Raw genomic sequence first — 256,284 nt, forward strand, 5'->3', positions numbered from 1 at the left:
CTGTGCAGAAGATGGCACATTCATCCCTCTTGGACAACAGCTCTGAAGGCCCCTGATTGGTCCTTACTTTGTCTACAAAAGGCTCTTTAAGATCTAGAAGCAGGAATGTTGTCAAATACTCTGAGCTGCTCTGAAATTATAGGCCTCTTTTAACAAATGCTCTTGACTGAAATAACTACTCCCTCCAAGCATGCCCTGATTTATGACGTCTTTGTTTTTCCTTTTTTTAATTTTAATTTTTAAATTTAATTTTATTTATTTTTTTATACAGCAGGTCCTTATTAGTCATCAACTTTATAGACATCAGTGTATACATGTCAATCCCAATCACCCAATCTTTGTCTTTCTTGACTGTTTTAATATTGTTGCTCTCAGATTCTATTTAACCTTGAGCCTTGCCTCCTTTTTCTACCACCATACCTACACTATCCTGCTTGTTTTCTGCAACAAGAAAGTTTGCCTAATCCTCTCTAGGGCCTAACTCTAGTTTTAACTTGGATGAAACATGCTGCTGACAAGCCTCACAATAATGATATCCTGGCAGAATCTGGTCTTTGTTTTCCCTGTGCCAGCATCAGGGCTTTTGCCAACTGGCCTATTCTCCAGCAATGCCTTTTAAATCTATACTTCCTAGAATATTTTGCCAACTGAGATTCAGAAGTTACGCTTTGAAAACTTAGTAGCAAAGCATTCTGAATAAGACCAAATGTCTAAGACTGCTAGTTGGCAGAGAATAACTCTACCTATCAGTACCAAAAATGTCAACTGAGAGGTAGAGCCCTGGGCACGAGAATTCAAAGTAAGTTAACAGAAGAGTTTGAATTCATAAGCAGTAGGGTTTACTGGAGCTGTAACATCAAATCTGTGCCAAAATGGCTCCAGAGCAGAACAGAGGCTCATGTTAATCTGAAGTTACTCAGGAACAGGAACTAAGAGCTTTGTGAATGAAGCCTGCCTTCATTAAGGAGAATGAAATTGAGGTAAAGATAGAGAGATGCAGAAAAGAGACATGGTGCTGCCTGAAGAAAAAAGAAGAGAAAGTAGCTTGACTGAAATTTCTTTCAGCATTTATGAAGCATAGTGGTACTGTTTGCAGTTGGATTATGGAGATTCCCACACAGCCTTCAAATAAACTCCCTATTCACCTGATCCATTGGAAAATCCTTCTCAGCTACCCAGGTGAATGACTTTGTAATGAGAATCTACAGAGCTATTTTAAGGCACCTCAAACTCTTTGGTAGAGCAACCTGACCCCTGGCCTAATAAGTTTTGGATAGGTATTCCTATGCTACCTTTGCTTCCTCTACCTGTGTCCATAGGTATACTTCTCAGACTGTTGACATTTTTGGCACTTATGTGTCACTTATGTCTATTATGTGTCACTTATGTCACTTATGTCTCTTTCTGAGAAGGAGAATCTTATTGGCCTGACTGAGCTTTAGGTCATTTTAATCTTGGTTGTCTAGTCAGCTGTGGTGAGCCCTTGGGGTTGAGGACCTTAAGGTTGTGTGCTATAACATGGTAGCCATAGGTGGGCCAGGGGAAAGATTTCCTTATATGGAGGGCAGGGTGAAGGAGGCAATAATTAGCAGACAGGACCAGTGAAGCTATAAAACCGAGTCACCACCCACAACTGCCGATGAGGCCACACTTTCTAGGCCAAAGACTATAAAGAATCTGGTGCTTCCAACTTGTACAAATGTCCAGTGTTGGTACAGAAAGTAGTTCTAAATTTGTGCACTTTCCAAAGGTAAATCAGATTGTAGACATGCTAAAGGTAGACACTTTGTAAATGTTAACTTAATAGAATTTGTCTACCTAAGCAAGAAGTTGTGAAATAATGGTGAACAAGACTGTGAATAAAAAATAGTTTATAAGGGGCTAGAAAATGGCAGCAGGCTTCCTTGCACTTGCATGTGCTGTTCTTCTCCCTAGAATGCCTTTCCTTCCAACATCTTCTTGGCAAAGTCATATTCATTCTTCAAGACCTAGATTAACCATCACTTCTAGGAAGTCTTTTCTGATATGGTCCACTCTCCTTTTTCAGAAAAAGGTAGTCTCTTCTTTGATCAAAACAGCAACGTGCGCTTGTTTCATCCTTCATTGCAGCAATTCTCACACTAACTTACATGTGCCGCTTTACGACACTGTCTGCAACGTGAATTTAAGTCCTTCGAAGGCAGAAACAGTGTCTTATTTGACTGTTGGCATCTAGCTCAGTGCCTGAAACAGAGCTGGTGTTCAAGAAGTGTTGACTGAATGAGAGAGAGTAAAGGAAAGTATGGCATTGATCTGGCATAAGGGTAATCTGAGGAATGTTCCAGATAATCGAGGTTTATACCTTTAGCAATCAAAACTTTTTATATGTTTTATGAGGACAGAAATCTTTAGAAATTGTCTTTACAGATTTTTGTGCCTCATTAAACAAAATGAAACTATAATGAATACTTTGTAATTTATTCAGACTCCTTTTTATGAATCAATTATACTTTAATATGGTCTCAAGAAAGCTTAGTTCAGGCTCCACCTTCTCCAGGAAGCCTTCTCTAACCCTATGCCATCAGACGTCACTAGATACCACCTTATATTATTCAGAGAACCCCTCCGTATACTGCTTACAATATGTTATGGAAATTATCTATCTGTTCACGCGATTCCACTACTTCACACGGTCACACATGCTCTGTTTTCCCCATTAGATACTGAGCAGCTCTGGACAGGAGACCACATCATTCATCTTTTCATTGCCAGGGCTAAACAGAGCATAATAGGTATCTAACAAATGATGAACTGAAATGAATAGTGTATCATATAAAGAGGGTTTTGAAAAGTGTAGAGCTGTTGGTCTCTATCCTAAATTATTCCCAGTTTTTTGTGTTTTAATAATATTAAAAATTTTTTATATTGCTTCTTTTTTTCCTTCCCTATTATATCATGTTACTTTATCAGATTAACTATCTCAAGAAAGCCACCTCTGTCGCTTTTACCAATTCAATGACTTCCAAACTTTTTTGACAACATATCTTGATCAGCAGAAAATATTTGAACCTATACCTCTATTAAATGAGGGAGAGTACATTTGTGAAAAATTTACACACATTTTTTAAATAAATTGCATACATGTATCATTGTATTGAATTTTTGTGTATACTCATAACTCTAAGCCAAAAAATAATAATTGAAAGGAAAGGTTAGATAGCAATGAAATAAATATTTTAAAACCAACATGACATTTTATTGTGTTTATTAATAACATAAACATTTTTGTTCTTGCTTGGTGAAATCATTTTATTTTAATCTTCATATAACATTTGGTGATATAATATTTTGAGGGCTTGGGTTCTAAGTTCAATTGATTCAATGCTTAATTTTAACAGCTATCATAGATGAAAAAGATACTTCAAAAATATGCCGATATAAACGGATTAAGTGCATCATTATCCTTAGTTATTAAAATATGAAATTCATGTTTCATTCCCAGACACCAATTACACCAAACTTGTTGAAATTCAGACAGGCATTCAGTTCACCTTGATGTCACCTTGATGTAGTGATGATGTCACTGAGTTAAAAAAAAAAGATTAACAAAAGGATTCAAACTCTTCATTTGGAAGATATTAAATCATGTAGAAAATTCTATTTGAAAAGTTTTAAAGTTTGCAACTATAAAGAATCTTATAGGTGACACACGTATCCTTTTTCAGCCATAATGTCACATAATAATGGAAATATTTCCAAACATCTGTTTTCCAAATATTCTCCATAATATCAATTTTTCCCAAAATTGTTTACTTACTCATCCACTGTAAAAAAAGTTCCCTTTACTTTAATGATATGTAAAGTGTAAGTGTGCTTGTTCTTATATATCTGCTGAGTTGCACTCTGTCATCAGTGAAGAGGTCAACACATTTTCAGCACTAATCTTTTTGTAAATGAAATGCTTAATTTGTCTTTAAATTCAATGGCTCCTTTAAGTATTTTTCAATGAAATAAACAGTGAAATTCTCTGGTAGCAAATATTATCATTGTTATTCCCTATCTTATTACAAAGTCATGTAAATATTTGATGTCATTTTAAAGAGTTGTGTTCTTTTGAAATTAAAAACATTAGTGTTGATGTACTCCTGACTTCAACTTCGCTGATGAAAAACTTGCCTATCAATGATGCAGTTAAGATTTCACATATGGAAACATTATATTAAAATCTGTTTAAATTTTTTAAATTCCCTCAAAGCAGTATAACATATACTTCCCATAAATCACTTTTTTAAAGAAGATCAACAAGGATTCTCTTACTGTTGAGAATTTATCTTCTTCAATATACTCTTCCTTTAGAGGCACAAAATTGTGATCAATCATGAATTTTCTTTCTGAAATGCAATCTAGCAAATATATTTTGAGACATGGTAGAAATGCTGATAGATCCACTCAGTTCTAACACTGCATAAATTCTAATGCACATAATTTGTTCTAATGACTGTTTCTCAAAGTCTTCAGAAAAGTTTCTATGTATCTTCCAACTCTGCTGACAAAGGACTACATATTAGTTTGTGGCTTATCGCTTCATTGCTTTTTTCAGTCTTACTCATGCTGGAAGAAAAACAGTTTTCCAAGGTGTCTTTTACTAATAAATAAACTTCTAAACATTTGTTATTATGTTCAGTGAAACTTCATTAAATGCCAGATTGAGTAACTCTTGTCTTTGAAAATTTCTGAAAAACTTGTGAAAGATTATCCTTATGTTTTGGTTGCTTGGTTTTTTTAATGTCTCGTTAATCACGAGCAAATCTCAAGGCACAATACATGCAGATAAGGATCTTTGTTAACAATAATAACAAAAAATCCACATTTCAAATGGTTTCATCATAACTTTGAATCTCGGGGGAGGTGGCTTTTTGTTAGATCTGATTAGATCTTGTTTAATAATTTGGCTGCCAAAAAGCTTATTCACAAAAAGAAGTGTCACAGCTAAGATTTTCTTTTGTGTTCAATTGTGCTTGCATTATTAATTTTATCTGCTATTTCTTTGAGGGAATTTTTTAAGCGACTTGTCCATTTCATGAAATTTAGTTTGGTTAAAACTTAAGGCGGCCCCTATAACTTGCAATGCCTCACAGTGAAGGATTGGAAGGAGGCATCCTTTTGTCCTGGAGGATGTAATTTCCACTTTCATTTACATGTAATACCATGTCAAATACTAATACCATACATCTATGGGCTACAAACTGATAGTCCATTGTCAATCCTTTTTATTAAATGTTAGTAAAGGCTACTTTCTTTTCTAAAATTATTTTTAAATAAGTAGAAGTTATAATATTTTCTTCCCAAACTACTACTATTGCTACCACTAGATTGTCTTGTGCTCCCTTGAAGTACACACACCCTACTTTGGAGTAACTCTTCTGATGTTTGGTTGAAAGACAAAATATGCCAATCCTTTAAGAGATTTCCATCCATTGAAGTCCTAAGACTTGTAGGATCTTCAGCACCAGAATGCATCATTTATTGTTTGGTGTTATTTTCATTTTAAGTATATTTGTCTTATTGCCTCAGCTAAATTATAAGCAAATTGAAGGCATGGAATACTTCTTACTCTTCTCTTTTTTTCCCTCATATTACCTAGCACAATACTTTGTCTAGAAGATATATAATACATATGTTTTCTTGTGCTAAATTGCTTTTAACTTCTCACATGCTATTGTATTTTTGTTCTGGATTGCAATTTCTATAAGGAAACCTGTTTCTTGGATTCCCCACATCTGCCACATAACTTACATGAACTTTTAAAAAATATATTTATTTATTTGGCTGCATTCGGTCTTAGTTGCGGCTCACGAGATCTTTGCGGCATGTGGGATCTTTCGTTGCAGCACGCAGGCTTCTCTCTAGTTGTGATGCGCGGGCTCCAGAGCGCATGGGCTCAGTAGTTGCGATGTGAGGGCTCTCTAGTTGTGGCGCACGGGCTCTAGAGTGCGCGGGCTTAGTTGCCCCATGGCATGTGAGACCTTAGTTCCCCGACCAGGGATCAAACCTGCATCCCCTGCATTGGAAAGCAGATTCTTAACCACCGGACCACCAGGGAAATACCAACTTACATGAACTTTTAATAAATATTTGTTGACTAAAATCAGATAACCAGATTTGGCCAATAACCTCATTTTACACAGAAACTAAGTCAATAAGCTATAGATCAGGGCTGTAATGGAATGCTGAACAGTACAAATTAATTGTAGACAGTATAAATTACCTTCACTCAATTAACAAATGTGTCATCGAAAGAAAAATATGTACATCTTCCCACAAAGAGTACATGTGCTTTTGAGCAACAGTATCAAGATAATAATTAAATGATAAAAGGCAAATTCTGTGAAGAAATATTCATTTATTCTTTCATTTATACAATCAAATAATGTTTATAGTGTGCTTTCCACATGCTACATATTAACTATAAATGTAGTATAATAAAACAGAAAGCAGAGAACACAAAGTAAAATGTGATAAAATACACGTTATATAATCATCATGTAATAATCCATATTGAATAGAGGCTTAAAGAAGCTGTTACACACTCACATAAAGCTATTCACTTTTGTTTGTAAACTCAATGTGCTTGTAAATTCTTTGTTCAGTATTGGCCTGTTTACCTCACTGGACTACATGCTCCACTGGGGCCCAGAGCAGGTCTGAACTATTACTACTCTTCCTCTAGTGTGTATCACAATGCTGGCATATTCAAATATTCAATAGGAATATGTTGAATGATAAGATAGATGGACGTATGAGGAGAAAACAACAGCAAAAGTTGCATATATTTTAAAATCCAAAAATAAGGATTATGTTGTACACCCTAATCTTATACAGTGCTGTAAGTATGTAAATTATATCTCAAAAACTGAAAGAATAAATGTGGGGAGAATTATAAAACTGAAGATTAAGCTATCTTTATTGAAGACAGTTTGAGAAAGATAAATTATTCAAGAAAGTAAGTCGTTATGAGTAAATTTAAAAGAATAATTTAAAGATAAATTTCTACTAGATTTTGGCAGAGACTGACACATTTGAGAATTCATTCACTTGCTCAACATATATGTATTGAATCCATATGAAGAGCCAGACACTGTGCTGGGTGCTGAGATGCAGGAGAGAATAAGATAAACTTGGTCTCTGTCCACATGGCATTTACAGAAATACAGAAGGTACTAAAAGCCTCAAAATTATTTTCCTAACATGTAATATAAAACAAAAACTTTATTACCAAAAAATAATTGCACATTTGACAATATAAGCAAATACCTAACAGGTCTTTAATTATATTTTGGCAAGTATAACTCCTGATCCCACATGAAGTTTTGTGGCTTCCAGGATAATCCATGTTGTTCCACCCTCCAGGTCATTGTTCATACCCTTGCTCTTTGCTGGAATTCATTTCCACCAAGGTCCATGTGTTACTTGTCTAAATCTACTCACCCTTTAAATTTCTCAAACACAAACACAGCCCCCCATCCAACATCTGACACCCCCTAGACCACCACATGCTTTGTGTGAATGTCCCATCACTGTGTTTACCATATTGAAATTGTGATTTATTTGTCTGTCTCTTTTCTGAACTCTAAGTTCCTCTAGGACAGAGGCTAACTTTCACTGATTTTGTATTCTTAATGCCTCGTACATAACAGGTGATCAAATAAATGTTTGTTAACTTGAACTGAAGCCTCTGTGTCTTCTATTTATAAACCTATATCTGCCTAATATAAGAGCAAAGACTTCACCTGACAGCTTGTATTTCCAGATTTCTTTAAAAGGCATCTACAGGCTATGAGACATCGGGAAAGGTCATAACTGAAAGCATTCACAAACTTGATTACATTCTCTTTCTTCTCACCCACAACTTAAATCCACATGAGAATTTGAGGCAGAGAATGTCATTATCTCTACTATCCTGATCACATAAAATCCTTAACTTCTTAACACTTCAAATACCAAAAGACTGCATAACGAGCAAAGTCAGACTTCTTTTTTGGCAAGTCTAGTGTCTAAAATGCAGCCATAGTACTAGAGGGGAACATTCTCTGGTACCATAACTCTTCCTGGGGTAGTAAATGGGCTTTTTCAGAGACAGAAGAAGACAAAGAGAGATATGGACATATGAAAATATCTACTATCTTTGGCACCTCAAGTACACAGGGAGTTCCCCTCATTGATTGATTGCTATTTTGGCACTTCGGTATTATCTATTGCCATAATAGTGCCTCATAACAAACCATCCCAAACTCAGTTAAATGCTTAAAATAACAAGCATTTATTGTGTTCACCACAAGTTGATGATTTTGAATGAGTTTAGCTGAGATGTTCTGCTGATCTCAGCTGGATTTCCTCACATATCTGGGGGCCGGCTGGCAGTGGGCTGCTCTAGGATGGCCCTAGCTGGGACGTCTGGAACAACTTGGCTCTCTTCCACATGCCTCTCACATTCTTCCTGCAGGCTGGCCCTGGCATGTTTTCAAAGCATGGCAGGGGGGAATAGTGAGCAAGCCCAATCACGCAAAAGGGTAATAAAAAATCATTTGCACTTTTCAAGTCTCTGCTTGTGTCAGGTAGGCTAACATCCTATTGCCCAAAGCTAGTCACATGTTCAAGCCTAGAGTCAGAGTGGGAGAAAACTTTAAAGTTACAGGACAAACATTGTGGATTCATAGAGGTCATTAGGTGGAGTCATTAACAAAAGCAATCTAAGGACACCTGGATTCCTGAACCTACATGACACTAAACTTTAAAAACCTGTTCAAGAGAATGCTTAACATTTCCACATAATGAATTCTGGATACTTCAGAAAGTAGAGTTCTCTAAGAAATATACTACCGTGTTTAAAAATTTTTGCATTTTTATTTGGAATTTGGCACTCAGTTTCACAAAGCTACAGATTTAAAAAAATATATATATATATATTCTCCATCTGAGGTACACTCCTCAAATATAAGCGTAAAGGAAAGCTATGCAATAATAGCAATGGTAAACTGAAAGTTTACCAAATCCAGCAAAGTAAAACTGATTAAGACAGGTAATACAGAGGGTCCAATAGAGAAAGAAATAGGATGTAACAGAAAAAAATTTAACCTACACAGTGTGCACATACAAGCATGCAGATGCATACACACAAACACATGAAAAAGTATAGGCAAATCTTTGGAACGAATACTAAAACAAACAGAAAAACCAAAATCAAAACAAACAAACAAAAAACCTGGAAAATTGAATCTAGCAATATTTTAAGAAAATAATTGCTTTAGTTGGGTCTTTTCAGACAGCAAAAAGCCACATGTAGGTAATGTCAGTTGATACAAAGGGATATATGTAAAAACAGTCTGCTAACAGTCACGTGATCAGGTTTCCTGAGAAACTGGAATGCCACTCAGGATGCATAGGTGCTCAGTGTCTCTGCAACTTTAGTAATGCAGCTGGGGGTCCCAGTCATCCTATGATCCCTCAGCCCCAAGTACCTGTTGCTTTTTACTCCAGTTCTCTTCCATATTCATGGCTAAACATCTTTGTTTCTACAATGACTGTTTCATTCCTTCTAGACACTAGAAGTTTTTATTTCACAGCCACTTCCATCTAACTGTTTTTACTTTTACTTCATGGCTTCTGATTACTGCTTCTTTCTGTGAAGCTTCTTTGTTTCCATGCCATTCTGTTACCTGTATCAATCATCTTCCAGGAAACTGTTGGCAGACCACATTCCAAGGCATGTCTTCTGCTACAGTCTAATTTAAAAATGAGTGTCTTTGGGTTAAGAAGCCATCACTGCTCTGCTCAGCTGTTGTCAAGTGTTGGTATTATTGGGCAAAAAAAGAATCCCTCAGTTGGGGGTAGAAGTATTACAAGCACTCTGAGACCTCTCAGAAGGGGGTAACTTAGTTGTCAAATGCTTTCCATAGACCATTTAATATAAAAACCACTACAAACAAGAAAAGGCTAATACAAGAATGCAAGGACAATTCACTATGAGAAAACCTATTTATACAATTCCAAGGTGTGCTTTTTTTAACACCAAGCAATTCTCCCGTTTTCAGCAGACACTGACAAGTGTCCTACAATTTAACTCAATTCTGACACAGTCTACCTGGAGATAGCATCAGAATCCATAGGTCAAGGGCTCAGCCTTACAAGACTGTCCCATACCTCACTTCAGATGCCAATCCCAAGTTCAGGTTGTAACCTGTGCTGTGACTATAGATTGGAAGTTCCCATGACCCCCTTCATAGGTTCAAGTAATTTGCTAGAGTGGCTCACAGAATTCAGAGAAACACTTTACTTATTAGATTACTGGTTTATTAAAAAAGGATGTAACTCAGGAATAGCAAGATGGGATACACAGGGCAAGGCTTGGATAAAGGTACAGAGTTTCCATGCTCTTCCCAAGCATGCCACTCTCTCCCCCATCTCCACATGCTCATCCAGAAGTTCTCTGATCCCATCCTTTTTGTTTTTTTTACTGAAGCTTCATCACCTAGTCATGATTGATTAAATCATTGGCCATTGGCAATTGATTCAACCTCCAGCCCCTCTCCTCTCCTTGGAGGTCAAGGGGGTTCTAATTCTCTAATCACATGGTTGGTTCTCCTGGGAACCAGGCCCCATCCTTGGGTGCTATCCAAAAGTCACCCCATTAACATAAACTTAAGTGTAGTTGAAAGGGGTTTCTTATGAATATCAAGAAACTTTTCTTGCCTTATTGCTTTTTTTCCCTCTTTTTTGTCACGCCATGTGGCATGCAGGATGCAGGATCTTAGTTCCCTCACCAGAGATCGAACCTGTGCCACCGGCAGTTGAAGCATGGAGTTCTAACCGCTGGACCTCCAGGGAATTCCCCCTTTCTCATCTTATTACTTAGGAAATTCCAAGGGTTTTAGGAGCTCTGTGCCAGAAACAAATGAAGACCAAATATAGATTTCTTATTATAAATCACAATATCATAATAATACATCCTATCAATGGTCAAAAGGGAAAAATGATAGGTCATCTTGAAAGATATGTTGAAAAAGGCAATTGATGTACTAGTATAGATTTAATATTATTTTATATATTTTTCTAGTAAAGTTCTTAATCTGGTGGATCTCTATAAAGAAAACTATAACATTTTGCTGGGGAAATACAGATAGATGTAAACAAATCCCAAGAATACTATATTCTTTAATGACAAAACAGAAGTGATAGTGAAATTAAAGTGGAGTCACAGGTACCCAGGAAGATCTGAGTGGAGCTGTGATCCAGACCTGTCTCCCTCCTGAAGAGTCCTTGAGTAATATACATACAGGAAGAGAGGACAGAGCAGAGCAAAGTAACAAAGTAACACTTCATTATTAGGGACCTTCCCCTTGCCACTAATCCCCAAGTGTGTTCTTTTCACAACAACCTGGCCCACCACTATGTTGTGTTGATGAAAAGAGAGGATTGGTGAAAAGAAGATAGAGAGAATAGAACAGTAATGATATCTAGGCCTGTTCAAAGGAAGCCACATTTGTACACTGACCTTTGAACACTGTCACTATTTTTACATTCAGCATCCTGGACCTCAAACACACACATTAGTTGCTTTTTTCAGGAAGTAGTAGGAAAGAGGTGATAAGATGACAAAGCAAAGAGAATCAACTCAGTAGGATTATGGTTAGAATTGCAATGAACCTATAGATTGATCTGGGAAGAACAGTGCAATTGCAATAACAATCTTGATGATTTTTTTTTAATTAGACAAAATGACTAATAAAATTGATAACAACAGTCATGTGAGAATAACCAAGAAAATTTTGAAAAAGGAGAGAAGTAATGAGGGATACTTCCCTAAAGGCAGCCTGTACACACACCCTTACACAACCCTATGGGTTGTGTTCAGCCCCCTGTTATGACTGGTCAGTTCCTTTGCTCTGATTGATTCACGTTTGTGCTTTAGCAGTTGTTAAACATTTGGTATATCAACCTTCTTTATGGGCATTAAGCCATATACTATAGTGATAGTAATTAAAAATGTAATACTAATAGATGCAAAAAACAGAAAGATGGATGAAATGGATAGAATAGATGGCCCAGAAATAAATTCTTGTTTAATGGGATGAAAAAAAAATTTTTTAACTTTTGGTGCCAGATTTCTCTTGGGGAAGAAATCATTTCATTGAGAAAGATATCTTAATATATTGCATAAAGGTAAAAGGTGAGACCCTGGGGGCTTAGGTTGGAAGAAGATAAGGTAACAAAGAGACAAACCACTGTGCCCAAAAAATATTTTAAAAATTGTATGAAGAGACAGTGAAGAGAGGAAGAATCACCATGCTTGTAGAGACAGGTGGTCAGTGAGAAATTCCTGGCTGTATGTTGGCTGAAGGCTTCTTGAAAGCAGGGAATTTCTAAAGACTTTAAGTTGTTTGCATTGTTGCATGCAAATCCCCTTTGTCTCCCTCTAACTGTGAGTGAAGAATGCTACATACAAAGAACAACTTATGTGTGTGAGTTTTTTTTGAGGGGGTAGGGTGTTGAGAAAGAGTCCAAGAAAAAGAGTCTTGAGATTCATGTATAGTGTGGGACAGAGAAGACAGCAGCCATGTGGGATGAGATATGTGTGAAAGCAAAAGTTAATTTGAAGCTGATTCACACAGTTGAAGAGGCCGTTGAATATATTATCTTAAAAACTCAGAGAAGTTGTAGGAGGGAGGGAAGGAGATTGGACTTCTCATAGCATGTTGGCTCAGTGGTTAGAACCGGTTTTCTTTAAATATCAAACGGTGGACCAGCCTCAACTGACAACCGATTTAACTAGTACATGTAGTAATTTAGCACATGATTTCAAAAAAAAAAAAGGAAAAGTAGCCTTATAAATCAATGGGAACGGAAGCATATATGAAAGAAAGAAGCCACCTTTCCTTATTGGTTCAGCTAGGGAAGGATGGAGTCTATCTGAGTTTAATCAAATAGTAATTTGTATGGTCAAAGGATCATCCATTAAAAGTTATACAGCTTAACACCTACAGAATGTCAGGCTCTGTCTTAGGCACTGGTGATACAGCAGTGAACACAGTAGACAAAACACCTGCTTTCAAAAACTTTCCATTCTGGAGGATAGAGACAGACATTTTTAAAGTGAGTGGTATAGCTCTTAATGATGGGCTATTTTTGGTATGCTGAAAAGTATACTTTGAAAGCAGAGCATATGAATGAAGAGAATTTCCATGGTCAGCAAAATGACATGAAAAACTACCTTAATGTAACAGTGGAGATGGCCTTGAAAATTAGAGAGTAATTAATTAATGATTTAGAGTAAGGGTCAGCAAACTTATTCTGTAGAGGGACACATAGTAAATATTTTTGGCTGCCATTCAGTCTCTGTTGCAACTACTCAACTCTACCACTGTAGCTCAAAAGAAGCCACAGACACTACAGAAATGAATGTGCTTGGCTCTCTTGGGATAAAACTTACAAAACCTGTGGCAGTCTGCAAGCCATTGTTTACCAATTCCTCCTCTAGAGCCAAGCTTGCTGTACTCAAACTTGGCTTCACCTGTTACTTAATGTATGACCTTGTACAAATTACCCCAATTCTCTAAGCTTCATATTTCATAAGAGGAAAATAAAAGTATTTGTCACAGTTCCTGGTTCATAATAAAGTCTCAAAAAAATTTTAGTCATTATTACTATGTTTTACTGTGATAATAAAACAGCTACTGATAATGTGTGATGAGTATGAGTATGTGTGTGTGTGTATACATGTGTTTGTATACATGATACATGGAAACATATGCTTGTGTGAGACTGATCTAACATCCACTTTCCAGATTATGAAAAGATTAAAGAGTGTGGAAATAATACCACCAAAAGTGAAGGTATTGGAGTTTTCATGGCAGAGTCGTTTTGAGTACCAAGTACCACCTTCTGAGATCATTCTACTGGATATGGAGGACCACAGACTAACATAGATAGAACTTCTGGGGCCCCAGAGCATTATTTTAGACAGAATAACATATGCTTGGGAATTCTACTGCTGCTGGGGCAGTAGTAGAGGAAGACTGAATGGATACTAAGGTGAAATTAACCCCCTGAGTTGATGTGACAGAAAACATAGTTTGGGAAGATCACTGAACTTTGTAGAGAAAAGAACTGGAGAGGAGAAAGCAACATGAAGAATGAGACCCAGAATCCTGCATAGGAGTCATCATAAGAAATTTGGAGTGGATATATTAATATCAGAAAAATTAAATTTCAGAACAAGTAACCCTAACAGAGATTAAGAGGGAAATTATGTAATGATAAAGAATACATAACAATCTTAATGTGTAAACACCTAATAATAGATCTACAAAATACATGAATTGAGAGCTGAAAGAATTAAAAGGATAAAAAAGTACATCTAGATTTATAGAGATTTCTTTATTCCTCTCAGTAATTGATAGAACAAGTAGACAAAACTCAGTAAAACTACAGAAAGCTTGAACAATACTATCATCCAACTTGACCTAATAGCCATTTATAGAATAATCTTCACTCTCCCCAACAAGAGAATACACGCTATTCATGTGCAAATGAAAAATTCACCAAGAATACTGGGGGATAAAACAAGTATCAATAATTTGAAAAGATAGAAATGCTAGAGTATATACTCTGACCATAATAACAAAAAGATATCTGGGAAATTCCCAAATATTTGAAAAATGTACAACAGATTTCCTAATAACTCATGGGTAAAAGAAGAAATCACAAGGACTATCAGAAAATATTTAGAACTAAATGAAAATTGAGATAAAATATATCTAAATTTTGGAAGTACATCTAAAGCAGTGATCAGAAAGAAATCTGTGCTCTAAGTGCTTATGGTAGAAAAGCAATGAGATCCCAAGTGAATAATGTAAGCTTTCACCTTAATGAGCTAGAAAAAGAAGAGCAAATAAGTCCCAAGTAAGTACAGATGTGGCAATAATGCAGATAAAACTGAAATAAATAAAAGGGGAACAGGCAATAGAATTAATGAGACTGAAGCTTCTTTTTTGAAGAGATCAATCAAATGAAATACCTTTAACTAAGCTTATCAAGTGAAAAAGAGAGAAAACATAAAGTACTAACATGAGGAATAAACAACGAGACATCAAATATTAAACAAATGTTAAAGAAAAATAAATATTATAAATAACTTAAGGTGAATAAATCTGACAACTTAAATGAAATGGAAAAAAAACCTTGACAGACACAAATTTCCAAAACTGGCACAAGAAGAAATAGAAAATTAAATTGTCTTTTATCTACAAACAAAATTAAATTCATAATTTAACTTTTCTCAAAAAGGAGACTTCTGGCCTGGATAGCTTCATTGATGAAAGCGTTCATGTAAATCAACCATACTTCAATAAAAAATAAGCTAAAAATTGAAAAAAACCTTTCAAACCTTTAGGAAATAGATAATAAAAATCTTATACAACTTCCTCAGAAAGTAGATAAGGAGCTTCCAAACTCATTTTATTGGGCCAGACTTACCTTGATAACAAACCTAGAAAAAGATATTACAAGAAAACTACAGACCAGTATTCCCAATGAACTTGGATTTCTTAATATTTTTAAAGTTTAGCTAGTAGAAGCCAGCAACCTATAAAAAGTATAATACAGCAAGAACAAGTTTGGTTTATCTCAGAAATGTAAGGTTGGTTTAATATTTGAAAATCAATCAACTTAATCCATCATCTCAACAATCTAAAAAGGAAAACAAAAACAAAAACAAAAACATAAGATCATCTCAATAGATGCCCCCTGAAAGCATTTGGTAAAATTTAACACTCATTCATAATAAAAACTCTCAACAAATTAGGAAAGGAAGGGAACTTCCTCAACCTGGCAAAGGACATATGCAAAAAATCTAGAGATCACATCATATTTAATGGTACAACACTGAATGCTTTCCCTTAAAATCAGGAACAAGGCAAGGATGCTCTTTCTTACTACTTCTGTTCAGCATTATACTGTGTGTTCTAGTCAGTGGAATAAAATGGGAAAGGTAAATAAAAGCATACAGAATGGAAAGGAAAAAGTAAAACTCTCTTTATTTGCAGAGGTATGATAGTGAACATGAAAACTCCCAAGAAATCTATAAAACACTACTAGAACTAGTAAATTCATTAACAAGTTCTCAACACACTCTGCCAATATTAAAAAAAATCAAGTGTATTTAAATATACTATCAATGAACCATTAGAAAATGAAATTAAGAATCCATTTACAATAGCATCAAAAGCATAAAATACTTCAGGATAAGTATATGCAATACCAGTACTATCAAAAATACAAAACATTGCTAAGAGAATTTAGAGGAGACCTGAATAAACTGAGATCTATACCATATTCATGGATGAGAAGACCCAGTACTGTTAATGTGTCAGTTCTTCCTAAATTGATCTACGTATTAGCAATCCCAAAATCCTGGAGGTATTTTTTCAAAAATAAAAATTAAATAGCTAATTCTAAAATTCATGTGGAAATGCAAAGAACCTGGTAGAGTCAAAATCATTTTGAAAAATAACAGATTTGGAAGATTTACACTTCCTGGTTTCAACACTTTCTAAAGTTATAGTAATCAATACAGTGTAATAAAGATAGGCTTATAGTTAAATGGGATGGATTAAAGAGTCCAAAAATAGACACTGAGTTTTCACCAGAGTTGCTAAAGCTAGTTCAGGGGGGGAAAGGACTGTCTTTTCAACAAATGGTGTTGAAACAATATTATACCCACTTAGAAAAAAATTAACATTGACTCTTTCCTCATACCGTATGCAAAAATTAATTTGAAATGTATTATAGTCCCAAGTGAAAAAGTTAAAACTAAATTTCAAGAAGAAAACATATAAAAAATCTTTTCTCTATAGGAGTAGGTAAACTTTCTTACATATGTCATGAAAAGCATGAGTCACAAGACAAAGAGATGATAAATTGAACTTTGGCAAAATACATACTCTGTTCTTCAAAGGACATTGTTGAGAAAATGAAATGCGAGTTTAACTGTTCCTGTGTAAAAAAATTTCTCCAAATCCTAGTGACTGAAAACTGTAATAAACAATTATTATTTCTCACAGTGTTTATGGATTAGGAATATGTGAATTGTTCGGCTGGCCAGTTCTGGCTTGGAGTGTCACATGAGATTGCAGTCATCTGAAGGCTTGACAGAGGCTGGAGGATTCATTTATAAGATGCTGCATATGGCTGGTAAATTGCTGCTGGCTGTTTATCAACAGGTCTTAGCTCCTCTCTGCATGGATTTTCCCAAAGACATTCTCTAGAGCAAGCAATCCAAGAGGGCAGGATGCAAGCTACAATGACTCTTGTGACCTAGTCTTAGAAGTCACATGCCATCACTTTCACAATTCCTCTTGGAAAATCTGACATGGGTCTGCTCTAAAGGGGAGGAGACTGTATAAAAGTATAGACACAGAGAGGCCGAGATCAGTGGGGTCCTTCTTGGAGGCTGACCACAGCAAGCCACAGTCTGAGAGAAAAGGTTCACAACGAATGTATCTGACAAAGATAGAACATAGAACACACACTGAAGAGACAAAAACAATTTGAAATGGACAAATAATTTGAACAAACACTTTGCAAAAGAAAATATACAAATGAGCCATAATCACATGAGAAGATGCTCAACATCATTAGTTATCAGAGAAATAGAAATTTAAAACGCAGTGACTTACTGCTACACATCTACTAGAATGGCTAAAATCAGAAAGGACTGACATTACCAAGTGTTGGAAAGGAAATAGAAAACTGGAACTCCCATACATTGGTGGTGGGAATGTAAAATGGCACAACCACTTTGGAGAGCAGTTTGGCAATTTCTTATAATTAAATATATACTTACCATGTGACCCAACAATTCCATTCCTTGGCATTATTTACCCAAGAGAAATGAAAACATATGTCATCACAAAGACCTTTAACCCAATGTTCATAGAATCTTCAGTCTTTATAGCCAAAAGCTGGAAACAAATTAAATGTTCAGCAATAAGACAAATATAAAAAAAATTGGCAAATCCATACAATAGAAATAATAGTCAGCAATAAGAAAAGAAGCAACTACTGCTACACAGAACAACAGGAATGAATCTTTAAAATATGCTGAGCTGAAGAAGCCAGACACGAAAAAGTGCACACTGTCTGATTCCATTTACACCAATCCTTTGAAAAAGTAAAGTTATTCTCTAGTGACAGAGAGCAGATCAGTGGTTGCCTAGGACCAGGGGTAAAACACGGTAAAGCAGCAACCAGATGAGCAAAGGATATGAAACAAGTATATGTGAAAGAAAGAAAGTTTAAGGTGCAGGGAAAACAGGTTAGTAAAGGTTTTCTCTTGTGTGTGTGTGTGTGTGTGTATGTGTGTGTGTGTGTGTGCTGGCCTGTGCACTGAAGGATGTTTAGCACTCTCTGTCCTTTACCCACAAAATGCCAGTGGAAATCTCCCCCAGCTCCCTAGTTGAGATAATCAAAAATGTCTCACAGCATTTACAAATGTCCCCTGGGATACAGGATAGTCCCCAGTTGAGAATCACTGGGTTAGTGTATTTATTATGTATTGCTGTGTAACAAATTATCCCCCAAATTTAGTGGCTTAAAACAATGAACATTTATTACCTCACAGTTACTATGGGTCAGGTATTTGAGAATGATTTAGTTGGGGTTTCTGGTTCAAGGTCTCTAATGAGGTTGCAGTCAGTATATCTGTATTATCCAAAGCCTGACTGAGGCTGGTGGATCCACTTCCAGGATGGCTTCATATACATGGAGATTGGCAGGAGGCCTCATATCCTTGCTGGTTCTTGGCAAGATATTCAGTTCCTTGCTATGTGGGCCTCTGATAAGGCTACTTGATATGTCTTCATGACACGGTAACTGCGTTCTTCAGAGCAAGTGATCTGAGAGAGAGTAGAGAGGAGCCACAATACCTCTTTAAGACCTGCTCTTAGAAAGTACATACTGTCACTTTTGCTGTATTGTATCCATTAGAAATAAGTCACTAGCGCACTAATGCCTTTCCTTATGTAATCATGTGTGGGAGAAGAGAATGAACTCAGAGTAATGGCATTGCAATCCTGTTTCTACTTGAGAGTAAAATTCTGATGAAAGAAAAATAAAAGAAATAAGTTCCTAAGTACAACCCACATTCATCTGAAAGGGAATTAGACTCCACTTTTTGAAGGGGGGAGTATTGATGAATTTGTGGGCATATTTTAAAACCATCATAGTTGGAGAAAGATTCTTTAACAAATGATCTGGGGGAGACCATGAGCTCTTTAGAGAAAGAAAAGGTAGATCATCACACCAAAATAAATCTGAAAGGATTAAGTTATTTAATGGATAAAGCAAAATGATCAAACATGTAGAAAAAAGTAAAGGCAGATAAATGACACGATCTCAGGATGGCAATGAAGTTGCAAAGCAAAAAATAATAGAAGAAAACAAAAATGGAAAAGACTAATAATTTTATTTTGGATCAATATCTACATTGTATAAAGCGACTTTTTGTGAATATCCTAGCAAGAAAATGGACAACGGACAAACAATGAGATACTGTATTTGCCCTGTGATGAGAATATACCAAGATGAGAATATACCATGATGATTTTGGCGCAGTGAAGAAGGACAATCACATACTCTCATATAGTGCTGTGGGACAATTGAGAATGACAATTATAATATCAGTAATTTATTGATCATGTGCCACATAGTTCTAGGTATTTTATTTGTAGCAACTCATTTTCTTCTAACTACAACATCATATGGTAGCATTATACCTATTTTCTGGTTGAGGCACAGATTAAGGACTTTGGCCAAACCTCATAGCTCACAGGTGGCAGAAGTGTTGACTTACCCAACTGCCACGATAGGCACAGTGCCTCAGGCTCACCATACTTTTAGAGGCCCATATAATGTTTTAATTTCTTTTAAAATCAGAAAGAAACAAATGAATGCTTAGGTCAAAGAAAATGTTTTAATGCATAATATCAGTATGTTGTCTTTAGAACAATTCAGTTATAAATATAATTTTAAATATTATTTTATGGAAGAAGAGACCCACAAAGTAATAGTATCTAGGATCCATGAAAATAGAAATCTGGCCCCAGGTGGCAGAGCTGGGTTTTTATCCCAGGCAGTGTGAACCTAGGCCTAAGTTCTTCCTGGAAGGTAACTTGCCAATATGTTTCAAGCGGGCTAAAATTGTTCACACTTTCGATTACTTTTAAGGATGGAAATTAAGGCAGTAAGTAAGGACATGGGCAATGATGTATGAAAAGATATTTGTAATAGTGTTCATTTGAACACCAAAGAAATATTTAATAATGAAAGGCTGGTCCAATGTTTGCTGTCAACGTAAGGGCCTAGGTGAGCACGAGGAACTTCTGAATGGAGCTCACCTGAGGCAGAAACTGAGGACTTGGGAGAGCTGGAAGTAGAGCAGGAAGTGGGAGGAGGCATGTGTGCACTCTGCAGATGGAGCGCAGACCTCTGCTGGGTATGCATAGGTTATGTCTGAGAGTGCACTTGGGAGCATGTTGTTGAATTTATTTTTAAAGGAGCCGGACAAGCAAAAAGGTGAGGGGAAAGGTTAGAGGAAACAGTACCCTTCAAAGTAGAGCTGAGTGAGCACAATCAGGAACTCTGAAGAGTTTGTCATAACAGGTGAGACAGAGCATGTGAGCATGAAAGAAGCCTTGAAGACCATGTTAACCTTTGTCTTGAAAGCTCTGATGAGCCAATGAAAGATTTTAAGCAGTGGAGTGATGGGCTCAGATGTATGTTTGAGAATAATCATTGTGGATACAGTATGCATCAGACCCAGGTAGGAAGTCAGAGGGTAGAAACTGATGGAGTGGAGAGGAAGAGAATATGCATTTGCATTTATTCAGTCGAGATGTTTATTGAATCCTACAGATACTCACAGAGTGCCAATGTTCTTGGTACACAATTCTTTCAAAGGTTTAGTTATGACGGAAGAAGAGAGAGAACTAGAAAGAAGTTTAAAAGTCAAGGGAAAGTTTCATACAGAAAAGTCTTAAACATGATCATGCGGAAGAGTTGTACTCAACAGAAAGGATGAGGTTAAAGATATGCCAGGGAGGGCCTTACAGGAGGGAGCAGTCAGTGGAGAGTTTCGGTTGGAGGGGAGCAGGGACAGCCAGCCTGAGATAGAGGAAAACTAGTAAGCTTGGGTGTGGGTGTAGGTAATTTGTGGGGTTTGGGTGAAGCATCTGGCAAAAATTGTAGAAATCCATGCTGGATGACCTTTATTATCTCTCTGAAGTAGAGGAACAGGTCATATGGTGAGTAACGTGGTCGTTACTGATTTCTATTTGCAGGGTGGCCTTGGTTCTAAAAGCAAGGCACAGAACCAAGATCTCTTCTCCAGGCTAATTGACTCATTTGTATAAATGGGGATAATAGGCCCTTCTTTATGGAACTGCTGTATTCCTTAAGTGCACAGACACATGCACTTGCTCAGTATTAGTTCTATCATTGTACTCTTGTGGGGTTGGGGTAGTGAACGTTTTGGTTACCAGTAAAAGTGGACTGGAACTCTTCTGGTATGACCATCTGCTAAATGCAATTATTTACTCTTGCAATGGGTCGTAAGTCAAACACTCATCTAGGTCAAGGAGTATTTATTAACAGCCTCCTTTTGCCGTGAAGCGTTCAAGAAAAGAACGCCAGTGCCCCAAGGACCTTACTGAAAGTCATGCGCGGGTCCGGCCACGAACCGGAAAGTCATGTCAGCAGCACCCACCACGACTTACTGAAGCCTCTTCCCAAATCTCGGCGACGGCCCCTCCCCTTCCACAGGTTCAGGCCTCACCCCCTCCCTCCCATTGGCTGGCTCTCCCCCTCCCTCGACCGCTCCGAAGACCCGGAGAAGCGGAGTCTTGCAAAGGCAGCCTCGGGTCTCCCTCGCTGCGCATGCTCGCGGGAAGCCGGATTCCGGGTCCGGAGTTGGAGGCTCTGGGAGGCCGCGGCGCAGAACGCGGGGTCGAGCCGTCAGGGAGGCGCGCGCTCCGGGCGCGGCGCGCTCCCGAGGAGGGAGGCGTGGGGTCGGCCGGAGGTGGCGCGTGGCCGGGGTGGGGGTGGGGGGAGGGTCGGGTGTCTGCGAGCGCGGCAAGCGGGTTCCGAGTGGCTGCAGGCGGCCTGGGCTGCCGGGGCCGACGCCTGGGTGGCTGTCGCCGCCGCGCCTGCTGCGAGATGGCGATCTTGGGCACGGAAGGGTGAGGGCGCCCGCCGGTGGAGGAGGCGCCGCTGCCGAGGCCGCCGAGCCGCCGGGCCGCCGGGAGCAGACGGCTTCGCGCCGGGTAAGGACGCCGCGGCGCTGGGCTAGGGGCGGGGGTCGCGGGCGGGGCGGGGGCTCCGGGGGCGCGGGCCGGGAGCCTCCGCGGCGGTGCCCTGAGCCCGGCACGGTCCGCCGCGGGGCGGGACCCTCCGAGGGCAGTCGGGGGCCGTCCGCGCCGCCCTGGCTGCCGACTCCAGCCCGGGGGCTGGGAGTTTTCTGGGGTGGGGTCACGGGTCCTGCCCCTAGTTGGCCCTGGCACAGGCCTGAGCTAATGATACTGGAGCGGAGAAAAGTGTTTCCGTGACTCGGCAGCCGCAGTTCTCAAGCTTCCTTCCCTTCTTTCTACCTTCCCTTCCTTTCTCTAACACCTCTCCAAAAAAACCCTCATATATGGACTTACTCCCAGTGCCCTGACTTTCCCCGCAGTTCCACCGTCCCAAACCAAGGACTCCCCGCCTTAGAACGTCTTTTTCTGACATGTTTTTATCACTCCTGGTTCTTCACTGACTCTGCAGCCCCCCCGCCGCCCAACACAACCCCCACCTCCACCTTTGTGACCTGGTAGGTCCCAGTGACCTTGCAGTTTTCACTAGCTAGTCCTTATCTAATCTGTGACTTGGACCTTCTCCTTTCATCCTTTAGACATTTAAAAATTTTTGTACTTTACCGTTGCTTTTACAGGCTTTAAATGATTAGTCTTGTGCACAGCCCTTTCTTTGCTCCATCAATACGGAGTTGAGCCCCCTTTGCTCCTGCGATTATATGAAACCTTCATTACCAAAGAAGAGAAGTATTTGTTATTTTGACATTTTTACTCTTCCAGGATAAAATATTTTCCAGGGGCTTGATGTGGCTTTCTTTTTCTGTTTGATTGGTTTTTATCTTTTTGTGTAGCTAGTGTGCAAAATGTGAGTTCCTGCCTTAAAATGTTGTTGGTAATAATAGTGTAAAAGAATAACGTCCAAAGTTATCTTCCCCCTCTTTGGTTTCTTTTGCCTGAAATACCTGGTGTACAGTTGTATGCAGGTTTCTGCAAGAGTTCATGCTTATGTATAAACCCACTTTACCTGTCTAGTTAAGTCTCTGTATGTATTATGCAAGCGAAATGGACCTTTTAAAGAAGAAAAGCATTCTTTTATTTATGTGACTTGCTTTTACTCATAAAATAGATAGTTATCGGTGGCTGAAATGATCACTTTTCATAAATGGTTAATATTTTTTAAATTGAATACTTAGTGGCCAAGTATTGGAAGCTCTTCAAATTGAGAAGTGTAAAGTATGTGGGGGAACAGATCTTTCTGAAGTGGCTTATTAACACTTTCAAATAGTTCTTCCCTTCAAATGCAGTTATATGACCTATAACATAAGGGCTTTGAAAAGCAGTAACTAAAGGTTATGTTTTTGGAAGCCTGGTATGATAGAGGATGTTGCATGTAAGGTCTCTGCCTTCAAGAGATAGTAATCTGCTTACCCCGCGAAGGCTGAAATTTCTTCTACTGCCTTACACAATTATTAAGCATCTACTGCATGACTGCGATGGATTTGGGGGACTATAAAGATGAAGGTGATAACAGTTTCTGCCCTCACAGACTAGTTAGGCGGGTAAGACTATACACAAATGCCTCATTTGTCTTTTAAGACATAGTTACGTTTCATACTGAATTCAAATTCAGAGGGGGTGGAGCTCACATCTCATAGGGGGGTTATTTCATAGAGCTTCTGGTTTTTGAAATCTTTGGTTTGAAATATGACTGTAGACTTTCGATAGGCTGGGAAAGGTAATCCAGGCAGAGAGAAGGGACTAAGAGAGCACAGAGTTCATACATTTAGGGAGAGGCAATTATGTGTGGATGGAATATAACGTATTTGTACCAGTATAATGGGTGGTAAAGCGTAAAGTAAAAATTTGGACCAGTTTACGGATTGCTTTTAGCGCTGGGCTTATGACCTTGGATTTAGTAGGCGATGAGGGTTATACAGATGATTTTTGAGTTGGGAATGAAACGATTAAACCTTTGTTTTCAGAGGATTAATCTGGCAGCAGTTTGTAGTGTGAATTGAAGTAGAGGGAACCTGGAGGTAGAACGACTTCTTTCTTCATTGCTGTGGTCATAGGTGTGAGGGTCTGAACTCTGGCGGCAGTAATAGGAATTGAGGAAGGAATGGAGGAAGCAAGTACAGTAGACAGAATTTGATGATGAGAGAGAAAATGAAGAAAGTAAAAACTGAGATTCTGGTCCAGGTTGATTGGGAGAACAGTGGTACATTTTGAGCAACATCTTCAGCGTATGTGTGGTACTTTACAGCGGTAGTTCTCAGCCTCTGGGGGATTAGTAACCCTTGGTGAAACTAAAGAAATCTGCTGGCCTGGAAAATTTCCATATGCACCTGTGCTTTGTGGATATAATTTTAGGGGAGTCTCTGGACCACCTAAATCTCATCCATGGAACCCAGTGGGTTGAAGCAGTGCTTAGAATTACTGGGAGCCTTTTAAAACTATTGAACCTTCAAATGCTTCCATTTACCAAAAAGAACCTCTGCTGTAGAGACATATTGTATGTACACCTAGAGACAATATCTCCTTAGACTTGTGTTGTGGCTTACAGCTTACAGAGAATTTTGACTAACTTATCTTATTTGCTATTCTATTACAGAACAGACTAGTCCAAGAGGTTAAATGATTTGGCCCAAGCATTTCAGTTAGCAAGTGGGTAAAGTAGAATCAGGAGTTGATTGACAGTGATGGTTTTCTTGTATGGAGATATGTGCAACAGATTTACCATCAATTGGATGTAGTCACTGCCTTTAAGTGACCTCATCAGTAGGGACTAGATGATCCTGGGAGGTTCCTTTCAGTTCTTAACATTTTGTGATTCTTGGGTTTTAGATTTTTATTGGACTATCTGTACCTTTCTTGTTTTCCATGTGCAGGAGAGCGGGTGAGGCTGAGGGGAGAATTGGGTGTATGGAGAGCAGATAGAAATATCAGAACAGTCATGTTCTCATTTATTTCCTTTGTATCTCAGTTTGGGTTGGAGAGGTGGGGCTGGAGGGGAAGTAAGTGAAACAAGAAACTTTAAGAACTTTTATCTTCTCTATTCAGGTATTCCCTACTTGAAAATACTTCTTCATTCAGGAACCCTTTATCAAGTAAAAAGTAAAACTTTACAGAATGATGAAGTGCAGAGACCTAGTCAGTGAATTTTTTCATTGAATTAAGTAGCTAACTCTGGTTAAATTATTACAGATGAAGGCTGAGAACTACCGCTGTAAAGTACCACACATACGCTGAAGATAAAGCTTCCAATTGATGTTGCTCAAAATGTACCACTATTCTCCCAATCAACCTGGACCAGAATCTCAGTTATTTTTACTTTCTTCATTTTCTCTCTCATCATCAAATTCTGTCTAGTATACTTGCTTCCTCCATTCCTTCCTCAATTCCTATTACTGCCGCCAGAGTTCAGGCCCTCACACCTGTGACCACAGCAATGAAGAAAGAAGTCGTTCTACCTCCAGGTTCCCTCTACTTCGATTCACACTACAAGCTGCTGCCAGATTAATCCTCTGAAAACTAAATATGGTTAAAGCATAATTTGATTAGTAAACAGTTGACTTTTGTGCATCTATAGGATTGTCTTCCTGGTAGGGAACCAGAGCAGGTTATTACATAGTATCTGTTATAGCTCTAGAAAATTTGATTCTGTAATTATTAGAAAGGCTAGGATCTTTTTTACTCTTTCTGTAAAAATATGATGTACTTATAACAAGCAGTGGAAGGCCATAAATTAGCCTTAATAGTGGTTTTTGAAGTAACCAGTTACTAATACATAATGGAAGGAAAATGTCTAACAAAAAGCACATACATAGATGATTTTTTACTCTTTGCTGGCATTAAGAAGAATATCATATTTTATATATACAGTATTTTACACTTTTTTAGCATGGTTGCATATACGTCATCATTTTATTCTCATGAAAATTGATCCGTAGGTGTGTAAGGAGATAATTCCTTTTTAGATGAAGACACTGAAGCTCAAAGAAATTAAAAAATGTAAAATTTCCAGGGTATATGGCTGGCAAGTGGCCAAAATTAGAACTAGAGCTAAAACCTATTTTTTTTGTTCCTGAGTCAGTATTCTTTTCCCACCAACTCTTCATCTAAAATGGGAATTTGACTGAAGGCTCTGTGTGAGAAGTTTGAATTTACGTGTTTGGAATCTGTTAAACTTTTTTACTGTGTAGATCTGAGCTTGTTTATTTCCTCCTTTGTGTGAAAATGGTAACCTCATTTTAGTGGCTATCGGTAGGTAAATTTGAAAATTTTAAGTATTTATCACAGTTATCCTCCTATCAAGGAAAAAGCAAAAGGTGATTTCTTGTCTGAAAAAGTACATTGGTGAAATGTAGGGATTAACACCCTTTTGAAAATTTGTTGATTTTTAATTCAGGTGTTTTTACAGATGAAGTTTTTTCGTTTATAAAAGTTTTGTCTATGAAAATTTGTATTTTTGGAGCAATCAGGATCTGATTTTCAAAAGTACATATCGTGATATTCCGAGGTTTTTACTAGTACATAAAAAGCTTTATCATTTAAAAAGAAATTTACCTTAAAAAGCTCTTAGTATACATTTTAAATTCATATGTTTTAATGACTTTTCTTGGAGTATGTTGTAAAACCATTTGTCAGATAGTTCCTAAGGTATAAGAAACACCAGCATCTGTCTTGATGTTCCTTAAATCATTTGTTCATAACCCATCGTGGTGTCCCTGCTGCCTGTCATTACACCCCTCCTTTTTTCCTGGGTTTTGAACAAATTAGGCAAAAAGACAAGGAACCAGGTGAGCATTGTTTTGGTTATTTATTGCTGTGTGACAAAAAACCCTGAAACTAAGTGACGTAAAACAACCAGGATTTTTGGCTTTTTGTTTTGTTTTGTTTTTGGCTCACAGGTTTGCTTTCCTGGGCTGGGCTCATTTGGGCAGTTCTGTTGGTTTTGCGGGTGGTCACTTTAATAGCTGGCTTTCATCTGCATGCTAGTCTTCTCTCTCTTTCTTTCTCTCTTTCTCTTACTTTCTCTTTTACCATATAGTCTTGTCTCAGGGCCACTTCTCTCCATGTGGCCTTTCCAGAAGGATTGCTGGCCTTACATGGTGGCTTAGGGCTTCCAGGAGTGCAAAAACAGAGGCAACCAGGCCTTCTTAAGACATAGGCTTGGAACCAGCATAGCCCCATTTCTGCCACGTTCTGTTGGTTAAAGCAAGTCACGGGTCCAGCCCAGATTCAAGGGAAAGCGACTAGACAAATATGTGAATCCCAGGATTACACCACACAGCTGTATTACCCCAAAATGGGGCTTCTGGAGAAACTGTTTGGGAAGCTGAGACTTGAGCTGCCTGGTACTTTTAGTACTTTGAGTCTCGGCCTGTCAGAGGGAAAGCTGAATCTAAAGTGCAAATGATAGCACGTTTGGCTTATTACACAAATAGGAATAGTCAGCACTCCTGGGGTAGAGAAGAAGAGAAAGTTTTGGGGCTCTGGGGTTTGACCCAGTACGCTACCATAATGGGGCAGGATTGACTTGCTGTACTTGAGGGCAAGAAAGTGCAGGACCCAGAGCCCAGGCTGCTGTGAAACGGTTCCCTCTGGCCTTGACTAGCCTTGAGCAAACTGGTGCCTCACAAATAGTATTTTCTGTTTGCAGTGTCTGGGAAAGTTTGGGATAAGCCACCCTTCCTTGGGGAAGAGTCATTATAGTGGAGAAAATATTCTTTCCTTGTGGAGACTGGAATGGAAGTCCTGTCTGCTTAGCGAAATGTAAGGAATGAGGCAATGCTCATCCTTCCCAGGAACAGGTAGGTTAATTGATTGCTAGCTGGTGTTTTCTCACCTTATCGTTATCTCACTATCACTCTATCTCAGTTGTATCTTTTTTTTTAGTTCAAGTTATATGCTGAGTAATGTTATGGCTAACTGTGGAATGAAGAAAATGGGTGTTTTGTTGTTATTACATCATAGCTTTTGAGTGGAATAATGAATCAATATATTACATTTAAAGAATTTAGGTGTAGATTTGGAGCATTTTTGAATTTTGAATAGATTAAAAGATGGGCCCCTGCCTCCTAGTGCAAATCTCTTTGCAGATTTCTGAATATAGTAGTATGTTGGCTGTTGTGGGCAGGACTTGGTGATTGAGTGTACTGAGAAACATTATTTATATAAATAGGAGAGGCTAGGGCACAAAGAAGGGTGTAGATAGAGTTACCTTAAGGTGTTTCTTCATGGCTCTCCTCCCTGCCCTAAATTACAGGAGTAGTTTAAAAATGTACTAGCATTAACAGAATTGTAGGTGTGATACCTTTTTAACTAAGGAAAACAAGATCTTTAGATAGCTGTTTAGTATACCCATAATTAGGACTACATAGGATGAGTAGAAGCAAACTGACTTGAGTCCTGACTTGAAGTAGGATATTCCTGTTAAACCTTAGCTCCAACTTGCCAAGATGAACTAGTCTTTGTGTTTAGTTAGCGTGGGGAGGAGAATTAGTCAAATGAACTTGCTGTGTATAAATTAGGGCATGCTTTATCTTAGAAGTAAATGAACTACATCGTTCTGCTCTTAAAGTTTAAGAATTAAAGGCATTCCCGCATGTGGGTCAAGAGCTGTAGCTTTAAAGTCAGGCACAGCTGACTTCGGTCAGTGGTGCTTAATGGCAGTGTTGCCTCAGTTTCTTCTTCTGTAAAAGATAAAGAATATCTTCTGTACTGGATTTTTGTAAGGATTCATTGAAAGAATGTTTCAAAGCAGAAAATGTGATCCCTTGGACATGAACAGCCCTTAAATCATTTCTATTGCTCTTAGTTCTTTATTATTAACAAGTTGAAAATTCAAACAAGTAGTCCAGTTTTCTGTGAGCCACTCATTTCTCCAGGACGGTTGTAGTTTAGTTTGGCGTGAGCAGAGCTGCATATCAAATCTCACCTCTTAGCTTAAAAAATAGGTTGCCGAAAGGTTAAGAACGACTCTGAGAAAGATACTGACTCAGCATGGCTGCAGTTATCAGCTGGTGACGGTTTGGCTGTACAGTCTGGGAACAAGAAATTGTTAACACCGTGATTGGATGAAATACAGGGTAGACAAGTATTTGTCAAAGTGCAGTCCCTGCATCATGGTCATCTGGGATATTGGTTAAATGTGTAGATTCTTGAGTACTCTTCAAGATCTATGGGGGCTTCCCTGGTGGCGCAGTGGTTGAGAGTCCGCCTGCCAATGCAGGGGACACGGGTTCGTGCCCCGGTCCGGGAAGATCCCACATGCCGCGGAGCAGCTGGGCCCGTGAGCCATGGCCACTGAGCCTGCGCATCTGGAGCCTGTGCTCCGCAACAGGAGAGGCCACAACAGTGAGAGGCCCGCGTACCGCAAAAAAAAAAAAAAAAAAAAAAAAAAAGATCTATGGTATGGTCCTTGATAGTGGAGTTCAGGAGTCTTCATTTTTAGTCAATACCTCAGATGATTTTATACACATTAGTTTGAGAGCTGCTGGTGTAAACTGAATCGGTAATTTGGGGTTCTGGTGTTCTCTGAGACCATTTTTTAAGCTACACTGTTCAGTAAATACACATGTATAATGTAAATACAAAGGGAGCTTAACATCTGAACCTTTCAGATATTTAAAGAGGCTTGAGATAATTGCCAAGGACTTGATCCAAACTATAGAAACCTGATACTTGGTGCTTACAGTAAGAAGTAGGCAAGAGAAGTAACCCTGCAAGAGGCACCCATCAGGACTCCTTGTTCAAAAAATTACCCTAGGGCTTCCCTGGTGGCACAGTGGTTGAGAGTCCGCCTGCCGATGCAGGGGACGTGGGTTCGTGCCCCGGTCCGGGAAGATCCCACATGCCGCGGAGCGGCTGGGCCCCTGAGCCATGGCCGCTGAGCCTGCAAGTCCGGAGCCTGTGCTCTGCAACGGGAGAGGCCACAACAGTGAGAGGCCAGCATTCCGCAAAAAAAAAAAAAAAAAAAAAAAAAATTACCCTATACTTCTACAAAATACATTTTTATGAATGAAGATGTTTCTTTTAAAAAATGCTTTAGCTGAAACAGTTAAGTTAGATATTGGATTATTTATCCGATAATCTTACGCTTTTCACTTAGTTAAGATAAGCTACTCAGAAATTGAGATTTTGATGGAAGTGTGTCTAATTTGGTTGGATGGGGACCATGATCTGTCTCTTGTGGGGAAAAGACATTGCTTAGAATAAGGATATTGATTTGAGAAGAAAATCATAAGAGAAGGTTTAAATTTTAGATCGATCAATCCAAAAGAAAAAAACAAAACCTTGAAGCTGATTTTCTCTAACTTTTGCTTAGGGCAGTGGTAGTGACAGCCTGCATCTACGTCACTTTAACCCTCCTCAGTCCTGTGATCATATCTGTCATTGGAACGGCAGATCTTTAAATTGGGGCTGTACTTGGAAAAACTTAACCCGTGTTTGTATCAACCTTATTTTTATTGTGTCAGCACATTTTGTGGTAAAAAAAACCCATGCCAAACCCATGATTCTTTCTAAATTTGAGTAGAAAGGATTAGTTGGCATTTGTTTGAGGAGCCTGTTGTTTTTGTTTGTTTTCCCTGACTGTGGCCAGTTCTTTGGGAAGAAAAGCAACAATAAACTCATCTCTTTTTGTCCTTCGAGCTGTGAAATATGTTGTTGATGTTTACATATGAATACCCAGAATGGAAAGTATACATCATACTCAGGAATTTCATTGTTCTACATTAAAATGTTTGGTAGTTATAATTTGTTTTAAAACTTTCTTTGTAATTTAATTTTCCTGTGAACTATTAGCTGTTTAAGAGCTTAGGCCTTCAAGTAAGACAAGCCTAGACTTGATTTCTGGCACTTACTTATTGGCTAAACGATCTTGGTAAAGCTAACCTTAGATTAAGCCCTAGTTTTATCATATGTAAAGTGGACATTCACATGTAAAATGGTAATAATAATACCTTTTCATAGATTTATTGCATGGCTTAAACCTAACAGTATTGAGTAAATAGTCACTAGGATGGGTTTTATAATACCTTGCTTTTGGTGTCAGATGTGTTACAGAAATAATTCTTTTTTAAAATTTTAGAAACATAATACACTCCACATTTTGTGTTACATAAAACCCCAATGAAGTCTTAGGGCAGCACTCTATACTTTCCTTGGCAATTGTTTAATTATGGATAAATAAGGACAATAAATAGTCACACATCTGTTCAGATGCTGCTGCCAAATGAGTTCAGGTCAGTTCAATTTTCGTCACCATATGAGTTGAGAAGAGCCTTAAGTTTGTATAGGTTTTGGAGTTTTGGATTTGTGGATTGTGTCCCTGTGTTTTAAACTTGAGAAGAATTACATTATTCTAGGAATAAAGTCTTAGCTGTTTAACTGATTATATCATTTTGGAAAGTTTCTGTGTGCTTTGGATTCTAATATTTTCCTCTAAGAATGGAGATATCTGAAAGTTCATACTTAGCAGCCTGCTTTAAAATGCTTAGGAAGAGTATTTGTAAAAAGTAAATTAATATTGTGTTCTGTTACTGGAGTAGCTTTAAAATACCTTGAAATTGTGTATTTACAGCAAAGAATTTAGCAGTACTATACTCCTCTCAAGTGTTTAAATGTAATTTTTTTAACATCTTTATTGGAGTATAATTGCTTTACAGTGGTGTGTTAGTTTCTGCTTTATAACAAAGTGAATCAGCTATACATATACATATATCCCCATATCTCCTCCCTCTTGCGTCTCCCTCCCACCCTCCTTATCCCACCCCTCTAGGTGGTCACAAAGCACTGCGCTGATCTCCCCGTGCCATCCAGCTGCTTCCCACTAGCTATCTGTTTTACATTTGGTAATGTGTATATGGCCATGCCACTCTCTCACTTCATCCCAGCTTATGCTTCCCCCTCCCCATGTCCCCAGGTCCATTCTCTACATCGGCATCTTTATTCCTGTCCTGCCCCTAGGTTCTTCAGAACCATTTTTTTTTTTTTAGATTCCATATATATGTGTTAGCATACGGTATTTATTTTTCTCTTTCTGACTTACTTCACTCTGTATGACAGTCTCTAGGTCCATCCACCTCACTACAGATAACTCAATTTTGTTTCCTTTTATGGCTGAGTAATATTCCATTGTATATATGTGCCACATCTTCTTTATCCATTCATGTGTCGATGGACACTTAGGTTGCTTCCATGTTCTGGCTATTGTAAATAAAGCTGCAGTGAACATTGTGGTATATGACTCCTTTTGAATTATGGTTTTCTCCGGGTATATGCCCAGTAGTGGGATTGCTGGGTCATATGGTAGTTCTATTTTTAGTTTTTTAAGGAACCTCCATATTGTTCTCCATAGTGGCCGGATCAATTTACATTCCCACCAACAGTGCAAGAGGGTTCCCTTTTCTCTACACCCTCTCCAGCATTTATTATTTGTAGATTTTTTGATGATGGCCATTCTGACTGGTGTGAGGTGATACCTCATTGTAGCTTTGATGTGCATTTCTCTAATGATTAGTGATGTTGAGCATCCTTTCATGTGTTGGCAATCTGTATATCGTCTCTGGAGAAATGTCTATTTAGGTCTTCTGCTCATTTTTGGGTTGGGTTGTTTTTTTGACACTGAGCTGCATGAGCTGCTTGTAAATTTTGGAGATTAACCCTTTGTCAGTTGTTTCATTTTCAAATATTTTCTCCCATTCTGAGGGTTGTCTTTTCATCTTGTTATGGTTTCCTTTGCTGTGCAAAAGCTTTTCAGTTTCATTAGGTCCCATTTGTTTATTTATGTTTTTATTTCCATTTCTCTAGGAGGTGGGTCAAAAAGGATCTTGCTGTGATTTATGTCATAGAGTGTTCTGCCTATGTTTTCTTCTAAGAGTTTGATAGTGTCTGGCCTTACATTTAGGTCTTTAATCCTAAATGTAATTTTCATCTGATTCTTACTGTGGATGTGGGGAGTTTGCTTTGTGTCACTTTGCAGCATGGGCATGTGATGGAAGTGCTTCTTAACCTGCTGTCCTCTGTATTGTTGTGGAAGTATGGTGGGAAAACGTTGGAGCTTCTCAGAGTAATTGAGCGTGTGACTGGGGTGGTGGTGGTGATGGGAGGGTGTTAGGAAGTTATCAGTTATTGGGCACTTTCTCTATTCCATTCTAGAAACAGTTCTGATTTCCTAGAGTTAATGTTAACACTTCTTTTCCCCTTCACAAAACGGAGGTGGTATCTTCATTTCACAGTAAGAAAACAGACTCAGAGAGGTTAAATACACCTGAAGAGTAGAACTGAAGTTTGGACCTAGGTTTGTTCAACTCTCTTACATTACCCAACGTGCTCTTCTCACACTAGGGACTGGCACTTTGGAATTGAAGAGTTAGCAAATCTCCATGGCTACTTAAATGCTGGAAAATTAGAAGCCTTAATATATTTAGAAACAATCAGGACATGTTTTGAGGCGAATGTAACTTTGGGTCATGCTATCCTAGTGACCAGTGCAGTGTAGAAGAGTGCTGGCCTTGTCAGCAGACCCAGGTTTGGCCTGACATTAAGAAGCTTTGTGTCCCTCAGTGAGTCTCTTAATCAGCTCTCAGCCTCATCTTCAGCTCTATTTCATGACTCTGTGCTTTCTGCTGCTTCATGAGATGTAGCAAATACTATGTATTTGAAGAATACCAAACCTTTAACATTTTTGGATTTGAAGGAAAAAAGTCTGGTAAGCACGTATTATATTATTAAATACCACACTTTGAAACAAATGACAGATTATTTATGGAAATGTTTGTGTCATTTTGAAACATGAGATGTTACATGATGTAATTACATGAAATTTGATCTTTGCAGAGTGAGAATGTTATGTTGCCCTGGATGTTTTTCCCAGAATACATGGAAATGATTTATTAAACACAGCCTGAGCAGCCTACCTTCTTCATTGTTAGTGTGTTTATGCTTTTACACATTTGCTGTTTTAGATTACTTTCTCAGCCTTCAGGAAAAACGTTTTCAATGACCTAGCTTACAAGCCCCACAAAAACACCCTGCTCTGAAGTTGCTTAAGTGATAAAAGAATAGGAACATCAGATTGGTACAGCAAACTGCTTATTTTAAGGTTTGGGTTTAGCTCAGCATTTCTTTTTTATATTCTGTTTTTGTAGCGCAAATGTAGTGAAAAGAACATTGGCTTTGAGCCCAGGAGATCTGGGTTCAAAATCCTGACTGTCACCAGTTTTGTGACCTTGGGCAGTTTACTTAAATTCCTGAAACCTCGTTTTTCTTACCCGTTAGTAGAAATAATGACTCTGAAGGGTGATTGATAACATTAGAGGTAGTTTTTTTTTTGGCAATGTGACTGCCAAATGATAGGAGCCTAATAAATGGTCACTGTGATTTTTACTATTTTTGGAGTCAGACACCTGATTCAGATTCCAGGTTTAAGATTGGCCATGTTTCTGTGTCACTCAGGCACCGCGTGTAAGTGCTGCCAGGTAGTTACGCTCTGTCATCTTATTCTTCTGCTTAGGGAGTATTTACTCAGCTCTTTTTACATATTAACTTAAGTTGATTCTGTAGGTCTGGAACTCAAGTTTTAAGATGCTGTTATTTGATTTTTCTTTTTAATTGACATTATATAAGCACCACAGGAATGGGAAACCTGCCTTCTACTGATACTTGCTAAGGTATGGGGAATATGACCAACTGCAAACATTTTCTGCATGAAAAGCTTTGGTAATTTGCCATTATAAACATAATATTGTATATTATAAGAAATTGAGAAATTATAGCAAATTAGAAAAGAAATGATTTCATTCTCATTTTGGTATAGTTTACTTTTGTTGATGGAAATACATTTTGTATCAATTCTTTTAAAACAGGGAAATAGGAATTATCTCTCTAAATTAAGAATAATTATGAAAAAGTTAGTCAATGAATACGTGAAAATGTAATTTTTTTTTTTTTTATGACCTGAGGAAGGAAGGGGATGGAGCAGAGAGGGAAGGGAAGATTCCTGTGATAAAAGACACAGTGATAGTGCCAGAGTCCTGTGTTTTGTTTTGTTTTTAAGGACCATAACTGTTTAGCTTGAAAATTAGAATAGTTGCTGTTAAATTTGATGAATATATTTTCTTCCTCATTAATGTTTTCTAGTAAATAGAGTACAAGCATTTTTTTATATCCTTTACTTGAAGTGGAGGAAAACTATTAATTTCACTTTTTGGAAAGTTGGTGTAAGTTATTCGATTATATTTTTAAAAGGTGCATTTTATGGAGCAACATCACCATCTTGTGGCCTTCTAGAAAATTGTTGCCAAAGGTATGTTGTAAAAACTACAAGCGTAAATAAAATTGTTCTCAGATGTTGGCCAAGGGCTCAATCAAATTTGTATTCAGCAGTTCTTACTGTAAATGGGAGGCGGGAGTTAGAAAATAAAATTATTTGTACACTAGGATTTCAACTTTGTAAAAAACAAATCTGTATTGGAGGAAAATAATGGTACAAAACTGGACACAGTTGTGAGTTAGGTTGATGCAAAGATTGTGGATGGTTGTTACTCTCATGTTTTCATGAAATATGCAGTGTTTATAGTCAAGCAGTTCTAAGCTAGAAAATCTCAATATGTTCTGTCCTCCATTTCTTAATCAATAGGATTACCAAGGCCCAGAGAAGTTTAGATGCCCTGTCTCATTCAGCCATTTAGTGAGACTGTTATCTAGAGCAGTGTTTTCCAAGCTGGTGACTCTTGGAGGAATATTTTCTACATGAATTTTTACACTTTTTTCCTTCATCTTGATGGTAGTTTTAAAAGAAAAAAAAATCCATTTGAGAAGTATTGTAGTTCATTTAAAAGAGCACCTAAAAACTAAATGAGGCTATTTGGTTTTAAGCCTGTGTTTACTTAGTTGTTTTTAAGATTCAAATCGCTGACAACAAGTATCCAAATATAATCATCTAAATAGTATTAAACACTCCTGTGTGCCAGGCTATGAGGGAGACATGGTGGATACAATGGCCAATGGCCAGGATTTGTCCTGCATGCTTGGAATTTATAGTCTAGGATGCAGTGAGAAAAATAAAGCTATTTTGATGAACACAGAAGTTTGAAATCAGGGATTCTGGGAAAAAATAGCTATAACTTATGGCAAATACTCATATTTACCATGTATTAGGCACCATGCAAAGTGCTTTTGGTACTTTTTCTCAGTGTCAACAGTTCATTTTGAAATTTTGCTTTCATTTTTGCATATGCACACAAATATGTATTTGTGGAAGGTCTGAAACACCTCTGTGGACAGTACAAGTGGTTTGACTCTTAATGGGTTTGGTAGGCTTTTGTGTCTTGGTCTTGGTATCTCACCACCATTTATAACATTTCTGTTGGGAAAATCTGTACCGTGTTCTAAGTAGCTGTCTTTCCCCCGGACTTTGAGAGTCCAACTGATGTATAATTTGGGGATTAATTTAAGACTTCTGAATTATTTTGAATATTTAGTTAGGGACAGAAAGTGTCCAAGTTTAATGAGCTTTTCTCTTGTATATATACTGTTGGACATTTGAGTATTTAATAAGTCAAATGAACATTTTAGGTAACACTTATCCTTTACTTTTGTATTGGACATTTTTGTATTGAGCCTTTATTATGGGCTGTGGAGATAAAATCACATTGGTAAGGTGGACATGGACTTGGCACTCAGAATTATCAGAGCAAAGATGGGAGAGGGTATAGGTGGTTTATCCCACCTGTATAGGATTTTCTGTATAATATTTTAAAGTTTTAGTTCTGTGCTATATAGGTATACTTTTTTTTTAACATAACTACTCTAACCATTTCTACAGGTTAAATGTTTTATTGATTGTGAATCTTCATTTAACACACATTTTCTAAGTATATAGTAAGGGCTGAGCAGTGGGCTAGGGGCTGGAATTATAAAGATGAGTAGTAAAGAAATTTCTGGTGTAATGGGGGAGATAAAGAAACAACATGGTTATAGTACTATGTTTGCTTGAGCTGAATCTTTAGGGATGATTAGAAATTAGGTAGATGAGCAGTGGGAATAACATGTAGGAAGTCATGGGTGCCTAGATGTGTATGTGTGAATCACTTGGGGCGCCTGGTGGAGTCCCCAGGTAATTCTGACATGCAGCCAGGTTGAGGAAAACTGGTAGTGGATTAGAAATATGTGTCATTAGTGAGCTTTGGGTAAAGAGCTTTTTTGGAGAATACCAGTTATTTTATTTTCTCTAGCTGAATTTTAATGAACAAAGGTGGCAGAGAGTGTGTGTGTACGTAATGCATCTGAATAACCAGAAGTAGTTTGATAGTAACTAGGGTATGCCTTTTTCTCTTCTGGATCCTATGTTCTAAACAGCTCTAACATATCTTTGCTTCTAAACGTGAACTATAAAGATGAGTTGGAAAAAAAATCACACATCTGTGGGGATTGGTGCTGCTACTGACCTGGGTCCAAGTCTCTGCTCTGTCTGCCTTGAATTCCTTACCTACCACATCCCTGTTAAAACAGGGAATTTGGTCCATGTTTATTGACCACTGTATTCCCAATGCCTCCTTCACCGAAGGAATTGGCAGGTAAAACCTCCTTACCTTTCTTTCCAGACAATTTCAGAGGTATCTGCACTTTCACTCATTCTTTTCTCTTTCTAGTGTCAGTGTAAGAACTGTGTCTGTACCTCTGCATTAAATCTCAACCAATCCTGACTTCTCAGAGATCTTGTCTTAGTAATCATTGTCTTTTCTGTGACGTCAGCTGCTTGCTGCCTGAAAGCATGTTCAAGTCTCTTCCGTCTTCAAAAACAAACCTATGGACACCTCCCTTTAAGACTATATCGCTTTTCCTATACAATCATACATCTGAACAGAGGTTTCTGGCTGTTCATTTACTTCTGAAGCCTCTGGCCTCTGGGCCCCTCCCACTCCATTAAAATTGCTCTTGCTGGGCTTCCCTGGTGGCGCAGTGGTTGAGAGTCTGCCTGCCGATGCAGGGGACGCGGGTTCGTGCCCCGGTCCGGGAAGATCCCACATGCCGCAGAGCGGCTGGGCCCGTGAGCCATGGCCGCTGGGCCTGCGCGTCCGGACCCTGTGCTCCGCAACGGGAGAGGCCACAACAGTGAGAGGCCCGCGTACCGCAAAAAAAAAAAAAAAAAAAAAAAAAAAATTGTTCTTGCTAAAGGCCTGGTAACACCCATACAGTCCAGTAAACACTTTTCTGTTTTTACTGATCTTACTGGGGTGCTTGGTGGGCCTAGCCACTCTTCTTTTCCTTGAAATTCTTTCTTGAAGTTTTCTTCAACCTGTGCATGGTCCTCATCTACTGTTCAGCCTTTCAGAATTGCTCTTCCCTGCTGATTGTATGCAATAGGCCTTGCCTGGATGAAAGACCACCTGTCGCAGCAGGTGGCTTCAGTTCACTCTTACAGTTCACTTTTGAACTCTGCTTACCTTTACCTCCAGTATCTATTTTCTGAGCTCTGCTTCAGTCAGTCAGTAATACTTTTGGGGGGCCTTCCCTCGGCCAGGCTTCATTCAGCCTGGCTTCTGGGAATGAATAAGATGGAGTCGCTGCCCTTGGAGGTCAGCGTGGGGTTGGAGACAGAAGTAAGACGATAAGATAACTGAACATAAATCATTGAGAATGATACAATAGGGTGAGGTGGTAGAGTTGAAGGAGTGAGGCCTTGGCTGTGCCTGGGCTGACTAGAGATTCTTTCTGAATGGATCACACTTTAGTGGAGCCCTAAGGCTGAGAAGGTAGCCAAGGGACTGTCAGATGGAGCAGTGAAAACAGAGGTCTCTCAGCAGCACAAGGTATTCAGGTTAGGGATGGCAAGAATGCCAGTGAGAGAGAAAAGAGGGGAGGAGAGAGGTAGGAAATGTAGGGGCAGCCGGTGACATGGGGCCATGTATGAGTTTGGATTTATTGTTGTTAAAAGGAGAGAACGTTGGGTGTGAAACAGTTTTTGTGACGCGTACTGTTTTGGAAAGCCCACCCTGACCGCTGGCAGAGGATGGATGTGGTGTGGGAGTAGGATTCGAGAGGTGGTGGGAGCAGGGAGACCATGTGCCTGTAGTTCAGATGAGCATTTGTGAAGCTTGGAGAAGAGGGTTGTGTTGGGGATGGTGAGAAGTACTCTCCCTGGCTTTTATCCCTGCATCTGACTAGTCCACCAGTTATAGATTCTGGTCCTTAATATCTCTGCTTCTTCCTCTATCTTCAGGCCAGTTCCAGCCTAGCCCACTTTCAGGCTACCCTCACAACACTGTTAGAGCAGTTCTTCCAAAATATAAGTGTGTGCTTCCCTGCTGAACGTGCATTGTCTCTCTGTGGCTTTCTTAGTGCTCCTCGTGGTGCAGCTTCCTTCCGCTTTAAGCTTTCATCTCTTGCAGCTCTCTCTCCACATGCTTCCCTGAGCAGAACGACTTGTGTTTTTGCTGCCCACCTTGGTGGTCTCACTTCTCTGAGCACAGAAGGTCTCGATAGCGCTTCTTGCCTCTCACGTTTACAGTGCCTATGCAGGAGTCCTCCACAACTCATGTCAACTGTTACCATCTCTCAGAAGCCTTTCCTGACACCTCTTCACCTGTCCCACAAAATCTGATTTAGATGCTCCTTTTCTTCACTACGGTAGTATTCTCTGCATAGCCCTGTAAGTGAGCTTGAAGCTGCTGATTTCCTTGTCTGTTTCCACTGCTAAATTATAGACTCACTGAGGGCAAAGAGCATATCTTAGACCATTTTTGTATTCCTAGTGTTTAACACACTACCTGAAAACATGCCTAGTAGATATATATGCTGAATGACTTAAATCAGGAAAAGAGTTAAAAGAAGTACCTGTTATCTACTTTGTTTATTGATCAGCTCTTTTTTTGCCCCATGGTAAATTGATTCACTTTTACTGGAAAGATTAGAGGCTTGAGTCAGGATTTCATAGGGGGTGCATGGAGGCCCAGTCTGTTTATTGAGTGAATCCTTGTCTGATGGTGCAGAGAGGTCCACGAGAGAATGGGTATGAGGTGGCCACCGTTTGGTCATGGAAGAGGAGGGGAGATAATTTCAGTAGAGAGGTGAGGCGGCAACCAAATTGCACGGGTGGAGGAGTGAGTAGGAGGTGAAAAAGAAGGTTGGCTTCTCTTTCCTTTTCTTTTCTTTGTTTCTTTGTTTCTTTCTTTCTTTCTTTCTTCCTTCCTTCCTTTCTTTCTTTTCTTTCTTTCTTTTTTTTTTTTAATGGCTCGTTTTGTCTTCTTGTTGTTTTTTAATAGTACACAAACCCCAAGTCTGTTTGGTGGCCCAAAAGAAGAGGCTATAAATGTGGGGAGAGAATATTTGTGTGCCAGGGAGTTTTCTTAGCGATTTGTCAATATTAACTCATTTAATTCTCTTAATAACTCTGTAAGGTAGGTACTATTGTCTTTGTCATTTTATAGATATAAAAACTGAGGCACTGGGACTGCCCTGGTGGTGTAGTGCTTAAGAATCCGCCTGCCAATGCAGGGGACACGGGTTCGAGCCCTGGTCCGGGAAGATCCCACATGCCGCAGAACAACTAAGCGCGTGCGCCACAACTCCTGAGCCTGCGTGCTGCAACTACGGAAGCCCGTGCGCCTAGAGCCCGTGGTCCGCAACAAGAGAAGCCACTGCAATGAGCAGCCCACACACCGCAACAAAGAGTAACCCCCCGCTCGCCCAACTAGAGAAAGCCCACGAACGGCAATGAAGACCCAACACAGCCAAAAAATAAATAAAATTAGAAAAAAAGCAACAAACAAACAAAAAAAACCTGAGGCACTGTGGGGTAAAGGAGCTTGCCAGTAGTGGAACTGGGATTTGAACCCAGGCAGTCTGGCCGCAGAATTTACTCTCTCAACCACTGTTATGCTGCCTCTTAGTAAATGTGGGAGCAGAAGTTCAAATCTAGATTCACACTGGACTCTGGCACATGATAGTTTCTTCTTTTCAATTATTTGTTTCTACCCCCACCCCACCTGTCAGCCAGGCTGCAGATCTTCTATAAGGAAAACCTTGTTGACAGTATCTGACTTGGGTTTCTTGTAATTTCTAGCATTACTAGATGTTGAGAGTTTTATATTAACTTTGCAGTAAATGTAATTTTTTTAAATTTGCCAACCTCTGACTTGGAAAAGAGCAAAAACAAGTACTTCTGTCGGCTCAGAATAGAAGTATCTTTGATATTTGATCTCTGGACTGGCCTTTACTTTGGTATGTTGTAGTTACTGCTAGCTTAGCCTCCAGTCCTCTGTCCAAAGTCTATTATTAATTATTTATTGCTTTTCTGGGAAGGAATTTGCATTCTGTATGGACAAAAAGACCTTGTAAATTTTGCTGGCTTGAAGTTCACATGAAACACGTTTTATTTGAAAGGGTGGGTTGTTAGTTTTGCTTTGGGTAGGTAATTGTAACTATTATTAATTGGGGGCAAACACCTTGATAGGAAAATCAGAGCAAGTTAAGTTGCTCTGATTGTGTTTTGTGCTGTGACTGGAGCCTTACTGTGATGGAAAGCTGTTTTTTTTTTATTTTTATTTTTTATTTATTTATTTTTTTTTATTTTTGCGGTATGCGGGCCTCTCACTGTTGTGGCCTCTCCCGTTGCGGAGCACAGGCTCCTGACGCGCAGGCCCAGCGGCCATGGCTCACGGGCCCAGCCGCTCCGCGGCATATGGGATCCTCCCAGACCGGGGCACGAACCCGTATCCCCTGCATCGGCAGGCGGACTCTCAACCACTGCGCCACCAGGGAGGCCCGGAAAGCTGTTTTAAGGCAAAGAAGTAGATAGAATTTAAAGTACCCAGGATCAAGAATTACCTTGGTTAGGATTAACGAGAATGAGGAAGAGAACTGAGTAAGTAGTTTGACCAGCTATTGGACATGAATTTTTAGTGAATAAATAAATTGCAGGAAATAAACTAGGAAATGAATTGCAGGGAATTAATGGGCAGCGGGTATAAGGGTGTGTGCCATGATATTTGAGGAGGCATAAGGTTAAATTCAGCAAGGCTTTTGACTGGTACAGCAAGGGGCATGCAGTAACAATACAAATGTTTGTAGATTTGAGAAAGGAAAAGAAATTTGTTTTAATTATGTAACTGATAGTTTAAGAGCAGATTGATTACCCAGAACAATTTTGAGAGCAAGTTGGTCACATAGTTTGGAAATGGTTAAAGGGGAATCTATAGATGGATCAAGATTTAGTGCTTAAAAAATTAAAATTGTGATGTGTATGGTGCATTTCAGTGTAAGATTTTTTTTGCTTATTAGCTTGAGGTGGCAGCAGATACATATATTACTGAGAGGCACATTTTGAGACAAGTTAACTATAAAGCAGACTTTCCACGTAATTGTTTGAGAGGAGTAACACTTAAAAATAAAATAATACGATTGATTATAAACTCATTGGACACAAGAAAGTGAGATAGGTAAAGACTAGGAAGAGAATGAACTTACGAAAGGGGAGATATGAGATACATCTGAAAAAGAAAAGTCAAAGAAGCCTAGATTTGTGTTGCTGGAAAAGTAGAGGTAAAAATTGGAAGATGATTGAAAACAGAACCAAAAGGCTTGGGGAAAATTCATATATTTATTTACCTCCTCTGGTTGAAAATCTGAAACTGGGTGGGGATAAATAATAAGAGTTGGATATTAATACTGACTTAGGAAATTTGGCATTTTGAAGATAAATACATTTTCCTCATAAAAAGTACTTCCTGTGTTCTTCCCATAAACTGGCATATATTGTGCACTAAAAGGAACTTTGAAATTCACTGAAAGTACAGAAAGATGGAGGAGAGGAAGTTGTGGTTATTAGATCCTATGATTAGATAGGCATTTTTACATGAAAATAAACACCCAAGACTATATAGTTGGAGGATAAAAAGCACCTGTGGATGCCTGTCTTTATTTGTCCTTTGTCTGGTAGGTAATGCAAGTGCTCTTCAAGTCACTGGAATGGCACAGTTTAAAAGTGTTATTCCTTTTCACCCAGTGGCACTTGTAAATTATCAGGAGGGTAAAATTCTTAGGTTTTGTATTAAGAGGATTAATCAGTGAAGTTTATACAGAGAGGTCAGTGTGGACAAGTAAACTTTTTAAGAAATCACCTAGCTTCTATCCCAAACAATTAAAAGTATGTATTGAGACCTTAGCACCAAGTTTATTTGAAGATAGAGGAAAAGGCACAGTGGTTGAGAGATCCTGGTAAGAAAAGCCCCATGGGAGATAGAGTAGGAATTAAAAATAATGTTAATGTTACAGTATTAAAATTTGAAATGGTTGTACTTAGCCTACTTCCTTGAGATGGGAATGTGAAAATTTGGAACTGTGAAGTGCTGTGCAGACGTAAACCAGGGATGGTATTGCCACTAGGTGCTACTAGGACAGAGGAGAGCTGGGGGGACTGAAGGCAGACAGAATCTGAAGAGAGAGTGCAGTGCTGGAGATAACTGCTCGGAGATGCCGAGCAGAGTAGCGCCTGCAAGTCCAGCGTGGGGTCATCCCTGCTAGTCAGTGGAATGGAAGTGTGCAAGATACAGTATTGGCACAGAAGCGGAGACTGGAGTGAGGGTGACTGCATGAGGTGAGGAAGAACAGTTGGACTGAGTGTTTGGAGGCTACGCACAAAGTTGGAAGTGTCTTCAAATCCGTAGGATACCAGAGTGGTGATTATTTGGAGAGTTTGGTAAAAGTAAACAATTCTGAGGTTTAAAGGCATTGGGTATTGAGAAAGATTTTGCTCCTTCCTCTTCCCTTCTCCCTACATGTAGTCAGGGTTGTGAAATTGAGGCCTAATGATGAGTAGTCCCTATAAAATTGATTTTTCCTTTCTGAATATTTAGGTCATACAGAAATTGTAAAATCTAACAGAATTATGCTTTATTATAACAGGATTCCACTAGAAAAATATCCTTGAGATACCTCCAAAAAGCTGTCTGTGCAGTTAGAGCCATTACATTGTTTACTAAGGTTACCCTTAGTAAAAGATCTCAGCGTGCCCAGAAATGAGAGGCTCCCAAGAAGCAGAACTCAAAACCTAGATGGTCCTGTGCAAATCAGGATGAGCTGTTTACTGTCCTGTTTTATAAATTCATTGAAACGATCAACAGTATATTTTTATAAATGATCTCTATATAGAAGTAATATTCTTGTACTGTTTAAAATTAAATCCCCTAGTTTATAGTTTATTTTTAAAATTTTTTTTCAAGGGGCAAGTTTTTGGTACTTTTTTTTGTTTTTTTTTTTTGGCTGCGTCGGGTTTTAGTTGAGGCACACGGGATCTTCATTATGGCGAGCAGGCTCTTTGTTGCGGTGTGCGGGCTTCTCTCTAGTTGTGGCACGTGGGCTGCAGAGCGTGGGGGCTCGCTAGTTGTGGCACACGGGCTCTAGAGTGGGCGGGCTCAGTAGTTGTGGCATGAGGCTTAGTTGCCCCGTAGCAGGTGGGATCTTAGTTCCCTGACCAGGGATCAAACCCACGTCCCCTGCATTGGAAGGTGGACTCTTAACCACTGGACCACCAGGGAAGTCCCTAGTTTATGATTTTATGAAATACTTATTTTCTGCTTTAGAGTTGTTGAATCTTGGATATTTTAGGGAGAGGGAGGCTTTGTTCATCTATCTTTATCTTTGCCACACTCACTGAATTTTAAATTTTGTGCTGTTGCCTAAATGGAGGCTTTCTAACCTTTCAAGTTCCACATTCATTGGACTAAACTTCTTTAGCAACTGGTATGTACCATCCTGTCTTGTTACTGAGATGTTACCTGTGTATTAGTATCATCTTTAAAACTAGAGTACCCGTATGGAAATGGGGGCTTTTGTCTTGTACCATTTTTGTGTCCTTGCCATACCCACTTTACAGACAAGGCAGTCAGTATGTTTATTAATTGATCCAGGCAGATAGACATATGATGATATTTCTCTGTCTTTTCCAATCTTTAATGCTATGCATAGTATGCAAAATGGATCAGATCTTTTGATATTTTTTTTAAATTTTGCTTCTGACTTAAGAATGACATCATGAAGTAAGCAGACAATTAAGATGTACCTTCTAAGTGAGGAGTAGATAGGTCTGTAACCTTGGAGGACTGGAAATGTATTTTATTATCTACATTCAGGACTCTTACTCTGTTCTTTGCAGTTGAATAATAATGAACCCATATTCAACTTTGTGGCATTTTTAAAGGGTTGAGCTGGACATAATCAGCTTACGTATAACTGGCCATATCCTCTGGGCATAGGTTATGACCTAAATTCATTTGGATGAATACCCAGTTCACTTCAAAGTTTGTTAAAACTCAGACTTTGTTTTTTCTTTTGCCACACTTGGTCACACAGCTGTTTAAGTGGCAGAATTGGAAATGAAATTCAAGTAGTCTAACTGCAGAATTGGCTCTTGAAAACTTTGAGCCATATTGTCTCCTACAATTTGCTTCACTTCTGTTCCCTATCCTGGCTTATGGCTCCATCACCCACCCAGATAGTGAAGTGCGAAATTTTGGTTGTTCAGAATCCTTCTTTCTAAGCCTCAGCTATCCCTTAATCATCTGTCAGAGATCTTATACATATGCTGAGCTTTTTCCTTCACATTACCAGTGCTCTGGTTCAGATAAACTGATTATTTTAAATCTAGACCTCTTGCTACCAAAGTTATTCTTCTAAAATGCAGTTCTTGCTGTGGAAACCTATCAGTGTCTATCAGTTACCTTCAGGATAAGCTTTAAACTACTGTGCTTGGTATATTTTGGATACCATATGAACTATCCCATAGGATCCTGTACAGTTTAGATTACCGTTTGCCTGTTGGCCTCATCACTTTGCACCAACCTTACCAACAGTTCTCCAGCACTCCATACTTTCCATAATTCTTTCTTGAAGAATTACACTTTAAGACACAGTTCATTCAAAGGTTACCTTCTCTGTGAACCTTTTCCTGATTCCTGTAGGTTGGATTATCCATTTCTCTTGTGTACCTCAGATGTACTAGTTGACATTTTGCATCTATTTTAGTAACTGTCACACTGAAAGCTGTTTATTTGTTTATAGGTTGTCTCCTCACTAGACTATGAGCTCCTTGAAAGAAGGAATCGTGTCTTACTCATCTTTCTATCTCCAGTATCTAGAACAGTTCCTGGTACAAAGTAAGTGATTAACAACTTTATTTAACTAAGACTATATTTAGGAGTTAAACTCCATACATGCTGACAGTTAATTATACCTATGTAGACTGAGAAATACGTTGCCATAAAAAATATGGTTATAGATTTTTAACACTTCTGAGCCACAGTTTCCTCATCTACAAGATGGAAATAATACCTCCCTACTCATATAGTGTTATTATAATGCTCAGATAAAGGAATATATAGACATGGAAGCAACCTAAGTGTCCATCAGCAGATGAGTGGATTAAGAAGATATGGCATATAAATACAGTGGAATATTATGCAGCCATAAAAAAGAATGAAATTTTGCCATTTGTAGCAACGGATGGACTTGGAGGGTAATATGCTAAGTGAAATAAGTCAGACAGAGAAAGACATACTGTATGATATCACTTATATGTGGAATTAAAAAAAACAACAAACTAGTGAATATAACAAAAAAGAAACAGACTCACAGATACAGAGAAAAAACTAGTGGTTACTGTTGTTGAGAGGGAAGGGGGAGGGGCAATGTAGGTGTAGGGGATTGATTAAGAGGTATAAACTATTATGTATAAAATAAGCTACAAGGATATATTTGTACAAACTGGGAATATAGCCAATATTTTATAATAACTATAAATGGAGTATAATCTTTAAAAATTATGAGTCACTATACTGTACACCTGTAACATATAATATTGTACATCAACTGTACTTCAATAAAAAATTATCACATTAAAAAAGAATGTATATACCAGTACATTACATGTATTTTAAGTGCCATAACGTCTTTGTTATTAAATGAAGTGTGAGAACTAATTGCATGTTGAAGTAGATGATTCTGTTTGCTGTGTATCTTCCCTCTTAAGGCAAAATAACACCATTTTTGAAGGATCTTTATCATTTGCGGTTTAAATTTGCAGTTATTGGTGACTGGAAGCATGCACTCTTGAGTCTGAGGGTTGGTTTATATAAGACAAAGTGAGAAGTAGCTTGGAGGTGAGAATCTGGGTACAGAAAAAGTTTTAAGCTGTTAGAGCGAACAATCTTTTGCCTAGTTGGCATTTTCCCAGTCTGCACGGCATTTTAAACTTTACAGTTCTTTTTTATGTACCTTATTCTCAACCTCAGCAATTACCTTTCTGTCTAATTCACTAATAAAGTCCCTCAATTTTCTTTTAATCTACCTCCAAATGAATTCTTATCTTCCCTTATCCTTAGGTCCGTCATTTACTGTTCAGAGGAAGAAGTGCCTTTTTCGTGGAAGACTAATTACACATCATCTGTATGAAAGCTCTGGCTTTTCTTTCTTTTTCTTCTCAGGCTGCAGACATACTCCCTTACCACCACCGCATTTGATGAATTAGAACTCTACACTTTGCTGTGTCTACTTCCTTGCCTTCCATGCGTTCTTTACATTTTTTAAAATTCTGTAATTTGAACATGCCAATTCCAGATTATATGTAACATATGGAATTTAATAATAGAAACAAACATTTGGGAACCAACCATTTGACTTAGAACTAGGTCAGTACTTACACAGTTAAGGAGCTACCTGTGAGTACCTCTGTAACCCCATATTCCTGTCTTTCCCCAACCCCTGAAGTAACTGCTATTTTGAATTTGTTTTTTTTAAATCTCTTTTCTAAAAATAGTATTACCACAAATATAGTTCTTTGTTTTGAGTTTAATGTTATGTTTAGAGTCTTTTTAAAGCTTGCACAAATGGTATTTTATTATAGAGAAATGTCTAATTTATAAATCTTTATACATTTCAAAGAAAACATTTAACCATCATAAAAGAATAATAGAAAAATCTCAGAATGCATATTCAAATTTATGACAAGAAAATAATCATGGAGACTTATTTTTGTACTGTGTGGATATTGTACCATATATGAAAGAAAGCTCCTTATTCAGAGTGTAGCAGGTGTATTTCCACACACTAATTTCTTGAGTTTGGCAGAAGTGTCTCAGTTAGATTGATAGTGTACTCCTTGGAGGAGTCACAGCTTGTCATTTGTTTGCCCTTTGGACCTCAGCAGTTCTTCAGTGGGCTTCATTCCATTGTTTATTGATAGTATAAGCTTTTGAGAGTCAGGATCCATAATGCCCCCATGTTTCGGGATTTCTTTTCAATCATGGAATCGTGGCATTTTCAAAAGAAATGCATAGCAAAAGATGAGGCCATGATAACTGCCAGAAGAATTCATTTCTTTCTTCTTTGTCATTAGGAGTTGGAAGCATTTCTTGATGCTCAATGTAGAACGTTAAATCTTGGAGGTGGGACTAAGTGAGAGGAAGATGTTAATACCTGAAACTCCTGTTTGTCTTTTTTCATTTACTATTGTGTTTCTAAGATCCATTCATGTTGTTGCTTACAGCTATAGTTCATTCATTCTCACTACTGTTCCATTGTGTGTTAGCCTAATTCTTTTATTTTTTTTTGTGGTACACGGGCCTCTCACTGTTTTGGCCTCTCCTGTTGCGGAGCACAGGCCCCAGACGCACAGGCTCAGCGGCCATGGCTCACGGGCCCAGCCGCTCTGCGGCACACTGGATACTCCCGGACCGGGGCACCAACCCGTGTCCCCTGCATCGGCAGGTGGACTCTCAACCACTGCGCCACCAGGGAAGCCCAGCCTAATTCTTTTAACCATTGTTACCAGTGGACATTTGAGCATTTTTGTTGTTGTTGTTGTTATGAAGAATGCTTATACTTGGCATGCAAGTACAAAAATTTTTATAGTATGTAACTAGAATTGCTTATTGAAGGACATGCAAATGTTCAACTTTACATAATAATGCCAAATTGTTTTCCAACAATTTTACCAAATTTAACACCTACCAGCAGGACTTTACCAATTTAAACACCTAGTAGCAGTTTGTAAGAGCCACCACTGCTCAATTTTTTTTTTTTTGCCGTTATTTGATACTGTCAGAACTCCTAGTTATTACCATTCTAGTGAGTTTGAAAATAACATCTCATGTGGTCTTAACTAGTATTTCTCTGATGAATAATGAGATTCTATATCTTTTAAAATACTTATTGGCCAAACAAGTTTCCTTGTGTATAAAATTTCTGTTCAGGTTTTTTTGCCCATTTGCTTCCTGTGTTTTTGTTTTTTGTGTTTTTTTGAGGTTCTTAAATAGTTTAAATAATAATCTTTAATCAGTTTTAAGTTTTGTAAATATCTCCAGTTTCTGGCTTGTCTTTTAATTTTTTTTTATGATGTTTTATGGTAAACAGAAGTTCTCAGTTTCCACATAGTTAAAATATTCATTCTTTTCTTCTTTGGTTAGTATGCTTGTTTAAGAAATCTTTCCTTCTGGGAGGACACAAAACAACAGTTTTCTGCTGTACTTTCTTAAAGTTTTAAAGTTTGCCTTTCATATAATATCACTAGTCCATCTTGAATTGATTTTGTATATGATATGAGGTAGAGATCCAGTTTAATTCTTTGCATATTGATAATATCAGGACCATTTAATTGTCCCTCCTTTCCCACAGATCTGCATTGCTACATCTGTTACCTGAGTATGTCCTTAGATACTTGGTCTTTTGGGGGACTCTTTATGTTGTTTCATTTTATTTACGCTTCTTCAGTCTTGCCAGGCATTTATTTGTTTTAGTGTTTTCTAAGAACTATGGTTTTGTTGATCCTTTCTGTTACCCTTTTTCTACTTCATTAATTTCTGTTCTTTATTATCTCCTACATTCTTTGGATTTACTCGTGATTGTCTTTCTAACTTAACAGACTGGCCTATGAACTCATTCATTTTCAGCCTTTCTTCTTTTCCTAGTATAAGTCATTAAGGCTATAGATTTGCCTCTAAGTATAACTTTTACTGTATTCCGAAAATGTTTGTATGTGCTGTTTTTATCATTTAGTTTTTAGTATTTTTAGAAAAATTTCCAATGGGGTTTCTGATGACTCATGAAATATTTAGAAGTGTTATTATTTTCTATTTGTATTTTAAAAATTTATCTTTCATTATTGATTTTTAACTTAATTGCATTTTGATCAGAGCCTGGGAACAGTATGATACATATTCTTTGAAATTTAGTGACATTTTCATTATCTCCCAGTGTGTGTATTATTTTTCTATATGTCTCATGTATACTTAGAAGAAAGTTTATTTTCTAGTAACTGGGTATAAGGTTCTGTTAATTAAATCCTGCTTGTTAATCATTTTGTTTTTATTTATTTATTTATTCAATTTTTTTAAAAAATTGGGGTATAGTTGCTTTACAGTGTTGTGCTAGCTCCTGCTGCACAGCAAAGTGAACCAGCCATATGTATGCACATATCCCCTCCCTTGTGGATTTCCTTCTCATTTAGGTCACCACAGAGCACCGAGTAGAGTTCCCTGCGCTATACAGCAGTTCCTCACTAGATAATCTATTTCATACCCAGCGGCTTATATATGTCAATCCCAATCTCCCAATTCATCCCACCCCGCATTTCCCCCCCTGGTGTCCACATGTTTCTTCTCTGCATCTGTGTCTCTATTTCTGCTTTGCAAATAGTTTCATCTGTTTTGGTCCACTTGATCCATGGAAAATTAGTGTGTGTTGAAATCGCCCAAGGCAGTGGCCAATTTGTCAGTTTCCTTCTGTGGTTCTAACAGTCTTTGGAGGCTTTTCTCCCCCCAGGAGATGGTGAATTTTATTTTGCCTTGTCTGGATAGAGATTTGATTTGCTTAGAAATGTTCCAGGGTAAAGAGAGACTAGGAGAAAGCACAGTATGTAGAATTCTGTTTTAATTTTCACTGTCAACTGGGAGAGCAGCATACTCACAGTACTGAACTCAGAGGCTGGATTCTTCAGGGTTCTTTGGCTCAGCTGCGGATTGGAGTTCTTGATCCTTTTTTTTTTTTTTCTTTTTTTTTTTTGCGTTACGCGGGCCTCTCACTGTTGTGGCCTCTCCCATTGCGGAGCACAGGCTCCGGACACGCAGGCTCAGCGGCCATGGCTCACGGGCCCAGCCACCCCGCGGCACGTGGGATCTTCCCGGACCGGGGCACGAACCCGTGTCCCCTGCATCGGCAGGCGGACTCTCAACCACTGCGCCACCAGGGAAGCCCCTCTTGATCCTTTTTGTTATGTTTCCTTTCAGACTTCTTCCATTAGTCTTTGTTCCTTCATCTCTTGGTCCATGCTTGAGTTCCCACTTTCACCTTTTGGGACACTCACCAAATCTGTTTTATTTTCATCTTTCCAGGTTGATTCTTCCTGAGATGTTGAGCTGGAGTGACTTTTCCTCCATCACTTGTAGGGGATTGCTGCTCTATGTTTGAGCTCTGAGATCAAGCAGAAAGATGAGCACTTCACTTCACACAAGCGTTCTCTGTTGATGGAGGGGTCAGCATTACCTTTAGTAGCTAATCAGGTTTGGGAAGCTTAGAAGTTGGAGAGTGACAGTCTTTTGCCTTACTGAGTATTTCATTTTCCAGAGACATCTCACTCTCTCTCCTTCATGCATCCCGGTCTGACTTCTGGCAGATGTGGCAAGGTCCCAATCTGAGATGAAGCACTTCCTGTCCTTAACCATCACTGTTCTAGATATTCTTAACTCTGCCAGTTTGGGTGTCTCTCCTGAGGCTGTCATTCTAGTTTTGGTTCATCGAACTGATGCTGCGATTTCTCCCTTTCCTTCTGTAGCTGGTCTTCTACTTGCTGTCTCACAGGTGTGTCAGCAGGCTTTGCTGCTGCAAAGATAGAAGCTGCTTGACTAACCTGGGAAGTACCAGCAGAGGAGTCATCTTCCTTAGGAGTACTCTGAGGCTTTAGATTCAGTTTGGGTCTCTTGGAGGGTCCTCTATCATCACACCTGTAATCATCTGGAGAGCAGTTGTCTTTGGTGCTCCACGACTGAATGTCCTGTCTACCCATCTTCACAGTGGTCCTGCTTCCTCTGTAGTCGTCATCCCTATAGTACCCACTACGACATGCATTTCTGCCACTGTTTATCCTGAAGTCATAACCTCTACCGTGGTCTCTGCTGCTTTAGTCATGATAGCAGTCCTGGCCTCCGTAGTGACCACAACGTTTGTCTTCAAACTCTCTTCACCTCTCCTAGGTGGACAGTCAAATCCAAGCTGTCTGTTGCAAGACAGCTCCTCCACTCTGTATCGGTTTTGTGAGAAACCTTATTTCTTTTTCAGCCAAAAGAATGATCATCCTTGTCTTTTTCCTGTGCTTGATTAGCAGTGTCCCCTGGAATTCTGTTACCTAGAGATTTTTTTATTGATGTTGAGGATACTGAGCAGGGACTCCAAGTTCTCAATCTCAGCTTTTTTTTTTTTTTTTTTTATGGTATGCGGGCCTCTCACTGTTGTGGCCTCTCCCGTTGCGGAGCACAGGCTCCAGACGCGCAGGCTCAGCGGCCTTGGCTCACGGGCCCAGCCGCCCCGCGGCATGTGGGATCTTCCCGCACCGGGGCACGAACCCGTGTCCCCTGCATTGGCAGGCGGACTCTCAACCACTGCGCCACCAGGGAAGCCCTCAAACTCAACATTATTAAAACCTTTCAACCTCTCTGGATTACTGGGTTTGCATGGTAAATGCACTGCACTGATATTTAATCCTCTAAAGAATTCCTTAATGGAGACTTCTGTCTGTCACAAGTTGGGTTCCCCAGAAAAGCAGTGTAGGATGGCAGATGGGGAAGTGGCTCTGGTTCCCAAGCAGCCTGTGGAGCAGTGGGCAGGATGTAGTGGTTAGTTGCAGGTGCCTTATATATGTTGTCATCATAACTGTGCCAAGTGCTTGAAACATCCTCCAGATCATCTGTTTTATCAGTCCAGCTGACTGGTGTGGGGATATAGATGCTGCTTCCACCAGTGTTTCCATCCTCAGCCTGTAAGCCTGTTAGGGAGATAGTGTTCCCATTCTTCTTGGCTCAGGTCACTTTGCTGGGCTGGGGGAAAGAACCAAAACGAGGCTTTTTTTTTTTTTTTTTTTTTAAGCATGCAAATTTGGAGTTTTATTTCTACTTACTAGATTGGATCTTGTATCATTTTCTTTGTTCTCCCTAATAATGCTCTTTTTTCTGCTATTATAACTAATCCCAGCTTTCTTTTTGTTTATATTTGCCTAATATGTCCTTTTCCATATTTTTGCTTTCATCCTATCAGCATCTTTATTTTGTACGTGTCTCTTATCTTACTTTTGAATTTGTCCGTATACATTTATTGTGATTATTTCTATATTTGAACTCTCTTTGTGCTTTCTGATAATCCTGGTTGTTTATGCCTTTTTCTTTTTTTCTTTCCTTTTCTAGCCTTTTTTTGGGAATTGATTTTTTTTAAATTGTATTCTCTTCTCTACTAGTTTGGAAATTACACTCACTTATTTCTATTCTTTCATGATTACCCTTGAAATTCTGCTGGCATACTATTAGTATATAGGCTAAAGTTAAGCCAGATCATAATCCCACTGCTGGACAATGCAGAATTTACATCATCAACTCCTGTCCTCTCTCTTCCTGCTCTGCTCCTCCATTATATGTTCTTTATTCCTTATTTGAACGGTTTACATGGATCTTATTTAAATACCATAATAAGATATTGTTATTTTATTCAGAGAATGTTTATTTAGATTTATTTGTATGCTTACTAATTTCTTTACTCATCTTTTCCTTCTTACATCTCAGGTCATCCTTGTGTGTAATTTTACTGTTTCATGAAACGTCCTTTAGATTTTGTTGAAGTAAAGGTCTGCTGCTGGTAAACTCTCTTTTGGTTTATCTGGCAAAGTCTTAATGCCTTCTGTGTCCCAGAGGGAGTTTTAGTGGTTGAATAATTTTTGTCTCAGTTCTTTGCACATAGATGCTTGTTCTACCTTTTGTGCTTCCATTGCTGCTGTTAAGAATTCTGCTATCACTTTACTCTCTTCTTTTATATGTAATCACTTTTCTCTTTGGCTGCTTTTAACATGCTCTCTTTTGGTGTTCTGCAGTTTGACTTCTTTGTGTCCAAATGTGAGTGCCCTTTATGTTTATCCTGCCTCTTTTATATATATTGTATTTCTTAGAATTGTGAATAAATGTTTTTTATGGCTCCAGAAAATTAAGTCGTTTTCTCTCCTGGTATGACCTCCTCTTTCTTCATTTTCTGAGATTATGAGTAGAAATATATTTCAAGTCACGTTTTATCTTTCACGTCTTTTAGCTTCTTTTTGATATTTTCAAGCTGTTTATTTCAGCATTACTTCTAAATGATTTTTTTGGTTTATGTTCAAGTTTACTGATTCTTAAGTTCTGTCTAATCTGAATAAACTATGGATTTTAATTAATAATAATATATTGATATTGGTTCATTGATTATGACAAGTGTAGCATACTAATATAAGAAATTAATAGTAGGGGAAACTGGGTATAGGGTATATGAGAACTCTGTTATCTTCACAACTTCTCTGTAAATCTGAAACTATTCTAAAATGAAGAGTTTAAACAAATTCTATATGATTCTTTTTCAGATTTGCAATGCCATTTTCATGGTCTCTTTGCTTGACCATGTTTTATTTTATCTTTTATTGCTAAAACTAATTTTTAAAAATTTATGTTTAATAATCATAAATATGTAAAGTTCATAAAGGGTAAGAAACATATGTGTTAATATTTCTCAATCTTGCCCTGAATGTTCTACTTTATGATAGTAGGTTAAAGGTGTGTAGAAGGTTAGCCTTAAAATATTTGCCATGCTCCTGTGAGCCATGGCCGCTGAGCCTGTGCGTTCGGAGCCTGTGCTCCACAATGGGAGAGACCACAACAGTGAGAGGCCCGCGTACCGCAAAAAAAAAAAAAAAAAAAAATTTACCATGCAGAAGAAAGCTGCTTTGTATTTTATTTAAAAAGTAAAAATTGGGTGGAGCAGTGAAACAGAACTTGAAAAAAATTATCTATAAAAAGAAACATGCAGGGGCTTCCCTGGTGGCGCAGTGGTTGAGAGCCTGCCTGCCGATGCAGAGGACATAGGTTCGTGCCCCGGTCCGGGAAGATCCCACATGCCACGGAGCGGCTGGGCCTGTGAGCCATGGCCGCTGAGCCTGCACGTCCGGAGCCTGTTCTCCGCAACGGGAGAGGCCACAAGAGTGAGAGGCTCGCGTACCACAAAAACAACAACAACAACAACAACAAAAACAACCAAACAAAAAAGAAACATGCAGGATTTACTGGGGACATGACAACTTAATGTAATATATAAACCTGCTCTAGGTACTGTATTTAAAGATTATGATAAAGGACATTGTTGGGACAGGTGATGAAATTATAATATATGGACTGTATATTAGATAATAATAATGTACTAGCTAAGTTCCTGAATTCTATTATTGTATTGTATTGTGAGAATATTTTTATTCCTAGGAAATACATACTAAAGTATTAAAGAGTAAAGGGACAGTTTACTTAGGTGGTTCAGGTAGTAAATTAATAATGTATAATATTATATAATATGTAAAAATAAACATAAAAATTATTTATGTATTTGTTTGATTTATAAATCAACACATGACCCTGGATTCTTAGTACCATCATTTATTTTGTTGCTCAAGTTGACCCAGATATGGTTACTTAGCCATATTCTCTTGTAATTCTTACAATAATACTAAGTCTTAATTTTAAATGGAGGACAGCTGTGGCTATATCAACATGTGGTGGGTTGAAGTGTGGTTTCTTAGTTAATCCAAGTAAACAGTGTTAATCATATGGAAAATTATAATCTCTAGTCTAATATATGAATAAATTAACTTTTTTGTAGGTTTAAGCTGAATTTTGGGACATGGCCACTGCTTCACCAAGGTCTGATACTAGAAATAATGACAGTGGAAGGTTACAGTTACAGGTAACTGGTAAGTTATTTTCACAATAATTTAAAATAGTAGTTCCTTGATGAAACTTTCTTTTTAATACCTAATTCAGCAGACTTATTTCATAAGTATATTCTCTTTTAGATTCATGCCATGGTGTATTTGTTGCAATAGGCCTCAAAGCTAGAAACCCTCTAAAAATATTTTATGTATTCAGTAAGTATTTATTGAACCTGTGCTGGATGCAGAGAAGCTATATCCTCTGGTGGTGGGAGAATTTGTGTATTGGAATAAACACCATTGAGCTGGTCCTTAGATGATTATTAGGATGGAGAAGGATGCTAAAAGCCTCTTTTCATCCATTTAAGCTATTCATTCAATCATTGGGCAAATATTTGTTAAGTGGAATTCTATATATGAAAACACACAAGGCCCTAGTAGTCCAGGAACTTACTATATAATGTTGAGACAGGTTTGTTTTGCATGGACAGTTACCATGCAAAGTGATCATTAACTGGATGCAATGAGAACTTAGAGGAAAGCGTCATAGGTCTGCTTGGGATTGGAGATGGCCTATAGATCTAGGAGAACAGGGTAAGAGAAAGACTCACAGAGGGTAACACATTGACTCTTGTAGGAGGGATCAGAGTTCATCTCAAATTAGATTGGCAGTTAAAAGCATGAGAGAGAGAGGGAACAGCACATGTAAATGCATGAAAGAGCCTTTTTTTAGGTGACTTCAGATCATTTATTTTAGCTAGTTGGAATAATGATTCAAGGAGTGGTCCTTAAACCAGCAATTTTACTAGTAGAAATTTATTTTGCAGGTATTTATATTATTTATTTATGCATATAAATAATGTCCATATATAATGTATGTATATAGTTTTTATATATATAGTTTATATATAAATATCTACAAGATAAATTAGTAGAAGTAACAGAGAGACAGTGAGGGAGAGAGAGTTTTTAATAGCAAAAGACTGACAGTGGAATTCTAGATAAACAATGACATGAAATAAATGAATATTTATTTACCAGTAGGAGCCGAGTTCTAAGATAATATTGTTAAGTGAAAGAGCAAGGTGTGGAATAGTGTGTTTAGTATGTGACCATATGGATGTGAAAAAGGAGGGGTGTTTGTATGTGCCTCTATGCTTATAACATTAGAAATAAATACTTGCCTTAGGAGGGGCAGGATTGAACTGAGAATAAGAAGGAGATATACTGTTAATTCCCATGGTACTCATTACTCTGAGGTCAGTTGTTTCTAGGAGTTTTCAGTGAACAGAGCTAGGAAATGTTTATTGTCTTAGAAAGCAAAAAACAAATCCTGAGTTCATGCAGATATTTGCAATTCAAAATAATAGCTATAGCCTCTAAGTAACCATTTTCCACTAAAAGGATAAAAAAGTTATTTTTACTTCATTTGACTTTATATTTCTATCTCTTTTCTCTTAACCTCAGAATTTTAATTCTAAATGACGTTAACACAGTTATATCTGTTTTATCCTAACATACACAGAATAGCAATGTTAAAATTACCAAAAGTAACAGGCCCACTCATCACAGTTTTAAGATTTCTTTGTGAGCTTCCCCTCCTTAGGATGTATAGTCAGAGTACCATGTTTCAAAGTAACTTAATTTTCCATTTGGTTATGCCACCAATTGGATTAGTTAGATTCACTGCTTTCAGTTATTTATTTTTTATTTAATTTTGTTTTATCACCATATAAAGCATTTATACAGTTCTGGAGTCAAAATTATTAAATTAAGGTATATTTGGAGAAGTCTGGCTACTTTTTTTTTTTTTTGTGCGGTACATGGGCATCTCACTGTTGTGGCCTCTCCCGTTGCGGAGCGCAGGCTCAGTGGCCATGGCTCATGGGCCCAGCCGCTCCGTGGCACATGGGATCTTCCGGGACGGGGGCACGAACCCGTGTCCCCTGCATCGGCAGGTGGACCCTCAACCACCGTGCCACCAGGGAAGCCCAAGTCTGGCTACTTTATCCCATTCCTCCCCTGTCTCTCCCTTGCCCTTCTGGTAAACATTTTTATTAGTTTTCATTTATCCTTCCATTTCTTCTTTTTGAAAATATAAGAAGATATGCACAGTGTATGTATCCACATCTCTCCTCCCAACCCTCTATTTCTTAGCACCTAGTTTCTGCACTTTGCTTTTCTTCATTTAACAGTAATATCCTGGAGTAATATCCATAGCAGGGTATTCCATACACCTTTTGATCGCTACACAGCACTCTATTGACTAGATATACCAAAATTAATTCAGCTAGCCCCCTATTGATGGACATTGGGTACCGTCTTTTGTTATTGCAGATAGTGCTATTGCTATAGTAAAGAGCTTCGTGCGAATGTCATTTCTTATTTTTGCTCATGTGTCATTAGGATAGAATCCTAGAATGAGATTGCTGGGTAAGAGAGTAAGCATGTGTAATAATGTCAATCACAGTTGATCCCTGAACTGCAGGGTTTATGGGTGCTGATTCCTGTGCAGTTGAAAATCCGTGTATAACTTTACAGTCAGCCCTCAGTATCCATGGTTGCACACCCGTGGATTCAACCAACCACTGATCGTGTAGTACTGTGGTATGTCCTTATTTTTAAAAAAACCTGCGTGTAAATGGATCCATGCAGTTCAAACCCCTGTTGGTCAAAGGCCAACTGTGTTGCCAAGTTCCTCTCCATAGAATCTGTACTATTTCTGTGTTCCCACCAGCTGTCTATGAGAATGCCTGTTTTCCTATAACCTCATCAAGATATGCTGTCAGGCATGTTGACAGGTCAGAAGTGGTATCGTAAGTGTCATTTTAAATATCATTTCTCTCATTATAAGTGAGGTTGAGCCATGTTTAAGGCATATTTGTATTTAGTTTTCTGTGAACTGAGAACTTACATATTTTGAAGCAATTCCCTGGTGATTCTGATGTGTATTGTACTTAAGAACCAGTTGTAAGTGTAACTTCTAATACTTCTGCTTTTGCTCTGCATAAGCTTAGAGCCATATATTTGGTTACAGTGTTGCTTGTGCAGGACCTGTGGCCTACATATCTGAGGTGTGACTTTCTTCCTGTTCTTTACCTAATGTATGAGTACTTAATTGAAGTAGCAAAGACCTGATCTAGCTGATTTGAGCCAAAAGGCAACTTATAGAGAAGTTATCAGGTAGCTAATAGAATCACCGGAAGTCTGGAAAACCAGTTGGAAAATAGATATGGACCAAAGGAATGTAATTAGCCAAGATAGTGCCTCTACAGTATTTATCATTTCGCATATCAATTATTAGTCTCCTTTGAAATACAGTGATGCTCTTGGGAAACCAAACTTGGACCTGTGCTAAATGGCACCAGGTTTTAGTGCCTTGCTTTTCCTCTCTTCTTTTTTCCTTGCCTTTGCCTTTCTTTCATTTTGTTGATCTGGTTTTTTAAATTACAAAACACCTTAAAATCCACAGTCTTATTGATCTAACAGTACCTTGTGTAATAAATATGTACTCCAGTTTTACCAAGGAAGGAACTGAGAATCAGATTAAATGCCTTCCGTTAGTAATAAGAAACCAACCAAGGTCTTAGGTTGTTGCTCCTTTTATTAGGTAACAGTGACCTCTGTGTTGATTTTTCTTTATTTTTAAAATTATCAGATAGTACCAGAATTAAGGTCCCCTCTGCTTTTGCAGTCTGGCAGGTCATGGTCTGTAAACAGAGACACTCTATTAGCTTATTTATATATATATATATATATATATATATATATATATATATATATATATATATATATTTTTTTTTTTTTTTTTTTTTTTTTGCCATACGCGGGCCTCTTACTGTTGTGGCCTCTCCTGTTGCGGAGCACAGGCTCCGGACGCGCAGGCTCAGCGGCCATGGCTCACGGGCCTAGCCGCTCCGCTGCATGTGGGATCTTCCCGGACCGGGGCACGAACCCGTGTCCCCTGCATCGGCAGGCGGACTCTCAACCACTGCGCCCCAGGGAAGCCCCAGCTTATATATTTTTATTCTTTTTTCTGTTCTTAACCCATATCTGATTGGCAGCAACAGATAAGAATAAGAATGTTGGTCATGAAGGCAGGAACACTGTAACAGAAAAAAGCCATAGCGAAAACTACGTACCATAACATGCTATAACGTGTACTATAGAGAAGCACCTGTACATAAGAGTTAATAGTACACAGAAGCGTATCATCTTCATTAGTCTAGATTTCAGGCTTTCTACAGGAAAGTGACAGAAGCAAAGTGTGCAAGATGGATAAGAAGATAAGATTTGAGATTGAAAAACTAATGGGCTGTTATATTCACATTTATAATTTTTTAACTGTAGTGTCTTATAGTACCTTAATAGTTTAATTTTTAAATTAAAAAATGTAATGATACATATCATTTTTGTATGAGTGTTGTGAATTATGGGTTTAACTTTATTCTTTTCAAACGCTTCAGCATTTATGGAATAATCTATCTTTTCCCATTGATTTGAAATACTACCATTATCATGTACTAACATCTTATTTGTTCTTTTGTTTTCACCTCTGCCCTTATAGCACAGTCAGGCTGTTTTATTTTCATTCTACAGTACTTTTAAGAAATACATTGGTGGAGAAATCTGTTACTACTTTGCATTTTAAAATATGCCTTTATGATTCTCTAATTTTCTTTACATTTCGTTTGAATTTTAGAGTTTTCTTCCCTTCTCTGTCCCCCTCGCCCAAAAAAAAATCCCAATATTAGTGTTTTCATTTAGGTCATTTAAAAATAATGTATTAAAGTGCTCACTTCAGCAGCACATATACTAAGAAAAATTGGAACGATGTAAAGAAGAGTAGCATGGCCCCTGCACAAGGATGACATGCAAATTCGTGAAGTGTTCCATATTTTTAGTTTATCAGTTGTAACAAAGGTACCACTTTGGTAACGGGGAAGGCTGTGTGTATGTGGGAGCAGAGAGTTTTTGAAAAATCCCCCTCAATTTTGCTGACAACCTAAACTGCTCAAAAAATAAAGGTTTAAAGTAAAATGAAAAAAAAATAAATTGTATTAAATTGGCGATAATTGAAATCTTTCAGTGTTAAAATTTCCAAATCCAGGGATAATCATGTCATTCCCTTCAAGTTTTTATGTTCATCAGTAAAGTTTTATAGTTATCTTCATGTATGTACATTTCTTATGTTATTACTAGATTTTAAGGGGGTGGTATTATTATGAATGGGGTTGTTACATTAAATTCTCACACATGCACAGAGGACTCTTTTTCTGATAGATTTCCCATATTTATATAACCTTACAATAGAGGATATTCTGGTATAACACCAAAGGAAACTCATGAAATAGGAAAATAAAATCTATCTTATGTATTCCACTAATTAGAATTCTTATTTGAATTAATGAGGTTATCTTTTGGTTATTTAAAATCATAGTATTCTCATTATTTATTATATATGGACATTTTTGCCAGCATGTTATGAATTCCTTGTGAGATTAAAAATTAGCTTTTAAAAATTACTTTCCTTACCCTGCCAGCATCTGGTATTATTGAAGACTGTGCCAATTAAAAATATACAATGGATATATTTTGAATATGTCTGCAATTAACTCAGAAGAGTTAATACTATGCAGTAAGTCATAAGAGTTATAGAGTAATAGTCACTGTTGTTGGGTGCTAGGCATTCACTGATAATAATGGTACTTTGGATTCCTTCATTCACCAATCCTAAGAATCAGGTACTGTTTATTGTTCCCCTGTTTTTCAGATGAGAAAATTTAGGATCAGGGAGGTTAATTGACTTACTTAAAGTCAGACGTCTAGCCAAGTGGCAGAGTTAAAATATGAACCCAGATGTGTCCAACACTTTTTTTTTAAGAGCAGCTTTGGAACCGCAGCAAAATTGAGAGGAAAGTACAGAGACTTCCAGATATGCCAACCCCCACACATGCATAGCCTCCCCCATTATCAACATCCCTCACCAGAGTGCTACATTCATTACAAGTGATGAACCTACATAGTTACCCTAAGTTCATAGTTTACATTAGGGTGCACACTTGGTGGCGTACACTCTGTGGGTTTGGACAAAAGTCTAATGACATGTATCCATCATTATAGTATTATACGAAGTACTTTGACTGCCCTAAAAATCCTCTGTGCTCCATCTATTCGTCCCTCACCCATGCTTCCCCAGTCCCTAGCAACCGCTGATCTTTATACTGTCTTCATAGTTTTGCCTTTTCCAAAATGTTATATAATTGGAATCATGCAAGATACAGCCTTTTCAGATTGTTTTTTTTCACTTAGTATTATGCATTTAAATTTTCTCCATGTCTCTCCATGACTTGATGGCTTATTTCTTTTTAGCAGTGAATTATATTCCATTGTTTGGATATACCAGTCGTTTATCCATTCACCTACTGAAGAACATCTTGGTTGCTTAGAAGTTTTGGCAGTTATATAAATAAAACTGCTATAAATATCCACGTGGAGGTTTTTGTGTGGACATAAGTTTTCAACTCCTTTGGGTAAATACCAAGGAGTGCAATTATTGGATCATATGGTAAGCCTATGTTTAGTTTTTAAGAAACCGTCAAACTGTCTTCTTAAGTGGCTGAACCATTTTGCATCCCCACCAACGATGAATAAGAGTTCCTGTTGCTCCACATCCTCCCCAGCATTTGGTGTGGTCAGTGTTCCAGATTTTGACCATTCTAATAGGTGTGTAACGGTATCTCATTGTTGTGGTGTGGTCAGTGTTCCAGATTTTGACCATTCTGATAGGTGTGTAACGGTATCTCATTGTTGTTTTAATTTATATTTCCCTGATGACATATGATGTTGAGCTTTTCATATGCTTATCCATATATCTTCTTTGTTGAGGTGTCTGTTAGGGTCTTTGGCCCATGGGGTTGTTTTCTTATTTTACGAGTTCTTTGTGGTTTTTTGACAGTAGTTCTTTATCAGATATGTCTTTTGCAAATATTTTCTCCCTGTCTGTGGCTTTCGTTTTCACTCTCTTGACATTGTCTTTCATAGCGCAGAAGTTTTGAATTTTAATGAAGTGCACCTTATCGGATATTTCTTTCATGAATCATGCCTTTGGTGTTGTATCTAAAACGGCATCCACTGCCATGCCCGAGGTCATCTAAATTTTCTCCTGTTATCTTCTAGTTTTATAGTTTTGTGTTTTGCATTTAGGTCTATGATGCATTTTGAGTTAGCTTTTATGAAGGGTATAAGGTCTGTTTAGATTTATTTGTTTGCATGTGCATGTCCGGTTGTTCCAGCACCATTTATTGAAAAGATATCCTGTGCTTTTAACACCATCCAATAGTGCCTTTCCCTTCCTCCCCTTCTAGTGTGTAGGTAAGTCCTGCATATACTGAGGAAATGACTTTTATTTGGAATGAAGAACTTTGATTGGGGGATTTCTTGGGAGAGGTCTGTGCCTTCTGTCACTTCAGTGGTGTTGAATTTAATGCAGTTTGGAACAGAGAAGGATGGAAGTGAGTTTTGCCAAGACCCTGATAGTAACACTTCAGACATAACATTGGACACTCTTTGATTGCTTTATGTTGCCAGTACTTAAGTAGAGTATTTCCTTTGAATCTTTTCCTGTTCTTCAAATGTGAATTAAGGACTACTGTATTTCAAATACTCTACTTCTGCTGCAGCGTTTTTCATATCATATTTTGGTGATTTATTTGTGTGACTACTGATTTACATTACTGTTTGCTCACAGTAGAATGGAAGCTTACATCAGCTTGTTTATGTTCATATTCTTAACATGGGGTACACGTATGGCATGGAGGGGGCTTTCTCCTTTCTCATCTCAGACCCACAGTGTTCATAGGTAGTTGATTGTAGATGTGATCTTGATAAGTTCTTATTACTACTTGGTAGTCAGTACTTTGCCCTGCAAGTATGTATTCCCCATTTGAATTAGTAGTTGTAAAAATTATTTAAAAATCAAATGCTTAGCCTAAATTAAACAAGTCTTCCTCCAAGTCAGGTAAATTCAGTTTAAAATTCACTTTCTGTAAAGGGTTATGATTAACTTCTAGTGACATTTTGATTTTAAAGTTTTTCTTTGAAAAGGCAGATACCTCCTTTTTTTGAAATCAACTTTCTAGGAAAAGCATTTTTTAAAAAATTGCCAAAGTTTATGTAATTTCAGATAGGTAAGTTATGAATTCTACCTGGCAGAGAAGTTGATAGGCAAATTGAATCTGAAGACACTTCCCTTTCTCTTGATGCTTGATGCAGTTCAGTATTAAGTTCAAATGGTTGGCAAGGATGTGGAGAAATCAGAACTCTTATACACTGCTGCTGGGTGTGTAAAATGGTACAGCCACTGTGGAAAATAGCCTGGCAGTTATTCAACAGAGTTACCATATGACCTAGCAATTCCACTCCTAGGTATATGCCAAGAAAATGAAAACATACGTCCACACAAAAACTTGAACATGAATGTTTATAGCAGTATTATACACAGTAGCCAAAAAGTGGAAACAACCCAAATGTCTATATCAACTGCTGAGTGGATAAATACAAAGTGGTATGCCTATACAGTGGAATATTATTTGTCAATAAAATGAATGAAAATACTGGTACATACTACAACATGGATGAACTTTGAAAGTATGCTAAGTGAAAGAAGCCAGTCACAAAAGACCATTTCATTTATATGAAATGTCCAGAATAGGCAAATCTATAGAGACAGAGTAGGTTACTAGTTGCCTAAGGCTGGTGGGGAGGAGGTGGGATGGAATAGGAGGGTGACTGCTTAATGATATGGGGTTTCTTTTGGGGGTAATGAATATGTTTTAAAATTGCTTGTGGTGATGGTTACACAACTCTGTGAATATATTAAAACTATTGTGCAGTTTAATACTTTTCTAGTACAAAAGTTATGTGAATTATTTCAATAAAACTGTTAAAGTCAAATGGTTCTCAGGCATTAACAGTAGCCCTTTTATATTGTTTCTTCATCCTGCCAGTGAAAATAGTTTGAGTTGCACAAGACGCACAATTCCATTTTTATTGATTTATACTACTTTGTGGCTAAATATATTCCCTAGTGATTATCATGTTTCTGTTAGTTTCTAGTGCCAAACTAAAAAGAAAAAAGAACTGGTTTGGAACAGGAACATATACAGAAGTAGTTGTAGATGGAGAAAGTAAGAAAACAGCAAAATCCAGTAGTTCTTCTAATCCAAAATGGGATGAACAGCTAACTGTGTAAGTATCTGGTATATAAAGAATGCAAAATTTTCAAAAGAGAGTGTGCTTCTTGGAATGTTTTTCTTTTGGTGGTGGTTTTTGTTTTTTTTTTTTTTTGGTAAGATGACCTCAGAGTAAGGAATGCTATTTTTTAGTGTGACTAGACAATTTTAAGTATGAAAAAAATTTTGGTTTATTTGATTTTATTTAGAAATGAAGCATAGTAGTCCTTGTTTTTGCTTTACAAACTAATGTTTTCCATATAGTGATATTTTTTCTTGTTGTCTTATAAAAATACATAGGGCAGAAAATCATTTGTCATTTCTGAAATATAATGTTATAAATTTGTGTATAGTAAAAGTGTTATAACCAATGCAATCAACTGTCTTAAATCTTTAGGTATTAGTTCGAGTAGAAATTGTGTTATTTTGAAGTCTTAATAAGACTTTTGATGTATTGCTGGTGTTTTGGTTTGTCAATTACAAAAACTTTTAATCTGGGTATTAAAGTCCTAATGTACTTGAAAGTAAATATTTGTTTTTATTTATAATTCAGGTAGTTTACTGTTTCATATAATATTTTTTCCTCAAATAAACTGAATTCATGGCTTTTCAAAATTATTGAAGTAAATCGTACTCTCCTGTATATTTGTTATAATTTTACCCTTACAGAAATGTGACCCCACAGACTACATTGGAATTTCGAGTTTGGAGTCATCACACTTTAAAAGCAGATGCTTTATTAGGAAGAGCAACAGTAGATTTGAAACAAGCTCTGTTAATACACAATAGAAAATGTAAGTTTTTTGTTCTAGTCTTTGTTTCTTTAAAAGTTTATTTTAGACACTTTGAAAATATTCTGAAGTCTAAAAGCAAAAAAAAAAAAAAGTTTTGTATTTGTAAAGGAGGACTTCATTTATTGCCTATGATTGCTTTTAAGTTTATAGCATTATGTGAAATAGGAAATATTTACCCTGGCATTTCTCTATCCAACAAATTTATACAAAATAATCCCAGCCATCCATGAGTATACCCAGTTATCAGTGACCATCAGTGATTTATTATATACATAAAGACTTGAAAAAAATGATCATTATCTGAACCTACTCTACTTTGTTTCTTGGCTAATAACAATTTTGTTTGTACAAAATAAATTCTAACTCATAAATTTTCTTTTTTCATTATCTAACTAGTTCATTTTAGAAAATATGGAGAATATAGAAGATCACAGAGGAATATAAAAATTATCTGTAATTTTTACTATCCAAGGATAACCATTCCCAATAATTTGGTCTCTCATTCATAGATGTAAATTTTTTTTTCTTCTTTGTATCTACTAGTTTATCCTCTTCCTTTTTTCATTTAAAAATATAATATGAGTGTTATGTTTCCATCGTATTAAATTTTTCTAGTGTGAGGATTCTTTAAGTAGTTTAAGCTTCAATTATTTGTAAACTCTCTATCATGGTATGCAAAAACTTGGGTATATATACATGTATTTCTGATTCTGAGGAGGGTTCATTGCTTTTATCAAATTCTCAAAATACTGTGTGATCCAAAGAATATTAAAAACTGGACTCCTAGTTTATGATTTAACTAATTTATTATTTGATATTTAGGTTTCTAATTCACTCAAACTAATACTGCTCTAAATCTTTATGTTCATCTTATTTCCTTAGAAATTTTCTTACTCCTAACAGATGTGCTTAGGTTAAGGGTTAAAATGGTAATTTTTAAGATAAGTTAATTTTTTTAAAGTTTTTAACAAATAAAACATTCATGTGTAACTGAAAAATCTGTTTTTGATTTAGTTTTTGGACATAAAGAATTATGAGTCAAGAAAATGTAAACGCCACACTAGTTTTTATGTACAGTGATTTAAAAAAAAAATCTTCTTTTAAGCACTGAAAGTTTAATTCCCTGCTATGTCATGGCTTTTGGTCATTCAATTCATCTTGGTTACAGAAATAAGTAGTAGGTCTTCTAAGCATACAGTACCTTGCTTGGTCTGATGGTGGCTGGATTTGTACTTTTTTCTGGGCTCTATGACATTATTGGTATAAATATGTCATACCTCAGTTAACCTATGTTATTTCAGAACTGATTATTTGGTTTCAACTATTTATATGCTATTTCTGCTCTGGATTAAGCTTTTGCATGGGACCTCTTTTCTAGTACAAAAGTTATTTCTCATAATCTCACAATCCAGAGATAGTGAGTGCTAATATTTTGATGAATTTTTGTCTACATGTGTATGTGTATAATAATCGAGATCATACTCAGTTTCATGTTCTTCTTAGCTCTCAGTGTTATATCATGTGCATTTCTCTGTGTAATTCAGTGGTATTCTTTGAAAGCTAATTTAGTAGTTTCATATGTTTTATCACAAACTGTAATTTTTATTTTATTTATTTATTTATTTATTTATTTATTTATTTTTGCTTTATAACAAATTTAATAAGTTATACATATACATATGTTCCCATATCCCCTCCCTTTTGTGTCTCCCTCCCACCCTCCCTATCCCACCCCTCCAGGCGGTCACAAAGCACCGAGCTGATCTCCCTGTGCTATGCGGCTGCTTCCCACTAGTTATCTACCTTACGTTTGGTAGTGTATGTATGTCCATGCCGCTCTTTCACTTTGTCACAGCTTACCCTTCCCCCTCCCAATATCCTCAAGTCCATTCTCTAGTAGGTCTGTGTCTTTATTCCTGTCTTACCCCTATGTTCTTCATGACATTTTTTTTTCTTAAATTCCATATATATGTGTCAGCATACAGTATTTGTCTTTCTCTTTCTGACTTACTTCACTCTGTATGACAGACTCTAGGTCCATCCACCTCATTACAAATAGCTCAATTTCATTTCTTTTTATGGCTGAGTAATGTTCCATTGTATATATGTGCCACATCTTCTTTATCCATTCATCCGATGATGGACACTAAGGTTGTTTCCATCTCCGGGCTATTGTAAATAGGGCTGCTATGAACATTTTGGTACATGTCTCTTTTTGAATTATGGTTTTCTCAGGGTATATGCCCAGTAGTGGGATTGCTAGGTCATATGGTAGTTCTATTTGTAGTTTTTTAAGGAACCTCCATACCGATCTCTATAGTGGCTGTACCAATTCACATTCCCACCAGCAGTGCAAGAGTGTTCCTTTTTTTCCACACCCTCTCCAGCATTTATTGTTTCTAGATTTTTTGATGATGGCCATTCTGACTGGTGTGAGATGATATCTCATTGTAGTTTTGATTTGCATTTCTCTAATGAGCAAAGATGTTGAGCATCCTTTCATGTGTTTGTTGGCAGTCTATATATCTTCTGTGGAGAAATGTCTATTTAGGTCGTCTGCCCATTTTTGGATTGGGTTGTTTGTTTTTTTGTTATTGAGCTGCATGAGCTGCTTATAAATTTTGGAGATTAATCCTTTGTCAGTTGCTTCATTTACAAATATTTTCTCCCATTCTGAGGGTTGTCTTTTGGTCTTGTTTATGGTTTCCTTTGCTGTGCAAAAGCTTTTAAGTTTCATTAGGTCCCATGTGTTTATTTTTGTCTTTATTTCCATTTCTCTAGGAGGTGGGGTCAAAAAGGATCTTGCTGTGATTTATGTCATAGAGTGTTCTGCCTATGTTTTCCTCTAAGAGTTTGATAGTGTCTGGCCTTACATTTAGGTCTTTAATCCATTTTGAGCTTATTTTTGTGTATGGTGTTAGGGAGTGATCTAATCTCATACTTTTACATGTCCCTATCCAGTTTTCCCAGCACCACTTATTGAAGAGACTGTCCTTTCTCCACTGTACATTCCTGCCTCCTTTATCAAAGATAAGGTGACCATATGTGCGTGGGTTTATCTCTGGGCTTTCTATCCTGTTCCATTGATCTATCTTTCTGTTTTTGTGCCAGTACCATACTGTCTTGATTACTGTAGCTTTGTAGTATAGTCTGAAGTCAGGGAGCCTGATTCCTCCAGCTCCATGTTTCGTTCTCAAGATTGCTTTGGCTATTCGGGGTGTTTTGTGTTTCCATACAAATTGTGAAATTTTTTGCTCTAGTTCTGTGAAAAATGCCAGTGGTAGTTTGATAGGGATTGCATTGAATCTGTAGATTGCTTTGGGTAGTAGAGTCATTTTCACAATGTTGATTCTTCCAATCCAAGAACATGGTACATCTCTCCATCTATTTGTATCATCTTTAATTTCTTTCATCAGTGTCTTATAATTTTCTGCATACAGGTCTTTTGTCTCCTTAGGTAGGTTTATTCCTAGATATTTTATTCTTTTTGTTGCAATGGTAAATGGGAGTGTTTTCTTGATTTCACTTTCAGATTTTTCATCATTATACAAACTGTAATTTTTAAACCATGTTCCTACTGTTGCCATTTAGATTGTTTCCAAATCTGTTATATTAGACTGTACTGAACCTTCATAACAAAGATTATAATATTTATCTGCCAAAGTAATTTTGTAGGAAGGTTGTAATGTCTATATACTTGGAAATGAAACTCTTATAAATTGTACAAATTTAAAGCTATCTCTCATGATTTAATTGAGCAGAATATGCTCAGAGGAAGAATAAAATTTTATAAACATTCGTGCATGTCTGAAGTCAGTGGCTTCAGAAATTGTAGTAGCAGCATCTCATACACCTTAGGCAGTCAGTAATTTTTTTTTTCTTTTTTTGAAAATTGAAAAGTGTATTAGTTTTCCAGGGCTGCCATACCAAAATACCACAGACTGGGTCGCCTAAACCAGGGGTACCCAACCCCTGGGACATGGACCAGTAGCGGTCCATGGCCTCTTAGGAACCAGGCCTCACACAGCAGGAGGTGAATGGTGGACGAGCGAACAAAGCTTCATCTGCTGCTCCCCATGGCTCACATTACTGCCTGGACCATACCCCCACCCCACCCCACCCCCCCAGTCTGTGGAAAAATTGTCTTCCATGAAACTGGTCCCTGGTGCCAAAAAGGTTGGGGACCACTGGCCTAAACAACAGAAATGTACTTTCTCACAGTTCTGGAAGCTAGAAGTCTGAGATCAAGGTGTTGACAGGGTTGGTTTCTTCAGAAGACTCTCTTCTTTGCTTGTAGATAGCCATCTTTGCCTTATATCGTCACATGGTCTTCCCTGTGTGTGTGTGTATCCATGTCCAAATTTCCTGTTCTTAAAAGGACACCAGTCATATTGGATTAGGGCCACTGTGATGACCTCATTTTAACTTAATTATCTCTTTAAAGATCGTGTTTCCAAATAAAGTCACCTTCTGAGGTACCAGAGGTTAGGACTTAAACATATGATAGACATATAAATGGGATGGGGTTGGGGGGGGACACAATTCAGCCTATAACAAAAGGGAAGTAAATGAATTTCAAAAATTTAAAGCTGTGATAGAATCATAGTGCTTTAAAGGCAGACTTAAATGCCTGTGGGCATTAATCCCAGTCACTCATTTCATTGATTAAATAAATTAATCTAAGTGAATTGCTCAAGCAAGAAGTAATTGCAGTTTTGACTAGAGCACAGGTTTTCTTATTCTTAGTTGCTTAATTTTGAATAGAAGTAATGAGAAGTTAACATGGTTCTAGACAACCTGTAGAATTTATAAATGTACTCATAATTGATAAAATCCTTGGTTGTCTTTGATTTAGCCTCTTGGTTTAGCACTTGGACATGTCCCTCTTCAAATTTATGAGGCTAATTTCTTCCTATACTGAGGGCCTTGACGTTTTTTTCTCATAAGTTCATGTTTTTATGTATCCTTTCTCCTGATATATTTGGGGTAAGGGCAGAGGATTAATTCATTTGAATAGGTTTTTTTTTTCTGAATATATTTACTTTCAGCCTTCATGGTATAGTATGAATTGTTACAGTCATCCGTAGCCTTAAAATTCTCAACTAATCCAATATAAAACCATCTGTATTTTCCCAGTAAAAATCCAACTGCAGCTTACTAGGGGAGTTCTTTCACTTCTTCACATTTAAATCCTAGTGAGCCTTCAAGTCCTTAACCTTCATTTGTTTTGCCTAGTTGGATGGCATCCAAACCCATGCAGTCCTCTGATATATTGTCTCAGAACTTCTGTGGATTTAACCCATCATTTGCACCTCAGCCTTTAGTTAGTTATGTGTTGGGATCACTTGAACACTGTTCTAAATTATGGAAATTATTTCATTGGCTTTGCAGAAATATGTGATTTTTTAGCTCTTTTTCTTTATGTCAGTAGCATTAGATACTGATATAAGAGGTATATTTCTTCCTCTCAAACCTACTATTTCTTAAATTGCAAAGGAGAAATCCTTCTGCTGTCAAAGAAAAAGCCAAACACTAGTGGTAAGGACATATTTTAATCAGTAGTATACTTTTGCAATAAGGAAGAGGGTCCAGCTTGATCTGAACTCAGCTTCGGTTTATACGGAGGTAAATGGGCCTTTCAAAGGAAGAATGAGGGAGTAGAAAGAGGGGTTAGCCGAAGCTAAGTGGAGTTAGGGAAGTGAAAAATTACAAGAGTTGATCAGTGTGAATGCAGTTAGGCCAGCTTTCTCTATTATTTAGAATTTTATTCTCCCACAGAGACTAAGACCGACTAAGACCCATCGTTCCTGATGATTACTTTTCAGAGGAATAGCTTTCAGGTCCCTGAGTAGGAGACACATACACATCTTAAAGGACAGAGGAAGGATCCACCATTATAAGCCATTTTAATAAATGCTTTTAGAAAGGGTGGCCTATCACAGGTGTTGCCTTGATCAAACAGTAAATTCTTTCAAGGCAGGCTAGGGTCTCCTTGAGTTGTTAGAAGTCTTTTAACTTTGGAGAGAGTAGGGTGGATAAAATCTTTTGTGCTGAGAGTTTGCAGTATTTATGGGCCAAGGTTGAGGCCTAGTGGAGAAGGTGGCTCAGAGGAGCCTGAATTGAATTTGGGCCAGGAGAAAATCTTTGTCATCATATTCATGGGTGAACAGTATAAGAGTAGTGTAGCTAATTCCAAGGTTGAAGTGAATACAGAACTTCATTTTATATTTCAATTTTGAAACTGACAGAGCCACTTTAAACATTCCAGAGAGGAGTCAGATAGATGGCTGCCTTTCAAACACTGGAATTACACTGTTTTTTTTTAGTTTTTAGTTTTTTATGGTGTTAGTAGCTTTTGTCAACAAAAGTATTTTGAAATCCATTAAAATCACTTCAAATTGAATTATGTCCAAAATGATTTACAGTGAAAATTATCTCTTTACATTAAATGGTAGGGAAACAGAGCACAGAAATGTGTCATTTATGATAGAAGACAGAGCATAGTCAAATTTAAGTTTATTAAAGCAGTTGCTTTTAGCCTTATTTACTTAGTCAATACTAGTTATTTGCTTAGTTTACTAAGTCTTAAGTTCTCTTTTTAAATTTCATTTAGCATCAGCACAAACTAAGATATTTTAAGCCAAGGTTTTGAACAAACAGTTTTTTCATTACTGGTGATAAATGCAGATAAATGCATTTCTGTTCTTTAGAAAGATTTTTAGGATTGAAATTACTAGGTGAAAGGGAATGAACAGTTTTAAGCCTCTAGCTTTGCATAGCTGTCTAGTTGCTTTCCTGAAAAGTTATAATTGTACACAAAATGTAGCATCTGAGAGTGCCCATTTGGAAATATACGCCCCACTAATAGATAAAAAAAAAATGTATATTTTTCTTACCAGAGTGTTTCTTTAACTATTAATAAAGTCAGATGTTTATTGATCATTCATATTTCATCATTTGTGATTGTCATGTTCTTTGTACATTTTTTATTAATTTCTTTTTTTCCTCACTGATTTATAAAGGCTCTTAGTTTTTTCCCCAATCATTTGCCTCTATATTTGTCCCCAGTTTTGATTTATAGAAGTTTAATATTATTTCAGTCATTAAAGTTTATTCATTTTCCATTGTTATTATTTTCAAAGAATCCTTTCCAGTCCTTATATTTAATAGTTATCTATTTTCTTCCACATTTTTTACTTTATTTTTACTTTAATTTCTTTTATAAATTCTGAAATTTATTTTGTTACATGATAGAAGATGGGAACCTAACACATTGACTCATAGTATGATATAATGGAAAGACTTAGGATTCAGAAGACCTGGTTATTCTTGGGATTGTTACTACAAGCTTTTGTAACCTAATGTACTCGTTCTTTTCTAAAATTCTGTTATAATACATTCCTATATTATATAATGTATATAATACATTCTGTTATAATACATTCCTACCTTCTGCTATTTCGTACATTTGTGTATTCCTCTCCCACATTGAAACAGAGATGGTCTGTGTGACCAATAGAATATGCAGAAGTAATGGTATATGACCTCCAAGACTTGATCAGTGAAGACATTTCAGCTTTTGCCCTGGTCTCTTAGATTACTCACTCCAGGAAGAAAGTCACCGCTGTGAAGACTCGACGGGTCTGTAGAGGGGCCCAGGTGGAGAGGAACTGAGGCTTCCTCTCAGCAGTCAATCCCAAATTGTCAGCTCTGTGTACGAGCCACCCTTTAGGCAGATTTTCCCACCCCTACCAAATTCCTGGCCCACAGAAACTGTGAGCAGTATTAAGTGGCTATTGTTATTTTAAGTGACTGAATTTTAGGATAATTTGTTACTTAGCAGTAGATAATACTGTGTACAAGAAAAAGTAGCTTCAGAATGTGACTCTGAGTTAAATCTAATTCTGTAAAATGCCTTGAAAACCAAGGTTTTTGAAGATCTCTTGTTTTCTGTGGGCACAGAAAGAGTGTGTGTTTTTGACAAGTCCGTGATGAAAGAATAAATTGTCTAGTCATATATGTAGCTTCCTAGAAACTCAGGTTCAGACTGTTCTTTTCCCCGATTAAAACTAAGGAAGAATGTCCAGGAGGTAGGAAATAATCAGCTACTGCCTTGTAAGTTTCCTGAGGACGGCTCTATCTTAATAGTTTATTTTAAGTTTTATTAAGCACCTACCTTCTGTCAGATACTGAGGATACATCACTGAATTAGCTGAATAAGATCTCTGCTCTACTGGAGACTTCAGTTTAGTTGGGGAGATGGACCCCGCTGCCCCCCCCGCCAATTCTGGTGGTAAGTCCATTGAAGGAAATAAGTGGAGTAATGGTAGGGAGGAGGTCTACTTTAGGCTGGTCAGGGTTTATCCTGCTTTCCCAGAGTGCACTATCTGCCACACACTAGGCAATCACATATTGAATGGATGTCTGAGTTGGCTTGTTTATACCGTAATAGAGTAATACCCTCATATTCCAGCCCCTCCCAACACGCACGTAGAGAGAATTATTTATTTAATTATTATTTAATTATTATTTATAGTCCTCCCAATTTTATGACTCAGAAATGTTATATCCCAATCTTCCATATTATAATTGTGAAAGGCTAGATGTTGTGAACAGCTTCCCACTGCAGAACAGTTAGGTCCTGGATAGGACGAGTTTCTGTGGCATTGATGAGTTTTGCAAAGAGGCAGGGGTGGTCTCCAAGGGCCCCCTTCTTCCGAAAAAAAAAAAAAAAAGACAAAACCGTATGAACTAGAGTTAGATTAGTGGATGATGCTGATAGCACTTTTGGTTGACAGCCAGCTAGGGGAGCTGAGCTTAGACTCCTGTAGTCTTGACTCTTGGGGTGCCCTCACACCACTGAAAGAATAAGAAACTGACCCCGCCTTTACTAAAGCCCAAAGATTACCCTTAGATTAATATCAGAAAATGAACTCACCATCAAAGATTACAAATTGTAAGAAGCCACCCATAAGCAGAGGTTGGCAAACATTTTCTGTAAAGGACCAGATGGTAAATATTTAGGCTTTGCAGGTCCTATAATCTCTGTTGCATCTATTCGGCTCCTCCATTGTAGTTGGAAAGCAGCCATAGAAAATATGTACATGAATGAGCATGGCTGTGTTCAAATAAAATCTTATTTACAAAAACAGGTAATGGGCCAGATTTGGCCTATGGTCTGTAGTTTGCTGGCCCCTGGATTCATTGATATCCAAAGAAGGATGATAAAGAGGAGGTCATGCTTTCATCAAAGTGAAATGCATGACACCAAAGACAAAAAAAAAGCAGCTATGGAGAAAAACAGGTGATTTGCAAAGATTTGTAAATCAGGCTTACATAATTAGCAGTAATAGGATAAGATGGTGGAAAAATATCTTCAAAGAGTTGAGAGATCATTATCAATACAAAGTTGGCATGTCCAGCAAATCTTTCAGGATGAGACTCCAAACATTTACAGATTTAAAAAAAATGAGAGCATTTACCACCAAGAGACCTACTTTAAAGTGATTTTGAAAGGCTATTCTTTTTTTTTTTAATTTTTATTAGAGTATGGTTGATCTACAATGTAGTGTTAGTTTCAGGTGTACTAAAAAAGAGTGAATACATATATCCACTCTTTTTTAGATTCTTTTCCCATATAGGCCATTCTTTAAGAATCTACTCAAAGCCTATTGAGTAAAAGGCTATTCTTTAAGAATCTACTCAAATAGCTAAATATTTTAGGAACGAGAGCCAAACCTCCAAATTCCAGATACTTTAAATAGAGAAAGGTGACAAAAATGAAATAGAGTGAAATAGAATGTTGGTCAATATAGTTTTCTTCAGACATAGATTATTAGAATCTAGATAAAACTGAAATTCATGCTTTTGTAGGGTTGGGTTTTTTTTTGGTACTTTAATATTTCCTCTAGTTTCTCTGTTTTTATTAATGTTGATTTTGTGATGTGGAGTGGAAATGAGGTTTATGGTGGTGAAAATGGTTGGGGTAGGTCTTCTACAAGGTTTTCTTTATTACATGGTTCTTAAGTTTTTTGCAAAGAATTCCTGTCTAATGGTTAGTTGTTATAGATTTTTTTTTTTGGTCTTGTATTTTCTGTACTTGGGTAATTAGTCAGTATGTTTGTGCTAGACATTTGGTAAATAGAAAAAAAAACCCAACAAATTTGTTAAATATAGGAGGGACCAAAGTCAAGGACATAATCTAAGAAGAAAAATGTTTCATGATTTCAGAAGTGAAGATCAGATTGAAGTAACTGGCCTCATTCTGGATAATAATGGGATCACTAATACTTTTGATGTGTATTCTGGGGGATAGGAGAAGTTGAAGCAAAATGACTTTGAGTTTAAGTAAGAATTAGATATCCTAATAATAGGAAGAAATATTTGGCCTTATATGAAAAAGAAATAATAAACTATTACCATTTTTTGAGCGCTTACTGTGTGTCAGATGTGGTGCTAAGAACTTTCTCTGTGGCTTTGCATTTGGACCTTATGACAGTTCCTTTAGTTTGATGATTCTATTATCTCCATTTTGTAATGAGGAAACAGGCTTTAAGTAGCTTGACTACTTACTCAAATACAGCTAGAAGTTCCTGAGCTGGGATTAAGAACCAAACCCCTTGACTCTCCTGCAGAAATTTTGCCTTAACCACAAGTCTTATGTGGTACCTTGGGCCAAAGAGCAAGTTTAGGCAATTGCTGAGCTTATCATCTAGATATATTTGTATATTCTCAGAGGTTTATACTGTACAAAGGGGCAACTAAAGATGATATTGAAAGTATGTGGTGGAGGGAAAGGAGTTACTCAACTAGGTGAGAAAGGAAGTGATGCTGGTGTAGTATAGAAGGACCTATAGATAAAAACACATATAATTCCTTCCACATGTAGCCGTCAAGCACTGAATTAGAGTAATTCTTGATATGTAGTTTTGATTTCTAAAACATTTTTATATATAACAAAAGTGTTTAAATTAGGTTTGTTTTTTTTTCCCCTAGTGGAAAGAGTGAAAGAACAATTAAAACTTTCCTTGGAAACCAAGAATGGTGTTGTGCAAAGTGGTGAATTAACAGTTGTGCTTGATGGACTGGTGATTGAACAAGAAAATAGGACAAACTGCAGCTCATCTCCAACCAGTAAGCTAATAACTTCATGTGTTTTCAAAATTTGAAGGAAAAAAAAAACCAGCAAGAAGTATATAAAAACCTAGTGTCTTTCTTTTTTGTCATTCAGTGGAAATACAGCAAAATGGTGATGCCTTACATGAAAATGGAGACCCTTCGGCAAGGACAACCACCAGGTAGAATGTTTTATTTTAGTATTTGTGACAAAGTAATTAACATTTCCCACATATGAAGTTTTTAACCTTAGTTTAGAGTTTGCCATAGAATTTAAAAGCTTATATCTAAGCATGTCATTTGGTTGAATTCTTATCAAAGTAGTTTTTAGAAAGATAACTGCTTTAATGAGATAACACACATATCATAAGAAAAACGTGTATATTTCAGTGGTTTTTAGGTTAACAGAGTTGGGTAACCATCACTGCTGTCTAATTTCAGAACATTCTTACCATCTTCAAAAAGAAACTGTACACGTGAACATTCTCTCTCCATCCCTCTTTCCTCCCAGCTCCTGGCAGCCACTAATCTTCTGTCTCAGTGGATTTGCCTGTTCTGGCCATTTCTTGTAAATGGTATCATATAATATATGATCTTCTGTCACTGGCTTCTTTTACTTAGCATAAGGTTGATCCATGTTGTAGCAAGTGTCAGAACTTCATTTTTTTTTTATTGGAAATGGCTTTAAAAAATCTGTATTTAGGCATATTTTATCAGTAAATAGAGTCAAATAATGTGGGAAAATGGTTATCTTATTGCTGTCTGAATTGGCAGCTTCCTGTAATCACTAGGAGTTAGATGGTGCACAGATTGCGGTCTCCCCTCAGAGATCATCCTGCCATCTCTCTGATTCCCATACGTTCACATTTGATGACAGTTAATAGAGACTTCCTGTTTGAAATAATTTGTATTAGAATAAAAGCATGTAATAGCTCAAATATAGTGGAATGAACACCTGAAAATATGAAAATATATGGCTGTGAAATTGACTTGTTGCATTTGAAAAAGCATGCCGGTATATGACGAAGTGTGACTTTCATTAATCTACAGTTACTAATATTACTCCTAAATTGCCATTAAATGATTTTCATAGAACACTTGAACAGATCAGTATGTCTTCTCAATATATATTTGGCTTAAATTTATTTAGTACCCGCATTATAATTTACACTGAGAAAATTCAGGACTGAAAGGGTACAACAGGTAGATTAAAATGCATTAGCGTGTGTGCATGTATATATATGTACATATATATATCTGTTCTTGATAATTTTTGAAATACAATTTTAGATGGGTAAAGGAGCTTGAATCACTACCAGCCTAAAACCTAATATTATTTATTGTATAGTAACACATTTTGAATCAAAGATTAGTTCTACAAGCACCAGGAGAACTTGAGTTGGATTCTTTTACTTGGACTGCCAGATCACTGATCCTTGCTGGGTGGCTTGGGAGGGTTGTACAAATCAGAATCACTTGGGAAATTTTTCAAAACTTCACCTGCCTGAAGTTCCTCAACACATCTCATTTCAAATATATAGGTGACAAGGGAAAGTATCGTTTATCGTCCAGATACTTACTGAGTGCCTGTTTGGTGCCAGACACTAGTCCAGGCACTAAGGATACAGTCCTGTTCCTGTGAATTTCCTTCTGGTGGGATAGAGGCAGTTAGTAAACAGGTGAAGAAATAAATTAGCTAATCGGAGACAGCGATACGAACTATGAAGTCATGGAAACACAGGATAGGGTGACAGGAATGTAAAGGAACCTGTTTTAAAGAGAAATGTTAGGGGATCATCTCTGAGGAAGTGCCATTCGAGCTAAAATTAAAAGGCCAAAAATGTACCATCCATGGAGAGATTTCAGGGAAGAGCATTCCAGACAGAGGAAATAACAAGTAAAAAGACCCTATTTCTAGTTAATTTACTCTTATAACTCTAGAATATATTTAACCTTTCTTTGATAATCTTCTAAGTCATTATAATTCTACTCCCTGTATCTAATAATTTATAATAAACATTTGAAGACTTTTCTGCATGATTTTCATATAAAATTAATTTACTAGTATATCTGCTGCAAGGTGGGCAAGGAAGAACTTGGAGAGAAATAGATCAGAGACATAGATGGGGGGGGACAACTGAGATGTGATCTGATTTATATTTTTTTAAAAATTAAGGCTGCTCTCTGGAGAAGAGATACAGGGTGACCTGTGTATATGGAAAAGCTCTCCTGGTCACTTACATGGTATCGCCTAACTCCCTGCCAAAATGTTTGATTTTGTAGTTGTAGATTTATTTATTTGCAGTAATGAATACACTGTAAATTCTTCTAACTCTGGGATATAATATTTAGCTTTTTCTGATCATCATGTACTCGTTATTTTAGTGCTGGTATATAATAACTTGTGATGAATTTTTAAAGAATTTTTTGGTCTTTCAGTATTCAATAAAGTTCCAATAAACAGTTTGGAATTGGTTTTTATAAGTTTCATGATCTTTTTGAAAATACTTTCAGAGCATTTTAAAATAAATATTAATATTCTTAAGACTATTTAAGTCTATTTAAGACTATTTAAAATGTACAAATTGAACATTGGTTTGAGGGACTGAATTCATTTTGACTTAGTATATTTGTATATCTCAATATATTGATACATTTGTCTGACAGTGTGGATGCACTTAGAACTGAAAGTAATTTAAACTTTAATATAGCAAAGTATGTAATAAAATGTAAAAAATAATCTGTTAAAAAAGTAATCAGGGGCTTCCCTGGTGGCGCAGTGGTTGAGAGTCCGCCTGCCAATGCAGGGGACACGGGTTCGTGCCCCAGTCCGGAAAGATCCCACATACCGCGGAGCAGCTGGTCCCGTGAGCCGTGGCCGCTGAGCCTGCACGTCCGGAGGGAGCCTGTGCTCCACAACGGGAGAGGCCACAGCAGTGAGAAGCCCGTGCACTGCAAAAAAAAAAAAAAAAAAGTAATCAGGGTATCTTTTGTTCATTACTCTTTATACCTATCATTTTGCTTCAATGTTAAGAACTTGGTAAATATTTCTTATGAAACTTCTGATGAAAAGTTATTTAATTGTGGACTTCCCTGGTGGCATAGTGGTTGGGAGTCTGCCTGCCAATGCAGGGGACACAGGTTTGAGCTCTGGTCCAGGAAGATCCCACGTGCCGCAGAGCAACTAAGCCCGTGTGCCACAACTACTGAAGCCTGTGTGCCTAGAGCCCGTGCTCCGCAACAAGAGAAGCCACCTGAATGAGGAGCCCGTGCACTGCAATGAGGAGTAACCCCCGCTTGCCGCAACTAGAGAAAGCCCACACGCAGCAATGAAAACCCAACGTGGCCAAAAATAAATAAATAAGTTATTTAATTGTACTTAATTCATTGAAGTAAGGCTTTTTTCTTTTTTTTTTTTAAAGGTTGGCTGCTGAAGGTACTAATGGAATAGATAATCACGTACCTACAAACACTGTAGTACAAAACTCATGCTGTTCATATGTAGTTAATGGAGACAACACACCTTCATCTCCATCTCAGGTTGCTGCCAGACCCCAAAACACACCAGCTCCAAAACCACTCACATCTGAGCCTGCCAATGACACTGGTAAGCATGGCTGCTTATGACACATTGTTTAAATGAAAACTAAATTAAATTTTATGTATCTATACCTGTACTTTTCTTATCGTACAATCTTTCTTAATCTTCAGTTTTATAAAAGGAACGTGAAGATTGCAATACCTGAAATTTTTTCTAGTAATTTGAATTTTTCTAGATTATTTAGGAAGGTATTCCAAAAATGTATTAGTTTAGAAATAACCACACATTTCACTAAGCAAGTACTTACTTGATAGCTAGATTCTTAGGCTGTATGCTACAAAAAATACTATTTAATTCATAATATAGAATATATTTCTAAAAGAACTTGAGGGAATTCATTGATTTGTTAGTAATGAATGGTTCCTTTAACCTGTCTTTTACCATACAAATATTTACTTCTTGGCACGTAACTTAGTAGTAAAATGTACTGTGAACTGATGTAACTCTCCAAAAGTTTTATATTTTCTAAGAGTAAATGTTATTCTATTACAGAAGGACTGCCTAAGGAAGATTTTTTATAATCTTGTCTTTCAATGGATTCAGCTGTAATATTCATAAATCATTTTTTGTTTGATCTTTATAAATTAACTCAGATGAATTTCTTGAAACTCAAATCTTAGGACTTGCTTCAGATTACTAGCATATGCCTTGGGGCTAGAGTTGGAATCCTATTCTTTTTTTTTTTTTTTTTTTTGCCGTTCGCGGGCCTCTCACCGTTGTGGCCTCTCCTGCTGTGGAGCACAGGCTCCGGACACACAGGCTCAGCGGCCATGGCTCACAGGCCTAGCTGCTCTGTGGCATGTGGGATCTTCCCGGACCAGGGCACGAACCCGTGTCCCCTGCATCGGCAGGCGGACTCTCAACCACTGCGCCACCAGGGAAGCCCTGGAATCCTATTCTTTTCATTCCAGAGCCTATATTCTTTCCTTCATCTGTTTATGGGAAAGTATTAAAAAGTAGAAACATGTAAGGAAGTAATTTAGTAATTAAATGAAAATAGATGGGTTTATAGATAAGACTATTGTATATTTATACCCAAGATTGGGGGGATATTTACCATGCATTTTGTAAGTTTTTTGTAAACGTGGGAACTGACATGAATGGTTTTTTGAAAATTTAATTTGTTTATTAATGCTGCCCTTTTTAAAAAAAGATAGACTTAAAGATCCTAAGTACCCACAATAAGTAGACTTATTAGTCATTAATTTAAGATGGTCTGGAAAATGCAGAGAAGGTAAACACAGGTAACCAGGGTGAAATTAGTGAGCAGAATGCATTTATTTTCTGATTCTGGTATCCTTTCTAGTAAGAACATTTGCCTCAGATTTATTAGCAAAAGGGAAAAGGAAACATTTTAGATTATTCAGGATTGTCTCTAAATTAAGAACAGACCAGTTAAAATAGCTCCTATTGGGAATTTCCTGGCGGTCCAGTGGTTAGGATTCAGCACTCTCACTGCCGGGGCCCTATTTGATCTCTGGTTGGGGAACTAAGATCCCACAAGCCTCGGGGCCAAGAAAAACCAAAAAGCAAACAAAAAAAACCAACTCCTATTCCTGATATTCCATCTTTTATGAATCTATATGAAAAGGTACCATAATGTGACCAACATCCTCACTAATTCCAAGAGAGTAAATACAATAGTGAGTTTCCTAGAACTCTGACTTATATTATCTCTCCTAAATTAAATTTACAGTTTTAAAAAATAGTCTGGGAAAAGTACCTATGGGAAGGACAAATAATTTATTTTTTTTAAATATCACACATAGAAAAATGGCTTATCTGAGTACCAGAGTTCTTAACAATGAAACATAAGTCCAGTGCTTTTGGCCTATGGATTTTTAGGTTATCAAATAATTACCCATATTTACCCATACCAAAAACCACACACACACACACACAAAAACTAGTTATCTACCCATAAATAAATTTACATTAGAAGCATTGTAGCTTCCTTGAGAACACTCCAAAGAGTTGTAAAAAATAAAAATAATACCCTTATGTGACCAGGCTTGATTTGTTATATGGGATTATCATTGGATTCAGAATGGTACATCCAATTCCATTATTTCTGGAAGTAATTAGATAGCAGTGCCAATTCTTGATTAAGTCTACTCTTTATTCATGAGAAGTATAAGAATGTTGAATGCTCATTTCAGAAAGGCTTATGCAACCATTATGTTTCGTTCTCATCATCACCTTCCATTTAAAGTATATGGAATTTGGGGATTTATCTCTTCTTTCTAAAATATTTAGCTGCTAGAGTAGATTGGCCAAAGTATCCATTGACCACTACATAGTTGCATGTTTCAGCTTTCAGGCTTATTCAGATGTTGATGCAAAAGAGAGAAGGACTTACTGAGTTCTCCCTCATTGTAGAATCTCTTATTTATATTCTACAGCTTGTTAAATACTTTATAGACTGTTTCTGTTGGGAACAGATTCACTTTTCACATTCTTCTGTTATTTAGCCTTGCCTGAAATTTCAAGGTGAAAGTAAAACACACACATGGGTGACTAGAAATGATGGTTCCATTGTAAATAATTCCCAAGACATTCACAGTAATTGCAAGGAAACCCAAGACAATCAGAATAACAGCTAATATTTGTGCTACTACATGTTGTAAACACTATATGTTCATTGACTGATTTAACTCTCACAGTAACTCTTCAAAATAAGTACTAGTATTTTTCTTGTGAAGGAACTGAGGGATCCCAGCTAGTAGAGGAGCTGTAATTGGCATCCACCTCTTTGGCTCTCACCTCTCTGCTTTCCTGTTCATTTAGATGTGTGTGATTTTTATAGTGTCTCATAGTTACGATGCTCATCTTTTATACCATGATAAGCTTCAAATAATATTCCCCCAGTCACCTTAGTGATTGTGTTTGCATGTTCTTTTTGTTGTTGGTGACATCTGACCAAACAATCCAACTGTCATCATTCCATTGGCTGGTTTACAAAGGCTTCTGGAACCTACTCTGTTGGTAGCAGTCACTTAACCAATGTCATCTGTATGATCTGTCATCCCTTAGTAGGATGATGAATTCAGGTATCTTTTCAAGGGGTAGTCTGCTTTAAGGTGTTGGTGTAAAAATAGGGTTTTTTTTTTCTAATCAGGAACTTTAAAAATCAGTTTTCACTATTGGAGTGCTGATGGGGTGGAAGTGTGCATATTCTGTGTATAACACATTACATGTTTTTAATCCATTACTTGTGATCCCAAAATCCTAAAATCTTTTTTTTTTTTTTTTTTTTTTGGCTGTTTTGGGTTTTTGTTGCTCCACGCGGGCTTTCTCTAGTTGTGGCGAGTGGGGGCTACTCTGTTGCAGAGCGCAGGCTTCTCATTGCAGTGGCTTCTCTTGTTGCAGAGCACAGGCTCTAGGTGCACAAGCTTCAGTAGTTGTAGCATGCAGGCTCAGTAGCTGTGGCACACGGGCTCTAGAGCGCAGGCTCAGTAGTTGTGGTGCGTGGGCTTAGTTGCTCCACGGCCTGTGGGATCTTCCTGGATCAGGGATCGAACCTGTGTCCCCTGCGTTGGCAGGTGGATTCTTAACCACTTCACCACCAGGGAAGACCCCCAAAATCCTAAAATTTTTAAAACCAAAAGTTTTTTTGGTAAACTCATTTGATGGCAAAATGACTGGGACTGACTTGAGGGTTTTTATAATTTTTTGTGCTTAGTATGAGTATCCTTTTGTTTTGCTACAGAAGTCATACTGTGTTTAATTAGTGTGTAGGCCCCAATCTGAGTTGGTATTAGTCTAATAGACAATATATGTGCCATACTATCTTTCTGAATTGTGAAGTTATGAATTCTGGAAGTCACTTGGTCCCAAGAGTTTCAGATAAGGGATTGTGAGCCTGGAGCTGAATACAAATGATTTATTTTCACCAAAGACAGTACTGTACATGAGGACTTTTGCAGGGGAAGGCATTTTCCCCTCACCACCAATCTGTTCTTTTGAGTCTTAAGAGGATCCATTTGATCAGCTTAGTTGGTACATATTGGTAGTTATTCTAAGCTCAAATGGGAGGCAGTCATGACTGAAGAGATTAGATTTGGCCTCTAACAGGACTGGGTTCCAGTCCCAGCTCTGCCACTTAATGCTTTAGCCATGTGACCTTGGACAAATTTAACATCCTCAAAATGTAGGTTCTCCATTTATAAAAAGAGACTAATACTCAATAATACCATATAGGATTGTTTTGAAGGTTAAATGAGATAAATTTAAAACATCTACCATAGTCCTAGGACAGTGGTATTTAAGAAAATATTATTTTCTTCTTTACTTTTTCTCCCTGCCCCTAGCTTCTAGTGGAAATGACTTTTTCTAATGTATAATTACTGTTGTATTAATAAAGTAGAGCTCAGTATGGTAAGTTTCAGGCAGGACTGATTTCAAAGTTTATTAGACTTTTGCTTTTAGTTTTTTAATTTTGAAATACAGATTCACAGAAAGTTGCCAAGAAATGTACAGGGAGGTCCCATGTTCCCTTCACTGGCCTCCCCGAATGTTAACACCTTGTGTAACTATAGTACAATATGAAAATCAGGAAATTGGCATTGACAAAATCCACATTTCACCAGTTATACCTGCAGAGAGAGAGAGAGTGTGTGTGTTTATAGTTTTTATCACGTGTAGCTTCATGTAGCTAGCAAGCAAGATACAGAACTGCACCATCACCAAAGCCTCCCTTGTCCTCTACCTCCTTTAAAGCTGTAGCCACTTTCAAGTGTGAATTGACTTTTACAGAAATTTAGGGTATATATACAAGCAGTTTTTCATGTCATACTTTTACAAAGGAGTAAACATAATACTGAGATACTCCAGAATTTCTGCCTTTTCCTGCTTTATTTGGCTGAACTGTTAGAGTGAGGACAAATGCATGGTGCTATGAGATGTGCATATCATAAAGTCCATGGGAAACTTACTTCTCAAGGATTAAACCTGAAGTGATGGAGATTTGTCTCCTAACCCAAAAGTCATAATGGCAGAAAGTCAGGCTTGAGATACACTCATTAAGAAGCCAAGTCAGTGGGTGTGATCTTATATCTGTAGAGAAGGAAGTGCTTTGCATAAGCTTCTGCTGTCATTCCTGTCACATAAGATTTTAATTATTTGCTTACATAAAATTTTCCTATTCTTTCATGAGCAAGGAACCTGTGATCGTTCCCTCCCTGCCTTCCTTCCCTTTCTCATTTGTCTTTACTGTTAGTTTGTCTATTCAATCATCCTTATATCATTTGTTAACAGGTGTTTATTTTGCAACTACTATAGCCTGGACGCTGCCTGGTAGCTGGGTACATACACATCAGTGAGGGTTTCTCAACTTCAGCATTATTGACATTTTGGGCCAGATAATTTTTTGATGTGGGTGGCTATCCCTGTGCTAATAGGATTGTAGCAGCATTCCTGGCCTCTACCCACTAAATGCCAATAACATCCTCCCTTTCCCCTAGTTGTGACAACCAAACACATCTTCAGACATTGCTAAATATCTTTGGTGGGTGGGGGACAAATATGTCCCCAGTTGAGAACCACTGATATATATGAATAGTAATCTCCCTAATCAAATACATGGTTCCAATACCCCACTCAGAAGAAATTATTATTAACATCTTGCATTACTGTGGTATGTTTGTTACAATTAATGAGCCAGTATAAATGCATTGTTATTAGTGAAAGTCCATACTTTATGTCAAGGTTCGCTCTTGGTGTTGCATGGGTTCAGTGAGATTTGAGAAATGCATATTGCCATGTACCCACCATCACAGTATCATACAGAATTGTTTTATTCTAAAAATCCCTGTGCTCCACCCATTCATCTCCTTCCCCACGTTCCTAGCAACCACTGATCTTTTACTGTCTCTATAGTTTGGCGTTTTTCAGAATGTTATATAGTTGGAATCGTACAGTATGTAGCCATTTCACACTGGCTTCTTTGACTTAGAAATATGCATTTAAGGCTCCTTCATGTATTTTTGTGGCATGATATCTCAATTCTGTTTGTTGCTGAATAATATTCCATTGTATGGATGTACCGTGGTTTGTATATCCGTTCACCTATTAAAGCATCTTGGTTGTTTACAGTTTTTGGCAATTATGAATAAAGCTGATATAAAGATTCTTCTGCAGGTTTTGGTGTGGACATAAGTTTTCAACTCAGCTGGGTTGAAGACTGTGACTACAGGATTGTATGATAAAGAGTATGGTTATTTTTGTGAGAAACTGCCAAATGGTCTTCCAAAATGGCTGTACCCTTTTGCATTTCCACCACCAATGAATGAGAATTCTTGCTCTGCATCCTTACTAGTTTTTGCATTTTGAGGAGAGTTTATTATTATTACTTTTTTTACTTTTAAGCAACACTGAATCTTCTCATCCAGAGATATTTTATGTCTCTCTCCATTCATTCTTTGTTTTAAAATATCTCTTAGTAACGTGTTTTAGTTTTCTTCAGATAGGTCTTGAGTATAATCTTGACATTGAACTTGTATCTATCTGATCATGGTGCTGATATGTTTTAGTCAAATTAATGATTGGTTTTAATGGTTTTTCAGTTGATTCTCTTGTGTTTTAAATAAGTAATCTTATCTTTCTAGATGAGTTTACCATTTTACGTCTGTTATTTTTCACTTCTGTCTTGTCCTAATGCATTGTCATATATAACCAGCAGTATTGACTTGATTGTGATCTTCCTTGTTTTGTTCTTGATTTTAATTTGTTCCTGATCTTGATAGAAGTTCTTCTAATGTTTTACCATTAATATATCATGCTTACTCTAGGTTTCTGGTGGATAATCTAGATTATTTATGAATTTTCCTTGATTCCTCTCATCAGTAGTTTTATCAAGATTTTATTGAATGCTTTTTGGTTTGTATTGAAAATAATCATGTGGCTTTTGTCTTTTAACCTGTTAACATAGTCATTTTCCTAACATAATTTCCTGATATTGAGCCATCTTTTAATTTATTCAGTTTCAGTTGTAGGGTTATATTACCCTTGCAGAATAAATTAAGGAACTCCTTTTTTCTTTTTCTCCACCAATGTACTATCACACTTCAGACAACACGGGGGTAATCTGTTCATTGAAGACTTCAAAAAACTAACTGAGCCTGGTGCCTTTTGGAAGGATAGTGTTAGGTCTTTCGTCACCTTTTCCATTTCTACTCTGATCTTTTCAATTTTTCTTTCTCTTGAATGAGTTTAGTTAATATAGTTTAGACTTGTTGATATGAAGTTGTACATGGTATTCCAAACTATATTTTTCTTTATAAAATTTGGAAACGTTTATTTCATGGTTTCTCCAACTTTTCCGGTAAGAATTCATCTGAAGCATTTGTTAAAAATACAGATTCCCAGACCCTTCCCTAGAGATTTCCCCTAGAGATTCAATAATTCTAGAATGGAAACTGAGACCTATACTTTCTGTAAGATCCCAACTGATTCTAATCAGGTAAGTTAGGAAATTCTGATCTATTATATTGTTCTTTTAATTCCTTTCCTTCTACCATTTTCCCCTAGCTCTGGAATTGAATGCTAAGCTCATTTATTGCTATTTGTTCTTATATCCTTGGATACTTCTTTTGCCATGTCAAATATTTGATACAAATATTTTCATTGCCCTTAGTTTCCCTAAAGTTTGTGATTTCATTATTATTTATTTCTTTAACTTAATAATTAGTTTTCTTTTTAATCTTCTAAGCAAAATTGATTGTGGGTGGGGAAGAACTGTCATTTTTATGGACATATAAGCATCAATTTTCTCACCAGTAAAATGGGAATAATACGGGTATCTGCCTCATAGCATTGTTCTGTTAAATAAGATAATCCTTAAAAAAATGTTTAACAGACTCTGCCAGACTTTTAGTAAACATTTCAACAAGTTGTATTTTGTTTTGTTTCTAGTTTTATTGAATTATAGTTAGAATGTCACCTTCTGATTATAGAATTGGGATTTTCCTTTGGTCCCTTACATGTCATTTTTTTCTAAGAATTCTTAGATTGTTTGGATAGAATATATATATAATGGAAACTCAAAACTACCTCTCTAACTCTGTAATTTAGAACAGGTGTATTGACTGTGTTATTAAATCCTTCATATACTTAATATTTTCTACTAATGCTCTTTTTATCTGCCTAGTTTTGACAGAGGTATGTTCACTTCTTCCTCTGTGATTTGTCTTTATTTAAGATTTATTGTTTTAGTATGCCAGGCATGTTGTAACTGTTGAAAATACAAAAGTGAACAAGTCTGACAGTGTTTGCATTCTGAACTCAATGAAAAAGAAATAAAAACAAATAAAATATTTCAGAACGTGAGAAAACAGTCTAATATGTAGCCTGGAGGGACGGTGGGGCAGGTGCAGCATTAAGTAAGATACCCCAGCACTGCCTTTCCTAAGGAGTGGTTGAGTCTGGACTCTGTGTGATAAGAAGCAGCCAGTCAGAGCTATTCTGAGACGGTGGGAACAGCAAGTGCACATCCCTGAATGGGAGGGAGTTTGTTCTATTCAAGGAACAGAAAGGAGACCATTTTGAGAAGTCAGGTGTACCTGTGGAGTAGACTGTGTAGAGTCTTTTGTCATGAGCTGTGGTAAAGAGTTTGGAATTTATTCTGGTTGTAATGGGTATGTTTAATTAGGGTGTGAAAACATCTGTTGTGTGCTTTTATAAGATTATTTTGGCTGCTATTTGGAGAATGGATTGGAGTTGTACCGGAGAGGAAGCAGGCAGACCAATTAGGATGCTATTGCAGTAGAGTAAACAAGGAACGGTGGACAGGGGTAGTGGTGTAGACGGAGAGGAGAGCTGAGAGCACTTGCAGTTGAATTGTTGTAGGGGAGAGGTTTTTGCCTTGAACAACTGAAAGGTGCTATTTAATAATTAATTTTCTTCCTCTGTTTTTTAACAGTTTGTGTAGCATGTGCTATGTTTTAGTATGCCTAAAGGTTTATGATTCTTTCTTATTGGACTGGATTGTCTTTTGTCAAATATTCCTCTTTTCCCATTTAGTATTATTTTGCTTTGAAAATACTATTGCTAATCTTTTCTTTTTTTGGAAATTAATTTCTGCATTGTTGAAGAGTGAAAATGAAATGAGAAAATTCACTTTGACCATCATATATCAATTCTGAACATCATGTAAGAGACCCAGAATTTAGTCTCTCTGCACATTCTCTTTTCTTTTCTTTTCTTCATGTTACGTAACAGTGTTGAGTACCAGTAGCACTATATAAACATTTTATTTTTTATATTTTGTTATTGATTTTTTTTCCTCCCAGAGCTACTCACCCCTATAGTTGGTACAGAACTTCATTGGTTCTGTTGTTTTTTGTGCTTACTGTTTGATTCCTTTAATAGTACTCGTTTCTCTCCTTCCCACTATTTAAATCTCTTTCTTTAAAAATCCACCTGAACGTTCCATTACTCTTAATTATGTCTCCCTTTTCTGTTTCAATTAAAACTTTGATGTGTGATTTTCTAATAGGTTTTGTTCAATAATCTATTCTCTTTCCAGTTTTAATTTGACTCACTTTTATAGTGACACATAGTTGAAATGGATGAATCACATTTAAAATGAAAATAAAGAAAATGATATCACTGGATCCCAGTGCTGGGTTATTTCTTTAGCAAGTGTAGAACGAGTTCCTGGATCTTTTTGTAGTCCCCTGTAGTACTTTCTTAAGAATTAATGCCACTTTATATTTGGCAAGAGTTCTTTTGATATTAGCTGCATTTGCATAGGAAAGGGAGCTTGAACGGGGTCATTTTAAGGTTTTTATATAACCCATGCAGATATTCAGAATTGATTCTTTGGAGGAAAAACGTTTGTTCATGTTGGTTTCTCTTTCTCTAAGTTAGGGTTATTGGTATATATATATATATATATATATATATATATATATAGTCTTAAGTTTTATTATTTAAACGTTCATCTCTAAAATGTGAACGACAAAAAGTATCATCTGTCTTATTTCTGTCAGTACCTGATACGTTGCTCAGTATAAATTAAGCTCTGAATAAATATAATTGATGAGTTAACTGGTTGCTTTGTCATTCCTTGATAGATCATCTTACTAATTTTCCCCTTTCAGTTAATGGAGAATCATCCTCATCTGCACCAACTGATAATGCTTCCACCACGGGTACTGCAATAGTATCTGGAGAAACCGCCTTGTCTTCGAATTGCACTAGTACTACTGTCGAAGATCCTCCAGTTCAAGAAATACTGACCTCCTCAGAAAACAATGAATGTATTCTTTCTAACAGTGCAGCATTTGGGTCTGAAGCTAGAAGTACATTAGATCCTTCTACCTCCAGTTCTGGAAGTAGCCCTGCCTTTGAAGCAGCCAAATTAAGACAGCCAGATGTCTGTGTGGAACCTGTCCGGCAGCAGTCTGGAAATGCCAACACAGAAACTCTGCCATCGGGGTATGTTAAATTAATGATTGATTGTCTCTGCCTCCAAGAAGCTTGTTTAGTGGCTCGGGTTTTTAAACATACATACAATACAGTTTGAGAATGCTGTGATAAAAGTACGGTGTATACAGTGCTGTCCTGCACAGCTTACAGCAGTTAGAATTTCTACTCTCTAGCTGTGGAAACTGCACCTCTAGAGGTCTCTACCTCATTGCCATCATTTTCTCATCACAGTCACTGTGTCCATACCCTTTCTTACTTTCTTTTTTTTTTTTTTTTGCGGTACGCGGGCCTCTCACTGTTGTGGCCTCTCCCGTTGCGGAGCACAGGTTCCGGACGCGCAGGCTCAGTGGCCATGGCTCACGGGCCCAGCCGCTCTGCGGCATGTGGGATCTTCCCGGACCGGGGCACGAACCCGCGTCCCCTGCATCCGCAGGCGGACTCTCAACCACTGCGCCACCAGGGAAGCCACCCTTTCTTACTTTCTGAACTGTTTTTTCTCAGTGCTCTTTACTGGCTCATCTGATTTTGTCTGTTGCCTAATCGTGGTTTCAGCCTTTGGTCTTGTCCTGCCTCTGTTGAATCTTATACTCTCCCATCATTTTAACTATTAAATCTATATATCCAGACCAGACCTTTCTCTGAGCTTATTTTTATCTACTTGCTGGAAATCTCCACTGCTTCCTCCAAGCATTTTTGGCCATACAGTATCTTCCCTTTCCTCTCAAAAATCTCTCATTGTCCCTTTGTCTTCTATCTTTGGCAACTTAGTCATTTATCTTAGTCTCATGTGTCTGCCATTATGACACCGATATAGAAGAAGCTCTTCTTACTGTCAAGAACCTCATGATCTGATGGGGGGTAAGATAAATAGTCATTGTCTATACAGTTCAATAAAAGCTAAGCTAGAGGTGTAAGTTTAGGGTGCTGTGGGAGGGAACATATATAGAGGGGAGTTAGTGGGGAGTAACCTGCTATACTGAGATAAAGAATACTTTTTGGAAGAGACGACCCTTGAGTGGATTTCTGAAAGAGGCGTAGGAGTTAGCACAGCAATAATGGAGGCACAGGTGGTGAAAGGTTTCATTCTCAGTGGAACTAACTGCACATTCGGATTTCTGACATCCATAAACGAGTAAACTGAACTCAGGAAATGGTATTTTGTTACAGCTGGAGTTGAGCATTGGAGGAAGCAAGCTATGTAGTACTGAAGAATAAACAGTCCTCTGAAGAATTTTGTATACCTGCTAAAAGTTTAGGAGTTTTTTCCTGAAAACCATGAATAAACATTAAAGAATTTTAAGCAGGGGAGTGCCACAGTCATATTTGCATTTTAGTAAAATTATTCTAGGAGTGTTATAGACAGATTAGGAGTTAAGGAACAAGCTAGAATAGCAGCTAGGCTGCTTCGTAAATGAGAGAAGTGGGCACATTACTGTTTAAAGTGGTGAGTACATAAACTAAATTCTGTGCGGCCAAGTACATGCTTCAGCATGCCTGTAGCCACCGTATGTGATCTTTGCATTAGGAGAATTTTGTAGGGATCTAGATGAGTGGTTTTCATATTGCAAGTTGCAGCCTATTAATAGATGGTGACCAGCATTTGAAAACATAATAAAGTAAGTCAACATGGACTAGAATGGAAAACTGAAGTGTGTTAGGTAAACATTGTTTTGGGAAAGTTTGTTTCTCTGATGTGTGCTTGTGTGTGTAAAATCTGTAGGTAAATAGCAGTCTAGGGTGAACAGAGGCATTTATGTAAAGTGTATTCTTACTCTGTTAGCTGTTACCTAGAAGGTTGAGATGCTACTAATCCAGGTGAGGAGTAAAAACAGCCTGCGCTATGGTAGATGCTAGTCTCCTGGGGCGACGTTACCATGGATGTGGAAATTAGCTGTGGGAGGTAGAGTCGGAGGCTGGAGGCAAGGGTGACCCCTCTGGCTTATGCAGCACTTGGCTTGTGTGACCATCTGAGCCAGCAGTTTCCAATCCACGTCATCTTCCCTCTTTCCTCAACAATCTTCTTAGTTCCCGTGTGTCCGCTCTTGGGTAACTTACCTGGCTAACTACACAGTACAGTCGTAGGTGCTAGAATCACGAGTGATCTGAAGGAAGCGTATTCCAGCCCGAGTGAGTGTTAGCCAAGCACGGTCTTACCTAGAGCCCTTTCTTCGCTTGTGCTCTGACTGTCGTGCGGAGTGTTATTCCTCAGATATCTGCGTATCTCTGCTCAAATGTTACCTTGCTCCAGGGGCCTTTCCCGATTCCCTCTGTCCAAATCAGGTCCCTCTGTCCACGTCCCCTGCCTCATTTTTTCCCAACCTTCTGTTATGAAAATTTACAAACACGCAGAAAAATTTAAAGAATTTTACAGTGAACACCCATATATCTATCTACCACTAGGTTCTGTAGTTGACATTTTACTCCGCTTGCTTTATCACACATCTCTTCATCTCTCCATTTGTCTAATGTTTAAATATAATTTCCTGATAACTGAGTTGCAGATACCAGGACATTTTGCCCTTCAAAACTTCGGCTTACATATCGTTAACTAGAATTCAATATTTGCTTTAAGATTTTTTGGTAAAGTTTACATAGAAGGAAATGCATGAGTCTTAAATGTGCCATTTTGATGAGTTTTGACAAATGCTCATTTGTCACACCTTTATTAAGATTAGAGTATTATCATCACCTCAGAAAGTTCTCTCAAGCTTTCAGTCAATCCCTGTCCCTACTTTGAGGGAGGCAGCCACTGTTCCTCCTTAAAAGCTTTTTTCCACAATAGCTTATAGATTAGTTTTCCCTGTTGTAGAACTTAACATAAATAGAATCAGTATTGTACTCTTTTGAGTAGGGTTCTTTTAATCGGCATGTTATTTGTATTACTTTTCTTTATAACACTTAAATCACCATGAGACATACATTTGTGTGTTTTTGTCAGTTTTCTCTCCACTAGACTGAAAAGGGGGCTTTTATTTTGTCCATTTCTGTATTCCTCATGCCTAAAACTATGCCTGCCATGTAGCAGGTACTCAATAAATATTTATAAGTGAATTAGTGCTTGATTAAATGATTTTGAGTGAGTGAGCAATTGGGCAAAGGCCCTGGCTTGTAAATGCTTTGGAGGAAATGGTTAACAAGGTCAAAAGCTACTGAAAATTCAAGTAAGATAACTGAAAGGCACCCACTGAATTTAACAACAAAGAGATTATTTATTGTTGATCTCTGACAGAATAATTTCTGGGAAATAGAGCTGTGTTCAGACTGCTGTGTGATGGAGTGAATGGAAGGGATGGAAGTGTGATAGAAAACTCTTTGAAAGAGTGAGAACTAATGCATAAAACTTTTTCCCTGTGAACACACAGGGAGAGAGGAGTGTTTGGTAGAAGCGAGCAAGAAAAGGTACAGTATTGAGGAGTAGTTTTTTGTTTTAAAAAATGGCAGTGACCTAAAGGGTGGTCAGTTGCTGATGGGCAGGAGCCAGGAGAGAGATTGGCAAGCCGTACAGGAGAGGGGGGCAGCTGTTGGTCGTGGTTTATGAGAAGGCAAGTCTTACCACCCACTCCATTATCCAAGTTTGAAACCAGTAGTTATCCACTCAGCAGCTAAGTTCTATCATTGTTATTGTAATATGTTTAATAAAAGTCTTTCACATTTATTATTATTATTATTTTAACAAGGTCTTTCTTCAGCAGTAGGTTTTGGAAATTTATGAGAAAGGGAGGCTACATCTGAATACTAAGAAGGGAGAGTATTATGGTTGAAGATGAGGTGTAGCGGTTATAAGTTAGCACTTATCCCCATGAAATTAAATAATTCTATTGAGAAGTCTCATCAATCAACGTGGTAATTTGCAACTATTTGAGGGGTACTCATGAATTTCCACTGCAGGGATAATCTAGTCTCTGGGCAGTTCCTGCTCATCACTTTTATAGTACCCCCGGGTACAGCTCTAGTTTGCTGTCACTGTGAGTCTCCCACATCAAGCCTGAGACCACGCCCCTTTATCCCGGTACCGCCTTTTTCCCCTGCCAGCACCTTCCTTCCTCATTGCTGCCCAAGGCCTGCTCTGGTCACCACTCACACACTGGGGACTCATTCTTGGCAACCGTCATGCCCCCAAAGGTAGACTCTCACTCAGGGAGTAAAAACTTAGCAAGTTGCCTTCCCGTGATTCGGCTGCCAGGGCAGGAGAGAAAAGCACACTGGGATCCTAGAGTCACTGGGTCAGGTGGTGAAACTGACCAGGCTCCTCCCCTTTGGGCCAGGAGTTCTTTGTCCCAAGAACGTTGTCAGCAGAGGGCAACCGGGTGCACGGCATGTCCACAGCCTGGGATGCCCTACCCCAGGAAAACAGGGTGGGGCATGACAGGAGTTTTTTTTTTGTTTTGTTTTGTTTTGTTTTTTGCGGTACGCGGGCCTCTCACTGTTGTGGCCTCTCCCGTTGCGGAGCACAGGCTCCGGACGCGCAGGCTCAGCGGCCATGGCTCACGGGCCCAGCCGCTCCACAGCATGTGGGATCTTCCCGGACCGGGGCACAAACCCGCGTCCCCTGCGTCGGCAGGTGGACTCTCAACCACTGCGCCACCAGGGAAGCCCAGAGCTTGAATATTTTGAGAGGAGATTTATGCAACTAGAAAAGTATTTGTAGTTAAATTAATAAGTATGAAGAAAACAAGGAAATGGGAGGAAAGGAGACAAAGAAATCATGGTGTGTTCACAGCTCAGCTGTCAGGAGGGTTTACACAGTCATAATAATTATAAGGGAAGGACACAGTATATGTGTGTATTTGGAACAGTTGGAAGGAGGGTCCAGGTTACAGTGTATATGCATACATCTGTGGGGGAAAGAGACTTACAGCTTCATCTTTCATAGTGAGAAATCAATAAATTATGCTTGAAATTAAATTAGAGTAAGCTTGTTAATAAGAAAAAAGAGGTAAATACTAAAAGAATTGGCTAAAACAGTTGAAAATGTTGCCTTTGGGGAGTAGAAAATGAGATTAGGAGACAGTAGGCACTATTGTTTTTTTGTAATGAGCCCCATAGACTATCTGATTGTTTAAACTGTGTGGAGGTTACATAATTATATAACTGTGAGATATATATTAAATAGTATGTGAAAGTATATATAATTTTGATAAAAAAGCTAAATTAAAAGTAGTAAAGAATATTTGTAAAGAAAGTTTGGAAACCACGAAATTTTGATACAGAATAGCAGTACAAATTCAAGAACTGATTATAGGAATTAATACCTAAAAATAGCAAAAGTACCATTATCAGGAAGCTCTTAAAACTTGATATATTTTGTAGGTATTTGGTTTTAGCTGTTAAGCTTTCCTACAAATCAGTAACCCACTGGTATGTGTCCTAGGTATTCCAGAAATGTTTTTAAAATGACATTCCATATTTAAATCCTGCCTTCCCATGAACATTTATTATTATATAAAAACATATGAAGTAAATCTGAAATTTCAGGTTATTATTTTTAGTAAAATACTTATGAGGAATATCTAAATTTTTGTAGTTACAGGGTAGCATGAATGTTCCAGTGTAGGATTTTATACCACTGTTTCATAATAGATAATTTTAATAATCTATATTATCCTGAATCGGTTGTGAACTTGGGCATCTTTATTGTTCATGGTTACTATTTAAGTTTGTTGTGGCTAATGTTTGTCAGATGCAGCTTAAACAAATGATTATTTTTTGCATGCCATTTAAAATATGTATGTATGTGTACACCTTGTTAGGGAATAACTTTAATACGGTCATTGTGTAGGAAAATAATTTAAAAATTAAAGGCCTCTCTAATCAAAAAGAAGTCAAATTAAATTGGATCCTTGTGTTTAAGAGAAAGGAAAATATTTTCCATTTATTCTACTTTCAGGTGAAAGCAAGAATATTAAACTCAGAAATACCAGGTTTTTATTTTTTATGTTTAAAATTTTTCTTCTATACCATTTTAAGGAGAGACTGGAAAGGAAGAAACGGGGAAGGAGAAAATGAGGGTGGGGAAAATAAGAGAGAGGTTGAGTGTCTTTGAGATAGAACAGAAAAAGATAAAATTGGATGTCAATAAACTCAGAGGCTTACCAAAGACAAGAGAGGGATAGATGTGCACAAAAAGAGGACACTCTATGCAGATAGAAGAAAGAATTTTCATGGAGCTGTGTCACCACATACTTTAAGGAGATTTCTGCTAAAATCTTTTAGATGTGTATTTTCTAAATTGCAAAAATGGATATTACTTCATTGACATTTTGTGCTCTGGGCATGATATTAGGCTGAAAGTTCCTCTGCTCTTAATTGAATTTCTGTTTTCTGATGATTGGAATTCTGTAAATTAGTAACTTTTAAAAACTTTACATATTATTCTGTCTTCCTCTGCTAACTGTACTTACTGGGTTGCCAGTACTGTTGATGAAAGGTGAATAATTAAGAACTTAAAAGGCACAATAGGGACTTCACTGGTGGTGAAGTGGTTAAGACTCCACACTCCCAGTGCAGGGGGCCGGAGTTCCATCCCTGGTCAGGGAACTAGATCCCACATGCATGTCTCAACTAAGAGTTCGCATGCCACAACTAAGGAGCCCGCGTGCCACAACTAAGGAGCCGGTGAGCCTCAACTAAGGAGCCCTCGAGCCACAACTGAGGAGCCCACCTGCCGCAACTAAGACCCAGTGCAACTAAATAAATAAATACATACATACATAAATAAATAAATTTTTTAAAGATATCTTCTTTAAAAAAAAGCACAATAATTGAGAAAAGAAACAACTTTATTTTATGTATATATGTGACCTTTTAAAGTAAAACTTATCTGTAATTTTTTGGATTATAAGAAGGAACCATTTTTCAGATTGTCTTAGTTTGTTATCTTTTATTTTTGCTTTTTCATTGAAGGTGGGAACAGAGAAAAGATCCTCATGGTAGAACCTATTATGTGGATCATAACACTCGAACGACCACATGGGAGAGGCCACAACCTTTACCTCCAGGGTAATGTAGCATCTTATGCATCTTCAGTTGTGTTTTATACATGTGATTTTAAAAGTTTATTTAATACAATATAAAATGATTCATTCTACATGTTATGTTTCCTTGATTTGCTTTTGTGAATAATAAATGTTCAGTAGATGAGATTTGTTACATTGTGTCTCTTTTACAGTTAGTCCTAAGGGCTTCCAAGAGATTGTCAAACATTGGCATGAGTTTACTGAGAGTAGTTGTAGAATTTTGGTCCAATTTCAGTCCTTGTTATTTTTTAAGGAATGAAAGTCATATTTAGGATAGTTTATATGTATGGTTCTCCATACATAGGGATCTAAACTATGCTATTGAATGACACTTACGTAATAAGTATTAGTGTCATTCAAAATATTATCTAAAAGATTGCTGCAAGTAAAATTATATTACATTATGACTAAAATTATAGAGAGTTTTAAATTTAAAAGCATTTCTATTACATACTAAATAAAGTTTATGCTCTTAAGTGGTCATTCAAGGTCATTCACAAACTGTCCTTCCAGATGCAACTCAGTGTCCATCAATATAAAACATATGCAAAGTCCAGAAAATTCAGGACAAGATCTATGTTATTTTTGTGAGATTGGTTGCTGAAAGGATACTGAAATCATATAAATTAATGACACAGATTGGCTTAAGGTGAACTAAACTCTGGAGGATGGGGAGAATTCTGGCTGGTAGAGAAGGGCATTCTGTTCTGAGGGGATGTTAAAACAAAGGCATGACAGAATGAAACATATGACACATTTGGGGCCAGCAAGTAATTGATTTGGCTCTCATATGGGTCCCTTGAAAGACCTTAAGGGAGGTAAGGCTGAAATGGTGAATGGGTTCATTTTTATGCCATGCCAGGGAACGGTGATAGGTGGAACGGCATGGCTCGATCTGCACTTTAGTTCAGCAGCAGTGCAACTGTGAAAGGTAGGTTAAAAACCTATATAAGTTGAGTTAAAACCCTTTACATGGGCAGGCATGATAGAGGCAGATTGCTAGGTATACAGTAAACACTCAGTAAATGTTTATCAAAAAAAGAGGGAGAAAGGATAGTCATACTGTTACTGTTCAGTCTGTGGCCTCTTTTTTAGACAGCTCTTAGAAATCATATAGGGAAGAATGGGAAGGTAGTTTAGCTAAAATAGATAGCAAGTTACATGTTCATAATTTTTCTGAGGAGTATCAGTATTTACGTTCTTTTAAACTTAGCTCTTGGACTTGATTTTTAAATTATTTAAGTGAAGTATTACCTAACTACTTTCCAGTTTCTTATAGTAAGAGATTATTGTTTATTTTCATTTTTACTATTGCTTATTTTATTTTTGGTAGTTGGGAAAGAAGAGTGGATGATCGGGGAAGAGTTTATTATGTGGATCATAACACCAGGACAACAACCTGGCAGCGGCCTACCATGGAATCTGTGCGGAATTTTGAACAGTGGCAGTCTCAGCGGAACCAACTGCAGGGAGCTATGCAACAGTTCAACCAACGATACCTCTACTCGGTAATTAGGAAATTATAAGATGTTAATACAGCTTTTCCTCCAGGCTTTTCCCTTTTCTATCTTGGTGATTTTTCTTAAATGTTATAGATTACAAGGTATTTTTTAGTTGATCTTTAGTAAATAATTTAGCATTTCTGATATACATAAGCACTTTTAAGATTTTTTTTAAAAATTCTAGTTTACTATCATAACTATACAATCAGGTTTTTGTCCTTATTAAGTGGTAGTTTCATAAATGCAATTTCTTAATAAAATAACTTGTCTTTACCAGTTCCTAGTCTTCTACTTTTAGTTATAATCATTTGGTTTGCTTTAAACAAAACCAATTACCTCCTGATTTTACTTAAGGCCAGTCTTGCCATATTCCAGCTATTCTGATTCCCATCCCAGATTCTCAGAAATGCTTTCATCTGTTTTGGCCCAACAAATATATATTCTTGGGATTGGAGGTAGTTTTGTCCAAAAAAAACCTAATGCTGTCTGAAACTTTGACCAATTGGTGATCTATTTATTGCCATAAGAAAACATCCACAAGAATGGAGGGTAGAGGGGACTTCTGTTAAATAGGTTTGATCGCAAGAAGTAGAAAATATAAATTTTAAGTACTGGGCATCTCTAGATAATGTTTTGAGGCAACTTGAAACCCCAAAATATAGAAAGGAATTAGGAAAGATACAAAAAGAAAACTTAACTCTTCAGAACCCTACCTCAGGATGGCTCATTCAACTCCACTTTCTTTGGAGGTTAAATAATAAGTTCTCATTTGTAGATTGATCCACTCTCCTGGTTGTCTGTAGCCAGCAGAGAGAGAGTGGGCCAAATCAGCTTGCACAACATCTTGTGCTGTAAATTGCTGGTTCTTTAGCAACTTACACAGAAGTCTGTGGTCAGGTTCCATCTTTAGCTGTATACACTAAACAAATTATGTACTGTGTGTGTGTGTTTTGGTTGGACTTTGTTGTATGTATGAAAACCTTAGGGAAACAGGGCAGAATTAGGCAAGTTGTGTATCAGAACTGTGTTCTACACATAACAGAACATCTTTAGACAGATTGAGGTTTATTATCTAAATAATATTGAGTATAATTAACAGTATCTATTACAAGTTTATAAAATATTTATCAAGATACATACACTTTATCATTAAGAAATGATTTTTCAGGTAATGATTTTTTTATTTGACACTTTAAAAATTGATGGTAAAATGTTTATATTTTCTTTTGAATGTATTTCTGGGTTGTAATAATGTGTATGCATTAATGTATGTATGAATATATAAAAGATATTAATACTAAGGTAAAAGTTTACTTGTATAAAGATAATTCTAGTGTTTAATACTATTTATTAATAGGCATTTGTTTTTTTGTGGTTTTTTTTTTAACATCTTTATTGAAGTTTAATTGCTTTACAATGGTGTGTTAGTTTCTGCTTTATAACAAAGTGAATCAGTTATACATATACATATGTTCCCATATCTCTTCCCACTTGCATCTCCCTCCCTCCCACCCTCCCTATCCCACCCCTCTAGGTGGTTACAAACCACCTAGCTGATCTCCCTGTGCTATGCGGCTGCTTCCCACTAGCTATCTGTTTTATGTTTGGTAGTGTATATATGTCCATGCCACTCTCTCACTTTGTCACAGCTTACCCTTCCTCCTCCCCATATCCTCAAGTCCATGCTCTAGTAGGTCTGTGTCTTTATTCCTGTCTTACCCCTAGGTTCTTCATGACATTTTTTTTCTTTTCTTAGATTCCATATATATGTGTTAGCATACGGTATTTGTTTTTCTCCTTCTGACTTACTTCACTCTGTATGACAGACTCTAGGTCTATCCACCTCACTACAAGTAACTCAATTTCATTTCTTTTTATGGCCGAGTAATATTCCATTGTATATATGTGCCACATCTTCTTTATCCATTTATCTGTTGATGGACACTTAGGTTGCTTCCATGTCCTGGCTATTGTAAATAGAGCTGCAATGAACATTTTGGTACATGACTCTTTTTGAATTATGGTTTTCTCAGGGTATATGCCCAGTAGTGGGATTGCTGGGTTGTATGGTAGTTCTACTTGTAGTTTTTTAAGGAACCTCCATATTGTTCTCCATAGTGGCTGTATCAATTTACATTCCCACCAGCAGTGCAAGAGTGTTCCCTTTTCTGCACACCCTCTCCAGCATTTATAGTTTCTAGATTTTTTGATGATGGCCATTCTGACCAGTGTGAGATGATACCTCATTGTAGTTTTGATTTACATTTCTCTAGTGATTAATGATGTTGAGCATTCTTTCATGTGTTTGTTGGCAATCTGTATATCTTCTTTGGAGAAATGTCTGTTTAGATCTTCTGCCCATTTTTGGATTAGGTTGTCTGTTTTTTTGTTATTGAGCTGCATGAGCTGCTTGTAAATTTTGGAGATTAATCCTTTGTCAGTTGCTTCAAATATTTTCTCCCATATTGAGGGTTGTCTTTTGGTCTTCTTTATGGTTTCCTTTGCTGTGCAAAAGCTTTGCAGTTTCATTAGGTCCCATTTGTTTATTTTTGTTTTTATTTCCATTACTCTACGAGGTGGGTAAAAAAGGATCTTGCTGTGATTTATGTCATAGAGTGTTCTGCCTATGTTTTCCTCTAAGAGTTTGATAGTGTCTGGCCTTACATTTAGGTCTTTAATCCATTTTGAGGTTATTTTTGTGTATGGTGTTAGGGAGTGTTCTAATCTCATACTTTTACGTGAACCTGTCCAGTTTTCCCAGCACCACTTATTGAAGAAGCTGTCTTTTCTCCACTGTATATTCTTGCCTCCTTTATCACCTTTATAAGGTGACCATATGTGTGTGGGTTTATCTCTGGGCTTTCTATCCTGTTCCATTGATCCATATTTCTGTTTTTGTGCCAGTACCATACTGTCTTGATTACTGAAGCTTTGTAGTATAGTCTGAAGTCAGGGAGCCTGATTCCTCTGGCTCCATTTTTCGTTCTCAAGGTTGCTTTGGCTATTCGGGGTCTTTTGTGTTTCCATACAAATTGTGAAATTTTTTGTTCTAGTTCTGTGAAAAATGCCAGTGGTAGTTTGATAGGGATTGCATTGAATCTGTAGATTGCTTTGGGTAGTAGAGTCATTTTCACAATGTTGATTCTTCCAATCCAAGAACATGGTATATCTCTCCATCTATTTGTATCATCTTTAATTTCTTTCATCAGTGTCTTATAATTTTCTGCATACAGATCTTTTGTCTCCTTAGGTAGGTTTATTCCTAGATATTTTATTCTTTTTGTTGCAGTGGTAAATGGGAGTGTTTTCTTAATTTCACTTTCAGATTTTTCATCATTAGTGTATAGAAATGCCAGAGATTTCTGTGCATTAATTTTGTATTCTGCTACTTTACCAAATTCATTGATTAGCTCTAGTAGTTTTCTGATAGCATCTTTAGGATTCTCTATGTCGAGTATCATGTCATCTGCAAACAGTGACAGCTTTACTTCTTCTTTTCCGATTTGGATTCCTTTTATTTCTTTTTCTTCTCTGATTGCTGTGGCTAAATGTTCCAAAACTATGTTGAATAATAGTGACGAGAGTGGGCAACCTTGTCTTGTTCCTGATCTTAGTGGAAATGCTTTCAGTTTTTCACCATTGAGGATGATGTTGGCTGTGGGTTTGTCATATATGACCTTTATTATGTTGAGGAAAATTCCCTCTGTGCCTACTTTCTGCAGGGTTTTTATCATAAATGGGCGTTGAACTGCGTCGAAAGCTTTCTCTGCATCTATTGAGATGATCATATGCTTTTTCTCCTTCAGTTTGTTAATATGGTGTATCACGTTGCTTGATACACCTTGCATTCCTGGAATAAAGCCCACTTGATCATGGTGTATGATCCTTTTTATGTGCTGTTGGATTCTGCTAGTATTTTGTTGAGGATTTTTGCATCTCTCTTCATCAGTGATATTGGCCTGCAGTTTTCTTTCTTTGTGACATCTTTGTCTGGTTTTGGTATCAGGCTGATGGTGGCCTTGTAGAATGACTTTGGGAGTGTTCCTCCCTCTGCTATATTTTGGAAGAGTTTGAGAAGGATAGGTGTTAGCTCTTCTCTTAATGTGTGATAGAATTCATCTGTGAAGCCATCTGGTCCTGGGCTTTTGTTTGTTGGAAGATTTTTAATCACAGTTTCAATTTCAGTGCTTGTGATTGGTCTGTTCATATTTTCTATTTCTTCCTGGTTCAGTCTTGGCAGGTTGTGCAATTCTAAGAATTTGTCCATTTTTTCCAGGTTGGCCATTTTATTGGCATAGAGTTGGTTGTAGTAATCTCTCATGATCCTTTGTATTTCTGCAGTGTCAGTTGTTACTTCTCCTTTTTCATTTCTAATTCTATTGATTTGAGTCTTCTCCCTTTTTTTCTTGATGAGTCTGGCTAATGGTTTATCAATTTTGTTTATCTTCTCAAAGAACCAGCTTTTAGTTTTGTTAATCTTTGATATCGTTTCCTTCATTTCTTTTTCATTTAATTCTGATCTGATCTTTATGATTTCTTTCCTTCTGCTAACTTTGCGTTTCTTTGTTCTTCTTTCTCTAATTGCTTTAGGTGCAAGGTTAGGTTGTTTATTCGAGATGTTTCCTGTTTCTTAAGGTGGGATTGTATTGCTATAAACTTCCCTCTTAGAACTGCTTTTGCTGCATCCCATAGGTTTTGGGTCTTCGTGTCTCCATTGTCATTTGTTTCTAGGTATTTTTTTATTGCTTCAGTGATCACTTCGTTATTAAGTAGTGTATTGTTTAGCCTCCATTTGTTTGTATTTTTTACAGATCTTTTCCTGTAATTGATATCTAGTCTCATAGCATTGTGGTCTGAAAAGATACTTGATACGATTTCAATTTTTTTAAATTTACCAAGGCTTGATTTGTGACCCAAGATATGATCTATCCTGGAGAATGTTTCATGAGCCCTTGAGAAAAATGTGTATTTTGCTGTTTTTGGATGGAATGTCCTATAAATATCAATTAAGTCTATCTTGTTTAATGTATCATTTAAAGCTTGTGTTTCCTTATTTATTTTCATTTTGGATGATCTGTCCATTGGTGAAAGTGGGGTATTAAAGTCCCCTACTATGATTGTGTTACTGTCGATTTCCCCTTTTATGGCTGTTAGTATTTGCCTTATGTATTGAGGTGCTCCTATGTTGGGTGCATAAATATTTACAATTGTTATATCTTCTTCTTGGATTGATCCCTTGATCATTATGTAGTGTCCTTCTTTGTCTCTTGTAATACTCTTTGTTTTAAAGTCTATTTTGTCTGATATGAGAATTGCTACTCCAGCTTTGTTTTGATTTCCATTTGCATGGAATATCTTTTTCCATCCCTTCACTTTCATTCTGTATGTGTCCCTAGGCCTGAAATGGGTCTCTTGTAGACAGTATATATATGGGTCTTGTTTTTGTATCCATTCAGGCAGTCTGTGTCTTTTGGTGGGAGCATTTAATCCATTTACATTTAAGGTAATTATCCGTATGTATGTTCCTGTTCCCATTTTCTTAATTGTTTTGGGTTTGTTATTTTAGGTCTTTTCCTTCTCTTGTGTTTCTTGCCTAGAGAAGTTCCTTTAGCATTTGTTGTAAAACTGGTTTGGTGGTGCTGAACTCTCTCAGCTTTTGGTTGTCTGTAAAGGTTTTAATTTCTCCATCAAATCTGAATAAGATCCTTGCTGGATAGAGTAATCTTGGTTGTAGGTTCTTCTCCTTCATCACTTTAAATATGTCCTGCCAGTCCCTTCTGGCTTGCAGAGTTTCTCCTGAAAGATCAGCTGTTAACCTTATGGAGATTCCCTTGTGTGTTATTTGTTGTTTTTCCCTTGGTGCTTTTAATATGTTTTCTTTGTATTTAATTTTTGATAGTTTGATTAATATGTCTCTCGGCGTGTTTCTCCTTGGATTTATTCTGTATGGGACTCTCTGTGCCTCCTGGACTTGATTAACTATTCCCTTTCCCATATTAGGGAAGTTTTCAACTATAATCTCTTCAAATATTTTCTCAGTCCCTTTCTTTTTCTCTTCTTCTTCTTCTGGAACCCCTATAATTCGAATGTTGGTGTGTTTAATGTTGTCCCAGAGGTCTCTGAGAGTGTCCTCAGTTCTTTTCACTGTTTTTTCTTTATTCTGCTCTGCAGCAGTTATTTCCACTATTTTATCTTCCAGGTCACTTATCCGTTCTTCTGCCTCAGTTATTCTGCTATTGATCCCTTCTAGAGTATTTTTAATTTCATTTATTGTGTTGTTCATCATTGCTTGTTTCCTCTTTATTTCTTCTAGGTCCTTGTTAAATGTTTCTTGCATTTACTCTTTTCCGAGATTTCGTATCATCTTTACTATCATTATTCTGAATTCTTTTTCAGGTGGGCTGCCTATTTCCTCTTCATTTGTTAGGTCTGGTGGGTTTTTACCTTGCTCCTTCATCTGCTGTGTGTTTTTCTGTCTTCTCATTTTGCTTAACTTACTGTGTTTCGGGTCTCCTTTTTGCAGGCTGCAGGTTTGTAGTTCCCGTTGTTTTTGGTGTGTGTCCCCAGTGTCTAAAGTTTGTTCAGTGGGTTGTGTAGGCTTCCTGGTGGAGGGGACTAGTGCCTGTGTTCTGGTGGATGAGGCTGGATCTCGTCTTTGTAGTGGGCACGTCCACGTCTGGTGGTGTGTTTGGGGGTGTCTGTGGCCTTATTATGATTTTAGGCAGCGTGTCCAGCACTGTAGCTTGCTGGTCATTGAGTGAAGCTGGGTCTTGGTGTTGAGATGGAGATCTCTGGGAGAGTTTCACCATTTGATATTACATGGAGCTGGGAGGTCTCTTGTGGACCAGTGTCCTGAAGTTGGCTCTCGCACGTCAGAGGCACAGCACCGACTCCTGGCTGGAGTACCAAGAGCCTTTCATCCACACAGCTCAGAAAGAAAGGGAGAAGAAGTTGAAAGAGAGAGAGAGGGAGGGGGAGGGAGAGGGAGAGGGAGAAGAGAGAGAGAGAGAAAGAAAGAGAGAAAGAAAGAAGGAAAGAGGGTAAAATAAAATAAAGTAAGATAAAATAAAGTTATTTAAATAAAAATAAAAAATAATTATTAAGAAAAAAAATTTTTTTAAGTAAAAAAACAAACAAAATGGAAGGGACAGACAGAACCGTAGGACAAATGGTGAAAGCAAAGCTATACAGACAAAATCTCACACAGAAGTATACATATACACGTTCACAAAAAGAGGAAAAGGGGAAAAAATAATATATCTTGCTCTCAAAGTCCACCTCCTCAGTTTGGGATGATTCGTTGTCTATTCAGGTGTTCCACAGATGCAGGTACATCAAGTTGATTGTGGAGATTTAATCCCCTGCGTCTGAGGCTGCTGGGATAGATTTCCCTTTCTTTTCTTTATTCGCACAGCTCCACAGCTCCCGGGGTTCAGCTTTGGATTTGGCCCCGCCTCTCTGTGTAGGTCGCCTGAGGGCATCTATTCTTCGCTCAGACAGGACTTGGTTAAAGGAGCAGCTGCTTCGGGGGCTCTGGCTCACTCAGGCTGGGGTGAGGGAGGGGTACGGATGCGGGGTGAGCCTGCAGCAGCAGAGGCCAGCATGACATTGCACCAGCCTGAGGCCCACCGTGCGTTCTCCCGGGGAAGTTGTCCCTGGATCCTGGAACCCTGGCAGTGGCGGGCTGCACAGGCTCCCGGGAGGGGAGGTGTGGATAGTGACCTGTGCTCGCACACAGGCTTCTTGGTGGCGGCAGCAGCAGCCTTAGCATCTCATGCCCGTCTCTGGGGTCCGCGCTGTTAGCCACGGCTCGTGCCCGTCTCTGGAGCCCCTTTAAGCAGCGCTCTTAATCCCCTCTCCTTGCTCACCAGGAAACAAAGAGGGAAGAAAAAGTCCCTTGCCTCTTCGGCAGGTCCAGACTTTTCCCGGACTCCCTCCCGTCTAGCCGTGGTGCACTAACCCCTTCAGGCTGTGTTCAGGCAGCCAGTCCTCTCCCTGTGATCCGACCAAAGCCCGAGCCTCAGCTTCCAGCCCCCTGCCCATCCTGGCGGGTGAGCAGATAAGCCTCTCAGGCTGGTGAGTGCTGGTCGGCACCGATCCTCTGTGCGGGAATCTCTCCGCTTTGCCCTCCGCACCCCTGTTGCTGTGCTCTCCTCCGCTGCTCCGAAGCTTCCCTCCTCCGCCACCCGCAGTCTCCGCCCACAAAGGGGCTTCCTAGTGTGTGGAAACCTTTCCTCCTTCACGGCTCCCTCCCACTGGTGCAGTTCCCGTCCCTATCCTTTTGTCTCTGTTTATTCTTTTTTCTTTTGCCCTACCCAGGTACGTGGGGAGTTTCTTGCCTTTTGGGAGGTCTGAGGTCTTCTGCCAGCGTTCAGTGGGTGTTCTATAGGAGCAGTTCCACGTGTAGATGTATTTCTGATGTATCTGTGGGGCGAAGGTGATCTCCGTGTTTTACTCTTCCACCATCTTCCTCCCAATCTAGGCATTTGTTTTAAAGAGAACTGTGATAATTATTTTATTTTTCAACAAATAATGTTACCTCATTTTAACACTACAATTTTCTTTCTTCTTTTTTTTTCTTCAATTTTTAAAGTCTTTATTGAATTCATTACAATATTGCTTCTGTTTTATGTTTTGGTTTTTTGGCGGTGAGGCATGTGGGATCTTAGCTCCCCGATCAGGGATCCAACCCACACCCGCTAACACTACAATTTTCTATATGCTCTTTTCTCATGTCATTTCACTCCTGTGGACTATTATGGAAGGGCTAAGAGATTAAAGTACTGATGTCAATATATTATTTCTAAATCATTTTAGAAAAACTATTAATTTTATCACTTAATTGACTCCTCTTAACTCATGACATTTTTAGGACTTTGTGTCTTGAAATTTCTATATTCACATTCCTTTATCGTGTTTTTTAGAAAATTACTGTAAAATGTGATTCTGCCAAGTGCTTAAGTTTATGCTTTTATATTAAAAATCTGTTTTTTAACTTTCTCCTCCCAACCCTTTTCTCCAATTAGGCTTCAATGTTAGCTGCAGAAAATGACCCATATGGGCCTTTGCCACCAGGCTGGGGTAAGCTAATATGTTGTTGGTAAAAATACCTGAAATGTATATATAGCAAATAGTTATTAAATGCTATGCTCACTCTGTTTTTAGAAAAAAGAGTGGATTCAACAGACAGAGTTTACTTTGTGAATCATAACACAAAAACAACCCAGTGGGAGGATCCCAGAACTCAAGGGTATGTATATACTACAGCCTTACTTAAGTGATCTTACACATGTCTGAAGATGGAATCAAGTAAACCTTGATTCAGACATTTTTAGCACCTAGAAAATGATCGCCTTGTGATTGTAACTTTATCTTTTAGCCTACAGAATGAAGAACCCCTGCCAGAAGGCTGGGAAATTAGGTATACCCGGGAAGGCGTTAGGTACTTTGTTGATCATAATACAAGAACAACAACATTCAAAGATCCTCGCAATGGGAAGTCATCTGTGTAAGTGAAGTTCTTAAATGCTGTTTAATGAGGACATAAAGTTTCACTTCTAATCTAGCGTCAAGTTTAGCAACAAATTTTACTTTGTGTATTAAGAAAATGTACACAAGTAATACCCTAGTATACCTGCCTTTGCTCTACTTTATTACAGAATAGATTTCTGGCACATAATTCCTTAATAAGAACAATAGCAAATATTTAGTGGTTACTATGTGCCAAGGATTCTTCTAAGCACTTTATATAAATTAGCTTTTTATCTTCCAGAAATTCCTTGAGGTAGATACTGTTATTTTCCAAGTGTAGAAACTGAGGCTTAGGGAGCATAACTAACTTATGCAAAATCATAACGGCAAGTAATGGAAGTGGTTTCAGACCAAGGCAGTCTGTCCGCAGAGTCTGTGCTCTTAACAGATGCATGCATCATGCTGCTGCAACGTCAGAGAATGAGACATTCAGCAAAATTGAACTTTCCAGGTAAAAAATAGCTTAATTAAGTATTTGAAAGATCTCTCCTTCATCCTTACTCTTAGATGTGATATCTGCATCACTAAGAAAATAGAAGCAGCCATAAAGTTTTGTACAAATTCCTACCATTACACCTATCTACCTATCAGTATCTGTCTTCCCTCCTCATTCTAAAGATGAACTGTCATTGTTCCTATCAAAAGCCAGTCCCTCTGGAGGCACACTAGATCTTTCCCCCTCTTTTCCAATTAACTGCTCCATCAGTGATCATGTTTCTATCTTCCATCTTTCTCTGATGAATTATTCTCATCATCTGTTAATTCTCTTAGATTGAAAATGAACAAGTAGAAAGCCATAACTCTTCAACTTATAAATCCATTCAGTGAAAATTCATTTTTATTGCCACCCTTTACAAGAAAACTAACTGAAGGAGTTGTCTCTATATTGCTGTTTCTAATTTCTCTCTCAGACTGACAGCAAGGAAGTTTCACTGACCCTGACCTTACTAAGGGTACCAGTGACCTCCACATAGTTGAGGGGTTGTTTTGCAGTTCTCTTTTGACACAATAAGAAGGATTTGACAAAAATTTCTCTCTCCTGGCAAAAGTATCAATAGTACAGGGACTCAACTTTCATGATTTCCTTCTGCATTTTGGTCTTACTTCTTCCTCTTTTTTGGGGATTCCTCCTTTTCTCTTTAGCCTGTTAACATTGAAGTACCCAGAGCTCTGTCCTTAGATCTCTTTTCTTTTCTGTCCGTGTTCATTCTCTTGGTGAATCTTATCCAGTGTCATGCTTTTAAAAAAATTTCAATATGCTGATGACTCACAAATGTTATCTCTAGCTTTTCACTTTTCACTTGAAATTTTGGTTCATATATTCATCTGCTTACTTGATAGCTGTTCATAACTCTTTCCTGATAACTGCCATCAGTCAGGCTTGTCCTACCTGGGCTATTTCCATCTCAGTTGAAGGCAACTCCACTCTTAGGTGTGCTTGAGCCAGAAATCTTGGAATTATCCTCGACTGCTCTTTCTCTCTTACCTCACATACAGTCCATCAAGAATTCTAGTCACCGCACCTTCAGAAGGTATCCAGGACCAGCTGCGTCTCGCCACATCCACTGCCACTGCTTTGGTCCAAGCTACCACGCTCTCTCACTTGGAGTGGTGCCTCTTAAGTATTGCTCTGCTTTCTACCCACACCTCATGTAATGCTATTCTCATAAAGCAGCAAGACTTTTTAATTTTCTTCTTTTAATTTAAGTAAAAAGTTATTCCTTTGCAGAAAACCCTGCAGTGGTTTCCATCTCAATCAGACTGAAAAGCAAAGTACTTACAGTGGCCTCCAAGCCCTTATGGCATCTAACCCCTATTATCTCTTCAACCTCATCTCTGATATTTCTTCTCATTCACTCTGCTTCAGCTTCCCTGGCCACTTAGCTGTACCTCAGACATCTGAGGCTTCCACATCTGGGCTTTCATTTCCTCTGCTTGGTATGCTATTTCCCTCAGTATTATCTGTATGGCTCATACCCACCATGTTTTTGCTCTAATACTGCTTTATCTGTGAACACTACTCTGTTTACCCTTTTCACAATTTAAAAATTCTTCCCCACTTCACTCCTTGTCCTTTTTACGCTGCCTTTTCTTCCTTCTTGAGGAGCGGGAGTAGTGAGGTATTTATCCCGTTCTAACACTGAATATATATTGATAGTATACTTATTCATTCTGTTTCTTGTCTATCTCCTTCATTAGTACATAGGATGCACAAAAACAGGTATTTTAATCTGTTTTATTAACCAATAATACTCTCACTATCTAGAATAGTGCCAGGTACATACTGTGCATTTTGTAAATATTTGTTGAATGAATTCACTTGAACCTGACAACAAAAGAGAACATTTTCCATCCATTCCAAAATGTGCCCTAAGACGGTGAAAGTTCTTTATGCCTCTCTCTTGTGACTAGTGTCAGTGTGACTAGAACCTATCCCTACCTGCCACCCACCCTGCTTCTTCCCTCACTGACTAGCTGAACTGGGTGACCGGATATCACTTCTTCCTAGGAACTCAATTTTGCTTTGCTTACTCTCTTCAGCAATATTTGTTTCAATTTCAGATTAGTTTTAAGATGTGGTAGAATTTCCTTTCGTGTCTCTTCTATCTAGAGCCTTTCTCCTCGTTGGATTTAAGGGTTGTCAAGAAGTTTTCTTTGAAATAGTCAGTAGTAGACTTTAGTATTTTATTTAACTAACTTTTTTTTAATAACATAGCTTTTTATTTTTGCAATCTAATATATGGTTGAAATCTAAAATGCGGTTGAAACCATGACCTCCCAAAAAGTGTAGAAAAAGCAACATATACCATCCACAGACAATTCCTGTTGCCAGTCCTGGTGTTACAACAAAATTCAATTTTATATTTTTATATTGTAGGTATCATGCCTCCATGATGACATGTGTCATGCCTGTTGGTTTTTTCCTCCCCCGCAGTCTACACTCCTGCAAATCCTAATGTCAGTTTATTTTTGTTTTCTAATAAAAATGTAAATCTCAATATGTTAGTGAGAATTAACCCCTTTTTTTTTTAGTCCAAGGCTTTCATTGAGCACATTATTATAATTTTTTAATCATTAAAGATCTAAAACCTATAACATGAGTAAGGCTTTAGGAATTTATATTTAAAGTTTTTCCACCTGCTTACACGTCCAACAATAAGGAATTGGTCCAATAAGAATTAACCCTTTGAAACATTTTTTTTCCCTACAGTACTCTATTAGGACTGCTGGATTATTTGAAAATCTGTCAGGTTTTTTAAAATATCCTTTTAAAAATTTTTTAAATTTTATTTTATATTGCAATATATTTGATTTACAATGTTGTGTTAGTTTCAGGTGTTACAGCAAAGTGATTTACTTATACATATACATGTATCCATTCTTTTTCAGATTCTTTTCCCATATAGGTTATTATAGAACATTGAGTAGAGTTCCCTGTGCTGTACCCTTGTTGATTATCTGTTTTATTTATTTTATTTTTTTATATTTTTTTGCCAGGCAAAAGTATTTTTGTGTGGATTTACATTTTCCCCCCCAATGGAAAGGTAGCTTTAATGTGCTAAAAGGATTCTTTTGACCTCTAGCTAAATTTGGGATGTTACAGAAGTTCCCTGAAACATCTCAGAGAGAGATTAAACTAATTAGATTAATTTGGTATGTTGAATTACATGGGAAGCATTGTCAAATGAGTGATGATAAACCTTCTTAGGTTATATGGGTAAATGTTATTAATATAAATGTTCTAGAAATTATATGCAATTCCTAAAATTGGATATGTCCTGGTATAATGTTATGTCATAATTTTAGTTATTATCTTAAGATGTTATATGTTGCATAAATAACCAAATTTCTTGGTCAGTTGCATTGTAATCAGGTCTTTAACCATGCCATTTTAAGTCTTTGACATTTATATTACTCTGATGCTTTTACAAAAATGAAGATCTTCAAGAAAGTTCATAGAAAGGACTTTTTTACAAATCCAGGTTTCTGATAACTTTTAAATCATGCCACCAAGCTGGGTAAGAAATTACAGAATTCTAATGGAAAACCTGATGCTTCATAAACTGCTAACAAGAGATCAGGATCAATAAGAATTAATTACATGGGAATGAACTGATGAATACGATTTATGTTTTATGACTTTTGTCTGAAATAGTACTGGCTTTTAATATTTGTTTTCCAAATATGAGGAAACCTCTCCTGTTAAGCTAACTATGACTATGTATCATGTACATAAATATTTAAATTCTATCACATATTATCACTGTTTTATACATTTTTTATTTATTTTGAGTTACCAACATATTTAATTTTGTTCCTGCTTCTCCACTCTGTTATCTGGGATTGTACCCTTCTTTTTTTTTTTTTTTTTTTCTTTCGGTACGCGGGCCTCTCACTGTTGTGGCCTCTCCCGTTGCGGAGCACAGGCTCCGGACGCACAGGCTCAGCGGCCATGGCTCACGGGCCCAGCTGCTCCGCGGCATTTGGGATCCTCCCAGACCGGGGCACAAACCCGCGTCCCCTGCATCGGCAGGCGGACTCTCAACCACTGCGCCACCAGGGAAGCCCCTGTACCCCTTCTTCTTAAAAAATATTTTTTACTATTACCCTTTAGTTTGTTATGCTAATGACGGATCTGTTTTTGTTTTTCTATAAATGTTTTCATTTTTTTTCCAACAGATGCTTTTGCTTGCATGCACTTCTTAGGTTTGCTGTTACATCCTTTTGGCACATTAACTAACTTTCTTTACAAAAGATCCATCCATACACATGGTCTCCCTCTTTGTGTGTGTTGTGTGTCCTCATTGCTCCAGTCTCTGTTGGCCCACTAAATATAGCTTTACTTCTCTCCCAACAAGTAACCTTCCTATGGGCATTTGTAGGACCCTGGTACACTCCAATTTCATACTAAATGTTAAATATCTAGCTTTATTATGAATTAACATATGGTTTGTTTTTGTTTTTCTTTAGAACTAAAGGTGGTCCACAGATCGCTTATGAACGCAGCTTTAGGTGGAAACTTGCTCACTTCCGTTATTTGTGCCAGGTACTACGGTGGTAAATAAATCTTCTGTTCATAATCATTTAGTTTTATCTTTACCCAATACATGTCCTGTAACTTACATGATATTACGATATTATTTTTGTTTTTAGTCTAATGCACTACCCAGTCATGTAAAGATCAATGTGTCCCGGCAGACCTTGTTCGAAGATTCCTTTCAACAGGTAAGAAAGATGTTATCAGAATAAAATTGTACAGTCAGCCCTCTGTATCTGCAGGTACAGCATCCATGGATTCAGCCAACAGTGGGTAGAAAATATTCCAGGGTGGCATGGAAGGGGGACTCCAGAAAGTTTAGAAAGGCAAAATTTGAATTTTCTGCAGCCAGCAAATTCAGGCATACCTTGTTTTATTGTGCTTTAGTTTATTTCGTTTTGCAGGTACTGTGTTTTTTACAGATTGAAGGTTTATGTGAGCCTTGTGTTGAGCAGGTCTCTTGGCACCATTTTTCCAACAGCATTTGCTCACTTGGTCACATTTTCATAATTTCTTGAAATATTCCAAACTTTTTCATTACTATTAATTTGTTATGGTGGTCTGTGATCAGTGATCTGTGATTTACTATTGCCAAAAGATTATGACTTGCTCAGATGATAGCATTTTTTAACAATAAAGTATTTTTGAATTAAGGTATATGTACATTGTCTTTTTAGAGAAAATGCTATTGCACAGTTAATAGACTACAATACAGTGTAAACATGACTTTTATATGCACTGGGAAACCAAAAAAATCGTGTAGATTGAGTTATTTTGATATTCTCTTTATTGCAGTGGTCTAGAACCAAACCTGTAATATCTCCAAGGCATGCCTGTATTCATGTAGTGTTTATATTGTATTAGGTATTATAAGTAATTTAGAGACGATTTAAAATATATGGGAAGATATGCATAGGTTGGGCATCCTTAGATTTTGGTACCTGTGGGGGTGTCCTGGAACCAATGTACCTCGGATACTGAGAGAGACTGTACAACTTGAGTCACTGTATTCTGTATATCTAAAGGGAGTTAGGGCTTAGAGATTTTAAACCATTCAGAACACAGCTGTAACAATGACTACCACTTACTGAGTGTCCATTACGATAATAGTCATAATAAGCCCCATCATGTATTGAGTGACTGCCATATGCTTAGCACTGGCACCTTAGATTTATCATTTCATTTACTTCATCCTCACAACATCCCTTTGAGATAGCTCCTGTTATTATCTCCATTTTGCAGGCACAGGTACCTAGGCTGAGAGACAAAATCATCCTGCCGTGAATTAGATTACTAAAAGAAAGCTTAAAGAGCTTCTGGAACAAGTTGACACATTTTGACACTTATTTACTTTTCTAAGACTTCATTAACTCCAACAAAAAAGACATGATAATGCTACTAAACTATTTAAAATTAGATTGGTATAGGTACTGTATTCCATTTAAATGTTCCTCTAATAATCCTAGTGTTAAGTCTCACCTCCTCTTGGTTTCTGTTTAAGCGTCACGATCTCAGACCTTGTTGGAGCGCTCCATTTAAGATGGCAGTTCTCTGCTCACCTCCCTCACAGTGCCATTCTAGCCATTTATGGTACTTCATTCTTATTAACACTTACCACTGCCTGACACACTGCGTTTATCTCCCTTACTAGAATGAAGCTCCAAGAGATCACAGCTCTTAAATTTACTGCTGCTGTGCACAGTACCTAGAACAGGGTTTTGCACATAGCAGGTATTAATAAACATTCTGTGCATGACTAAATGAATGTAATGGGTCTATCTTTCCTGAGTCATCTGCTGAATGAAGATGAAAAGTCAAAATACTGTTGTCAGTTCTTTTTTTTCTGATGAGGTCGAGAATTTTTCTTCTCAGTCCTCTCCCAGAGTATTACAATGATGAACTAAAATTCCGTTTGTGTACAGGTACATAGGGACTTTTATGTATACAAGCCAAAATGGAATAACAACTCTCTCACGTCAGTGATGTTCAAACCCTAGCTTCATTTTAATAGCTGTTGGAGTTTGGACAAGATACTAATATAGCTGTTTATTATCAAAACTTCTTTTGGTTTGAGTTGATAAATTCTTAGCTAGTCCCAAGCTCTGTGTGAACTTTGTTTTTGTAAGTAAGTGCACATCTAAATTCATGGTAGATTTTACTTTGCCTTGTCCCCTGGCTTGGGGAGAGTCGTGCTGTGCAAGACTGAGCCAGTGACTTCCTGTGAAGTGGAGGCCTGCTGGTGAGCTGTGCCCCAACCCAGACCAGTCTTGGCTTTGGGAAGTAATTCATTTTTATCCAGAAGTAAAGCCTATTTACTAGTAACCTTAGTATAAGCCTTTAAGGATTGGTATAGATACTATTTCAAGATATACTTTTTTATGCTTAAATTTATAATCTTATAAATAATTCTTCACAATAGCTGAGTTCCTTTCCTACTGAGAAATGGAATGTGTGGTATAAGCAGGACCCAGAGCAATAACTTTTGCTTCTCAGTAAGTGTTGCTAGCCAAAAAAACTTATAAGTCACCTTTTACAAGATTCTGGTAAAATTTGGAGAGTGACAGAGGAGGGAATGTTTTCTATCCTTAAAAACTTTTCTGTGTCAAACTGTTCCTCTCTGCTACTAACCCAAAGTAGAACTATCATTTAATACCAGAAGAGGGGAAAGAGATTTATGAAAGTGTATCAGAGAAAGCTTAGGAGAGTAAGATACATCTTTGCTAGTTTGTGGAACAAACCAGTTATCTCTTGAGTTAAAAGCGTTGTATAAGGTAAGGAAATGTGTAATTTTTGAAAATACAGATGAAATTAAAATAAAATTGTTTTGGAGGAAACTTGTGTTATACGTGAGTGATTAAATATCCTTGTTTTTGTTTTTAATTAGATTATGGCACTAAAACCCTATGACTTGAGGAGGCGATTATATGTAATATTTAGAGGAGAAGAAGGACTTGATTATGGTGGTCTAGCAAGGTAAAATAAAAAACATATCTGCTTTAAAATAACTATCTCCATTGTATGCAGTGGATATATTCTTGAAATGATACATTTTTTCAACAGCAATCCAAAATTATTTTTAAAAACAAAAATTGAAATATTCACATAAGTCTAGCAGTAACCATTATTATTATTATGTTGGTTATCCTGTACATTTTCTCTGCCGATTCGGTTGACCCTTGAAAACATGGGGGTTAGGGATGCTGACCCCTACATTGTCAAAAATCTGTGTACTGCTGTCTCTGCTTCAGAAGCAAAGGAGTATGGGATTAATAGATACAAACTACTATACATAAAATAGATAAGCAACAAGGATTTACTGTATAGCACAGGAAATTATATTCAGTATCTTGTACAAACCTATAATGGAATATAGTCTGAAAAAAATATAACTGAATCACTTTGCTGTACACCTTAAACTAACACAATATTGTAAATCAACTATATTTCAATTAAAAACAAAACAAAACAAAGGAATTGATAAGTGACTCACCCAAGGGCAGGAAGCTGAAGCAGTTTGGATAGAATCTGGACTCGAACCCTAGTTCTTTTGATTCCACACACTGTTATCTCTAATTGGACACAAACATTTCCCCACACTTAGTTAAAGATTTGTAAAATGAAAAGACAGGTACTATGTTTATTGAAAACAATCCACATATAAGGGGACCTGCAAAGTTCAAAAGCATGTTTTTCAAGGGTCAACTGTATATAAATTTGAATATATGTGTGATATCGTACATATTTGCTGTTTTTTTAAACAGAATTGATCATACAGTATGCACAATATAGCAGCCTGATTTTGTTATTTTGTATATCATGGACATCTTTCCATATCATATATAGAGCTAATACTAATGGTTGCACAATACTCCATTGTCTGGAGATAGCATAATTAATGGATCAGCATCCATAAGGTTGTTTCTTATTCTTTGCTATTGTATCAGTTTATGTTGGTTTTATGTTTGTGTTTTTAATCCAGTCTGAGTCCTTTTGAGAATAAAGTTTTCCACATTCACTAAGTATATTGTTAACAGGCACTTGTGAATCAATAAGAATGGGCAATCCTTTTTATTTAATTTTTTCCCCTCAATTGCTTTGCCCAAACCTAATTTGACAGCAATTCACATTTTAGTAAAACACTTTCATTAAGTATTTCCAAAGAATTAAACTTGCTTTTCATAGAAACAACTCTGTTTGAACTCATATTTCAAAGGTGTACAGAATTACATAATCACAATTTTAGTACAGCTGGCTTTTAAAAAAGAGTTGTGGGACTAGGTACAACTGGTGGAGGTATGTATATGTGTGGGATTATCAGAGCTGGTTGTATTAACATATTTTCTCATCTAAAACATTATTAAGTTTTTTCAGAAAAGAAACTACCTGTCACAATGGATATTCATATCACATCTATTGTGATTTATCTCAATTTCAGAAATGTTCAGGCATTAAAAAGAAAGGTACATCTTAGAAATGAAATGCGGTATTATTTTTACAGTGTCTGACTTTATAACAGTCACATTCTTATCTGAACCCTTTTTTACCTTAACTGTTTGGGTTTTATTTTATATTTTGATGGTTTTAATGCATATAATGTATGTAGTCAGTTACTCCACACTATTTTTTTTCTTATTCCCAAATTCTTTATTTTGATTCATGTATTGGTTTTGGTTTAGTCAGGAGTTCACAAGGGTGACATATTCCTGTAGTTTTGCATGCTTGAGAATGTGTTTTCTATTGCTTTTTTATTTAAACAACAACTTCACTAGATGTAAGTTTCTCACACAACACTAGTTCCTCCAGTACTCTGTAGACATTGTTTTCCTGTCTTCTAGTATTGAATGTAAGCACTGTGAAGTGGGAGGCCAGCACCTTGTAGGAAGCTTTTTCCTCTGGGTGCCCACATAGGCCTTTTCTTTGAAGTTCATTAATTTCATTGTTGATTGTTTTATATCTTTTTTTAGAAACATATTAAGATCTTCCTTAATTTAAGGGAAATTTTCTTCTATTATGTCTTTGAATATTTTTTCTGTTCCATTTGTTCCATTTTTCTTCAGGAACATCAATCATGGGTATGTGGAATCTCCTTTGTCAGTCTTACATGTCTGTCATCTTTTCTCTGATCATTTTTATCTTTGTGCTTTTTCATTTTGTTTTGATTTTTTTGAAGCCTATCCTCATGTCACTGTTTACAGTACTGCCCTACATTTTGCTGCTTCTAATGTGATTTTTCATTGTTAGTGGTTTTACTGTTTTCTTCTCTAGGCTCCGCTTGCTCATTTGTCGTATAATAATTTTTTCAACCTCTTGTAACTCTTTAGTTCATTTGAGAGTATATGGAAGAATATGTTGAAAGGGAACTCTTTGCCTCTTGCTAGTTAGAATTTTTCCTTCTTTTTTGTTACCATTAGAGTATAGGTTAGAGGCCATGTTGTAGTCATTCTTTTTTTGAATTTACTCAGTTTTCTCTGGGCTGTTTGCTAAAAGTGATCTGCAACAGCTGGGCATTTTATTTCTAGTTTTTGTGTCTAAACACATTCTCACTAGATCTGTTCAGTCCTCTTCCCTGGGTACATGTCTTCTGCCTCATTACAGTGTGAAGTTGACTTGGTTCAGCTACTTATGTTGGGACTGGATTTTGTTTTATAAATTGGTGTTTATCATTTCTCAGTTGATTTAGACTCCCTTCTCTACCCTTCAGGAAGTTTCCAAGATTGTGTTTTAAAAGTTTTGGAAAAACATTTGTAAACAGGCTGCCAGGCCAGATCTAGCCTGCACAGTGATGGCCCCCCATTGTGATTTTAAATTTTTTTACATTACTTTACGACATTAAAGGAAATCACTAGATTATGCCTGTGAATCAAGATTTCTGGCTTATCTTTAAAATCACTTGCCCCACCTTCTCACATGGCATCAATTGACTGAATCAGAGTAGCTTCTTACTCTATAGGGTAGCATACACTCTTTTTCACTTCCTGCCCACCACTGCCAAGTTGTCTAATGACTATGATTATATGCCCGGAAGTAATTCTTCCTTAAGACTGATGATAACTTTTATCAGGGATACAATGAGGAATAGGGGGTTGTGGCTAAGTAGAGAATGTCAGCCCATGCAGAGAAGGAAGCCCCTTGTACTCACTTACTGATACCTGTAGACATTTGAGTTTGGAACCCTGCATTAGAAGAAATTGCTGTTGAAGAGAGTCTTTGCAAATGGAGTTTATTTTGTAATATAAATTATTAATCTTTTATCTAGTTGGGTTTTTTATATTGGACTTTTTAAAATGAGGCAAACTAGGTGGTAATAAGTTAGAGAATGCCTATCACATTTAAAGATTTCATCTTTTAAAATTATAGTTCCATTTTTAATGCATTGGCAAAAAAAAATTAAAACTGTTCCATAGCAGCAGTGCTGTGTATCTCAGTATCACCAGCAAATATTTACTAAAATCTATTGCATATAGGTTGTAGGATGCCTATGAGAGTTAAAGATATAAAAAATATATAGAGGTATGGCTTTTGTTTTTGAGGAGCTTACAGTCTGGTGGATGTAGTGGTCAAGTGGGCCAGTCAAGTGCAGAAAAATGACTACTATTGTGAGGTTGTTACCACAAAGTATTCAGTGACTGAGACACTGAAATACACTGAAAATTGCTTCAAAAAATTGCTAAAGTGGAATTGATCTAAGCTGGACTTGAAAGAGAAAGTGGGATCCCCATAGGCTGAGTTGACGTGGAGGATTCATACACAAACAAAAATATGGCATAGGAAGAAGCACAGTATATGTCAGAAACACCAAGTTTATAGTTTGGCAACTCAGGAACTGGCAGGTAACTTGGAATGGAGGGCTACATTGCAGAGAAACTTAAATGGAGGGCTAAGGAATTGCACAGCGGAGTTGTTAAAGGCTGTTGAGCAGAGGTATGATGTGTGTATGGATGTATTTAAGATCTGTTTTTAAATTCATACGTATGGGTGCTAAAAATAATGTTGACCTATTTTCTTGTAGAGAATGGTTTTTCTTGCTTTCACATGAAGTTTTGAACCCCATGTATTGCTTGTTTGAGTATGCTGGCAAGAACAACTACTGTCTGCAGATAAATCCAGCATCAACCATTAATCCAGACCATCTCTCATACTTCTGTTTCATTGGTCGCTTTATTGCTATGGTGAGTCCTGACTTTCCATTGCCTATTTATTTATTTAAACTTTGCTTATTTCAATAGTATTTTAGAGAGGACTTTATAAAAAATTATACGCATTATCCTTGATTATGTGTGTTCACAAATTTTCTTACCAAGGAAGTTTGCCCAGAGAGTATCAATATATAGTTTATTTTTTGAGTACCTGTGTGAAATCAAGATTATGAATATGAAGATTATTGATATAGCCACTTGGCCTTTAAAAGTCCTTTCATTTAAGCCTAATTATAGTATGACCACTTTTCTATAACAGGAAAATCTGAGTTGTATAAATAATTGAACTCGAATAATGTTTTTGGAATTTTCAGAGCTTTGCAGAAGGTCTTGTGGGACTATGGCCTTCTTGAGAAGTGTTTGTATTTATTTATTTGCACTTTATTGTCTGTTCATTCACTCAGCAAATATTTATTGAGTGCCTACTGTGGTATCATAGTATGAGAGGGATGAAACCATGAAAAAAAGACACAGTCCCTGTTCTCAGGGATCTAAATTCTGTTAGAGGGAGGCAAAGAATAAATAAGTAGGTACTGAAGGAAAGGCAGTGTTGCTCTTTTATTTAATATGATTAGAGGAGGCCTCTGATGGGTAACACATGAACAGAAATAAGAAGAAAGTAAGGGGTTGAATCATGCAGGAATTTTGGAGAACAATATTCTAGGCATAGGGAACAGCAAGAAAAATGGGTCTTAGGTGGAAGTACATTTCTGAATGAAAAATGTCATAGCTGGAGCAGAGTGTCTGAGAGAGAATGCGGTAGGAGATGAGGTTGAGAGCTAGTGTGTGGAATCTTTGGGAAATTCCCTTAAGCGTTTTGAGCAGGGAGTGACATAATCTAAGTAACATAATGTGACTTAGGTTTTATTAAGCTGACTTTCCTGCTGTTTAGAAAGGGACTATAGTTGAGGGCAGAGGAATGCAAGAGGAGAAGCAGGAAGACCACTTGCAGCCACCCAGGTGAGTGGCAGTAGTGGCTTGGACTTGAACGGTATAGCAGCGGAGGTAGTGAGGCGTGCTTTGGATTCTGGATATACTCTGCAGGTAGAGCCGACAGGGTCTCCTGGCCATTTAGATGCAGGGTGTGAGGGAGAGTCAAGTACGGCGCCAAGCTGTCTGGTTGCAGTTGCCGTTTCCCAGGACAGCAGGGCTGTGGCCAGAGGAAATGGGGTGGGGGGGTGGAGGGAGTCCAGAATTGGAATTCGGTTTGTTTAAGATTCCTGCAGACACTCAAGTGGAGATGTAGAATAGGTAGTTGGATATACAAGGCTGGCCATGAGGGGATATCTAGGTATGGTGTGTGACCATTTAAAGAATAAGTGTGGACAGAGAAGACGTTTAAGGACACATAAACTGGGGAGGTAAGAAGGAACCAGCAAAAGAGCTGAGGCAGAGGAGGAGATAGGAGAATCAAATAAGAGCGGTTTCCAGAAGACAGAGGAAGAAGGAAGTGTGTTTCAAGAAGGAAGAAGTGGTCAACTGTGTCCACTGCTGGTAGGCTGAGCAAGACGAGGTCTGAGAAGTAACCGTTTGACTTGGCCAGGTGCGTGATTTTCAGGGGCAGTGGAAAGGAAAGGTTGGAGGGAGTGAAATGAAGAGAGAACGGAAGGAGAAGTGGAGACAACAAATATAAGCAGGTCTTTTAAAAGAAGCTTGCTGTAAAGGATTATAGAGAAGTTAGGCAGTAACCAGAAGTACGTAAGGAACCAAGAATAGGAGGAGGATAAAACATTTATATGCTGATGATAAGTAAGAGAAGAAAGAATTTGAGGAGGTCAACGAGATAGGGAATATGGGAGCAATGACCTTGAATAGGAGAGCAAGGAGGACATCTGTTTAGTTGCACAGAGAAGTAATAGAGAGCTTCTCCATAATAAGAGTACATAGATTCAGATGCTGTTAGTGAGCAGATGTGGTGGAGCACACAAAAGTTCTCTTACGATGGCTCTGTTTCCTCAGTGAAATAGAAAGCCAAGATCATTTGCTCTGAGTGAGGAGGTACTTGAGGAATGAAATAGTCATCTGGGAGAGCGGGAGACTGCATGCAGTGGGCTCCCACTTGAGGGCGTTGGTCATGAACCAGTCACATGGTTGCATATACACTTCTGGCATGTTCCACTGCCCAGGCATAGGCATGGAGTGGGTGGACAGTTGTATTTAGCTAGGCTTTGGATTTTGCCAGAAATACAAAGGTATTGATGTATTGTATTTTTACACCAGGGAGACAGGATTTGAAGGTACAAGGGAGTAATTTTAATGATTGAAGGTGCAATCTAACCTGAGTAAGGGGAGAGAGAACTTCACAAGGGGGCTGAGAGAGAGAGTGATAAGGTAACAGGTTCCCTGATTTTCTTAGATCCCAGTGGAGTCAGACATTGCTGGTGTTACTACTAAGGGCAGTGAGCTGGAAAATTAGGTGTTTGGAACTGAGTTTATGCAGGATTGCAGCTAGCGCTAATCACAGTGTCTGGGGTGTGGTGTTGAGAATGGTTAGCTAAGTTAGAGCCTAAGATCATGGAAAGGACTATAACTCCAGGGTAGTAAAAGAATCATCAGTGTAGATGTTGAAATCTTCAAAATGATGGTGGTCATGTCGAAAAACACAGGGAGAAACCCGGAGACCTAAGGATGACTGCAGCAAGGAGGTGGGGGTGGTGAGCCACCAAGGCAGTGGGGTGGCATGGGCTTGAAATTGAAAGCTGGGGCAGGTTAGGGAGGTGACATTAGTAACGAGAAGCAACACGCACCCCACTCCTAGGCCTGGTGACATGAAGGAGGATAAGAGAGAAACAGCCATCCCTCTGAGAGGATTTGAAAGGAAGCAGGATCCTCAGAAAAATGCCAGATTTGTGTTACAACAAGATGCTAAAGGATCTTCAAAGAATGAGTGGAGGTTGTGGGGGGTTTTGCTAATATGATGGATCATGAGCTTGAGAGGGCAAAACACAGTAGATGGTTTTGAGAGTTTGGGGAGATGAGAGACATGGAATCAGATATCAAAGTGGACAGGCAGATGGTGGTGAGAGTCAAGGTACTGCGGGTCTGGGACTTCCTGCTTTGACTCTTGTGAATAGGAGTGAAGGCACTACGGGGTTAGTCTTGAAGATCTCTCAGGCAACTGTGGGATAAGAAAGCGAGGGTGGGGTCTTTCCAGGTGCATGCACGGGGGCCCTGAGATGCCTTCATTTCTCCATCCAGTGGGGTTAATGTAATTCGTGAAACATATTAGAAAGAGTGGGGGTTTGATAAAGCTCCATTATCATCCTCTTTTACAGTTTTTGATAGGACATGATAGAGCTAAGTGTTTGACCTCAGTTAAAGAGATACTGTTTTAACTCTGTAAATTTGTTTTTCATACTTAGCATTTTATATAATATTTTAGTTTTCATGATTTATGCTGATTACTTATTCCTTTTTTTTGCCTGTAAAGCCTCATGATTTCTCTGTTATCATTGTGCTCTGAATAAGAAAATTGTTACTTAGTAATTTTTTAAATAACATTTTTTGTTTTTCTTGGCAGGCACTTTTTCATGGAAAGTTCATTGATACTGGTTTTTCTTTACCCTTCTACAAGCGTATGCTAAGTAAAAAACTGACTATTAAGGATTTGGAATCTATTGATACTGAATTTTATAACTCCCTTATCTGGATAAGGTTTGAAGATTTATCTTTCAATAAGGTATTTTCTTGAAATCAGTTTTACATATTTTGTTAATTAGTGGTTGTATATATTTATATCACCCAGAGACAACAACATTGAAGAATGTGGCTTAGAAATGTACTTTTCTGTTGACATGGAGATTTTGGGAAAAGTAACTTCACATGACCTGAAGTTGGGAGGTTCCAATATCCTGGTGACGGAGGAGAATAAAGATGAATATATTGGGTAAGGTGATTACCTGATTGACCTTAATTTTTGTAACTACTAGAGCATGTTAGAACTATCTATACCCTTACATTTATCCCTTGTTTGCGCCTCTGGGAAGATGTTCCACATTCATTCCCTCTTTCACTTATCCTTTTTAACCATTTTTCTCTCAGTCTTCCTCTCAATTTATAAACATGCTCTGACACCACTCAAAAATCAAATGTAGTAAAAAAAAAAACAAAACAAAAAAAACCCAGTTCCCTTGCCTCTGACATACATTTAAGTTCTTCTCAACAGTACCAGTGTTCTTGAAATAAGAGAACGTATGATGACCTTCACTTTCCCACTGCCACCTGCTGTATGCATCCTACCATTGTCCCGATCAAAAATCAGAGAACACTGGTGCTAAAAAAGGAATTTACAAAGCCCATGCAACCTCTTCATTTCTAGATGAGACAGAGGTGCTCTGTTCGATAGTAGCAAAACCAAGCCTGGAGCCACACCTGCCTAAGCACTCTAATGCTCATTTCCTATTCCATCTCACTTTCCCTTTTTAACTTAATAGTGCTCACCACAACTTCTGTTTTGAAACTGTGTTCTCTTGAATTCTACGATTCATACAGCATACTGATTTTCTTCACTTTCTTTTTTAATGATAGTTAAGAAGTACTCTGTGTTTTTAGCCTTTTACCTCACATACAAATTACCTATTTTTAAATATCATCTTTATTTTCAGTTTAATGACAGAGTGGCGTTTTTCTCGAGGAGTACAAGAACAGACCAAAGCTTTCCTGGATGGTTTTAATGAGGTTGTTCCCCTTCAGTGGCTGCAGTACTTTGATGAAAAAGAATTGGAGGTTAGGATCTTTTATTATGCTATTATAGGGAATGTTAATGGGAGGAGGGACTGTTGTTACACTTTTATAAAAGAATGTCCACAAGTTTTAAAATCATGTGGCACAATCTTCAATCCTTTCTCATTCATCCAAATGTTCAGGGGATACTAAAATCCCAGCATTGGGTAAAGGTCTTAAGTTCTCCAAAATGTGCTGATGTCATAAGCACAGAATCATCAATCAGTGCCAACTGTTAGGGCTCCTAAAGAGTGAGTGCAACCTTATTAATAATTTGGGGAACTCCTGGTTTAGTAGCGAGTTACCCCAAAGATTAGATTTCTAAGTCATGAGTTCTTAGTGGTCTTCACTGTACTTCAGAATTGTTAAAAGTACAATATATCAGAAATGCTTTTTTTCTTTCTTTTCTTTTCTTTCCTTTTTTTTTTTTGTTTTGGTGATGAAATACACATAACATAAAATTTACCATCTTGAACGTTTTTAAGTGTACAGTTCAGTAATGTTAAGTATATTCACATTGTGCAACCAATCTCCAGAACTTTTTCATTTTGCAGAACTGAAACTCTATACCTATTAACTCCCCATTTCCTCTTCCTCCTTAGCCCCAGACAACTACCATTTTACTTTCTGTTTCTGAGTTTGACTAACTCTTGTTACCTCATATAAGTGAAATCATACAGTATTTGTCTTATTGTGGCTGGCTTATTTCAGTTACCATAATGTCCTCATGGTTCATCCATATTGTAGCATATGTAAGAATTTCTGTCATTTTTAAGACTGAGTAATATTCAGTTGTATGTATATACCACATTTGGTTTATCCCTTCATCAGTCAATGGATCTTTGGGTTGCTTCCACCTTTTGGCTATTGTGAATAATGCTGCTATGAACATGGGTGTACAAATATCACTTTGAGACCCTGCTTTCAGTTCTTTTGGGTATATACCCAGGAGTGGGATTGCTGGATCATATGGTAATTCTCTAGTTAACTTTTTGAGGAACTGCCACACTGTTTTCCATAGCGGCAGCACCATTTTACATTCCCACCAAAAGTATGTGAGCCTTCCAACTTTTCCACATCTTTGCCTATACTTGTTATTTTCTGTTTTTGTTTTTAATAATAGCCATTCTAATGGATGTGAGATGATAGCTCACTGTGGTTTTGATTTGTATTTCCCCAATGATTAGTTATTGTGAATTCTCCAAGTCTTCTCCACGTAGATTAGAACACAGGCAGGGCGTTAGGAAGGTGCTTGCATTTCCCCCCACCTTCTTTGGGGGGCAGTAGTTTAACTTCAGCCACCTTTGGTCCTCTATTAAGAAATTTGGGGGGCTTCCCTGGTGGCGTAGTGGTTGAGAGTCTGCCTGCCGGTGCAGGGGACACGGGTTCGAGCCCTGGTCTGGGAAGATCCCACATGCCACGGAGCGACTGGTCCCGTGAGCCACGGCTCCTGAGCCTGCGCGTCTGGAGCCTGTGCTCCGCAAAAAGAGAGGCCGCAACAGTGAGAGGTCTGCGCGCCGCAATGAAGAGTGGCACCCGCTTGCCGCAACTAGAGAAAGCCCTCGCATAGAAATGAAGACCCAACACAGCAAATCAGTCAATCAATCAATCAATAGAAATGCTGTAGAATTATAAAAAAAAAAAAAAAAAAAGAAACTTGGTTTGTTCATGTAATCAAATGTACATATGAAAAATTAGCATTTTAAATTTTATATAGTAATATCCCTATGTAGGAATTAGCCTTCTAGAAACTCTGACATGGGAAGTATATGAAAATCAGGACTCTGAGCCTGAATTACATGTAGACTCTGTAAACCTGGTTAACATCTCTTAATAGCTTGCTTACACAAACTAGCAGAAATGCATTAGTAGAGTGGAAGCTACTTTTTAGAGTAGTATTGATCATATTTTAAATCACCGACTTCATTAAGAATCTGAAGAAAATTTAAAAACTCTGTATACTCACAATGCATATACCTAAAATATTCCATACCCCCAATTAAGAACTCCTGCTTCAGAGGCCCACTCAGTGAAAGAGGGATGTTACGGCAAGAGCCTGACATTAGAGCTGAGATGAAACTGAAACAGTAAATCAAGAAGGATGTTAATAGGTGCATACTTTGTATCACCCTTGGCAGCATTTACAGTCTACATAGAGCCTTGTGAAATAGTTTGGCCATGAGATAATTTCCTTACACAGAGAAGGAGACTAAAGCCCTTATTGATTACTGATTTACCTTTAGCTCATAGTACAGAGCTGTGAGAAAATGGACATTTGTGTTGTTTTGTTTTGCTTTGCCTTGACTTTTCTCCTCTTGTTCTTTCTTTTACTCCCATTCATTGTCTCTCTTAGCCATGAATAATACCACAATAAGGGATATTCACACCATTATCCAAAATAATGATTATTCATAATCATACCATGCCCCTTTTACAGGTTAAAATCTGTTTTAACTTTAAGAAGATAAAACAGTCATTCTTTATTAAAAAAACTCTCATCACACTAGGAATAGAAGGCAACTTCCTCAGTTTGATAAAGGGCATCAACAAAAAGGATAAACCCTAACATCGTTCTTAACAGTGATACCTTGACTATTTCTCATTGAGATTGGGAACAAGGCAAAGATGTCCACTCTCACCACTTCTGTTCTACATTGTACCAGGTTCCTGAGCCAATGCAGTAAGGCAAAAGTAGAAGCAAAAAGATTGAAAAGAAGTAAAACTGCCTTTATTCACAGATGATAACATGATTGTCGACTTAGAAAATCCTAAGGGACCTACCAAAAAACTACTAGAAATAATAGTGAATTTAATAAGACTGTAGGGTACAAGGTCAGTGATTTTAAAAATCAATTGTATATCTTCTATATGCTAGCAGCAAACATTTAGAAATTGAAATTTCAAAGTTTCACTTACTAGAGCATCAAAAAAAAAGAGCAAATTTAGCCAAAGGCCTGTAGGAACTCTACACTAAAAACTTAAAACATTGCTCAGAAAAATTAAAGAAGACTTTAGTAAGTGGAGAGATATACCATGTTATGTATTGGAAGACTCAATATTGTAAATATGTCAGTTTTCTCTAAATTGAGCTGTATATTCAACACAATCCCAGTCAACATCCCAGCAGAATTTTCTATAGAAATTGACAGGCTAGTTCTAAAATTACAAGGAAATGCAAAGGGTCTAGATTAGCCAAAACAATTTTGAAAAAGGACAAGCTTGTAGGATGTTAACTACCAGATTTCAAGAATTATTATAAAGCCATAGTAATTAAGATAGTGTGGTATTTGTGCAAGGATAGACAAAGAGATCAGTGGAACACTTAGAGAGTCCAGAAGTAGACCCATATGTATATTGTCGATTGGTTTTCATCAAAAGTAATATAGTTTGATGGAGAAAGGGGAAGTCTTTTAAACAGGTGATGCTGGATCAACTTGATATTCGTATGGAAGAAAATCTTAACCCCTACTTCAGCTCATAAACAAAGATTAATTTAAAATAAATCATAAACATAAATATGAAAGCTAAAAAGAAAACATCGAAAAATCTTAGTGTAGACAGAAGTGTCTTAGGAAGAACACAGTAAAGCAGTAGACCACCCACACCCACAAAGGATGTTGGACTTCATCAAAACGAAAAACTTCCTGTCCAAAGATGCTGTTAAGTAAATGAAAAGGCAACCTACACACTGAGAGAAACTCTTGAAACAAAGGTCTTGTGTCTAGAATATATTAAAAACTTGTAACTCAGTAAAAAGACAATTTTTTTTAAAGTGAGTAAAGACTCACTTTACAAAAGAAGCTATGTACTTTTTTTCTTTTTTTAATAAATTTATTTATTTATTTTTGGCTGTGTTGGGTCTTCGTTGCTGCGTGCGGGCTTTCTCTAATTGCGGCGAGCGGGGGCTACTCTTCGTTGCGGTTCGCAGGCTTCTCATTGCAGTGGTTTCTGTTGTTGTGGAGAACGGGCTCTAGAGCGCAGGCTCAGTAGTTGTGGCGCACGGGTTTAGTTGCTCCACGGCACGTGGGATCTTCCCAGACCAGAGCTCGAACCCATGTCCCCTGCATTGGCAGGAGGATTGTTAACCACTGCACCACCAGGGAAGCCCAAGAAGCTTACTGATGGCACGTAAACATTCGATGCTCACTATTCATTGGGGAATTGCAAATTCAAACTAAATGAATTACCACTTTGGGATACTGTTGGTAGTTTCTTACAGTGTTAAATATACATCAGCCGTATGCCCTAGCAGTTCCACTAGTAGGTGTTTACTCATGTGGAAATGAAGTATATTTTCACACAAAGCCTTTTCCATTAAGTGTTCATCACAACTTTATTCATCAAAATCAAAAATTTGAAGTAACCTAAATGTCCATCAACAAGGGAATGGATAAATAAATTGTTGTATATTTATATAATGAAATACCACTCAGCAATATGAAAGAAGTACTGGTACCCACAACAACATGGATGAATCTCATAAACATTGTGCTAAGTGGCAAAAGAAAACAGAAAAGAGAGGGGATATGTGTAGTATTGTCTCATATTCTCAAAAATCTAGTCTATGGTGAAATCGTTGATCACCTAGAGCCAAAGATAAGGATGGTGGTTTTAACTGCGACAAGGGACACAATGGAAATATTCTACCTCTTGATTATGGTAGTGGTTACACAGGTGTATACATCTGTCAAAGCATCTAACTCTGTACTTAAAATATGCACATTTTATTGTATGTAAATTATAGATCATAGTTGACTTATGAGAAATAAATTATTATACTTTTTATTTTATTATGCCAAAAATAGTTTTCATCCCATATATAATAAGCTGGAGTTATTTGAAAATTTCACATATGTAGAATATTTTACTCCCAAAGCCTGGATAGATGAATAACAAGAGGTTAGTATATTTTTAATTTTAAATAGATAAGGTAGCATAGATTTAAAAAAAAGAAGAGCTAGAAATTTATTTGTAATTTGTATATCTAATTTGGGATATATTTATAGTAAAAGAGCTTGTTTCGGCACACAGCTGATATTTTTCTTGATGAATAGTTACTTTAAATGTTTTCAATTTAAGTTCAGTAAATATGGGTAAGATAAAGTACCATAGAACTCTGCATGTTAAATTGCCACAAATTTTGTTGGATTTGCTTACTGTGACCTTTATTTGATGTACACATAGCTGTTTACATAATTATGCATGTGCATAGCTGGGCATTAGCAGATTTCAGTCATATGGTTACTCTCTTCAGTAAATCTTTACTGTGACCTGATACTGTGCTCCTTTCCCAGGTCATGTTGTGTGGCATGCAGGAGGTTGACTTAGCAGATTGGCAGAGAAACACTGTGTATCGACATTATACCAGAAACAGCAAGCAAATCATCTGGTTTTGGCAGGTATTTGCTTTTATCTTTTTGAATCAAAGTACTCAAAGAAAATGTTTTCTAATGAAACGGGGGTTTGAAAACAGTTCACTATAAAGTTGAGACTGCTTTTAGACATGGTATTTAGTCTTTGAGTTTTAAGTCGGAAGTGGATAGTGTGAATACTTGTTAAAGGATTTTCCATTGCTTTTTTCCTAAATGAAAGAATAAATGACTATCTTCTTTAAATAATAGTTTAATGGTAATAGTTGTAGGTATAACATTTTTTTCTAGTCGTATGAAAGTATTCTATAAATTCCACTTAATTCTAGAAGTAAATGAGGAAGTATGTTTTTAATGAGAAAGTCAATGCAGATACTTAATTCCTCTAAAGGTGATAATATGCCAGGGAGTTAGAACAATCTAGAGGATAATGTTCAGGAATGACTCTTCTTTCCTCTCTCTCCTTTCCCTTTCTCTCTCTCTCTCTCTCTCTCTCTTTCTCACTCACTCACTCTCTCTCTCTCTCCCTCTCCTTTCTTTTGTTTGTGTTTGTGTGTTGTTTGAAATTTAAAATCTCTAGGCCAGGAATATTATCCACATAAATTTACTGATTGAGACTCATTTGAGCAACTTAGTAACTGAACATCTGGTGTACTTGTGCTTAACTGTTTCACTTTCAGGTGAAAAGCCAGGGTTTTTCTGTTACTATAGAAAGATTTTCCAAAGGTTGCAACTTTTCATAAGGATATGTCATATGTTTATTGCTCCATACTTTAAAGAAGTGTGGACACTTCTAGAAATTTATCCTATGGATACACTTCACATATGCAAAATGGCTCATACCAGAGTATTTATTGCTACATTATTGGTACACTAATGAAGACTTGAGACACCTAAATGTCTGTCAGGGGGAACTGAGTAAATAAATTGTAATATATCCATTATGTAATTCTGTACATTGTCATCATTCTTTTTCTTAATGCAAATTAACAAAAATATTGGAGGATAATATTTTTCAATACAATATTAAGGGAAAAAAGGTGTGTATATTATTTGGTTAAAAGGAAAATATATATTCTTTATAAACAGAGTGTGTGCTAGTGTATGAATACAGCCTCTGTAAAGGTAGAGGGCGCACGAGCAGCAGTTGCAGAGGAGAGCTGACATTGAGACAGAGGTGCACGTGTGGGCTGCTCTTCCTGCTGTGCCCTTCTCCTGCCTTTGAGTTCCACACTATGTGCATGTATTATCTATTGTAAAAAAAAATAAAGAAATAAACAAAAAGGTAAGAATAACCCTATTTTCAAGCCTAAACCAGCAGAATTACATCACATACAGAATGTGTGCAGGTACCTGTAATCTTCCCTTTTAGGCTCACTACCAGCTTCTTTACTCCTTTTGTTCCCTGACTTTCCCTTTGGACTTTGTATTTACATACCCGAGGAGCTTAAGCCTTGGGTTTTGTAAATCCAAATGAATAGTTGTGTTTTCTGAATTGGGTTTGTTTCAGGGACAGTGGTGAGGTTTATGCCAGACCTGGTAATCAGCTGAATTTCTTTGTCTTGATGAAATATGTTGCCTCAGCACAATTCTGTGCAGAAACATTTTTGGTCATAATTAGCACAACATTTTTTCCTATTGTTAGCTAAAGTTTAGTCCCTGTTTTTAAGATACATTTCTACTCTCAGACTGTTCCCTAAGTTCCTTGCCTTCTGTTGTGAGGTACTCAGACCAATTCAGATCAGTATTTCACATTACCCATTTATGTCCACTTTGAAAAGAGATAGTCTGTGAACTAGATATACTTTTAGAAGAATTCATACTTTAGGTTTTCAAGTGTGAAGAAGAGAGTTGGGAAAATGGTGTTTAGTGGAAGAAAATACCACAAACTGTTGAAAGTGGCAGTTGGGAAGTATTTGTTCATCTTTGGTAGCTTACAGTGGAGAAGGGTAGGTGGCTCGGGTCAGGATAACAGTGGTTTAGAGCTCAACCAGACCTGAGTTCAAATGTTATTTCTGCTACTTATTAGCAGTTTGAGAAGGACAAATTATCTCACCTCTCCAGGCCTCCATTTTCTTATATGTATAGTGCGGATGCTAATGATAGTAGCTACCTCATAATACTGTTGTAAGGGCCAAATACACAAAAAGCATATGGCACAGCACATGGCAGGAGCCCTCAACAGGTGATAGCTGTACTAGTGTAGTCCAGCCACAACATCTGCCCTGGCCAGTGGTCTGACTGTGGACAAATGACAACCTTTCTTGGCCTCCATTTCCTCTCTGTAAGATGGATATAATAATAACAATAGTGGCCAACCTATGCTGTGATTGTGAGGATTAAGTGAAGTAAGATTGATAGTGTACTGAGCATAGTGCCTAGCCTGAATAAATGATGAATGCTGCAGCCACTTACCACATATATTTTAAAACTAGTTTGTGTTAAATTTCTTCTTCTTCAAGTTGAATTCTTAAGTTTCCAGAAGAAATTTAAGAATAAGGCTCTACTATTTTCACTATTGAAGATAATCTAGGATTTATTTTATATTAAAGTAAATTTGATTTTGTTACACAGTTTGTGAAAGAGACAGACAATGAAGTAAGAATGCGACTACTGCAGTTTGTCACTGGAACCTGCCGTTTACCTCTAGGAGGATTTGCTGAGCTCATGGGTAAATGCAGTTTCTCTGTAGATAATTTTGGGATAATAATGGCGTTTAGACATACAACGGACTTGAACCTAAGGATTATTCTTCTGTGCTTTATGTAGGGCATCTACCAGAAGAAAGACAAATTAATGGTTAATATTGAATACACTTGTAAGACAAAAATGAAAATCGGCTCACAAAGCCTGGTTGGCCATTGCTTTGTGAAGGGAGCAAGATTCTGTAGAAATACTTATCTTTCCACTTTGTAATTCTTATTGCTGGATCTTTGCAGCAATAAGAAGCTTCTCTAGGCAGAAGTAACTTACATTGTAGTTTATTCTGTATCATTCAGGTTGACTATGTGACATGTTCTATTATTTGACTAGTTATCAAAACCAAAATGTTTAAAAGACCAGATAAATTTTGTCTTATTTTCCTGATTTAGGAAGTAATGGGCCTCAAAAATTTTGCATTGAAAAAGTCGGCAAAGATACCTGGTTACCAAGAAGCCACACATGGTAAGTTCAAGAATCTTAAATAGGAAGGTGAAAGCCAGAGTCTTTTTTTTTTTTTTTTAAATGTAAGACCCAATATAATTTCATTAAAGTAGTCAGAATTTCAATTTTGAGAACAGGCTGATTAATATAGTATTCTGTAACTAAACACATTAGAATGATTAGTTAATATAAATACTTGAGAAACGTATCCATTGATTCAACAAATATTTAGCATATCCACTATGTATAGAATGAGATTAAAGTGCTCCCTGCCTTTTATGAAGTTTGCGCTCCATTGGGGATGGGGACACAAAAGACAGGTAAACAACTCTTTGCACATGCTAGGAGTCCTTCAAAGGAAACCAAGAGAACAACTAGAGGGGAACCTCCTTTGGATTGGGTGGTCAAGCAGGTTTCTTGAAAACAGTGATGTTTAAGTTGAGTTTGATAAATAGCATGCTGTGGGAAGAAACAGGGGAAGTGCTCTCTTTGTACAGGGTCATTTTTCAAGGAAATAAAAGATGACTTGGTGTGAATGGAATTTAATGAATCAGGGGAGGGGATAAAAGAATTTGAAGTGTAGGCAGGGGCTAAATTATATAGAGCCTTATCAGCTATTATAAGGAATTTGTTTCTAAGAACAATTAGAAGCCTTTGAAGAGTTTTAAATAGCAGATAATGAGATCCAAGAAAAATCAGTCTGGCAACAGGAGAGAGGGAATTGGATGAGTGAGTGCGGGGAGATTAGTTAGAGAACTCTTATAGTCATCCAGGCAAAAGATGGTGATGGCTTAAATGTACGTGGTTCTTTCAGGAGATCAAAACTATTTTCACACTAAGTCATTTTTGCCTTTTTATTGTTTTGACATTTGCACTTGTGGTACCAAAGTAATGGTGGGTCAACTGCTGTTGACTTAGCGTAAGTCAAGGCAGTGGCACAAAACTGCTACCTCTGCATTTTTCAACACCACACATTTGAAGTTTAAAGCAAAAAAAAAAGCCAGGCTTATTGAAGGTTGTTCTTTATGAAGTATTAAAAACTATTAACTTTATTAAATCTTGTTGCTTGAAGTATGTATGTAGCTTTTTTAACATTCTGTATGACAAAATGGGAAGTCTGCATAAAGCACTTTGGTGGTTGTCTTGGGGGGAAGCTCTTAGGCAGTTGTTGAGTTGTAAGCTGAACAGCTTGCTTTCTTTTTGGAACACTTTTTCTACTTGAAAACATGAGAGACAAACTGTGTTTATTCAGACTTTTTTCCTTGAAAATTAATGAAGTAAAACTTGTCACCTTAAGGAAAACAACTAACAGCATTTGTTGGTGATGATAAAATTGAGGTTTCACGCAAAAATCAGAATTTTGGAAAACTTGTATATACCACCTTGAGCTTGACAGCTTCCCAAGATTTTTTTTTTTTTTTTTTTTTTTTTGCGGTACGCGGGCCTCTCACTGTTGTGGCCTCTTCCGTTGCGAAGCACAGGCTCCGGACGCGCAGGCTCAGCAGCCATGGCTCACAGGCCCAGCCGCTCCGTGGCATGTGGGATCCTCCCAGACCGGGGCACGAACCCGTGTCCCCTGCATCAGCAGGCGGAGCCCCAACCACTGCGCCACCAGGGAAGCCCAAGACTTTTTTTCATATTTGAAAATTCTTTATAACTTGGTGAACCAGTATTTCCAAATGACCGATGCATGATGTTACAAACTCATGCACGGGTAAAAACATGCATTCAAAGTGTAAAATAAACCAATAGATTTCATATAACAGAGTACAAAAAGTTCTTTGATATGATTTCAAAACCCATATAATGCATAACCTGGTCAAATTTAGTATATTATCAAAGAATAATATCCACAGGTATCTGAAAAAAATGACTTGAGTACATCTGTTTTCTAACTGCATATCTGTATGGGGACAGTTTTCATATGCTTAATCTAAAACAATATAGTCCCACAGAATAAATGCTCACATAGGTATCTGAATCCAGGTGTCTTCTATTAAGCCAGATATTAAAATGATTTGCAAAAATATGAAACAAGGTCACTCTTTCCACTACTTTTTTGAAAATAGTCTTTTTTTCCATAAAAATTTTACTTTTATTTCAAAGTAAATTACTTTTAAAATTTGCTTTAACTTATAATATGGTAAATATCAACACCTATAATTCATGTAAACAGAAGCTTTTTTTTTGGTTTCTCAATAATTTTAGATGTGAAAAGGGATCCTGTGACCACAAACATTTGAGAACACCAGGTTAGATTAAATTGGTGAATCCAATAGAGGAGAGATTGTTGAGGCAGGGACAGAGAGTTCATAACCAAAGAAGATAATTCTTTAAGAAAGATGAAAAGAATTGGGATTTTGAGTGTGAGTTAAGGAATTCGCCTTTTATAAAAACAAGAACATTTCCTTTGTTGTAGCAGAAGAGGAAGAAAAGTTGGATGTAAACTATAGATAGATTTTAGATTTTGTGAAAGAATAATAGAGTTAATCCACTGTTGGTTTGTTTTCTCAGAGTATAAGGTTGAGGTCACTGGCTAACAGTGAAGAAAGGAAAGATTTGAGGAGAAAGAAAGGGAGAGCTTTCAGAGAGTAGAAATATGGCTAAGAATGCTGGACAACATTAGATTGCCCACTTGGATCTACTAGTTCATCTAAAGTGACACTAATCTACCTAAGTTGTCAGATTTTCCCCGCAGTAATTTTCAACTGTTAAGGTACAAGGAATGAGAAAGTAGAAGGTTGAATTCATTCAGGGTTTGAGTTTGAGTAAGTTCAAAAAGGAGAGAGAGGGTTTTAAAATATTTGCAAGGTAGTGATTATAATGATGGACCATGACCTCTAAAGTAATTATAATGATGGGCTGTGGCTTAAGTAAAAAGTGAAGATAGGAAGAGTCTGAGGACAAGATAGGGTGGTGAGAAAGTAATAGATTAATAGGTTGGCATTTTAATTGAAATAAGTTGGGAAAGACAGATAATCAGAGAATAGAGTGTTGATGACAAGGTTCAAGGTATGATACTGAAGTAGAGGAACAGGTCACTGAGGAAGGGCAAGAATTGAGAGGCTGTGGCATTGCATGTCACCCATGTGAATGAGAGGACTATGAAGAAGGTGCCAGAGCTTTCAGTGAGTGAAGGAACATGGTCAACAGATGACAGCAAAAAGTGCAGAAAGAAGGTTGCATAGCCAGATTGTGTTTGCCTCAGAGGAGGAAAGTTTGTTGACTGGCTGCAGAGGAAATAGAGTATTTCAGACTAGCTGGATTTCAGTTAAGGCAAGAGAGGAGTTGTTAAGACTATAGCAGCCTGCAAATCATAAAATATAAGTCCAAAAGAATGGATTGGAAAGGTCTGAGATGGAGGACACAGGTGGGGATTTAATTCAGATCAGGGGAAATACGGTTGATCAGTATTGGGATGAGAATTTAGATGAAAATAGATGATCCAGAAAGACTTGAGTTTTCGGTAGTGACTGAGGTAAGCAGTGCCATAATCCATGGTGGAAGCAGTCTTGATTATTCTCAGATTGGGTCCTACTGCTTTCATCCCGTGCTTTGCTTAGTGAGGTGGCAGCTTTCAGGGCAGGGGTGCTGCAGGCTATATACAGTGTATAGCAAGCCAGTAGCGTACTGTTCCCTTAGAGTCCATGAGAAAAGTACTGATGTCTTCCCTTTTTATATATAAGAAAATAGAAGTAGCAAACTTTACTCAAAGCTGAAACTAAAACAAAAGCTAAAATAAAACTTAAAATAGTATTCTGATATTCACATAGTAAGTACTCAATAAAAGATGAATAGATTTTAGTGCGTCTTTGTCCTTTTGTAAGCCAGCACAAAACATAATGGCTGGTGTCTTAAAACAGAACCCTGTTTTGGATGTTTTAAAGTAATACATTTTCTTATGTGGTTCAACTCAACATTTATGAAATGTCTACTGTATACAGAATGGATCTGTGTTAGGAGAGTAGAGATGACTCTGCCCTTGTGGGTTTTGGAATCTAATGGAAAAAACCAGTCAGTCATAATACAGAGTAAAGTAAATGCTAAAAAAGAAGTAAAAAGAGCTTATGGATTACAAATGCCAACTCTCTACATATATTCACCTTGCATATTATATACATGGATAAACATGACCATAACTTGTGTATAATGTTTTAATTTTCACCAAATCCAAGAATTTACAGCATTTGCTAGGTCCTCACATGTGAAAAATAAATTTTTTACTTCGTCCTTTTGAAAAAAAAAAAAAGAGCTATGGAGAGGGGCATTATTAAGCCTGTATAACATGTTCAAGGAGAATTCTTGCAGGAAGTTGTAGCATTTGGACTGATTCTTAATATTTTCATAGGCAGAAAAGGGTATTCCAGAACATAGGAAAGCCATAAGAGCATGGTCATAGAACAGAAAAGTGTGTGGTATGCTTGGAGAACATTAAATAAGTTGATAGGGGCTATACCAAACAGCATAGGCTTCCTTGCCCACTTCCCCGTCCATAGCCATTAGAAGCAGCAGAGGTTTTTTTAAACCATCATGTCTTTTTAAGAAAGTACCCCTGGCAATGATATAAGGCTAGATAGGTTGTGAAGGAGTTAAAAAAAAAAAAAAAAAAAAAAAGGATGCAAGATCAGTAGGCAGGAAATACTGATGGTTTAGATAAAAGATGATGGGGAAGTATATATAGGAGAATACAGTAGCAATAGAAATGATCAGGAGGGAAAAGATGGGGGAGATTTGGTAAATAGAATGACAATTTGACAGAGTCAGGTGACTGGTTAGTATAGGGCTCTATTGAAAAATTTTTTCCTGACCTCAGCTCAGTATCAGACTGTACCTTGAGGCATAGTTTAAAGGTGGGGGTGGGGAGGGGGCACACGATGGGAAGATATATAGTCCTCTTAATTGTTACTGTTAAATTAACAACTTTTCAAACAGAATAACATGGTCTGAGAAGAATACCATTTTAATTGGCTGCCTTGTTTCAAAAGGCTCTTTCTTGATTTACAGGTTTCCTGACTCTTACAAGGGCAGATAACTGGTAGGAGTAGTAGAAGGGAACTGGATAATCTATAGAAACCTTCCCCATGAGAAAATGAAAGTACAGAAAGCTTTTGACTTCTCAGAGCTACTTCACTAGACACTAATAGTGGGGATCAAAACCCAAAATCCAAAACTCCTGAATCTTAACCCAGCTACTCAGTGCTGTATCTTTAAAAATTAAATGTTATTTCACACCTTTGTAAATTGTAAAACAATACATTGATGTTTTAAGCATTTTCAATATTTTCTATATTTCATCAATTAATCCCAGCAGGGAATTCTTTGAGTCTAGCAAGACTGTAAGCATATTATTTTAGAAACGGTTATACATACGATATTATTTGAAAAGACAAAAATATATATTTGGTTATTGACTGTCTCCACCCTAGAATGTAAGTTCAATGAGGACAAGGACTTTACTTTTTCATCATTGTATCACCAGCTCCTGGAAAAATACCTGATATATTAAAGATTCTCAATAAGTAACTGATGAATGAATTGGTGGGTGAGTGAGTGAAAGAAAATGGACTCTTTAACCCAAGAGAAGTTAGGGGGACTCATGACACAATGTAACAATAATAGTATAGGAAAGAGAAAAATTAGTGCTCTAAAAAAAAATTCCAGCAGTTTTATCCATATTGCTACAATTATTATTTGTAATTCTAGCTTTCTCTGGGAAACGTTAAAATATTTTTGTGACTAGGTCTTAAATTTGAATTAAATGCTGTAAGAAAATTTGTATATTTAATGTTATATTTGTTAAGTAATAATACAGTAGTAAATTGTGTTAGAATACTTCTGGCAAAATTTTTACATTCTTCCTCTATTTAGTTTTTCACATGTGCTTTAAAAAAATATTGTATTAGAAGTCTTTTCAGAGTTTGTTTTATTGAAAACACATCTGATTTTGTTTTTGTTTTTGTTCAGTTTTAATCGCTTGGATCTACCACCATATAAGAGTTATGAACAACTAAAGGAAAAACTTCTTTTTGCAATAGAAGAGACAGAGGGATTTGGACAAGAATGAATGTGGCTTCTTGTCTTGGAGGAGCTCTTGCATTTAAATACCCCGGCCAAGAAAAGTTGCACAGATAGTGTATATAAGCTGTTCAATCTGTACAGTGAATTTTCTGAACCTCTCAAAGTATAAATGTTTTCCGTTCTTCCACAGAAATATGCAAAACAGTTCATCCTTTTCTACTTTATTTATTGTTCCCTTGAAGTGACTGACTAGGAAAAAAATCATCCTTAAATTTTGAAGTTGAAGCAAGCAAGAGACTTTATTAAAAATAAGTATATATCTATATGAGCATATATGATAGTGGCTCTAGTTTTATAGAGCTCAGAGTGTATTAAACATGACAGCCGTTCATTCAAAAATAATCTGGATTTGCTTTACCTTGTTTCTGTTATCCAGGGGAAGAAGTACAAATTACTCCATGTTTTTTTTTCCCTTTGTAACACCTCTTGAGGGTGTTTTGTTGCATGGCTGTTCAGGAAGGTATTAAGGGCTTAGGCCAAAATCTTACTTTGAATATGTTAAAAAATGCTGCTGGCTTTTCTTAAGATGGGTGCTTGAACCTGTCAGTTTGTTTTAAATAAATACAGTAGTTGAAAATTTTCCCTCTTTGCTACATCTCTAATATAGTCAGAGTCATGAATGAAACCGTAACTTACATGAAAGTCATATACTAGATCTACTACCATTTAGTTTATTCTAGAAATTGGAGAGAATTCACTGAGTAGCATAGAGGTTTGTTTACATGTTACTTTGGGATGCTAGGTATTTGTGGAATTAAAAAGAATCAGGCACTTCTGTACTTCAGTTTTAAAATATGTGATGTTCTTTAAATTCATAGTAAATTGATGCAATTTGATACTTAGGAACATATAAAAAGGTAATGTGAATTTTTCTGCTTTTGTTTATGTTCAAAGTTTTGGTTTTATAAAACCAGATGGATTGAAGACTTACATAAGCATTTGAAAACTCAAATAAGTCTACTGATTTTCTGTTACTGTTTGCATATCTTCATTCCTCTTAAATTCATGAAAATTCCATGTATCTGAATAAGCTTATACAAAATATTTTGGCCTTCCCCCTTTTTACATAGATTATTATTTTTGTCCCAATAACACTTTCTGTTTTTCATTATCAAGGACATTTACCGAACTACAAAAATGTATAACAAATTAAAATCTGATGTGAATATTAATGCTGCTTTAGCAAGCTGGGCTTCCCTATTAATATAAAAACTTAAATTTCCACTTGTAGCATTATTTCAGTGTGTACTATAAATTTCATTAACTTAAATTTTTTTTTTTTACAACCATGGAACTGACATCTTAGATGCTACCTGTAACATATTTCACTACTAAGTACATACAGAAGATACTAGTATACAGTTTAACTTCCCTAAACAGTAGTTTTTGTTTCGCCAAAATTTTATTTTTCTACATATTAATTTAGATGGTTTTCTGCATTTTTATTCAGAATCCATTGTAAAGATGAAATAAAGTCCGTGATCCACTTGCTTGAATAGACTCTTTTCCCAAATCCTCACTATTAATGTTCTAGTTATTTTCATGCCTAAATAAAAAAGAAAACGAATGTACAGAACAGACTATGCAATAGAGGGTGACCAGTCTTCAGAAGGGCTGCTTAAATTACACCATGAAAGTACCACTGCTGATGAAGTTTGCTGACAGAAGTTACTGTCATTCAGTAGAGGCATGAGAGAACATCATGTAGCACACTGGAATGAAGACAGGAAGCTTTCAGGGTGCCCATCCCCCCTTCTCACTTCAGGTAAGAAATTACCATACAACAGATGAGGCTACAGAGAGCCTACAGAGAGACCAAACCAGCTTTCTGGAGAAGGCTGGTTTGGAGAACTCATCAGGTCCTTCTATCTTTCATACTAATTATAGAAATCCAGACCTATAGGCAGGATTTATTGTCTTGATATACCTACTCAGTGTCAGTGAGAGAAACCTGAGACGTGTCCCCCCCCGCCCCTTCCCATCCCCGTCCTGTGCTGGGCCAAGCATAGAGAAATTAGAAGTGCAGGGCTCGCCGCGCCTGAACACAGACACTTCATGAGGAAATCAGCAAACGAGGGAGGCTCAGAAACAGGTTCATACTGTCACTTCATCTCAGTGCCCCTACCCACCACCACCACCACCACCACTAAACAGCCCCGTCAGTGGGTCACAGGCACAACACGGTTTCAGCAATCAGATTAGTTGTCTCCCAGGAAAAGAAGCTACAAGTGGTGTTTTGTTTTTAGTACTTCCTGGGCAGTTAAAGCCAAAAGGGTTAACAAAACTCTTTGCCCTCCAGCCTTAGGTCAACCACCTAGCTTTTCCAGTTCTCAAAACTAGATAGGGTGGTATGGGCCAACAATGTCAGGCAATGCTGCTTCTGTTTAAAATGGCCCCTGACTGGTGTGTTGCATCTGGACTGGGAAAACTCCAGGCACTTGATAGGAAACCATAGCTTTGGACTTCCCAGAATGTGGAAACTTGTAACTGTATTTCCCTTTGAGACTTCCTGAGCTGTCACCTGGGGAGATGATACTCCTAGGAGCTGCATGGATATGCTGCTACACAGACTGCTGCTGTAAGGTCATCGTTTGAATGTAAGGGGGCCTGACATTGACCTGCTGGGTGAGCTATGGTTTCTGTCCTTCTGAGTAAATTGGGGCCAGATGAAGCCTACTGTGGGCTTTTTGAGTCTTAATATTTGGTTGAATCTAAGAAGATCCTCTAGTGGGCATTACGGAAGTCAAACAGAAATCTTCTCCGGTTGAAATAGGCAGATGAGAGAATAAAGGTTCTTTTATAACAGTCCGTTGAACTCCAAACTTGAAGTCTACTGGGGATTTGGTCTGTCTCTCAAGGGAAAAGCCCAGACCACATCAGAGGAGCCTTTACCTTAATGAGGTTCTTTTGTACCTAATGTATACTCTTCAGTCACGAGACAGAAACATACAGGGCAGTGCAATGGGCCAGAACAGCACATTCGTTAAATAAACTTGATGGCCCTTGCCAAAGTAATCAACCCCTCCTATTTTTTCTTCCCAGTAATGCCCAGGTACAGTCCAAACAGGTTGTAAAGTGAACACCACATGAATGCAACAAAAAAATAAAAGGAAAAGGGGAAAACCGCCCCCACCCCCCACCAAATCTACAAAGAGTAAAAGTCCAAAAGTGGCCTCTCCTGTGCTCACTCTGGCAGCACGCATACTGAAATTGGAACAAAAGCGGCATCTCCTAAATTCCAAATTTTCTCTCCCCAGTCTTGACCAAGGAGAACACTATCAGATGATAATAGCATTTTAAAATATTTACCGATACTCATAGTAAATACATGTTCTTTAATCCTCACGATTCCATTAGGTTGTTTTTTTGTTGTTTTGTTTTCTCCTTGTAATTATGCTTATTTTAAAAAGTGAGTCTGAGAGAAGTCATTTTTCACAAAGTCCACAGCTGGTCCATAGTCTATGATTAAACACTCAGATAGGAAAATGTCTGGTAACAAGGAGTTAATTGAGAGCTTTCAGATTATAGTAGGGTAACAACCACATTCCAAATCAGATTTCTTCTCTCATTCTTAAAAGAAGGAAGGAAACAGATGCATAAGAGGCAGTTATAATCACCCACAGTCCATGTCTGTAATATGTCTAGAAGACAGCCTACTACAAACTTCTGTTTACATATATGCGGAGAAATAGGCATCTCAAACGAGCAGGCAGCTCTGGAACCCACAAGAACCAGTCAAGTAGGGACTGCACAGGAAGGAGAATATAATGGGGTCTCAGGGTTCATTCCCGGAAGTAGTAGATCCCACCCTGAGTGGAGAAATGCAAAGAACCAGTGTGAGAACTGGTAAATCAGACTCCTGGGAACTCAAAAGAAAGAGGTTGAGGAAGCACACAGAATCTTGGGAAAGTGCCACACCTTGGAGAAGGCAGCTATTCCTTTGTAAAGAGAGAAAAAAGATAGCAGCTCTATAAAAGACCCAGCAACCACACTTCTGGATGTTTATCCCACAGAGATGAAAATTTGTTGATATGGTTTTATCAGCCTTAAGTTCATAGCAGCCAAAGACTGCAAACAGCTTAAATGGCCTAAGGTGGATAGTTAAATAAACTGGTACACCCATACAATGAAATATAATCAACAATAAAAAGGAACTATTGACTGAATTTAGATGCCTCTCAAAAAGGAGTTATGCTGAATGAAAAAAGCCAATCCCAAAAGGTCACATTCTATATGATCCATTTATATAATCTTCCTGAAATAACAAAACTATAGAGAACAGATAAGTGGTTGTCAGACTTCGGGATGATGGCAGGGAGTGGGTTTGATTATAAAGGGATAGCACTAAGAATTTTTGTGATGGAACAGTTCTGTATCTTGTGGCAGTTACAGAAATTTACACATGACAAAACTGCACAGAACACACATACAAGTGAGATCACTTAAAAGTGGTAAAATCTGAATAAGGTCTGTGGACTGTACAGTTTCCTGGTTTTGATATTGTACCATAGTTATGTTACCACTGAGGCAAACTGAGGGAAGGATACACAGGACCTGTGTACTATTTTTTGACAACTTCTTATGAATCTATAGTTATTTCAAAGGAAAAAAAATTTTTTTAAAGCCCTATATAATATCAAAGACAGAGCCTCCCCTCCATAAAAGGCTTTACTACTGAAAGATAGATACCTTATTTTACAAAAACTGTGTAGCACAGGATATTTATTACTGAACTAATCCTAACCCCTTACCTCCCATTTGATAACCTGGCATTGCTGGTAACTCAGCACACACAAAAAGTTACACCTACAAAAAATAACATTCAAAGTCGCTCTCAAGTGAAAACTGAAAGTGAGGAAATTTCAGATGAAAATGCTCAACACAGAGAAAACAGTAAAATTCCTAGGCACAATATACTAGTATGAATTAAATATAAATAAATAACTGCAGACATGAAAAAATCCAAATTAGAAATTCAAAAATTCAAAACTGGACAAAAACCATGAGGATGTGAAATGCCTGTTAACTGAAATCAATCAGGAAAAAAAAATTGAAGAAAAAGACAAAAATATCTCAGAAGTGAAGACAAACAGTATCTAAGGAAGAAAACATAAAAAAAAAGGGACATGGGAGATAGAAATGAAAAAAGCCAAGAAAATGAAACTGAGAGGTAAAAGAAAAATCAGAGAAAGTGATAAATACAAAAGGCAAAGAAGATCTAATATACATATAATTAACTTGAGTCCCTGAAAATAAGACGGAACAGTGTTTCTTTAAGTGCAGTCAGTAAGGCCATTCTGGAATGAGGGACAATCTGTAAGACATTTGGACTGGCCCCTTCACAAAGTCAATGCTGTGAGAAAAAAAAGATGGGGCTACTGTTCTAGCTTTAAAAAAACTAAGGCCGAAAATTAAAAGTGTAAGACATTTGGGGACATTTGAGGATATCTGAATATGGTTGGATATTAGATGATAATAAAGAATTATTGTTAACATTCTAGTTGTGATATGGACTTGTATTTGTTTAGAAGGATGTCCTTATTCTGAGACAATGAATGCTGAAGTATTTAGGGATGAAATATGTTGTCTGCTATTAATTTTAAAAGTTTAGAAATATATATAAATACGAATATATACACATAAGTAAAATATAGCAAAAGATTAGCAGTTGCTGAACCAGATATGGGTTTATAAGAGTCCAATACTTTCAGTTTTCCCTTCTGTTTGAAAATATACATAATAAACTGAAACAGCACGTACCCACATTACCTGCATTTTCCCTTTGAGAAAAATCCACCTATATATACACTCTCAGATTTCTATAAGTGGCATTCAAGATACTACTTTTTACAAAACAAGATTTTTGTAGTGGTGGCACCCCCAGCATCACTGTCCTGCCTATTTAAAACATCTTAATTTCCATTTCCCCCTTGAGTTGTGTTCCTTTCACCCCATTAGGGAATAGAATTTGAGCTCGCCTAGTGACAAAATCAAACCACTTGTAAGACTACCTCACATTTTAAAAAAGAAACCCCTCCATTTTCAGTCCTCTCATGACTTCAGTTCTTTCCTTATGCAGGTTGGCTCCAAGATACATCATTTAACTACTTTATACCAAGAACTCTCATCATCCTGACCTCCTAACATTCACTGTACCTTCTCTGCAAGATCTCAGCTTTGAATCAATCCAACTAGAAAATGCACTCCCCCTATGCCACCTCTTCCACAGAGATTTCTTTTCTTGATCTCCCATCCTGATGTGATCCAATTCATACCCTTTGTATTGCTGGTGTCTCAGGTGCACAATAATCTCAGCCTCTAAGCCATGGATATCTCTCTACCACTCTTGTAGCAATTATTTCTTTTGCCTTGTTATTTGTGAAGAAGTCTAGAATTTTGTATATTTAATTTGTTAAGTGGTCACAACATTAAAAGAACTGAGAAAACAGCCATAGAACAGTGTAGTTAATGTATTTATTATCTTTATAATTTGATGAAAAGGCACTGCTTCTTAGATATTTCACTGAAAACTTCTCAGTTCTTGTCACTGAAACCTGTAAGCAACTGAGCAGCTTCTGTCTGTATCTAAAATGGAAGAATACATATTATAAAACAGTACAGCACAGAGATCAACTTGTGAAACAAGTTTATAAAGTAGTTTCTAAGAATTTCCAAAAAACCAGGACAGCACATTGTAAGAATAAAATTTCTTAGAGAACTCAGAGATGAGACTCTTAGAGAACTCGTCCACATTAGTACATGTCCCTTGCCTTTTATGTTTTAGAAATCTTTTTCGATCTGCTATATATAATGTCAAACAGGAATAATTCTATATTGCAGCAAGCAATTCATACATGTTTATTGATAGTAACTAAATATTTGCTATACACATTTGAAATAAACACTGTTATTTAACAATATGCATTTGGACAATTATGTTTTTAAAGAAGTTCTTGATTCACCTTTACTTAATGTGCCTCACTGGAAACCTATCTGCCTTACTTTATTGGAGATGTTTTACCTGTTTATCCTCTTCTGTGTGCGCTGGATAGTCCTTGGCTTTTGTTAGCCAGAAAGCAGCAAGCTTTTTGTTGTGTAGCTTCAAATATGTCTTTCCTAGAAGGAGCAAGTTTTTGCTGTAGAAGTTTGGATCCACTGTACATAAGAAAAACAATTTTAACTTATCTCATATGAAATAGTATTGCTCTTATTTTTAAAGGCTTAATTTTTTTCATCTGAATTCCAATAGTATACTTGTGTGGTCAATAAATGATTAGGCTAATTAGAATTCTCTTTTGTTCAACTATTCATATCTCAAAAAATTTTATAATTACCATTTATTGAGTGTCTACTATGTGCCAGGCACTATATTACACACATTTCTCATTTTCACAGCAATTTTATAAAACTGGTACTCTATTTAATAGATGGAAAACAGAGTCCTGATAGAATATAAGCTCCAGAAGGACAAGGGTTTTCTTTTTATCATCTCTTTTGCTCCCTGCATCCTAAGTGCCTAGAACAGTGCCTAGAACTGTACTCAATATACGTTTGCTGAATGAGTAAATGAAATCATGATGATATGTGTATGTGTGTATACACACACACATTTGGTCAACCTCTACTGAATGTGGGCTGTGTTTAAGCATAGATAAAACAAAGTCTTTGCTCTTTTGGAATTTATAATGAAAAGGAAAGACAAGCATGAGCACAACTAAATGTAATATAGGAATAAAAGGAATGCTTTGGTAAGTGTACAAATTTTAAAGTGCTATGAGAAACCAAAGAAAAAGCAGCTAACTAAGAGGTTACACCTGGGCTAACTTGGAGGCTGAATAGAATTTTAGCAGGATTCTTGGCTGAAGCAAAAATGTGAACAAAAAGCCTATGAATGAAAGCATGGAACTGTCTCACTAACTTCATTAATTCTTTATACAGTTTCCTCCTATCAACCTGGGACCCTTCTATATTCAAAGCATAATTCTTCCTGGATATAATTTATGATTAACTCTATTTGCCCCTTAACCCAAAATTGTTTTATTTCTTTAACTTGAACATATTTGTGAGATGCCATGTTGATGTGCCTCAAGTTTCCTTGGAGTTAAGTAAATTCATTCCTTCATTCATTCATCTACTTACTCATTCAGCAAATTTGCCAAGCATTATGTGCTAAGCTAGAGCTCTAAAATTTAATTAATTGTCTTTAATTTTCTTCTGATTAAGTTTTATAGAAATATATTTGCAATGGGTTTTTTTTGGGGGGGTGTACTTGGTAACAAAGGCTTATGTCCCTTACTTCTCTAGTTTCTCCTACTAATATTAGGAAGGATAATCTTAGGATAGGCTGATGTTCTCTAGGCTGGATATTTCTTCAAAGTAAGAGTGCAGGAAACTCTTTGTCACAAAAGACAGTATCTACAATAGAACAAAAACTGGCCTGTTTTAAAACCAGAGAGTTCTCATTTCAGTGCCATCTGAAATTTGCTGAGAGTCCATCTTAAAAAAGTATTTTTCTGTAACTATATGTAAGGTGACGGGTGTTAATTAAACTTGGTGGTGTGATCGTTTCGCAAGGTATACAAATATCAAATCACTATACTGCACACACGAAGCTAATGCAGTGTTATATGTCAATTATACTTCAATTTAAAAAGAATAAAAACTTTAAATGAAAATAAGTAAATGCCTCTGATTAGCTGTGTGATCTTAAATAAACAGTTAATCTGTCAAAGCCTCCTCTCAAAAAGGAAGGTTGAATTACATCAAATGAAGGACCATTCCAGAATTACAGCTCCAAATTCAGTAGCAGTCTATTTCTTACTCAGGTGATCTTTACTAAATAAGGACTTTAAAAATTACTTGATAATGTCTAGCTCAAAAAGAAGTTCATGAAGTATATCAGAAATAACTTATTTTTGTTTAAAAAATTCCTATTATATGTGAAGCATTCATACAATTTTAAGTATATTAGTATGTGAAATAAAAAATTTGTTACCTTCCTCTGCTCTGTGAAAGTAGCCTAAGGCCTGTTAAAAAGACAAAAAACCCAAACATAATGAAAAGTATTAAAACAGAGTCAATATTAAAAAAGCATTTTCTCAAAAGTTCTATTCCTATATTAAATATAAGACAGGAAGTAAATTAAAACATCTTAAAGTAATGGTCCCAAATGTAAACTAGATAGCTAATGGGAAGCAGCCACATAACACAGGGAGATCAGCTCGGTGCTTTGTGACCACCTAGAGGGGTGGGATAGGGAGGGTGGGAGGGAGATGCAAGAGGGAGGAGATATAGGGACATATGTATATGTATAGCTGATTCACTTTGTTATAAAGCAGAAACTAACATACCATTGTAAAGCAGTTATACTCCAATAAAGATGCTAAAAAATAATAATGGTCAATTCATCAACAGTGAGAGGTTAATATAGCAAAATTGACCATAACACTATTAAATCATCAGAATACAGATTACAATTATGTGGACCATTTCTAGTAATAACTTGACTACTACTTAGAACTCGTACCAAACTGGCATCACATGCAGAGAGGAAAGAACATTATCATGTGCAACTCAGATACTTTGACCTTTCTCTTCTTAAATCATAACAGGCACTACCAATAAAAACTAGATAAAATCAAAAGCTGAGTTTATTCAGTGATACATAAGTCATGCCAATGAATTTTTTTAAGTCCTTTATTACTGAAATTCCTGTATAAAATTTTAAGGTCAGTCTGAAACCCCCTGCTGATCGTGTCTTTTTTTTTTTCTTAGAATGCACATTGTTTTCAATAACAAATATTTCCCAACTCTGCTCTAACTATACAACTAAATATTCTTTGCATCAAATTCTGTACTATAGCTTCACAGAAAACATTATGATACAAGTACTGGAACAACTTTTTCAACTGTCTGCTTCCTTACTCTGAAAATTTTGTGATAAGTAAACCCAAAATATTTGCCCAGAAATCCCTTTCAAATTTTATGTTTAACAGGAGAAGCAAAAGGCCTTGGAAATATGAGAGACCATGAGCCTTTCAAACCTGCTGTGAAAAAAATGTTATAATTACTCTTCATTTATCAATACAAACACATGCTTTAATGTCCAGGTAAATGACTCTTATCTTACGGAATGTGTACCTAAAACATGCTAAGAAGCAAATGCTATATTTCTTGTTCTATTTTATGATTTTTATGTGGTATAGATTTCAAGCAGAAAATGAAGGTAGATTTTAGCCATGGGTTATTTTAGCTGACAGTATACCAGAATTATCAGCCACTCACCTGAAGTGGAAAAAAAAACACTCACGAGTCACAGATAATAATTATTAATAAGGCTTTCTGATAAGATAGTTGCACTGGATCATTAGAAACGTGCTCAAGTCCCTCACTGATCAGAACTCCAGATGTGTGGACACTGTAGAGTGGCAGAGCAGTTAAGAAATCAGTACTAACTTAACAAAGGACATCACACTACCTCCTCATAGGTGGAACCAGGAGGAGTTGCAAACAACAGTTGAGCAATTCTTCTTTGATACCAAGGCATTTCAGCAAATGTGTAACACCTATAGGGAAATAAAATGACACATACATTCAAATTAGTTCTTAAAGAGAACTAAGCATCTTAACAGATATAAAAGGAATCTTCTCCTATTGTATGTTTAAACAGTCTGTACTTTACATAATATCCAGTAGGTTAATATTTATACTGAATTATCTAGGGACTGATTTATGTTGATCCATCAATTACAGTGTATACTGTGACAGTATAAATAGTAAGATTTATAACAGTAATGATAATACAGTACATCATTCACCTTTTGAGTGCTCACTTTGTGCCAAGTGCTGAGCTAAGTGATTCCCTCATCTACTCCTTACAATAACTCAATGAAATAGAATCGTTACCCTTATTTTTTTACATAAATATTAACTCAGAGAAGTTAAAAAAAATAACAAAACTAAACATGATATACCTAAATAACAATGGCAACCAACAATTTAGAGTCTACATATTTGAAAGGGTGTGGCAAATATTTAACATCCAAAGCTCTTGACAATTTTCTGAAATAAGTAGGAAAAAAAGTGTTGGATCTTTGATTAGGGTCTGAACTCCTTAAGGATGAAACTATTTCATTCATGTTTGCTTGCCAGCATCTTAATTACTGACTGTCCCTCAACTGTCATTAATTCTCAGTAAGTGTTTTCTTAGTTAAATGTGTCCTTTATCCTGAAGGATATTTACTTCTCTTTTAAAAGAGTTTGATATGTGACTTTGCACTGTTACCCCTCATAGAAGACAATAAATACTCAGCTCTGTAGACTACACCCAAAGAAAACAGTGGCAAACCTGTCTCAAGAAAGACTCTCAAACCAGTAAGCATTTAACACATTGGTTTATGCTAATACCAGCAAAATAATGATGTGCTCTGAACAAAGCTTACACAAACATGGAAAGATACTGAGAGTCAGATTATATTATACCTCAGATGAATCAAGACTGTATTTGACACACCTTGAAGATACCAAGACCCTCTTAGGGCATCCTACTGTATTACTATAGTTAGATTAATCCAATTCCATTTAGTCTGGTAAATAAGAATAGTCTTTCCCAAAAAAAGGAATTTAAAGGTCTAACGAAAAGTTTCAATGCCTTTTTAGTCTTAGTACGTTTCTAAATGATCTGAATAACAATGTTTAACAAGATCACAATCAAATTTAGTATTTTCTAAATACTAAACACTAAATAACCAGTACAACTGCTAGTTAATATAATGCATTAAACACTCTTGACTGCCAAATAATATTTTTAAATATTTTACATTTTTCTTTTTTTATACTACCAAACAAGATATGTATGTATACATACTACAAAATAAGATCATACTAAAAACCACTGAAATATTTATTTAAAGAAATTTTCTTACCAAATACCCATAAGGTGAATTGCGGTAGCATCTTTAGGGTTGAGTTCAATTGCTTTCTAACAAGAAATGAGAAAATGAATCATATTAGTTTCCTAAACACCAATAAGTACTTTACTATGTTTGCTGAAGAAACCATGATTAAAAACACTTGCAACCCTGCATTTCAATTTTTCTGATAATCAACACCAACTTTTTTCTTTTTTTTTAACACCTTTATTGGAGTATATAATTGATTTACAGTGTTGTGTTAGTTTCTGTTGTATAACAAAGTGAATCAGCTATATGTATACATATATCCCCCTATCCCCTCCCTCTTGCATCCCTCCTAATTTTTTAATTAAATTTATTTCAGTACACTATCAATGCCTTATACTAAGGTTACTATTTTATAAGATTCAGAGGGACTTCCCTGGTGGTCCAGTGGGTAAGAATCTGCTTGCCAATGCAGGGGACATGGGTTCGATCCCTGGTCCGGGAAGATCCCACATGCCGCCGGAGCAACTAAGCCCATGCGCCACAACTACTGAGCCCACGTGCCTACAGCCCATGCTCTGCAACAAGAGAAGCCACCGCAATGAGAAGCCCGTGCACTGCAACGAAGAGTAGCCCCCCGTTCACCGCAACTAGAGAAAGCCCGTGTGCAGCAACAAAGGCCCAGCACAGCCAAAAATAATAAATAAATAAAATTTTTTAAAAATTAAAAAAAGATTCAGAAAATGATAGGATTCATCAAGATGAAGAAAACGCAAAATCTGTAAACAAATCTAATTTTGAAAACGAATAATCTATAGCTCTCAATATTTCTTCTAGATTAAAGGAAAAATAAATAAGCAAGTTCCTTTTTGGCAAATCCTATATGACTATTGAGTAGAAGTATTCTTTGTTAAAAGAACAAAATACAAAATAATTTTAGAAAGTCTCTTCCTATGTGCAAATTTTGTTTAACTTTCCCATCTACACTTAACAAAGGAGAAATAAATACTACTTGTTCACAGAATTTATTAATTATGTATAATATAAAATATATTGATAAAGTCTCCCTAATTTCTATTTACTATGTGAAAGTCCTATGTGAACTAATGTAAAGCATAAACTACAGAATAACTTTAAAGAAATGACTCCTCCTTTTATCCATTATTTTGTTGAAAATCACTCAGGAAATCTCATAGATTAATGTTAATCCTACTAATGATAAAGAAAGTTTTAAAAAAATTAGGACTCCCTAGCTTATGCTTTTCTACAGACACATAGTTTCACTTTCAGTTGATAATGTGTGAGATACACATTTTCAAATATCTGTACTGGTTACCAGAGTGGTTCTGAAGCCAGACCACCAAGGTTTAAATCACAGCTCAATGACTTCTTCCTTTTTGACCTTGGCAAGTTCTATATTCTTTCCATGCCTGAGTTTGTTCTTGTATAGGATCAAGAAAGCAGTACACCTACCTTATAGGGTTGTGGTGAAAATTAAATGAACAAGTAACAGGAGGTGCTTAACACAGTAATATTTTCTATCATCAGGATCATCATTATTTTTACCTTTCATAAGTTTCAGACTCTTTATTACCACCACTAATCATAATGTTAGTAACGGGAGAGATAATAGCTAAAATAAGGCTAATCAAGTATGACTTGGCAGAAATCCTGTTATCAATAATATGAGTAAGAATCAGCACTGACCTAATTTTTCCTTCATTCTATAGAGTGATATGATTTACATGGCAAAATATATTTTAAAGTATATACAACTTATATTCAAAGCAACCTTTCCCAATCAGAGTTCCACTAGAAAATTAAGCCCTACAAAAAATTATATGAGTAACTACATTTTCTATTCTACCAAGAATGATACAGAGCTAGTCCATTTTGATGCAAGGAATAGAAGTTAATTCATCATATACAATGGATGCCTTGGGGCATTACAGTTTAATTTTCTTTTGGGATGAATTGAGAGGGGCTACTCTCAAGCAAACCTTTTCTTTTGTAATTCTTTCTGCCATTAAACGTCTTCAAAAACAATGCAAAGATAATAATTCCTTACGACTTTAGATGTAATAATGGAATCTGAATACAAGTAGTATAAATGATCTTTTAGCATGTAAATACTTAACACTGTCATTTTTAAATAAGACATACACATTTGAAAACTTATGAAAAACATTAGTTATTTTTAAATAATCTATAGCCTTCACTGTTTCTTTAAAGTATACATTAATATATTTTCTGCAGCATTTCATTATTCACATTGGAAGTTATCTGTCAGGTATTTCTACATCCCAAGATACAGAGTAATTTAAATGATTTATCTAATGACACTAAGTATAAATTATTATATTTCACTGAATCTAAGATACCATACACTTTATGACACATCATTATTTTATATACCACTAAGAAAAAAGCACTGCCAATTATAGGATACCACTGATTATATATAATGCAATCTGATTTCAAAGGTCTTAAAACGTGAAAAATGTATATTATTAAATTGAAATATATATGTGTATCAATATATACGTGTATTTGTGTGTGTGTGTGTGTGTGTGTGTGTGTGTGTGTATACACTACTGATGCCCAAACAAGAAGCTAGGTCTCCTGACTCCTAGTCCAATGTTCTTTTCCACTAGTCATTACATTAACTAGGAATTGAGACTATAATGATAAATATGTTTGTTTTCATCACTTTCTCTTCCTGTGTGTTTTTGAGATGGTCTGTAATATCAAAAGACAGGGACTTCCCTGGTGGTGCAATGGTTAAGAATCCAACTGCCAATGCAGGGGACACGGGTTCGAGCCCCGGTCCGGGAAGATCCCACATGCTGCGGAGCAACTAAGCCCATGTGCCACAACTACTAAGCCTGTGCTCTAGAGCCCGCTAGCCACAACTACTGAGCCCATGTGCCACAACTACTGAAGCCTGCGTACCTACTGCCCGTGCTCCGCAACAAAGAGAAGCCACCACAATAAGAAGCCCACGCACCGCAACAAAGAGTAGCCCCCACTCGCTGCAACTAGAGAAACCCTGTGCGTAGCAACAAAGACCCAACCCAGCCAAAAATGAAAGAGAGAGAGAGAGAGAGAGAGAGAGAAAGACAAATACACTGCAGTTTTTAGCTGCAGTTTTTTTGTTGTTTGTTTTTGGACAATGGAATAGTGTGTATGCACATCATGAAATATACAAACTCCTGGAGAATTTCTGGCACCTAAGGAAGAGCTTACTATAAATAAGTAAATTAACTTTGGGGGAAATATTAAAACACACACAGAGATCATAATCGTATACACTACTATTACCTTTGGGAGTGGTATGTCAATTATATTAGATTGTTAGATGAGACTACACCTCCTGGCACTCAGGACTTTGTATAAGCCTCTCCCACATTCTCTAGTCTTGGCCACGTTACTTGTTTAGGTCGACAGGTTATTACCAAGTGTGATGCAAACATGCTTGATGAAACTTTGCACAATGGAAATTTTCCCTTGGAATGTTCACTCTTGGAAGCCAGCTACCATGTTATAAAGAAGCTTGGGCTACACTACTAAATGATGAGAAGAAAAGTAGAGAGAAACTGTTGTAGATGAGAGGGCATCTTCTATATTCCTGTCCCAGCTGAGGGTACAGGTGAATGTAGCCCTCTAAATGACCTCAGCCACAACAAACAGAACAGAAGCACCACTGTGCAGTTAATCCACAGAACTGTGAGAAATAAATAGTCATTGTTTTAAGGACACTAAGTTTTAGGTGGTTTGCTATACAGCAAGACATAAGTGAAACAGAAATCTATTCAGAAAACTAATGACTTTTAAAGTTCATCAGTACCTCAAAATGCTCCTTGATCACGTAGGCATTTGCAATTTTAGCCTTGGTTCCTTCATAATCTCCAACATCGCTAATACAGATTGCATACCACTAAAAATAGAAGAAAAAAAGGTGTAAGAATAATAATACTCAATAGTATTCCATTCAATACAAGGTAAAACTGAATAACTATTGATACTTATTCCTCAGTGGTCATTTAACAAAAAGCAGAGCACAAAAACTACTAAATATACTGGAATATACAAGAAAAAGTAGACATGGCCCTCAAGGAACTTGGACATGTTTTTAGAGGACTATAATACAAGGCAGAGGGTAGTGAATCTCTAAGAAAGTTACCAACACAATGGGGAGATAACGATTCATATTTATGGTATGAATATAAATTTAGAGAAACGTGCGGTTTAATAATTATCATTTTATTTTCTTATCCTATTTTCTTGGAGCTGCTTCTTCTCCCACACCTGCATTGTTATAGTAATAACAGCCACATTTGTCAATTGTGACCTTGTCCTCATACCCATAGCTGGACACAGACCCAAACTGAGATAATCTGAGTTTCTTCCCTAAGAACCAAAACCAAAATATCCAAGCTTCATAAACCCAGATGCTGTGGAAAGTCACAAAACTGAGGATGAGAAAAAAACTAAAGTAAAAAAAGATTTGCAGATAACAGCAAAGAGGAAAGACAATGAAGCCTCAGAGCAATTGAGCCAGTTTCTCCTGAAGCCTAAATGCATCTCGCCTTTGGGTTCTGTGAGATAACAATAGTTTCTTATAAACACGCACCATTTCTTTTTGTTTGTGCTTATATCTGTGAAATTTTAATAATTGTAACCATAAAAATGTTAATACTTAAACTTCTGTTTAAATCTATTCTCCACCAAAATCTTTTGTATCTTGATATTTTTATTGAAAATAAAAGAGTATAATTTAAAACACACACTGACTATGCTCATTTAATCTCCATTGACAGTCACCCAGCTGCCCAAATTCAGATGACTAGAGGTGTCATACAGGGTTTCAAATTTGGTGCTCTCTTTTCCCACGTATCAGGGCTCTAGATAAAATCACCTTCTCTTATGCATTTAACCATCCTCTATATCAAAGCAAACACAAACTTATGGATGAATCCTAAACATTCTGCTTAGATTGGCATTTAGTTACTACATAGGACTGTTAATTAATGATCATACTAGCAAGAGCTGATGGTAGGAGCTGTGATCATGGGTGATTTTTATTTCCATATTGGTACCTTTTTCTATTTCCAAAATGTCTATTTTCTGTAATGAGTTTACATTATTTTTAAAGAAAACTTTTCTTTTATAACAGATAATCTAGCCAAGAAGGGGTAATAGATACTATACCTACCTTCTTGCCTGAAAGGCTAAAATAAGCAGACAAAATATAAGAAATAAAGACTCTCAAGATATTATACACATCAGGCAACAGTGACATCTCACAGATGAGAAACAAATGAGATGAGCCCTATGGCTGCCCTGGAGAAATTTCTAGGTTGAAGCCCAGGGAGGCAAAATAGGCCAAGCAGTGTCTCTGCTTTGAAGAGATGGAACTGGGAGTCTGGGGAAGCCCAGGTGTCTGGAGTTCACAGAGCAGAATACTGTAGAAGAAATAGCTGACCGGAGCTAGAACTCCAGATGAAGAACTGCAGAGGGTCACCCTTTTCAGCTGAGTAAAGATCATCGCTTGCATATGAAGAGACTATCCAAGGCTGAGAAAAGAACCACCCAAAAGGTCTGGAAATCAAGAGCTCACAAAGATCTAGGAATATCAGTTGTAAGGAAAACAACAACAACAAAAAAGCCCTCCAAATTAAATGCTACTCTAGTCCTGCCTAAAAGCCTTCTTTCCTGCTACTTTGAAGATCCTCTTTGACAGTTACTTGACACTGAAAAATTACAAAACACTGATGAAAAAAAGACCTAAACAAAGGGAAAGAATGCATAAGTTCATGGATTGGAAGATATCGTTAAGATGGTGATAGTCCCCAAATTGATCTACAAATTCAATGAAATCCCTTTGAAAAATCCAACTGGCATCTTTGCAGAACTTTACAAGCTGATCCTAAAGTTCATACGGAAATTCAAGGGACTGAGAATAGTCAAAACAAAGGAAGTCAAAACAAAAGAGGAACAAAGTTGGAGGACTCACACTTCCTTATTTCAAAACTTACTACCAAGCAATAGTAGACATTGTGGTACTAGCAGAAGGATACACACTGACCAATGGAATAGAACTGAGAGCTCAAAAATAAACCCATACATTTATGTTGAACTGATTTTCATCAAGGATGCCAAGACCATTCAGTGGAGAAAGAATAATCTTTTCAACAAATGGTGGTAGGACAACTGGATATATATATGGCAAAGAATGAATGTGGACTCCTACCTCTCACCATGCATAAAAGTTAAGTCCAAATGTACCAAAGACCTAAATGTAAGAACTAAAAAATATAAAACTCTTAGAAAGAAACATAGGTGAAAACCTCTGTAACACTGGATTGGGCAAGTTTTTTAGACATGACATAAAAGCACAAGCAATCAAAGAACAATAAATATATTGGACCTTATCAAAATTAAAAACTTTTGCAAAGAACACTATTAAGAAAGTGAAAAGACAAGCCACAGGATTGGGAGAAAATATTTGCAAGTCATATATCTAACAAGGGACTAGTATACAGAAAATATTCTCTTACAATTCAACAATAAAAAGACAAGTTTAAAAATGGGCAAAGAATTTAAATAGACATTTTCTCCAAGGAATATATACAAATGTCCGATAAGTATATGAAAAGATGTTCAATATCACTAGTCATTAGGAAAATGCAAATCAAAACCATGATGAGATACCACTTCACATCTGCTAAGATGGCTATAATTTTAAAAAATGGACAATAACAAGTGTTGGCAAGGATGTGGAAAAACTGGAACCCTCATACACTGCTAGTCACAATGTAAAATGGTACAGCTACTTTGGAAAATAATTTGACAGTTCCTCAAAAAGAATTACATAGAATGACCACATGAACCAGTAATTCCACTACTAGGTATATACTCAAAAGAATTTAAAACAGATATTTAAACAAATATTTGTGCACGAATGTTGATAGCTACACTATAAGCAATAGCCAAAGGTGGAAATAAATGTCCATCAACTAATGAATGGATAAACAAAATGTGGTATACAATGAATATTATTCATCCATAAAAAAGAATAAAGTACTGATAAATGCTGCAAGGTGAATGGACTTCAAAAACAATGTAAGTGAAAGATGTCAGACACAAATTATCCCATATTGTATGATTCCACTTCTATGAAATATCCAGAATAGGTAAAGCCATAGAGACCGAAAGCAGATTAGTGGTTGTCAGGGGCTGGGAATAAGAGGGAATAGAGAGCGACTGTTTAATGGGTAGAGGGTTTCCTTTTGAGGTGATGAAAATGTTTTGGAACTAGAGAGAGGTAACTATTGCATAACACTGTAAATTTATAAATGCCAATGGTATAAGAATGCGAAATGTATAAAATGGTTACTTTTATGTTATGTGAATTTACCTCAATTAAAAAAATAAATAAAAGCAGGTGTTCACACAAAAACTTGTACAGAATTATTTATAGTAGCATTATTCATAATAGCCAAAAAGTGGAAACAACCCAAATGCCCATCAGCTGATAAATGAATAAACAAAAATGGTATTTCCATAAAATGGAGTATCATTCAGCCATAAAAAGGAATGAAGTACTGTCATATACTCAGCATGGATGAACGCTGTTCATCCATGGCTAAGTGAAAGAAGCCAGACACACAAAGGCCACATATTGTATGATTTCATTTACATGAAATGTCCAGAATAGGCAAATTAATAGAGACAGAAAGTAGTTCAGTGCTTGCCAGGGGACAAGAGCAGGAGACAACTGGGACAAACTGGTATAGATATGGGGTTTGTTTTGGGGGTAATGGATGTGTTCCGGAATTAGATAGTCGTGAAGGTTGAACAACATAGTAAAATATGCTACAAACCACTGAAGTGTATTCATTACAATGGTGAACTTTATATAATGTGAAGAATATAAAACAAGTAAAAATAAAACCAAGAATTAGCATCTCCTTACAAGAAGTATATGTTAAATATAAAGGCACAAATAAAAGTAGAAGGACAGAAAAGGATGTAACATGTTAACAATCAAAAGAAAACAAGAGTGGTTACATTAATATCAGACAAAGTAGACTATAAAACCAAGAATATTTCTAGAGATAAAGAAGATCATTTTACAATGATAAAGAGGTCAACACATCAAGAAAATATAACAATGCTAAATGTTTATAATCCTAATAACAGCACTTTAAAATACATGGTGTAAAAACTAAGAAAACTGCAAACAGAAACAGATAAATTTACAATTATACTTGGAGATTTCAACATCCCTCTGTCAATAATTTATAGAAGTAGACAGAAAATCAGTAAGGATATAGAAGATTCAAACACCACTATCACTATCAACCAACTTGACCTGAATGACAACAACTGAATAAATATTCTTTTCAGGTGCAAAAAGAACATTTACAAATATGGACCATATTCTGGGCCATAAAACAAGTCTCAGCAAATTTAAACGGTCTGTATGTTTAATCCTTAATATAAACAAGTAGTGGTGGAAGTGGGGGGTGGGGGGGGAGAGAGAACCATCCCCTAAAGGGAGCATCTGGAAACGCATGGAGACAGAATTTGGTTGTCACAATGACTTGGGGGCTCCACTGAGGACAGTCTAGTATGATAAAGTCCTAATCCAAAATACCAATAATGTCCCCTAGTCTCCCCACAGTATCCACTGAATAACATTCTAAACCAGTCAGGAAACCCAGAAGCTAGTGGAGTTACATGTAAGAAGTTATACTAGATCTCAGCTGTCCAGCTGCTATACTCCTACCTCCACATAAAACAGAAATATAATGTGAGGAAAAAGAGAAAACATTTGTCCAGTGTTTGTACTACTAGAAATAAAGATAGAGGTAATTCATGAAACTACGAACACTTTGGTTTAAAAATAAGCTTTCACAAAAGTAGTTTATCAAACATACTAATGAACTTAGAATAAATGTTCAAGAAAAGAACTACTTCTTTTTGGAAAAAACGTTATAAAAATAAACCTCTTCCCTACTTCTTTAAAAGAGAGCTATTTCTTTCCTATGTAAATTAGAGACAATAGATAAGTACAGACCAATGTCCCTCTCAGTACATGGTAACAGTTACAGTACTGTAAGCACCTCACCTTATGAGCTGCAAAACTTGATTCATTTTTTTCTAGTGCCCTTTTTGCATATTCTAGGGCTTCATACACCAAGAGCTTTTTCTCCCCTTCTGAAGTTCCACTGAGTTGAGCTAAATCACGTGATGCCCGTGCCAAACGCCACAGTAACTCTGCATCTTCACTGATTTGAAATAAATATAAAACAACAACCATTTTAGCTCAATTTTAAAATTGTTAAAGGTCATATCACTAATGAATACATATGGTCTTTCAGGACAGTGAGGATACCGCAAGCAATATGATATCAAAATCCATTTTTCATGTTAAATTTATTATTTTCTACCATACAAAAACTGTATTTGACAAAATTTCCTACAAAATATCCAATATTATACATAAACATTAACTTACTTATAATATCTAAAATACTAACTTCCTTAGAAAGTATCTGTATTTGAATTCTCTGAACACTTTCCCTACAAAATTCAACATATAACTTGAAGCTTGACTTCAGTGGCACTGTGCTTCAGACAGCTAATTAACTGGTTCAGACAGTACCCTAAAATACATAAATTTATAGAGAAGATCATGCTCTATAAAACAAAATGCTGTATCCATAGCTCCAAATACAGTACCTGGCACACAAAAAAATATATAGTAAATATCTGTTAATGAATGAATGATTAAATATATTGTAATCTCAAAATAAATCTTAACTTTGAATGTATCATCCATGCCATGATGCATGTAATATTTACAGCTTTGGACTCCTTAAAGAACTGCCATTTAAATATAATTATATAAGACTTGAAATGGCTAATAAATAAAACAGAAACCAAGATTAAAAGTTAGGAATATTTCTTTAAAAACTAACCTTAAATTCCTTTTTATTAAATGCTTGTCTTTAAGCCTACTACATTATACATTTCTTAACAAAAATACTATTCACATAAAGTTGAATGAAATTAAAGGTAGCAATAGTATATTTATAATTCAATGAATATGGAATCACTACCTTGTAGCTTACTTTTCAAGTAATTACTAAAATGACTATAAAATACCAAGTCAACCACCTCAAGTTAGGGGACAATGGAGAAGGAAAGTTGGATCCTATAGATATTTAGGAAGTAAAATTGATGGGTCTTGGGGGGAAAACTGGTTTGGGGAATCTAAGAAAGGTAGTTGAAAGGTAGTTGAAAATGACTCAATATTTTTAGTTCAGGAGATGAGGAAAATCAGTGATCTGGAAATGCCATCTAGCCTGATTTGACTTATATTATTGGGCTGAATCTCCCTCCTTCTCCATCCTTCCCCAAAAAACGAGGGCACATTAATACAGCAGAATAAGCATGTAAGCTAATACTAAAATTAGAAAAAGGAGGTATTTTTAGTTCCTCTATGAGACTGTGCTTCACAGTGATAACACAGATATCATTCAATGGTGACAAAAAATCATCCTAGCTCATTCAAATCTTAAATATGAAATTTAGAAGAAATGAGAAATATACAATATAGATAAGATAAACATCTATTCAATGACTACCTTGTATTCAAAGCAAAATAACAAAATGAAAAAAAATTTCAACACTCAACTAGAATAAGTAGAACCACCTTTTCTGAATCAATGAGATATATGTAGCACTTTTGAGTCACTTAACATTAAGAAAAAAATCATACTATAAATTAAACTCTAAGAAGCATTATTTTGAAGTAAAAACTTTTAAAAACTATAAAAATTCCAAGCACCAAGAATATTTTAATTGTTAAATAACAAAAAATTTCAGGAAACCGCAAACCCAGGCCTATCATACATAGCCCACCTTTCCTTGTACTGGGATAGCAACTGGTAAAGTTTTTCTGTTTCTCCACTTTCATATAGGTAGTCTGCTTGTTCAAGGATTTCTTCAACTTTGAAGACTATAAAAGAAAAAGAAACAATAAAGTAGGTCTTCCCAAGCCAGACGGCAATAATTCTAAGAAACATGAACACTTTTATATAGAAGCAAAAGAAATTAGATACAGAAATCACCTATAAAGAAATATCAGAAATTCTGAACAATTGAGATGTAAGTATAGTAGAAATAAGTATGAAGCTATCACACATAATAAGTGATTTATTAAAACCTTGGAAAATAAAAAATTAGAAAACTTATTCTGGTACTGACTTAATATGACACATTTTAAAAAAGGAAAAAAGTAATTTTCTGTGAGGAATTTATGGTACCCTTACCCTCCACACAAAGCCTTTGTTATTGTTGCCGCTGTGAAGTAAAAATCCACTGCAGAAAATGATATGATATCCACTTAAAGCACAGAAAATTATTCATTTGCATGGAATGCAACACACTGTTTTACTAGATTCTTTTTATGATCTAACTTATACAGACATTGTTATGGAAAAAGAGTCAAATTTGTCATCAAAAAATTTAGATGAAGTTAACTACACAGAGAACCTGAAACTTAAATCAGAGGCACTATACTCCAACCAACTCATTAATGAGTTTAGATATTACAACAAAACCCATAAAACTTATAGACAGTGTAATGCTCTAAAAAAGTTGACTAGTTACTAAAAAACCCAGTTAGTCTGAATTTCAGATATTCCAATTATTACTAATGAACATACACATTTAATTATGTCTTCTATAAGGGTGCTGTATTACTTAGTCTTATGTATAAGCCAACATTCCAATATGTTCAGTAAAGTTACTTTATTATTTATCTTAGTATGCTTTAATCATAGTGTATGTGAGGCTAAAAAAATTTTTTTTCATTGAAGTACAGTTGGTGTACAATATTACATGTTACATGTGCACTAAAATTTTTTTAAGTTTTATGAAAAATTAAAATCTAGACCAGCAAAAATAACCTCATAAATATATGGCACAACTATGTAAACTGAAGTATTTTTTAAGTTAAAATCATCATGTAATTATACTAATTTAAGAAAAATTAAATGACAACAGCAAGGAAACCCTAAAATAAAGATTTTTTTTCCTCTATAATCCTACTTCAGTCTGGTTGGGTGCTATAGTTTAGTAATATTCTCATGGCCGGTTAATTTTCTTAAGTTTGCTTTCATTCTATTCTATATTTTTATCAGTGGCTGATTTTCCATATTTGGGTTATAAAAAGCCAAAGATTCTTAAAGAGTAAGTAGTAGGAAGTAAATAGTCTCAGCATTCTTAGTCGGTATTTGTGGTAGGCAAAAATAATGGCCCCAGACAAGTCCATATCTCAACCCCTGGACCTGTGAAAATGTACAGGTTACTAGGGCAAAGGGGAATTAAGCTTGTAGATGGAATTAAGGTTGCTACTGAGCTAACCTTAAAATAGTACATTATCTTAGCCAGGTGGGTCCAGTATAATCACAAGAGTCCTTAAAAGCAGAAGCAGGAAGCAGAAGAAGAAAGTCACAGCTGGTATGACAATGGAAACAAAGTCAGATACACTTACTTAGGAATAGTAAAAACAAAAAAATATAAGTATCATCCGGCATCTGGATGCTAAATAAAAAGCTGGAGGGCTAAATAAACAGGGGAGTCACTATACCCCATTTCCTTTTTCCAACTTTTACGAATTCAGGTTTATTCAAGTTTGTTAAACAATCCTATAACTACTATCTCTTCAATAACTTCAGAATGGTAGCTTTAACAACTTTAAAGCATGAGCTCCTTCTGAATTTCCCAAAGTTTTTCTGCACTCTTTTTCAAACGGGCCTCCTCTTCAGGGGTCAGCTTTATCTTTGTAAGGTGTGCAATACCATTCTCTCCCAGAATACAAGGAACACTAAGGAACACTTCATTTATTCCATAGAGGTCCTTACTTATGGTGGAAACTCTCCTAAGACTCTTAAAAATGCTTTCTGTTAAATCAGCTAAAGTTAGGCCAATGGCCCAATTAATATAAACTTTCCTTTTAACCATTTCATAGCCATAGGTAATCATTTCTTTGTGGACATTTTTCCACTGTTCAGGATCTTTATCTGTTCCTGTATCTGAGTTTAGATCCTTCAAAGGGACACGGCAATGTTAACTTCACTCCACACAGGTACACTTAAGTCTCCGCATTTACCAAGGATCCATCTATGACAGCTTTCAGAGTGGATAGCAAGCCTTTGCCCAATGAAGAAATGGAAATGGGTAGACTTCAGATTACAGCCACTTCCAGTAACATGGTTTTTGGGAAAGGCACTCAACTTCCAAGCTACGTAATTAAGATATCCATCCACTGGATTGGAAGCAAATATCAGTTTGCAGCCAGGACTACACTGGGTAATACTAGAAATCATTAATTTAAAGATGGGCACATTTTACTTGACTACATCAAAATGTGTTTCTCTTTTTCTTGGGTATGCACCTGCTATGATAATCACTAGGTTGGAGTTTGCAGTGACAAGGTAATCTTTGCTGGAAACAATATTTGTCATTTTCATGAAAGGGCTGCCATGCTGAAGAGCCACTGTCTCACCCTTCAGTTTGCCTTCATCAACATCCACAAAGGCAAGTTCATCACTCAAGCCTTTTAATAAGATGCTATTAGCACAGGCCATGACAACCAATCCACTTCCTATAATGGAGATCTTATTGTGATGAACGGTTTCCTCTGAAGTGAAATTCTTAATAAGTTCACACTTGACAGTAGCCATCTTGGAAACGGGAGTGAAGGGTCAGCCATTGCTCAGCAGGATGTGTGAGTCTGGCTGGGACACAGAGCAATCTCTGGGCAAGGAAGCCTACCCACTTGGTGATCCACAGGACTCCTGTAGCCCAGTTCATGGCCATTCATTCAAGAGGTGGAGGAAGAAAATGGAGGAAAGCCACATCAAAGTACCTTGAAGTACAAAGTCAGGAAACAGTTGACGGTTTGACACTCCCCCTTGCCCTGTACTACTGTGGCTGCGCAAGGTCACACCCCAGATCATGCAGGCCTCACAGGGGCCTAGCACCTTAAAATGTTATTTTTAATTTACCAAATATGCAGTAATTTTCTGTCATTAGGATACTTCTGAAAAAACCAACTATGATCATTAAGGCTATAAATAATTTTGACTTTGCCTTTCAAAGTGCCATATTTTGTTCCTTAGGGAAGCCCTAAAACTTTGCACTCATTTCTGTAATGGTGCTAAAGCTCACTGAAACTAAGTGTGATAGACATGAAAAGAAATAGGTAAGGTCTCTGCTCTGGTACTTTGAAGAAGTTTAACTTTTTGAGCTTCTTTACAAAAATTAATATAATGGGGCACACACACACAAAAATCTTAAAAGTGCAACCACTGGGCACGTCTCTCAAGGATGCTTTAAAAAAATTAATATTGTAATGTGAAAATATAGCTTCTCCTAACTACTTTACAAGGTTGCTATGAGAGTTAAAGTTATGATGAAAAGTCTAGGGAGCTTTAAAAAGCTGAGTTTTAAGTATTTGCCAAAATATGTCATTGAGCCAGTGACAAAACCAAGTCCTCTACTTTGTCTTTCATGAAAATAAATGATATATTAAACGAAAGAAAAGATAAAACAAAAACGTAGCAATTCAAGTATCTGCTTTTTTTAAAATATGAGAATAGTCATGGGCAAATGAAATCAACAAATAACTAGTACTCTTTAATTAATCTCAAATTCTTCATCTACTAGAACTTTAATAAGAACATCTATTCAAAATAAAATCTCTTTTTTCCCAAGTACCTTCTTGATAGTTAAAAAGTGAGGACTGTAAAAAAACAAAAAGGCTTATTAACTCATAAATTAAAAGTTTTTCTCTAATAGACTGAATTTTGGCTCTGCCTACATACACAACTGGTTTAACTAAATTTAATTTTTTAAATATGGCAAGTCTTATTTTATGTTTATATATCTATAGTTTTCTAAATTAAAAAATAAAAAATTTGATGGAATTTTTCTATTTTTCAGCCATTTATTTGATATTTAGTACCAAATTGCATTCTGTTTATAAATAAAATGTTTTTATCTCCAAGTAACTGGACTTTTCTTAACTACATCAAGAAGAATTAACACCTCGGCATTAAAGAAGCAAAAGAATCATTGTATCATTATAAAGTAGGCACAGCCAAATAAATACATAAATAAATACATAAATAAATAAATATTTTAAAAAATAGAGGTTGACAAACTTTTTCTATAAAGATCCAGAGAGTAAATATTTTAAGAGCAAATATTCTTTGTGGGCCAGATATGGTCTCTGTGGTATATTCTTCCCCCCCAGCCCCACAACCCCTCCACCCTTTAAAAATATAAAAAAATTCTTAGCCCAAGGGTCCTATAAAACTATAAAGTATTAATTGAGTGTTTCTCACTGAAGGAGCTCTAGCTGCTAGAAGACATTTTATATATTTGAATAGATAATGCAACTAACATATTAGAGGCTAGATTATTTTCTGCTTTTCTCTAGTTGTCAGTCTGATATATATATATATACACACATATATATATCTGTCTGTCCACAGTAGAGACATATAGACAAGTAGAGACAAGTAGAGAAAAGCAGAAAATAATCTAGCCTCTAACATGTTAGTTGCATTATCTATTCAAAAATAATGTTATTAACAAAATATAACAAACACAAACAACTCTAAGTGTTCCTGATGTTTACCTTAGGCTTACCTTTGGCTGCCGCATGAACCACAGCAGCCTGGGAAATGACTTGATAAGTTTCAAAACCCAAATAAGACAAGGCAGAGAATAAAAGACTTCTTTTGAAAGCTCCAGGGTTTCCCATCACCTATGGAAAGAATTATGGTCAGGGTTAACAAACTTAGAAAATTTGAAGAAACTGCTATCCCAAGCAAAGATTACATCAATTTTCTCCTACCCCCAAGACAATCAATCCTAAGAGTATTGGAAGCTCAAAATTTACTTTGTCAAATTCTTCAGTGAAACTATTTCACATAATTATTTTATAGGGAGAGCATATCCTGCTCAGAAAAGATTCTTAACAACAGCTGATAGTGGTAGCTTATGTAACAATCACAGTTATGCTGATAAGTGCTGGACTGGAAGATCTACATTTTATTTGAGGAAGCATGGATATTATAATTTCTTGAAATAAAATAAGAGACACCAATATAATATCAACCTTAAGAACAGACAAGATTAAAGATATCAAATATGGTAATTACACATAAAAAATATACATGGCTTTAAATAAAGCTAACTTCAAAAGTGATCCATGAAACCCAGTTTTAAAATAAACCATGAATAAAATAAAGAGCATATCAAAACAGATTTAGAAATTAATTTTCATAATTATGGCCAGAATTCTCAAGACCAATGGCAAAGGAGTATATGGATATCACTGCAGCAATTCTTCCCTTTTTTTCACATAGCATCAATTTTTTCCTTTCTGTCAATTTATTCCCATCTGTATAAAAACAAGCTATACTATCTTTGTAAGCTGTAATTGTTCCCTTCTTAAAAACAAAACAGGGCTTCCCTGGTGGCGCAGTGGTTGAGAGTCCGTCTGCCGATACAGGGGACACAGGTTTGTGCTCCGGTCCGGGAAGATCCCACATGCCGAGGAGTGGCTGAGCCCGTGAGCCATGGCCGCTGAGCCTGCGCGTCCGGAGCCTGTGCTCCGCAACGGGAGTGGCCACAACAGTGAGAGGCCCGCATACCGCAAACAAACAAACAAACAAACAAACAAAAAGCTTCCTTTTGACTTCACATCTCCCTTCAGTCTCATTTTCCAAATTCTCTTTTCAGCAAAACTCTTTCAAAAAGTTGTCTAGAGCTCTGTCTCCACTTCCTCTCTTCCCATTTTCTCTTGAACTCACACAAATCACTTTTATCCCCACAACTCCACTGATGGTATTCTAGTTAAGGCAACCAAGGATGCTACTTCCTAGTAAACTCTCATCTTACTTGATCTATCAACAGCATTTGACAGCTGTTCACTCCCTCTTTTAAAAAAAAAAAAAAAAACATAAATGGATGGTTAATATAAGAAATTTTTAAAATATCACTTTATTGAGATATGTGACATAAAATAAACTGCATATTCATAATGTGTACCATGTGTTAAGATACATGTAAACCCGTAAAACTATCACCACAATCAAGATAATGAACATATCCATCAATCCCCCAAATTTCCTCGTTTTTTTATAATTCATCCAACCCCTTTCCTCAGTACTTGCTGTGTTCTCTCACTCTTGAAGCACTCTTCACTTAGCTTTTGTAATACTACTCTCTTGAATTTACTCCTATTTCAATAACTGCTCCTTCTCTTTTGTTGGTTCTTCATCTCCAAAACCTCACTGCCCAGGTGTGTCCTGGGTTTAATCCCAGACCTTCGTTTCTCTATACATATCATTTTGGTGATCTCATTTTGTTTCATGGCTTTAAATACCATCAACATGCCAAAAACACGCAAACTTTAAAAAGCCCAGAGGTCTCCACTTAACTTCAGAATCATATATCCTGCTGCCTAAACAACATTTACCTCCACATGAAGTATAACAGGCATCTCAAGTATCAGCCAAAACAGCTATTGCTTCCCTCAAGTCCACTTCACTCAGTTTTCCCCTTCATGGTATTCACCTTGTACATTAGCCATTACTCAGCACAATGCCTTCCATACAATGAATTCTGAAAAAAAAATTTGTTGAAAGAAAAATTTGTTGAACAAAAGAAGCAAGCTATCTCTTAGATATGTCTTTTCGTCAACACTGATTATAATGATTTTAAGCTAAAAGGCATTCAAATATACAAACTCATCACTAGATGTAAAGGAATGTGTCACCACCATCTCCTGGTTTTTCTAACTTCTTGCCAGCTCCTCCTCCTCTTAAATGTTGGAATTCCTCTGTGATAGGCCTTCTTCTCACCTTACTATTAAATACATTTGACCCTCCAACAACACAGGTTTAAGCTGTGCGGGTCCACTTATATGTGGATATTCTTCAATAAATATGTACTATAGTACTAAACAGTTGAACCCACAGATACAGAGGACTGTAAAGTTATAAGCAGATTTTCGACTGCTTGGGGGGGTCAGCACCCTTAACCCCTGCATTGTTCAGGGGTCAACTGTACTTTCAACTTCTACCATGGCATCATTTACAACCATATGCTAAAGTCTCCTGAATCTCGATCTCCAGCCCAGGCATCAGAAGGTAAAAATCAGACCTATCAAACTACTGTCTATTCCACATGTTAACTTGGCTATCTCATCATATTCACCTTAATTACCCCAAAAGATAACTCACCTCCTCCTTTATCCCTCCAAATTGTTTTCTTTGGTCCTATCCCAGGAAATAGCACCACCATCCACACTGCTGGAGTAGCCAGAAAATGGAGAATCATCCTTGACTTCTTCCTTTGAACTCCCACATCAAAGCTATCTTTCAGGTCCCCTTAGTTTACATCATTAATATCCTTTTATTTCCATTTCCATGGCTACCACTAAAGTTCAAACCACCACATTATCTCACCTGTCCTATAGTGATGATCTTTTATTCGGTTTCCAGCATCCACTCTAGCCTATCTATTCTTGACACTAGAAAAAGTTATTTTTTAACTCAAATCTGATCTTATGAATTCTCTGTTTAAAACTCTTTCATGATTTCCTATAACCTTTAGAATAAAATAAAAAAATATTTAACATGGTCTACAAGGTTTTCAGAGTCTAGTTGTGGTAGGCAGCCTCTAAAATGGTCCCCAATGGGTGCTGGTTCAAGATGACAACATAGGAGGAAGCTGAACACACCTCCTCCCACAGACACACCAAATCTACAGCTACATATACAACAATTTCCTCTGAAAGAAACCCTCAAACTAGCTGAGTGACTCCTCCACATCAGACAACGGAGGAAAAACCCACATCAAAACAGGTAGGAGAGGCTGAGACAAAATTTTCCTGTAAACCCACCTTTGGTGTGGAGACCCAGTATTGGGAGCGAACTCACAACCCTGAGCTTCTCCCTGAGGAACGAAGGGCTTGAACCTCACACTGGGCACCCCAACTTTAAAGACTTGTACCTGAGAGGTGAACCCCAAAACATCTAACTTAGAAAGCCAATGGAGCTTGTGTCCATGAGACCCACAAGGCTATAGCAAACTGAGAAACAATTCTTTTGTTTGTGTGTTTGTTTTGTGGAACACAGGCCTCTCACTGTTGTGGCCTCTCCCGTTGAGGAGCACAGGCTCCGGACGCGCAGGCTCAGCGGCCATGGCTCACGGGCCCAGCCGCTCCGCGGCATGTGGGATCTTCCCGGACCGGGGCACGAACCCGAGTCCCCTGCATCGGCAGGCAGACTCTCAACCAGTGCGCCACCAGGGAAGCCCTGAGAAACAATTCTTTAAGCGCTCATGCAAACTCATCCATCCCAGAGACCAGCACAGAGACAGTCAACTGAAAAGCACCCAGACTTTCTGTGAAAGACACTTATTTGCTTATCTTATCTTCAGCCAGAGGAGCAGGTATCTAATTTAACACACAGTAATCATTTCTAGAGATCTCAGAGGGTGGGCACTATCAAAGCACTCTTGCTTTGCCATACTTCAGGTAACCAGTATCTCCCCCAAAAGCATTTGTGCATACTTTTGGTACTCCGGTTTTTGCAGCTGCCACCAGGGGACACCCCCCGTTCGCTTGACTCTGGTGGCCAATGAGGCTTATGTTCATGAGTTTCACAGAACTGTAACAAACAGAAAAACAGTTCTAAAGTGGCTAACTCCCCACCCCCACAGGGCACAGTACACTATGTTCCCTACATACGAACATTCAAGTTGAGAACTTTCAAAGATTCAAACATGCTTTCTCATGTCCAATCACATAAGTTAGTTCACATGTCTGGCATACATTGTCATGTGTGGGCATCCTCTACAAGTGGTTGTGCTTTTGTGTACTTTACTATACAGTACTGTACACATACAGTAGTACAGGATCTTTATTTCAAGCCCAGGATGTCCAGAAGCAAGTGTAAAAGCAGCAGTGATGCAGCTGGTACTGCTAAGAAGCGTCAAGCGATAACAATGGAAACAAAAGTGAAAATAATTGAGAGAGTGGAGCAAGGCAAAAAAATTGTAGACGTCACTCATTCTTATAACCCGAATGGTTCAACCACTGGCACAATTCTGAAGAACGAGGACAAGATCGTGGAACATGTGAAGTCCACTGTGCCGATAATGTCAACAAGAATATTGAAGAAGTGTGGAAAAGTGATGGAGGAGATGGAGAAACTTCTCAGTGTGTGGACGCAGGATCAGCATCAGCGCAGAGTCTCATTAAGCTTAATGCTGATTCAAAAGAAATGTAAAAGCCTTTATGAAGCCTTGAAGAAGAAACATGGCAAATAACAAGAGGGCACATCTTTTAATGCCAGCCATGGCTGGTTTCATCGGCTCAAGTCTAGAGCCAACTTTCACAACATAAAAGTAAGTGGCGAGGCAGAGGGTGCAGATACGGTAGCTGCCCAGGAATTTCCTGAAATGCTTTGAGAAATTACTGATGAAGGTACATATTTACCCTAGCAGGTTTTTAATGTGGATGAGACAGGACTACCAGACCAAAATTACATCAGTAAGGAGGAAAAGTTGATGCCAGATTGTAAAGCAACAAAGGATAGGCTAACTCTGTTGTTTGGTGGCAATGCTTCCAGTGATATGAAGCTGAAGCCTCTCTTAGTTTATCATTCAGAGAACCCAAGAGCCCTTAAAAATATAGCCAAGGGCTCTCTTCCTGTTGTATGGAAAAGTAACCCCAAAGTCTAGGTTACACAGGCCATTTTCCAGGATTTGTTTTTCCACCCTTTATCCTGGAGGTAGAGGAATATTGCTTGGAGAAGGATGTCCCATTCAACATTCTTCTGTTGTTCAACAATGCTCCAGGCCACCCCCCATTCACGGGTGACTTTCATCCCAAAGTCAAAGTAGTGTATCTGCCACCAAATACGACATCACTCTTCCAACCTGTGGACCAGGGAGTTACAGCGACTTTCAAGAAACATTATCTACGTCACACTTTTTGTCAGGCAGTAAAGGTGCATGATCAATCAGGAACAACCTTGTGACAATTTTGGAAGGACTATAACATCTACAAGGCCATAAAAAATACTGACTTTGCTTGGCATGAGGTTATGGCCGTCACCGTGAATGGGGTTTGGAAGAACTTTGCCCACAGTTTGTTCATGGATTTGAGAAGGTGGATGAGGAGTCCAAAGAGGTCTTCAGCAACTTAGTCACTCTCAGTGAGAAGCTGGAGCTAGATCTGCAAGAGGACAATTTCACTGAACTCCTTGCTGTGCAACACAAGGAGCTTACTAATGAAGACCTGATGGAATTGGAGGCCCAGAGGAAGGACAAAGAAAGACAAGAGGAAGAAGAAGTAACTGAAGAACAAAAGAGATTCACGATGCAGGGAATGGCAAGGGGATTTCCTTTATTTGAGGAGTCACTGTTAGCTTTTGAGGCACAGGACCCGAACACAGAACGGTACACAAAGGTTGCAGCAGCCATTCAGAATGCAATCCAGTGCTACCGTGTCATTTATGATGAGAAAAAAAGAGCTACTACCCAGACATCACTGGATAATTTTTTCAAAAGGGTAGATAGAATTGTATCCAGCAAGGAACCAGAACATGTGCCATCAATGGCAGGCATGAGTGAAACTGCAGCTTGCCCTCCATCTCCTGTTGCTGATGATCCTTCAGCTCTACCATCTCCCACTCCTCTCCCTCCTCCAGTCAGTAACTATTCCTGCCTGTTCACTCGATGCCAGCCCCTGTATGCCAGCTGCTGTACTGTACTACTGTATTTTTCAAGGTACTATAGTGTAAGATTAAAAATGTTTTATTTTTTGTGTTTGTTTTTTATGTATTATTTGTGTGAAAAGTATTATAAATCTATCACAGTACGGTACTATGTAGCCGATTGTGTTAGCTGGATACCTAGGCTAAGTTTGGTGGACTTACGAACAAACTGAACTGATGAATGTGCTCTCGGAACAGAACTTGTTTGTATGTAGGGGACTTACTGTACAGAGAAAACAGACTGAAATGCACCTCCAGGCCTTCTGTGATAGAGGCCTATTAGCTTATCTTCATAGCTAGGCCTAAATGGAAGGTCACTAATTAAATACACATATTAGGGGCCAATTACAATCCTTTCCAATTATAAAACCTCAGAAAAAGACCTTAATAAAATGGAAACCAGTGATTTACCTGATAAAGTGCTCAAAATAATCCAAAAAGATGCTCACTGAGCTCAGAGGAAGAATGATGAACAAAGTGAGAATTTCAACAAAGGGACAGAATATATAAGAAAGTACCAAACAGAAATCATAGAGCTGAAGAATACAATAACTGAAATGAAAAATACAACAGAGCAGTTCAACAGCAGACTAGAAGAAGTGGAAGAAGGGATCAGTGAACTTGAAGACAGGGCAATGGAACTCATCCAATCAGAGCAGCACAAACGAAAAAAAAAGAATAAAGAAGAGTGAAGATAGCTTAAGGGACTTAAGGGACAACATCAAACAAAGCAATATTTGTATTATAGATGTCCCAGAAGGAGAAGAGAAAGGGGCAGAAAACTTATTTGAAGAAACAGTGGCTGAAAACTTCCCTAATCCAGGGAAGAAAACAGACATCCAGATCCAGGAAGCCCAGAGAATTAAAAAAAAAAGATGAATCCAAAGAGACCCACACCAAGACACATGAAAATTAAAGAGTCAAGACAAGCAGGGAACCTTAAAAGCAGCAAGAGAAAAGCAACGTGTTACCTACAAGGGATTTCCCTCCCACCCCAAGACTTATCAGCAGATATTTCAGCAGAAACTTTGCAGGCCAGAAGGGAGCTGGGCACAATATATTTAAAGTCCTGAAAGGAAAAACTGCCAACTAAGAACACTCTACCTGGTAAAGTTGTCCTTCAGAATTGAAGGAGAGATTAACAGTTTTCCAGACAAGCAAAACCTAAAGAAGTTTATCATCACTAGAATGGTCTTACAAGAAACCTTAAAGGGACTTCCTTAATTTGAAATGAAAGGGTGCTGATTAGTAACAGGAAAACATATGAAAGTACAAATCTCACCAGTAAAGGTAAATACATATGAAAATTGGGAAAATCTAATGTTGTAAAGGTGGTGAGTTAATTGACTATAAAGCTAGTAGTAAAAATAATTTGTTAACAGACACACAAAATAAAAAGAAATAAACTGCAACATCAAAAACATAAAATGTGGGGGGAAGGGAGAAGTAAAAACATACAGCTTTAGAAAGCATTCAAATTTTAGTTGCTATCAACTTAAAGTAGATTGTTAAAACTCTAAGATGTTTTATGTAAGCCTCACGGTAACCACAAAGCAAACACCTATAGGAGGGGCTTCTCTGGTGGCACAGTGGTTAAGAATCTGCCTGCCAATGCATGGAACACGGGTTCAAGCCCTGGTCTGGGAAGATCCCACATGCCGCAGAGCAACTAAACCCGTGCGCTACAACTAGTGAGCCTGCACTCTAGAGCCTGCGAGCCACAACTACTGAGCCGGCGTGCCACAACTACTGAAGCCCGCATGCCTAGAGCCCATGCTCTATAACAAGAAAGCCACCGCAATAAGAAGCCTGTGTACTGCAACAAAGAGTAGCCCGTGCTCGCCACAACTAGAGAAAGCCCATGCACAGCAACAAAGACCTGACACAACCAAAAATAAATAAAAGAAAATAAATTAATTTAAAAAATAAAACTATAGGAGATACACCAAAGAGAAAAAGAATAAGCATTCCACTTCAGAAAATGAACAAATCACAAAGGAAGAGAGCAAAAGCAGAGGAAAGGAACAAAAGAATTACAAAACAACCAAAAAACAATTAACAAAACGGCAATAGTAAATCCATACCTATCAGTAATTACTTTAAATGTAAATGGACCAAATTCTCCAACCAAAAGACACAGAGTGGTTGAATGGATTAAAAAAGAAAAGAAAAGAAAAAAACAGACTCAACTATATGCTGCCTACAATGAAAACAATTCAGCTTTAAGGACACACAGAGACTGAAAATGAAGAATGAAGGGATGGAAAAAATATTCCATGCAAATGGAAAACAAAAGGAAGTTGGGGTAGCTGTGTCAGACAAAACAGACATTAAGACAAAGACTGTAATAAGAAACAAAGAATGTCATTATATGACGATAAAGGGCTAAATCCAACAAGATGATATAACGTTTGTAAATATGCATCCAACATAGGAGCACCTAAATATATAAAGCAATTATCAACAGACCTAAAGACAGAAATAGATGGCAATACAATAGTAGTAAGGGACTTCAATACCCCACTTTCATCAATGGATAGATCATCCAGAAAGAAAATCAATAAGGAAACACTGGCCTCAAACAACAGATGGACTTAATGGGCATATATAGAACATTCCATCCCAAAGCAACAGAATATACACACGTACATGAAACATTCTCCAGGACAGATCATAATGTTAGGTCACAAAATAAGTCTTAATAAACTTAGGAAGATTAAAATCATATCACGCATTTTTTCTAACCACAATGATATGAAACTAGAAATCAATTACAAGAAGAAAATTCACATATATATGAAGATTAAACAACATGCTACTGTACAACCAATGCTTCAAAGAAGAAATGAAGAGAAATTTAAGAAAAAACACCTTGAAAAAACTGAAAATGGCAATACAGCATACCAAAACCTGCAGGATGTAGCAAAAGCAGTTCTAAGAGGGAAGTTCATAGTGATAAATGCCTATGTTAACAAACATGAAAGATTTCAATTAAACAACTCACTTAACACCTCAAGGAGCTGGAAAAAAAAAAAGAAAAACAAACAAAACCCAAAATTAGCAGAGGGAAGGAAATAACTAAAATCAGAGGGGGAACAAATGAAATACAGACTAAAAAGACAAGAGAAATGATCAATAAAACGAAGACCTGGGTTGTTTTTTTGTTTTTTTTTTTAAGGTACACAAAGTAGACATTTAGCTAGATTCACCAAGTAAAAAGGAGAGGACTCAAATAAATAAAATTATAAATGAAAGAGGAGACAGCACAACCAATACCACAGAAGTACAAAGGACCATAAGAGTCTACTATGAACAACTATACACCAACAAATTGAACAAACTAGAAGAAATGGATAAATTCCTACTAATATACAACCTACCAAGACTGTATCATGAAGAAATAGAAAATCTGAACAGACCAATTACCAATTAAGGCAATTGAATCAGTAATCAAAAGCCTCCCAACAAAGAATGGCCTAGGACTAGATGGATTCACTGGTGAATTCTATCAAACATTTAAGGAATGAATACCAATACTTCTCAAACTCTTTCAAAAATAGAAGAGGAAAAACTTCCAAACTCATTTTATGAGGCTAGCATTACCCTAATACCAAAGTAAGAAAAGAACATTACAAGAAAAAAAAGTACAGGCCAATATCCCTGGTGAACATAGATGCAAAAATCTTCAACAGAATTAGCAAATGAAATTCAATAATACATTAAAAGAATCATAAACCAAGATCAAGTGGGATTTATTTTAGGGATGCAAGGATAGTTCAACATCTGCAAATCAATCTGATTCACCATATTAACAAAATGAATGCCAAAAATCATATGATCATCTCAATAGATGCAAAAAAAGCATTTGTCAACATTCAATATCTGTTTATGATAAAATTCTGAACAAAGTGGGTATAGAGGGAATGTACCTCAACGTAATAAAGGCCATAAATGACAAACCCATGGCTAACATCAGTCAACAGTGAAAAGTTGAAAGCTTCTCCTCTAAGATGAGAAACAAGACAAGGATACCCTCTCTTGCCACTTTTATTCAGTATAGTATTGGAAGTCCTAGCCAAAGCAATTAGGCAAGGAAAAAAAAAAGGTGTGGGGCATACAAATTGGAAAAGAAGTAAAATTATCAGTACATGCAGATGACATGACGGCATACACAGAAAACCCTAAAGACTCCACAAAAAAACTGTTAGAAATAATATACGAATTAAGTAAAGTTGCAGCATATAAAATCAATATACAAAAAATGTTTTTATATACTAATAACAAACTATTAAAAATAGAAGTTGAGAAAATAATCCCATTTACAGTTATGCCAAAAAGAATAAAACACCTAGGAATAAATTTAACCAAGGAGGTGAAAGACCTGTACAGTGAAAACTATAAGACGCTGATGAAAGAAATTGAAGAGGACATAATGGAAAGATATTCCATGCTCATGGTTTAGAGGAATTAATATTGTTAAAAGGTCCATACTACCCAAAGCAATCTGCAGGTTCAGTACAATCCCTATAAAAATTCCAATGGTGTTTTTCACAGAAATAGAACAATCCTAAAATTTGTATGGAACTACAAAAGACCCCAAATAGCCAAAGCAATCCTGAGAAAAAAAGAGCAAAGCTGGAGGCATCATGCTCCCTGATTTCAAACTAAATTATAAACCTATAGTGATCAAAACAGTATGGTATTCACATAAAAAACAGACACATAGATCAATGAAACAGAGTAGAGAGCCCAGAAATAACCCTACGCCTATGTTGTCAGTAATAATTGACAAAGGAGTCAAGAATATATAATGGGGAAAGGACAGTCTTTTTGGTGTTGGGAAAACTGGACAGCCACATGCAAAAGAATGAAACTGGACCACCACCTTATACTCCATACACAAAAATTAACTCAAAATGGATTAAAGACTTCATTGTAAGACCTGAAACCATAACACTCCTAGAAGGAAACATAGGGGCTAAGCTCCACGACACTGGTCTTGGCAATGACTTTGAATTTGACACCAAAAACAAAGGCAACAAAAGCAAAAACAAACAAGTGGGACTTCATCAAACTGAAATGTTTCTGCACAGCAAAGGAAACAATGAACAAAATGAAAAGGTAACCTACTGAAAGGGAAAAAATATTTGCAAATCATATATCTGATAAGGGGTTAGTATCTAAAATATATTAGGAACTCATACAACAGCAAAAAAAATAAACATCCAATTAAAAAAATGGGTAGAGGATCTGAAGAAACACTTTTCCAAAGAAGACATACAGAGAGCCAAGAGGTACATGAAAAGGTACTCAACATCACTAATCACCAGGGAAATGTAAGTCAGAACCATAATGAAATCTCACCTCACATCTGTTAGAATGGCCATTATCAATAAGACAAGATATATAACCAGTGCTGGAGAGGATTTGAGAAAAGGGCACTCTGTGCGCCATTGTTGGGAATGTAAATTGGTGCAGCCACTATGGAAAACAGTATGGTGGTTCTTCCAAAAATTGAAAATGGAACGTCAATATGATCCACCGATTCTACTTCTGGGTATTTATCCAAAGGAAACAAAAACACTAACTTGAAAAAATATATGCACCCCATGTTGCACTGCAATATTATTTACAATGGCCAAGACACGAAAGCAACCTAAGTGTCCATCAATGAATGAACAACAACAAAATGATACACACACACAAAATGGAATATTATTCAACCATTGGAAAAAAAAGAAATCTTGCCATTTGCAACAACACAGACCTTGAGGGCATTAGGCTAAGTGAAATAAATGAGAGAGAAAAAGACAAATACAGTATGATCTAACTTATATGTGGAATCTAAAAAAAAAATCCAAACTCATATACAAGAGCTTGGTGGTTGCCAGAGGCAAGGGAAGAGGGGCTGGGGGTGTGTGGAAGAGGTAGGTGAAATGGGTGAAGGTGGACAAACTTCCGGTTATAAAATAAATACATCTTGAGGATATAATGTACAGCACGGTGACTATAATTAATAATACTGTATTGTATATGTGAAAGTTGCTGAGAGAATAAATCTTAAAAGTTCTCATCACCAGAAAAAAAATTGTAACTATGTGTGGAGATTGATATTAACTAGCCTTATTGTGGTGATCATTTCACAATATATACAAATACTGAATCATGATGTTGTACACCTGAAACTAATACATGTCAATTATCTCTCAATTTAAAAATAAATAAAATGGCCCTCAATGAGTCCTGCTTTCTGATATTCACTCCCTTGTGCAGTCCTCTCCCCTTAAATGTAGACTGAACTTACTGACTCCCTTGTAAGAAACAGAATATGCAGAAGTGAAAAGATGTTACTTCTAAGATTAGGTTATAAAAAGACTGTGGCTTCCATCTTTGATACTCACTCTCTCATGTGTTCCTTCTGACTGCATGCCTGCCATGGGGGAATCTAGCTGCTGTGTCTTGAGGCAGCCCTGAGAAGAAGCCCTCCTGGTGAGTAACAAAGCCCTGCCTACAGGCACATGATGAGCTTGGAAGCAGAACTTTCCCTTTACCCTCAAGTTGAGCCTTCACACGAGCCCTTAGCAACTGAACAGGCTGATTCAACCTTATGAGAGATCTTCAGCTAGAGGCACCCAGATAAACCTCATGTGGATTCCTAATCAACAGAAACCATGAGATAATAAGTTTGTTGCTTTAAGACATTATGCTTCGTGATAATTTGTTATCAAGAATAGATAACTAATAAACTGGTACTTGCCTAACTTTTCAGCCTTGGTTTATTTCAGTTTACTCTTCCACTCCAGGCTTCAGTCAAACTTTCAGTTCCTCAAAAATGCCACCTTTTCTTACCTCAAAGCCTCATGCTACTCTCTCTACAGGCATATTTTTTTGTCCTCATTTTCCCTTTATCAAGTCTTTATATCACTTCTCTAACTGCTTACACACTTCCCCTTTTCCCTTTAAGATCAGATTAGGTGTAATTTTGCTTCCCTTTTCCTAACACTTAGCATTCATTACATTTACTCAATAACTACCTTTCCTTCTGTCAGATCAGTGAGAAAAGGGTTGTTTCTCACGTTCATTATACCCCCAGAGCTTAGAATAGTCTTGCTCATAGTAAGCACTCAGTACAAATTCGCTGAAAAATAAACGTTCAGAGATGAGTGTTTTGTAGTGTAGATTACAAATTGAAAAAGACAGAAAAATGAAGTCTGAGCTACTCAAAAGTAGCCCCCAATCTCTGCAAACCCCTGGGAAATAAATACCTCAAACTCAACTTACTGACATCAAGCAGGGAGGAAGGTCTAGGAAAAAGAAAAACTGAAATGATAAGGCTATGAAAACACATGAAAAATTGGAAATCTGGTAATAATAAATAGTTCCACCTCCCTAAAAATTCAATATACTTAGAGGGAGGAAAGAATTTTCATTATTGCCTTTGGCTTAGAGCAGAGTTTTATTACCTACAAATCTCTCTAGTATCTCGTGATTGTGATTTTTTTTCTGTCCTTTTCTATCTTGCTTCTCTAGTTTTCAGTTTTTTAGCACAACGGCCATATGCAGGCTCATGTGCTCTGTAGATACTCGGAGTATCTGGAGATACATCTTTCTAGCTGTGTGACTTGGATACATTATTTAACCTTATTTCAGTTTCCTCTTCTAAAAAAATGGATAAAATAACAGTTCTTATTTCATAGGGTGCATGGAAACATTTCAGTACACAATTAAATCAGGTAATGCTTAACACAATGCCTGGTTATAGTAAACCTTCAATAAATGTTATTATTATCTAATAATAGTGGATCATTCCACTAAAATGAAATTTTTCACTCACCAAAGCTCTAATTTGGAAACTTGAGGCTAGTTTCATACTTAGTACTCCTCCCATCCCTCTGCTCATATCATCTAACATCAAGCCATCTGACTATAAGCTCTTACTGTCTTTCAACCCTCCCCCACCCCACAACTCTGAACACATCGCAGGCAGTCAAAAATGTATATTTAACATAGTTTAAAATAATGAAGCACCTAGTTCAAATGATATATATCCAATGCACACCCTCACCCTTCAATCCTCTTTCAGAGATAAACCTAGGCCAATCAGTCTAACAGAAATGCGAAAATTGGGATGACAATCTAACATCCCAACATCCTTCCTTAACGTTATGTGGACGAAACAAGAAACTCAAAAATAATTTTTAAACCTAAATAGTGCATAAATCCCTGGTTCTGAGCCGTAGGAATTTTCAAAATCACACCGTAAACTTCTCAAAGTCCTGTAGACTGACGTCCTCAGGTGCTATTACCGTATCTGGCCGTCACCGAAAGTTAAAATTATCTCACAGAGGTCAAGGTCTTTCTCCTCTACAGTTCTCCCTACAGGAAAGACAGGCTTGAGGCAGATTCTCCGGAGTGATGGGAGGGGCTGGGGGGGACTCACTCCTCCTCCTCCGACCCCAGTTTTCAGAGAGGAACTGGGCTTGCGAAAGGGAGAGGACCTGTCCGTCGCGGTCACCGGGAGAGCTCCAGGCACACCAGGCCCCGAACTCGTTCCTCAGTTCACCACATACCCTAAGGTGACGCGGGACCGCCGAGCCTGAAGAAGGAAGGGGCCGCCGGAGCCCAGCCGGTAGGGGAAGAAAGCGGGAGCCAGGACGGCGAGGGTACCTCAGCGCCGCGGAGTCGCCAAAGAACGCACTGCTCCCGGCTGCCAGCAGCACCCGTCGGGAGCCGAGGTCCCGGGGCAGCGCTACGTCCCAAAGGAAGGGAGCGCCAGAGTCGCAAGACTTGCGCCATGATCCGCAGCTGGCAGGCCTGACCCCTCACCCCTTCGGCTACTACGAAGCGGGGCGGAGCGAAAGGCGCCCCAGTCTCTCCCCAGAGAGCAGCGTCGGCCGGCTTCCGGCCCCGCTCCTCTTCCTCTCCGCAGCTTCCGGTCCACGGTTTCTGGGGGCGGGAAATACCTCGATTGGGTGGGACTTAGTGGCCTTGCTGCGCCTGCGCCGAGTGGACTGGGGCAGGGAGATAGCGCCCTTCGGGCTGCTGGCTTTTGGCCGTCTTGGGTGTCTGTTTTGGCTTTGGCTAAAGGATAGATCACCAGAACAGACTTGAAAGCGCTGAAATAGACCCAAGAATTTCCGTATGCAAGTAAATAATGATTTGTTATTTATAATTCTCTGCTGCCTTCAAAGGTGGGGAGAATCCTGGTACTGGAGGGTCCTTTTAGGAAATAAACGCTTGTTAGAATTAAACTGTTCTACATAAAGAAGGGAATGGAAGAGATTGAGAGACTGGAGGGGGAGTTTCTCTGGGAGAAGGGAGAAGCCAGAGACGGGCGAAGAATGACCAGCCCACAGTGATCCAACCAGAAAGCCTAGGGAGAGGAGGCCTCTTGACAGAAGGTTGATGGCGTTGTATGCTTTGGGATGTGTCGTATAAAACCCCTGGCTTCCCCTCAGAATATTCAGTAAGGTCGGTATTGCTTTTTCACTGGACTGGAATTCTTTTGGAGGGGATGAAGAGGTTTTGAATCCTACTTCAGAGTTGATGTGGGGGAAAACACAAGCTGCAAACCTACTATATGGATTGTATGAAATTTTTTTATGGGCAATAAGGGAAGATAGTTACAGTTTTTTTAAAAATTAGGTTACATTTATGTAGTACTTTCAATACTATGTAGTGAATCGACAAACACTTTTATTTCATTTGATCTTCCCAACGACCATGTCAAGTAAGTGGTATCCCAAGTTAATAAACAAGTGAACTATAGCTCAAAGAGATTTATTAACCAAGGTTACGTAGCTGTTAGGTATTGGTAGAAGACTAGAATCCATGTCTTCTAACAATAAGTCCAAAGCTGCTTCTATTGATTGCTCCTTCCACCACTTCCCGTTAAATCAACCATATTTCTTTAGGATTACATCAGTGATATCCCTATTTTCTTTGTTTTTAACATATATTTTAAAAGATATATAGATATTCTTCCAAACTTTCTTTTTTTACATATTTCTACTGGTAGTTTTCTCAGTATTGCTAAATAATATGTTTATACCACTGAATGCCATCATAATCCCGAGATTGAGTTTCTGATATTTCAGCCAGAGTAAAATTTTAATTAAAATTTTCATTTTGAAAAAAAAATTTAGATCATTAGGAAAGTTGCAGGAAATCCCACATATTCTTCACCTAGATTCATCCATTTTTAACATATTGCCACATTTTCTTTATCTTTCTTTACATATACTACATATGCTATGCATATTCTATTCCTATTATTATTTTCTGTTGTTGAACCTTTTTAGAATAGATTACACATATCATGACTCTTCATACCCAGAAACAAAGACGTTCTCTTATTTAGTCCCAGTACAGTTACCAAATTCAGGGAATTGAAATTGATAGAATACTATTATTTAATATACAAGTTTTGCTTATTGTCCCAATGCTGTCCTTTATAACAACCATTTTTTCCCCAACTCGTTTCAAATCCTGATTATGTGTTGCATTTAATTGTCCTGTTTCTTTAGTCTCTTTAAGTCTGTAGTATTTCTCTCTTGGCTCCAGGCACAGTATCTTTTCTTGCCTCCCATAAGCCTCAGACTTCCCTATGTGATATTCTTTCTTTCAAGATTCCATCCCATTTCACTACCTTAGCACTCTCCCCCTTCCCCCTACCCCACTCCACTATTCCTGACCTAGCTAATTCCTATTCATCTTTCAGCTCTCAGTCCAAATGTTACTTCCTCAGAGAAATTTTTCTTGATTCCCCTTAATATATTTTCATTTTCTTTATAGCTCTAAGCACATTTTATAATTTCATTTTTATATTTGTGATTATTTGTCAATCGAGTATATTTTAGAGGTAGAGTTGATAAGAATTAGTAATGCGTGCCTTCACTGTACTATAAACTCAATGACATGTCTCCTTTTGCCTATAACAGGGCCTGGCACAATTTCTTCATTCGCTAATGAAATATATTTGCTTATCTATAATATGCCTGGTATTCTTCTAGATGTGAATTCCTAGTGGAGCATATATTCCAGTTGGGGAAAGATAGTAAGCAAGGTAAATGATATAATAAATCATAAAAGATATAATAAATGATGATAAATGCTGAAAAAGGAAGATAAAGCAGAAAGGGGTATAGAGTGTATTTCTGCGTAGGCATTACAGTTTTAAATAGGGTGGTGGCCACAGAAGAACTCACTGAGGGGGAAGAGGGAATGAGCCATGAAAATATCTGGGGGCAGAGCATATCATGCCAAGTGAAATGAAAGTGCAAAGGCATGAATTGGGAAGGCAAGTGGCATTTTCTCTGAACATAAGTCCGCTCTAGATTGAGTGAGCAAGAAGGAGACTCTTAAGGTCTTGAGTGACCTTAAGAGATAAGGTCAGAGAAGAGATGGGGACCAAGTAATGTAGGACCTTGTAGGCAATTGTAAGGACTTTGGCTTATTTTCTTTGTATGATGATGTGGGACACAGTCTAATTTACATTTTAATTAGATCCTTATGACTGTTTTGAAAATAGACTGAAGGGGAGCAGGAAGGGAAGCAGTTACTGGGTATTACAGAAATGTAGAAAGAAATAGAGGTGACTCAGACTAGGCTGGAAAATAGGAGTAGTCAGAATCCAGGTGTATTTTGAAGGTAGAGTTGACAGGATTAGCCAACACACTGGACCAGTTGGGGTGGGGTATGAGAGAGGCAAAGATGTCTCCAAGTGTTTTGGCCCAAACAACTGGAAGAAGCTTTGCCATTACTTGAGATAAAGAGGACTGTGGGAGATACGGATTTGGGAAGGAAGATCAGGAGGGTTTACGTGTACATTGAAATTTGAAATGATTATTAGGCATCTGTGGTAGCCAGCCTTCAAGATGGTCCCCAGTGGTTCTTACCTCCTGGATTTACTCCTCTGTGGGATTCCCTCTCACATTAGATATAGGCTTGTCTATTTGACCAGTAGAATACTGCAAATGTGATGGTATATGACTTCTGAGGCTAAATCATAAAACTCATGAAGCTTCTCCCTTGATCTCTCAGATTGTTTGCCTTGGGGAAGCCAGAGGCCATGCCATTAGGGTACTCAAGCAGCTCTAGTAAGAGGTACACGTTGGAGAGGGAACCGAGGTCTCCCACCAACAAGGAGCACTACTGTTAACGTGCGAGTAAGCCACCTTGGAAGTAGATCCTCCAGCCCCATAAGATGACTGCAACTCTGCATAATACCTGATTGCAACTCTTGTGAGAGATGATAAGCCAGAACCCAGCTAAGCCACTCTGAAATTTCTGAAACAAAGAAGCTGTATATAATAAATGACTACTTAGTTGTAAGTCCCTAAGTTTGGTATAATCTGTTATGGAACAGTAGATAACTAATACAACTCACAAGTAGGGAGTTGGAATCTAGAGTTTCAGGATTTGGAAATTTGGGAGCCTTTAGAATATAGATGGATTTCAAAGCTGTAAGGCTAGATGAGGTAACTAAAGGTGTGGATGAAGATAGAAAAAAGAAAAGTCAAGAACTAAACCCTGGGGTACTCCAGTGTAAGAACTGGGAATATGAGGATCAAAAAGCAAAGGAGATAAAAAGGAACAACCAGTGAGGTAGAAGAATGCCAAGAGACTATTTTGTCAATATCTCATTCATTTTAGCATCCCTTTAAATCTCCACCAAGTGTTAAGTCCCATGCCTATTTGTTCTTTGTTTCTAGAACCTTGTTATGCCTGATACATAGTATGCATTCAGTGTGTGTTGAATAAATGGGCGAATGAATAAGTACAAAAGTAGAATGGAATTTAGACTATAGTTTGAGGAAAATGAATAAGTACATTGAATAGCTATGACACTGTCTATTTAATTGAGAGATTGCTTATTGGGTACTAAAAGTACAAAACCATTTCATTGTCTCTACTCCCTATTTTAGTGGAGACAAAGGTGGTGATGAAAATTGGGTATTGATACTATGTATTCTGGAAATTTTGAAACTTGTAACTAGATTAGTGGTACCTGAGGACCTTCACTTTAATGTAAAAACAGAATCAAAAATAAAACAAAAAGATTGTTTTTACCAACCTTTAGTAAAAACAAAATAAAACACTTCTCTTTCCTCCCTACTATGTTCCAACCACAAAGGCCTTGTTTCTGTTCCTGCAGTTATGCTAAGTCTATTCCTGCCTTTGTCCCTGCTATCATTCCTCTGCCTTCAGATCTTTGTACGACTGGGTGTTTCTTATTTTTCAGTTTTCACATAAAATATCACCACCTTTGAGAGACCTTCCCTGTCTGAAAATGTTCTTATTATCCCCAAGTCCCTTTCTATCACATTACCCTGTATTACTTTCCTCATAGTACTGTGAACAATAATCAATATCAAGGTTGCAATGAAAAAAGAGCTTTATTTGGGGGTCTTAGTAATTGCAATTTGGGAGATACAGACTTGAGTAAAACCGGAAGAGTGTTTCTGGAAAAAGAAGGAGACAGGGGCTTATAAAGGCAGATACTACGGGGTGGTTAAAGTTGTCTGGCAAGAATTATGGTTGATTCTGATGCAGAAAAGAAGATACTTGTTCTTAATGGATAGGCTATCGCAAGGGTCTAATAAGTATCTTAAGTTTCATGAACATTGGGCAGATGTTCTGGATGCGCCTATTAAGATTCCACCTGAGCTGAGATGTGCGTAAGTCACACTTCCTCAGTGGGCTCCTGGCTCCATTTTAGAAAGCTCTTTTAGCAATACTGACTCCATTTTGATTTTCCTTTCACAGTACTTATGGCTATCTGAAATCATTTTGCTTCTTTTTAATAACTTATTATTTGTTCTCCCTCTAGGGTAGAAGCTTCTGTCTGTCACTATTTTATCACAAGTCTCTATAGAACAATGTTTGGCACATAAGAGGCACCCAGGAGGTGTTGAATAAAGGAATGAATCTTCACTTGCACTGATACAATTATTTAAAAGTGTTTACTTTGCATTTTTTTGGATTAAAAGAAAAGTTTGGCTTAGAAAAGTCTATATTTCTTCTTTGGTTCATTTTTCCATTTCTTCTGTAATTAAAAAAGTTATCTTTTGCCCATTTTTCTATTTTTAAAGGCAATTATACTTAAGATACTAACCCTTTTTTTTGAATGTCAGGTTTGTGGCAAATATTTTTTCCCATGTGTTTGCCTATTGATTTTGTCCCTGTTTTTTTGGACAGAAATTCAAACTTCAAGCAGTCAGATGGAGCAATATTTTCCATAGTAGTTTAATCTCAAGCAGCATCAAGTCGCAGTCAAGTGGGGCGCTTAGAGGTTACTCTGAATCTGTGACTTTGGGCAAATAGGCCAATTACGTAGCTATCAAATCTCCAGTTACTCAGTCGTATTTTTCTCACTTGCGAAATGGGAATAATGGCACTAATCTGTTACAAACTTGTGAGGATTAAATGAAATTAAGAATATCAAATGACTCCGATAGTTGCACATTGTAAGCGCTCTAAATAAGAATGGTTAGTAGTTAGCATTTCACTACTTTCATGCTGAAGCTGATTCTTTCCTGGTTCAGCTTGTGGTATAAATTTTCTCAAATATAACTTCTTTTATTTTCAGGAATTTATTTTGGTGCACCAAATAACTTACTTAAACGCCTTAAGTCAACTTGGAGTTTTCGGTAAGCAAGCGATCTACGTAGCCCTGAAGCATCAACCTACAGGAACAGATCAGTGTCTACGAGCTCTGGGCAGGCAGTGGCCGGGGTGGGCGGAGCCGCCCTCAGCCCTGCCCCGCCCCGCCCCTCAGCCGGATCCGCCCCAGGTTTCCGTGAATCCCAGGCGGCCGGGAGGTTCTGCGGTGTGTGCCTGTCTAGTCTCTACCTTGGAGCGACTTCTACACCTTAGACGGAGAAGTGAGTGCGGACTTCTTTCTGTTTAGGCCCCGGAGTGGCGGGGCACCCGCAACCCACCGGTCCCCTGGGGGAGGAGAAGAGTCCGGGTCGGGAGAATCGGGCCCACAGGATCCGCGCGACTCGGCCCGCCCTCCCCTCGCGCTGGAAGTGCATCCTGGGCTACGCGCGGCCAGGGATAGGCCTGGGCGCGCGGGGCCTCTGGATCCGCTGGACGCGAGGTCGGCGGCCTGCCGAGACCCAGGGTTGCCCCGCGCCTCCCGGTGTAGCCAGAGTTCCGGGCTCAGCTCCGGGCCGCGAGGCGCCTCTTGGACCTGGTGCTCGTGCACCTGGGCGGGCGGTGCTCGGGATCCTCCAGGCGGGGAGTCAGGCCTGCGGCCCAGGGAAGGGTGACACGCCCAGAAATTGCCGCAGCTCCTAGCCGGGAGAGGTACTGGGTCACGCGCCCCGCTCTTCGCTTAGCGAATACCCAGAGGAATGGGGTGGGCCTCGGAGTAGGCGATGGTTCCAGGGGAAGCTGCTAGGTAGGTGGGGTGGGCAAAGGTGATTCTTGATTTTGGTGTAAAGCAGGAGGTTGCGAGATGGCGTATCCTAGCGGCTCCAGTTCAGGCTCCAGCTTCGAATTTTTTCTGTTTGGGGCTCACTGCAACCAGGGGCGTGGAGGAAGTGCGGTTACATTAGTTGTGCAGTGCCGGAACCCCTGGGAGACCGAGCAAGCCTACCACTGACGTTGTGCTTGATGATGATCCGCAATTTTTGCTTATCCTTGGTGGTATCTTTTCGTGGCTGCCTCTATAACTGATAATCAAATAGAAGGAAGGGCGGGATTGAACGCAGTGAGTATTGATTACAGTATCCCACAAGCCCTGCCCGACAACTTTTATGTGTTAGCTCGTTTAGTGCTCACAACCGCCAACTTAAGTGGTATTGCTGTTCCATTTCATACTCGAGGAAACTCAGATTGAATAATTTACCAAACTGCACAAATGTTAAGTGGTAGCATTAGAGTTGAAATTCAGATCTGTATGATTTCTGAGCGCAGGCTTTATGGCTTAATGTAAAGAACATTATTGCTCTTTGGGATAAGATGGATACCTAGGTATGCGATCTATACGTTGAGATTTGTTAGCTGTATGACCTTGGGCAGGTTACTTAATCTTTTAGGGCCTGTTTCTGCATTTGTAAAATGGAGATAAAATACCTCCTATGTCATAGGGTTGTTATAAAGATTAAATAAGATCATTTTTGGACTACACTTAGCAAAGTGTCAGGCACATAGTGGTAAGCTATATATAGCTACATATATCCTGCTGTTGTCATGAATTGAGGACAGCAAACTCCAGCTCTGAGTGCTGCCAGCTAGAGCCAAACACAGTTTGTGTGGGCCTAGAGCATAGGTAGAGGGAAGCAGAAAAGGATAAGAAAAGAATGGAGAACTGAGAACAGATGACATGTATGATGGCAATTATAGGCACATCAATAGATTAATCTGTGGTACCCAGGGCCACTCTTTTGCCTTTATGAGAATTTTTTAAAAGGCAGTTCCTTTTAGCTGATGAATTGGAGAAATGCATCCCACTCTGGGCTGAAAACATTCTGAGAGGTAGGTGTCTGGGACTGGACCATGCTGAGGCTCTCTGCCTCTGAGGGGGAGCCGCATTTCAGCACTGCACAGCATTCAGCACAGTGCCTGGCAGAACCCCACAGTCAAGTGTGCAGTTCTCTTTCAGGATTTCTTCTCTCAGATTGAGCCCCTAAGAAAGGAGAAGGACAGGAGATTTCAGGACGGGGGAAACAAAATGTTTTTTTGCCTTTTTAGGGTTGCTTAATGACTGAACGCCTCTCCTAATTTTACCTATAGCTGTGAACGGTTTATAGACAATGGTCTTCATTTCCACATAAATTTAAGGCAACCTAAATATTATGTATTTTTATGAACTCTTTACAGTGGTATCACTCTTGCCCTGAATATTGTAGCCTGGGTTCAGATACCCAATTCATACTGTACCCTAACTCCTGTCAATTTTTGGTATAGCTTTAGACATAGTGTTGCTTGCCCTCCTTCTTTCTTGGCGATTGCTGTGCTTTTTTCCTACTATTCGAGTTTTCTTTTCTCTTTCTTTTTCAAAACTTTCTTTAGCCAGTGATTTATTGTGCTAGAAAGTATGCCTGTCAGCAAAACCAAGAGAGTTAGTGTAGGATGTGAAATATGATTAAATAACATTTGACCTTCAAGGATTTGTGACTAGCCACCACTGCTCATCAAAAGCATGATCTTTTAGGTGGATCTTTTAGCAAGGATAAATACTACTTTCACTGGTGGCACTCAACAAATTTGAAGAGTCCAAACTTGGCCATTCCTTTAATGTGCCCAGTATTACCTACAGGCCAGCTTCCTTCCCACCAATATTTTCCCTTCATGTTCTTACTTACCTTATAAGGATTGCTAATCGGGTTAAAGTCCAAACAATTAGGTAGAATACTTGGTAGAAGATTTATTAAAAGACTGACTAAAGGAGGTTTAAATTAGCACCTAAAAGTAAAGTATCATAGATTTTATTTGACTACATTATTTAAGTTTCTAATATGATGATCGAAGGCAGACATTATGTGTACGTTTTTATTTATTTATTTATTTATTTATTTATTTATTCAATTGAAGTATTACAATATGATGAAGTGCTACTAAATTGAAGTACTACAATACTATGTTAGTTCTAGGTGCAACAGTGATTTGATATTTTTATACTTTACAGAATGATCACCACTCTACTTTTTGATAAGATTATGATAACTACATTTAAGCCAGCTATGCTGGTTTAGATGTATTTGAGGAAGCTGTGGGGGGAGGGTATTGGGATTCTTTTGGAGAGACTGTTTATTCTTTTAATATATAACAGCTTATGAGATGCAATCATAATTTTTAAAAAGACATTAAAATAGTCAATGTAATAGTCAAATTTACCAATATAAATTAGTTGGATAGCATACTAACACTGTTTCTCCATGAAAAATGTGACATACTACCTACTGATCTTGGCAAATAATTTTGAAATGTCCTCTTACCAAGTGGATGTATTATGTCTGGTTCCTGTGAAAATTACCAAAGCAGCAGTGTGGTTGCAATATGCATTGTCATCAGGCTACTTCAGTACTCTGAGCATTTAGTTTACCATGCCTCTAGACCCTAAGGTGATAGTAGATGTTAAAATAGATATCTGCAACTGAAAGGAGAAATTTGTCTGCTCCCTCTCCCCCCTTTCTTGGTATTTGGCTTACTTTATAAAAATACACAACTTAAATACATATGACACTCTCTATATTAGACAAACAACTGTTAGATTTAATATTTTCAGTTATTTCAACTGAAAGCAAATATGTAAATTACATCTTAAGAGCAAAGGGTTTCTTTAGAGATCCTGCGTTCCCGGTCCACGGGAAGAACACCCCTTGAGCGATCCATGCAGGAAGCTCACCCAAACCTCCAACTTTCCAACAGGTCATTTCACCAGCAGGGCCTTTATCTCATGGCTTCATAATGCACTGCTTGTTAGACACAATCTAACTTATCCACACCCCAAGTTTAAGCTTTTGTCTTCCCTAGAAACAATTAATGGAAAAACCAATGTACAATCTGCTTAGGGGTCAGAATTTTTTAAAAAGAAGGGAAAATTTAAAAAAGTATTTTTCAATGGTGTTGTCAAAATAAGTTGATAAAATACTAAAATGACACTCCACCTTCAATACTTCTTGCTCCCCTTCTGAGCTTTGTTTTTCTCTTTAGCCCTTACCATCACCTATAATACTATATATCTCCCTACAGTGTAACCACATGAGGGCAGGGATATTTGTCTGTTTTGTTCATTGTTGACTCCTCATCCCTTAGAACAGTGTCTGACACACAGGCATTCTGTGAGTATTTGTTGAATGAGTGTTGAGTGAATGAATAGTACTATTAAACTGTTCACGATTGGGAAATATAAAGCGATTTGCCAGAAAGTTAAAAACAGCTGGAATGTGTATGCTAAGCAACCATAAAATGAATATGCTTGAAATCAGGAAATGTGTAAACATCTCAACAGTTCTTTCTCAACATACAAACTTTTAAACCTTAAGGACAAACCAAGCTTTTAAACTCTGTAATTGTTGCAGTTTTAAGTGGAAAGAATTTTCATGTCATTTTTCACCATGAACTAGAGAGGAGCATGTAGTGTTAAGATGGGAAATGCCTGTCTTGCCCAATTAGATAGTACATGTGCCCAACTGAGAAGAGGAGGAAGGGAGCCAAGTTTTCGAAAGCATTCTTTCAGAGTTGGGCATAGTTGGATAATAAGAGTAGGTGAGACGTTCTGATTTCCGGTCCAACATCTGGGAGATTGCAGAAGGTGGGAAGTTCTTAAAATGCCCTGAGGGGAATGAGAACCCCAAGGGAATTCAATCTCAGCAGGTTGCTGTGCCTTAATATAATGTCTAACTGCCTGCTGCATAGCTGGCCAGCAGCTTTACTGAGTCTTTATTGTAACTTAACAAAATTTTCAATTGAGCATCCTGGAATTTTCTCCTAGGGGATGCAGCTCTGATTTTTATCAAGGCAGTTTTTGGTAAAAGATGATTCACTTAAGTAGGTAAGTTATGTACTGTGTAGCTAACTTTGCCAAGATGCATGTTTCATAAGGTGAGGCAATACTGAGATGTTGTCACTGCTTCTAAATTTTATTAACACATCACTCACTGCACCTATGATGGACTGTTCATTTGATACGCTTGCAAATATAATCAGTTACATTTCTAAAATGTATATACAGGGGGGCTCCCCTGGTGGCGCAGTGGTTGAGGGTCCGCCTGCCGATGCAGGGGACACGGGTTCGTGCACCGGTCCGGGAAGATCCCACATGCCGCGGAGCAGCTGGGCCCGTGAGCCATGGCCGCTGAGCCTGCGCGTCCGGAGCCTGCGCGTCCGGAGCCTGTGCTCCGCAGCGGAAGAGGCCACAACAGTGAGAGGCCCATGTACCGCAAAAAAAAAAAAAAAAAAAAAAATGTATATACAGCAGCCAGGGGATTAGTAAAGCAGTATAACCTGAAACACATGTTAAGTAAATTCTGTAGCCTGCTGTGAAGCATAGAACAGGTGAGATTTCATAGAGAAATCAAGGAAGGGCCTTAGTTGATTGCTCACTTTGTAGCAATGAGGACAGGGTAGAACGGCACTTACTCCTTGTGTTCAAGGAAAGAAAAGAGTGATCAAGTGTCAACACTTTCATATTAACTCCTGCTGTCTCCAGTTCTGCATGTTCAGGTATCAGCAACAGATCTATTTAGATTTTGTTCAGTATAATCGAAGAATCTGGAAATTCATTAAAAAAACACACGGTGGCCAAAAGCTGATTCCCTTTGCTGCCATGATATGAACTGAGAGTTTCATAATGTGAAATTCCATGGATGGTAGTAAAATTTACTTCTGTACTATGCTGCATGTACCTAATAGACTGGGCCCTCTGTTTTGTTTGTTGATATGCATTATTTTTTTCCAGTCATCTTGGTTTGGGGGATTGAATAACAATTTCAAGCACATTTCCTTCAGTGGGAGAGTAACTGAATAAATATTTTTTTCAGATACAACTTTTTCAATAGTGGGAGATAGAGGCTGAGTTTGGAAAACTTTATCCTTTTCCTTTTATTTCTCTTCTTGGTTATTATAAACTTTCTCTTCCCTCCTTTTAAAAAGTTTTTTTTTTTCCTACTCCTTTACTGCCAGTTCCTAAACAAGTGTCATGTTCACTATAATTAAATTAGGGTCATAGAACACTAACTGGAAGCAGCCTTACAGGTTAAAGTGATTGACTCACTTTTAGATTTAATGATTGAAAAACCCCGAGGCCTAGAGAAGCTGCAGCACTTACCCACCTATGGTGTGACTGACACAGAACTGCAGTCCAGTTTTTCTGACTCCTGAGCCAGTGACCTCTTGTGGTCCCTTTTGCACACTGAAAAGAAAGCGTGCTCCTTTCTCTGTTTTTTTGTGCTTCTGTACTTGACCTAATTCCCTATCCCCATCTCTAGTATCCCATGGTAGGGATTAAGTAACAATGTAGGCATCACTGTCTTCTGAATACTGGTCAAACGTAGTGTAATTTTCTTTATTGTAAGTTTTTCGATATCAGAGTCTTGGATATTAAGTGTGGTGTATTCCTGAGAATTAGTTTTGCTCCCTTAAGATGGTCCAGCAGTGCGCTCAGAGAACACTGAGATCCAGTGACCCCCATGTAGATCTGCTTGTATGGAGACTCTAGCACAGAGCAAATACTTTCTTAGCCTTAAGTAATTTACAATCTAACGGGCTCTCTTGAAGAGGAACTGCTATGATGTAAATATAAACCATTCGGCTCTTATTCTGGTTACATTTGTTTAAGAAAGATAGTGATATGGGCTTCCCTGGTGGCGCAGTGGTTGAGAGTCCACCTGCCGATGCAAGGGACACAGGTTCGTGCCCCGGTCTGGGAAGATCCCACATGCCGTGGAGCGGCTGGGCCCGTGAGCCATGGCCGCTGAACCTGCGCTTCCGGAGCCTGTGCTCCGCAACGGGAGAGGCCACAACAGTGAGAGGCCCGCGTACTGCAAAAAAAAAGAAAAAAGAAAGAAAGGTAGTGATAGTTATGGTATAAATATTAATCTTGTAATTTTTAAGATCCTATTCATTAAGTTGTATCAGGCTGAATATTACATTTGATATACTAACTAAAAAGTCATAAAGAAATTAATTAGAGAATATTGCTGTTGTATTAAGTAATGATTAATTAGAGGCTTTAGTGCCCTCAGGGCATTCTGGCATGAGGGGAAAAAAACCTGGGTTCTTGCCCTGGCCTTGCCGTTTATTAGCTTGTTTATGTTGGGTAACTAATTTAACCTTTTTGGAGAAATTCATTTTTTTAATAGACACTATGCATTGTTTTGAAAATTAACAATGTGCTGAAAATTATGAACATATTTTGAGGCAATCCAGATATTTTCATGCTTAGTATTATAGTTGTAGCTATGATGTATTGACCTCTTACCATATAGTAGTACTCCTTAGCCTGGCCAATTCTCTAGGGTTTTTTTGTAAAGCACAGAATATAATATATTATTTGGAAGCACTTTGAAAATTGCAAAAAGCAAACCCCCAAATTATCCAGATGTATGGAATTAACTATCTTTCCTTTCCCTCTTTCCACCCTTTCTCCGTTCCCACACTCTCTACCTTTAAGTTTAAGGGGAAAAAAATTCCAGTAGCAAGTGACAATATGAATGCAAATTCATTTGTAATGGAACATAGTTTTAATCCTTGGTTTCTGAGGATTAAAAACCTCGGAGGGGCTTCCCTGGTGGCGCAGTGGTTGAGAGTCCGCCTGCCAATGCAGGGGACACGGGTTCGTGCCCCGGTCCGGGAAGATCCCACATGCCACGGAGCGGCCACGGGCCCGTGAGCCATGGCCGCTGAGCCTGTGCGTCCGGAGCCTGTGCTCCGCAACGAGAGAGGCCACAGCAGTGAGAGGCCAGCGTACCGCAAAAACAACAACAACAACAACAACAACAAAACCTCTGAGGCCTTTTGTTGCTCTCTGTCTGCACCACACAGTTTTATACGTCTATGTATACAGAGATAGCTAGGTATTTATTTCGCCTTTTTTTTTGGTTTTTTTTTTTTTTGCATCCCTCCACCCTCTGTATTTACAATGCATAGAAGATATTGAGTGTTGAGTGACTGGATCACCTGGTACACTTATAATGAGCACTAAGGTCTTCTATTGTTGTATCATGCCCCTCACCCCCATCCTTATCATAGTAATGGGTATACAGTAACCTCTTAATATATACACCTGTTGGTTTGACTTGGGACTTACAAATAGTGTAGCAGCTCTTGGATTTACTGACATATTACCCTTTTCCCACTTTTTTTAGGAGGGGGATACCTATTACTCTTGTGAGCCACACAATTTAAGAAACACTGTAGGCATGTACTGCTGATGTTGCTGGGCCACATTCCAGCTGCCCCAGGGTGACCCCAGCTCTCTTTCAGTGGAGGTCATGCAGGACATACTATGGATAGCAACTAGTGAGTCATGGTATTAGAGCCAGAAGAAACCTTTGAGCACATTTTAATATTGCCAAACTTCTCATTTTGTAGCTAAAGACTGATATTTACTAAAGGCATTGGTGGATGGGCACCAACTTTTCCCTCCCAATTGTTTTAGGGCAAATAATGAGTCATTATCACTGGTCACTGGTCCCATATATATTTGTCACTGGTCACTGGTCCCATATTATATATATTTTAATATAATAAAAATTATCCTGTGCTGGATAATTACTTAGAAAGGAAATGAAAAGAAAATCGTCATAAATGTTGCTGTTAAGAACATTTCAGACCCAAGTGTTTATGTAATTTCTTCCATTTACCATTCAGCCATAATGGGTTTCTAGATAAAAACGATGCTGCCCTAAGAGTCATTTTCAGGCGGGGATTGCTGCTAATAGAGGAAATTTTTGTCCCAGCTACAATGCAGTAATGTAACTGTCAGCAATTTACTAAATAATCAGGTGTGCCTGGCATGTTATTTTTGTAGCTCTTGTATGAGCATGTTTAAGGGAAAAAAATAATGCTCTTCTGATGTGTTGTGTCTCTTTGCTATGAGACTGACATTACACATAAGGTATTATCTTCATTCTCTGTTCCACATCCTTGGAAATTTGAGGGCTTTCTGGCTGCTAGTAGAGAATTCTTTACAAGTTGTTTTGTGGGAGCCTTAGAGGTCCTTGCTCATTCTAAGTCCCCGCAAGTTACTGCATTATCCATGCAGCTTATGAGACTCTAAACTACCTTATGCAAAAGAAAAAAAATTACACAGTTAACATTTATTCCATAGATTCTGTGTTAAATATGAAAAGCAGGGCGCCTGGCACATGTCAGATGTGCAAGTTCACTTGCAGTGTCTTTATTTTTACTGATGAGGAAATCTAGGTTCTGAAAGTAACCTATACGAGGTCACACAGCTAGCGCCAGATGCAGGATTCGACCCAGGTATGTATTGCTCCAAATTTTATATTGTTCTGTACTGTAGTAATCTGTTACTATTAATGCAGCAGTAATTCAAACAAGGGACTTGGTGCGGGTTGGAATAATTGGGAAACATGGAATGGAATAATAAAAAAATATGAAACATGGGATAGATAGGAGAGGATCAGACCCTGGAGGCAGGTAGTCTTAAAATAAAAATAATAATAATAATAATGATGATAAAACAACTTTTACCATGTTCTAGGCACTGTTTAAATGTATTAATTCATTTAGTCCTTACAAAAGCCCTCTGAACAGTTATTATTTTCATTTTGTAGATGAGGAAACGGAGAGGTTAAGGCTCTTGCCTAAGGTCACATGTTAAGCCAGTGGTGGGATCTAGATGAGAACTCAGCGGTCTGATTCCAGAACCTATGAAATGAGGCAGTGAAGAGGAAGGGGCCAATCAAGGGAGGATGCTTCAGGGCTGAAAACAGTAGATTTAAAATAGGGTAAAAGTAATTGTGCATAGGGACAGGGGTGAAGGATATAGGTTTGGGAGTACCTTATGCCAAGTGGATGGCTGAAGCCTTGAGAGGGGTCAGGTCAAAGAAGTAAAGGTAGCCACAGGTCAGGAGGTGACAGAGCCTAAAGGGATGCTCACAGTTTCTTGGATGGGAGGGGAAGAGGTACTAATCAAAGGCACAGAAGAGGCGAATTAGGCATGCACAATCTAAAGGAAGAAGAGATTGAAGATAAGGCCCCAGTGTCAATATGCCAGAGACTTCATGGATGTGCATAGCTTCAAAGTCCCTGGACCATTGTCTCTGTGCTTTTGAGTTTTGAGGTATCTCCCCTTTCCTACTAGTTTCTTCTTGCCTCTTAGTATGTTTTTAGCACTTTTTCTTTTTTCATAAATCAAAGTGAGAAAGAATGGTGATTGTATTCACACTATTTTTGCAAATGCCTCTAGTATATATTTCAGAAAATAAATAACTAATCTTCTGAATTAAATTGGTGTGAAGACATTCTAATTTTGGTAAGTTCTGTATTTTGCGTATTACTGGATGAGGAGACTTTCTTCATATGTTGGAGTGTTCTAAATTCCAAGATAAAATTAGAAGTGGTTTGACACAAGTGACATTTTATTTTATTTTGTTTTATTTTGAATTTTATTTATTTTTTTATACAGCAGGTTCTTATTAGTTATCCATTTTATACACATCAGTGTATACATGTCAATCCCAATCACCCAATTCAGCACACCACCACCACCACCACCCATCCCCCGCCGCTTTCCCCCCTTGGTGTCCATATGTTTGTTCTCTACATCTGTGTCTCAATTTCTGCTCTGCAAACCGGTTCATCTGTACCATTTTTCTAGGTTCCACATATATGCGTTAGTATACGATATTTGTTTTTCTCCTTCTGACTTACTTCACTCTGTATGACAGTCTCTAGATTCATCCACGTCTCTACAAATGACCCAATTTCGTTCCTTTTTATGGCTGAGTAATATTCCATTGTATATATGTACCACATCTTCTTTATCCATTTGTCTGTCGAATTTATTTTATTTACTTTTATTTTATTTATTTTATTTTAAAATAAACCATTTCATCCTGTTATCCCCAGTTTGAGAACTTGCAGTAGTACCTTATTATGCACCTACTGAGTCCTTCAACCTGGCTCTCAGGACACTCTATACTTGCCCCGCTTTCTGTCTTGCTTGGCTTTCCCTGACACAGATGCTCGCTTCTCTTGTCTTGTTCTTTCCTGTCCCTGTACTGTTTCCCTCTTCACCTGTTTAAATGAGATTTCAAAGCCCTGGCAGTGTCAGTCTCACCTGCACTCTTAATACTGTTAATTCTCCTCTGTCTGCTTTATTGATTTCTCCTTGACCTTAGTATCTTACGTACAGGTTGTCAGTACTGTGTATTTTACCACTTAATAATTTTGATGCATGTAAAGTGGCCAAAAAAAAAAAAAACTGACTTCATAGTAAAAGGCCGTAGTAGTTTTAGTCTTACTACAACATCCCTACATAGGGAATTTAGGAAGCAAATTGGGAATTTGTGAAGTTTGTTGCTTATTAGGGAATAATTCTCTTCTCAGGTGAAGGGACATACATATATCATGGCTTTTAAAAGGAATTTTTAGCTACTAAGACTACAAAACCTACCTTATTATTCTGTTTAATTTAGGAATCTTAAATGCTATATTGCATTTTTGACACACATTGAGGATTGCTGCTGTTTTTAGAGTCTAACAGCGTATTTAGTTTCTATAAGATATGAGTTGTTTTTTGACACTGCCAAAGAGCTCTTCTAATCGTGATCCTTATTATTTCAGAACTAATCACACATTTTGTACAGCACAGAAATCCTGTTTGAATCTAACAAGATGATGAGTAGATTTGTTCCTGTAGTTCCAGAATGTCAGCTAAATCTCAGAGTGGAAGACAAGGGCACTAACTACTCCACATTCTAAGGATGTTGCCAGCAGCTCTAGGGGAGGAGGTACCTTTCTGCCTCCAGAACCTGCAACTCCACTTTGCTTTAGACAGCTGGCTAAGTGGACTTCCAGCTGGGGCATGTAATGCCTGCTTCCTCTTCTTGGTGACACCTGCAGGCCCTTTCTTTCCCTGGGTTCAGGAAGGAAAGTAGCTCACCCTCAACACTGCATCATCTCTCAGGGCCAGCCCCCAGCTAATCCGCCCTCTCCCCAGTCCTCTTCATATAATGATTGGAGGTTGGGGCAAGGAGGGCTGGGTGAAAGTTAGGCTAACTCTGGTGTTTCTTAGCAAGTCTTGACGAAAAATGAGCCATGCCTATTTGCTGGATGCTCTCTGTAGAATAGTGGGTTTGTCAACCTTGTCTGCACATGGAAATCATCCAAGGAGCCGATGCCCAGGTTGCACCCTAAACCAGTTAGATTACATCTCTTTGTGTGGGACACCAGCATCAGTGGCTTTGAAAGCTCCCCAGGTGATTCCAAAAGCAACAAAGCTTGAGAACCACTGCTGTAAAATGTGTGGGGATGGGGTGAGGAGAGGAGGGGTGTTTGGGGTCTTTTGTTCCCCAGCCTTGGGTCTTAGCCAAAATTTCCTTGAAAATGGCAAATATCTTACTCAGTATCTTGTCAGATAAAGATAAAATTAAGGTTGAGGTTTAATCTGTTTTGTTTTGTAGCAAAAGGCTATGTTTAAAAGAAGGATCAGGATTATACTTGGAGTTTTTCTGAATGGTAAAGTTTGTAGTGATGAAAAGATTAATATGTCTTTTTTGCCATCTTCAAAGCTTCATTTTATTGTCACACAGTAAATGAGTTTTATCCCAGCAAGAGAATCTGACTGAAGCAATATCACTGGCATGGGCTAATAAGACGTCTGAATTGCCTGGAAGCACATATAACAAAGTCTTATTCTAGCAAGTTCACTCTGTTATCCTATTCTGACAATTTGTCTTAAGAATTCAGATACTTCATTAGGGATGCATGTTCCTTTTTTTTTTTTTTTTTTTTTTTTTGGCCATGCCACACAGCTTGCAGGATCTTAGTTCCCTGACCAGGGACCGAACCCAGGCCCTGGCAGTGAAAGTGCCGGGTCCTAACTGTCCTAACCGCTGGACTGCTAGGGAATTCCCAAGGAATGCATGTGCTTCTTAAAGGCATCATTTCACTGGCTTTCTCATTTCTTTGTTTTTCTTACAGCTCAAGAGATGGCTGCCCAGTGTGTCACAAAGGTGGAGCTGAATATTTCCTGTGACAATCTTCTGGATAAAGATGTAGGGTCAAAGTCAGACCCTTTATGTGTGTTATTTTTGAATACGAGTGGTCAACAGTGGTATGAGGTAATGTTAAATACTTGTAGGTGAAAAGCAATCTGTATTGCTCTTTTGATAATATGAAGAGTTTATTAAAAACGTTAAAAATAATAAAACCATCTCATCTGTTATTGCAGTTTTTTGGGCAAGTTTGTCCTTGATTGTGAAATTTTTCATACACATATAGACACTTCCTTTAGCTACCATACCTGTATTTAGTTACATGTAGTATGTAAAGATATTAAACACATGCACCTTTGATCTGAAGAAACTTTTTTATTTTGGGGGAGTGAATATAGGTTGAGCGCACAGAAAGGATTAAGAATTGCTTGAATCCCAAATTTTCCAAGACATTTATTATTGATTACTACTTTGAAGTGGTTCAGAAATTGAAATTTGGGATTTATGACATTGACAACAAAACCATCGAGCTGAGTGATGACGACTTCTTAGGAGAATGTGAATGTACCCTTGGACAAGTGAGTATATATAGTATAAATGTTTTGTCTAAATTTGAACCAAAGAATTGGGTGTTTCTGATAGGTGCTCATTAGTTTAATTGCTAAAGTTGAAAAACGCTGTAATCACTTTAAAGACTGAGTTCACATATTAGTATGTTTGGCTTGAACATTATAGAATTTATCTTATTTTTCATGAGGGTAGGGACCATGTGTGTATGGGTGTTTCATTCAACATTTCAATAAATAATGCCATTGCTCTAACTGCTTGTCTGCAGTTTGCAGATTTCAATACAGTATTGTTTTTATGTTTAAATCATAAATGCTGCCAAAGTAACAGCAGCTTCTCCGATGTTCTAACTAGCATGACTGGTGCCCCTTGAGCCCCCCAACCCCCCCACCCCACCCCCACCCCCACCCCCCCGGCCCCAGCACCATCCCTTTACATGGCTTGCTCCTCCTCTAACCTTAGGTGTGGACCTTACTCCCCCTAGCAAGCCTTCTCTGACGCCCTAGACTAGTTTGGATCACCTCCACGTGCTCGCTTGGTCCTCTCTATCACTTCTACCTTAACACTCACCATATTTTATTGTAGTTGCTTAATTGTCTGTCTCTAGGATATGACAGGTTGGGTCAGAGCAGGGGTGTGTCTGTGGGCTCACCATTGTGCTTCTAGCTCAGTTTGACTTGTAAGGAGAGATCATGACCATTTATGATAGAACAGGGAAGGCTTCAGGAGGGAGGAGTCATTTTTTTTCAGTGATATCTATTTCTAAGATTTGTCTTTTATGAATTTATTTTTTAGTGTTGAATTTTTTGGAGATCATGTTATTTCCTATGTCTCAAGGACAACATGGAGCTAATCAGTTTTCTCAAACTTTGATAAATAGTATCAAAGAGAAAATTAAAGAAATATTTATTGTTTGGAAAAAAATCACAGTGTATCTAAAATTATAATTAATTTGAGAAATATATCTATTTGAGAGTACCTAGGCCTACTATATTACTTTAATCAAAATGATATCTTGTGGGGATTATATACTGAAGTTATGTGTCAGCTGAAAAATTGAATCCCATTTATTGAGTATTCTAAGACCCACCTTTCACCTACAGGGGCTTCATTTCAGCTCAGTGATTTGTATATGTGATGAGAATCTGGCCTCTTTTTTTCATTACAAGAAAGGATTTACCTTTGAAGTAGTTGATAAAGAAACTAGTGGGTGGGGAGATTTTATCTATCAGGATTGGCTCCTTGGAAATCTTTTGCAGTGGGTATAGATGTGTTTTATAATCTCTAAGTCTTTAAGGAATGGACTTAATGTTTCCATTTCTAATGACTTTAAGCGAACTTTATATTCAACCCTTTTTGAAACCATTCAGTCTAAACGTTCACATGTTGAAGTGAAATAGCTCTTTCTATCACTTTCCAATTTTAACAGATTGTTTCCAGTAAGAAACTAACTCGACCACTGGTGCTTAAAAATGGCAGACCTGCAGGGAAAGGAAGCATTACGGTAACGATAAGATATTTGTCTTTTTTCCTCTGAAGATTTAGCATAATAGGACATGCTAAAACTGTATATGTCAGACAAATATTCCACAGCCATGCTTTATCATTTGATCCCGAATGTTGCCTTGCCTTAAAGTGATCACAACTGGAAACTGTTGTGCCAAAAAGAGAGAAAAATGCAGTGTGGGAATCCCTTCTTTGTGTTTTTTAAGTTGCCTATAGAGTCAGGCACATCTTGGTAACGCTTGCCTCTTCCCAATGGAAGCATAAATTCCCAAGTGAGAAAGAAATTACTTAATAATCTGAATGGATCAATTTGGCTCTCAACAAAGCAAACATGGCAGAGACTTTCCGTAATGGTTTTGATTCCAGAATGATCTCGTATTATGACATGGCCATTGAACTTCTTAACTCTTAACCATGTTTCTTTTGTGCTTGCACTTTGCTGTCCAAATTTTCCATTGCTGATTACTGGAGCTGGGCAAATGAATATATGCATTATCTTGTTTCAGATTTCAAATTATATAATGCCATGCTTTTACATATTTTATCTTCTAGAGTTTCTGTCCAGGTAATCACTGCCTGAAGAGATAGTTGTTTTACTTTAGCTCTGCCTGAGAAGGCTGGCTCTCTGAGAAAACCGTGTTTGAAGATTATTACGATTATCAAACACATTTCTCTGAGCAGCTGTTTTGCCCTAGTTTAGATTCCTGAGGCATGAGAATGTTCAGTCTTTTGAGGGTGTTGACTTCTGTGTGTGGGACAGAGATCATTATCAGTAGTTAGCTTTATTGCTTTTGGGGTCATGATAGCCTGGAATTTATTTTTAAGTAGAATAAGTCTTTCAGTTACCTTGGATGAAAATATTGATCCTATATTTGAATTTATAGTGTGTGATTTACTCATGCTTCTCAATGTCTGGAGAGCTCTCACTAGTGTTGTGCAATCTTCCAGGGCTTTGATTTTTCACTGGAAGAGGGAAGATCCAGTTTGGGCAACAACATTAAAAAGGAAGTTGCATAATGCAGACTAGGCATATTTTGGGAAAATATTTATTTCACATGCATAAAAGAAATAGTGATAAATCTTTCTTAATGGTACCATTTTGTTATTAAACCTTTTAGAATTCACATATTAGTATAGACTTTATATACCATTAGATAACAGAATAATTCAGTACTTCCTGAGTATATCAAAATCCCCAAAACATTTTCTTTCACTTACCTTGTCTACTCATAGGTTTCAGCTGAAGAAATAAAGGATAACAGAGTTGTCTTGTTTGAAATGGAAGCAAGAAAACTTGATAATAAGGTAGGCAGGTGATGCAGATTTCAACAAGGGTATCATGTTTTGCCTCACATTGATTTCTTTTTGAGAAAATAATAATGGAATTAATACTATGAACTCTGTCATCTAAGCATCACTTTGAGTGTTAGTTACTTCCAAATTCTGCTTTCTGTTTGTGTGTGTGTTTAAGCAGAAGCCATTTCTCTTTACCTCTTTCCTCTAGATGTAATCAAAGTGTTTGTATAGCTTAAAAGAAGAATTAATACAATCATTAATATTACTGTAAGAGGCATTTGAGAGTATATTTGGACTACTTAAGGAAAAAAGTGAAAATTCCATGCTTTATTAATTAGATTTTCCTCTGTGTTCAAAATTCAATTTTTTTTGAAGAATGAGTACCAGTACATAAGAACACAACAGTTTAGTTTATAGCATGGATTGGAATAATTCTTTAAGTGATTTTTGTATGTAATCCTGTAATCCAATCAATAGTCTTCATCATTTTCATATACCTTACAATTCAGTGTGCAAATATCTTAGACTAGTAGTCAGTATCTTTTTTTTTTTTTGGACAAGTTTAAACATATACAAAAATAGAAAAGTATTTTTAAAAAATCCCATGTTCCCACCACCTATCTTTAACAGTTTTAACTCATGACCAATTTTGTCTCATCCCTACCCCTATCTACTTTCTCTCCTCCCAGACGTCACATCATTTCATCCATATATGTTTTGGTGTATCTCTAAGGACTTTTTAAATAATATAATTGGTTAATATGTCTCTTAAATTTTTTTAATCTATAAATTCTCCCCTTCCTTTTATTTCTTCCCTTCCTCCCTCTCTTCCTCTCTTATTCCCTCTCTCTCTCCCCCTCCCTCCTATCCATCCATCCATCCATGGAATTTATTCAGTAAACTGACTCCTTTGTCCTATAGAAGTTTCCACACACTGTATAAGCTAATTAAATCCCTGTGGTGTCATGTAACATGTTCACCTCTCCACCTTTATTTCCTGATTTCTGTAAGCTGGAATTGAATCTAGAGGTATGATCTGGTGGTATCTTGAATTGGTATGCGTTTCATAGGTGGTGGCATTAATTCCATCAAGAGGCACACATTGTCAAGTTCTGTCTTTTGGGGTATTAGTGACCATTGATGACAACTACCTAGATATATTATTTTATTAAGGGTCTTAAAATAGTGATATTCTCATGCTATCATTGCTTCTTTATTTACTTGTGAGAATACTTCTACAGAGAGAAATATTCTTCTTCACATTAGGTATTTATTTATTCTGAGATACAGTTTGTCCAGAAAAGACAAGTTGAAATGTTTGATTTTTTTATCATATTTACCATTTTTCAAAATAATAAATTCCTCTATATGTGACCAATGAGGACTTCTAAAAAATTTTTTTAGTATTGCTGTGAACTATATTGATTAATTTTTATTGATGCCTAAAGTATCCCAACTTTAGCCTATGGGAGGGAACCTATTTAAGTTTGTTCATGAGACCATTTGGCATGACCCCAGAGGTCTCTGGATAGCTTCCTGCTCTGTGGCATGACAAATGTTCCAGGCTTATTTTATCTAATTTCTGCTCCAGATTGACAGATCAAAGGGAGCCTTTCTACAGTGAGTCCACAATGTGGTACTAGAAGTGCTTAACATTTATTGATTGTTGTCACTCATCGTTTCTAGGATTTTTCAGTGGACAGATATAGGAAAGTCTTTTCTTTTTTAAAGGAAACTAAATCATAAATTTGTACAACGGTTTCCAATTTAGATGTAGAATTACAAGGCTGTATTTCTTTAATTCTGTAGTTAACACCTCTTTTCACTTATGTCAAAAATGTTGATTCCCAAAGATACTTACATAATTGCTTATCTGTTTTGTCCTATATAATATCTAATAGTTTAAGAATATAAATATTCATGTTATAATTAAAATATTTTTACTGAAAACAGTTTGAGCTTTCTTTGAAGTTCTTTTTGTCTTTAGGCTTATATATTCCACTTGAGTTCTACAGTTCAACTCTTGTGTTTCAAATAATTCTTCTCTGAATGGTTATGCTGTAACATTAACACATAATCAAATTTTGCTTTTGATATTTAGGAATTGCTTTACAATTTTTTTTTGGATCTAATTTTGTTTTACAATCATGTATAAGATGGTTCCAAAGCCAAATCTAGGCATTAGGAATCAATAAGAATTAATCAAAACAAGGTATGTTCAAGAAATTTAGCTTCTTTCCCTGTCTGCTCTATATTTTTTCCTCTTTCCTGGCTGTATGTAATACTTTTTTAAAATTTATATTTTATGGTTTAATCCTTCATTTTCCAAAAAAACTAAGGTTTTTTTTGTGTGTCTATACATGTGCATATGTGTATGTATGTCTCTGTGTATATGTCTGTGTGTATATATAAACATACAAATAGACATACATGTGTATATCTATATACATAGATATGTGTGTGCATGTGTGTATGTATGTATTTGTATTTATATTCCCCAGCCTCAGCCCGTAAGTGTAGCATAATATATTATGCATATGTTCCTCTACCTTGCTTTTTTGACTTAACTTATCCCAGAGTCAGGGACTTTTAATCCTTATTTTAGTTCTACTACTGTCATATTAATGAACTTTCAAACAAGGTCTGTTTTCTGACCTTCAATATGGTAATAATGATATTCTGCCTTTCTCAAAAGATTATTTCTAAGATAAGTGAGACAGGGCATGTTTATGTGTTTTTGGAAAGTTAACTTCTCTATGTATAATGCTGTTCTTAGTTTTATAAAATGGAGCATAGAGAGGCTTAGTACATTACTTAAGTTTCTTCTTAAAGATACGATTAAATTTTAAAAGTTCTGCTTAGTCTTTGTGTTTATATTTTTGACTGTGCCAAATGTGTTACTTTCTTAACATTAGACTGCTGAGGAAGGAAGTAATATTATCTTCTTAATTTAATACTGAGGTAAATTCAGCACTGAAAAAAATCTTCAGTTTAGCGACATATCTGTGTATATTACTGTGAGATTAACAGGTGTCCTTTCGATTTCACAAATAATAAGTAATATATGCTAAGGAGTATAGAAATTTCAAAATGAAGATAAATAAAAAGGAGAAAATAAAATCATCCACAATCTTACTATCTGAGTTTTACCTCTGGGAACGATTTGTACATTTTTCCGGAATTTTATCTCCCTGTGTAAGTGTGTGTGTGTGTGTGTGTGTGTGTGTGTGTGTGTGTGTAAGATGGCAATAAGGGTATTTCTGAACACTCATTGTACTTGAGCATTATACAGGAGTGCTGTGCTATGGTGAATTACAAAGGAAATAGGGGATGTACTTTGTGCCCTTGAAGTACTTCTGTTGTGCATTCCACATATCTACTTGTGTGTGCTCCCTTGTGTGTGTAAAGAAATGTGTGGGATTGCTGAAGGAGTATTGGACATAGAAGGGTAAGATATGAACTCAAGGCTCAGATCCATCAATTAATTAGTTATGTGATCTTGGCAAAGTCATTTAACTCCTCTGAATCCATTTTCTCGTTCTGTCTCTCATGGAGTTAGTATGACTAATGTATGGGATCATTTATATAAAACTACTCAGTGCTATGTGAATGAATGAACACTGTTAATAATGAAAGCAAGCTAAAAACATATTGTATGGATAATGGGTCCTATTGATCACTGTATTTTAAAGCCATCATGTAAGGGCATGATATACAGGATTATGAGCATTTATCACAAGTGCCTTAAAAGTTCTCCTATGAGACTTGAGCAGGCTCATATGTTTGTGAGGAAGGTGTTGGGATTTGTATTTACTGCTGTATTGTACTGTATATATCTTTACTATAGAGTTAAACTTCAGGTACTGCTAACATGTAACATGTATAAAGTGTGGTTTCACATGGTTTAGGTGGAGAATAATTGCTTTTTTATTTTAATGTAGGATCTATTTGGAAAGTCAGATCCATACCTGGAATTCCACAAGCAGATGTCTGATGGAAACTGGCTAATGGTTCATCGAACAGAGGTGAATATCTGAATTTGAAAAGTAGGGTTGAGGTTTCCTTTGGAATTGTAGTAATCTGAATTTTTAAAAATTATGTATTTATAAAAATACTAATCTGAGTTCAGACATATAATTGCCAGAGACACAAAATCAGCATGCTCATTTTTTTTCTTTTAATGAGGAGGTGCTACTATGCTTAATTTTTAAAACCCTATAACGAAGACTAAAATGTATACCAGTGTACCCCTCACCTAGATTTATCAAATGGTCATAACTGCATACATGTGTGTTCTCTCTCTCACACACATATCCATGCCCTTTTGCAAAACTATCACAATGTAGGCTGCAGACATCATGGCTTTTCAACTTTAAATGCTACGGTAGGTATTTCTCAAGAACAAGGGCATTTCTCTACACCTCCATAACTGAGAGCATTAACATTGATTTAGTAACATCATCTAATATACCATTCATCTTCAGATCTCCCCAATTTTCCCACATTTTATATATGTTTTGTTTTGTTTTGTTTAATACAGGATCTAATCAAGGTTCACATTTTGCATTTGGCTATTATGTTCCCAATATAGTCCTCTTCTCCCTACCTCCCTTATACCTTCAGGCTATGAATCTCTTGAGTAATCAAGACCAGTATGTCTAACATACTGGATTCTTTTGTTTCCTTACAATTAGGTCCAGATCAAACATTTCCATCAAGAACACAGTGTATCTTCCATCATCAGGGTGTGTCAGGATGCCCAGTACTGATGATTCCAGTCTGGGCTACTAGGTTAAGCTGGTGACCACCAGATTGTGCCATGATAAAGTCTTACTTTTTTCCTTTGTAATTAATAAGTGATTGCAGTGTGATTCTTTGAGACTGCATGAATAACCTCCATTTCGCCCAGTGGTCCTAGCATCCATTGATGATCCATACCTGAATCACTTATATTGGGGGTTGCAGATACTCTTATTTCTCTCACTTTTATTTTTAGTATCATTATATACCCATGGATTGTTATAGTATATTCACTGTATTTATAATTCATTACTGTCATGAATTTTACTGCTCATATTAATCCAGATTTGACCAGGAAGAGCTCCTTCAAATGGTTCTTGGGTTCTTTTAACATTACTCCATTAGTCTTTAAGCAGTCTCTTATTTTATGTGAAATTATGTTCTTAATTCAACGTGTACTTAACCTATCCCAAGTCTGGAATGAGCTATTTCTCTTATGGAACCCTATTCCTTTAAGAGGGTAGTAGTATTTGGACAGTAGGGTATATGAGTGCTCATTCTACTGGGATGTCATTGCTTTTAGACCTTTTCAATGGACACAACTGAGAAATATGTATATTTGTGTATATATGTTTATTATATATACATATTTTTAAAATTTTAAATTATGAATTTAGACTGTTTTTCCAATTTACAACCAACATAGCAAGGTTCTTTCTCAGCCTTTCTTATTCCATATTTGAGTCTTATGTCCTGCTGTGAAAACTCTGGTTTCCAACAAAATCAATAATCTTCTTTAATTTTTAAGTGCACCTTATAAAGGGTGGATATATTTCCCAGTTTTTTTCTTTCTCACAGTGTATCACAATTAGACAATCTATCGCATTTTTCATATAACAGGTGTATAGTATTATCCTAGCTGGGTTTTCACTGACAAAGTTGGGTAGGTGAAGAGGTGAAGGATGAATGATGAGAGTGGTGGGAATCTAGGAAAGGCAAGAACAAAGCATTAATGAATGGAATATTTTTCTAACTTGTATTTAAATTTTTTTTTATAGGTTATTAAAAACAACTTGAATCCTGTTTGGAGGCCTTTTAAAATCTCTCTTAACTCCCTGTGCTATGGAGATATGGATAAAACTATTAAGGTAATTTGAAATTATACATATATTATATATACACACACATTCACTGCTTTTATAAATTAATTCATTAGATAGTATTTAAAGAAAGAAATGTTTGAATTTTATTTATGTTATGGATAATAAAATAGAAATGTTTCTGGTAAGTAGTCAGTTTGAAGGAGCAGACATTTTGAGTGATCTGTTGACCTAATCCTTAATCAAACATTGTGATTTTTATTTTTTAAAATAAAATATTTAATTTAAGTCTTCCTTTTAATAAGATTCCTCTGCTCTGTGAATAGGAACCTTTAACTCCACTCTTTGCCTTTGGTGTGTCCTTTGCAGATAAAAATAGATGTTACTTTAACTGAGAACCCAGAGCTTCCTCCTGCCCTTAGCACAGAGCAGAATAGAGGTGACATTTTCTGTCACTGATATTTTCAGAGTAAGGTAAAATGTATTAAAACATTTGGATGGCTTTAGTTTTAGAGTTTTGAGAGGAAAGCAGAGAGGGAACAGGGAGCAGAAGCAGATAGCTAAGAATTTTTTTTTTAATGTTTTCACTTATAGCCGTTTATCAAAATAGATACATTATTTTTAAGACACCTTTATACTAGAGTCACTTCGTTACATAAGATTCCAGATAGAACCCCTTTCTTATGTTCAGAAGTCAGCAAACTGAGGTGAGTTTTTTGTTTATTTGTTTCGGGTTTTTTTTTTTTTTTTTTTTTTGATAATTAGTATTGTGGAAGCAGGAAAGGTGATGGCCTGGAACAAGCAAAGGACTTGAGTCAAACTGTAGTCCAAGACTTGACTTAGGTCCTTAACCAGCTAAGGGATCTTGGGCAGGTTATCTAACTTCTTTACTTATATAGTAGAGAAAATAATGTCTACATAACAAGATAACATAAAGATTAAATTAATGAAAGTGAAAAGTTTTATAAACTCTTAAACACAGTAGAGGTGCTGTTATTATTGAAAACTACTTCATTTCTTAGATCCATAAATTTTTTCCTCAGTTTGCAGAGAACTTTAAAAATCAATGAGTGTGATTTGTGTGATATTTCAAATAGCAATGAATGTCTAGGTACAAAGTAAATAATAGAAAAGTAGCTTTACAAATTACTTTTTACTGTTATATTAAATCTAGAACTTTTGCTTTTCACATTAAAAATAGTAAGTTGAAGCTTCATTAGATCTAAGAAGCAAGAAAGGCTGGGGAAAAAAGATGCCTAAACCATAACTATTTGACTGATTGTAATAATATGTTAACAATGAAACAATGTTTTTTTAAACCTTTTTTTTATGCACAGTGGCATGCTTACAGGGCTATTTTGTTATAGTAAGTAAATTGATTTTCTGAGCTTTCTGTGATGAATGTCTTCCACTTCTTAAAAGTTTCTCCATTTGTTTTGACTATATACAACTTGGTTTGCCACACCATCACTGTCTTTATTTCTTTAGTTCTATATTTCTTTGCAATATCAGAAAGTCATACATCAGTGATTCTCTTGGTGTTTGGAAATTGGTTAGAGGTGTAGTAAAGACTTATAGAGCAGAGAGTAGAGTCAGAATCATCAGTTTCTTTGCTGCAGTATGAACGTGCCAGTGTTATCACTCTAGCATGTATTATTATTTTCATAAAATTGTGCAAATAAGAAAAATAATCATGCATGCCTAAACGGGGAATGCCTTAGTGAATGTTGTATTGTGTGATGTGTGCATTCTTTTACATGTATACATATGCACATATGTGTATATGCATACATTTCAGTTTCACAAACCCCGCTGATTGTGTTGTTTAAAGCAGCCAATATTACTAGTCTTTAAATTCTTGAGAAGAGAAATTAAATGACACAAATCATTACATCATTTACCTCAAGCTGTATCTGAACATATGCCAGCATTATAAATGTCACATTTTCCTTTAGCATCAAACATTTGCCTTTAGTGAGGCAACAGTGAACTTTTCTTATATATTTATTGTAGTGAGTTATTGGGAATTACATTTTAAAAATGTTTTTACACTCCCTGAAGTTTCGGACAGTCTAAACATGAATAGTTTTAGCTCCTGCATAAGCTTTGTTTAAATAAAATCTTGGCCTTATCAGAGCTTGATCTTGTTGTCTTAGGTATAAATTGGAGTTTCCTGAGTGCAAGTCTAAAATGTAACATTCTGTTTTCCATAATAAAAAAAAACTCTTAAAAATGAAATTATTAAAATATTAAGATTGTTTTGACTTTATCTTAATTTTAGTTCCCCTAGAAAAAATTATTAAGGTCATTAATTTTCTTTTCTGTCAGATAAAGGGCTTTTGGTTTAAAAATTGAGTATCGGATATGTAGGGCAAGAGTTAGCAAGTCAGAATTGGTCAGTGACTGAAGTGCTGGGAACAAATAAAAACCCTTACTGTTGCTCAAAATTGCAATTCTAGACCTTGTTTGTTTTATTTATTGATTGTTTGATTTTTAGTCTTCCTGAATAATAATGAAAATATAAGGGGTGAAAGACTTCCTATTATGATAAGCACTCAATTCACCTCTTAGAGAACTGAGAAGAAAATAAATCACTTTGCTAGGTGAATATATATAAATCCTGAGCATTTTAGCTTGGTGATTAATATAACTTTGTAAAGGATTATAGCAGGACGGAAGATTGGCATAGGGTAAGATGCAAATTGCTTCTCAGGTACAGGCTTTTATTTTAAATCATAGGCTCTAGAAGGATTCAAAAGTTTCCTTGACACAGATTTACTTTGTTGGTTACCACACAAGATATGTCATCTTCTAAGACTATTTAATTCTTCTCCTACCTGACAAGCCTCAGTAGATATTGTGTGCAATGCATGTAATAAATGTTTGCAGAAAGAAATGTTTGAAATTACAAAGCACTATAAAAACATCGGGGCTTCCCTGGTGACGCAGTGGTTGAGAGTCCGCCTGCCGACGCAGGGGACACAGGTTCGTGCCCTGGTCCGGGAAGATCCCACATGCCGCGGAGCGGCTGGGCCCGTGAGCCATGGCCGCTGAGCCTGCGTGTCCGGAGCCTGTGCTCTGCAACGGGAGAGGCCACAACAGTGAGAGGCCCGCGTACCGCAAAAAAAAAACAAAAAACAAAACACCATATCAGTTATTTATGATCACAGTGAACACCTCTGTTTGCTAAGAGTTCACACCACCTTATTTTCTCATTGCAATGAATATTCAGGTATTCTTGTGAATATTTACTCTTTGGCTACATCTGTCAACCTGGTGCAAAACTATATGGAAATCAAATACCCTCAGCTCTCTTCTGTCTGCTTCAAGAAAGAGCGAGCCTTTAATGAGAGCCATAGCCAATATTCCTGTCTTACATGGAAATAAAATAATTATGACCCAGTATAGATACTTCCTCAGTGTATAAAAAACTTTTCCTGGAATTTTCCTTTTCATTGTGAGAGTTGTGATCCTCAGAATGATGCAAATCTGACTTCATCATATCTAACTCCTAATAGAAGCCTAACCTCACCAAATTGCAACTAATGAAATACGTTTTCTGTAGTTACTAATCATCTAGAATTTAATTATACAATTTTTAGCTGCCTAGGATACTGACTTCCTTTCTTCCTCCAGATAGATAGTGGCTTTTAGCCATTGTAAATGATAACAAGGTAAAAAGCAGATGAGAAAGAAGGTCTAATTCCATTTTTATTTTATCAGCACTTGGAAAGGGCATGTACAGGAGCTGGAAACTGCTTAATGTGGAATTTGAACAGTATTTGTGTTTTTCATCTGCCTGTGATGTGTCCTAGAACCCCATTCCAAGAATAGCGAGTGTTTGAAAGTGTTTCAGTATTGTTCCTCTAGGAAGTTAGTTCCTACTTCTCCAAGTAGGACTATATGTTAAACATTTTCCCTAATTTTAATTAAAGGTACACTTCTTGGTAAGTCCCATTTATTGCAGCCAGTACTTTTTAACAAAATTATATTGATTTTTATATATTTTTATTATACTTACTTCTAGGTAGAGTGTTATGATTATGACAGTGATGGGTCCCATGATCTCATTGGAACATTTCAAACCACCATGACAAAACTGAAAGAAGCCTCCAGAAATTCACCTGTAAGTTACATCCTTGTCATTTGCATATACCTTATAGTTTGGCCCTGTATTTATTCATTTTTTCTCTTGGCATACAAAATAGTTTTCCATGCTTTTACTCTATATTATGTAATGCTCTGAAGTCTGTGGATTTTATTTGTTTAGTACTTGGATGATCCAAAATTCTTACTTGGGATGAGTTTTCATTTATGTTTCGAGGTTTGGTTTCCTTTGTCTTCAGACAATTTATATGGTTTGATTGAGAATCCTTTGTTTTAAAGATCTTGACATTTCATTGGTCACAATAATTAATATCTACACTAGACAAATACCTGGACTTGAATTGGGTTCATTTATTCTCCTTTTGGACATTTTAAAAATTGGCTTTTACATTCTGCCTGTGGCTTTCCTGTGACTTGTCCTCACCCAAGGGAAGGTTAAAAGCATAGTTACGCTATTTCAAATTATGTAATATTAAGCTGCCATCTAATGGTACTAATTTTGTTAAGATCATTTGTCGGGGGCTTCCCTGGTGGCGCAGTGGTTGAGAGTCCGCCTGCTGATGCAGGGGACGCGGGTTCGTGCCCCGGTCCGGGAGGGTCCCACATACCGTGGAGTGGCTGGGCCCGTGGGCCATGGCCGCTGAGCCTGCGCGTCCGGAGCCTGTGCTCTGCAACGGGAGAGGCCACAACAGTGAGAGGCCTGCGTACAGCAAAAAAAAAAAAAAAAAAAAAAAACCAAAAAAGATCATTTGTCTGCCTTAACTACGTTCAGTTTATTAGTTATCATCCCCACATATTTCTAAGATTGCTTCTTGAAACTTTTCTGTCTGTAAGACAAAGTGCCTAAAAACTATTCCAGAGTGTTGTTTCCCTCTTACTTACCTTTCTAGTTTGAATGAAATAAGTTGTTAATTCTCTTTATAGCTTACTTAGAATAATATGAAATGTTTATTACCTGCTTAGAGACCTGAATAATGCTCCTGTATATAGCATTTGGTTCTGAAAATCTAAACATGAGGTTTAAAAGGTAAGAGATTATGGTCAGGTGGGAAGGTCTTTTTTACGAAGTCATGTAGGTGAGGTGACCCAAAAGAGGATACTGATAGTTTTAGATCAAAACTTAAATACTAAATGCATAAATAAACCTTATTAACTATTTGATTTAAATAATTGGGAGAAATGAGTTTTGAACAAACATAGTGGGACTAGAATTTTCAATAGGTCATGTAGAGATCTCTAGTCCTGTCCCTACACCCTGGTCACAAAGCCCAGATACTAGAAATAACAGAAGTGCTTGTATGCAGTAAGGAAGGCTTTCAAATCACACTCAATGGTTTAAATGCAGAGATTGAATTAGGTTAACAGTTTGAATTAAAACAACAGCAAAATTCAGCTGTAAATATTCTATTTAAAGATTTTTTTTTATTTTTAAAGGCAGAAATATTGGAAAATAATGAAAATATGAACATTTAAAATAAAGCAAGCTACCTAAAAGAACTAAATATGACGAGTGATCTGGATTGTTGTTTCACTGGTTTCAGTTTGTTGTTATTTTCCAGAACCAGTCAGTGACCTCTTTTTAGAAGATAATGAACCAACAGCTAACTGTATAATACTTTATGGGGCATGTAAAGTTCTCCTAAGTCCAGCTAACTTGATCTTTCCCTCCCGCATGACAGAATGAATCTTTTAATATTGCTGTAGTGACAAGGTTTACCCACTCTTGTTCTTCAAAGGCAGGACTTTGTCTTATCAACTCTGTGTTCTCAGCGCCTAGAACAGTGCCTGCCACTTGGGTAGACACTGTAAAAATGTGAATAAATGAGGTGAAGTAATACAGCTTTTTACCAATAACTATTCTGTTTAGGGCATTTCTGCATCTCTAATGTTCAATAATTAATATGTATGATAAAGGCTGAGACTCTGGCAAGATCCTGAACTATCAAGGAATTTTTTTAACATCATTTTGTTTTGTACCATTGTATCAAAAGTATTTTTAAATGTTTGATTCTTTGAAAATTAGTAATGCCTCTGTCCAAAGTATATAAGTTGCTTTCTGTTAACCAGAAGAGGTGACTTATCCAGTATTCATTGAGTATCTCTTATTATTAGGCAAGGCAGTGAGAATTTGAAGGTATAACTTGGAAGTGATTATACCCCAGCTATGGAAAAAAATTAATGAAATGAAATAGTTGACAACAATACCAAGTATGTAACTAAATTTTATGTGGTTGTAGAAGTTTAATGAGATAGATGGAGATCAGAGAAGACTAGAACAGGAGTTGATGTTATAGAGGAGGATGACTTTAGCCAAGCCTTACAGAGGGATAAGTGGATAGGAGGTGGAAAGGAAGATGATCTGTTTGGAGGAAGAAACTATACTGAGAAGATGTAAGATACTAGATCGATTTCTACATATATTCCCAGTGGAAAGAGATGATCTTTGCTGCATATTTTACCATAGAGTTGGGCTTCATATATTTCTGTTTTCTGATGGTTGTTTTTTTTCTTTTCTAAGCAGTGTATTTTTGTACTTTGTGTGGGTAACAGCTAGAAGTAATGTTTTATTTCCTTTATTATAAATAAAAAAGGTTATTACTCAGAGCATTTGTAAGGAAATGATCTACAGAGGCAAAATTTATACTTAGGAACTATTTTAAAAGGTACACAATTTTAGAAGTGCTTTTCAGAAATATCACTGATAAATATTTCATATATATGACATAGTATGCAGTTGTTTCAGAGTTGTGTTTTGTAACAGACCTACATCAGTAGGTGGTTTGATTCCAAGAGAAAGAAGTCATTCATTTAAATTTACATTGGCATTTCTTATATCACTAGTAATAATGAACATTTTTGTCTTTTCTTCCTACAGGTTGAATTTGAATGCATAAATGAAAAAAAGAGGCAAAAGAAGAAAAGCTACAAGAATTCAGGTGTTATCAGTGTGAAACAGTGTGAGGTAAGTTTCTCTTAACCACTTCTAATATAATGAGATCACATTTCGATTTCTTCTAAACAAACTGTTTGGACAGTTGGAAATTACATGAGCAACTGGACACCTTTAGGGAAAAGAGAATAGGAAATAGTAGAGAAATCGTCCAAGTAACTTTGCTTCCAAGGTTTGACAACTTCTTAGCAAAGGACAAAGAATATCAAAGTTTTTCATTATCTTAGGAAATATAAGGCACCATTGGCATTTTTCCAGCACATGAGTGGAAATGGCTTGACTTAGTGCATCTATCCTGCTCATTATTTCAAGATGAGATGTTATGAGTGAAGGGGAAAAAATCCAAGAGATTTCTTATAAACAAGTGGGAGTTTTTGTTTTTGTTTTTAATCTTGCTTATTATACTTATTAAAGCTCTCAACATATTAGACTCATTACTAGCTTCTTAAAACTTACAGTGTGTGTATTTCATCTTTGGCCATTAATATTCTAATCTTCACATTGCTATAACTATCTTGAAGTTAAATCTTACAGATTCATGACATGTAGGGGCAGGGTGCCTTAAATTCAAATGCAGGGGTGTTTTCCATATGTTTATATCATGTGCTGTTCAGTTTATAGATGGTTAAAAATGTATGCCAGAGAGCTATTTGCTTTTCTTATGTAGTAGGAGAGTTTTAATTTTAAGTTTACTATTTGTTTTTAGATTACAGTGGAATGTACATTCCTTGACTATATCATGGGAGGATGTCAACTGAATTTTACTGTGAGTAACACACTGAATTTTTCAAAATAGGGCTGTAACGTGATTTTTTTCCCCTCCATTTTGCAGTGTTCTTTCTTTCACTGCCAAATTGACTTTGTGATGAAATTTGTACAATCTGTTGAGTATGGTCTCCTCAGAGAGTTTGTTCACCCTGAAGCTTTTGGCCTTGTTAAATATTTTCTTCTGCAAGAAAGCAGATATGTACAAATCAGTGATTATCCTGCAGTAATTTAAATAATAAAAAGCAGTAATCAAACAGACATATAAAAAAAAAAAGCCCTATGCCTAAAGCCATGGATGTAATAATCCATGATTTAAGACATCTAGAAAAATAGGGGTTGCGGGTTGCTTCATGCTGCGGCTTTAATTGTTTACTTGTCTCTGGAAATACCCCTAGGCTCAGGCATTTGTTAGGAAATGGCAGTAGCAGGCTCTGGGATGAATGTTTCTGTCTCAAAATTCAATGTTTGTGTTTTCCTGGACATCAAGCAAGGGTGTCCCTGGCTTCATCTCAGTAAGGGCTGCAATTGTTATTTGGCAGGTGGGAGTGGACTTCACTGGCTCCAATGGTGATCCAAGGTCTCCCGACTCCCTTCATTACATCAGCCCCAATGGTGTTAATGAATATTTGACTGCAATCTGGTCTGTGGGACTGGTCATTCAAGATTATGATGCGTGAGTATGACTCCAACACATAACTCCCCAGAAAGGGCATTTTCTGTATCGTCTGCTGGTTCTCTGATGTAGTTGATGGGATAAGGATACTGGGGAGGAATAGCTTTCTCCCTAAAATTTCTCGTCTTATCTTTTCTATTTTTCCCTTTGTGACAGTCTTAGTTAGTGTTTACCTTTGACCTCTAATCTCTGGTTGTGATTAGTTATAATGTATTATATATAGCTTGCTTCTTTAACAGCTGACTGAAGCTGGCAAGGCTTTTTGTTTCTTTGATATGGTTTCCTTGGGGTTTACTCATTTGGGATAAGTTATCTGTGTAACTGAAGTCCAGGAGACACATTTTGTAAACACTCATAGATGCTATTTCTTAACATGTCTATTTCCTTGGCAATCATTGTCAAATTATTTTCTTAATGGTGATTTTCAACAAGTGTTGAAGGATAACTTGACATAATTGCTATAAAATATTTTGAATAGATTCTCAATGGATAGATTTTGAATGGATTTAAATAGGTCCTCTTGAAGGTTTAGTAAACAATAGGAAAAAAATCCACATTATTAATTTTTTGTTCTCAATCTATTAGGGCACAGTAAAAATTTTCACTTGTTTTTGCCTATTATTTTATGATAAAAGCCCTTACATATTTGATGGAGCTTTTCATTAATTTGTTATGACATTTAAAGAGATGAAATTTTCAGGCAAATGCAAAGAAGTCTAAAGCAGGGGTAGCAGTTTCAGTATCAGCCTAATAGAATTTAAGACAAAATTCATTAAATATAATTTAAAAATTACTTTATAGGACACTTTGTTATATAATCCAAAATGAAAATATAACGGTGGACATGTTTAGTAACAGACTATCAAAATATTTCAATTGAAAATAGCTAGAAATATAATAAAAATCTCAAAGTAACACAGTTGTAATGGGACTTAGGTAAAAAGTAGAAAATTTACAGGGTTACTTTCTCAGACTGGTTCCTGGAAGGTAAAACAAAAGGTTAACTAAAAAAAGTTTACCACATGGAAATTAAAAAAACTCTTAAGTAGTTCTTAGATCAAAGAGGAAATCAAAGAGTAATAACAGTCTATCTAGAAATAAAGGGTAATGAGATGACTGTACATGGTCCTGTCTTTATAGAGGAAAATTTCTGGCTTTATGTGTTTTATTTTTAAACAAGAATTGAATATAAAATGAACTAGCTTTTCAACAGAATAAAATTAAAGAATAGGAAGAAATATATAGATATAGCAATAGTAGGAGATTCCATATACATGTTAGCTATTATGTGTCAGAGAAAATTTTAAATCCTTTCTATATGGTATTCATCAAATCCTCATACTTAGTTGTGAGATAGGTGCTGTTATCATCTTCATTTTACAGGTGAAAAAACTGAGGCATAGGTGATAAAATAACTTGTCCAGGGTCACTCAGCTGGTAACTGGCAGAGACAGGACTGAACCTCAGCTGTCTGGCTCCAGGGACATGCTCTCACAACTCTGCTGTGCTGTGCTTCCTCCAAACACACAAAATAATGACTTGGAAAGTCACCAAATTAATAAATTAAATGAAGAGATGATTCTTTGCCAAGTTCAGCAAAGCTTAGGCAAACCTTTGGCAACACTGACCTCCCCAAGGAAAAGAGAAAACGTGTAGAATATTAGTTATGAGACAGATTATAAGCATAAATTCAGAAAAAAAATAAAAATTATGTTAATGTTCTATAAAAGCTTATGCTATTTCATTAAAAAATCTAGGTTAAAGGATGATTTTTTTAGAAAGCTGTAAATTACCAAATTTGACTCAAAGAAGCAGAGAACCTGCATAGACCAGGAACCATGGAAGGAATGGAGTGGCTGGTCAGAGAGCCTCTCCTCACGAAGGCACTGGCCAAGACAACCTTCATACATAAATTCTACCAAACCTATGAGGAATGAATTCAAACCTGAGAGAATCAAGTGAAAAATATTAGAAAGTGTGAAAGTTTAAAAGGTGGTCAGATACAACATAAAATAAAAATCAACAATTTTTCACTAACCAGCAAAAACCAAATGAAGAAATTATAGTGGATAAAAGATCACAATTCATAATGCAAAAAAAATGAGAATGAAATTAGTAAAAGGTCTAGGATCTTTAGTGAGGAAAAACTACAGAATTGTGCTGAGGGACAAAGAAGGAAACTTGTTTAAATGGAAAGATATACCACGATTCTAGATAGGCAGATGTCACAATGATGTAAAATATAACATTTCTCCCTATATTAGTCAGTTTTAATCAGAATTGCAGTGAAACCCTGACAAAATGATTCTTAAAATTTTCTAGAGGGTAAAATGAATCAAAATAGTCAAGAAGTTTTTCAGGGAAAAAGAATGAAGGGGAATTTGTTCTAGCAGGTACTAAAACTTATTTTAAAGCTATATATATATATATATATATATATATATAATTTAATTTAATTTAATTTTGTAGTGGTTTATAACATTATATAAGTTTCATATATACAGTATTATATATTAATTGAGTATGGGACTAGTACATAACCAGTAAAAACAATTAAGCAGTCTTGAAATAGACCCAAAAGTGTATGTGAATTTAGTGTATGATAGAGATGGCATTTGGGGGGAAAGGGGTTATAACAGCTGTCAAACAGGACAGGAACTGGATTTGGATCCCTGACTCATGCCTGTGTATGTTAGGATACTATTCTGTTTAGATTATAGACAAAATTGCTGAAATGGCTACCCCAAAACAAAGTGGTTTTGACAAAATAGAGGTTTATGTCTCTTTCATGTTGCATCTCTAGAGGTAAGTAGTTCAGGACTGACAGGGCAGTTCTGCCGCTTATAGCTTCCACCCTGGGTCCGAGGCAGCTGCTATGATTCTCATCCTCTCTAGCCAGTGGGAAGAGGACCAAGGAACTGAGAATGCATGTGCTTTCCCTTTTAGAGTGTGATTGAGAAGTGGCTGACAAATCACTCTACTCACATCTCCAGCCACCTAACCACTGCCAGCCCAGAGAAGCTAAAGTACAGCTAGTGTGGTTGGCAGTAGCGCAGGGGATCCATAATTAAAAAGGAAGAGAATGGATACTGGTGTAGGGTAGCAGTTTCTGCTTCATATCCTACTCCAGATGAATTTCAAGTTTAACATCAAAAACAAAGCTTGGAAGTTCTAGGAGAAAATATATGTGAATTGTTTATAATCTTGCAGTGAGGACAGCCTTTAAGCAAGACAGAGAAGGCAAAAATCATGAAAGAATTTTTATGTGTTCACATTTATTAATATTAATAACTAAAAAAGGGAAGATATTTTAAACAAAGTTAAAGACAGACTATCAACCGGGAAAAATATCGTGACGTATAAGATATAGGTTCTATCCTCAATGCAAAAAGAACCATTAAGAATTAATATAAAAAAGAATATCCCTAGTAGAAAAATTAGTGTAATCATTACAATGTTTTATAATGGCTAGACATAAGGTGTCTATCAGTTGGGGGAGAATATCCATACAGTGGAATACTTAACAGTCATTCACATGATGTTATATATTCTGGTCCATAATTATGTCTAAATACTTGGGCCAAATATTCATACATTTTGCTGCAGAAATGTGAGAGTTTTACAATATATGGCATTTGTACCATGTTTCTGTGGCCAAATGTATGACTATTCATATTAAGTGACATAAATAAAGGCTATAAATAACTTTATGTCAGTTGAGGTCAGGTTTTGCTGCCAAATGAGTGTTTTTGTAAACAAATGAAAAAACTTGTGCTTTTTAAAACTTTACGGATTTATTTATATATTTATTTAGTGAAATGATAAGCTGTATAAGTAAAAAAGAGTATGTTATAAAATATTAATATAAAGTCCATTTTAATATATAGAGAGACATTTTTCTCCTTCAATGCACAGAAAAATATTTAGAATGAGAGTTGCCAAATATTAACATTGGTTCTAATCTTTGTTTTATTTTTATATTTTTCTAAGATTTCAAATTTTTAGAAAATAAGCTCATATTGGTTTTATTATGAATAAAGATAAAAATGACCTTTTGCTTTTTTCAAATTTTCTTTTCAGTGATAAGATGTTTCCAGCTTTTGGTTTTGGAGCTCAGATCCCACCTCAGTGGCAGGTAAGAGGAACTCTCATTGCGAAGCTTTGCCTCCTAGCAAAGCAAAACAAGCCTCATCAGTCCTTCTTTCATCTTTTGACAGGTTTCTCATGAATTTCCAATAAACTTTAATCCATCCAGTCCCTACTGTAATGGTAAGTTTAAAATAAACATGAATTTTTAAACTGAAAAAAGCTACTCAAATTTCCTCTCTAGGTTTCTTTTTGTGACATATTGAATTTTCTGTCATGTAAAGTAGTAGAATTTTACCCCAAGTTGGTGGTTAGTATGGTAATGATAATAATGCAGATCACTATGATGATGATGAAGATTGCAGGCTAAATTCTTCTACCTTAAGAGTTTTACTAGAGCAAAAGATTCTCAATCTTGAGGGTAGAGCCATAAGAATATGCATATTATTTTCCCATATAAGTTGATTTTAAAATAAACCTTCAATGAAAACAGGTCATTCAGTATACAGATGCTTTTCTCAGATTAGCAGTTAACTCTCTTTGAAGAAAAAGTATCTAGCATCAAATTACTTGTTACACAGTGTTCTGTAAGGAGATGGGGTGGGCTAAAGAAACACAGAACTAAGCTCCAAGAGTAGCTTTCCTTTGTGTGGAAAACAGGGACAGGCATTTCTTTCATTTCACTTTTCTGTTTATCCCTCAAATATTCCAGTGCCTCTTCCTTTTTGCCACATTGAGCAATCAACCTAAAATGCCAAATCTCCCACAAAAGTATGTAAGACTGAACAGTTTGGAGGAGGAAACGATGTAGGGGCAGAGGCATAAAATTATAGACAGTAAGCTAATTTTCTGCAAAGGGTCCTTTTAACAATTATAAAACAGGAGAGAGTGTTCTTTCCTTCCCTTCCTAAATAATATTCATAAAGTAGAAGAGCATGACCATTTTGTTGGGAGTAGTTTGTATTAGGATTTTCTCCTTTTTTCTGAAACTCTTTTCTTGTACTAATTCAGTGTTCTTTTATGCACTTTCAGAGGCTGGTTGTGACCTTTTGTATCCCTAGGCATATGAAACTGGGAATATTTTTCTTTTCAAGAAATGTGCTTTATGCTTATGATGAAATTGGAACAATTTTTGGAATTTGTTGTAATTAGATTTTATTTATTGCAAGTAAATATGGATGACATACCATGGGATAATTCATTTTAGAAGTTCATTTACTCTTTGAGTAACATGAGCCCATCTTTGGGCTGCCACCAAGCAGAGCTTTTCTGCTTTTGGTTTAGTCTGGAAAAAATAATCAATTTGATGTTAGACAGAGGAAATACTACACAGAAAAAAATACAGCCTTATTTTAAGACAAGGAAGTTTAATCCCATTTTCCTAATTAATCATCGACCTTAGTTGCCCAGAAAGAACATGTCTAACTTGTTCCCTTGATGTAGTAGAAAGATTTTAGCATAATTTAGTTTTAGTTGAGGAATAGAAGGCAATTGATGTTTATGAAGAAATTTAATCAACAGTTTTGTATACCTTGAGATTGAAAAGCAAGCTAGATGATAGAAATGGAAGAAAATATTACTATTGCTGTGGTTATGGGTTAAATTTTTCTATAGCATATATCATTACAGTAAGATCCTGCTGCTGGCCTATGTTAAGATTATTTTTGTAACTACTGGACTGACTAACCTCTAGTTCCAGCCTCACCTTATGCATGTAAAATCACTCTACGTATAAATTAGTTACATTCTCAAAGGTTGTTCATAAAACCACTTATCCCTAAACTCAAAGTGCCTAACAGGAGTTTATTGGCAAGTGGAGAGACTTGGTCTTGTGAAGCTTTTAAACCAAGTATATGCTTTTCCTCCTTATTGATCTATGTCCTCCTGGACATTTTTTAAGCAAGAGACCTGTTTTGGTTTACATTAAAAGTCTTTAAAGATTTTCTTGTTAATCTTAGCAAAACACTGTTGGGAATTTCTAGGATTTCTAGTCTCTTACCTACATCCCAGACACTCTGTTGTGTACTAGGGGCAGCTTCATCAGCAGTGCTTTAATCAGGAATGCCATTCAACTTTTGATAGGTTGTGCTATTGTAATCAACAGTCTCTAAATCTCAGTAACTTGTAATGACAATAATTTATTTCTTGCTCACTTTACAAATCACTTGATGCTTGGCTAGACTGCTGCGCTGCTCTGTTTCTACTCATTCTGGGTCTCAGGCTGTCTGGGATATGCTGTTCCCATGGCAGAGGGGGAAAAAGCAAGAGAGCTGGCAAAAACAGGCCGTGATTCTTAAAACATCTGCTTAGACATGGATGTCATATCCATTCATATGCACTGGACAAAGCTAGTCAAATGGGCCTGCCCAGTCTTCCATTACATAATGCCCAGCAGGCCTAAGGTGCACCCCATAAACAAATGCTTTAGTGTTTCTGCAGCAAAATGTGATAAATAACCTGGAAGTGAATATTTGCAATTAATATAGTCTACTATACCATGCTTAACCTTATATGATATTTCTGTAGAACTTCTGGTCATATATGCAAAAGTTTTTCCATTTTATCAGTTACTTTTTCTTACCTTGTCATCAGTTGTATGCTGCAGCATCTTTTGTATGGTTCTTTTTCCATTAGAGTCTTATTCCCAAAACATATCAAAATTAAGCAATATAACAGCCCTACTTTAGACTAATGAATAATTTGGCTGAGGTGAAAACAAATGCCTTCTAGTGGGGGAGAGTAAAGTTTATAGGGTTTTTTTGTGATAGAGCATAGCTATGGAGTTTTGTAATTCTATATACCTTAGAGAACTCCTGAATATAGAACTTTTGACTGTTTAAAGCACTGTATGTTGGTATATAAATTAAATTAGCCAGTATGGTGAATAGTAAACAATTAAATTGTGCTTGAGAATTTTTAATCCTGCTTTTTTTGTCTAGGAATTCAAGGCATTATAGAGGCATATCGGGCCTGCCTTCCTCAGATAAAACTCTATGGACCAACTAATTTTTCTCCAATCATAAATCATGTGGCCAGGCTTGCTGCTGCAGCCACACAACAACAGACAGCTTCTGTAAGTGCCCTGTCACCAGGGGGCAGGGAGAATGTGGATTGGTTGTTGTTCCCAGAGCCATTTTTCTGCTTATTTGGTCTGCTGAGATACAAAGACAGGGCATGAAGCAATGATATATCATCCTTGGTTTGGGAGTAACATCTGTTGTTAAATTAGTGATCATTAAGAACAAGACAACAACAAAACAACCTGTATACTTATAAGTTTTTTTCTCTGTCTTTTGAAATAATTTTCTCAGGTAGGTTCTCAAAAATTTTTTTGAAGTAGCCTTAGCAAGTTTAGGCTTCAGGAGACCTACCACTTCAGTTGCTGTTGCAAAATTACTTAACATACTAAAGAAGTTTGAATTAGAGAGTCATTACCTGTTGGACCCTGGATACCAAACCCCACTCAGCTTCAGTATCCTCAGAAATAAGGGGTACATACCTCATGCAGTTGTTGAAAGAGTGAGAGAAGATAATTCACATAAAGTGCACAGTGCCTGAGTCAGAGTAAACACTCAGCACATGATAGCTACTATTATAAATCTTATTTCCATTTTAGACTTAAATGGCCCAAAGGATGGAGTACAACTTTATGTAACATTTTACCACTCTCTAAAATGATTTATCAGAGATGATGGGATTGAGAGAAAGATTTCCCCACCTTGAACCATATCCATTTTTAAAAAAGTATGTTTTAGTTTGATGAACGATTCTACTTCCTCCGTATTTGATCTTTTAAGAACAGAGGTGCCACTTGCTCCCTTGATACGTACTTTGACATATTCAGTACTTCAGTTAAATCAAAATGTTTCAGTGCTAACTGAAAGTTTAATCTCTGACATTTAGGTGTCTTGCTTCTGTGTATTTATGCCAGCCCTCTTTTGTGGTCTGTTACACTTTTAACGAAACTACAGTTTTTGTATCAGTTAATTTCCTTGTCATCAGAGAATCTTACAATATTTCATACAGATGGTATCCTGGGTAGAGACTGACAAGGAAAATGAGCAAGAAAGAGACTAAATGACTCATCAGGCTGGAGATGTCATTCACCATTGCTTTTTTTTTTTTTTAACATCTTTATTGGAGTATAATTGCTTTACAGTGTTGTGTTAGTTTCTGCTGTATAACAAAATGAATCAGCTATATGCATACGTATATCCTTATATCCCTTCCCTCTTGCATCTACCTCCCACCCTCCTTATCCCACCCCTCTAGGTGGTCACAAAGCACTGAGCTGATCTCCCTGTGCCATGCAGCTGCTTCCCACTAGCTATCTGTTTTAAATTTGGTAGTGTATATATGTCAGTGCTATTCTCTCACTTCGTCCCAGCTTACCCTTTACCCTCCCCGTGTCCTCAAGTCCATTCTCTAGTAGATCTGTGTCTTTATTCCTGTCCTGCCCCTGTGTTCATCAGAACCATTTTTTTTTTTTTTTTAGATTCCATATATATATGTGTTAGCATATGGTATTTGTTAGAATCTAACCATTGCTTTTATTGTTGGGGAGCTTGGCTGGCTCAGCGGACATAATTGTCTTTCTTGGCAGCAATATTTTGTGCTCTTAATCATTACTGACGGCGTCATCACAGACCTTGATGAGACTAGACAAGCTATCGTTAATGCTGCCAAGCTGCCTATGTCTATCATCATTGTCGGAGTTGGAGGTGCTGACTTTGGTGCCATGGAGTTTCTGGATGGTGATGGAGGAAGTCTCCGCTCCCCGTCGGGCGAGATAGCCATCAGGGATATTGTCCAGTTTGTGCCTTTCAGACAGTTCCAGAACGTGAGTACCAGTCCTTCCTACTCTTCATGCACTCTAAGGTGTTTGAACACAGACCTTTGCCGGTCCATAACCAGGCAGTTGAGTATGTGTCTGGGGTTAGAGTGTGTGAATTTTCCATTTTAAGAGCCTTGATTAAATTTGGCAGTTTTTTTTCAGGTTGTATACTTGTGTGCCTCTTTTTTTTTTAATTTTTTTAATTAACAAATTTAATCAGTTATACATATACATATGTTCCCATATCCCCTCCCTTTTGCGTCTCCCTCCCGCCCTCCCTATCCCACCCCTCCAGGCGGTCACAAAGCACCTAGCTGATCTCCCTGTGCTATGCGGCTGCTTCCCACTAGCTATCTACCTTAACGTTTGGTAGTGTATATATGTCCATGCCACTCTTTCGCTTTGTCACAGCTTACCCTTCCCCCTCCCCATATCCTCAAGTCCATTCTCTAGTAGATCTGTGTCTTTATTCCTGTCTTACCCCTATGTTCTTCATGACATTTTTTTCCCTTAAATTCCATATATATGTGTCAGCATACAGTATTTGTCTTTCTCTTTCTGACTTACTTCACTCTGTATGACAGACTCTAGGTCCATCCACCTCATTACAAATAGCTCAATTTCGTTTCTTTTTATGGCTGAGTAATATTCCATTGCATATATGTGCCACATCTTCTTTATCCATTCATCCGATGATGGACACTTAGGTTGTTTCCATCTCCGGGCTATTGTAAATAGGGCTGCTATGAACATTTTGGTACATGACTCTTCTTGAATTATGGTTTTCTCAGGGTATATGCCCAGTAGTGGGATTGCTGGGTCATATGGTAGTTCTATTTGTAGTTTTTTAAGGAACCTCCATACCGTTCTCCATAGTGGCTGTACCAATTCACATTCCCACCAGCAGTGCAAGAGTGTTCCCTTTTTTCCACACCCTCTCCAGCATTTATTGTTTCTAGATTTTTTGATGATGGCCATTCTGACTGGTGTGAGATGATATCTCATTGTAGTTTTGATTTGCATTTCTCTAATGAGTAAAGATGTTGAGCATCCTTTCATGTGTTTGTTGGCAATCTGTACATCTTCTTTGGAGAAATGTCTATTTAGGTCTTCTGCCCATTTTTGGATTGGGTTGTTTGTTTTTTTGTTATTGAGCTGCATGAGCTGCTTATAAATTTTGGAGATTAATCCTTTGTCAGTTGCTTCAGTTGCAAATATTTTCTCCCATTCTGAGGGTTGTCTTTTGGTCTTGTTTATGGTTTCCTTTGCTGTGCAAAAGCTTTGAAGTTTCATTAGGTCCCATGTGTTTATTTTTGTCTTTATTTCCATTTCTCTAGGAGGTGGGTCCAAAAGGATCTTGCTGTGATTTATGTCATAGAGTGTTCTGCCTATGTTTTCCTCTAAGAGTTTGATAGTGTCTGGCCTTACATTTAGGTCTTTAATCCATTTTGAGCTTATTTTTGTGTATGGTGTTAGGGAGTGATCAAATCTCATACTTTTACATGTCCCTGTCCAGTTTTCCCAGCACCACTTATTGAAGAGACTGTCCTTTCTCCACTATACATTCCTGCCTCCTTTATCAAAGATAAGGTGACCATATGTGCGTGGGTTTATCTCTGGGCTTTCTATCCTGTTCCATTGATCTATCTTTCTGTTTTTGTGCCAGTACCACACTGTCTTGATTACTGTAGCTTTGTAGTATAGTCTGAAGTCAGGGAGCCTGATTCCTCCAGCTCCATTTTTCGTTCTCAAGATTGCTTTGGCTATTCGGGGTTTTTTGTGTTTCCATACAAATTGTGAAATTTTTTGTTCTAGTTCTGTGAAAAATGCCAGTGGTAGTTTGATAGGGATTGCATTGAATCTGTAGATTGCTTTGGGTAGTAGAGTCATTTTCACAATGTTGATTCTTCCAATCCAAGAACATGGTACATCTCTCCATCTTGCAATCCATGTGATAAATTGTTTAAAAAGATGTTGTGAATGTTTTAGAATATATTTTATCTTTACCTATGTAATAACAGAAAAACTCTATCCAAGTATATGATGAATTTACCAAACTAGAAGTTGATTTGATGAAAATTGTAAACAGTAAACTGTTTTACCCAGTTTGATAGTAACATCTTGTAAAACTATAGGTCCAGAATCCTAACCAGGATATTGACTTTGATACAGTCAAGGTCCATTATAGCAGGCTACCTCATGTAGCCCTTTTGTAAGCACACCCACTTCCTTCCCACCTTCATTCCCTGCTTAACCCCTGGCAACCACTAATCTGTTCTCCATTTGTATATGTTTGTCATTTCAACAATGTTATATAAATGGAATCATACAATATATAACCTTGACACTGGCTTTTTTTCACTCAGCTTTATTCTCTGAGAGTCTTCCCAGTTGTTAAATGTATTCCTTTTTGTTGCTAAGTAGTATTCCATGGTATGGGTGTACCAGTTTGTTTAACCATTCACCCAATGAAGGATATCTTCAATTGTTTCCAGTTCTCATCTGTCACATACAAAGGCTGCTGTAAACATTCGTGTACAGGTTGTTGTGTGAACATAAGTTTTTATTTCTCTGGGATAAATACCCTGAAGTGGGTTGTATGGTTGTTGCATTTTAGTTGTTAAAGAAACTGCTGAACTTTTCTGGCACAGTTATGTCATTTTACATTCCCACCAACCAACGTATGAGTGGGGGTGGGTGTGGGGAATGAGGTGGGTGTGTATTAAAAAGGTGGTAATGTTAGGGATGTTTGTGATGATGAAACAGTTCTGTATATTGATTGTGATGGTAGTTACACAGATATACCCAGATGATAAAATTACATAGAACTACACGTGCGCACACACACACACACACACACACACAAATGAGTGCATGTAAAACTGGTGAAATCTGAATAAGTTCTGTGAACTATACCAATGTTGGTTTCCTGGTTTTGGTATTGTACTAAAGTTATATAAGATGTTATCTTTGGAGGAAACTGGGTGATGGGTACGTGGGACATTTCTGTATTATTTTTACAACTTCCTATGAATCTGTAATTATTTCAAAATAAAAAGTTAAAAAAATTAATACCAAGTGAATGAAAGGCCCACATTTAAAAGTTAAAGAGCAAAAAAGTGATCATTAAATGCCAAAATGCGGGCAGCAAAAAAGTATTTGATAAATGTTCGTGAGCATACTCAAGCATTCTTAAGTAACACTGGTTTATTCCATGTTTCATGGACAGTACCTGAGACAAGGTACGAGCTAGAAATTGGGAACTAACTGCTTTTTCCTAGTCTTTTATCAAAATGCCAGTGAAAATTTGCTTGCTAATAAAATTGCTTTGATTTTGTTTTTTCACAAGGCTCCAAAAGAAGCGCTTGCTCAATGTGTCTTGGCGGAGATCCCCCAGCAGGTGGTAGGCTACTTCAACACATACAAGCTCCTTCCTCCCAAGAACCCGGCTACGAAATGAAAGGAGCTCTGGTCGCCTGAGCAGAAAGAAGTCTTTTGTGCTGTGTGGAGCAATGGATTTCCCTCTGACCCCAAATCATGAATCTGTCATTTTACACACTTCTCACGAACCCCAGCATTTATGATGCAAACCTAGTTCTCTATGGATTATGTCTATTTAAAGCATTCTTTTATACTTTTTTTGGAGGAAAGTGCTAACTTAATCTTTGCTCAGTCAATTCAGTGATTGCTAGTGATTTACAGTAATTGCAGTGAGGCTATTTGGATTAGAAACTGGTGTAAGGAAAGCGGATTTTGTTCTTGTGGTTGTTTACTTTCATATGAGGAAAATGCTGTTTTTGAATGTTTGTAAATAAGAAAGAGTGGAAAATTGTTGGAATGATGCGATTTACAGGTTGCTGTGCTTTGCTCTAGGCAATATATGTTTTATAAGCCAATGTCCATGCCTGACAACAAGAGCTTCTTAAATTAGATGATATTGAATTTGTTTCTAGAACTATACTTAGTGCTATTCCATGGGATAAAACTACCTTTACTTGTGCCTGAATTTTGCTGCAATTTAGACATGCACAGTTCAAAAGAGCATGCATCCTCATAGGACTTCATGAAAAGTACCGAATGGGAAGGGAAGCACATATTCAGTTCTTAAAATTGTACAATCAACAAGTAAAAGGAACCTCATGTAAGTAAGCCATTTTTATTTGCCTTCCTAGATCTTTCATTTTCATTATTGAATACCATAAACATGGTCAGATTTGACCTTTTCATTGATTGTATGTGACACTCAGGATTCTATATTTGCATTGATGATAGGTAGCCCTAGATTCAACATTATTAGATTATTTTAATTGGAGTTTGTTAAAATGGTTAGGACTGGTTTATGCAGGAAAACTATAAGGACCAAACATATAAGGGAAAATTCAGAATTCTACTTCCTTTTAATCAATGAAAGACTTTACTTATTAAAAAAGACAATGTTTATACTTTCCTCGTTAAGGTCCCATATATTGATTTGTACATTTGTGTAGATTCATTTAGATATTCTCTCTTTTTTTTTCTTTAAGTAACATTTTTAGTCTGATTTTTTTAAACTTATGATAGTGGTTATTAATCAAAATCATATTTTACATTTTAATAATGTGCTATTTCCTAAATCCAGAATGTATTGTATTAAGCATAAAACCTGTTATAACTTTAAAAAAAAAGATCCAATTGCTGCACAGGATAGAGTGCTTTTTTTTTTTTAGTAGAATTTTTTTTCCTGATTTTTACCCTTTAGAACATAATACTTAGCAAACATTACCTTTTCAGAATAGATTCAGTAACGTTTTATTGAGGAGCTGTGTGCCAAGTACTATGCATATCTGTGTACTGGCCAGTCATCTTGAACAATTTAACATTGAGAATTACGTGTTTATTATGGATCTGTAAATGGATGCACCCTAAGCCTATCAGTATTACTGAAAACTTGCACCACAGCTCAGATCTCTTGTTCCCTGAAATGTCTGAAGCAAGTGAGCTTTCAGCCACGAACAGCTTTTGGCTTCTTAGAAGCTGCTCATTTTCAAGGTCAGTCTGAGAGGGGATCTGCTCGCCACAGTGGTTGCCTAGCCCAGGTGAGCAGTTAACATTTTCCCACTTAGCTAGCTCTCCTCTGGATATGTGTTGTTAACCTGAAGGTACCTAACTAGTAGTCTGTTGCTCTATAGTATGTCTCATTAGTTGACAAGTCATCTTGACATCAGTTGGGGGAGAAAAAAACTGATGATTCTTCCAATAGTTCGGAGCCTTTGTTGTCTAAGATGTCCTAACTTCAGTTCTCTTTGTGTGCTTGGAAACAGCATATATATGTTACAGTGGTTTTCAGAATTTTTTTTTTTAAACACTTGAAGCCTTTAAAAGAAACGATTTACATATGTTCTCAATGTATGGTAAAACAGAAGTAGAGGTTTTCTGTTTGAAGCTGGGGCAGGGTCCACAGCCCCACTCACTGGGCCTCCTCCTCACTCTCCTGAACCAGATCCTGGCAGCACCTGAGTCACCTGCACAGGACACCTGGAACTACTGGTCATGAGCATTTATTGTTTTTATTGGCCAAATAACAGTACTTCTGTCACCACTGTCAAATTGATTTGGTCTTCATAATTTTATATTCTGATTTTAACCAGAATTCTTCCCTTTTGAAAATTAATTTTGTATTATGCATTCTTTTTTTTTTTTTTTTTTGCTATACGCGGACCTCTCACTGTTGTGGCCTCTCCCGTTGCGGAGCACAGGCTCCGGACGCACAGGCTCAGCGGCCATGGCTCACGGGCCCAGCCACTCCGCGGCATGTGGAATCCTCCCAGACTGGGGCACGAACCCGTGTCCCCTGCATTGGCAGGCGGACTCTCAACCACTGTGCCACCAGGGAAGCCCTGCATTCTTGATTTGGTTCATCAGTAGATGCTATTATTCATAAGACCTGTGATTCCAGCAAATTAGAGTAATTGATACCTTTTTGCAGTTTTGAATAAAAGCATTTATAATTTCTAAATTATTTTATAAAATTCTTATAGTTTCAACATTTTACCTCATCACATGCTGATATAATATTGTTTTATATTAAAATAGTCCTTTTCCCTATTGTGCCACCATTCATTCAAGTGCCATTAGTTCTTTTTTTTTTGCCATTAGTTCTTAAAATGCATTTAAAGAAAAAAATAACCAAGTTTACTTTCACACTTCATATAAACAGATATATTGCAAACATATATTAGGGTGACAGTGCCCTGGATAGATGTAATATTTCTCACATCTGCCTGTACTGAGAAAATAGCAATTAGCATGGTCACGTCACCTTGTGCTTAGAATTGAAAATTTTAAGATCATAAAAATTTAAAGTCAGATCAGGGATTTACAACTATCCGTTTTGGTAGTGCCTTAGGCAGCCTTTCCAGAGTAAATTCAGGGCCGTGTTGCTGCCTCTGCCTTATTTGACATACTTTGCCTTTTTCATTTTGTAAATTTTCTGGAAAGTCATCTTCAGTAAATTTCTCCTAGTTTCTTTATGTGTGTGATTGATAGTCATGGAAGTGACACATAAGGTAAGCTAGAAGCTTGGTTGAGATCTCGAGAGACTATTTTGTGCTTTTATGGATCTCACAGTTGATAATAAATGTATAAGTTACTAATATATGAATTGATGTTAAATGTATCTTGCATCTGAATTTCCTTTGGATAAAATTATTTCGTGGTGTGAGACAATAGTGCTTTGTTTTCATTTTTATTCTTTCTCTAAATGTTATTCATTGAAAAGTTAGAAATAAAGTTAGTATTTTAATCAGGCTGTATTCCATATTTTACTGAATTAAACAGTTTGGGTGGGATTTTATTATTTTATGGGATGTATTCACTTAAAAGATATTGAATGCATTCAAGATATTTTTCAGAGTGCAGAGGAACCAAGGGAAAGGTTCTCAGCTTAACTAGAGCGGCTGGAGAATTATGGTGCTCACATTTTATCAGTTGTGTTAAGCAGGACAATATATTCACCTAACTTTTTTTGTTGTTTTGTTTTTGCGGTACGCAGGCCTCTCACTGTTGTGGCGTCTCCCGTTGCGGAGCACAGGCTCTGGATGCACAGGCTCAGCGGCCATGGCTCACAGGCCCAGCCGCTCCGCGGCATGTGGGATCTTCCCGGACCGGGGTACGAACCCGTGTCTCCTGCATCGGCAGGCGGACTCTCAACCACTGCGCCACCAGGGAAGCCCCACCTAACTTTTTTAAAAGTTGCTACTATTATGTTGCAGTCATTGGGCAAGGTCTTGGGGTTACAATGGTGACCTAGCAGCCAAAGTTTCCACCTTCATAGAAGTAAAGGATTGGAGGAGAGAGAAAACATTAAATGAGTAATTGAGAGACATGAGATTAGTGTGTGATATAACATATTGTAGGGGGGAGAACTGAACCATCTAGCTGTCAAGGAGCACTTTCTTGAGAATATGCTGGAAGTTCACTGGATAAAGAAAGTTTAAAGCATTTATGAACTATGGCATTGAATGTTTCAGGAACGGAAAGAATTTAAGTTTGCTGGAATACAAAGTGCGAGAGGGAAAGTGGTGAGAGAAGAGCGGAGAGATGAGGTGGAGTGGTGGGTAGATGTTACCTCCTGTGAGGGCCTCGGGGGCATACAGGGAGTTCATACTTAGGCTAAAAGTAATGGAATGCCACTGAATGGACTTAGCAAAGGACTGATGTGATCAGAGTTGTGTTTTTGAAAAACTGGAGGGCCTTACATTTTAGGGCAGATAGGAGGGACCCTGTTGCCAAAGTTGCGTGGCCAAAATGTCTTTGTCTTGGTGAAGCCCTGATGAGGGATTTGGTGGTGGTCACCTTATGGCAGAGACTCAGCTGTTTGGTTACACACTTGATAAGTTCTGGTTCTAGGTCAGTTTCTGAATTCTGGGCTTTTCCTGCCACAACCCTGCCTCTGCATCAAATCACCTGTTAGCCCCATATTATCAATTCCATAATGGTTCCAAGGCTGGCTCACACCTAATGATGACACAGATCTGCAGGATTGCCAAACCCTTGCTTGTAGCAAGACCATCACCCTTGTCATTTGTCACTAAGCATGGCGGTGTTTGGCCAAATTCTCCAGACTACTCACAGCAGGTTGTAGTGTCCTTGGAGAATTATACTTTGTCTTGGCTATTGATTCTCTTCTTTCTAAAAGGAAACGATCAGTGAGGCAAATATTACAAGCAGAATTGTGACTTCTTACGATAGGGAAGGGAGAGCCCTAATATCTTTGGTTTTTTCATAAACTCACAATGTACCAGGTTTTATAACAGCACTTGGTTTTCTAAGACTGGACGCAAGAATGTCAGGGGTTGGGGAGCTCCAGAGAGTTCTCAGAGAGAAGACTAAATATGAAATAATTAGTCTTTTCAGCCATGCCTTCCATCCAGTAAAAAGTATTTACTTGTTTTTGAACAAATATTTATTGAATAGCTTAGTACTGGTAATCAACAGGTGAAGTCAAAGTGAGTAAAACTTCTTACTAACCCTAAAGAGCTTATGATCTAATATGAAAAAGGAGGCAGTATATGATGCTAAAACAAAGAAGGAATGAGCAAGGTGAGGCAGCCTTCTGTGCTTAGAGTGAGGCTATACCTTATGCCTTCAGTCATCTATGGTCGAGAGTACAGAAGGGACCCTGAACACTGCTTCTGGCAAGATGCTCCTCCCTCCCCGCCCTCCAGCATTCGTTGCCCCCCACCACAGTCCTAGGACCACCAGGATGGAGCCTGCCTGTCCTCACAAGAAGCTCGGTCATGATCTCCCTCCCTCTAATCTCCATATGGCTCCTCTGTGCAGCCCATATTCTGACCACACCCTACTTCTCTCCAACTCCCCAAACACTTGCACTCTGCCCTTAGGAACTGAGTCATTCATTAGCAAAATCTTTATATCAGTGCTTTTTCTGAACAATCCCTTCATGTTTCTATTCTAAATAAAACCTGACTCTCTTGAAGAACCTTACTTCCTTTGCAGTGCTCTCAAAGTGGTTATTTTCTCTTCCGGATCCACCACTGGGCTTGGAAGCAGGTTAAGTGTCCCCTTGTATCCTCCTTTCTGCTTTCAGATGAACTTTCTCTACCCTTTAAAACAACCGGCTCTGGGCTTCCCTGGTGGCGCAGTGGTTGAGAGTCCGTCTGCCGATACAGGGGACACGGGTTCGTGTCCCGGTCCGGGAAGATCCCACATGCCGCGGGGCGGCTGGGCCCGTGAGCTGTGGCCGCTGAGCTTGCGCGTCTGGAGCCTGTGCTCCGCAACGGGAGAGGCCACAGCAGTGAGAGGCCCGCATACCACAGAAAAAACAAAAAAAACAAACAAAAAAATCAATCGGCTCTGAATATCATATCCTTAGACTACACCATGCTCTATCCCTCCTCCTAATAATCTTATTCTCCCCCTTACCTCAGCCCTCACTCCTAAGGACATATACTAGACCTTATTATCATTATTGATTGCAAATCCCCTCCCCTACTCTCAATTTCAGGTATTCCATTTTCCAGTAACAATCCACTTTCCAATTTACTCCCTCTAGTACTAAAACTCCAACAGATCATTCTCCATCAGTACCTTCAATCCACTAACCTAAGTATTCAGTGGCCTTCATGGTGTGACCTCCCCCCAACCCCACTTCTTTTCTAGACTTCTTTCTTGCTAGTCTTTGCCTTGGCCATTCTGTTGCAACCACCTGGGCTTCCTTGCTCTTATTTGAGTGTGCCTGGCATCCTCCTAGCTCAGGGCTTTTGCACTTGCTTGCTGTTCCCCTTCCTGAAGAACACTTCCTGATCACTTGTGAGCCTTGCTCCCTCACCTCTTATAAGTCTTCGTTCCAGTATCAGCCAGTGAGTCCTTTGCTGATCACCCTATTTAAAATTGTACCTCTTTCCTCGGAACATTCTTTCCCTCTTCCCTGTTTAGTTTTTTTTTTTTTTTTAATTTTATTTCTACTTTATATTGGAGTATAGTTGATTTACAATATTGTGTTAGTTTCAGGTGTACAGAAAAGTGATTCACTTATACATATACATACATCCATTCTTTTACAGATTCTTTTCCCATCTAGGTTATTATAGAATATTGAGTAGAGTTCCTGTGCTATACAGTAGGTCCTTGTTGATTATTTTATATATAGTAGTTTTAATATGTTAATCCCAAACTCCTAATTTATCCCTTCCCCACACCTTTCCCCTTTGGTAACCATAAATTTGTTTTCAAAGTCTGTGAGTCTGTTTCTGCTTTGTAAATAAGTTCATTTGTATCATTTTTTTAGATTTCACATGTAAGTGATATATGTCTTTCTCTGTCTGACTTCACTTCATATGATAATCTCTAGTTTCAACCATGTTGCTGCAAATGGCATTATTTCATTCTTTTTTATGGCTGAGTAACATTCCATTGTATATATGTACCATACTTTCTTTATCCATTCCTCTGCCGATGGACATTTAGGTTGCTTCCACGTCCTGGCTATTGTAAACAGTGCTGCAATGAATATTGGGGTACATGTATCTTTTCAAATTGTGGTTTTCTCTGGATATATGCCCAGGAGTGGGATTGCTGGATCATATGGTTGCTCTATTTTGAGTTTCTTAAGGAACCTCCATACTGTTCTCCACAGTGGCTGTACCAATTTTCGTTCCCACCAACAGTGTAGGAGGGTTCCCTTTTCTCTACACCCTCTCCAGCATTTATTGTTTGTAGGCTTTTTGATGATGGCCATTCTGACCAGTGTGAGGTGGTACCTCTTTGTAATTTTGATTTGCATTTCTCTAATAATTTGTGATGTTGAACATCTTTTCATATGCCTTTTGGCCCTCTGAGGGTTGTCTTTTCGTCTTGTTTATGGTTTCCTTTGCTGTGCAAAACTTTTAAGTTTCATTAGGTCCCATTTGTTTATTTTTGTTTTAATTTTCATTACTCTAGGAGGTGGATCCAAAAAGATCTAGCTGTGATTTATGTCAAACAGTGTTCTGCCTATGTTTTCCTCTAAGAGTTTTACAGTATCCAATCTTACATTTAGGTCTTTAATCCATTTTGAGTTTATTTTTGTGTATGGTGTTAGGGAGTGTTCTAATTTCATTCTTTTACATGTAGCTGTCCATTTTTCCCAGCACCACTTATTGAAGAGACTGTCTTTTTTCCATTGTATATTCTTGCCTCTTTTGTTGTAGATTAATTGACCATAGGTGCATGGGTTTATCTCTGGGCTTTCTATCCTGTTTTATTGATCTATATTTCTGTTTTTGTGCCAGTACCATACTGTTTTGATTATTGTAGCTTTGTAGTATAGTGTGAAGTCAGGGAGCCTGATTCCTCCAGCTCTGTTTTTCTTTCTCAGGATTGCTTTGGCAATTCGGGGTCTTTTGTGTTTCCATACAAATTGTAAAATTTGTTGTTCTAGTTCTGTGAAAAATGCCATTGGTAATTCAATAGGGATTGCATTGAACCTGTAGATTGCCTTGGGTAGTATAGTCATTTTGACAATATTGATTCTTCCAGTCCAAAAACATCTATTTATGTCATCTTCAATTTCTTTCATCAACATCTTATAATTTTCAAATTACACGTCTTTTGATTCCTTAGGAAGGTTTATTCCTAGGTATTTTATTTCCTTGTTTGGATTTTATTTATTTTGTTGTCCTTTTCATCCACTGGCATGTCAGTTTCAAGAAATCATGGATTTTTGTTTATTTTGTTCACTGTCTGGAAGAGAACTTGGCATTAAATAGGACCTCCCTAATCGACACCGAAAGAATGAATGAATTAGGTATGTATGAAAGCACATGTAGGCATAGAAATTAATTTATATGAGAAAATATTGAAGCTTAGAGTGGAGAGATTTTCTTCTAAATGTGGGGAACAATTAGAACAATGGGGAGAGCTGGGAGAGCTTCATGGTGGTTTGGCACTTCATCTGGGATTTGATGGTAATACATAGGGTTTTATATTGTAAAGAAGAGGCTCCAGGCAAAGAAATAGACATTGTCCATGGCTTGAAGTCAGAAACTAGGGTGAGCTGGGAACATTATTGGTACAGGGAAATGAATATGTACTTGTAATAATCCTTTTATTTCATAACTGAATCTCTTTACTCACTTTTACAAATGGCATATCAAAATTATAACTGTATTAATCTTTCACATCCCTATTTTAGTGAAATTTGTAGTTAGTCCATTTCTGAAGGACAAGCTAAATCTGAACGTTTCCTGTCAAATTTGGAATATAAATATGGTCCTAACATGGCAGACTTGACCATGATTTTGCTCCATGAAATCTCAGGAAATGTACTTGTTTATTGGAAAAAGTCATTCTTCAGGTGGATGCTACTTTCATCGAGCTTGTCCATCACCTTCATGTTTGAAAAACTGTGGTATCTTTGCTCTTGGGCTCTGCCATCACACACAAACACCTGCTGATGTGATCCTGGACACAATATTTTGTTTTGTGTTTTGTATAATGGCAGCATGGAGTAGGAATCTCTAAATTTCTCTTCGAGTCTGAGGTTTTGGGAATAAACAACAGAGCCTGATTTATTTAAGCTAGGTGCAAGAAATTACATCACGAGCCTGTTTAACAACTATTAGCACACACTGTGTGCTGAATTCTGTATTACATAGGAGTCCCAGCACAGAAAGTCCTTGTCAATTTGTAGCACAATCATTGCATGTAGTGGGCAGAGATGACCAGAGGAGCAAAGGGACAGTAAGAAAGGCTGTGACCTTTCAGGTATGCTTCTGTTTCCTCATCTGAGAGAGTTATTGTCTAGAAATATCAGGTTGTATTACTTAATGATGCACATTTATTTGACCTTTGCACTGTCACTTCTAGTTACAAAAGTTATAGTGAGAGAAAATCAGCCAGTCGTAAAACCTCATAGAGGAAAGCATCAAATTTTACTAGTGTATGGGTAAGATGCTTAAAATATGACTTTCAGGTATCTTTGGTATGATTAGATATAATAAATTCCAGGGTAGCATAATGACTAATATCTTCTGAAGATTTTTAAAAATTCCTCCTAGGTAGGTAAAAGAATTATTGTAAGTATAGAAGAGGTCCACATTACAGAAAGTACAGATTCTTCTCTTGTTAGTGTTCAATGTGGCGTTTTTTCATCTAAGGCATAACTGAAATGAAACATAGTCTGTTATATTTTATTTTAGGGTTAGTTAATACCAGTTAAGCCAAGATGGTTCCTAGACTGTGGAGAGGGACCAAGTTACTCCTTTCCTGTGGGTATACTTAGAGCTTTTCGCTCATTTTAACACAGCATTTGGTATAATTGTACATTTTAAAAATAATTTCAAGTTCAAAGTTCTCCTTCTCTTTTAGATAAAGAAAGGTTTTATCTATTTTTGACATGGTCTGTGTGTAGGGTTGCCAGATTTAGCAAACAAAAATACAGGACATCAAGTTAAATTTGAATTTCAGATAAACAAAGAATAATTTTTTAGTATAGACATGTCCTAAATATAGAATGGGACATACCTATACTAAAAAATTATTCATTAACTGGGGGTCCTGTATTTTTTCTGGCAATCTACCTGGGTGACAGATTGTAAAAATGGCCAAAATCCTTCCTCTGTCTGTATCTACCCCTTTTGCAATGTGACTTTGCAGTTGTCCTATCAAGAGGTGGATTTTATTTCCCCACCCCTTGTATCGAGGCTGGTCTTGTGACTTGGCTAGTAGAATCTGGCAGAAGTAATTATGTGCCAATTCTGGGCCTAGATCTCAAGAGCTTGCTCACTTCTGCTTTCTCCCTCTTGGAACCCTGTGCAACCTCCAGGCCTAGGCTTGCATTTTGGAGGATGGGAGACCACATGGATTAGAGACAAGCTGTCCCATCTGAGACTTCCTAGACCAGCACCCCTCAGCCAGTCCAGCAGCTGACTATAGAGCATCAATTACCCCAGCTGAGACCACAAGAAACACCAGCTGAACCTAGCCCAAATTGGCAATCTGCAGAATCATGATTCATATTTTAAGTCCTTAAGTTTTAGTTAGCAAAGCAAATTGATACAGTCTAACAATGCAAAGTGGAGCTGGGCATTTTTTAAGACTAGAGAACAGCTCATAGGTTGTGCTGAGTTTTGAAGGTCACAGATGAAAGTAATATAAGAAGTAATTTTTGTAATCCTTTTTGAGCAAATAACACTTGTAATCAGAGGAAATTGCTTGTTGAGTAAACACTTGGGCCCACAAGGAAAAAAAAATCACTTCTGTACAGAGACATTGTTTTGCTTCTTTAACCATTTAATATTTATAAAGTGTAGAACGTCTGCTGAGTGCCTCCCTACTTTCTAGTTCCTTCTCTGCAGACCTTTTAGGATACCTTCCTTTTAACCAGCTTATTTTGCATTACGCCTTTGGTGACTGATTATTGAAGTGAGATCCAGGTGGGGGTGGGGGAAGAACTTTCATATATCTCTGCATCATCAGTTAGCCAGTTAGTCAACAGCTACTTGTTGATTAGTCAAATGATAAATGAACATGGGCTCTCAAGGGTCCAGAGAAGAGAGTTGGCTTAGCAGTAGTAAGAGGAGAAAGAAGAAATAGGGAAAAGCTCAGTCTTTATCTCTGGAGACCCCTAGATGTCTGGATTTTGACTCTTGGTCAAGAAAAGGGCGGTAGGATTTTTGAGGTGGTGCTTAAAGTGCTGAACTCTGCTGGTGACCCCCAGAATCAGTCTTCACTGAAGGTTTTCAAGTGGCCTAACTGGTTAGTTGGCCTGCCTTTAATCTATGGCTCCAGGGGTATAAGACCCCCACTGGGAACCTCAGCTCTGAACTCTCCTGAAGCCTACCTAGATTCCTTACAAAGTATGGGTAGTTCAGTCCTGAAACAATGTGATCAGATCCTTGTGTGACTAAGGACACTGGGAGCTTGTTCATGGGATGTTAGTCAGACCCCTCAGTGCTTGCCTGGGCTCTTTTTCTCTTTCTGCATTGTATCGATTACCTTTAAATAAAATCCCTATTGAGTATGAGTATGCTCTGTGGAGTGTGATGAGCCCTTTCCAATATCCTAACTTAGGAAATCTTTGTGCTTACAATGATCCAGGGCAAGTTAATTAGTACCATGTCCCATTTTCCTCATCTGGAAAAGGGTGAGGATGACAAAAATAATAACTACCTCATAAGGTTATTAAGATTAAACGAGTTAATAAAAGCACAGCACACAGAACAATATCTGGCACATATAAATGCTATAAATAATGTAAGTGCTATATTATTATTTTCAGCCTATCTGAAAACTTAGCATGGAGGACTTACTTTTACCTCAACTTTTTTTCCCATACGTGTGTATATAGTAATTGTTTCCTGTTCACTCACGTATTATTTTTAAAAAATCATGTTTTAAAATAGTTGCTTCTTAATTGTTCATATTAGTGGGTCACCCGGTGATGGGGCACATAATAATTAAAAATTAGTTTATTGTTTTTCTGTAATTCAACATTAGGATTTTTATTGGTCACATTCAAACACCCTTGGTTGTGTTCAGAGAATAGTACTAGGGTAACTTTTGCTTTCTTAATGATATTTGTGGGGTTTTTTCTTTGTTTTTTTCTGTTTTTCATTTTTTTTTTTTTTTTTTTTTGCGGTATGCGGGCCTCTCACTGTTGTGGCCTCTCCCACTGCGGAGCACAGGCTCCGGACACGCAGGCTCAGCGGCCATAGCTCACGGGCCCAGCCGCTCCACGGCATGTGGGATCTTCCCGGACCGGGGCACGAACCCGTGTCCCCTGCATCGGCATGCAGACTCTCAACCACTGCACCACCAGAGAAGCCCTGTTTTTCACATCTTTATTGGAGTATAAATGTTTTACAATGTTGTGTTAGTTTCTGCTGTACAACAAAGTGAATCAGCTATATGTATTCATATATCCCCATATACCCTCCCTCTTGAGCCTCCCTCCTACCCTCCCTATCCCATCCCTCTAGGTCATCAAGAAACACCAAGCTGATCTCGCTATAATATGCAGCAGCTTCCCACTAGCCATCCGTTTTAGGTTTGGTAGTGTATATATGTCAATGCTACTCTCTCACTTCATCTCAGCTTCCCCTTCCTGCCCAGGCCCTCAAGTCTGTTCTCTACGTCTGCGTCTTTATTCCTGCCCTACCACTAGGTTCATCCATACCCCTTTTTTAAATTCCATATATATGCGTTAGCATATGGTATTTGTTTTTCTCCTTCTCACTTACTTCACTCTGTATGACAGATTCTAGGTCCATCCACCTCAATACAAATAACTCAGTTTCGTTCCGTTTTATGGCTGAGTAATATTCCATTGGCATATATGTGCCACATCTTCTTTATCCATCATCTGTTGATGGACATTTAGGTTGCTTCCATGTCCTGTCTATTGTAAATAAAGCTGCAATGAACATTTTGGTACATGACTCTTTTTGAATTATGGTTTTCTTCGGGTATATGCCCAGTAGTGGGATTGCTGGATCATATGGTAATTCTATTTTTAGTTTTTTAAGGAACCTCCATACTGTTCTCCATAGTGGCTATATCAATTTACATTCCCACCAACAGTGCAAGAGCATTCCCTTTTCTCCACACCCTCTCCAGCATTTATTGTTTGTAGATTTTCTGATGATGCCCATTCTAACTGGTGTGAGGTGATACCTCATCGTAGTTTTGATTTGCATTTCTCTAATGAGTAAAGATGTTGAGCATCTTTTCATGAATTTGTTGTCCATGAGTATGTCTTCTTTGGAGAAATGTCTGTTTAGGCCTTCTGCCCATTTTTGGATTGGGTTGTTTGTTTTTGTGATATTGAGCTGCATGAGCTGCTTGTATATTTTTTGGAGATTAATCCGTTGTCAGTTGCTTCATTTGCAGATACTTTCTCCCATTCTGAGAGTTGTCTTTTCGTCTTGTTTATGTTTTCCTTTGCTGTACAAAAGCTTTTAAGTTTCATTACGTCCCGTTTGTTTATTTTTGTTTTTATTTCCCTAACCCTAGGATGTGGGTCAAAAAGGATCTTGCTGTGATTTATGTCACAGAGTGTTCTGCCTATGTTTTCTTCTAAGAGTTTTATAGTGTCTGGCCTTACATTTAGATCTTTAATCCATTTTGAGTTTCTTTTTGTATATGATGTTAGGGTGTGTTCTAATTTCATTCTTTTACAATGGAGCTGTCCATTTTTCCCAGCTCCACTTACTGAAGAGGCTGTCTTTTCTCCATTGTATATTCTTGCCTCCTTTGTCAAAGATAAGTTGACCATATGTGCGTGGGTTTATCTCTGGGCTTTCTATCCTGTTCCATTGATCTATATTTCTGTCTTTATGCCAGTACCATACTGTCTTGATTACTGTATCTTTGTAGTATAGTCTGAAGTCAGGGAGCCTGATTCCTCCAACTCTGTTTTATTTCACGATTGCTTAGGCTATTCGGGGTCTTTTGTGTTTACATACAAATTGTAAAATTTATTGTTCTAGTTCTGTGAAAAATGCCATTGGTAATTTCATAGGCATTGCATTGAACATGTAGATTGCTTTGGGTAGTATAGTCATTTTCATGATATTGATTCTTCCAATCCAGGAGCATGGTATAACTCTCCATCTGTTTATGTTATCTTTGATTTCTTTCATCGGTGTTTTACAGTTTTCTAGGTACAGGTCTTTTGTCTCCGTAGGTAGGTTTATTCCTAGGTATTTTATTCTTTTTGTTGAGATGGTAAATGGGATTGTTTCCTTAAATTCTCTTTCTGATCTTTCATTGTTAGTGTATAGGAATGTAAGAGATTTCTGTGCATTAATTTTGTATACTGCAACCTTACCAAATTCATTGATTAGTTCTAGTAGTTTTCTGGTGGCATCTTTAGGAATTTCTATGTATAGTATCATGTCATCGGCAAACAGTGACAGTTTTACTTCTTCTTTTCCAATTTGTATTCCTTTTATTTCTTCTTCTTCTCTGATTGCTGTGGCTAGGACTTCCAATACTATGTTGAATAATAGTGGCAAGAATGGACATTCTTGCCTTGTTCCTGATCTTAGAGGAAATGCTTTCAGTTTTTCACCATTGAGAATGTATCCTGTGGGTTTTTCATATATGGCTTGTCTTATGTTGAGGTAGGTTCCCTCTATGCCCAGTTTCTGGAGAGTTTTTATCATAAATGGGTGTTGAATATTGTAAAAAGCTGTTTCTGCATCTGTTGAGATGATTATATGGTTTTTATTCTTCTGTTTGTTAATAAGGTGTATCACATTGACTGTTTTGCATATATTGGAGAATCCTTGCATCCCTTGGATAAACCCCACTTGATCATGGTGTATGAGCCTTTAATATGCTGTTGGATTCTGTTTGCTAGTATGTTGTTGAGGATTTTTACATCCATGTTCATCAGTGATATTAGTCTATAATTTTCTTTTTTTGTGATATCTTTGTCTGGTTTTGGTATCAGCGTGATGATGGCCTCATAGAATTAGTTTGGGAGTGTTCCTCCCTCTGCAATTTTTTGGAAGAGTATGAGGAGAGATGTTAACTCTTCTCTAAATGTTTGACAGAATTGGTCTGTGAAGCCATCTGGTCCTAGGCTTTTGTTTATTGGAAGATTTTTAATTAGAGTTTTAATTTCATTACCTGTGATGAGTCTGTTTATATTTTCTAATTCTTCCTGGTTCAATCTTGGAAGGTTATATTTTTCCAATAATTGTCCATTTCTTTCAGGTTGTCCATTTTATTGGCATATAGTTGCTTGTGGTAAGTAGTCTCTTAAGATCTTTTGTATTTCTGCAGTGTCAGTTGTAATCTCTCCTTTTTTCATTTCCCTTTTATTGATTTGCGTCCTCTCCCTTTTTTCTTGATGAGTCTCGCTAAAGTTTTATCAATTTTGTTTACCTTCTCAAAGAATCAGCTTTTTGTTTTATTGATCTTTGCTATTGTTTTCTTTGTTTCTATTTCATTTATTTCTGCTCTGATCATTATGATTTCTTTCCTTCTACTAATTTTGGGTTCTCTTTGTTCTTCTTTTTCTAGTTGCTTTAGGTGTAAGGTTAGATGGTTTATTTGAGATTTTTCTTGTTTCTTGAGGTGAGCTTGAATTGCTATGAACTTCCCTCTTAGAACTGCTTTTGCTGCATCCCATAGGTTTTGGATTGTCATGTTTTCGTTGTCATTTGTTTCTAGGTATTTTTTGTTTTCCTCTCTGATTTCTTCAGTGATCTCTTGGTTATTTAGCAGTGCACTGTTTAGCCTCCATGTATTTGTGTATTTTACTGTTTTTTTCCTGTAATTGATTTATAGTCTCATAGTATTGTGGTTGGAAAAGATGCTTGATAATATTTCAATTTTCTTTACTTTTCCAAGGTTTGATTAGTGACCCAAAATATCTATTCTGGAGAATGTTCCATGTGCACTTGCGAAGAAAGTGTATTCTTCCTCTTTCAGGTAGAATGTCCTAAAAAATCAATTTAGTCTATCTGGTCTATTGTGTCATTTAAAGCTTGTGTTTCCTTATTTATTTTCTGTCTGGATGATCTGTCTCTTGGTGTAAGTGGGGTGTTAAAGTCCCATTATTATTGTGTTACTGTCAATTTCTCCTTTTATGGCTGTTAGCATTTGCCTTATGTATTGAGGTGCTCCTATGTTGGGTGCATATATATTTATAATTGTTACGTTTTCTTCTTGGACTGATCCCTTGATCATTATGTAGTGTCCTTCCTTATCTCTTGTAACACTCTTTATTTTAAAGTCTGTTTTATCTAATATGAGTATTGCTACTCCAGCTTTCTTTTGATTTCCATTTGCATGGAATATCTTTTTCCATCCCCTCACTTTCAGTCTGTATGTGTCCCTAGGTCTGAAGTGGGTTTCTTGTAGACAGCATATATAAGGGTCTTGTTTTGTATCCATTCAGCCAGTTTGTGTCTTTTGGTTGGAGCATTTAATCCATTTACAGTAAAGGTGATTATTGATATGTATGTTCCTATTAGCATTTTCTTAATTGATTTGGGGTTTTTTTTGTTGGTCTTTTTCTTCTGTTGTGTTTCCAGCTTAGAGAAGTTCCTTTAGCATTTGTTGTAATGCTGGTTTGGTAGTGCTGAATTCTCATAGATTTGCTTGTCTGTGAAGCTTTTGATTTTTCCATCGAACCTGAATGAGATCCTTGCTGAGTAGAGTAATCTTGGTTATAGGTTTTTCCCTTTCATCACTTTAACTATGTCCTGCCACTCCCTTCTCGTTTGCAGAGTTTATGCTGAAAGATCAGCTGTTAACGTTATGGGGATTCCCTTGTATGTTATTTGTTGCTTTTCCCTTGCTGCTTTTAATATTTTTTCCTTGTATTTAATCTTTGATAGTTTGATTAATATGTGTCTCAGCATGTTTCTCTTTGGGTTTATCCTGTATGGGACTCTGCACTTCCTGGACTTGATTGACTATTTCCTTTCCCATGTTAGGGAAGTTTACAACTATAGTCTCTTCAAATATTTTCTCAGTCCCTTTCTTTTTCTCTTCTTCTTCTGGGACCCCTATAATTCGAATGTTGGTGCGTTTAATATTGTCCCAGTGGTCTCTGAGACTGTCCTCAATTCTGTTCATTCTTTTTTCTGTATTCTGCTCCCTGCAGTTATTTCCACCATTTTATCTTCCAGCTCACTGATTCATTCTTCTGCCTCAGTTATTCTGCTCTTGCTTCCTTCTAGAGTATTTTTAATTTCAGTTATTGTGTAGTTCATCACTGTTTGTTTGCTCTTTAGTTCTAGGTACTTGTTAAAGGTTTCTTGTATTTTCTCCATTCTGTTTCTGAGATTTTGGATCATCTTTACTATCATTATTCTGAATTCTTTTTCAGGTCGGTTACCTATTTCATATTTGTTTATTTGGTCTTGTAGGTTTTTACCTTACTCCTTCATCTGTAACGTATTTTTTTGTCCTTTTTTTTTTTTTTTTATGGTGGGGCTGTATTCCTGTCTTACTGGCCTGACCTCTGGCCTGGGAACCAAGATCCTGCAAGCCATGTGGCACAGGAAAAAAAAAAAAAAGAAAAGAAAAGTAAAAAAGGAGTAATACAATAACAAAGAATAAAAAACAAAATAAAATTAGAAAGATTAAAAAATATATTAGGAAAAATAGAAATATAATTGAAACAACTGCAACAAGATAAAATAAAACCACAACAGAAAAAATAAAAAGAAAGGGTGGGTGGGTGGGAGGGAAACAAGCCAAAAGGAACAGAACAATAACAAAGTACAAAGAATAAAATAAAATTAGAAAAATAAAAGATTTATTAGAAAAAATAAAAATATAAATGAATCATCAACAATGAATCAACAAGGTGAAATAGAACCCCATTTAAAAGAAGAAAAAAGAAAAAAGAAGACTTGGCTATGGGGGCGGAGTTTAGGCGGGGGTGGAACTTAGGCAGGGGTGGGATTTAGGGTGAGACAGGACCTAGGCGAGTGGGAGGTGATATTTGAGCATGAGGCGGGGCCTAGGCTAAGGACCCATGCAGCCAGAAAAGGCTTTGGGGGCAGGGCCTAGGCCGGGCAACATTCAAGCGTGGGGTGGGGCCTCTGCTTGGGACCTGCGTGGAAGGGGAGAGGCAGCATTTCCAAAGGGGGGCCTCCTGAGTGTGGAGCTCCAGAGTTTGGAGGTAAGGCCCTGGGTGAGGGTGTGTGGGTGGAGTTTAGGCCCAGCATGTTGGAGGGCGTCTCAGGGGGTCTCAGTGTAGAGGTAGGGCCCTGGGTGCAGGTGTAGGGGCGGGGCTTGGGCTCTGAGTGGCAGGAGGGAGGCTCCAAGGGCAGAGGATTAGGCCTGGGAGACCAATAGGCTCCCTGGGTGCCTAAGTGGACAGGGAAAGCACTGGCAGCATTCTCTTCTGTTCCTCCACATCACCCCCCACCCCCACCCCCGTCTCCCCCATCCCCGCTGGACCCCTAACCGTGGGTGCGTCCTGCTGTGTGTAGGAACTCCTCCCCTCCCCCAACCACCCTTCAGGGGCTGGTCCTGTAGGTCTGGCCTTTACTTTTGCTCCCCCTTCCCTCCCTCCCACTCCTTCAGGACCCATGCAGTTGGAGGGGGTGTAGGTGGGCAGAGGATCAGGCCTGGGATCTCAGCAGCCTCCCAGGAGCTCAAGTGGGCAGGGGAAGCCTGGCCATGCTCCCTTTTGATCCCCTGTCCTCCCAGTAGTCCGCCAATTTCCCCCTTCGAGCATGGGATCCCTTTCCCTCCCCCAGTTGCCCCTCAGGGGCGCCAGTCCCATCCCGCCTCCACTTCTCCCTTCTCACTCCCTTGCATGCCCCGCATCCTACCTGGTTGCTGGGGGTTCATCCCGTCCCCTTAGGTGTCCGTGGTCCCCCACTGGTGCTAGGTAGGTGCCCTAGTTGTGCAGAGATGCAAATTCCGTGTCCTCCTAGTCCACCATCTTGATTCTGCCTCCTCTTAATGATATTTGATTTAAGCTAATGTGAGATTTATTTTGAATTCCTTGGAGAGCACACTGTTTAGGCAAGGAGATGGGTGGAGGAAGGAGGCCCTGCAGGGAAGAATGTCAGTGCTAACTCATACCGAGCAAGTGGAAACCAGGGCTGCGTCACTAACGCAGAGAGCTGGCAGGAGACAGCACACCCTTGGGTAATTTGGGGATGAGGTTGGGTGGATGTTCTGCACCAATAGCATTTGGAAGACTTGGTCAACAGAAGTGAGACTTAGTTTTACTTGAGTTTTACTTGAAATCAAGTACAGAATGCTGGAAGATCAACCCTGCCTTTTTTTTTTTTTTTTTTTTTGCGGTATGCGGGCCTCTCACTGTTGTGGCCTCTCCCGTTGCGGAGCACAGGCTCCGGATGCGCAGGCTCCGGATGCGCAGGCTCAGCGGCCATGGCTCACGGGCCCAGCCGCTCCGCGGCATATGGGATCCTCCCGGACCGGGGCACGAACCCGTATCCCCTGCATCGGCAGGCGGACTCTCAACCACTGCGCCACCAGGGAGGCCCCCAAACCCTGCCTTTTGAGGGGATCTGGATGAGGAAGAGAAAGCTTGGGTGAGCAGTTATAAATCCTCAGCTGTGAAAAGTGAAGAGAGCATAGAAGAAGGTGACCTGTAGGACTCCATGTGTGGCAAAGCCAGATTATTTCAGCAGAAAACTCAGCCGTAACACTGAGGCCTGGCAGAGTGATAAAGGCAGACTCAGGGAAGCTGGGGCTGGCTCCAGCACTGGGCGGAGGGATACCACATTTATGTTGGAGATTTCATTCACTCAACTACCTTTTATTGAATACACACTGTTAGTTATGCTATCCTGGGGAGGAGGGGGGAACCCCACCTTATAAAAAATTTTCATTTTTAATCAGAAAATATTTTTGAAATTCATAGGGTAAAATGTCTGCCCCATCCATGTTTTACCATATTCCTACCCTCCCCCTCACATATTTCACATCTTTAAGCAAAGTATGAAGTTAATATTATCAAGAGTGGGTTGTGGGCTTGGGGTCTGTTAGGAAATAGATGATAATACCCTGGGGTTTTATGAAGAATGAATGAATGTAATATTAAGATTTGTTGAGAGAAGTGTGGTCAACATCTATGGAGGTTGCAAATCCATATTTCAACTATTGTTCTTCCTCATAGCTAAGTTGCTGGGAACTCTGGCATGTACCTAACAAATGAGCTGATATAATTTAAGGCTGGGCCTCAGTACAGTCACTCACAGCTGCTCCCTGGGTATGGTTATTTTACACCTCCATGGGCCTGTCTTATCACTGCCTCTTGAATCTCCACAACGTATTCCTCATTCTTGTTTCCTGCTTCTCCAACCAACAGCTATTTTCTGCCATAGTTCATGAAACTAAGTGTATTAGTCTGCTGGTGCTGCCATACAGAATACCACGGAATGGGTATTTAACAACAGAAATTTATTTTCTCATAGTTTTGGAGGCTGGAAGTCCAAGATCAGGATACCCGAAGTTTTGGTTTCTCCTGAGGCTTCTCTCTTTTGCTTGCAACTGGCTGTTTTCTCACTGTGTCTTTTTTTTTTTTTTTTTTTGGCTGCATGTCCCAGCATGTGGTATCTGAGCTCCCCAACCAGGGGAACCATGCCCCCTGCAGTGGAAGCTTGGAGTCCTAACCACTGGACTGCAAGGGAGTTCCCTCGCTGTGTCTTCACATGGCCTTTTTTCTGTGCACCAGCACCCCTGGTATCTCTCCCTCTTCTTATAAAAACAAGGACACCAATCCTATTGGATTAGGACCCCACCCTTATGACCTAGTTTAACCTTAATTACCTCCTTAAAGACCCTGTCTCCAAATGTGGTCACATTAGGGTTTAGGCCTTCAACCCATGAATTTGAAGAGAATACAATTCAGTCCCTAACACTAAGCATGGTTAGTAGTCTCTGCTGGTCCCTAAGCATGGTTAGTAGTCTGCTGGTCCCTAAGCATGCTTAGTAGTCTCTGCTGGTCCCTAAGCATGCTTAGTAGTCTCTGCTGGTCCCTAAGCATGCTTAGTAGTCTCTGCTGGGGTCAAGTGGAGACCTGCCCACATGCAGAAGAAAAGCCTCATTGGAAGGACAGGCCCCAGAGAGCAGATGAAGTAGCAGCTGTATCTATAGTGGCTGCCTGTGTGGCTCAGATGTAACAGAGGCTGAAGGAAAGACCCTCGATTAATGGGGGTCTCACTTCTCCACTAGCCTATTTCTAGACACAACACTGAACTCAAGTCCATAAAATTGAGTTAATCGTGCTTCTCAGTTCATGGCACATTCTCCTTGTTATTTGAGGCTCTTGATTTATTATTTTTTCTCACTTCATCTATTCCTATTACCACTTCCACGTTCCTTTCTCCCCACAGCCATCACCTCTAGTGCATTTAACATAGTTTCTTAGACATGTATATATTTTTGAAATACATAGTGTTTTGTATATTTTTAAATTGTGAAACTGTAAACACCACTTTTGCTAATCAACAAAGAGACACAGTGCTGAGGAACTTTGTTCCCTAAAATCACAGACTGTTAGAAACTTTTCTATTTGAAATCTTATCAGTCAGACTGAAACATTCCACATTTGCCTGGAGAATCTAAGTCATTCTGACACGAGAAGCAGCCAGGTATACACCTTTAGATAAGGGGTTTCTGGACACAACAGTCTATGTTTTTCTTAACTGAGTAGTTTCCAAGAAAACAGGACCCTGAGTCTGCTTGTTGGCCCAGGGCTGATGTTAACCCCTTTACATACAGTCTTGTTTTAATCTGAGCCTCTCAAAACATCACTTCATTTAAACTCTACCTAACCTCTACCTTTCCCCAATATCCTATCATAACTTGTCCTTTCCTGTGTTTGGTGGGACACTCACGTTTCCTCTGGTGAACGGTCTCCCTTGTTGCCGCAGGGTAATAAACTTGGCTTTGTTGGGCTACAGATTTGTCCCTGATAGTCTTGATCAGATAGGCTTTATAAAAATATGCATGCATGGTATGACTAAAGATCTCATTCCTTTTTCTTACTTAAGAAAATCCACACTAGTTTTTAAAAGAGGTCTATCCATGTTGTTATGTGTAAATCTAATTCATTATTTCCAATGGCTGAATAGAATTTCATCTTAAAAACACATCCCTATACCACATGCCATATTTTTTTAATCCATTCTCATCATGTAGACACCCCAGTTGCCTTCCGTTCCTTTGTACTACAAACAATGCATTTCCTCTTGCATTTTCTTTTACGGCCCTGCTTGAGGATTTTCTAGGATATGTATCTGAAGTAGTACTGCCAGAATAGTAGCTCCAGTTTACATACTTGCCAGCACTTGGTATTATTGTCTACTTTCAAATATTTTCCAGTTTGATAGGTATAAAGTATTCCATTTTTGTTCTGATTTGTGTTTCTTTAAGTACAAGTAAAGTCACACATCTTTTCTATGTTGATATCCTATTTATTTTGCTTCCATGAGTTGACTATTACTATCCTCACTCTTTTAAAAACAACCCTGGGCTTTCTGTCTTTCTATTTACAAATAAAGCATAAGAGCTAGTCTTTGCCTTGTTATCATTTAAAATTAAGCAGAAGTTAGAGAACAGTGGAATGCTGTACTATGTGATACTCCCTTGAAATTAGAACTATCATGGGTTGATGTCTTTAGAGGCAGCGGGAGAGATTTGGAAGCATAGGAAAGAGGTAAGTGATGGAGGAGAGACACACTCCATACTGTGGTAGGTAGCGTGGACAAATGACAGAGGAAGAAAAGTAGGTGGTGGTTCCAGAAAAAGCAAGACGACCAGCTTCAGTGGAGGGTATGGTTGGGATAGTGGTAATTAAATTTGGACAAATAAGATTTAATCACTAGAAGGGATTAATAGGTCCCTGAGCAGAGAAGTAACATGGTCAAAAGTGGTTGCTGTGGTTTGAATGTTAGTGTCCCTCACCTCTGCCTCTCCCCCTCCCCAGCAAATTTATGTACTGGAATCCTAACCCCAAAGATGATAGTATTAGGAGGTGGGGCCTTTGGGAGGTGTTCTGCCCTCATGGATAGGATTAGTGCCTTCATAAAACAGGCTCCAGAGAGACCCCTTTCCCCTTCCACCATGTGAGGTCACAGTGAGAAGGAGCTTGCTGTGAACCATGCTGGGCCATGATCCTGGACTTCCCAGCCTCCAGAACTGTGAGAAGTAAATTTCTGTTGTTTATAACATACCCAATCTGTGGTATTCTTGTTATAGCAGCCTGAATGGACTAAGATAGTTGTATTTTATAAAGCTCTAATTTTACCCATGGCAAAAGGATTGAGAAAGGTAGACAAGTGATTAGAGCTGATAGTTGGTAAAAAGTGATTATCTATTTGAACAGAAAATATGAACTGAGTTGTTAGTATTGAAGTTGAAAAAGAAAAGACAATTAGAAAGATTTAAGAAAGAAAAAGGATTTGGTGACATTATATAAGCAAAGGAAGAGTTACTAATTATTCTTAGATTTGAGTCTGAGAGACTGGAAGAATGAAGATATCTAAAAAAGGTAGTTTGAGAGGGGAAATAAATGACAGGGGAAGAACATAGAATGTAAGGAGAGAACATATTATTCACAAGTTCAGGACTTTTCTCCTTTGTTTTTTTTTTTCCTATTATCAGACTTTTTGCAGGCCCTATTTTTA

At 37.3% G+C, this 256,284-nt stretch overlaps 3 protein-coding genes and 1 pseudogene across 7 annotated transcripts; 2 read left to right on the forward strand and 2 right to left on the reverse strand.

Annotated features, from left to right (window-relative positions):
* Window positions 1-22,336: 22,336 nt before the first annotated feature.
* Window positions 22,337-141,700, forward strand: WWP1 (WW domain containing E3 ubiquitin protein ligase 1). The gene is made up of 25 exons (XM_081258360.1): window positions 22,337-22,352; window positions 46,440-46,534; window positions 56,304-56,394; window positions 65,463-65,601; window positions 66,255-66,379; window positions 77,375-77,512; window positions 77,610-77,676; window positions 80,917-81,101; window positions 91,196-91,532; window positions 98,427-98,522; window positions 99,873-100,047; window positions 109,068-109,122; window positions 109,207-109,291; window positions 109,421-109,549; window positions 114,544-114,619; window positions 114,727-114,798; window positions 117,495-117,583; window positions 121,620-121,779; window positions 125,327-125,460; window positions 125,552-125,692; window positions 126,411-126,531; window positions 131,823-131,927; window positions 134,472-134,568; window positions 134,990-135,062; window positions 141,006-141,700. Exons 3-25 carry the CDS (start codon window positions 56,325-56,327, stop codon window positions 141,103-141,105), a joined length of 2,769 nt encoding a protein of 922 aa, XP_081114486.1. The 5' UTR covers window positions 22,337-22,352; window positions 46,440-46,534; window positions 56,304-56,324; the 3' UTR covers window positions 141,106-141,700.
* A 5,874-nt stretch (window positions 141,701-147,574) lies between these two features.
* RMDN1 (regulator of microtubule dynamics 1) lies at window positions 147,575-183,813 on the reverse strand. Of its 4 annotated transcripts, none has more exons than XM_081258364.1 (11): window positions 183,565-183,637; window positions 170,589-170,734; window positions 168,752-168,869; window positions 163,952-164,048; window positions 162,153-162,312; window positions 156,864-156,953; window positions 153,044-153,099; window positions 151,597-151,684; window positions 150,115-150,145; window positions 148,141-148,274; window positions 147,575-147,704 (listed from the first exon to the last, which is right to left on the reverse strand). In XM_081258364.1, the coding sequence occupies exons 2-11, from the start codon at window positions 170,610-170,612 to the stop codon at window positions 147,654-147,656; spliced, it is 849 nt and encodes a 282-aa protein (XP_081114490.1). In that variant the 5' UTR covers window positions 170,613-170,734; window positions 183,565-183,637; the 3' UTR covers window positions 147,575-147,653. The 4 variants fall into 4 exon arrangements, with proteins under 4 accessions (XP_081114490.1, XP_081114489.1, XP_081114488.1 ...); XM_081258363.1 differs by having other exon boundaries at window positions 183,468-183,592; XM_081258362.1 differs by lacking the exon at window positions 170,589-170,734 and having other exon boundaries at window positions 183,565-183,813.
* On the reverse strand, window positions 165,628-167,638 carry LOC308629994 (L-lactate dehydrogenase A-like 6A; annotated as a pseudogene). Its single transcript has one exon. The product of its transcript is annotated as an L-lactate dehydrogenase A-like 6A (transcript).
* Window positions 183,814-183,899: 86 nt separating the features above from the next.
* On the forward strand, window positions 183,900-235,949 carry CPNE3 (copine 3). Its single transcript, XM_081258361.1, has 17 exons — window positions 183,900-184,044; window positions 189,488-189,782; window positions 202,525-202,664; window positions 202,937-203,116; window positions 204,535-204,609; window positions 205,845-205,916; window positions 209,849-209,932; window positions 211,706-211,795; window positions 215,775-215,873; window positions 218,730-218,816; window positions 219,511-219,570; window positions 220,112-220,245; window positions 224,326-224,380; window positions 224,463-224,514; window positions 227,271-227,404; window positions 228,935-229,171; window positions 232,515-235,949. Exons 1-17 carry the CDS (start codon window positions 184,039-184,041, stop codon window positions 232,623-232,625), a joined length of 1,911 nt encoding a protein of 636 aa, XP_081114487.1. The 5' UTR covers window positions 183,900-184,038; the 3' UTR covers window positions 232,626-235,949.
* The last annotated feature ends 20,335 nt before the right edge of the window (window positions 235,950-256,284 follow it).

This window comes from Mesoplodon bidens, assembly GCF_964165515.1.
Source record: "Mesoplodon bidens genome assembly, chromosome: 16".
Lineage (NCBI taxonomy): Eukaryota > Metazoa > Chordata > Mammalia > Artiodactyla > Ziphiidae > Mesoplodon > Mesoplodon bidens.

Excerpts from the sequence above, each read along its gene's own strand:
- WWP1 (XM_081258360.1), top strand. The coding sequence starts at position 56,325 with ATGGCCACTGCTTCACCAAGGTCTGATACTAGAAATAATGACAGTGGA. Across the intron at positions 109,292-109,420 it reads GAGGATCCCAGAACTCAAGG|CCTACAGAATGAAGAACCCC; the intron begins GTATGTATATAC and ends TTTATCTTTTAG. Across the intron at positions 114,799-117,494 it reads TCGAAGATTCCTTTCAACAG|ATTATGGCACTAAAACCCTA; the intron begins GTAAGAAAGATG and ends GTTTTTAATTAG.
- RMDN1 (XM_081258362.1), bottom strand. The coding sequence starts at position 183,693 with ATGGCGCAAGTCTTGCGACTCTGGCGCTCCCTTCCTTTGGGACGTAGC. Across the intron at positions 168,870-183,564 it reads GGCGACTCCGCGGCGCTGAG|GTGATGGGAAACCCTGGAGC; the intron begins GTACCCTCGCCG and ends TTCTTTCCATAG. Across the intron at positions 153,100-156,863 it reads TGATCAAGGAGCATTTTGAG|AAAGCAATTGAACTCAACCC; the intron begins GTACTGATGAAC and ends ATTTCTTGTTAG.
- CPNE3 (XM_081258361.1), top strand. Across the intron at positions 189,783-202,524 it reads TCTACACCTTAGACGGAGAA|CTCAAGAGATGGCTGCCCAG; the intron begins GTGAGTGCGGAC and ends TTTTTCTTACAG. Across the intron at positions 219,571-220,111 it reads GATGTCAACTGAATTTTACT|GTGGGAGTGGACTTCACTGG; the intron begins GTGAGTAACACA and ends GTTATTTGGCAG.